The sequence below is a fragment of the Cupressus sempervirens genome, chromosome 9 (genome assembly GCF_028749045.1).
Source record: "Cupressus sempervirens isolate cs-2001-9-10 chromosome 9, ASM2874904v1, whole genome shotgun sequence".
NCBI lineage: Eukaryota > Viridiplantae > Streptophyta > Pinopsida > Cupressales > Cupressaceae > Cupressus > Cupressus sempervirens.
Genome location: NC_143126.1, coordinates 723,218,177 through 723,506,534, shown reverse-complemented (window position 1 = coordinate 723,506,534; position 288,358 = coordinate 723,218,177). Strand labels below are relative to the sequence as shown.

General features: G+C 35.1%; 1 protein-coding gene across 2 annotated transcripts; it reads right to left on the bottom strand.

The window, feature by feature from the left end:
- Nucleotides 1-91,229: 91,229 nt before the first annotated feature.
- On the bottom strand, nt 91,230-240,818 carry SMU1 (transducin family protein / WD-40 repeat family protein). 2 transcript variants are annotated; one of them, XM_089801845.1, is made up of 17 exons: nt 240,683-240,818; nt 240,067-240,277; nt 228,986-229,138; nt 212,073-212,121; nt 198,372-198,482; nt 198,191-198,274; nt 197,967-198,070; nt 192,725-192,811; nt 192,583-192,636; nt 192,124-192,219; nt 174,857-174,984; nt 174,350-174,476; nt 174,161-174,220; nt 173,932-174,039; nt 173,489-173,589; nt 132,073-132,124; nt 91,230-91,459 (listed from the first exon to the last, which is right to left on the bottom strand). In XM_089801845.1, exons 1-17 carry the CDS (start codon nt 240,709-240,711, stop codon nt 91,361-91,363), a joined length of 1,653 nt encoding a protein of 550 aa, XP_089657971.1. In that variant the 5' UTR covers nt 240,712-240,818; the 3' UTR covers nt 91,230-91,360. The 2 variants fall into 2 exon arrangements, with proteins under 2 accessions (XP_089657971.1, XP_089657972.1); XM_089801846.1 differs by lacking the exon at nt 198,372-198,482.
- Between the last annotated feature and the right edge of the window lie 47,540 nt (nt 240,819-288,358).

Here is a 288,358-nt window from a genome sequence, read left to right as displayed (position 1 = left end):
AGAACATAAATATGATTGATCTCTTAGATAATACCATTGACATGGATGTGTCCCCATTTTCTAAATTTTTAATAATTCTCATTCTAAGGCAATAATATTTGTCATGATCATTAACTATTTATGTGTGTGCCAAAAGTTAAAATTATGTGTCTAGGGCTTGTAATTACAAAATCTCCCAAGGTCATTCTAACATGATATAGAAAGACTTTTAAAAATAACGCATTCAAATGCATTTATCTCTAGCATTTTGCATGTCTATTGAATTGACTCTTTTGGCTCAAGTATTATAACATTGTTGTCATCATTTCATTTCCATTCGTCACATGATTAATCAAAGGCCTAAATAATTTATTTTAGTCAATTAATCAAACTCACTCTTTTACATATATAATATATTAAACTATAATGAATTCATTATCCATTTATATTTGTATCTGTCGTGTTTATATATCTTAAATAAATTAATGTCACAATAATAAGAAATTATATTAATCTGATTGAGATCAAAAAATTAGAAAAAGTAATATCATGTGCTTAGATATTTCAATTTGATGTATTGATAGAGATTTTTATTATTCATTCATGTTATTCTAATTGTAGTCAAAATATAGAATGCACTAATTGATCTAAATCTCGCACATGCATAAAAAATATGTAATTAAATAACTTGACTTAAGAAATACCATGTAACATAAATTAGTCTCAGACTTTATCAAAAAATGTGGTTTTCCCCTAATATTGTGACCTATAATGTCATCAATACAACCCTATGTGTGACGAAGGTTACTCCCCTTATTATAACACAAATACATAACAAATTGCATGAACCAAAAATTGGCTTCTTATTATCTCCAATAAAATAAAATTACAATATTTAGAGATATAACATGAAAATCCACACAAGAAGTTTCCTTACAATATTTTGCAAGCTAGAGCCACACATTATTCCCTAGAATTATCCTAGACAACCCTACAATCGTTCTTTATATAGGCAATTTTTAGCTGCCCAAGAAGGTTTTAGAAATTTTACCCCTAGACTTTGAGGCTGATCAACCCTAAGATGTTGTTATTATTTATATTTTATTACATTAGAGTAGGCCCCAAAAAACTTTGAAACACAAAATAAATTTTGAAAGAATTTTATTTTCGTCCATTTCAAGTGGTGCAACTTCTGATGACCATAACTCATTGCAAATTTCTTTGATTGGCTATTATGATCCCATTTAAGAAAGGTTACAAATTGATTTATAATCACTAATTCATGAAAGCTCTAGCGAGTCAAGGTTTGAACCCTTTGTAGAGCATCTAAAGCCTTCAAAAAAAACTTCAAATTCTCTATGCCCTATTGCCAATACCAAAAATTTCAATATGTTTAAAACTAGACTTGATATTACAATGAAACTTTACTCATGGATTGATATATCTAAAATGAAACTCTAGAGAAGAAATTAGAACAATTTGGGCTCTAACAATCAAATTAGTAAAAACAGTAAGCTTCAAAAAATAGCAACTCTATACCAAGATAACCCTTATTAAGCAGACAAACCAAAAATGTTTTTGGGTGATACTAGATTTCCCTTCACCCATAATACTCATGCATCAATGTGATATGTTTGTGACTTTTGGACTAGTCATTGAGAAAAGGGTTATGTTGAAAAGAGTAGTACATTCTTTAATAGGATGGAAAATACAATCATTAACTTCCTCAATAATATTTAAAATCATAGTAGGAGCTATTGTACAAAATCACTTGCAATCCAAGCATTGATATAATCCCTAAGGATCTAAAATATATCAAAGTGATGTATTATCTATTTATCCCAAGAAATTCCATGATTTTTAAGTTATTATCAAATGTGATTATAAGTCTATTTTATATGTTGCAAATGGCATAATATTACCAATAAATGTGGCCCTAGGAACATGAGATTGAACTAATTTTGACTATAGTAGTGGCTTATGATATTCTAGTTCATGAATTGGATATGAGCCACTTTATGTGCCAAATATATGAAATTGAAATCTAAAAATTTACTTATTATATTTCCCAAGGTTTTATGAAATTAAAAAAATTTGTAAGACACAAACACCCATTTTGGTTCCATGTGAATCTACTTGAATAATGCATTATAAAGTTAAACATGGTGTAAATGAAATAAGAAATAAAACTCAACATATATATAATATTAGATGATACTTTTATGTATGTGTACTTTCAATAAGAACATATTTCATGCTAATACACATCTATTACAATACCTAGAAAAAATATCATTAATGAAAAAACCAAATAGCTATCAATCATTATATTGCAATAATCATGAAGTGGAAAATGTGTAAATTGATTTATTATAGGACATTGTCAAGTTGGAACTATTGTGATCTCCAGAAAGTATGGATGTGACATATGTATAGAGACAACCTCAATAAAGAAGGTAACTATAGAACTAGTACATCCACATAATGCATTCAAGCATGATTACCTAGTAAAGGATTGCAAACATAGAATCTTGAAGCATAGGGAAAAAAAGGAGTTAGATTGTGTGTCTTTAATGAAACATGAAAGTATGAGACCACAATTAGTGTAAATGAAACTATGATGCATAAATCAATCATACAATTGGAATATGTTCAAACCCCATGACATATATATGCATAAAAACACATAAAATTGAGATTAATGAGCAATAATAATGATACTCTTGCTCACCTCGAATTGAGAGTGATATTCCATCAACTATTCAATTTGAGAAGAGGATAAAACATGTAATTACTAAATTTAATAATTTAGTGAGGATAAAATGTTGAAGCTAAGGAATGCTTAACCCACAACTCCCAAGAATCACTTGCATGCAAACACCTCTTACAGAAAGAGAGAAGAAAAGATATAGAGGTTTGAATTTAGAGATCCATGAAAGATGAGACATTTTTGATGTGTAAAAGAGATATTGTAATAGAATCAAAATTGTATTGAATGTTGTAAATTACAAGGAGAGATCAATCCTTATTATTGAAGTCAATGAAAGATCATCTCCACATCTCCCAAGAATCACCTACATGCAAACACCTATCACAGAAAGAAAGAAGCAAAAGCTATGGAGGCTAGAATTCCCAGATCCACAGATGAGACATTCTTGATGAGCAAAAAGAGAGATATATATTATCAAAATTGAATGAATGTTTCAATTACAAAGAGAGATCATCCTTATAACAGAGATTAAAAATCTAACATGCAACTAACCTCGGTTGCATGATAATAATTAATTATTATATGCCCAAAGTTTAGCTTAAGTAAAATAGAGATAATAAGTGACTTAATAATTAAAATAATATGATTTAATTAATAAGAAAAAACTTTATTACTCTAAAACCCCCCTTAAGATAAACTTAGGGAGTAACCAAAAACCTAGAAACTGCTACTGAAAGTAAATTTGGGTCCTAGCAACAAAGTCCAATGAGATACCCAAACACAACCAAATCTTTGAAAAGAGGAGAAATAAAGAAAACCACATGGGAAAAATCCTACTCCAAAAAGAGATGAAAATAATGCTGAAAAGAACTAATGAAGGAATGAAGAAGCCTCCAAACTAGGGAATGTCCCATAAGATAGGAACAAAAGATGATCATGAAGAACACCACTGAAGCATGTAGAAGCTACAAAGCTCTGTCAAAGGTAACTATTGGTATGAAGAACCTCCACTTAAATAGAACCTGACCAGGTAGAGAAGACTATAATCTACATCGAATCAAGAGGCACATAAAGGAAAACAACAAAACTCAAAGATACAGATGACATGAAACACCAAAGCCTAAAGAGCTGATCAATCAAACATGAAAAGCTGCAACCAAAGTAGGAACAAAAAGAAGAGTGTCTATATGGTAAATGACCCATCTCATCAAAATGCATAGGTACACAACCACTACATCTGCCTAGTACATAGGCACAAATACTAAATACGTATCTCACTCCATTGAACCAAGGAAGAATGGGAAATAATAGAAGACCCCTCCTCCCCCCCCAATGCAGACAAGGGTGAGCTGATACCTGTAGACACCTAAAAATAGTCCCTGAAGTAACCAGCCTATAAATAATCTTGTATCCTAGCTTGTATACTATCACGTGCACACACAAAACCCCATTTTCACTTAATCTTTTCGCAAACCATCTACCTATCCACCTATCACCTATTATAGACATCCCATCCTTCACAAACATTTCCATCTCACAAAAACCAAAACATGAAAAAACTTGTACATTTGTAACATATCTTGGTCCATCAGCTTGTACATCCTCTTTAACTTAGTACCATTGTATCTATCCAACTTTCGTGTCATTTCATCCTTGATCAACATCTTGTACACACCACACAACTTGTTTAGCTATTTCAATGCATCCTTTAGCTAGATCTCCTGTCACCAAAGTGTTATCCTTCTTAGTTCAGCTTGCCAGACACACCACTCATCCCGATCCACCAACTTAGGTGCTCTCCGATAGGTCCTTGCAGGATATAGCTTTCCTCAAGTCTAATCTTGGTCCGTTAGTACCTTGTCCTACCCATCTCGTTGGCAAACGGCTCTCTTTTGGATTTTCACTTTCTTTTGATTTGGAATCTCCCCTTTTGGGTCTTGAAGTATCTTTTCCAAGAAATCTCCTTGTTCCCTCCTCAAGGTTGCCATGATCTTCCATATCATGGTATGCTGCGAATGGGGCAATTAGAGTGTAAGGTCTTGATCAAGTCTTTCTTTTGTTTTTCTTTTCTGCTTGTGGGTTACCTAGTGTCGGTTCCGCACTGCTTCCTCTGGGATTCATGTGTGATGCTCGGGCAACCCTTGCGTGTTTGTTTCGAGTCAGTTTGTCAGTCCTCTGGACAGTTGGTGAAAAGGCCTTGATGTTCTTGGTAACCTTGGCAATTAACCAACAGTCCTATAGCAAATCTAGTGCTCAACTACATGGTGGTACTTCTCTTTGAAGTATCCCCCCGCTCAAAAAGCTTCAATGGATTCCCTTCATCTCCATTATCCCCCATCCATATCCTACATATGTCGCTCCTACCCCAGCTTATGCATCAGTATCTCTTTGAATCACTCCTCACGCTTAGCTTTAGGGATCCACAATCCTAGTCTTAGGGATCCACCAATCAAATCAATCCACCAAGCCTCATCTTTCGAGATCCACAATCCTAGTCCTAGGGATCTCCGAAACCCATCTTCCACCAATCTGACTCTTTGAAATCCTATTGCATCAGCTTTATCATCCCCTCATCCATCTCCCCATCCTGGATTCCTTTTATAGCACTCCGCTCCTTCATCCTCCACCTTCCCTAAAGTCTTAAGCTTGCTTCCTCTTGTGCATCTGATTCTCCTTTATCATTCTCCCATAGTGAGAGTTTGAGCTAATTCAACCCCTTCTCTTTGCCAATCTGAGTTTCCTTGCTCATCTAATATTCTTGTACTTTTCAAGAAGCCATCGAGCCTCGCTTTCTCTCCCCGCCGCCTTCTTGAGGGGGCATCTCACAGTCCATTCTCTCCTCTTCTGCTCTAGCCTTGGGCATCTTATTTTCTTATCTTTGATGCCATGCCACTTGTAGCATCACATCAAAGAGGGGCAAAATGTAGACACCTAAAAATCCTTTAGAAAATAATGTTTTTATTTTCTAAGAAATAGTCCCTGATGACATCATCATTTATTAATTAATTAATTATTTAATTTATTTATTTATTTTTATGTCATAAAATCCCTTTATCTTAATTAAAAATATTTAATTAAGGAATCCCTCCCAAAAATGTTTAAATATTATTTAAACATTATTTCCTTATTTATTAATTATTTAATTAATAAATTGACCAAAAATCCTAAAATAAATAAAAAATTTATTTTTTGCCCAAAACTTGGCCAATTTCCTTATGACCAATAACCTCTTCCAAAATCTTCTAATCCTTCTTTAATTTTGATTAAAGGCTAATCCCATCATTTCCTACCCCTAATCCCAACTCAAAATATTTAATTAAGATTAAATATTAATCCTCATGTTTATTAAAAAAGTTTTAATAAATATCTCCTCAACCCAAACCCTTGAAATAAATAAAACTTTATTTATTTCCTAAAAATCTAATTTATCCTCATCCTAAGAAGTTCTAGACTCTTCTAGAAAGTCTTCATCCTCATCCTAAGAAATTCTAGACTATTCTAGAAAGTCTTTATCCTCATCCAAAGTCTAGACTCTTCTAGAAGATGTCTTTAAAACTAATCCTAATCCCTTCCTAACCTTGTCACATTCCCTAAACATGGGTTAAGACTTACTAACCCAAGCCAAAGTTAACAAATATCTCCTCCTTCACCCACCCTCATTAAATGCCATCCACTTGCCTATCCCTAAGCTAATCCTAAACCATCCTAATCCATCCTCTAATCATTTGCACAAGCCTAAACAAGCTTAAAACCTTCCTAATCAAGTTCAAGTCGAAATTTCTCTCATCACCCTCAAAATATCTCAACCATAAAACTTTATGAAGTCCACTAGGTCATAAATGACTCTTACAAGCGCTTTTATTGCTCTTACAAGTCATTATGAGGGTCTTTATGAAGATTTTATCCCTTGAGCCTCCTTTGTTGACTCATCCTTCCCCTTTCTTCCATCCTCTCACCATGTGACATGTGTCACTCCTTGATTGGCTATAAGGAAGCACAATCCATGTGCTCTCCTCTCATGCAATCTAAGCCCTCCATGAGCTTTTTCCCATCCTTGCATCTTAGCCCTCAATCCCTCAAGCCTCTTGCCTATAAATTGGATCCTTCCCCTTTGCAAAATAACACAATCCATGAAGTAAAGTTATAATGCTATTTTGAGAGCCAAATCCATACTAAAGCCATCTATCCACACCAAAAATCCACAATCACCCATTGAAGCCTTTGGAAGCATATTGAGCATACATCCTATCCATTTAGACAAAGCCACTCAACAAGAGAGCTTCTTATTGAGAGAGTCCATTAATGGCTCATATTCTCAATTGAGAGCTCATCTTAGTCTATCTTGAAGTTTATGAATTTTGTTTAGTTTGTAGAAGTTTTATTTAAATTTGGTTTCTATTAGCATACTAACATTGCTCATATATAATACCCAGTTGGAAAAGTGGGCCAAAATAAATGCATGTCAAGGAACCACAATCAAGATGCACAGAAGAGTACATATGTGTGTATTGAGGTGATCAATCTTAGACATGTTATGTGGATAATGCCATAGAAGGGAAACTCATTGGACAAAGGAAGATGGAAAACAAAGACAAAATATCAACCCCCCATGACATTTTAATCAGAGTAGTACATGTACAAAAGGCACAAGATATGTTGAATCCCAAGAATACAATAATCTATATGAGTGTTCTCAGATGACACTGCTTGAACTAGAAGGTAAAATAAGAAAAAATAACTAACATGATAATATAGATGCAATATGACACTTTATCTTAGTATGTTTTCAAGAATACATACAAATGATGTCTAAATAGACCAAAAGAGACATAAGTCTAATATAATAGATACTACAATCCATGATGAATCATCTAAAGCAACGTAATTGATCCCTGAACCTGAAACAACCAAGATATCCACTAGAATGCAAAAATACAAAAGGCTAAATAGAATCTTCCTTGAGTAGAATCTTAAAAAGACCAACATCACTAGAAAGATCTCTAGAAGACCTCTCCAACATTATAAAGAATTTTAGAATTAGAGATTAGATGGTTAAGATATGTCTCCCAGAGCGAAAAATAGAACCCCTCACTTTGATAGCAGAAAAATCCATCAAAATAGCATCAAAACTAAAAATTACCTACACCATTGTGACAGGCTCAGAACCAATTTTTCGGTGATATATTGTTTGCATAAAATAGAGTCTATATGCTCGAGATATGAGAAAACATGAGAAGGTAGGTCCAAACAAGGTCTAAAGGGGTGACAGGAGTGCTAATGCAATGTTGATAGTAGCAAGTGGTGAGAATAAATTTGATGGGCAAATGACCGTTAAGGCAAAAAAATGTTAGAAAATGACCACTATCAAAAAAATATTTATCACCGAAAACAAGCCAGAAAACAAAGGGTTAGTGCCAAAAGAAAAATCTAGTGGCAAAATAATAAGCCATGTGTTAAAATTAAAACACCAAACTCGCATGTAAGAAAAAATGCAATACTACATATGACCACTAGATACCACCATGTAGGAAAGGTCAAACCACTAGTAAATGCTAAGAAATCACCAACCATTGTCAGAAAGCTCCATCAATATCAAAAGCCACCTTGGAGTTACCAAAAAACATCATTGGAGATTGAAACCACTGATCAAGGCAAAAAAATGTACCCCAAACTTTGGTGCTCCAAAATTTGCATCATCCAAGACACGTCGTGTCCAAGAAGTATGGGCAAGGAACTCAAAGGAGGCACCACATGTTAGATTCAGTGGAGAACAACAAGCTTGGCTTTAAAAAGAAAATACAAGCATGCACATGAATTGATGAGTTCTTGTTCGCCTTGAATGTTGCCAAAAAATGGTATTCCACCCAAAAATGACGCCATAAGGAGTGTAGTCTCACAAAAACAATACTCCCACATGGACAAAAAGTGTGCCCAGAGAAGAAAAGACTCGTGCCTTCCAAAAATGTGCCTCCCAAGTGCAATTGCATACATGGGTATAGTCAATGATAAAGGGACCCATACACAACTCTAAAAAAATGGTGATTTCCCTAGAAAAATGTGTCAAAGGAATTGCAAACTTGTAGACCCATAAAGAGAGCTGTGATGTGGGCTCGAACAAAGTCTTCACCATTATAAAAACATATGACATAGGCTTGAAGCACCAAAATTCAAGGTCTCTCACCATAAAACATGCACACCCAAAATAAATACTACAAGCATATTTCCCAAAATTTGAGAGTCATCTCCAATTAAAAGTGTGCAGAGAGGGAAATTTGAGCTACATTGTTCAAAAGGTACTTTTTTGGGAGGAAATGAGAGTCCCGCATGTGTTGACATAGTCAATGTACTTTCCTGACATTGATGTAAAGAGAGTTGACATAGATAAGCCCCCGTCCTATGTCGAAATAAAAACTCTTTCCTCTTAATTTTCAATCAAAACCTTTCCCACTTCAAAAGCATAATCTCATGTGATTCTTAATAAAGAGGGATTAAAAAAAGTTGACATATATTAAAAAATATGCCTCAGCTTGCGTGCTCAGGTCAATATAGCCTGGGTACTTTTTTTTTTGCCTTAGATTTCAACAACATCCAAACTGGACATACTTCATATGGAAAATGGGGGTTCTTTTTTGAGCACTTTGAGCTTAATGCTGATGTCTGTTTGAGTACAAATTTCTCTGAAAAATAGTTCTCCCCTAGATCCAATATAAAGTCCTTTGAAAGCCACATATCTAAAAATTGATGCCAAATCTCTCACAAATAGAACAGGGGCATGAAGATCTAGAACTTTGATACCATGTTGAAGTTGATGAAAGATCATCTGCATAGCTCTCAAGAATTAGCTAAATACAAACACCTATCAAAGAAAGAGAGAAGCAAAAGCTATGGAGGGTGGAATTCCCAGATCCACAGATGAGACATTCTTGATGAGAAAAATGAGAGATTGCTATTATTAAAAGTGAAATGAATGTTTTAATTACAAAGAGAGATCATCCTTATAGAGAAGATCAAAAACCTAATAGGTAACTAACCTAGGTTGCATGATAATAATTAATAAAAGAATTAATTATTATATGCCCAAAGTTTAGATTAATTAAACTAGAGATAATAAGTGACTTAATAATTAAATCAATATGATTTAATAAATAAGAAAAAGATTTATTACTCTAAAACTCATACAAGGAGATCACAACCCTAAAAGGTAACTAACTTATGTTGCATTATAATAATCAATAATTATATGCCCAATGTTTAACTTAAGTAAAATAGAGATACCAAGTGACTTAATAATTTTAAATCAAAATAATTTAATTAATAAGAAAATACCCTATTACTCTAACACACCCCTAAAGATAAACTTAGAGAGTCTAGAAACTACTACAAAAATAAAATTTGGGTCCTAACTACAAGGCCTAATTAGGTACCCAATCATAACCAAATCTCTATAAAGTGGAAAAATAGAGAAAACCACATGAGAAAACTTATACTCCAAGATAAGATGTAAAGAATGCTAAAAGAACTAGTGAAGGATTGCAAAAGCCTCCAAACTAGAGAACGTCTTAGAAGATAGAATCAAAAGGATAATCATGGAAAACACCACTGAATCATGAAGAAGATATAAATCTATGTCAACATGTAATTGTTGATATGAAGAGCCTCCACTGAAATAGGACCTAACCAAGTAGAGAATGTTGTAATTTTCATGAGTGCCCTCAAATAACACTACTCAAATAAAAAAGCAAACAAAGACAAACCACTAAACTCAAAGATGCAAATGGAATAAACACCAAAGCTTGAAGAGTTGATCAATTGAACATGGAAGGTTGCATCCAAAGTAGGAACAAAAAGAAAAGTGTCCATGTGGTAGATGAACCATGTCACCGAAATGCATATTTACCAAGCCTAGTACATAGGAACAAATACTATATACATAGCTCACTCCAACAAACTAAGGAAACATAAGAACCAACGCGAGAACCCCCTAATGAAAACAAGGGTGAGATGACAAGAAACTAAAAAAGTGGGCCAATAAGAACTTCATGTCAAAGGAACCACAATCACAATGCACAAAAGAATACATATAAGTTTCATGAGGTGATCAATCTCAGACATGTCTTGAGGCTAATGTCATGGAAGGAATACTTGCAGACAAAGGTAGATGGAAAAAAGGCAAACATCAACACCCACCACACACCCCCCCACCCCCTCGTAGGACATAATCAAAGTAGTGCATGTATAATAAGGCACAAGATATGATAGATCCCAAGAATACAATAATTTGTACAAGTGCCCTTAGATGATTTTGCTTGAATCAGAAGGCAAAATAAAGAAAATAAATGAAGCAAAAATATAGATGAAATATGACCCTTTATCTCAGTGGATTAGCAAATAGGCTTACAATAGATGTCAACAAAGATCATAAGAAAAATAAGGATGGTACAATGATCTATAAACTAGGAGTTACAAGTTTTATAACTTAATCTAGAATACATATTTAATCCCTAATCTAGGTAGTAATTGCCTGGTATGTACTTTAAACCATTGAAATTACAAAAAAAATTATGCTTTAAACACAATTAATCATCTATGTGTTTAATAATTTAAAAAAAAACTTAAAGAATTGAGAGAATAAGAAAGAGATTAAAGAGACAAACAATTTGATACGGAGTTCATCTGGGTAGGACTATATCTCCGGATCCGCTTCTCAATTGGGGGACTACTCTATTAATTATGCCAAACAAAACACTTTGTTACAGAATCCAAGCTTCGAACATTTACAGTCTCTCTTATGCACTTGAAGACAATACACAATGCCTTCATGCTTAAAAATTCTCTTACAAGGAAAATTTATTCCTTCCATTACAAAAATTCTTTCTCAAGAAATTCTCCAGGACTATACCCTCACTAGGTCTAATAATTGCTTTCCCAAGGACTAATTCATTCCCAAACTCTGATTGTCTTTTAAAGGAGAGTAACTCCCCTTTTATACATAAAAATTATTCATATTTGGTATAAAACCAAATAACCACATAATAACCATTTCTCAATTTTACCATAACAAATTAACAAATATAGGTTGGGGGCCCTAGCCCGATTGGCTGAATCTTCCCTGTTGTATGGGGTTGGTCATAGGTTCTAGTCTCCCCCATCCCCGTGGTGTTGGTGGACGTGTCATGCTAGCGCTACCGGTCACGTTAAAAAGTTTACCCAACGCACTGCAATTTATAGGGGGGGCCGTGCTGTACCTGATTCCTACAGTCTAAGCAAAAAAAAAAACAAATTAATAAATATAAAACCATATGAAAACCTCCTTTTGGCTCTTATAAATTATAAGCCATATAAAATAAAAAAATATCTTTTGGATGGATAAGTTTAGGATATTATTTTAATTATTTGTTTTAATTTTGTTTGTTTTCTAATTTTGAGGAGATTTTCTTTCAAATCCCATAATTTTGTGGAATCCCACAAAAATGGATTTTGTGAAATAAAGTAAACCTCCACCATTTTATCTCTAATAAAAAATGGTGTAGTGGTAAGTAAACTTAGGGGGATATATAATTTTTTTTTCACATCAGCATGGTGACTAGATCTATGATGTCATCAAAATTACCTTTTGTTTTGCAAACTTCAAGTTGTCACAACTTTCTCATACAACCTCTATTTTCGATGAAATAAACATCATTGGAAAGCTCTTAACAAACTCTTTAATTTGAAACCCATTGTTGAATACTTTTGAGATGGTCAAATTTTACCTTTTTGGCCAACCCCTATTTCGACTGTTTGACCCAAACTTTGACCAAGCATAACTTTTTCACATGAGCTCCTTTTTCACCCATTCAAACTGCGTCAGGTTCCATTCTCCGAGCTCTTTGCATGTTGTCGAATTTGTGAGATTATGAGACTATAAATGTTTAGGCCTTTCTAGATCCACCTGGATCATACAACCCAAGATGAGTCATCCCAAGAAATAAAAATAGTCCTTAGACTTGAAACAACCAAGATATCCACCAGAGTTAAAATGCAAAAAATAGAATATTATGTACCTAGAGAAGAATCTAGAAACATAACGAGTAGTATCAATGAAAAGAGCATATAACAAGCTTTCCCACCACAAAGTTTTTCCCAAAATGGAGACTAGATGCTCAAGATGTATCTCAAAGTATAAATTAGAACTCCTAACTTTGACAGCAATAAAATGCCATAAAAAAACATCAAAACTCAAAACTACCTTTACCACTATGATGGGCTTAGAACTAGCTTTTTCAATGATATCTCATTTGTAAAAAATAGAGTGAAGGTAGGTCTGAATTGAGTTAGAAGGGCTAGTAGGCATGTTGTTGCAGTGATCACATGAACAAATGATGAGCCCAAATTTGATGGTCAAATAATTGTCGAGGCAAAAAACACCAATCTCCAAAACCACTCATTGAAAAAAAACCAAGCTACTGGGAAAAGACCAGTATGCCAGAAAAAGTCATTAGAACATTAGGGTGGGTGAAGGAAAAAAAATCTAGTGGACTTAAAAAGCATGTGCCAAAAAAAACTCTGTTGAAAATTTTGCCTGAAAATAAATTACCATTCCGATAGAAATGACCATAGCTAAGGAAGAGTGTTAGCCATAAAAAAATGTATGTTAGAAAATTGTTGAAGGTTAAAACCATAAACATGCCAAACACTACCAAGAATATTCCTCCAAAAAAATGCTAATCCATCCATGAAAATGCTAAAAGTGCTAGTGAAACCACAAAAACCCACTATGCATGGCTAAAAAAACACATAATAAATGTCGAAACGATCGATAAACACCATAAACTACCAAAAAAGGGCTAAAATAACTATTGAAAAGTGTTGAAAAGACTCAAAAAATGCTAACGCAAAATTAAGTGGGTTGTGTGTTTGTGCACCATGTGTCGGTTAGACATTAGGCCACGTGGCTAAGCTCAGAGGGGCATAAGAAGAGAGTTCATAGGTGGAGGTGGGCCAAATACAAAGTGCAAGTGGCTGAAAAAGGTGGTCTAATCGTTGTTAAAAACCTTGGTGACTTGGAAAAAGGCATCGATACATGACCTAGGAAAATAGTCAACACATTGTCGCCACATGGTAGTGGGTGTCCAAAAAATACTGAGCCCTAAAAAATGTGCGAGTCTCCAAAAAAAAGGCATGTGGAAAGAAAACATCACTTCCTAAGGCATGGTCATAGTAGCACCAAAACCAAGGCATGAGCTGGGTGAAGGGTGCATGGGAAAAAAATCATGCCCTAATTTGACCTGTAGACACTAACATAGTTGGCTGATGCAAGTTCTTGTACTCTATGCTGACATTTTACCATATATAAAAATTGAAGTTGCTACTAGAGTGCATGACAAGGGTGGGGCCCATGTCATAAAAATTTGCACCTTCTCCTTACATAAATGTGCCTATATATTTTTTGTTTGAATAGAAAACACTCACCCCCTTGCATGCACCTTGTTTAATAAGTCATGCAAAAAAAAATTGTTTAGAAAATAAATAAAAATCAAAACCCTTTTTTAAAAAGTGCTTGACTAGAAGTCGTTTGATGATTAAAAAAATTCATTGTCTCAATTCTCATATCCAAGGCCATACAACCTTGGGCCAAAATATTTTTTTCCTTTGATTTCAATTGTGTCCAAATCCTTACAAGGTCTATTTAGGCCTAGTGTTCCAAGAAATGGTTCACTGATCGAATTGAAAAACCTTTAAAACCATCAAACTTTTCAAGATCAAAAAGGTCTGAAAATAGGAACAAGCTGCAACATGTCAAATCTCTGATATCATGTTGATGTTGAGGACAGATCAACCCACAACTCCCAAGAACCACTTGCATACAAACATCTATCATAGAAAGAGAGAAGCAAAGCTATGAAGGCTTGAATTCAAAGATCCATGAAAGAGGAGACATTCTTGACGTTCAAAAGAGAAATTGCAATAGAATCAAGAGTGTATTAAATGTTGTAAATTAGAAAGAGAGATCAATCCTTATAAAAGGAGATCACAACCCTATAAGGTAACTAACCTAGGTTGCATTATAATAATTGCTATACAAATTAATTATTATATACCTAATGTTTAGCTTAATTCAAATAGAGATAATAAGAAAATACCTTATTATTCTAACATAGAATATGTAATTACTCACTTGTTAATGGTTTTTAGCTAATCCCACTACAAATAGTATATGTGAAATGCAATGGATGAAATTTGAGGAAGTGCAATATTTTGGCTATCAAAAGTAATAAATTAACAAATGGTAGTAATAATTATGTTGAGGTTGAGGAAGCACTATTTGTAGTTGATTTGACATACAAAAACAAAGTGGAGGAATCACACTTAGAAGGCAACTCATGGACCATCATCAATGCCATCACAAATGGGTATTCTTAGGTATGGAATATTAACAAGATCGTCCCAATTATCTATAAGAAACTAGAAGGCTTCAATGATTTCAAAGTGTCACATATATTTGATGAAGGTAATAAATTGGTTGATTGACTATCCAAAATGGTGATCTCTTTTACCAATAATTTTTTCATAATCTAACAAAAAAAGTAGACAAGTTGATAGTTGGGTTGCATTGTTGACAGTGTCAAGTGGTGTACCATGATTCTAGTGGGATTTATTACACATTTACACCAACATGTTTGAAGGGATTTTCAAATAGTACAATTGTGAGGGTATCAAAATCTGAGTATTTTTTGAGAGGTTTCTATATTTGATGAGCTTTTGAGTTGGAAAACTAGTGTAAAGGTTGATATGTGCAAGGTGAATATGGAGGTGAATTTCAGTTTCAAGGCTTCAAAGCAACAAGTGTCCTTTTGGGGGAATTTTTTTGAAGTGTGGTTCAAAATCTCTTTTTTCACAAATGACCATTTCTTCCTAATGTAAGTGTGAGCATACATTGTTGGGTGTTGACTTCATTATTCCCAAATTCAAGTTAAAGATAAACACTGATGTTTCTTCAATGCTTTGCACTTGAAGTTTGGAGGTGGATACTCAAGATGAACTCTAATGCATTATAAAAAGGTGTGTAAATATAGAATGTTGGGTTAGTCTAGGGGAAACATTATAACTAGATGAACAATGAATTGGGTTTATTATAGCTAGAGGAGAATGGATTGGAGTCTCATACTTTCCTTACCATGCTCATCCATTTTTTCTTTGGGGTAATTTAGAGAAAAGAATCAAAGGAGAGTGTGGGAAAAATTTTGAGTTTTCATCAAGGATTATATACATGATTAGGAAATTATTTTGGCTACTAGGGTGTTGAGTGAGGAAGTTGATAAAAAGTTACTGAATTATAAAATGAAATACATCTAGAAAGAAATTCTAATTAATGATTGAGATAGGGGTTAGGGTGATAGGGGAGGCCAAGGTAATAGACGATATGAGCGTGGTCATAAGAGGGAAAATTACTAGGGTGTGGATGCTATGATTTTTAATGAAAAAAATCAATAAACTTAATTTGTGTATTATGTATGTCCATGTACAACTTGATAGAATGATCTTGTTTGAGGTGGTCAAGCTACCTTTTGTTACAATTTCATTTGTTGAAACTTAGGTTATTTCAGTACTATAAATGTTTATAGTCAATTGGATGGTTAATTTCTCCAATGTATGCAATATACAATATGTCCTATGTGAATTAGGCTGATAGGTTATTAGGTTTTTAAAAAAATGGATGGACCAAACATGTGGTATATATGAAAATAATGGTAGGATAGATGGATAAAGTACGTGGTGAATAAAAATTATTTTCTTGATTTTGAATTTTATAACTTGAAATTTGTAATTTATTATTAATTAAAATATTTAAATAAACAAAAAAAAGTTATGTATGACTCCTTCCAAAGGGATCAAATTTCACCAATTTGATAAATAAAGACAATTGTGTGTTAGAGTTGGTCGCCTTGAGGAAGACTTGAGTTGAGCTTCTAGGATGCCTCCCTTGGAAATTTGGATTATCAAAGGTTGGATACATCATTAGGAGTGATAGGGGATGGTTTATTTGGGGTGGCTTACTAAAGTTGCAACAAGACATGAAAAATGATATTGAGTTTATTTCCTTTGTGGCATGAATAATCATTGTAGGAATAACTAAGGGTGAATTAATGAACATATTATGAGAAATCACTATTGGTAATTGATGTAGGAGAATCCTTGGGTCATTTAAAATCTTACATCACCCAAAAGTGTCTCCTTTTAGTTTATCTATTTACTTTTTATTTGGATAATTTTGTTATTGTTTTAGGTTTCAATTAATCTAGTTGAAAATTCTATCTTATGTGATCCTTATCGTGTGGTATAGGCATCATGGATATCTTATTTATAACTTCACATCTGGTTATGAGGTTTCTAGATAAAGTTATCTTAACTTTGGTTTAGTCCTATACTAGCTCTCATGTTTTAATGGTTAAGGTGGTGAGTTATGATTTTCTATGAAAAAATTATGACAAGCAATGCTTTATGGTACACTATTCTATGCTTTTATATGTTTGATCAACCCTCTTTCATGTTCACATGGATATATATATATATATATATATATATATAATGGTTAAGGTGGTGAGTTATGACTTGCTATGAAAAATTTATGACAGTCGATGCTTTATAGTACACTATTCTATGCTTTTATATGTTTGATCAACCCTCTTTCATGTTCACACACACACACACACACACACACACACACACACACATAATATATATATATATATATATTTATGTATGTATGTATATATGTATATATATATGCCAAGGTAAGATGGCAGGAAACAAAGATTGTTCATGTGATAGGGAACAATTTTCTATTATTTGAACAATTTTCCTATTATTTTATGGCATTTATCTAATATTGATCTTAGGTTTCCATATGAAGCTATCTTAGGTTTGGTTTGGTCCTATACTATCTTTCATGCTCTAATAGTCAAGGTGGAAAGTTACAACTTGCAATGAAGATTCATGACATGTGATGCTTAATGGAAAATTATTCTATGTTGTGCACACGACATAGATAATTCAATCAAACAGAAAAGGAGAAGAACCAATCTTACTAAAGTATCCATATAAAATGAGTTGAGGTACACACGACCATCCAATACGAGATAGAGGCTCTTATAGTGGACACCCCTTTTATATGTGTGCTTCAGATCATTGGAACTAGACTAACAAGCATGAAGAAAAAGAAAAGATCATGCCCCCAGTCCTCACTTCTCTGGTCAAAAGTGACATCCTATGTTTGCTGAAAGGGAAATGATAAAGCAAAAGCAAAACAAACAAAGAAAAGATCAACATAATGCAAACAGTGTTAATGTTTCCATTTCAGTGTCAGTGTCATAGGATTGATGTCAAGTGTTTATGTTTAGAACATGTGTAAGAAATCTCTTCAATAGGAGGACAACAGTAGACAGACTCAGTTAGGACAACTAGTGACTGACATCAGAGAGAAATCTTCATTGAGAATAATCTTAGTAGGAAACTAAGTGATAGTAGACAGATGTAGTTAGAACAATCGGTGATTGATGTGAGAGAGATCTTTTGTGAGATGAATCTCAATAGTAAAGTAAGTGACAGTAGACAAATGTAGTTAGAATAATTGGTGACTGACATGAAAGAGATCTTTTACGAGACCATAGGGTGTTTCCCCGAGACTATGACTAGATTCAACCCATGGCTGCATGAACGAAAGAAACAAACTAAAGCAGGAAAGCAACTTTGCAAGAGCCAGAATATGTGCCGCAAGATGTAGCATTTGAAACAAGAGGTGTCTCTTTATCAAATTTTCACCTTCTTGGCAAAGATTCTAATTTTTCTACCATGATCCCTGTTTGCCAAGTTTTCATCAATGGCACTCTTCTTGTTTTTCAAAATTTTCAAATTTTTGAACTAATTATGGGCCTCTAAATCTACACATACTTCAACATGATCATTATATGTGATAAACATCCCAAAATGAAAATGGGATTGTCCATTTGGTATGACCCAACACGTAATTCCTACCCCTACTTGACTTTTCTGATTTGTTTTGACTGGATTCTTTTAAGCCTATTCTATTATTATGTTTTATGATTAGCAGAGTTGGATTACCGGAATTGATTACTTGTATTTCATATTCAGTTGATATATACATATGTTGAGGTACTTAATGCTAGTTATTTCAGTTATTGAATGATGTTAGTTAGATGAATGATTTTTATGCAATTTAGGGATACTTACCCCATACTTACATGTGTATGGTGTGCCTGTATATTTTCTTTATGTTTGATGTTTCTAATCTGTTTAAGGAGGGAGTCGTAGTCACTTGCTAGTCAGGATCTACACAATGAACCACTTCTTGCCATTGCCTATTTAGTTTAGAATATTGTGCTTGTACATGCGTGGATTTTATGCAGATTACAAGTACCGAGTATTGACTTCCTTGAATTGCCAGGATGAGTGTACCCTATCATAGTATTTCAATGATATAAGTGGGGAGATAACTCTTGAGTCCAAATCCTAACCTAAGCCAATTGTCCTAGAAAATAAGACAAGTATCTAAGTTACTTTCACCTTTTCGAATTCGTCAAATGACATGAATTCGTGATTCTAACCCTTGAGTTTGATTATGTTCTTTATCTTCAGTTAAGTTGTCATTTTTGGTTTTGTAGGTGTATGGTGATTTTCTATTATAATTAAATCAAATTAAAAAATAATTTAATGATTTAATTTAATGAAATTTTATAAAGAAATTTGATATTTAATCATATTTAATTCATTGATAAATTAGTTAACTTAAAGAATTAAATTTAAAGATATTATTAAAGTTTTATTTTTGACATATTTATATTTATTTAATTTAATAATAATTACTTAGGAGTTTTATTTTAAATAATAAACTCTAAATAATATTATTAGTTGAATTAATAAATATATTATTAAAACGTCTCGTGAATTAATTAAATTAAAGAATTAAATTTAAAAGATTAAAATAAAGTTCTAATTTTAGCATATTTATATTTATTTAATTTAATAATAATTATTTAAGAGTTTTATTTTAATAATAAACTCTAAATAATATTATTAGTTGAGTAATAAACATTATTTAATTAAAAAGAAAATATTAAAATATGTGAATATTTGATTAATTAAAAACTAATTAAATTTATGCTTTAAATAAAAAGTCTAAATTTAGAAGTCTAAACTAGAGGTCTAAATTTAGAAAATTGGTTAAAGAAAGGTTAGAATATGATGTTATTTAATTAATTAGAAATTAATTAAATATGTACTTCAATTTAAAATATTTATTTTAAAAGTCTAAATTAAGATGTTGGATAAACATAGAATTAAAATATTAAAAATTTAATATTCTTTATTATGATTATTTAATTATTAATTATTAAAATTAGAGTTGCATTTGAATAATGAGCTTTAATTATTCTTATTAATTTAAATAATAAACTATGCTTTAAATAATGCTTACACTAATTAGTAAGAGGAGGAAAAGAAAATATAAAATAATATTTTAATTAAAAAGTTCTTCAAATGTGCATGAAAGAATTAAATTTAAAAGATTTGATTAAAGTTCTAATTTAGGCGTATTTATATTTATTTAATTTATTTAGGATTTTTATTTTTAATAAACTCTAAATAATATTATTATTTAAATTAATAAATATTATATTAAAAATGTTGCGTGATTTAATAAGGGAGAGAAAGCTTTAATTTAGTAAAGTTTATTTTAATTAAATTGAATAAAGTGTGTGCATGAAAATTAAAATATAGTAATTAAAGACAAAGGGTTTTCACAGGATTGCATGATCAAAGCCTTGATTTTGGGGGAAAAGCTCTTTATTACGAAAATTAGAGTTCATTTCTAGATACATAGGTTTGGAGGAGCCAATTTCTGAAAAGAGGGTTTTTGAAGGAAAAGGAAGATTCTTGCATGTTTGTGCATTCATTGTTTTAGCCTCAGATCCAAGTAGGATCTTGTGGATTTGTGCAATATTTGCTCATTCTTCAAATTCTTGTCTTCTTCGTGTCTGTTGTGTTTCTGTTTTCATAATTTCTTTAGGTTGAAACCCTTGTTTGAGAAAATTGATTTCCATTATAGAATTGTCTATGATTTAATTTATAAACCTTTAGTAAATATTAAACTTTAGGGTTTTCAAAACCTAATGAATTATGGAATTCACTTTTGTATGTGCTTTATGCAAAGTGTGATTTGCTGGTGTTGGGGTTTTTGGGCTTGTCTTAGCTTTGGCCAATCAGGATGTTTACCAGAGGCTTGGGAGTTCTATTTTGTGATGTCATGATGATGTTTTGATCTTGATATTTTATACCCAACCATGGTAATGTGTTTGGTATAAGATGTTTTGATGCATTGATTGTTATTACTTTCCAGTATTCTTGTATGAAACTGAGGTGAATGGTGTGATCTATCTGATATAACCTTTCAGTCCTCGATCAGTTGCATTTAGATTGCTTTCTAGTTTCTTTTAAAGGATTGAGGTGTTTGTATGATTTGTTCTTGGTGATGTCATGTTATGACATGGATTGGTTTATGTGTACTTGATTTTGGGATCAGTCCTGTTAGGATGATCGTATTAGTGGAATCCATGATTATGATCAGTGTTTTTCAATACTTGTCAGTTGCTTGTTTAAGAAATAATGTATGGTATGTCGTCTTTTGTGATCTTTTGATTTTACTGAGCTTAGGGTAGGTTATCTATATGTCATGTTGGGAAGTGACTTGCAATGGAGGCCAGGGCCCAAAGTGGTTGCCAGGGTAACCAATTGTAAGTTATTTAATAAGTAATAACATTTCATTAAATGGGTTTAAAATGAATTAACAAGATATTGGTACCACAGAAAGTCACTAAGGGGCTGGAGGATTAAAAGACTAACCAGGTAACTTTAGAGTTGACTCGTTAGTATGCCTTGTCAGTACGAAAGGATACTAGTGTTGCATAGAGTCACTAGGGGGCCAGAGGACTAAAAGACTAGCCGGGTAACCCTACAGTTGGTTCGTGCAATGACACTTGCCCACTTACATAGTAGATTTCCTACATGTATGTGTTGCCTCTAGGATTAGTTGATACTTGTGTCTTGGTACCCTTTGAGATAGTTTTCTTTTAGGTAATTCCTTGAACCTAGATGTTAGATTTGATTGTTGAGTTTGTTATCCTATTTGGGACTTGAGACTATCTCCTCATCATGGTGGGAGTGAACCTTTTTGGGTTCCATGAGGTTAGGTGGTAGTGCTTTTTCTTATACCATTGAGATCCAACCGTCAGATGTCACTATTGGATGTGTTTATGCAGATGTTCATTTCTATCTGTTCTTGTATTTCTATGATGGATGGTTGTACTATTGTATTGTATTTGATTTCATAAGATCTTAAGAGATGATGCAATTTGTTTCATGATGTATATTATTTCAGCCTTTCATACCCTGTGACTTGTACAGTGGATGATTGTGCATTCTGTTTATTGCCAAGTGGCATCATATATAATTATATATTATTTAAATGGATTCATACTAGTATATTATTATTTGATGTGGATTTATTATATATTAGATTTATTATTAATTAAACTTAAATGTGATTCAATGTCATGGGACCCTTAAGAATTGTAATTTGTTTCATGGTATGTGTTTATGTGAATGTTAATTGCTTCCACTATGTTATAACTATTATTGTTAAGTTATTATCTTTAACTTAAAAAAAATGTTTGACAAAATTACTAAAAATTTAGGTTAGCTTCTTTTGGGTCACATGGTGGGGCATTACACAACAAAGAGATATGTTGCCTTCTAACTAGATAGGGTTTTGCTATTCACTCTCAAGATTGAGAGATCAACAACTAGACCATTTAACTAGTACAAAGGATTTAGAAGAATGCAAATGCAAGATAATCTATGTTTTTGACATTTTTCAAATGCAAAGATACACAGATTAATCTAAATTAAATTGAAACTAATCTTAGAAAAATTGAAAATAATAACTAGATGAATGCATTTTAATCTAAATGATGAGCATACGAAAGCAAGAGAAAATTCGAATGCAAGGCACTTAAGTAATCAAATTACCATTAATTTGATAGTATTCATGTGCATCCCCTTTAAAATGAGAGGTCGAAGGTTTCTTATATAGAATTCTAAAATTTGATCAACGACCAAGATCGATCTGAGTGTACAGTCTTGATTGAAGATAAGACCGAGTCCTCCATTTTTGATGGAGTTGAATGAGAGGAAATAGGAGATAACAATGATCCATTCAAATATGTGCTCATAATTATATTTTCTAATTAATTAATTAATTAGTTTCAACAATTATGAGGACATATTTGAATTAATCAATGTTATTAATTCCTTTTTCATGTGAGATGAAATAGGAAAGGATATTGATCCATTCAAACATGTAGTCACAATTAGATATTCTAATTAAATAAATAATTAGTTTCAATAAGCATGACATATAATTAATTAAACCAAAGTATTTTAAATCTTTCTTTATGTGTATTAGCTAAAGGGGTTGATTTAATTTAATTAAAGTACTTGAGACTTATAATTAAGTTAATTCAATTAAGAGATTTTATTTAGCTAATTCAATTAATATTTAAGAATTAAGCAAAGTAAGTGATTAATACAGATTAATAATTTTCTGCATTTGACACTTAGGTTGAGTAGAGATTATCAAAATCAGAATTACCTAGTACAATAGGACTTTAAGTAATATTGATAAATTGAAATTAGTTGAGAATACCAATATGTCAATTTAGGAGTATTACAACGTGAAGCACAAAAAAAGTCTGATGAAGTATTATCATGTAGGAATATAGTATGTTGATGTAAAAATAATATTTTATGTTCATGTACTTCCATTACATAGTTAAAATATAATATATGTATTTCATGTGAATAGGACAAATATTAAATTGTGAGATTATGATGGAAAAAGCCATGATTAAAATAAAGGGTTGTGAATTTGTAGAAGATCAACTATTAGTGAAGTAAGAATAATGGAACTTATTTCAAAATTGATAGATATTGATGACAATGACTATGTAAAGTAAAGCACACAAGTAATTAAGAAGAAATATGTGAAAATGAAGGGACACCAAAAATTAAACTAATAAAATGATAAAGTAAGCTATGTTTTTAGTTAACATGAATTAAGTGTCTTGTGGATTTTGTTTACTTTGCAACATTCCAATTACATAGAGAAAATAAATACTAGTGTAAATGAAAACAATGAGAATCTATAAAAATAAGAAAATGATCTCATGGGGTAAAAAATATGAATGCCTATGAATATTTATACTAATAGACACTATCAAGATTATTTTGCATCGTCCATATGGTCTCAATAAGCATATAAAGAAATCAAATTAAACACAAAATAATCAAATAAAAATGAAAAGATATATGATATTTTCAACAATTCAATATTGAATATTGAATATTGAATATAAAACATCAACCTAAAAATGAGTAAATTGATAATCTTCAATCATTCCATTTTCCCAATCATAAAGTGAAAATACCTCTAATTTCATCATATATTTATATACCTAGGAATACACATGCTCTTCATTTATAAATAGTCCCTCGAAAAATATATGCCCAACTAGCAATAGTTCCAAAAAAAAAGCATTATTTTTACTTAAATGGTTCCTTTAGTGAAAAAAACATTAGCTTCATTTTATTATCAATTTATTTCACTTGTCTTGATTTTAATATTATTGTCACATTGTTAGCTAAATAATAACACATCTTTAATCTTTTCTCATCTTTAGTGGGATAAGAGATAACAAATATTTAAGTTTGGTTTTATTCTTTCTAGATACTCATTTGTGGATTTGGTTGATTGGTTGGGGAGTCACTTGTACCACAACTTTTTGGATCACAATTCTACTAAAGAAACCCATCCCTAAAATTAGGGGATGCAAATATTTGTAGCAACAACATGCCTATTTGTCAATCAAGCCATGCAACATATTTGTTTTTGTTTAGAGAATCATGTCTAGCTACTAATCATAATATTAATATGGAAGTAAAATACAATCCATCTCAAACACCTACTTTGTAGGGGGATAGCTCCTTACTAATCACAAGAATAATCAATGCCAGCATCATCTCCCTCTCGCCCCTTAGAATAGAAGGGACATGTTTGGATTGGGTGAGGTGCATAGTTGGGAGGGTAGGAGGACATAGTTGCCACCTGGGTGGGCATGTTACATAAAGAATATAACTAACCATCATAAATTGGTGGAGACCTCAAAATAAAAATAATTGTGCTTGGGAGTTGGAACCAATAGATATAAGATATTCTTGTGGCCCTTTGTTTGGTTTTCTAAAAAAATATATGTTTAGGTTTAATTTATGATAAATCAAATAATCTTTTAATTTTCCAACCTACTATTTCTTTTTTTTAAATGTGTATATGTTGATTTTCCTCTTTTGACTTCTCATTGGATGTATTTGTAGTAATATTATCATTTTCTAAAAGTAGAGCTTGATAATGATCCTTGGAAATCACAATTGATATTACCTCATGGATAACTTATATATTTGAAGGTATAGATTGATATGATTTGATCTCAGAATGACCAAAATGCTACTAAAACATTCCAAGGTTTGAATAGTTTGAAATAAAGAAGATTCTTTCTTTTGATATATTTGTAGATTAAAGTTATGCATTCAAGGGTTTCATACATTGAACATTTGCATACTTTTAGAAATTCTTATAAATAAGAATATACTTTTCCATGTAGGTGAATATTTGATAATAACTACTTAGTAGACACATTGAGTTAGGATGGATTAACTATTATTTCATTGATTGTATTATGTTAAATTATTCCTTTTTAATTATAAGGAATAACATCCTTATTTCATGGTATCATAATAAAATATAATGGTTGGATAGTACTATGTTTGAAATTATGTTGTAGAAATGTATCGATGTAAAATTTGAGATTTTGATATGCATAGGCCTAATTATTTACACCTTTAACATGTCGATCTTATGATTATTAATTGTATGTTTGATTTCATTTATCAATCAAAGACGTTTTTCAACATTATGGATATAACCCTATAATGATCAATTATGAAGTTCACATTTAAAAAATAAAATTAAAAGAAGTTCAATCTATAGTTAATAAGTTACAATACTAGGAAAATAATATCGTCTCACATATATTTCAAATAAGTACACTTCTTTGCAAGAATGTGTCAACAATCATGTACTTTAATTTAATGATGCATGACACTAATGACATATATTAATTGATATCTTATTCTCTAGATCCTTACCCCCATAAAAAAACCATAAACCTTTGAAGACTTAATACATTGTCCACATAATTAGTACATATCACAAATAATAATCTTGAGTTACTTTTGAGTACATCTACTTTCTTAGATTGTGTTCAATGTTCTTTCTGAGCATTTCACATGAACTAAGTTATAACTCAAATACTTGGAAATTTTCCAACCTTGTGCATACATTTGCATGCATAAAGCTTCCTATTACACTTGCACATGAAACTTATTTTATTTCTTCAAAATACTATTTAAACTTAAAATGTTATGTCAAATTTAATGAATGCCAAATACTAAAAGGGGTTACTTACATAATTACTATCATCCATCTTGAACTATTACATTATGGTTTCAATATAGCTCATTTGAACTAATTAGAGCTTTGAGCACCTTTCCTCTATCAATATCTATACCAAGTATGTATCTATTAATGCCTAGATCTTTCATTTCAAACTTTATAGCTAACTTAGCCTTGATTCTTCTCACCAGTATCATATTATTCAATAATTAGAATACCATATTAACACTTAATCACCTACTTATATTAATAATCTCAATAACCAATTTGAATCATTTGCAAAATGCAGTTCTGATACATATGAATTAAATTTCTAAAACCATATACATGTGATTGTTTCTGTATACACTAATATAATATGCTAGAAATACTAATTCAATGGAAGCATTTACATATTAAACTAACATAACATATAAGAGAGACAAAGAGAAGACAAACTCAAATGAGAATGTGAACCATGGATAGGCTCTCTCAATGAGGTTTTTTCTCTTATTTTTGAGATGTGTCTATTTATGGATTGGGGATGTATGCTCAAGTGCTCAAAATGGCTTCAATGGAGATGGGTAATGGCAAATTGGTAGCCTTGTGAGCTCTCAATTTGGCATTATAAGGGTATGGGTATGGCTTTTGGCTCTCAAAAGGGCATGATAACTTTACTCAAATGGTTGTTGTTGAAATGGCTTGGGAGGGGATTCAATTTATAGGCTAATGGCTTGAGGGATGGAGGGCTAAGATGCAAGAAGAGATGAAGGCTTAAGGAGGGCTAGGATGCACTCAAAGGAGAGCACATGGATTGTGCTTGTTTAGCACCAATGGGAAGATGACACTTGTCAAAAGGAGGATGAGTGTGAGAGGGTAGGGTAAAGGGTTGGTTAAAGGCATGATGAGTGGGGTTGAGTATGTAAGAGAGATGTAAGAGGAATGAGTGTGGAAGAGGGAAGAGTGTGGAAGATGGATGTAAGAGTCATGAGTGGGCTTGTAAGAGTCTTTTATGGTTTGTAAGAGCACTCATGACTTGGTGGTTGGGATGTTTGAGGGGAGACTTTGATTTGGTTTAGGAAAGTCTTAAACTTGTTTAGGGAATGTGACAACATTAGGGGGTGGATTAGGGTTGGGTTTAGGATTAGATTAGGGATGTTAGAGATGTGCAAGTGGATGGCATTAATGAGGGTGGGTGAGTTAGTGGCTAAGCTTGGTTAGTATGGGTGGATGGGGTGGATTAGGCTAAATGGAGGATTAGGGATAGGTTAGGGGTTTTTAGATTTGAGGATTTTATTTATCAAATAGATTTATTTAATAAATGAGAATTTTTGGAATTAGATAGAAGAATAGGATTTAATTGATAAATAATAGGTTATTTGATTTATCAATTAGGACTATAGATGATTAATTAAATTAATCAGCTAGGGGATGGCAAATGATTAATTAAATAGGAATTTAATTAATGATGCCTTTAGAGATAACTAAATAGGATTACTAAAGCGGTGTAATCAAATTTAGGTGTCTACAGTTTCAACCAATATTAAGCCCATTTTAATTTACAAACCAAGTCCTCTTTAACCCTTACCTTGAATTATTTGAGCAAAACCAAATGGATTTCCTCTTCTAAATCTTCGTGCAAGAATGTTTCTTGAATACCATCTTAACATACAAGTATGTAGCATTTAGTTCTCCTATGAATGACTTTTAGATGATAACATAGAAACACTACACTTATACGCATCTCCATGCTAAAATAAAACACTTTATGTAATCTTATGCAATTTATCATTAACTATATAATTGTCTAAATAAAATTAGGATACAATATATAATCTTATTTCACTAGAAATCCTATTAGAAACTCTCCATAGATGTCCAATATTTTCAACCCTTAATGAACCTCATTCATCTCATAACCCTTCATAGTTTACATCCATCTCACATTACCATCATACTTTCACTAATCCCTCACAGACAATAGCCCAAATTATTTTTGTTATCTTTGTGGTTGGAAAATATTATTGTTCTAAAATTTTAGAAAAATATTTGATTAATAACCCCATTCAATAACTTATCCTAAATGACAAATCTATTTTCAAAGGGGTTTGTGGGACACATTCAATTATGTTAAGGATGAACTGAGATAAACATGATACCACTTGTTTGAACAATATTCAATGATTTAATACCTATTAAATTACTAGTGCATAGATTTTAATACTATACAATAGAATGGTTCTTCTTGCCGCAAAAAATATTTTCTTGAAGTGACAAGTGATTTTGTTAAGCCTTCACAAGTGAAGATTGCCTTAAGGATTACATCTTTCAAACATGTTCAACATAAGTAAGAAAGGGTCACATTCTAATTGTTAAATATGACTTAAGCACATATATCACATTTTCATAGTACAAATTTATGTTTTGATATTGATGATTATTAAAAAAAATCTAGTACATTTAGCTGATAGATATTATTCTATAAACATTAAAATTCTAAAAATGTTAGAAATATAATCTCACACTTAATCATCAAACTTGACCTATCACAGTAGTATATTTTCAACTAACATAATTTTATACATCCTATCAAAAAAATCTCTAATCTCCTCATAATATAAATATTTGTAGTTACAACTAAACTATAAAAATAATTCCCAATAAATACAATAAGAAGAAGTCAACATATGTTTACTATGTTTTATATGGTATGCATTTATTGTATTGATTTTTCAAAAATGAAGTACTTTTAAATTTGAGTGCATAAAATATTTTAAATTGTTTCTCTCATGCTCAAATCTAGAAGCTTGCAAAACCTAATATTATACAAATTGGAAATTTCATATAAAACTTTATCAATATGACCAAGAATAAATTTTGGTGAACCCACCTCCCATCATGTAATCGATGGAAAGTTAGGTGGAGGAGAAAGTTGTGGGGTGGCTAATTTGCTTGAATATGAATCCTCTCACCAACTACACGGTTTGAGTAGTCAAATAAAAGTAAGTTGGGGATAGAGATGGATGAGAGAATTTGTCCACCTTGTTTTAGCCGCCTTCATTTTTGACTCTTAACTACTCCACTAGCCTCGTTCTTATTATTCTTATTATTATTATTATTATTAAACAACGTCTTGGTAAAGGAAAATGATACCCTGCCTAATTATATTCGATGCAATGTTTCTTGTTCAAACTAGTAGTTTTATTAGGTCTATCTTCATTAAAGTTTGTTTTGTAATCTTTTGAACTAGTTCTATTGACAAATATGTTTATGATTAGTTCGTATGGGTTTCAAATTTTGAGAGACAATCCTTAAGATATTATGAGTATCTTATAATATTAATTACCAATATTAAGTGGAGAATATTATTTTATCTAATATTGTCTCTTTTTTTTGGTTGGTTTTCTAATTTATATTTAGTAATTTGTAAAGCAATTTGAATTCTATAAGTAAACTTATTTGAAGAAAAGGAAAATAAGATATGATTTAAAAAATTTAACTTCATATATCGTGTCAATGCATATTAGATTGAATGTGAAATGTTATAGATTTATAATAATGTAGAATATATAACACATTCATGTAAATTTGACAAGGATTTACAAGTTATTTATATATCTTTTATACTCTTGAAGTTCAACCATGAAGCATATAAAATACATAACTTCCTAAACTTTAAAAAAAAAAATTGAAATAAAACTTGTCTGTTGAAGGCAAATTGATGTCAATTCTTTGAGAACATGGAGTTTGAAAACCATCACACCCCATTCTAACAAGATCAACTATACTATTCAATCATCAAACGTTTTTGTGTTACAATGCTTGTTATTATCTTGTAAATACACTTAAATTATAGAATCATTCTTTGATATTCTTTATGAATATTACAATCTCTCTCTCTCTCTCTCTCTCTCTCTCTCTCTCTCACACACACACACACACACACACACACACACACACAGTAGCAATACCAAAATCAAGTGGTCATGTCTTTAATGTGTAATATCAAATGAGTTGGAAGGATATGATGCCCTACTTAGTTTTCAATAATGTGCCCTAGGTTTTTTTTTACAATGTTTTTTTTTCTATATATTCTTAAAGTGATATTTATGTGTTGCTAATGTGCTTCTAGTTTTCTCTTGACTAACAACCTTTTGGACTAGTTATAAAGGGACAACACCATAATTTTTGTTGCTTTTAACATAAAAGATAATACAAATAATGAAATAAGTATGCAACAAATTGTTGGTCACATAATGCATCAAAGTAAAATGATTAGTGTATATGCTACTTTAGTATGTTAGAAACACCAAATTAAAACAATCAAAAAACATTTGCATACTAATTTAACATAACTTCATGAGAGACAAAGTGAAGTCCTCAAATGAGAATATGAGTCATGGATAGGCTCTCTCAATGAGGATGATCACTTGATGTAGAGGCGTGTCTAATAGCTAAGATGACTTGATTATGTATGTATGCTCAAATGCTCAAATGGGCTTCAATGGAAGATTTTTGATAGATTTTGGTGAATGGATTTGATGTAAAAATGGCTTCTCAAAATGGCATTATGGCTTTACTTTCTAGATTGTGTTAAAATGGCTTAGGAGAGGATTCCTTAAATAGGCAAAGGGCTTAAGGGATCAAGGGCTAGGATGCAAGGATGGGAGAAAGCTTATGGAAGGTTTAGATTGAATGAGAGGAGAGCACATGGATTGTACTTCCTTACAGCCAATCAGAGAGTGACACATGTCACAAGGTCATTGATTAGAGCAAGAGGGGTTGAGGGGTCAACAAAGGAGGCTCAAAGTTCATAAAGACCCTCATAATGGCTTGTAAGAGCAATGAATGGGCTTGTAAGAGTCATTTATGGCTTTGTGGGCTTCATAAAGTTTTATGGTTGAGATATTTTGAGGGGATAGACTTTGGCTTGGCTTAGGAAAGTCTTAAGCTTGTTTAGGATTGTGCAAATGATTAAGGGTAGGATTAGAGATGGCTTAGAATTATATTAGGCTTGTTAGAGATGGGCAAGTGGATGGCATTTAATGAGGGTGGGTGAAGGATGAGATATTTGTTGGCTTTGGCTTGGGTTAGCAAGTCTTAACCCATGTTTAGGGAATGTGACAAGGTTAGGGGGGGATTAGAATTAGGGTCAAAGATAAGGATTGACATCTTCTAGAAGAGTCTAGGCTTTGGATGAGGATGAAGACTTTCTAGAAGAGTCTAGAACTTTCTAGGATGAGGATAAATAAGATTTTTTTAGAAAATAAATAAAGTTTTATTTATTTCAAGGGTTTGGGTTGAGAAGATATTTATTAAAACATTTTTAATAAATATGAGGATTAATATTTAATCTTAATTAAATATTTTGAGTTGGGATTAGGGGTAGGAAATGATGGGATTAGCATTTAATCGAAATTAAAGAAGGATTAGAAGATTTTGGAAGAGGTTAGTGGTCTTAAGGAAATTGGCCAAGTTTTGGGCAAAAACATAAATTAATGATTTATTTTGGGATTTTTGGTCAATTTATTAATTAAATAATTAATAAATAAGGAAATAATGTTTAAATAAGATTTAAACATTTTTGGGAGGGATTCCTTAATTAAATATTTTTAATTAAGATAAAGGGATTTAATGACATAAAAATAAATAAATAAATAATTAATTAATAAATGATGATGTCATCAGAGACTTTTTCAAAAAATAAAAATACTTTATTTTCTAAAAGATTTTTAGGTGTCTACAATTAGCACAGCAATTACACCATAAAATCTAGATTTGTATTCCTTCATGAATGTCTTACATCGTCTATAAATTAAATTCTGTATCCTTTTCAATTTTTGATATTCCCTAGCAAAATCCAATTCTTCGAAAGGTAGAAGCTCATATCAAATCTAAGACATACACATCTAGACTTGTAAGTATATAAGGATACAAATAAAATATGTCATGGGATATTAAAGTTTATCCTCTTATGCAATTAAGAATTGTTTCTCAACATCCTACCTACACACATTTTTACTCTTATAAATAAAAAAGATTCATTCATCTAACTTCATTATATTAAATTTCTTGTTTTTTAAAATATATATTTAAAAGAATTTTGAAAATTAATTTGGTCTCTTCTAAACTTCATTATCATTGTGGTATTTTGATGATTTTGATAACTTGCTAACATTTTAAGCCTTGCAAATTCTCGACTACTTCATGAAATTGTGAAATCATAAATAAATTAAACCTTAAAGCATTTTTTATAGTATTTTAAGGATCAAAAGTACCAAGGAATTCATCCCCTAATTCATATTAATACGGAAGTGATTATAAACTCATTATCCTATTAAGGTAATATAGTGAAAATTGTTGATTATTTTGACTAGGGGATGACTTATGTCTCCTACTATATCAAAACTATTCTCGTAGATGTCCAACTCCAAAAAAGGGTAAAAAAGGAAATATTAGAACTTGGATAACATAAATACAAAAGAATAGGTACTTAGATAAAGTGATGACCAAAATAAGATCTTAAAGGTAATTTGGTACATAAAGGATTAGGAATTCAAGGTTCAAATGAAAGACATGTCAACGTGAGAGAGATTGATATCCTAAGAGAGACAAAGGAACAAGGTGGGGCTAGAAGGAAAGGTAAATTAAGAAGGGAAACTTTCAAAGATATCTCTAGAAATCAAATTTTTAAAACTTTGGAATTCAATACAATCCTTCAAAATGAATTGAAAACCTCCATTCTCCAAATTTAAAAAATTAGGGTTTTTGAGAATATCAACTTATGAAAGGAGCATGGTGGTGGTAAAGAGAAATGCTCAAAATAATTAAGTTAGAAAATACTTACTCAAACTTTCTTCAATTTTGTAATAAATGGTAGGAAAAATAAATCTATAATACAAAGTGGAAATGACCTAATATTTTTGCATTTTGAGGCATATTAAAATATAGGGCTCAAACATATCTCACATCATGACTCTTGGCTATGACTAGAAGAAGTGAAATCCACTTACAACTATATTTTTGGCACTCATCCTATGAAATCTTAATTTTGAATTCAACACCTTCAACGACATATACTTCCACTATAGTTACCCCTTGAGAACACAATCCTTATAATAATAGAGGAAGCTCCACCCAACCAACTAATATAGGTCAACTATAAATCTCATTCCTTTCTTGAAATTATTCTATATATTCATCCAATTTGTTGATTTCCATGTTCTTTCACATCATGTTTTTTCACCTAGGTTGAATTATCTATTAAAAAATGATTCAATAATATCAAATATGCCTATGAGAAGAGGCCCTACAATGGCAATAACAAACATTGAGAATTTTACTTCTTTAAATTCTAGGGTAAACTCATAGAAGAAGGTTTTTGGCAAGGCTAAATATGGGAATCTCACCTCCTTGCCATACAGAGATTCATTAGATCTCCTAGGGGATTATGAGAAGTATTTTGATTCAGGCCAAACCCATTAACCTGTTATAAAGAAAAGTCCACCAATATAAATGAGAGCGGAGGGGTTGAATCAATTATGCAATTAAAACAATTCTGAACATCCTTATTAATTCCAAACATGTAAATAGTAGATTTAACAACTATAGAAATATTACCATACACAATAACACTAGATTTGTTAACTAGGGAAACCCTTAACTAGAGGGAAAACCCCAATGGGTATGGTACCCAAAAAATGATGTACCAATATATAAGTTCCTTGTAAGAGGATGGACCCTATTAGGAGTCAATGAAATACATTTAGTACATATTAGTTCCTATTAGGAGACTTTGAATCCCTATTAGGAGATTCTAACCATGTTAGACATTATGCCAACCATGTTAGGAGTTGTGCCAACCCTGTTAAGAGTTGAATGGAAGAAAAAATGAACCACTATCCAAATAGCTTCAGGAAAAAACCATCAAACTCACTATCCAACTAGCCTTAGTTCTATCCTTCTCAAAATAATACAAGTACACAACTATCCGACAACAAATTTTTTTTCCAAATACCATCTCTTTGTAAGATCATGGCACCTTAGCTACACCAAACACCTCTCCAATCAAAAGATATTTGTTATTATGTTCACTGGATCTCACATACAAGTTGGCATATTCACATTAGACAATATCTGCACTAGATGACTATAACCAAGGAAATCATCCTTCCTTTATACCATGTCCTAAAATGAATTATTGAGTCAACCTTGAGGCTTGCCCATTTTATAATAATAATATAGGACCAACTTAATATATTACATTTAAACATTACATTACATCTTTACACTTTTTATAATTACAAACAATTGTTGGCTCGCAACCTTCATAACTCTTAACTCGACGCTCATCTAGATGTGCACATTTGACCACAACATATTCATCATGTCTTCTAATTCAATCCAAGTCTGCATGAATAGATTCTATCTTTGTTAGGAGATGCAATTCAAAAAATAGTAAGTACTATGCATAAACTCTATCTAAACACTATCTTCAACAAATCTATCATAAGTTTGTATTGTCTTCATATTTCCACATGCACTCTTAACTGTAACATCAATGAAATTTGTAGAATATGATCCCAAGTTCACATAAGATCATCTTCAATCCTCAAACCTCATGAAGCCAAACTCTATTTGCTTCTCTATCATGATCACAAAACACAACCTCTAAATCATGTTTTCGACAATGCTAGGAAACTCCCCAATAGGAGTACCATTAATATTCATGCTCAACAATCTCCCACTTTGGCACTGATGGAAACATAGATGAAAAAAATCTAAATTCCATAAATACCAAACATCTCTGTTGTAACCTCTCTTCCATTCATGTTGACAATGAATGACCACCAACATGCATAAGGGAAGTGGTAATCTCCCCCATACATCAACATCTTTTCAAATCCTCTTTATCAATCAAATCTTCAAATCCTCTTCATTAAAAAAACCTCTCCTATAGGAATATTACTTCCCCCATTGACATCAATTTTTATATATCTATCTAATCAAAATGCAAGGATATTTCATGTGTTATTCTACTCAAACATGTGTAGATCTCTTCCCCATTGATAATAAGAAATATACAAGGATGTCTTTCATGTATTTATCTCCCACATTGACATCAATGAAAAAGGTACCATTATGCCAATTTTCTGTATAAGATCTACAATAAGTTTAAGTGTCCAAAGAAATTGTCAAATACCAGTACCAAGAGTCCTTCATGACTCATCTCAAACATAGATACTCCCCCATAGAAAAAGCATCAAGCATCTAGTCTAGATAAAAGAGGTAGTGCTCTATTACCACTGGACTAATGCAATATCTGCATCAAATACTCAAAAGTAGGTTGGGGCATAACCCCAAGCACACCTCTCAAGTAATGTATACTTCACAAAAGATTTTGTCAATATGTTTTCTATCTGCTCCTTTGTGCTAATATACTCCAATCTGATCTCTTTCTTTGTAACGTTCCCTCTCAAAAAGTAATACTTAATAGATATATACTTTGCCTTAAAATGTAAAACTAGATTCTATGACATACTCACCATACTTCTCTTATCACAATATATGATAATAGGCTTTGTTAACTTAATCCTAATATCCTTCAACATTTGTTTCATCCATATAATATAATTACAATGGTTTGTTGTTGTTACATACTCTACTTCCATCGTACTTTGTGAACTAAAATCTTGTTTCTTACCTAGCCAAGAAACCAATCTTCCTCCTAAGGAGAATGCTCCACCACTAGTATTTTTTCTTGTCATCTACACTTCCTGCCTAATGCACATTAGTGTATGCACATAAAGTAAAATCATTTGATCTGTCATACCATAATCCAAAATCAAGTGTGCCCTTCAAATATCTAAAAAATATTTTTACTATTGCATAATGTGACTCTTTATGAATAACTTGAAATATTTCCACAATACCAACTGTATTAAATATATTAGATCTAGTTTGTGTTAAGTATTGCAATCCTCTAATCATAGATATGTACTTTCTCTTCTCAATAGTAGGGTTTTCATCTTTTCTAGATAGCTTATGACCAGTTCCCATAGGTATTCCAACAAATTTACAACTTTCCAAATTAAATCTTTTCAACAAGTTTTTCAGATACTTAGCTTGTGATATAAAAATACCATCCATGTTCTAAACAATCTGCAATCCCTAGAAGTACTTCATCTCACCAATCATACTTATCTTAAAATATTTATTCATCTCTATTATAAATGCTTCACTTACTTCATCATCACATCCAAATATTATGTCATCCACAAATACGTCAACAATCAATAAGACATTGTCAATCTTTTTAAAATATACTTATCCAATATTGTATATCGGGCTCTAGGTGCTTGTTTCAATCCATACAACACTTTCTTCAATTCACAAACTATATCTTTTTCATCTATCAAAGGAAAACCATCATGATGCTCAATGTATACCTCTTCTTCTAGTTCACCATTTAGAAAAGATAATTTGACATCCATTTGATACACTTTGAAATTTTTGTTAGCTGCATATGCCAAGAAAATTCTTACTGCCTCTATTCAAGAAACATGTCCAAATATTTCCTCAAAATCATTACCTTCTTGTTGTGGATAACATTTACATACCAGTCTTTCTTTGTTTCAGACAACCTCACCTTTTTCATTCATCTTATTCTAAATACCCACTTAGTTTGAATAACATTCTTATTTTTAGGTCTAGGAACCAATTCCCATGTATTGTTCTTTTCAATATGATTTAGTTCTCCTTTCATATATTTAATCCAAAAATCATCTTTACTAGCTTCATCAACACTTTTAGGTTCAACTTGAGAAATCAAGCATAGTTCTTCTTGTACCTTGTTTCTTGTCATAACTCCTCTATCTTTTCTTCCAGTACTATGATCAGTAGGGTGATTCATTATCAAGTTTTTGCTAGGTGTCACTAGTTCAACTTTGATTTTAGCTCTATGTTCTTCTTTTTGTTCTCACACTTGTACTTCTTTCTGAATCTCAGTTTACAAATCAATGTCAGTCTCATAAAATAATTCTTGATCAACATCTTCTCTATTAGGCCTTGGATTAGTTTCTTCATCAGAATCATAATCAAGTATTCTTTCTTGAATTCTAAACTTCTCATCAACTCTTACATTGCACTCTCAACAATAGTCCTACCTCTTTGATTAAAACATCTATATGCTTTACTTTTTAATGAATATCCAATAAACATACCTTTATCACTCCTTGAATCAAACTTTCCAATACCATCATCTATATTAAAGTAACACTTCCTTCTAATGATTTTGAAATACTTAACTGAGGGTGTATTTCCAAACCTAATTTCATAAGGTGTCTTACCAATGTTTTTTCTGATTTGCACTTTCTTCATAGTTTACACTATTGTATTGACTGCTTCTCTCCAAAATATCTTGGATACATTGTTCTCAAGCATCATTCCGCTTGCTGCCTCTATTACTATTTTGTTCCTCCTTTCTACTATCTCAATATGTTAAGGTATATGAGGGTTGAAAACTATCTTTTAAAGCCAATTTCTTCACAAAATCTGTTAAACTCATTTGAAGTAAACTCTCCAACCCTATCAGATCTCAAACATTTAATCTTTAAACCAGATTCATTTTCAACTCTACTCTTAAATATCTTGAATTTTTGAAAAGCTTCATATCTCTCTTTAAGAAATGCTACCCACATCGTTCTAATGAAATAATCAACAAGAATCATCAAATACATTTCAACATAGAATGCTTTTGTCTTAGTTGGACCACTCATGCATGTGTGCAAAATCTACAACTTCATAGATATAGCAGATTTCTTGCTTGGAAATTATTTTTTCTTCTATTTTATGATCACACGTTCCTTACACACCATGTTAGCAAGTTTTACAATTTTAGAAAAAATCTTTAATTGCGATGTAGTACTGACCTTCACAATGTTATAGAAATCAATATGAAAAAATCTCTTATGCCACAACTAAATATCATTTGCATTACCAATTAATCATGTCATCTCAGTAAGATTCAACTAGAATACATTACTTCTTGTCCTTGTACCAATACCAATCAATGTTGCATCTTTGTCTTTGATAATGCAAGTTTTCTCTGTAAACTGCAATTGATATCCCTTTTCCACTAACTTTCCAACTCTCAAAAGATTATTCTTCAAACCATGAACAAAATAAACATCATTAGTATTGGTCTTTTCGTCAAGCAAAATAAATCATTTTCCTTTTATATGATAGGCTACATTGTTTCCAACTCTAATAATTCCTCCATCATGGCTAATGAATTCCACAAACTTATTAATATCTCTAGTCATGTGATGGGAACAACCACTATCAATAATCCAATCATATTTATTCTTTTCAACTTATGATACTCATACATTTTCTTCTCTAACTTGTTTTCAGAGCTTTCTTCCTTAATAGCAACAAATCCTATCTCGTCATCACTTTCACTCAAGATTTCTTCTACCTTAGAATTTAATTCCTCCTCATCATTTGCAAAAAGACATTCCTTAGGATTTCTTGATTTTAAGCAATTTCTAGTCTTTCTTACTCTCTTGGGACACTTATAAGAATAATGACCATATTCATTACAAGTCCAACATTTAAAGATTTTGTTGCCTTGAGGTTCTCTCTTCATAAAAAGGGAATGTCTTTTGTCAATCTCCTTTTATTCTTCCACTCTTTGTCGACTACTACTAGCATAGTCTCCACTTGTACTTGCATTTCTTGATAACATAGGTTTGTCTCTTTGTACACAACAAAAGGATTCCAAATTAGGAAATTCAATAATTTGTTCTACACATAATTTAGATAACTCAAAAAGGGACTCCATCTCTATTCTTTGGCTATTAACTGTATCAAACTTTGGACTTTTTAAACTAAAATATGTCATTAATCTCCTTACGGTGTTAAGCTTTTCCTTCAAGGACCTAATGCTCCGATACCGATTGTTAGAAAGTTAAGTCCACCAAAATAGGGGGGGAGGGGGTGAATCAGTTATGCTCCACAACTATATTCCTTTTGCATTCCATTAATGAAATTACTTCTTTTACCTCTTCTTGCCATTCATAATTTGTGTATGTATCTTGCCTTGTTTTGAATGTTTCTTTCCTAATTCATAGAGTTATATATTATGTTTAATCTATTGATGATTTTTGTATTGTGAAGATGTCTTTCCTTTCAGCATTTCATTAACTCCATGTAGACACATAAAATTTTTCTAAACACTATATTAATTGATTTAATATCTCACTTGACCCTATAATTATAAGTAATTATATTTTGTAATATTATTCTACTTATTTAATTAAATAGGTTCACTTCCCTAATGTATTTAAATTTAAATTAACTACTTCCCCCTGATGTGTTAAATTTATTTAATGCATAGTGCTCCATAAATCCCCTTTTAAATAAATTCTAATTTATTTAATTTTTCTCCACTTTATTAAATTCTTGTTGCCAAGTTTTAGTCTTCCTCTTTATAAAGCTTGAGATCATTGGTTAAAGTGAGATAGAGGTGTCTAAGTCTGATTTACATCTTTCTTGAAACACTATGCTATCTTCATTTTCTAGGTCTCCCTTTGTAGTGCATTTACCTAACCTTTCTATGTGGTTTTCCTATTTTTTCAGTGCGCACAATAATTAGGTGATTTAGGCATTGTTGGGGTGTGATATTGCATCCTCTTGATGGGAAGTAAGTGTTTTGAATTCCATTCTCTACTATCTTGCCCTAACATTTCATATCTCACATATTTTGAGCTCTTGAGCTTATTCTCCCATCAAGCAAACTACACCAACTACGGATCCGAAGGTTGGAGACATGGAAAGTGATTAAAGGGGTTGTGAATATGCTTTTTCCAAATGTCCAAGGCTTTACAATGCTATGGATATAGACTAGGGTGTTTCTAATTTAGATATGTGGAGATAAGATCAAATATCATTAAGGAATACATGTTTATGGCTTGTTGTTGCATATTCATGGAAATACAATTGCTTTGTTCAATTTCTGAAGCCTTGTGAACCTAAGCCAAATCTCAGTTCAAAATAATAAAATAGAGTGAGCGTAATGATATAATGGCTCATAACTAGTAAGGTGTGCTTAGGATCTCTCTTCAGGGCCATCTGTTTGAAGCTAAAGGTTGAATGTTTTTTTTTGTGCCTCAGTCCAAAAAATGTTGTTGAGAAAGGAGTTTTCCACCCAAAGTTAACAAAATGGGCTACTTTTCCAAAAGCTTTGAGAATACAACGCTAAGTTTCCCTAAAATTTAAATATTCTTTAGAGATGCCCAAAAGATACTTCCAGAGAAGTCAGTGTTGGAGATGCAAACCCATTATGAAGGAAAAGCAATGTTAAATGCATTAGGCACAAAATGGAAGAACAAAATGCGCAAGCTAGCAAAAGGATCACTCCCTAGGCTACAATTCTGAATAACAACAAAATGGATTTGCGGAAAAGCTAAGTGTTTCTTTCTCTCCTCGCATATGCTAATATATTGTTAAGAACATCTTCATTCTAGATTTTGAAGTAGAAAAAGGCACTTCCCAAAAAGCTAAGTATTTATGTTGTTCAATGACTTTTAGTCATATCACTTTGCTTTAAGTAAGAGTGCTTTTGGGAACTTAATATTTTAATTGTAAATAAAAGAAAAGTTTAAATAGTTTTTACTCATGGAATTAAATGCAAATCTGATAGTTATAATCTTTTGCCAAACTTAATTTCATTTGTGTAGCACCAATGCTCTAATTCCTTAAGGTTATTTCATCGAATTTGCAAGCAATTGGTTTCTACAAGTTTATTTAATGACTATCTATCAAAAAATGCATCCTATGAAATAATAGAAAATTTCAATTAGAACTATTGGTTATGAAAGATTAATTGGCTTGGAAAGTGAGTTAAAAGATTATACAGATACATCCTTCAAGTTCTATGACTTGGGTGATTTACATAGGAGGTTAAATTCCCAACCCATTCACCCAATTACTCTGAAACTCAAAGAGAGTGGATTGGTAAAGGCAACTGGCTTTCCAATGGTAGTTCATGCACTTGAGCTAGTGAAGGAGTGCATAGAGGGATACAATCCAAAAATCATGTAGATTTTGTTTCCAGATCAATCCATTCTCTTTTCAATTAACAAGGCATTGATGTAGTCAACATTTGGCATCCCTGCACATGAGTAGTATTGTGACATTGATTTTGGGTCCTCTACATCCTTGTTTAATTAGAAAAAGCCCTTAGATGGTAGGACATGCCGAGGACTCGGTTCCAAACTGCCTGCTCAAAGAAGAGAAAAATGCTAAAAACCCTATTTGGCACAAATCTGAAGTGAGAGATTGTGGATATCCTCACACTTCTCCTCAAATTGAAAGGAAGGGAGGAGATTTTGGAGTTCATTGAGCATCATGTTTTCCTAGTGCAAGTAATCTGTGTTGAAGATATGAAGATCAATTGGGCACAAATCATTTGTCAAGAACTTGCTTCCTAGTTGAATTCTACCAGAGGATTCAAGCAGTTCTATATGTCCTCCTATTTGATTTATTCTTTGGCAACACACCATTTGTGTCTTGGTCTCCCATGTATCCCAAACTATGATGAGCGCACCAAGATCTATGAGTTCTATCCACATCTACAACTACAAAGGAGCTATGAGGAGTATGTAGCTATCAATGATACCTTTACAATGAGGTTGTGCTAGGAATTGCAAGGTTACCCTAAGAGGAGATTCTCACCCAAGGAAATTTTGGCTATAAGTCATTTTGAATGCTTGTTCATCCAGTTTTTGAGCTTCTGCTATTTGCGAATTGGAGCCTATGATGGATTTCCCTAAATATTGCCTAGATATTCAAAAGACAAGGTAGTTTTAGTCGAGCTATGTTGAAAAATTCTAGAAGTGAATACCCTATGTTCCAATGTCAAGAAAATTGTCAGGATTTCATTCCCTATCATGCTAGGGACATATTCGTGTGCCTCCAGATCAAATGTTTGGAACCTGGTAAAGAGTTTTGAAAGCAAGATCAAGTTGATAGACTATGAGGTGCTTAGGCCTCAATATGATCTAGTAAATTTTGTAAGGGATCATCTAAATTTGGGGTATGCTTATAGGCATGTCCTAGATATTGAAGATTTCTAGTTTGGGTGTCTCAATGAGTACTAGACTTGGGAGAGATTTTTGTCAAAACTACCTATTGAGGAAATAAAGCTATATAATGATTCAATGGATGTTTCTAATCTTGTAGATGATAGAGCCTATATGCACCCTACATCTTATGAAAAGATCAAGAACACACCAATTCTGTCTATTCCACCTATTGAGCTAGTCATTGTAAAATGAAGGTTCTCATGTGGGGGATAATTAAAAGAGCAGACAAATGGGTAGAGTGGACCTAGGCGAGGAAGAAGAGGACTGGAGTTGCCAGTTCAATAGATGGAGTATCCAATGGAGCTTCCCAGTTAGCTGTAGCTATGACCACAACAACCACTACAACAAAATCTATTGGGCCATTACAATCCATTGGCCAAGGAGGAGACCAACCTCTAGAAAAGAATGTGCCACTTACTCATACCTGCAGAGTTGGCCCTCTTCCAAACATTGGGAAGATGAGAGAGAAGGATGATGACAAGGATAAGGGGAAGGAACATGAGAAATTAGTGGCTAAGCCATCCTCCCTTATTCAAGTCATCATATTGGATAGCGATACGAATCCCATTGATGGTTAGGATCAGGATGCATCTTAGCAAGGGGATACATTAGCCCTTTCAGTAACCAAGGTAGCTTCCTTTCCTATTCCTTCCCAGAGCAAGCCAACTTCATTGATTCTAAGGAAGCTATTTGACCCATCCACACTACAATCTTCTATCAATATGCGCTCTATAGATTCTTGGCTCGAAGAGACCATTGAAAGGAAGAAGAGGAGATACAAGGATGTAGTCCCATCAAAAGATCTAATCACTCAAGTCACCTCCTCTTAGCCATCAAGGATGACTAAGAAGAAAAAGATAATCATTGTATTATCCATAGATTTGGTAGCTAGCCATATACTAGTTGAAATTGCAGAGCCTGGAAAGGAAGGAAGATTTCACGAGCTCTCAAAAATGACTTCCAAATCATAACATTAGATCTTGACATTCCAATGCCTGACTCCATGGTGAATATGTGGAAGTCAACCAATGATAAGACTGAAGACAAGTTAGAGGAGCTAAGAGCAGAGAAGGAGATATTGAAAGCCTCCAACAAAAAATTGGTAGAGTACATAAAGTCCACATTTGGAAGTACTTCATCGAGTCAATTCAACCCAAATGTAGAAGAAAAAAAGAACTTACTACTCAAGCTACAGCAAGAGAGACAATTTGGGCAAGTAGGCTGAGCAAGGATAGATCAGATAAAGGCCCAATTTCCCCCACTGGTTGAGAATTTGGGAAGCTTTGTGCTAGACACTCACAAGCTTAGAGATGTCACCTTAGATCATCAAAAAAACATACAGAAGGTAGTAGACAAGCTGACAGAGTAATTGGCACTTTTGCAAGAAGTGATAGATATCAAGACCAATGTGGTTATTGCTCATGGAATTCTAAAGAATGGCCAAGAGTCACTATTCCATTGGAAGCAATCCTTGGAGTTGTTTTATAAAAAACTCTATAAGATCTGCAAATGAAGTCAAGGATGTGCATGACTTGGTGCAAAATATCATTGAAAAATTATTTGAATACTTAAAGATCTTGCACATAGAGTCCTTTGTGTCTACTAGTGGCAAGCTGGTGGACATTGAAATGATGAAGTCCAAGTTTTTGACATTTGTTGACAAATTCATAGGCCTGCTCAACTTCCAAGGGGCCAAGATCTAGGAACTATCAGTAGTGGATGCGATCATTAGAAGAGAAATGGAAGAATTCCAATTGAGGGTGGCCAGAATCAATGAAATTACAAAAATGTGTGATTATTGGATGATTAGAGCTAACAATATCCTCATTCTAGGCATCAAAGAGTTGGAAAAAGTAATCGAAGGTATGAAAGCATATAGGGCCAAATTAGTTACTTCTGATTTTTCTCCAGACATCTGTCATTCTTCCCCTCTTCCTTCTTTTGTCACCATTCTTGGCATTTTGCTAAATCTTTGTAATAGACAATGATTCAAGCTTGTTTTTATTTTTAGATTATTTTGTTCAGAGATGCTCTGCCAAGCAATCATTGAATGTAACCAGCTATTTTGGGAAGGCCTATAAATGCAATCTTTCAAGGTGTAAATAAGATCGACAATATTTACTTTTGGCTAACCTTTATAGTTAGGACTATTGTGTGAGACTCTGAGTTCATTTTAAGTTTTTCTATTCATTTAGTTTAAGTGGAATTTGTGGAATGTATGTGTTGATGCTAAAAGTTTAACAAATGTGAATGAACTTGGCTTTATTTCCTTCATTCAAAATATTGTATGCTTTACTCTCTTTAGCATAAGTATGTTTTCTATTTTGCATAGTCTGTGTGTTTAGTTTAGTTCTCTACATGAGGAAGTTGGAAGTTGGTGTATGGAGTAGCTAAGGGATAGACAGTCTGGGTATTGTTAAAATATTGCTTAAGTTTGTAGTCTAGGAATTACTTATTTCACTATCTTTCCTTTCTTCCTATTGTCACAGTTAGTTTTACATGTCTCCATTTCTCTACATTACACATTTGAGTAAATTGCATATTGTGAGATAATCCCCCTTCTTTGCCCAGGTTATTTAAACTGTTGAGCAACTTGGTTTTTGCCTCTTCTTCTCTCTAGTTAAGAGCATACCCACAAAACCTAAAAGAAAAACTCATTGCATATCTTGCACTCATAAGAGAGATGTACCTTTCAATTTAGGGGTCTTTGATAGATTAATACATGGACCCATTTTGTTGTTAACTTTGTGTTTTCCATAAGCCTTTGGGAAAGTAAAGAGTCAAAGTATAAACCAATATATTAAGGAAGACAAACTATTAACCAAAAATTCTATAATCCTATGATTAAATTAAATCTTATTTAATTTAATCTTAATCCCAGCTAAAACTTATCCTACCACCCATCACTCTCATCCTTCTAAGCCTACCCACTAGTTAGTCTCACTTTATTATCCTAAATACCCTCTTAAACATATTTTATCCCCTAAGTGGTTTCTCACACATGTGTGAGAAACTCAAATCCCAAGAAAGCCCCTCTTTCACTAATTCCTCCAAAATCCTCTTACACCCTTGTCCCCCTTTTCTTTCTCCAAGGTTCACACATGTGTGATCACACCTTGAGACATCGTAATCATAAAAGACTATTGTTGACTTTTTCATGGCTTTGTCCCTTAGCCCATGTGTCTCCCTTGTGGCACCTATGTGGATGCCACATAGATACCACCTCCTTAAGGTCTCCCTCAAGCCTATAAATAAAGCCCTTGTCTCGAGATTTTTTCATCTCCTTCATTGCATTGTTATTATGCTAGTATAATTCTAGAGCTCTTAGCAATTTTATGCATTTTGCTAGTTTTTTGGTAGTTGTTAGGTTCATTTTATTTGCATGGTTAATTTATTTTATTTTATTGCATCCATCTTCAGCATCCTTGAATGCTTTGAGCATGGTTGCATCCATAACCATTATTTGAAGTATTCTCCTCACATTCAGTTAGCTTCATGCATCTTGCACTTCATTTCAATCATCTTGGGATTCAACTATTGTGTTTGGAAGAGTACATCCACATCGTTCCAACTAGAGCACACCAACAAGGTTAACACAAGTTCCCTTGTTGAGCTACTCTCCAAGGCTGTGTGGGAACCATACTTATTGGTTGATTAGCTTTGTAAAATGTAAGCAGTTTTAGTTGGTTTCATTGTTTGAATCTTGATATATGAACATGTACAACTAATGTTTTCTTTGTTTAAGTGTGCTCCCAATAGGTAAGTTTTTCACATATACATTTTGGCATGCCCAGTGAGATCCACATCCCCTTTTCACACTTAAATTTGATAGAAAAACTTAGAGTGTTCTATAAAAAAATGCACACTATCACCTCTGTTAAGACGCAGTGTCATCTACAAAGATGTTTCATCATCTTTGCAGTTTGGTGTCTTTGTCTTTGATAGACTCAATAACCACCTAAAATTCCCAAAAAATTAAGTTATGTCATCTTCGTTGTTTTGGCATCTCCATAGACTTAACTCTCTCATCTCTGCATTTTAGACTTCTGCCATTTGCATCGTAGGTGAATGAAGGTCCATAGTTTCAGTTGATTGTCATCTCCACTGATTTTAAAGTTATATCGTCTGCATTGTGGGCAGCTAAAAGTCTATAGTTACAATTAATTATTGTGTGCAATTGTTTTGGCATCTTCGCATTCTATCATCTATGATTCTTTTGACGTTTGCGTATTTTTCCATTTGTGAATCTCTCATGTCATCTACGATCTACAAGTGTAAGTATCAGGTATATCTTAGTTATTCTTTTATGTTGTCTACGTGGTTTGGCATCTCCACTCTGCTTACTTTTAGTGGTTTCGTAGGATATGGGCTATTCTAAGTTCATTTATGTATATAAAAAATAACAAAAATAATTAAAATAATTTTTTCATAGTCAAGAATTAATTTTGGGGATTTCGATGATGCTAATTGAGTTGATTGTTTGCAACATTACAGACTGGAGCATTCTAGAAACAACTAAGCATGTGTCTTGAAAATTTTCCTTATAGTTTTGTTGCTGTTGGAAAATGAACTTGAATTCTTAAAAACTTGTCTTTGAATGCATGTTGCACTTAATTGGATAAATCAAACACACTCTTGAATGACTAAACTTAAAATAAGAAAATTCAATCTTGGATGCATAATCAATTGAACAAAACCTTTCATTTCTATGAATGTTGTTAAAACACAATCTTGAATGCTTAAAGGTTCAAAGAACATTGCAATGAACATTTGGATTTGGTGATTAAAAGGAACACACTCAATCTTGAATGACTTAAAGGAAATTTCTCTATCTTTATCGATTTTCTTATGCTAGCGTCGATCAATTTTTTTTTTTTTTCAAAGCTTCAATTTTAAATTATGTTGATGACACTATCAAGTTGGAAAGATTATTGTATGTTAGAAAAAAAAGTGTCTTCAAAAATAGATTACAAAATATAAAGCTCCATCGGGAAAATAACAAGTGTCTTTTAAACCCAGGACTGCTTACATATTCACTCCTATCACGCCTTCAGGTGATCTTGAGTGTATAAGAAATAAGTGGCCTTATTTTACACTTTTTTTAGGAGGCTTTCTTGGGGATTTCATCACCCCTTAGGATGACCTCAACTCTAGCATTCTGGTGGAGTATAAATATCGGGAGGTGAATTGAAAGACACCTTTCTTGGAAGTAAAATCTTGTCACTCTTGGCTAAGCCCCAAAGAACTTTATACCTTTGGCAAGTGAAGGTGGAGATTTGGGTTACTATCTCCAACTAATTGTGTGTCATTATTTTTTTTCATTTGTAGATTTGGCCCTCACGTACCTTTCATATATCAAGGACACCCTAGTTGAGCTTCTATATGCTAGTTAAAATGTTGTAGATTTATTGGTGTGTTCGACATGCTTGAGTGTTTGAAACCCTTCCCATTCAAAAGGGGACATACCATCCAAACTTTTCTTGTATATATTTCATTTTATGCTTTGCATGTTATGTTTGAAAAAAATCCAAAAATAATGTAGAACTTCAAAAATCCAAAAATATCATAAAAATTCAAAATCCAAAAACTTTTTTTAAAAAATAAAGAAAGAAGAAGAAGCTCTTGTTTTCCACATCGCTTCTTCTAATCATCCATTTCATCAAAATCTTTAAAATCTCAACACTCCTAATCATTTACTCATTTTCTTAATCATTCAATCAAATCTCTAATCTTCATCCTAGTCATGATTCATAATTCACATCAAGATCTAATTCCCTCATTCAATGATTCATCCTCATGATTCTCAATCCAATCCCTTGTCAAACTCATTTCTTTCTAATCAATTCCTAATTCAATCCATTTACAGCTTCATCCAAAATCAATCTTTCCAATTTCATCTAGTCAAATATTCCTCTAATTCAATTTTTCAAAAATATCTTCCACTATGGACATAGGAGCACCATCATAAACCTTGGATTTTAATCATAGCTACCTTGATTGACTCAAATAAATATCATCAATCATATTTATCATTCATCAAGATTCAATCCAATCTTTAGGTAGAAATATATTTCCAAAGTGTGGTATTAAGCCTTCATCTTTAAGAAAACTTATCATAGTTGCACTCTCTCACTTGGGATCATTTTCCCATTGCCAAGTATTGAGTCCTCTATTTTGTGTCCTAGTCTAACTTGGGATCATTTTTCCATCTCTAAGTGGAAGAAGATATCTATTGGAAATCTAATTGAAAAGCTCATTGTTGAAGATCAAAGAGGGAGATTGTTGGAAAGAAGGAAGAGAATGTTTTCAATCATTGTTTTGTTATTGATGTCAAACTTGCTATTTGTACGTATGATATTTGCTTATAAGATCCAAGTACTATCACTTAGTTGATTGATGAAGAGGATTTGATCAACAAGATGTAACAAGAGCACCTAAAGGAAAGGTTGAGTTATGATGTAATGAAGTGCAAGGATCAGTTAAGACAATGGTTAAATGATGTATTGATAACATAGTCAAGGATATAGAAGTCGGTGACACTTAGAAATATTGGAGGAAGAAGTTGTAACAAGGTGGTATGCAAAGCTTAAACTTAGATCATTAGTGGATGTCGAGCAAGTTAGTTGAAGCCGAGAAAATTCCCAGTTGGAGCTGAGTAACAGAAAATTCTAGTGTGTGCTGAGTGATCTTTAGGTGTTGAGCATCAAAAAATTCTTAGTTGGTGTCAAGTGATCTTTAGGTGCCGAGCATCAAGAAAAACACAGTTGGTGTCGAGTAACATAGTATGTGCCGAGCACCAGTATTTCAATAGTACCAAGCTACTATATTATTTCAAATGATGAAGATTCACCAAATCTAAGCCGACGTAGTGGTTACATTGAATTTTGTGAACAAGTTGAAAGATAAGGAAGATGAGTTGGTGGCACAAAATCCTATGTAAACCATTTTTAGGTGAATTCTAAAGAATTATTCAAGAAGTTTCTAGAGGAAACAAAATATGGGTTAGATGCAATGAATCCTACCTAATCCATGCAAATTGAAAATAAAGATTGGAAGAATCGAGCAGGAAAAGGTACTCCAAGACTTCTATTTAAGGAGTCATAGACCAAGAAGCAAAAGAGCTACTGATACTGTTGCTACTGAAGAGCCAAATCTGTGAATTAGTTAGAATGGTGTCAAAGGGGGAGACATCTAGGAGAAGGAAGAGCACAGAGGCTCTACTTCTATGAGTGGTTATGAAGAGATGAGTACACTAGTACATTGAGTATGGAGACTCAAAAAGTCAAAGCTTGAAAGGAGTGCAAGCTATCAAAGTTGTAGATATTGAAGGCCAGGAAAGGATATGAGCTGAGAAGTGATATGAGATCTACAAGATAAGTTGTATGTTGTAGTCATGTCAAGATTTTTCTAATACTCTCTAGCAATTGTATTAGATCTAAAAATCCTATGGACTTAGGTTGGTTTAACAACCATTTCTAAATTTTTTAACAGGGTGGCATTCCAAGTGAATGTTATAAAGTCCTCTAACCAGGCCCACTTCTAACAGGGTGGTTAAATCCTCTAACAAGGTCACATTTGACAGTGTGTTATAAGCCTTTAACAAGGTAGGCCTTTCACAGGGCATAACTTCAGAAGAGTGAGAATTGAGTAGCATGTTACTGGTGGTTTTTTCCAAATTGAGTTTTCACATAAATAACTATGTTATGTGTTGATTTCTTATGTGTTATACTTGCATGTTGATTTACAGTAACTTGTTGATTAGATAAGTTAAAGCTTGGATGAATGAATGGTTGAATGGGCTCACTATACTTAGTGAAAAGTTTGAAATGGACATTTGGACTTTGAATAACTGATTCACCCCCCCCCCCCCCCCCCCACCTCTTAGTTATTCTAAAAAAATTTCTAACAATTGGTATCAGAGCTATCTGTTGATTTAGTTTCAAGGTACTAGAAGCAAGAAGATCAAGATGTCCAAGAGAGAAGTTCCCAAGCTTAACAAAGACAACTTTGCTACATGGTAGAGTCCGATGAAATTGCACCTTGGATCAATAGGTGACTATGCACAAACCTCAATTGGAAGAGAATATGTAACTCCAGCAAGACCTCTGACTGTACATGATTTGAACAAAAAGAAGGAGCACAACCGAGCAATGTTATAAATTGCCTCTGCACTTAACTATGTAGAATATGATGACATCAAAGACTGTCACACTACATTAAAAATGTGGAAAACCTTATCAGAAATCTATGGAGGAGATCAGAATGTTTAGAGAGAAAAAAGAGAAATCCTAAGAGGAAAGTTTGATGACATGAAAATGGAGGAAGGAGAAAATGTTGCCCTGTATGCTGCAAGAATGAAAGAAGTGGTAAGTGCAATAAGAAGTCTAGGTGGTCAATTGGAAGAAGAAATATACATTAGAAAATACTTGAGAACTCTACTCCTTATCTATGCTATTAGAGTTTCAGTCATCCAAGAGCTAAGGTGTGTACAAGAAAACACACTAACCTTTGAAGGAATAGTGGGAAGACTTACTGCATTTGAGCTATCCAATTTTGATAACTACAGACCTAAGAACTTTGAGTCTTCTTTCAAGGCCAAGATGACAATGAAAGACACTAAGGAGGAAACATCAGGCAAGAAGAGATGAAAGGAAAAAAATACATCCAGTGATAGCAACACAGATGAGGAAGATGTGGAATAGTTAGAAGCACTACTAACTATGAGATTCCATAGAGGCAAAGGTAAATACAAAGGTAAGCTCCCTATTATATGTTTCAATTGCAATGAAGTAGGTCATATAGCTACAAGATGTACACAGAAGAAGAGCTACAAAGAAGGAAACAAGTATAGGAACAAGAGAGAAGATGATAGCAAAGATTACAAGGAGAAAGACAAGAGATGCTATATTGTTGAAGAAGATTTTGATGAGAATGATGATGAAGTAGTCTATGTAGCCATGAAGGATGAATCAGATGAAGGTGAAGCAACAACATTGGTTACCTATGTGAACAAGAATGACAAGTGGATCATAGACAATGGATGCTCACATCACATGGTAGGAGATAAACAAAAGTCCATTACCTTTACTCAATATGATGGAAATAGTGTTAGATTCGGTAATGATGCCTCATGTTAAATAAAAGGAAAAGGATCTATTAAGCTCACAGAGAAAATTTCATGTGATAATGCATACTATGTTGAAGGACTAAACTACAAATTGTTAAGTGTATCACAATTAGGCAATGTAGGTTGCAAAGTTGAATTTAGAAACAAAACTGCCAAGATCTATGACACTAATAGAAATCTAATAGGAAAAGGTGAACAAACTAGGAGTAATCTATTTTACCTAGATATGAAAGATGCAACATGTATTGTTGTTAGACTCGATGATGTGTGGTTGTGGCATAAAAGGCTGTGTCATGTTAACTTTGATAATCTGATTAGCATCAGCAAGAAGAAGAAGGTCAGAGGGTTGCCCAAGTTGAAGAAACCTGAAAACACAATGTGTAAACAGTGTCAACTAGGGAAGATGACTAAGTCTAGTTTCAAAAGAAAAACATACACTTCCAATGAAGTACTAGAACTAGTCTATACAGACTTATGTGGTCCAATAGAAGTACAAAGCTACCTAGGAGACAAATACATAATGTTATTTGTAGATGACTATTCTAGGATGATGATTGCTATGTTTTTAAAGAAAAAATTTGATGCATTTCAAATGTTTAAGTGATATTTGGCTAGAATTGAGAAGGAAATAGGAAAGAACTTGAAATGCCTAAGGCTAGATAGAGGACGTGAGTTCACATCAAAAGAATTTGAAATATTTTGTAATGGCAAAGGTATCAAAAGGAAAACATCAGCACCAAGAACTCCACCATAGAATGGTATTGCTGAAAGGAGGAATAGGTCAGTGATTGACTATGCTAGAACCTTGATGATGGAGAAAAATGTTGCACCAAAGTACTAGAGAGAAGCTGTAAGTACTACAGTTTACACACTGAATAGAGTTCAAGTCAAGAAATGTACAAATGCAACACCCTTTGAACTATGGTATGGTCACTCACCTAATGTTAAACATTTCAAAGTATTTGGTTGTAAATTTTATATTCTCAAAGATCCTAGAAATAGAAAGTTTGATGCAAAGAGTGATGAAGGCATATTCCTTGAATACTCCACTAGAAGTAAAGCATATAAGTGTTTGAACACTAACACTAACAAGATTGTGGAGAGTGCAAATGTAAATTTTGATGAGCATGTAGAAGTTCAGGTTGATGAGTCCAAGAAATCAAAGGAATATAGATCCTTTGTATACTTTTATGAAGGAATGATTGTTGAAAAAAATGCTACAAATCAAGTTGAAAATCAGTGTTGGGTGATGCGACGCGCTCCCCTGCTCATAGGTGGTTAATTATGTGGTGTTCCATGTTCACTAATAGTCATGGCTTTTGGTGCAACAGCAAGTGGGCCATACAATTGGTATCAGAGCCTGGTTTTGGCCTGGTCATGGGTTCAAATCTCCCCGGTGCCTTCTCGACCTGCGTAAGCACTTGGTATGCACGTCGAGGGGGAGATTGTTGGGTGATGCGACATGCTCCCCTACCCACAGGTGGTTAATTATGTGGTGTTCCATGTTCACTAACAGTCATGGCTTTTGGTGCAACAGAAAATGGGCCCAACAATCAGCAAAAAAATTCAGTATCTACCGAGCCTCAGCTTGTGAATGTCAAGCTGCATTCAGAAGCCAAGCTGCAAAATGTACAAAATACATGTTCTGATTTTGAAAATAGTATACATGAAAGGAATGATGAATTACCAGATGAAGAAGAACAAAATGACTTTGAGGCTGAAGGATCAAACATGGAAAAAAGGATAGAACCAAGCTTGGCCAAGTATATGAGAAGACATCACCCTGGAGAATAAATCATCGGTGACAAGGATGCCAGACCAATGACAAGAAAGAAACTCATGAGTGAATCATGTTTGTTGAGCAAGGTTGAACCTAAAATAGTAAAAGATGATGATGACTGGTATAAAGCCATGGAAGAAGAAATAGATCAGATTGAGAAGAAAAAAATATGGTCTCTAATTCCTAAACCAGCTAATAAGAATGTGATTGGTACCAAATGGTGTTAAGAAACAAACTTGATGAGAATGGAGAGATAACAAAAAATAAAGCCAGACTAGTTTGTAAAGGCTATGCAAAAGAAGAAGGATTGGATTATGGGGAAACATTTGCCCCTGTTGCAAGAATGGAAGGAGTAAGAACATTACTTGCATATGTTGCATACAAAGGTTTCAAAGTGTATTAAATGGATGTAAAGTCTACTTTTCTGAATGGTATACTAGAAGAGAAAGTCTACATAGAACAACTAGAGTGATTTGTAGATGAGAAGAACAAGGACATGGTCTGCAAAATACACAAAGCACTTTATGGATTGAAGCAAGCACTTAGAGCATGGTATGAGAGACTACACAAATATCTTGTGAAGATTGGATTTGAAAGAACAGATGACAACATCAACTTGTACATCAAAGCTGAAGAAGGTAAAGACATTTTGATATCAAAAATATTTTTTGATGATATAATATTTGGAGGAAAAGATGTTTTATGCAAAGATTTTGCTGATCAAATGAAACATGAATTTGAGATGTCAATGTTTGGAGAAATAAAATTCTTTGTTGGATTACAAGTACATCAATTGAAGCATGTTATATTTGTGACCCAATCTAAATACATCAAGGAGGTACTCAAGAAATTTGGGTTAGAAGAATCAAAACTAGTTCGCACACCAATAGCAACAGGCCATAAGCTACCCAAGAATGATGAGTCTGCTGAAGTAAATCAGACATTGTATAGGTCAATGATTGGAAAGTTGTAATATGTTGTACATAGTAGACCATAAATTTCATTAGCTATTGGAATAGTAGCAATATTTTCTGCAAATCCAAGAGAAAATCACTTAATGGCAATAAAGAGAATACTAAGATACTTGAAAGGAACTAATAACTTTGGTTTGTACTACAAAAAGAGTGAGAAATTTGAATTGAAAGCCTACACTGATGTAGATTGGGGAGGTAACATTGATGATAGAAAAAGTACCAGTGGAGGAGCACTTTTCTCTGGAAAAAGGTTGATTACATGGACCAGTAAAAAGCAAAGTTGTACATCATAGTCCACTGCTAAAGCTGAATATATGGCAGCTGCTATAAACTGTACCAATATTGTATGGATCAAACATTTGTTGCAAGGTCTGAAGGAAGAAGTAACTGAGCTTGTGATACTTTATTGTGATAATACAAGTGTTATCAACATATCAAAGAACCCTGTAATGCATGCTAAAACCAAGCATATTGCAATCAAGTATCACTATGTAAGAGAGTTGGTGGAAGACAAACAAGTGAAGATGGAATATGTTAGCTCAAAGGAACAGATTGCTAATATCTTCACAAAGGAACTACCTAAAGATGCTTTTGAGTATCTTAGAGGCAAGTTAGGGGTGATACCCCTAGCCAAGGCTACTTGAAGCACAAGCAAGTATTCCCTGCATCAAATAAGCTGACTATTGAAGACCTTACACATTGATGCATAGGATGTTTACTTTAGGATTCATGCCTAAAGTAGCAAAAGTGTTGAAATTCTAGATCAGTCACAAGCAAGTTGACAGAGAGAGAAATTGAATAAACTTGCAAAAGATACACCTGCATACTAAGATGCTTGTATGTCTTTGGAATTGTTGTCAAAGAGGGAGAAGATGTTTGAAACTGATCAACAGGAAAAGGATCAAGAAGAAATAGTGAAGTAGAAACTAATCAACAGTATGAGGGAGAAGATGTGAGATATTGATCAAATGAAGATAAAAGGAGAAGTTAACAGAAATAATCAGAGGTTGATCAGAACAACAGAAGATGAGCAATGCAGAGGGAGAAAGAAAAAAGAGGATACAACAACAGAGAGGGAGAAGCTGAAATGAAGCAATCAAAATAGTAAAAGGAGATGTGAAGCTACAATTTACTTTTTGGCATTTGACTTACTATTCTAACCTAGCTAGTTTGTGGTTGAATAGATGAGTTTGATGGTTGATCAGTTTGGTTTGCCATCAATGCCAAAGAGGGAGATTGTTGGAAATCTAATTGAAAAGTTCATTGTTGAAGATCAAAGAGGGAGATTGTTGAAAAGAAGGAAGAGAACAATTTCAATCATTGTTTTGTCATTGATGTCAAACCTGCTATTTGTAGGTATGATATTTGTTTATAAGATCCAAGTACTATCACTTACTTGATTGATGAAGAGGATTTGATCAACAAGATGTAACAAGAGCACTTAAAGGAAAGGTTAAGTTATGATGCTTTAATGAAGTGCAAGGATCAGTTAAGACAATGGTTAAATGATGTATTATAACATACTCAAGGATACAGAAGTCAGTCACACTTAGAAACATTGGAGGAAGAAGTTGTAACAAGGTGGTATGCAAAGCTTAAACTTAGATCATTAGTGGATGTCGAGAAAGTTAGTTGAAGCTAAGAAAATTCTCAGTTGGAGCCGAGTAACAAAAAATTCTAGTGTGTGCCGAGTGAAGATCAAGTGTTGAGCATCAAAAAATTCTTAGTTGGTGTCAAGTAATCTTTAGGTGCCGAGCATCAAGAAAAACACAGTTGGTGTCGAGTAACAGTATATGCTAAGCACCAGTATTTCAATAGTGCTAAGCTACTGCATTATTTCAAATGACAAAGATTCACCAAATCTAAGCCAACATAGTGGTTACATTGAATTTTGTGAACAAGTTGAAAGATAAGAATGATGAGCTAGTGGCACAGAATCCTATGTAAACCATTTTTTAGGCGAATGCTAAAGAATTATTCAAGAAGTTTCTAGAGGAAATAGAATATGGGTTAGATGCAATGAATCCTACCTAATCTATGCAAATTGAAAATAAAGATTGGAAGAATCGAGCAGGAAAAGGTACTCCAAGACTTCTATTTAAGGAGTCATAAATCAAGAAGCAAAAGAGTTGCTGATATTGTTGCTACTAAAGAGCCAAATCTATGAAGTAGTTAGAATGGTGTCAAAGGGGGAGAGATCTAGGAGAAGGAAGAGCACAGAGGCTCTACTTCTATGAATGGTTATGAAGAGATGACTAGACTAGTACATTGAGTATGGAGACTCAAGGAGTCAAAGCTTGAAAAGAGGGCAAGCTGTCAGAGTTGCAGAGATTGAAGGCTAGGCAAGGGTATGAGCTGAGAAGTGATTTGAGATTTGCAAGATAAGTTATATGTTGTAGTCAGGTCAAGATTTTTCTAATACTCTCTAGCAATTGTATTAGATCTAAAAATCCTATAGACTTAGGTTGGTTTAATGACCATTTGTAAATCCTTTAATAGGGTGGCATTCCAAGTGAATCTTCTAAAGTCCTCTAACCAGGCCCACTTCTAACAAGGTGGTTAAATCCTCTTACAAGTTCACATTTGATAGTGTGTTGTAAGCCTTTAATAGGGTAGTCCTTTCACAGAGCATCATTTCAGAAGAGTGAGAATTGAGTAGCATGTTACTGGTGGTTTTTCCCAAATTAAGTTTCCATGTAAGTCATTGTGTTATGTGTTGATTTATTATGTGTTATACTTGCATGTTGATTTATAGTAACTTGGTGATTAGATAAGTTAAAGCTTGGATGAATGAATGGTTGAATGGGCTCACTATACTCAGTGAAAAGTTTGAATAGGACATTTGGACTTTGAATAACTAATTTACCCCCCCCCCTCTCAGTTATTCTAAAAACATTTCTAAAAATATCATCATTGAAATCCAACATCCAATTTTTTGCAATATCATAAGGTCTTTATCTACATTAAGGTTATCTCAGACCTTCATCCAAATCAAATCAAAACAACAACAAAAAAACCAAAATTACTCCTATACCTAAGGTCATATTTCATCCATCATAAAATATTTTAGACCTCTTCATCTAAGCTCCATGGATAAGAATTGGCTTAACCAAATGGTTAAAGATCTTCAAAGGCAATCTAGAGTTATACCTCCCATTTAAGCTATGTACCAAATCAATCCTCAAAATTGAATGTTCAGTCCTAATCCATTTCACATTCCTTGTTCTTCTACCTTCGACAAGGGAAATCCACCTCATTATCCTCCATCCACATATGATTTTCCTCACAGCCCACATTATTCTTCCAACATAAATTCCATTTCCCAAGAATTTGAGGAATTCAATAATTATGTCTTTAGCCTATCAAATGGGGGTGAAAAGAAAAAATCTACCTTCCAAAACATATGTCCTCTTTCCCCATTCTTCCAATTCCATAATCCTCAGGTTCCATCCAACCCAAATCCTCCATGTAATTCCCCATACTTTGAGCTAAATGTCCAAAACCATCATCCCAATCCCCTACCCATGCCTCAACTGCTACACAATCCTAATCCTCCAAATTCAACATCATCCCCACCTTGTAAAAAGTATTTCTTTTGTCCCACAATCATTGATACAAACCCTATCTATGTACAAAAGTAAAAATAAAGTGATCCAATCACCCAGAATCATACATCCAATGCCATCTCAAGTACTTGTTCCAAAGCTTGCAATTATGTATTCCTCTTCTCCTCTAGATCCAAGCAATTCACCATCCTATAATTCCCTTATCCCTCAAAATCCATTTATCCCTCTTAATCCATCTCATGATCCCCTTCCTAATCAAGATCAAGACATTACACCCATTACTAATTCCCCTCCATCTCAAGAGTTAACATTCATTGATTCTCCACTTCATCCACTAATACTCCTCCATGCCAAGATCAAATCACTCCATCTCATGGTTCTATTCCCTTCAATGTATTATATGATTCTATTCCATCTCATGATTCAATCCTTCCACCACATAATCATCTTATAAGTCAAGATCAAAGTACCCCTTCATTTGCATTTCATGATCCAATCCATCCCAAGATCCTATTATCCCTTATAATCCCCCTTGTGATCACAATCCTCCACATGATCATATCACACCTATCCAATCCATTCATGAACCTCGTATACGTGTAATTGCATCCTATATTGAAAATAATAAGTATCCCATTGAAGAAATAATGTATCAATATGTTGGTACACCTTCCACTCCTTCCAAATCCAAAATTCCTTGAATCTTCTCATCATCCACATTCCAAATCCATTTTGGGACCTTATATCCATAATCCCCTGCCATCCCCATTACCATACATTTTGGGTCCTTATGTCCAAAATCCAAAAACTTCTCCCTTTCCATACCTTTTGGGTCCTCACATACATCCATCCACCATATCTAATTCTTCCACTTCATCTCCTCATTCTCCTAGTCAAGATCAACAAAGGCACACATCTTTGACTTCCTTCCCATGTTCACCCTCCATATTTTCATCCACTGTCTCTCCATACCATTTATCTTCATGGACCCATACCATGGCCAATGGAAGAAAATTGGATGCCAAAGATAAAGTGAATAAAGCCAAATATCCACAAAAATCCAAGGATCAACATGTCCCCTCTAAAAGACATGTTCAAGAAAAGAAAAATATGATCTAGAAGAAAGAAAAAACTAGGACACAATGTTGAGAATAGATTGAAGAAGATTGTTGAAGAAGTATGATCAATATGTTTCAATCATTATTTTTTCACTGATGTCAAACTTGCTATTTGCTTGTAAGACAACTACTTATATGATTTAAAGTATTATCACTTATTTGATTGATGAAGAGGATTTGATCAAAAGATGTAACAATAGCACCTAGAGGAAAGGTTGAGTTATGATATGTAAAGGAGTACAAGAATCAATTAAGACAGTGACAACATGATGTATTGGTAATCTACTTATGATTACAGAGAATGGTTACACTAAGCAAGTATAGAAGAACAAATTAAACAAAGTTTGTTTGTCAAGCTTGATTGAGTGGAATAGTAAAAGCCGAGAAAAGTTAGTGCAAGTCAAGCAGAAAATCAGTTTGAGCTGAGTAAAGGTCTATTCTAGTGTATGTCGAGAAAAATAGTGGTTGCCAAGTAAAGTTTAGTTGATACCGAGAACTAATAAACTTTAGTTTGTGCTGAGTGATTTTATAGAGGATGCCAAGCAACGTAGTATGTGTTGAGCATCAGAAGAAAGTTAATGTTGAGTGGCTACATTATTTGAAAGGTTGTGAATTCAATGGATCTAAGTTGACAAGTTTTTTTTCTTGGATTGTGTGAACCAGGTAGAAGATAAGATTGATGAGCTAGTGGTACAGAATTCAAGGTAAACCATTTTGAGAAAATTCAAAGAGGATTGAAGGAGAAGTTTCTAGAAGAGATATGAAATATGGGGCAGATTCATTGTATCCTACCTAATCTGTCCTAACCCTAAATTGGATGATGGAGAATGAGTGGCAAAAGATCTAAATTTCCTATTTAAAAGAGTGGTTGGTCAGAAGCAAGTGTTATCATGTGCAAGAGGAAGACAAGGAGTCAAGGGTTTTGCTTCATCAAGTGACCTAAGAGAAGAGTCTATATTGGTATGTTAAGAAAGAAGGCTTAAGGACCTGAATGCTTGAAGGGTAAACAAGCTATTAGAGTTGAAATGTGTGAAGACCAAGAAAAATTGAGGAAGGGAATAGAGATCTATAATATACAAATGGAGTTGTAAGTTGTTATCAGATCAAGCCTTACTATTACTCTCTAATAGTTGTATTAGTATAGGGTAAAATCCTTTGGATTAAGGTTGACCTAATAGTCATTTGTAAATCCTTTAACCATGTGCCATGCCAAGTGAATGGTCTAAAGTCCCCTAATGACACTAACTCCTAACAGGGTGATTGAAATCCTTTACCAGGCTCACATTTAACAGTGTGTATTATAACCTTAAGCAAGGTTCGCTTTTTATAGGGCATCACTTTAGAAGAGTGAAAAAGAGTAGCATGTTACTAGTGGTTTTTCTCAAATTGAGTTTTCATGTAAATCATTGTGTATAGTCTATTTCTAAATCTATTATTTTTCATGTTTACATTTCTATAAGTTGATTTTATAGTAACCTACAAGATTTAACTGATTGCATAATCTAATGGATGCATGCATGATGAGAAAGGTTCACCCTCCCTCTCAGTTATTCTAAAGTATTCCAACAATTGGTATCAAAGACATCTACTTAAGAGGACTAGTTTGAAGGTACTAGAAGCACAAAGATCAAAATGTCAAAAGAGAAGTACCCAAGCTCAATAGAGATAACTTTCCTGCATGGAAAAGTTTGATAAAGCTACACCTTGGAGGACTTGGAGATCATGCACAATCTACCATTACTACTGAGCAGGTTGATCCTACAGGAGCCTCAACTGCCGAGGATATGAAAAAGAAGAAAGAATATAACTAGACAATACTTGAGATTGCCTCTACCCTAAGCTATGCCAAATTTGATGATTTTAAAGGTCTTGAAAGTGCAAAGAAAATGTGGGATGCCTTAACCACCATCTATGGAGGAGACACTAATGTTCTAAGAGCTAAAGCTGAAAGTCTTAGAGGTAAGTTTGATGATATGAGAATGGAAGAAGGTAAAAATATTGCTCAATATGTCACAAGGATAAAAGAAGTTTTTAATACAATAAGAGGAGATAATGGTAAAATAAATGATGATATTGTACTAAGCAAAGTTTTAAGAATACTACTGCCTATGTATGTTATTAAAGTTTATGCAATTCAAGAACTGAGATGTATACCGAGGAATAATCTATCACTTGTAGCTTTGGTAGGTAGGCTGATTGTTTTTGAGCTATCTAACTTTGATAATTACAAACCTCAAAATATTGAATCTGCTTTCAAAGATAAGGTGTCATTGAAGGAGCCTGATGAGAAGAAAAAGAAGAAAAAGATAAAGTATGTGTCTAGTGATAGTGATACAGATGACGAGGATGTAGAACAACTTGAAGCACTACAAGTAAGAAGATTCCACAAAGGTAAAGGTAAGTTCAAAGGTAAATTAGCTATCATTTGTTTCAATTGCAATAAGGTTGGTCATATTGTTGCTAGATGTCTAGAGAAGAAGAACTATAGAGGTGGTGACAAGTACAAAAGTAGAAGAGATGAAGACAGCAAGGATTACAAAGATAAAGGCAAAAAGTCTTGCTAGATTGCTGAAGAGAAAAGAAAAAAATAAATCTTATAAACATGATGATGAAGTGGTGTATGTCACAATGAAGGATGAATTTGATGAGGATGAAGCGACTACACTTGTGACTTTTCTGAACAAGAATGATAGATGGATCATTGACAGTGGGTGTTCACATCACATCACTGGAGATAAAAGTAAGTTCATTACCTTGAATTGTTATGATGGAAATAGTGTAAGATTTGGTAATGATGCACCAAGTTTGATAAAAGGAAAAGGTTCTATCAAACTCACAAATAATATTTTATGTGACAATGCTTACTATGTTGAAGGACTTAACTATAATCTCTTGAGTGTGTCACAACTGAATAATTTAGGATGTAAGGTTGAGTTTGAAAACAAGATTGCTAAGATAAATGACACTAATGGAAGATTGATTGGAAAGGGTGATCAGACAAGGAGTAATCTATTCTATCTTGATATAGAGGATGCTATTTGTCTAGTTGTAAAATTTTATGATGTGTGGCTAGGGCACAAAAGGTTATGTCATGTTAATTTTGATAACTTAGTCAGTATCAATAATATGTGAAAAGTTAGAGGTTTTCCTAAGTTGAAGAAGCCTAATAATACAATGTGCAAACAATATCAATTAAGAAAAATGACAAAGTCAAGTTTTAAGAGTAAAATTCATACCTCCAAAGTAATACTAGAGATTGTTCATATTGACTTGTGTGGACCAATTGAAGTGCAAAACTAAAAATGAGATAAGTATATTATGTTGCTTGTTGATGACTATTCTAGAATGATGACAATTATGCTTCTGAAATAGAAATCTGATGCTTTTTGAATGTTTAAGTGGTACTTAGCAAGAGTTGAGAAGGAAAAAAGTAAAAGTCTAAAGAGTTTGAGATTTGATAGAGGAGGAGAATTTACATCAAATGAGTTCGAGATGTTCTATAATGACAAAGGAATCAAAAGAAAGACATCTGCCCCTAGAACCCCTCCACAAAATGGAATAGCTAAAAGGAGGAACATATTTATAATGGAATGTGTTAGAAGACTCATGATTGAGAAAAATGTTTCTTTGAAATACTAAAGAGAATTTGTAAGTACAACTGCCTTGAACTATGTACAGGTCAAGAAAGGTACTCATTCAACACCTTTTGAACTATGGTATGGATACTCACCCAATGTAAAATACTTTTAAGGTATTTGGAAGCAAATGTTACATTTTCAAAGACTTTAGGAATGGTAAACTAGATGCAAAAAGTGAAGAAGGTATATTTGTAGGATATTTCACAAGAATTAAAGCTTATAAGTGTTTAAATACTAACACTAACAAAGTTGTGAAAAGCGCAAATGCAAATTTTGATGAATATACATAAGTATATGAGGCTAAACCTATGAAAGAACCAAAAGAATAAAAATCATTTGTATATTCTTATGAAGGTATGCCTATTGAAGAAGATGTTGCAAATCAAGCTACAAACCAATAGCAAGTTTCAGTGATTGTCGAGTCACATACTATGAATGTCGAGTTGCATTCAAGAACTGAGCTACACTTAGATGCCAAATTACATAATAAAGTCGATGTACATCCTAATTTTGAGATTAGTGTACATGAAAGAGATGTTGAGCTACCTAACAAAGATGTACACAGTGATTTTGAAGTTGAAAGAAAAAATGAAGAAATTAGAGCTAAACCAAGATTGTCCAAATATGTCAAGAGACATCATCCTATTGCACAAATTATTGGATATAAAGATGTCACACCAATGACAAGAAATAGATTGAGAAATGATACATGTTTACTAAGCATGAAAGAGCCTAAATTGGTAAGAGATGTCTTAGAAGATGTGTGCTAGAGTAAATCCATGGAAGAAGAGATTGAACAATTTGAGAAAAACAAAACATGCACTCTAGTTCCTAGACCAGAAAACAAAAATGTGATTGGCACCAAGTGGGTATTCATAAACAAGCTAGATGAAAATGGTGAAGTCACAAGGAACAAGGAAAGATTAGTTTGCAAAGGATATGCACAAAAAGAAGGAATTGGCTATGGAGAGACATTTGCTCATGTTGCTATATTGGAAGGAGTAAGAACTTTACTTGCTTATTCTGCATAGAAAGGTTTCAACATTTACCAAATGAATGTTAAATTTGTATTTCTGAATGACATATTAGAAGAAGAAGTTTACATAGAATAGCTAGAAGGTTTTGTTGATGTTAACAATAAGAACATGGTATGTAGATTACGCAAAGCTCTATATGGTTTGAAACAAGCACCAAGAGCATGGTACGAGAGACTTCATAATTATCTTGTGAAGATTCAATTTGAAAGGATCGATGATAACAACAATATGTACATGAAGATAGAGAAAGGCAAAGGTATTTTGTTATCTAAATTTTTTGTTGATGATATCATATTTGGAGGTCAATATGCTTTATGTAAGGCTTTTGCAAATGAAATGAAGCAAGAATTTGAGATGTCTATGTTTGGAGAGATCAAGTTCTTTGTGGGTTTGCAAGTATATCAGATAAAATATGGTATATACATCACTCAGTCAAAATATGTCAAAGAAATACTAAAAACTTTTGGATTGGAGGATTCTAAACTAGTAAGTACTATGGTGATAGGATACAAATTGTCAAAGAATGATGATTCAGCTGAGGTGAATGAAACATTGTATACGTCTATGATTGAAAAATTATAATATGTAGTACATAGTAGACTTGACATTGCATTATCTATAGGGATAGTTGCAAGATTCTCTGCTAATCCTAGATAGAATCATTTAATGGTTGTAAAAAGAATAATGAGATATCTAAAAACAATAGAGGAGTATGGTCTATATCATAAGAAAAATGAGAAATTTGAATTAAGATCCTATACTGATGTTGATTGGGCTAGAAACATTGATGATAGAAAAATCACCAATGGAGGAGCATTTTTCTTAGGCAAGAGGCTCGTCACATAGACTAGCAAGAAACAAAACTACACTTTACAATCTACTATTGAAGTTGAATATGTTGCTACTGCTGTAAATTGTACAAACGTTGTATGGATCAAACAGTTACTCAAAAGTATGAAGGAAGAGATCACAAAACCAAAAACATTTTATTGTAATAATACAAATTCTATCAATATATCAAAGAATCATGTTATGCACACAAAGACTAAGCACATTGCAATCAAGTATCATTACTTCAGAGAATTAGTTCAAGATAAGGAGGTGAAGATGGAATATGTTAACACAAAAGAGCAAATTGTTGATATGTTGACAAAAGCATTACCTAAGAATGCTCATGAGTATCTAAGAGGTAAACTAGGGGTGATACCCCTATCAAAGGCTATCTAAGTAACAAAAGGAGTGCCCTGCATCAAACAAGTTGATTTTCATATGTTATAGATTGATGCAATGGATCTTACTTTAGGAGCTACCTAAAGTAATCAATGAGCTAAAACTTTGAATTAGTCACACGTAAGGTGATAGAGGGAGAAACTAAATAAGTTCATATTTTCATATTAAGATGACAAGTCTTTGGCATTGTTGTCAAAGAGGGAGATAATTACTAATCAAGAAAAATATATCAAGGAAAATATAAGAGGGAGATAGTTATTGATTAGGGGATATACAAGAGATTGGAGACTTGGCAAAGAGGGGGATATAAGAATAAATTTAGAGTGAAGTTATAAGGATGACACAAAGGAGTTTTGTAACCTATTCAGAAGATGGAAGTTGCTAATAGAGGGAGAGATTTCAATACAAGGAGTTTTTTTTATTTTGGTATTTTGTTGGTCTTACTCTCTTAACCTAGTTAGTTTGGTTGATCGGTTTGGTTTGTCATCAATGTGAAAGAGGGAGATTGTTGAGAATACATTGAAGAAGACTGTTAAAGAAGTATGATCAATATGTTTCAATCATTGTGATGTCAAACCTACTACTTGCTGGTAAGACAACAACTTATATGATTTAAAGTACTATCACTTATTTGATTGATGAAGAGGATTTGATCAAAAGATGAAACAATAACACCTAGAGGAAAGGTTGAGCTATGATATGTAAAGGAGTATCAAAATCAATTAAGACAGTGATAACATGATGTATTGATAATCTACTTAAGTTTACAAAGGGTAGTTACACTAAGAAAGTATAGAAAAAAAAGTAAACAAAGTTTGTCTGCTAAGTTTGACTAAGTGGATAGTATGAGCCAAGCAAAGTTAGTGCAAGCCGAGTAGAAAATTAGTTTGAGCCAAGTAAAGGTCTATTCTAGTGTATGCTAAGAAAAAAAATGGATGCCAAGTAAACTTTAGTTGATTCTGAGCACCAATAAACTTTAGTTTGTGCCGAGTGATTTTATAGAGGATGTCAAACAATGTAGTATGTGGTGAGCATCAAAAGAAAGTTAATGCCGAGTGGCTGCATTATTTGAAAGATCGTGAATTTGATGGATCTGAGCTGACAAATTTTTTTCTTGGATTGTGTTAACTAGGTGGAGGATAACATTGATGAGTTGGTGGCACAAAATTCAAGGTAAACTATTTTGAGGCAAATTCAAAGAGGTTGAAGGAGAAGTTTCTAGAAGAGATATGAAATATGGGATAGATTCATTGTATCCTATCTAATCTTTCCTAACCCTAAATTGGACGATGGAGAATGAGTGGCAAAAGATCTAAATTTTTTATTTATAGGAGTGGTTAGTTAAAAGCAAGGGTTGTCATGTGTGAGAACCTAAGGGAGACAAGGAGTCGAGGGTTTTGCTTCATCAAGTGACCTAAGAGAATAGTTTGCATTGGCATGTTAAGCAAGAAGGCTTAAGGGTATGAATACTTGAAGGGTGAACAAGCTATTAGAGGTGAAATGTGTGAAGACCAAACAAAATGGAGGATTAAAATAGAGATATGTAATCCGCAAATGAATTTGTAAGTTTTTTTCAGATCAAGTCTTACTATACTCTAATAATTGTATCAGTCTAGGGTAAAATCCTTTGGATTAAGGTTGACCTAACATTCATTTGTAAATCCTTTAACTAGGTGACATTCCAAGTGAATGGTCCAAAGTCCTCTAATGAGGCTCACTCCTAACATGGTGATTAAAATCCTTTAACAAGGTCACATTTAACAGTGTGTATTGTAACCTTTAATAGGGTTGTTTTTTGACAAGGCATCACTTCAGAAGAGTGAAAAATAGTAGCATGTTACTGGTGGTTTTTTCCAAATTGGTTTTCCACGTAAATCATTTTGTCAAGTGTGCTGTTGAATCTATTGTGTTTCATGTTTACATTTTTGCAAGTTGATTTTACAGTAACCTACGAGATTTAAGTGATTGCATAATCTAATGGATGCATGCATGATGATAAATGTTTATGGGTTCACTAAGCTATGAAAATTTTTATTTATACATTTGGACCTTGGATAACTAATTCACCCCCCCTCTCAGTTAGTCTAAAGTATTCCAACACAAAGGCTGAAAATAAAAAATTCAAAAATTATGTGGATTCCAAAGCTACTTAATGAAGCTATGAATCTCAAAGAAAAGTTCAAAATGACATCCAATTTCCTTAATCCAAAGGCTTCCTTCATTCATAAATCCTCCAAACTTCCATTTTACAAATCCATTTTGGGTCCTTATGTACCCAAATCCACCATCCTAAATCCATCATCTCCTTCATCCATTATGGGTCCCTATATCCCAAAATTTAAACTTTCTCATCGATATCCTCCAAAATTTCCTCATTTCCATCACGTTTCAAGTTGTGTGCCAATGGTGATCTTTTCAACCTCCTTCATCTACTCATTCACAAGTCTTCCAACCTAGCATCCATGAACTATGTCTTCCTCCCAACCACTCCACCCCCTAATCCAAGCTTTCTTAAAATTTATTTTTACAGATCCTCAAGAACACCTGCATGCCAATATCCTACAATGAAGAGAAGCTAGAAAATGAAAAAAGCAGAGCTTAGAAGTTCTCAAAAATGTGACAGCGAAAAAAGTATTATAAGTTATAAAAACAAAATACAAAAGTTCAACCTTTTAAGGTGAACAAAACCCTAAAGGAAAGAAAGCTAGGTTTTCACATTATAATTAATATAAAATATTAATTATATGCACCTAAGAGAGCTAAAGCACCTAGAGTAATAAATAACTTACTCTAACAATTATTTTCACTATCCTACCATCATATATGCGAAAATAGTAAAAAAATTATTTAAAATAACAAAGAAATAGAAATAAATATCAAGGGACACCATCCATGTATTTTGATGCTCAAGTCATCCCTTTGTTTTCCTATCATGTATCCAATGTCTTCCAACTCCACTTATCCATCCATTCACTTATCCTCTTCCACATGCATTCTACAATGGGGGCAAGCTCCATCCACACCACATTGCCTTACAAATCTTCCATATTTCCATCTATCATCCATCATCCTTTCCATATTTGATCTTGACTATCCTATCCCTTTAATCCATTCATGCTCACTTTTCATATCCACCCATTATCCTACATATTTGCATCCACTTTCATGTATTTGATCTTGAAATCATATCGATATCTTGCATCCCATAGTCCTTGTCATGTTCATTTCATCCATCCTCCACCCATATTCCTACATAATACCATCGTCCTTTCATATGTCCTTGATCTTGATTATCCCATGCATTTCCTCCATTTCATATTCATACCCTCCCTCTTATGTGATGTATTCATATCTCTTCCACTTTTATACCTTTTCTTGAGATTGAAACTAGAGGAACTAAAAATAACAACAACAAATAAAATAAAATATCCATGTATGCTTTGGAAGTAATTCATGAACCTCCATTTCCTCTTTGAGTATCCTATACACACCATTTGTCCATTTCCATGCATCCTTTCCCACCATATTTCCTATCCTTGGTATGAGGCATTTTAATTCCTTCGAAACATGGTCCTTGGCTCCCCATTGTCTAATACCATATCCTTTGGTCCCCAATATTCATTCACCTTTCATTTCATCTATATATCATCCCATCCATAAAAGTCTCCCCACTCTTCCCATTCATTTACCATTCCTTGGTTCTCCCTTGTCATTGGTTCTAATCTATTCCACGTTACATTAATTTTTACTTCATCCAATTCAATTCAATCAACTCATTAATCCTTTAATCTAATCTAATTACCTTCTTCCAATCATTTCCTACAAATCAATTTCCATCCTTTTTTTTTTTTTTTCTTCTAACCCAACCTTATCAAAACCAATCTTTTAATCCAATCAAATTCTTCCTTCATCCATTATCTTGTCCAAATTTTTCTATTCATCATTTAGTCTCATAACGTTGAGCTTCAAACCATCAAATTGAGCTTATTAAAATAGTGATTGCAAACAAGACTTATGCAAATTCACACTAAGACTAAATGATTTGAGAACCTTGTTCCTTTTACACAAATTCTAGCGAACAATCACAAACATTTCAATACAATTCAATTAAACAATCAATTTTTGCCTTACCGGATGCATCCTTCCTACACAAGATTAACAAATTCACCATCATAATAAAGTTCATGACAAGAACTATGGACTGAATGACTACTTGGTCATAAGGTCTTTTGTTGATTTTATCTTTATGTGTTAGTGATAGCCTCCCCAAGTGTGCCCTGATCTTCAATATCTTGGTATCATTTGAACAACTTAACCTGATTACATGAGTTATTTTGTGATATGATATGTTTTCATGATTCTTGACCACATATATGTCAGTTTTAAATTATGGTTGTGCATTACTCACTGGGGGCAACAGGTTAGCACACTTTCCACCAAGATCCCTAAAAAGACTTTGGGTGTGCCTAGACCTCTCTAGTATGTATCTGTCATTTGTTCTATCCTAGCTATAAAATATATATTATGTTTTAAGAGTCTAGTCCATGCAAAGGAACCTTGCCATCTATGCTACTATAACATTTGATGCATAACTCCTCTTGCAATATCAAACTAGGGTGTGCTCTCCCATATAAAAACAACTAAATCAAATGAATTCATTAAGTTTGGATGCATTTAGATTCATTATCTAGTTAAATCATTATCCAATTCACCCTGTTTCATTTTGATCTTACCAACAAGTCATGCTAGGTCATCTTTTAAGCCTTTTTATTCCCCTTTTCCTTCTTGTGTCTATTTTTGAGAAAATGGGGCAAAATATATTCCTCTTTCACCCCATTTCCTCAAGGGGGCACCCTCCTCCCTTGTCTTCACTACGACACGACTCTTGTTACTCCTCCCCACTAGGCAACTTGTATTTTCTTTTCTTTGATACAATGTCATCTCAACACTACATAAAAGAGGGAGAAAATGTAGACATTTAAAATTGTCCTAAACACTATATTAATTGATTTAATGTCTCTCTTGACACTATAATTATTTATTAATTAATTAATTATATTTTATCATATTCTTCTACTTATTTAATTAGATAGGTTCACTTCACTAATCTATTTAAATTTAATTTGAATTCTTCTCCCTAATGAGTTAAATTTACTTAATGCATAGTGCTCCATAAATTTTTTTAAAATAAATTTCAATTTATTTAATTACCCTCTATAACACCTCACCAAGGGATCCAAATAATTAACCTAAAGTTTTACTAAGTTTGGTAGCATTTTTTTTTTTTTGAAACATGAAAGTTAAACTATTCACAACATACACATAGTAACAGAAGCAATAACAAACATTCAACTGAATGTGTGCATAAACATACATAACAGGTTACATTCTTTAAGGATCCCTTAACGTTGAATCACATCAAAATTAACTAATATTGATTCTATCTAATTCCATCATCACAATGAAATAATAATGAAAAAGTTCAATGTTCTTAAACAATGTACTTTGTTCCAAATGTCCATTAATAAATTACATTTTCAAAATGCTCAATCCTCCACTGTACATGCCATAGGGTATGAAAGGCTTAAAAGAATATACATGTGCTAAAAAAAGTACATCATCCTATTTTAATCCATGATGCAAGTGCAATAAAGTAAATGAAACCACATACCATTCATGAACATCATCATAGAAAATATAAACATCCATCGTAAAAGATAACCAATAATCACAACACATAATTATCTAAGTGCACGGTTCCTCCCAACCATAAATAGCATCATTAGACCATCATGGGTCCTAGCCATCCCTCTGTGTGTAACATCCCAAGTTACTGAAGAGATCATCAGTATTAATATAGCAGGAATGTCACTCCTAGAACATACTACATCATATGCAGAAAGAAATCTAATCATGCAAAATAAAGCCTAAGATAACATCATCCAACATATGTTAATCATCAATATAAGGATACATGTCCACCATCATAATCCATGAATAGAATGAAGATAGGTGCCAACAAAGAATACATTAGCCACGGTGTCTTAGACGGATCTCAAATGGTAAGAGTGAAAAAGCACTACCACCCGACCGCGTGGAACCTAAATGGTCCACTCCCACCGCACTGAGGAGATAATCTCAAGTCCCAAATAGGTTATCAATCACATAGCATATATACTCTCTAAGTCTAGGAATCCTAAAAGTATACTAACTCAAAGGTTCCAACACAAACTGACATCTAATCCTAGAGGCACAACAAAAACATGTAGGAAACCTACTATGCAAGCAGGAAAGTGTCATTGCACAGATCAAGCTAGAGTTACCCTGGTAGTTTCTCAATAGACCTCAACCTCCTAGTGATCCCTATGCATCCACTAGTATCTTCTCATACTGACAAGGCATACTACAGAATGCAAGGTCGCAACCAAGCATTCTCTCTACTCCCATCCTAGTCTGTACTAGCACTCAAGGCATGGGCGAGAACAAACAATTATCTTATTAGGTTCATTTAAGTCAATATTAGGTGTAATGTCTTCACTTATTAAAACAACTTACAATGAGTTACCCTGGCAGCCACTTAGGGCCCCGGCCCCCTTTGCAAGCCACTTCCTGACACTACATGTAGATAACCTACCCTAAGCTCATGGAATCATAAATCACAAATTATCACAGTCCTATATGAGCGACTAGAAAAATACCAAAAGATAATCCACAATAAGAGCATTGAATCCCCATGAGCAACTAAAAAACATCCATAGATAATCATGACCACAATAGTTCTCTATTGGCAACCAAAAGTATCACTGATAATCACAATATCCATTGGTTCTCAACAAAAAACCAAAATGGCATATCAAGCAAATAACATTGATCGAAGACTCCAAAATGGTCGAGTCAAAACATGTCACAACATGATATCATCAAAGATCAGATTAACAATTCAATCCCATCAAGGTGACTAGAAAGTAATCCAAATACAACTAATTGATACTCATAAATGGTTACATATGTCATAGCTTACACAAGAAGACTAGAAACAATATCAATCAGTAAACCACACACACACCATAGAGCATGCCATCACATAACCATGGTTGGGTTTTAAAAAGATCAAGATCAAAAGACATCATCATGACATCACAATCATAACCCCCAAGCCTATGGTAGACGTCCTATAACTGGCCAACCAACTATTCAACCCAAAAACCCAAAACAAGAAGCATAGAGAAAACACAAAATACAAGCACATGTTTGGGTTTGTTTAAAATTTCATAGTTGAACTAAGTATGAGATTTTGATTTGTTTCAAGTATATTCCAAGTATATAAAATTCTTCGTTTAATCTCCAAGCCAACCCATTTATCTCTTCAAATTAATCATAGAATTATCCCTTCATTATTTTAAAACAATTTTCTAAAATAATTAGAAGATAATTATTTACTTATTGAAAATACTCTTACTAGTTTACAAAAACCAATGTTACTAACAATTAAGTAAAACCTCATTGATTCCAAGAACGTCCCCCATGATTTAACTAAATTAATTATTATTTAATTAATCATTATGAAAATATTAAAAAAAATACACAAGTTACCCCTTTTGATTTAAGTCAAATTTTCTCAAAATATTCAAAGGAAAATAACACTTACTGGTCTTCAATTGATATAATCAAGGGCTTTATTGAGAGACAATAAATAAATTATTCCTTAATCCAACGTCTTCCATTATTAATCAATCTTAATAAAATTTAACTAAATTAACTGTTAATCTCCTATCTCAAAAATGCTCTATTAATATTAATTAATGATTTATTTATTAATTAATATTAATACAAATATTTATTAAGTATTTAGCAACAATCATTAAATAATATTCTTATATTGAAAACCTTAATAATAATGTTATTGTTCATATTTAAAATAATATTAAAACTTTTATTAAATGTAATAATTTAATATCAAATGTTGTTATATTTAAAGTCAGTGGGGGATACAATAAGCTTCATATGGTATATGACCCCATTCATAAGTTGCATGTTTTTTTTTATAAAACCGCTGACTGGCACTAATATATTAGCCGCGCGATATAATGAGTGTGCGGCTATTTTTAAGGGAACCACCCCATTCGCAGGTACTCTGCGATACCATGCACATATAACATCACTGAAATACGGGGTCATGGGGGGGGAGGGGGAGGGGGGGAGGTACGATTCATCCCACCTCCAGTACGTATTGATATTTATTTTTTTGTAAATTTTCTTTTATAAAGAAAACAATTCTTTGTATATATATAACTTTTCCAATTTTTATTTTCAATCAAATATATATATATATATATATATATATACATACATATATATATATATACATATATATATACATATATATATATATATGTATATATGTATGTATATGTATATATGTATATATATATGTATATATATGTATGTATATGTATATATGTATATATATATGTATATATATATATATGTATGTATATATATGTATGTATATATATGTATGTATATATATATATATGTATATATGTATATATATGTATGTATGTATATATATGTATATATATATATATATATATATGTATATATATGTGTGTATATATATATATGTATATATATATATATGTATATATATGTGTGTATATATATATATGTATATATGTATATATATATATATATATATGTATATAAGTATATATATATATATATATATGTATGTATGTATATATATGTATGTATATATATATGTATATATATATATATATGTATATATATATATATATATGTATATATATATGTATATATGTGTGTGTATATATATATATATGTATATATGTATATATGTGTGTATATATATAGATGTATATGTGTATATATATATATGTATATAAGTATATATGTGTATGTATATATATATGTATGTGTATATATATATGTATATGTGTGTGTGTGTGTGTGTATATATATATATATATATATATATATATATAGTAAATGGAATTTCATTCAACAGTTAATAATTAACTCTTTAATCATATGTATAAATATACACCGAGATCAAAACCAATTTTGAGGTATGTATGCAATGTATCCTTATTTAATTCTTCTAATAGGTTTGCCCATAAACATTTTAACCCTAGTTTCATAAATTCCTTAGATCTACGCCTATGGGATTTTCTCATATAGAATTTAACTACCCATGACAAGAATGCATATAATCCAGACGTAGAAGCTAGAGCGCTAAGAGATTTCCACAATTTGTAGAGATATTCAGAGTTTTCAAAGGATTGATACTGGCAGAGATTATTTTAAAAAAATTGATTGCAGAAGTCGTGGCACAAGGAGAATGCAAGAAAATAGCATAGGTTGATGTGGAAGAGTCTTCATAAGCCACTAAGTAGGCCAAACAAAAGTTAGCAACTCTATATGTAGAGGAATGGGTATATTTCCTTCCAGGATGTTCTCATGTTCAAACCTTGAATGCACATGTTTTCAGAGATGTATACCCTTTTTTGCAGAGATGCTCCCCAATACCAACGGGAATGAGCTCTTCTAGTATTTTTATAATAACAAATTTGAGAAATCACCAATTTGCAACCCTTGGATCAGAAATATGGCAAAGTTGATAATCCCAAAAGTAATAGTACATGTTGATTTGATGAAGGCATTGATCAAGTCATATAATCCTACAACTAAAGAATTTCATAGGAAGGATATGAGTATCTTGTGCAAGCTGGGTAGGGAGACTTTCATTGAATTTTTTGACCTAGGGGGACCTATGACTAGGCCAATTGAGAAAGAAAAGATAAAAGAAACATTTAAGAGTCAAAAAATATTCTTTACTGGAAAGGTTATGAGAAGAAACATCCCTTGGCCAAGAAGGAGAAGGGTGAACTACCAAAGAAGGTAGGAGAACTTATGCCACTTGAGTTCTGCTACAAATACTTCCAATACACCATTTTCAGAATCAATGAGTTGATGGAAGTAGATGGTACCATAAATTCCCCTAGGTACATATACATTATGGCCCTAGACTTCCAAGAACCAATTCATAATATTAATATGACTTTGTTGAATACATCATCAGCGGGATGCATGAAGAAATTGTGGCAGCTTAGAAGGGAGAATTGAAAAACTTTAGATTCTTCCATTACTCATTGTTGATGCACATCATTTTGTACAAGAACATAAGGCATATCAGCCTAGATTTCATTGAAGCCACTGAGGAGAATGGAGAGAACTTGCCCATGCAAATGTGGACTTGTTTCTGGCAAAGGTTTTATCCTTATTCTAGTTATATTGCTTTTTATAATGATTTTGTGTTTCCAATTTCAAATATGCTTGTTGATATTGCTGAGGATACCTAGGGAAGTAAAAATGTTAATAAGACCATCTGCTTTTCCTAATGAAGATAGGGTAATGAGCCATTATTGGGCTAGTCTTTTTCTGTTTAGAATTTTTTCAATAATAAGGGTTTTGGGTGTCCTCGGCCCCCTCATGTGCTACCTAAGTATGTTCCAGAGAGGTTAGGTCAGTCAAAATTTTTCTAGAAAATGCTTATGATGAACAAGGAATATTTAGGTCCTACTATTAAGAGAGGATCCTTTGTACCCAAGAATACCAATGTAGGGGACTTTTTAATAGAGAAAGATGTAATAGAAGAAATAGATAAATACATTGTTGAATTTATGCTCCCTATAGCCCCTACTAGAACCTATGATCCAAAGTGATTTGATGAGTGATGCCCTTAAATAGATGAGAAAGTAATCCCTCCCTAATAGCAAGCCAAATTAGGAAGAGTACTGCATAATGAATTGTTTAGATACAGAGGTCTATAGGGATAGAACCTACAAATAGAGAGAGATAATGAGAATAGAGGAAGTCATGAAAGTAGAAGATCCATCTTTCAAGGATTTCTATCATGAATCAGCATACTTGGATAGATTTAACAAGTGTCCGGATAACTTTGACCAAATAATAGCACAAGTACCTGCAGAGATCAAAAATAAAGTAGAGCCTTAGGCACCTCAATAGGAGGATGTTATTGTTATTAATGTGGAAGATGATTAGCCAAAGAGCTCTTCATGGGCACAAGGGAGAAAGAAACAAAATATGATTGAGATCCATGATAAGGTTAGAGGGAAGGCACTGCAAATTTTGCCTAGGGTGTCCCAATTCTCTAATACAATAAGACATAATTTATTGCTGAAGCAAGTTGGGGAACATGAGAAAATCCCCAATAAAACTGAATTACAAATTAAAAAGTTGGATGAGTGAATAATTTAGGCTCAAGAATTCATGAAGGATGATGAATTCATCAAATCAGATGAATTCAAATCTTTCCTATACAAGGTCAAGAAAAATGAGCTTACCCTACAACTGCAACTAGGAGATTCCCCTAAGAAGACTACAAAGTTAGTGCAACGGTTGCAAGAGTATGATCCTAACATTGAGATCTTCATTTCTTGAAATATATAGAGAGCTTGTGATAAGAAGTGGGATGCTTCTCTTCCCAAGGTGGGAACTTAGTTCATCCTTCATGCTTGATCAGATCAGAAGACGAGATATATTAGTCTCTTTTGAAGAGACCAATATTGTTGGTGAACTATAGGGGTAAGGTTTTAACATTGACAAAAAGACTATGGTTGTATGGAGCATGGCTCCTAAGGGAAATAAGTAAACCTTTATGGATATAGAAGAATCCCCCCAAGGAAATGTAATATTTTAGAATGTCACTATTGTATCTAGTGACCAAATCCATAATCTGATTAACACAACATCACTAATAGGGAGGAGCGAAATAGATATGTTGGAAAAACAACAATATCAAAGAGTAATTATGTCCTAGAACAGAGATTGGCTACCTTGGAGGAAGAGGTGAGAAGCCTTAGAAATGTTGCAAGGCTAATCACAAAGGTGAAAGACCAAGAAGCCCAAATAGAAGTTGATACATCAAATGTGGGAGAGAGCTAGCAAATGGACATTGATGAATGGGATGGTGCTAAGGAGGTAGAAATCAAGACAATTCAGAGCTTGATGATGCACAAGATAAGTGTCTTGCAAATTGTTTCCAAAAATGTGCATACCAGCTATATCTCAATGCAAGGAGCTGAATTTCAATGCTCAAAAGCATTAGCCCTACTATCCCCTTTATTTAAAACATGGGGTCCATATACTCAAATTTTTGATAGCTTAGTTCCTCTACTTCCTCAAAAGAAGGAATTGCCCAAGGTGGTAATTATTAGTGCCAAAAAGATGATTATTAGAGTCAAGGAATTACATGGTTTTTTCTTAGGTAAAATGCAATTGATACAAGGTAATATGAAGACAATAGCCATGGGGATTTCAAATTTAATTCCTACTATCCTAGATGCTAATGGAGTTATAAAAGAATGATAGGAATGGTCCTGCTCTTTTGAGGATATTTCGAGGCATCCATGGTTTGTGGCTTATTGCAATAATGAGATAGATGTAATAGTTGTCTATGACATGATTGACCTTTTGTTTGGGATTGATTCAAACATGAGCAAGGTTATTGGAGAACTAAAGGCAATCACTAACACTAAATGGAATAAATGAATAGATGAGTTAGACATTATCTGGGGTGCCACATGGCCTGATGTGGATACTGATATTGCAATTTGGGAAGTCATTGTAGACATTGTAGTGTCTCTCCCATTTGACTTATGTAATTCATCCTGATGGATGTAACCTTGATGATCTTTCTTGGTGAGGGATCATGATTGGGACCATGAGTGGTCTACACCCTTGAGGTGATTAGATTTATGTTACTATATCAGCTACTTTGGTTATGCTTATGGTTGATTTATGAGATTATGATTTAATTTATGGTTCACTGAGGTTTGTGCCAGTTGTTACAAGGATTGATATGGTATCATGATGTTGTTTTTTTATTACCTTGAGATGTGTGTAGAGATTGCACTATCCACTATTACTGTGCTACACTAGACTAGGTTCCTATAGTAGTGGTTAGTCATGTTTATCACTATATTCGCTTATGTGTTTTAAGTGCCTTTTCTTGTTGTGTAATCAACCATTATTAAATGTTTAGATAATTAGAAATGGATTTTCCATGATGGATTCTTTGGTTATGTATTGCAGATATTTACTTTGTTATATTTTGATTTGAGAGATAATTGTTACTCATGCTATGTTTTACATTTGAGATGACCTAAGGATCGAATTTTATACTTTGATTTCAGTATCATAGATGTTACACTACTATTTTACTCAGTTGATCATATTGCACGATGATGCCATTTTGAGATGGCAGTGTGTTTTATGATGATATTTAGATATATCTGGTATTTGGATATATCTCTGTTTAAGCTATGTGATGGATTTAATGCTATGGTTATTTACTTCATTCTTCCTTCATTATGCTATATGCGAACATGAGTGATGTAAATAGATTATTTTGGTATAATTGAATAAATGGTTAAATTAGGTGATTTAATGCATTTATTTCTTCGGCTATGTTATTATGCAATTACACTTGATCGTGGTGTGTAGTGTGCAGGATTTATATCCTTGGCAGAGGCACATGGAGTTAGTAATTCAATCATTCATATTTTACCAATGTCATCCATGTATGGTAGACGTGTCCTTATTTTAATTATTTAATTAAACCTTTCGGTGATTATTAAATCCGAACTCATTTTCATTATGTGATTAGACCAGTAATTGTGTCTGTACATTTAAAGGTTCACATTGTTGCAAAAGTTGTTAAAGAAATTCCTGTGGTTTTGGGTACTTCTAAAAGTTATGATCGTTGGGGTTGGGTTGGGAATTTGCATGCCTACGGGCACTCATTGTTGGATGAGCATGGGTAGGATAGGGTAGCATATGGAGGGGGCTTCTATCTCCACAGCTTGGTGTCTATTTCACAACGGTTGGCATGTAGAAGCTTTGTAATCAAGTGATAACTAAATAAAATGTGTGAGTGATAATAAAACTTAAAGATAATAAAAAGGATTCAAGATGTTCTCCTTCCATTGGAAAGTGGAGAGCTTCTAGTACCATCTTGGGCTTGTCGATGCCAAGAGACTCTCTATGATGTCATCTCCTACTTAGTAGCCCATTGAGTGTCTGATCAGGACCTGTAGTTTATGCATTGTCTATGTTCTTAGTTTCAGTCATCATACTGTCTAGCATGAGTGTTAGCCATGGAAATTTATTTTATGTGTGTTTGTGGTTGGATCATTATCTCCATTAGCATGGCAAGAGTGGACCTACGGGTTTCACATGGTTGGGAGGTGTAGCTACCTATACCACTGTTGGGGACCAATGTACAGAGATGATCTTTTATCCTAGTGTGACCACTCCTAGATGTTTTCACTTAATACTCCAGGTTCCAAAGTATGCTTTCTTGTGGTTTATGCTTTTATTGGAATGCTTGGATATCATGTTTAGCTGATGTTAGTTTATTTGGTGTATTCCTATATTATGATGTTTAGCATATGATTGGATGATGTGAATTGTTTTGTTGGTGTATATATTGCTTATCGGTTTAACATGTTAGATTTCCTATTCATATGATGTTTAGCATATGATAGATGATGTGGTTGATTTATTGGATTATCTTATGCTTTACTTATAGCATGTTAGATTTCCTTACTCTTATGTTATAGAACATTTTAGTAGTGGCATCCTCATAAGATAGCATCGATGATCTAGTCAAGAGTTTGGGATGTTACACATGGAGGATGACTAGGACCCACAATGGTCTTATGACACTATTAATGGTTAGGAGGAACCGCTTACATAGTTTCGTTGTTTTTTTATTGCAATGTTATTTATGTACATTGCAATGTTGCATCTGTACACTGCAATGTTGCTTTCAGTTATTTACCTTCACTGCTATGTTAGATGGTTAGATGTAGATCCTTCTAGTAGCTATTGTTCTTGAGTGTTCATTCCTCAATTTACATGGATCTGGTTCTCACTAGTGTGGAGGAAATTTATTTCCTAGCTTTTTACCTTTATGTTTTCTGAGTTACTGATTTGTATCCTCACACAAAATTCTACTTTGTCGTGCGAGAATGCAAATGTTCGCACAGTGTGTTGGGTTTCCTTGCATGGCTTGTAGTGTATCCTCATGTGAAACCCCACACTAGTTTGGGTGTTTTAGCTATTGGACCAAGCATTTCCTTGCATGAGATGGTGTTTCCTCATGTGGCTTTATGTACTTTATCACACGAAGAGATACTTCCTCATGTGAGACTGTCAGTTTTTATTCTCTTGCACGAAAAATAGGGGGCTTCTCCGTTGTTCTTTGGAGAATGTAACTTGGACTTTTGAGTACCCTTTAGGATTGTGTGTGGTTCGATGATTCAACAGATTGGAGATTCTGTGTTCTAATGTCATCTTTGGTTTTTGTTCTTGAGTTTGTGTGTGTCAATTTGGTAGTGGCATTTGAAGATTCATTAGTAGTTGGGATTGTGGTTAAGTATTCTATTGCGATCTTTGTGATCCATGTATGATGTTGTCATGTACATTCATACATGTAAAAAAAAAAATCTTAGCTTGTATTGAATCCTTGTTCCAAGGATCTCCATGTGAGGCATTACATCTAGTATCAAAGCCCATGTTCAAACATTGGGATCTCTATGTATATGGTGCCCATATGGTTGTTGTTGCATTAGTTGAGTGTGTGTCTTAGTGAAGAGCTTGTGATCTTTTGTTGCTTCGGTATCTACTCGGGATGGACATGTTTGTCCAGTAGATGCGACTAGAGGACTATGAGGAGAAGGAAGTGAGTCTTCCTTGTTTTGTAGCTGGAATCAATGTGCCTTGTTTGATTAGTTGTGTGTGTGACCCTTTTGGATGGAGTAGTTGATTAGTGTCCATGTGTGGGCTTTGAGTGCCTCCTTTTGTTTCTCCTTGTGGATTAAGGCGCATTATTTTCTTGTTTTTATTATACTGTAATTAAATAAATGAATCTTATTTGTGATTTTGTGTTATGTCAGTATACTAATGAAATGGTTCCTTTCATTGAGAAATGAGTGTTTATTGTAAATCATTGCAAAGAATTAGGTTTTGCATTTTATCCTTTGGGTTAATGACTTAAGTCCCCAATTTGAGTACTTCATAAGCTCATGTAAATTGTATTAAATTGATGGATATCTAAATGTTTCATTGGATGAAAATTATTGTTGTTTGCATATGCATGAGGTTACTAATAGTATACTGCTTGATGTGTGTGAGTGTGTTCTCTAATGCTACTAGGATGATGCATTCCTTAGCATTGTGTGGTGGTTTTTCCCTCTTGCGTGATTGTTCCCAGTCATTACATGTAATGTGACTTGTTTGATGCCTTATTTTTATTTGGCTGGAGGTACTTTCCTCATGTTTTTGGGCTAGCATTGGTTTCTAGTATTTTCCTTTCTTAGAATAGTCATCAAATTTCTCTATCACTCTATTTGTGACAACTGTCACATTCAGCTTATTGTTGAACTGAGATCTTTTGTGATTTACTATTGGAATTGACAATTCCCCATTTGGGCTTTTTGTTTTGGTTCATGATGACTATTTTGAACGTGTTTTTCATTGTTGCCCAGTTGTGTGTTGTGACTCTACCATGTTCATATTGAACCTTTGGTAGTACGTACAAGGGATAATATCATAGAGAACATACTAGTGTGGTTTTCATAGATGTAAAGTTGTTAATTTAATTTGATAGTTTAAATGTTTATTAAACTTAATGTTATTCTAGAAAGAAAATTGAAAGGATAGGTACTTTTTATATGGAAAGTGACTCTTGGACCCTTGCTTTGAAAACCTTTTAGTTTCATTGTGCATTAGTGCTTGTGTTATGTTTAACTAATGAAATCATGAAAGATAAGTAATGATAGATTTTAGTGTTTTTATTTCATTTCATTTCTTGTCTTATGTCATTTTGGGCATGTGTGCTCTTGAGTTATTTTGGACTTTTCGTTTGTTGCTTGTCTTGGTATGATTTGAGTTGCCTATGATGTTTTATCTTGAGTGGTGATTCAAACTCTTAGGTCTTAGGACTCTCTAAGATTCATTATATTTTAGGTCTCATCGATATCTTTTAGACGCTTTTCGAATGGAGTCAATTTGAGTCCGAACGTGAAATTTATGGCCTTTGAAGTGAAGGCAATTTTTGTGTTGTTTTGAAATTTCACGCAAGAATCAAGTAGTCATGCACTTTCTTGCCTGGTTCATTGCGATTTCTCGCCTGGTTTGATGAGAAATTTCACACAAGACTATGCTAATGAAAAATTTTGCCTAGGGAACAACAAACAACTCTTTTGCACATCTGAAAGTGCAAATCAATATTCTGAGTACCCTTTATCGAGTAGAGGCCAATTCAATCATGACATCACATATATGGTCGTTGGAGAAGTTTAACCCTTCATGTTACTCTTAAAGGAAGAATTAACAAGTCTTCATAGTCTACTAGGCACTTATTGGGATTCATGCTTGGGTTTGTGTGTTCCCTATAGCATCGACCCACCCTTGTGAGATGAAGTGTGGTTTGTGAGTGTTCCTTGTTTGTGGTGGATGTTGCCTTGTTGTTTGAGAGTGACTCAGTCTTTTGATGAGTCTAGACCTACCTTTTGGATGTTGACTTTGGTGCATCTTTGTATCCTTTTCCTTCTTGAGAAAGTAGGCTAATGTGGTTATGCCATTAGACCAGTTAGTGTTGTTTGAGTATGTTGATGGTTGGTGAAATTGTGAGTTTCCCTAATCTGTCTTGGGATGTTTTAGTGCAGAGGTTGAGAGAGACTCCTCTCAACCCTAATGCTCTGTAGTTTCGATCTCTCTAACCTTATATCTTCATGATTGTCTCAATCAAGTTTTCTCATTGATCATTGACTTGAGGTTGGAGATTGAGTTAGCGATAGGTTGGGTGTAGTATTCCCAGCATGGTGCTAGAGAGGACATGGTATTGTTGGACACATGTTACCATCTTATGAGTTGGTATGAACATTTTACATTATTGTGTCCATTGATGAAAGTCTTTGCAACCTTGTGGAAAGGTGATATCTTGTCTGATTGGGTTATTTAACCCTAGTTCACAGCGATAGTTGAGCTTTTTATACCATAGAGACTATGTGCTCCTACACTTGGTGGTTGATAGTGGTGAGTATCCCTTGGAGTGAAAACTTTTGTCAGTAGATCATCATCCACTTTGTTCAAGGGGTGAGTTTACGTGGATTCAAGGATGCTCATGAGTGACATGGTAGTATTCTTGGGAATTTTGGGATGGCTATTCTCCATGATTCCAACTTTGGTTGGAAGTGCATAGTGTTTGACCTTGTAGTCTCGTGGTCGCTGCATGATTAGTTGGGCACCTATTGATGAGGTAGAGTGGCTTGTTCCTTACCTTGTATTGTTGACTTTATGGCTAGATCGATTTTCCTAGCGCATAGGAGGTTCCTTGTTGAAGGATCTTGTGTTAGTGTGACACTTATTATCTTGTGGTTAACCTATCTAGGGGTTGACGCAATGGTTTGAGAATGTGGGAGTGATTTTGTTGGACTTGTGAAGGAGCCGGTGATTCATCCCTATTACTCAGTTTTGATTTTTCTCTTGGTATGTTTTGGTTTCTATTCTTGGACTGCAAGCTTCTAGGAGTAAGCCTAGTCTTTGGGGGGGACGATGTAGTGCCTCTCCCATTTGACTTTTGTAAGTCATCCTGATGGAGGCAACCTTGATGATCTTTCTTGGTGAGGGATCATGATTGGGACCATGAGTGGTCTACACCCTTCAGCTGATTAGATTTATGTTACCGTATCAATTACTTTGGTTATGCTTATGGCTGATTTATGAGATTATGATTTGGTTTATGGTTCACTAAAGTTTCTGCCAGTGGTTACTAGGATTGATATGGTATCATGATGATGTCTTGTGATTACCTTGAGATGTGTGCAAAGATTGTATTGTGTACTATTGTCATGCTACACTAAACTAGGTTCCTATGGCAATGGCTAGTCATGTTTATGACTATGTTCACTTATGTGTTTTAAGTACCTGTTCTTGTTGTGTTTACAACCATATTAAATGCTTAAATAATTAGAAATGGATTGTCCATGTTGGATTCTTTGGTTATGTGGTGTGGATGTCTACTTTTTTATATTTTGATCTAAGAGATACTTGTTACTTGTGCTATGTTTTACATTTGAGATGACCTGAGGGTCGGATGTTATACTTTGATTTCAGTATCATAGATGTTAGACTACTATGTTGCTCAGTCGATCATAATGCATGATGATGCCACTTTGAGATGACAGTGTGTTTTATGATGATATCCAGTTATCCGGTATTTGGACATATCTCTATTTACGTCATGTGATGGATTTAATGCTATGGTTATTTACTTCATTCTTACTTCATTATGTTATATGAAAACGTGAGAGATGTAAATAGATTATTTTGGTATAATTAAATAAATGGTTAAATTGGATGAGTTAATGCATTTATTTCTTTGGCTATGTTATTATATACAATTGCACTTGATCGTGTTGTTTAATGTGCAAGATTTATATCCCTGGTAATGGCACATGGAGTTAGTGATTCAACCATTCATATTTCACCATTGTTGTCACTATATGGTCAACGTATCCTTATTTTAATTGTTTAATTAAACCTTTCAGTGATTATTAAATCGAAACTCATTTGCATTATGTGATTAGACCAGTAATTGTATCTATGCATTTAGAGGTTCACATTGTCACAAAAGTTGTTAAGGAAATTTATGTGATTTTGTGTACTTTCGGAATTTATGATCATTGGGGTTGGGTTGGGAATTTGCATGCCTGCGAGCACTCATCGTTGGATGAGCATGGGTAGGGTAGGGTAGCATATGAAGAGGGCTTCTATCTCCGCAACCTGGTGTCTATTTCCCGAGGGTTGGCGTGCAAAAGCTTTGTAATCAAGTGATAACTAAATAAAATGTGTAAGTGATAATAAAACTTAAAGATAATAAAAAAGATTTGGGATGTGCTCCTTCTGTCAGGAAGTGGAGAGCTGCTAGTACCAACTTGGGCTTGTCGATGTCAAGCGACTCTACATGATGTCAGTCCCTACTTAGTAGCCCATTGAGTGTCTGACCACAACCTGTAGTTTATGCATTGTCTATGTTCTTGGTTTCAGTCATCATACCATTTGCATGAGTATTAGCCATGGACATTTGTTTTATGTGTGTTTTTGGTTGGATCATTATCTCAATCAACATGGTGGGAGTGGACCTACGAGTTCCATGTGGTTGGGAGGCATAGCTACCTATATCACTGTTGGGGACTGGTCTACAGAGACGATCTTTTATCCTAGTGCGACCATTGCTGGATGTTTTCACTTGATACTTCAGGTTCTAGAGTATGCTTTCATTGGAATGCTTGGATATCATGTTTAGTTGATGCTAGTTTATTTGACACAGTTGTATATTATGATGTTTAGCATATGATTGGATGATGTGAATTGTTTTGTTGGTGTATCTATTGCTTATTGGTTTAGCATGTTAGATTTCCTATTCGTATGATGTTCAGCATATGATAGATGATGTGCTTGATTTATTGGATTATCTTATGCTTTACTTCTAGCATGTTAGATTTCCTTAATCTTATGTTGTAGCACGTTTTAGTAGTGATGTCCTCATAAGATAGCACTGACGATCTGGTTGGTAGTTTGGGATGTTATGTGCAGAGGATGGCTAGAACCCATGATGGTCTTATGACGCTATTAATGGTTGGGAGGAACCACGTCCTTAGTTTGGTCTTTTTTTATTGCGATGTTATTTTTGTACATTGCAATGTTGCTTCTATACACTGCGATGTTGCTTTCAGTTATTTCTCTTCACTACTATGTTAGATGGTTAGATGCAGATCTGTCTAGTAGTTATTGTTCTCAAGTGTTCTTTCCTCAATTTACATGGATTTGGTCCTCCCTGATGTGGAGGAAATTTATTTTTTAGCTTTTTACCATTATGTTTTCCAGCTTACTGATTTGCATCCTCACATGAAATTGTACTTTCTCGTGCGAGAATGCAAATGTTCGTGTGGTGTGTTGGGTTTCCTCGTACGGCTTATGGTGTATCCTTGCGTGAAACCCCACACCAGTTTGGGTGTTTTGGCTACTAGGCCAAGCATGTCCTCACTCAAGATGGTGTTTCCTCGCATGGCTCTATGTACTTTCTCATGCAAAGAGGTACTTCCTTGCGCGAGATCGTCAATTGTTATTCTGTCGCGTGAAAAATAGGGGGCCTCTCCACTGTTCTTTGGAGCATGTAACTTGGACTTTTGAGTACCCTTTAGGATTCATTGTGGTTCCATGATTTGACAGATCGGAGATTTTGTGTTCTGATGTCGTCTTTGGTTTTCATTCTTGAGTTTGTGTGTCAATTCAGTAGTGGCATTTGGAGATTCATTGATTGTCAGGATTGTGGTTAAGTCTTCTGTTGCAATCTTTGTGATCCCTCTATGATGTTGTCATGTGCATTCATACTTCAAGAAAAAAAATACTTGGCTTCCATTTAATCCTTGTTCCAAGAATTTGCGAGCAGGACATTACGAACATAAAGGCCATACCATCAGCTGACAGTGACTAGGCAGTTTAAGGATGTAGTTGGAGGCAGAGGAGACAAAAGGAACAAAGAAAAGGCAAGGAAAATGATATGAGCTTGAACACAAACATAATTATGTTAAAGACACATGCTAATAGTGCCACCTGTCAATTTTCCAACTGCATCCTAAATTTTGATCAAAGTTCAAAGAATGTTTGTATTGTAACAAAAGATAAAATATCTTTGTATTTTTTTTCCAATAGTTTTTTTACATGTGTCCTCCCATCTGAAGCTTGTTGCAATCCTTCCTATAAAAGGTTTACCAAGATGTGGAGTGAGGACCTGAAGTCTGTACAATTTCAGTGTTTATGCTATGTTGCAATTGGTCCTATTAGTCTTTGTGTAAATTGTTGTGATGTATTTCAATTTCCCAATCCAAGAATACAAATGAATCTTGAATGGCATTTTGTCACGTCTCGAGTTATTCATGAGTTTAATCAAATAATGTATTGTTTTAAAGAAAGATTAATGTAGAGGAATGTTCTGCAATATCAATCTCTGAATTTTATCTCCTCTTCCATGTGTTTGCATTTTGAGATTGAAATGAACAAGGTTTTTTCATTTTGATGCGACTTGGATGGGTTGTATGTATATTCATTGATTTCTTTTAATTCAAGGAGTTAAGTAAATGCTTTCATTGAATTGATAGGGTTTCTAAATGTATGGGAGGGATATTCATAAGAATGAAATTCAAGGTAAATTGCTGATAAAATTAATTGTAAGGCAATTAATTAGGTCAAAGATTTTGTTAGGTAGACTGTTTAGCAATGGATAAGGCATTGATCATCAATTCAAATGCAAATTGAAGAATGCATATGGTTGCACAAAGCACAATTATAAATCAAATCAATTTTAATTTTTCATAACGAAGAATCAAACTGTTGGTTATTACTTATTTGCAATAGTTTCTCTCTAAATTATAGTTAGCTGTTGTAACAAGGAATATTTGAAAATCTAAGAAGAATTTGTGACCATTTCTACTATAGGGGATAGATGTGAAAGAGACGTATTAGTGAAAACATGTTTGAAGAGAGTCATAAAACCAGTCACACCTTCATCGCTAAGGTGCACCTACCTAGGCCCTGCAGAGCCTAAAGTGTAGAGAATCCATGTGATTTTGTTGAAGTTGGTCCAGATCTGAAGAAAATTCAGTTGAATAAAGGAGGTAGCTAACACTTAAACTAAATCTTGCCTTCTGAACCCTGCTATTAGGTTCTTTGCAACCTAATAGTTTTAAAACACCAACAAGAAAAATTCTTACTTTACCAATTGCTAGGGTTCTCTGTAGAGAGTCATTAACCCTTTTATTTTCTACCTTTCTTTTGCTTGGTTCTTTAAATTGTTCTATTAGAAGATTTATTTTATGAGGGTAATGTTGGTTACAACCACGTTACAATGCCCATTTGGAAGAATTGTGGTCAATGAGGATATATTTGGTGCTAAGAAAATGTAACTTAGAAGAATAGAATTTGGGACCTTTATAAGGCTTCGTTCGGAACTACTTTGAATTGCTAGCATTGATTCAGTGATTTTTACGCCGTTGGAACATATTTGTTTGGGTATTAAAAGACATTATAATGTGTTTTTGGAACACTGTTGAAATATCCTCATAAATGACCAAAACAAGCTTGATTCCCAACACTCGTCCACTTTTCCTTGGACAATGTGCTACATTGCAAATATCTATGTTACGTGTCAATGTCTCGTCAAAACCTATGAGTGGACTGACCAATGGATTGTTAAATCCTGACATTTCAACAATGTAATGCATTTTGAAGCATCAAACATGAGTCTGAACTTGCTATATTTAACTTCAAGCTTTTATTTTGCCTTTGATATTTCATTTATTTAATAGTTCATATTATTAATTAATCAATTTATTACATTCCTACATTTTCTCTTGTGCATAACAACTTGTCCTCTTCAAGCTTGCATTATTGTATTGATGTTAAAGTTGAATCTTTTGATATTGATATTCATTCCTCGTAGCATTCATGTGAAATCAACTTTAGTCCTAGATTATTTGTCTCCCTTTACAAGGAAATTGGTAACTTAACCACTCTTATAATATACTACACTATCTTTCGTTTTGTAGTACATTTTTCTCTCTTGTGTATGTTTGCTTGTACTTACCTCAATTTGCATTGGTTGTCAGTGAAGGCAAAACAAACAACAAACTAGGGTGATTCGTCTCCTTTTCTTTTCTATTTCTCTATTACGTTTCCTTTTAATATTTAATAAGTATTAAAAATTATTTTATTACATTTTAACATTATTTATCCTTGAAATGTGAGGTCTCTATAGGCTTTTCTCATGACAATCTAATTTTTTGTCCATATGAAAATGCATTGTATTGCCATTTGCACGTGGGACAAGTATCTAGGAAAGAGATCTTGACCTATTGTCCAAAAAACATCTTCCATCTACAACTTTAATTTATGAAATCCATGCAACTGCATTATGCCATATTTTCATAATACAGTTAAAACACTCATAAATCTTACTTGGTTGAACTATAACTTTGTAATTAAATGGGCAATAACCTAAAGGTAGTGATTAACTGTAGTTTAATCATGAGTAAAGCAAGTAATTGAGATCTTTAGGGATAGTTGTCCATTTGTTGGAGTTCATTTTTCCCATTTTACATTTTGATGAACCTGATATGAATACTCCTCGTAGTTATATAGTAATAGACATAAGTTTTGGCAATAACTTAAGAACAAAATTCGTTCGTTTTCCCCCTGAAGGTTGTTAGATTGTATAGTGATAGGTTTTCATGAGCTTCATGACTCAATCTACTACTTTCCAAAATTTAGTAAGGAGTTCACAAAATCTAGACATGGTTGAACTAGAATTCACTCAAAATAATCCAAAGCTAGGACAGATATTTCCAAATGATCAAAATTCTCTTATGTTTAATGTTAGATTTTGTACCAAGTACTCTTACACCACCTAGATCTTCTCCAATCGTGGATCATGTGGTTTCTCTTGGGGTCACCTTTGAGGAAATCCAATCTGGATGGCAAATGGGGAGATTTTCATGACTTACAAAATATTGAATCCCTTTAAACTCAACCAACCTAATCATTGGAAATTTTAGAGATATTCTCCCCTCAAATCACAAGGGCGTTGAACTTCTACATGCACTTACTCATATACTCGACATTTGTTATTGTGTCGTTGACTCACCTTCAAGCTTCAACTGTGCATTTGTTCTTGAACCAAAGGTCCAAAACATTGACTCCAAAGGCGGCGATTACAAAGGTAGCAATTTGTATTTGATACATTTTCTTCTCCAACTCTAGAGACAAAAAAAGAGGTAGGGAAAAATCAAAAATTGCATGCACCTTGTTAGATTTAAATTGTTCTTAGTTTTTAAATTTTCATTCTGAACTTACTGATATATGCTAAATATTCATTACAATTTAGTTTTAGTAGATAAAGGAGCTTTTTTCGTATCTAATTTTTTGTTTTATTTATTGTGTAATTTTTAAATTTTTTTGTAGATTTTATCATAGCTGCAAGTGATTCGGTTGGCAATAATCCCCACTTCAAAATCAACAGATGTTCCCCACATTGAAAACATGTGCAAATGATTCGACCAATGCCAAGTGGAGGAGATTGTGTGGATTTGTAGCCATTGCAAGGAGGAATTTAGTAGCCCTTACAATAGAGTAAAAGCACATTTGTGCTTTATTCTTCAAAAAGGCATCAAATTTTGCACCAGGAAGCCAAGAGTAAACGGAGTGCTACCTAAAACATTTCTTCCAAATCACATCATAAACAAATATATTCAAGAACAGAAGCAATCAGAGGAAGCTGCTGGGAGGGCAAATTCTTCACATCTGTTGGAAAGTGGTAGGCCTCTAAAGAAAGGAAAAACATCATCTATGTCTTCAACTACCTCTGCTAGTGAACCACCTGCAGAGGGTCATTTATTCTTGCATCCTCCTCAACAACAAAAAAGCGTATGTTTGGGAACCCTACCAAAGAAAAATTTCGTTTGAGATGAACCTGCTGCTTACGTATATTTATAATCCACAAAAAATAGATCTCAGATTCTTAAGTTGGACATAAGATTTTCTACATCTAAAATTTGATTTTATTATACTGGGAGAGCTGATTTACTTGAGAATCTCATCTGTATTTACTACAAAGATCTTGAATTGTATCCGAGAGATCCAATTTAATTAGAAAATCTAATCTGTATTTACTACAATGATCTATGCTCACTGTACGCTGGGGAAGTAAACCACATACAACTGGCTGAAGAAAACCATATACCACCATGAGACAGGTTTCGCTGAAAAGCCCAAACAATAAAGCCTATCGGCTAAATATTTTTTAATTATACTATCAATATATGCCTATCGGCATATATTTCTTTATATATATGTCTACAACAGAGCAGAGGCAAAAATTCCTTTATATATGTCTACCAAAATGCTTTCTCTGCACAACTAAATAAGAGAACATGTCTATGCCTAATAAAAAATAGATTAGTGGGGTAGGACTTTCTATGAATCAGGAATGTGATCTGAAATGTTGATACTGAAAAATGCACAGTTAAATTCAAGAACACTATTAACAATAGAGTTAAAAGGAGACATGACAATAATATTTCCTATATAATGGAAAAATGCTTATGTTGGAAGCATGGCCAAAAGATGGAGTACAGAGTTATAAGAGTGGGCAAGGTTGTATTAAAACAAAGATTGATTAATTCTAGATAAATATACACTTTCAATTTTAAGAATTACAGGAGCTCCTACTGAGTCAAAAAATAATAAATTTTCATAAAAACAGAAATGTAATTAATACAACCCAAATTAGGGTTTCCAAATCTTCATAGTGCTATCTTCACCATATGTTACCAACAAATTTCTATGAGGGTGATGTGTTACACCAATTATGTCCTTCTCGTGTGCCTGAAGAAGTAAAAAAAGAATAAAAATCAATATTCATGCAAAATACGTATAACAATCAGCAATATTATTTTAAGGTTTTTCAAAGCGAACATTTTTTTTCAATTGGTAAAGCAAACATAATTCTTTAAACAGTATATTCAATTAATTATTCCTTACTTTGACTTTGGTTTCACTGGCATACTTTGGTAATTACTATTTATGAATGATAACCTAGAGCTTTAAAATTCAACTAAAAAGTAAACAGAAATGTAATAATTAGTCATGGAAGGGTCCAATGTATAATTTAGCCTTTTTCTAGAAGGCATTAAAAATAGTACTAAATAATTAGCAGTGGGACATGAAATTGAGTAAATAAACAATTTGATGATGCGGTTGCAACTTGCATACTGGCAACTTGTGTACTGGTAAGTACGCATAAGAATCATTAATATTGATATTCATAGAAAATAAATTTTAATACAAAACAATGAGCAATGTGTTATTCTATGCATTGGTTTAGTCCCGGTGGCATACAAGCCTAATTTATGAATATTAACTTATGCACTCTGCAAACACATCCCCTACCCAAAATGATCCCATCCCCTATAAAGGACATTTCAGGGACAGGAATGGGTGAGAAACTGTTGGCAGTGCACTAGCATCTCTCGCAGGGATTTGCGACATGGTTTAATAGCCTCTGGTGTGTTCTATAAGCCTAGTAGTTGTATTAGGCATTAATAGGTTGATCTTTTGGTCACCACTTCTAACAAGTGGTATAGAGCTTGGTCATAGGTTTAAAACCACACAAGCTGCGGCGAGTAACATTGAGAAGGGGATTGTTGGCAATGCACCAGCGTCTCTCACAGGGATTTGCAAAATGGTTTAGTAGCCTCTTGTGTCTTCTACAAGTCTATTGGTTGTATCAGCCATTTATAGGTTGATCTTTTGGTGCAATGGCACTCAGTCTATCCCATTCCCTTTTTATCAAAATTTTGGAAACATCATAAATTTTACAAGGTACACTGGGGTCAAATAGGAGCTGATACATCCTCAATCTGTCCCAGGGATGACAAGCTTTGTGAAATTTTGAAGTTCTTCATTTGGGCTTGGTTGTGGAGGTTTTGCCCCTCAACCCTGCCAGGGACACCGCCCCTAAATCCCCAAAAAACTATAAGTTTGATAAAGTAATAGACCAATAATGAATCAGGATCACAAAATCTACTGAATACATATCCCTTATTGCAGATATCCATTTCTTCACAACTGAAGTCACAGTAAATGATTAACTCGTTCCGTACATTTGATCTTATAGCTATTTTATAATTCAAAAATCCAAGAGCATAACTGGCATAACAACCTTACAATTGGCTTCCATTGTTGAGGAATTTTACAGTCACTAAATAAACAGAAAATATAAAACAACGGGGGAAAAAACTAGCTATATGGCATTGAAGAAAAATTTTAGGCATGATCAAATGTGACTCATTCACAAGTTCACGGTGAATAATGAATTCTACAATTGAAAAAGCCAAGTTCATAAATAGCAACGACCTTATTGACAATTTGCTTCAGTTTTTGAGGAATTTTAATCTCATTAAAATTCTAGACAAAGGAAATAAAGAGAAAATATAAATCAAAAGGGAAAAAAGATAAATCTATGGCATTCAAGAATTTGTTTAGGAACGATCAAATGTCGCTCATTCATGAGGTCAAGGTGAATAATGATGTTGCATACAGGAACCGCAAAGCAAGCAAACAAACAAGAAGATTCCCTTTTTGGCTTTTATTCAATTTCCTATTCAGCATAATATGTTTATTAGAGATCAATGATTGGAAAAAAAACTGCAACTGGGTTCAACCAATATTGATCATTCTATAAAAAAATTGAAATACTGACGTACACTATTGTCTTCCAAATTTGATATATCTGCTCTCCATTGAATACAGTTTACAGTAGCTACTAACAGCCCAAATTTGTCAGAGAATTTAAGTCAAACATATGGGATTGAAAATGAAAGGAGAAACATGTGCAAATGCATGAATCCAGATTAGATCATTGCCTATATCAAGTTCAGACAAAAATCATTTCAACACAATGCTTGGTTTTATTGTATTGATGCAGTTTTCAATAAAAAATAAGACTGATAAATTTGGCAAATGATTGTGAGATAAAATTTTATATCTATAGGTGTGTTGCACTGTTCTATATATGTGTTGCACTGTTAAGAAGGGTAAAATTTGGAAATCACTCTTTATGGAAGACATGAAAATGGTGAATGTGATATAATTTGACTCTTAAGTACTGCCTTCAAAAATTTGACGGCACGAGTCCCTCACTTATCATTCAACTAATTTTTCCAAAGTTATCGGTTCAGATTCTGGTTCAGATGCTGGTTTGACATTTGGGTTTGAAATTGACTCAATTTTTTTGGAGGCTGGGTTCAGATTTGTTTTGGGTTCATCCATACAAGAAATGTTTTTATTTTTTATATTTTCATATATATGTTAAAATATGCTGCAGCAAATAGGTTCATACACCACCATGCTAATATAAAGCAATTTAGCAAAATACACCACCACACATATTGATGATTTTGTTTGAATGGCATGATAAAATGTCAAAATAAACCACCATATCAATGTTTCAGTTCAAAAACTTTAAAACAGCAATGTCAACATTACTAATCAGTAATCAGTAATCAATCATAGACTCATATGTCATCAAATATCAATGTATCATCAAAGAATTCATCATCAGTAAGCAGTTGCTGATTAGAAGCGCAATTACTGCCACTAACATCAGCAGTCGTAGGTGCTCAGGAAAGAGTCTTCAAAGGGTTGCCTTATACCCTTGAGCAGCTTTAGGATCTCTGTATGGAGCAACTCTAGTGGTACTCCCCTTGAGGACCGATTTGCTATAGAACCTAGGGCTCCATGCAAAGGCAAGCAGATGCAAAGGGATAATCATTTTTCTCCATCTCTCTACCATGATTACCTATAGCTCCTTGAAGAACATTTCATCAAGATCTTGCTCTTTCTCATTCATACTATTTCTACTGTCCTCAATCATGGAGTCAATGCCATCATATACCTCACCCAAGCAAGGCCTATCCATGTCGGTGTATCGGATCATGCTCAACATGGGCTCTTTGATCTTTAGAAGCTACTCAGCACAATCCCGCCAAGATTCATCTACTATCAATCCCCTTATGGCAATTGTCTAGGCACTATTAGATTGTCTCCGTACACTCCAATTAGCACTAGTTACCATTCTAGACAATGCCTCTTTAACCTTGAAAAGGTGTCTCACAACAATAGTGTTGGAGGCAAAGCAAGTCTCAGCGAACTATTTTAAAATCAAAACAATAATAGATTAAAATTTTGAAAACATAGAAAGTTAACCAAAGTGACTAGATTTCAAGAGCTCCAATTTCGAGAATTGTTTGAATATGAGTTGCGTCATATGGTGGTTCATGACAAACATTTGGATATCTTGTGCCTCTTCATACATTATTTTTTATCCACTCAACCTTAATGCCATTTTTTTGCAGCATTAGGTTGAGTGAGTGCACAGCACAAGGTGTCCAAAAAAATGTATTCATACCACTCCTCAACCAATAAGCTAGCAGCCCTACAATTCTTCACATTGTCGATTATTCCTTGAACAACATTCTAAGGGCCAACTTGCTCGATAGCTTGGATTAGAATGTTTGCAATGAACGGACCGTCCTTTACCTCTCCTTCACAATCCACAACTTTCAGAAACATTACACCTATTGTAGACACTACAATAACATTCACCAAAGGACGGTTCCTTGCATCAATCCATCCATTCATTACTATTGTCACACCTGTTTCGACCCATGAATCCTTGATGGGCAGCATGACATTCTCTACAGGAACCACCTCATTGTCCAATAAAGTGGTGTGTATCTTCTCATAACCAGAGCTCTTGAACCCCTTTAGAGCCTCATTAACTTCCCTCAACATGTATTGCCAATATGGTGAGCAAACAACATTAAATGACAATCGATTTGCATAGACGCATCTAGCTATGGCTTGATCAGCAATGTCTCTAGCTTCATTTTGGAATGATGATTCCAAGGGTTCCATTGGTCTCTTACAAACAATCTGTTGTTGAGGAGGATGCAAGAATGGATGGCCCTCTGCAGGTGGTTCGTTGGGAGTGGTAGGGAGTGGTAGTTGAAGACATAGATGATGTTTTTCTTTCTTTAAAGGCCTACCACTTTCTAACAGATGAGACCAATTTGCCCTCCCAATAGCTTCTTCTTCTTGTTTTTGTTCCTGAATGTATTTGTTTACAATGTGATTTGGAATGAAGGTTTTAGGTAGCACTTAGTTTACTCTTGGCTTCTCGGTATAAAATTTAATGCCCTTTTGAGGAATAAAAAACATGTGCTTTCACTCTACTATAAGAGCTACAAAATTCCTCTTTGCAGTGGGCTACAAATCCACACATAACCTCCTCCACCTGGCATTGGTTGAATCATTTGCACATATTTCCAAAGTGGGGAACATCTGTCGATTTTGAAGTGGGGTTTATTGGCAACAGAAGCACTTGCAGCCATGATAGAATCTACAAACAAACAAAACAAGTTACAACAATGAGAGGATTTGAGAAAATAAACCTAAACAATTCATTTTATTTTGTAAAAATGCGAAACAAACTGTTGGCGCTCAAAATTGCAGCCCTTATTTTGAGCACTGTTGAGAAATTAAGCCCCATAAATGAGTGTGTACCTAGTTGTACCTGTGAGGCCCCTAAGGTGTTTAATGTTTCTAACACTTTCCATTCAGTGCGTTTACCTGTTCCATGAAGTTAAATCATCATTTCGAGTCATTTGCTGAAGTACTATTTGAGAAATTATCAAATCTGCATTATCACGTGTGTCAAACAGCGACAGCAGGTTGTGTTTGCATCTGAATATCTCGCACCCAAAAAGGTTTTGTGACTTTCCACCTTGAAAGTGTCTAGTGTCCATACCTGAGAACCTATGTTTCAGATTTCGAGTCGTTTCGAGTCCGTCTGACTAGGTTTTGAATCCCTCAAAGTTGGTCAGTTACTATTTTCATGTTCTTGCAAAATATTCAAAATTCTAGGAGGCCCTGTTTGACGAGTAATAACTTTTGACCAGTTGATCCAAATGTTGAAATTCCTATTGTATTACATTGTAGGCGTCAGAGACTTGTTATGTTTCAGGTTTCATATCATCACGAATCTGTTTGATCAGTTTTCAAGCGTGATTCCAAATGGAATTTCTGACTTTTTGCTGGTGTCAGTATTTGCAGATTGATTGGAAGCCATGTTTGTGACGTTATATGTCCTGATCTGTGATTGGTCAAGTCAAATAGATTGTACCCCTATGTTGTCCTCTGGAAATACTTTAAGTGTGCCAGTTTGCAAGTCATGACGAATCCATTTGCACACTTTTCCAAGTCCTTTCCATTTGCAAAAATCATTTTCTGCCAGTGTTCCTAGTTGCAAAATTCTAAGTAGCATATTTTGAACGTGCACCGTTTGCATCCTGTTATTCGTCATGAGCCAAAATCGTAGATTCATAATGCCCTCATGATAGAGAACCAGTGTCCCAGTTTTCGTTTCCCCATGTGCTCATTTGCCCAGTTTTCAAAGCCGAATCCGAACCCAGTTTGTTGTTTTCTGACATGTTCTTGTGCAGGTAATTCTGAAGGGTTGACTTTGATGGTCAATATCTTTTGACCCTGAATTCATCATGAGACGATATTTGACAAGGTAGAAGAATGCGGAACAAAGAGTCAGTGTGCCAAGTTTCAGGGCCTGATCAGGTGTTCGGGCCAGTTTTTAAGGCCAGTCAACAGACCTCCTGGCACAAAAGTGACAGTCTGCGGATCAGTGGTAAAATGGTTTTCAATTGATTGTTTTAGTGGTCAAATTTGTCTTCAGACAATTCAAGAGGGTCGATGGATCAGTTTGCATGTCAGTTGTTCGGAAGCGGAAATTTGTTTAGCCGGACCCAATTTGGGGCCCGACTAATTCCATCAGATTAACAATATATGTCACCGGCTATGAAATACTTTTGCAGCTCACAGATCAGTTTGAATCCATGATATATTGCTTTGAACATTAAGTTAAATGTTTTTATTTCTTCACAGCACTCAGCTACTTTGAATGCAATCATATGATGGTTTTCAATTCACTCAACAATTATTCTTAACAGTTCCTCAATGCTAATCAATTGCATAACTAGATTGGAGATCCAACAATAAATCATTTCATATTTTTGGAGCACAAGTTGTGGACTTGTTCCTAAACAAACACAGAACGAGTTGGATAAGAAGGAGCTCCATGTGAAAGTGAATGGATTGCAAAGCAACTTCTTGAAGTTAAAGCCAAAGGAATCTGCACCTTATGTTCTACTTTCAAACATTTGTATAGGAAATCTGTGGGATCACTCTGGGATGAGATTGTTAAAATGGTGGATAACAGTGAACTTCCCAGTTACTTTAAATTTGAAAATAGATGGATTAATGTTGGCATTACCTACAGAAGACCAGTGGAGCCTGGACCCTGAAGAAAGTGCAGCTTTGCAAGCACCATTTTAAAGAAGGAAGTGACATTTTATTTTGAGCGAAAGAAGCCAATGAAATGTTGATAATAGTGTTTGATTGTGTTCCAAGTCTTATCTGTGTAATCCATCATAGTATTTGAGAATGCATACAGTTCTTTAGTGAGAAGCTGGCTATTGGGTGTTGCAGAGATTGCTAGTTGGATGCAGAGGCCATCGTGGATGAATGTGTTCTTCAATTAAAGGTTGCGAATGACAGTGAGAATTCCCAATCCTCCTGCGTATGTGCTTTTAGCTATTCTCAATTAGTGTTTCACTATAAAATGGCATACCGTATCAAGTCCTCCACCTGTTGAATAACCCTGCGCTGATCAAAGAGCCCAGATTAAGAGGAAAACGTGTGAATGAAAGGCATAAGAACACGCCGATGAAAGTAGGAGGCGGCAGCAAGTATTACAGTCTCCCTCCATTTCAGCTGTGATTAGGAAAACTCAGCAAATGTAGAGAGCATTCCACACAAGGTAAGGGAGTGGCATGAAAGGAATAAAGACCATGTAAAGGAAGGGAAGTCATTTGAGCACTAGACAGTACGCGCCAACATGCAGATTTAAAAAGAATCCCAACTCCACACATAGATAAGAAGCAAGAAATGAGGGCCAAGCAAGAAGGACGAAGCTACAGGCGTAAAGAAAGAGCCCACGGCCACGGCTCAGAAAGAAGGCATTTTAAAAAGAGTTATAAAGACATATGAAAAGTGCCGCTAGTTTTCAAAGGAACTCATGCAATGTACAGTGAGCACACACATTTTAAAAGACGCCAGCATGCAAGGAAAACCGCAGTTTTCAAAGTTTTGTTAGAAGGTAAAAGACGTGAATAGCAGGGGCATGTTTAATACGTATAAGAGTTTGAAGCTGCTTCAAGGAATCCCCCCCCACGATGCTAAAGAAAAGGCAACGCCCACCACAGTAAATGAAGAACACTCACGCACTTAAAAAGATGCCTCACGCAGAGGCAGCACTGAGAAGAGGCGACAGATGTTTCACTCCGTAGGAAAGACATACTATTTTCACCACAATGCAGAATGAAGACCAACGTGAGGAGCACAAAGCCGCAGGTCAGAGCTTAAAGAAGAGGACATTCACGGCAGTATTAACAAATAAAGACGCAACTAAACTTGCACAGAACAAGAGAAGCCTGCGCCCAAACAAGGAGAAGACCCGCTGCGTGAGAAGGCAAGGCATCAAAGATTTGAACCAGTCACATGCGTTAAAGAGGGATTACCATGAAAACGTTATATCCCACATGGGCCGTGGGGAAGAAATTTCAAATTTTTAAATACAACACAACACAGTATTTAATATGAAGTTGAGATGGGGGTTTTTGTAAGCCGCTCCAGCATGTAAGATAGGCCCGTGGTCAGCTAGCTAGCAAATACACTATAATAAATTTTGAACGGGCACACAAGTCAAATCCGATGACATCAGCAAAATTAGGCGATTGGAAAAGGTAGGAAATCCGGCTAGTCGCTACCTCGCTAGCCGAAAAATCTTGGCAACTCCAGCTAGCGAAGTAGCGAGGTCGCCGGAAAAACATACAAATCCGGCGAGATCCAAAATGTTACGTGGGTTCCATTGCAGTGCCGTCAACGAATCAGATCATGACAAGTGGCAGCGAGCAAGAGGGGATGTGGCAAGTTCAAAGCGGTTGAACGAGATCATGCCACATGGCACATCCAGAGGTTCTCGTTATCTCGCTAACCGAAGTTGCTCATCAGTTAACCATAGCGAACTGGCGAAAAGATGACACGTGGCAGATGATGCAAACCATGTAGTGATGAGGCAGTGACTGTACCAGCCTGAGCCAATCAATGAGCGACACGTGTCGTTTGGTCAACGGAGGTTTGACCCGAATGGAGGCATAAAGGCAAAAAAGTAAAATGGGCTTAAAGTGAATTTTAAAATATTTTCTCAATGGGTATGCATGTCAGTTTTTAAAATCAAATAGGGCTTTAATTCTAATGTTAAGACATTAGATTATTATAAAAATTTTGGATTCAAAGATGTGCAAACCTGATGTCTCTACCAGAGGAGTGTTTTTCAAATCAAGATTCTGAGCATTTCTGGAAGGCAAAGTATGCCTTATCATATACCGTCGGAATCGTGAAAGTCAGAATTTTCCGATTCTGAGATTAGTTTCTGCACAGGAATCCGTCTGTTCAAGCAGTATGAGGTTTTCTATCAGGTTCCTTTTCTGCAACCGTATTCAGGTATGGAGGTTCAAAATTGATTCCTAACATAATGATGACATGGGTATGGTTAAAAAATGGTAATAGTGCAGTTGGGGTTGAATTGGTTACATTAAAATCAATAAAAACTCACAATTTCACCAAAATTGCATAAGGTTTCAAATATTTTAGATGCAAAAGGATTTCATCATTAGGCAGGGATATTTCAAAGCAGTTGCAATGTAATGATGAAAAAGAAAATCAAATCAGATGGAAGAAAGAGGTTAGAGAGAGTCTTTACAGTTGCAGGAGATGGATTTCTAAGTCAATAAATGGCAGTCGCATGTGAGATCCGGGAATTCATCTATCCTATATTATTCTTTCTTTCTTCCATTTGAAGGGTTCCAGTTTTTTGTAACTGGGAGACCATTCATGGTTCCAATCTTGATTTCTCTCAGATCTGTGATACCATTCTTCAGCAAATTTCTCATGTAATGAACAGCAAGAAATAAGAATACAAATAGACTCATCTATTAGGTAGCTTTGCATTTAAATTTCATGCATCTTATTGTAATTTGTTTCAAGGAAATGAATGATAAGGCAGCAGCAAGTCAATCTTCATTCTGATATCTTGTCTCCCATTCATGCTGTTTGTGATCTTTTGTGTTTTGTAAACAAAGAATATGAAACTCAGTTGCAACCTATTGGTTGTATATGTTGATTTATTTTGCTTATGACTCAAAGTGTTATGTAAATGCTTGATTCTTCATCATAGGATTGCAGACTTCATAAAGGGATAAGTCGAGTATGAGGTTCAGAGGGATGCAGATATCTAATTCACAAAGTGGATAGATAGATCAGGAAGTCCTGATGTATGGCATATGTCAGTGATTTTCAGGGATGTGTGTTAGGTTTTTGTGTGAATTGCCCAATAGATAAGGCACTGATCACTTATAGGATCACCTGTTATACTGCTGCATATTTGAGGTTTTGCTGAGATCAACATCAATAATCAAACGCTTTTCCCCTTTCATGTTGAAGAGCTATAATAGAATGCCCTCACTCAGCTTATGAATATCCTAGATCTGCATTTAGCTACTGTAGATTGATGTTATTTCATGAGTTATCAGGAGAAATAAGGGTTTTATCTGCTTCATAATAGATTCAGTGTATGCTTTGACAACTGGTACCATATAAAGAATCTATAGGTCTACCCGCCTAGGTTTTGCAGAGCCTAAAGAAGAAGAAGAGTCTAACCTTATAGTTGGCCTGGTGTCTGAATGGGCATGTTGAAAATGGGAGTTAGCTGCCCCTAGATGTGCTTTGTTCTCATCAGGGTAATTGGAAACGGGTAACATTTTCAAACACCAACACAAACCATTCAGACTTCATTCAGTCATACACAACATATCAAAATGCATTTGCAATCACAAATTAAAATTTAATATATATGCTTGATTTGTATTTGTTTAGATTATGAAATATTAAATACTAATAGTAATATTCATTTGGCATCTCATATAAATATGATACATTAAAAAAAAATTAAAACTATTAAAAAACTAACAAAACTACCTCAATTACACTGGTGTTCGAACACTAGCAAAGGGGAATGTTGTTTAAATGTTGTTGGTCGAACAACCTCCCAAACGGTGTTTGAATGTTGCTGGTGTTTAAATGCAATCATTGTAAAAGACACAATCCTCTCGCTAGTGTTTGAATGTTGTTGGTGTTTGAACAGCCTCCCCCAAAATGAGAGAGACAATCAGAGCCTCTCACATGCAGAGACAAAATCCAAATGTTGTGAAAGATGTAAGCAATCGGTCCAAGTCAGATAATCCAGACATTGTGGAACGATTTCGTTTTGTAGTCACCCAAGCCAAAATGAAGCCCAATGTAAATGATATAACATTAAAACAACGTAAATTTATATAAATATTAAAACAAAGCCTTTTAGGTTGAAACCAAGCAAAAAACACTTTATTAAAACGTTGACAAGTCAACATTTTTCAGCTTTTTCCAAATTTGTTTTGAAATCAAACACATTCCACCTAGGCTCGTTTTTCAGTTTCCAAATTTGGTCAAAATTCCTTTAAAGTCGACCATGGCTCGACAATTCAAATCCGCAGGGAATTTGCTAGTTAAAAGGCGAATTTGGATGAACCGAATCTCAAATTTAAAGAATTTGGAGTGAATACAATAACTTAGAACTTTTCAAGTACCAAATGTATTTGCATTAAAATGATAATCAATAGAGAATTGATATAGAATATTAAACAACAAGAAGAATACTCTTTAAAAATAGAGATTATATGCAGAGTTTCTAAAACAAAAATGAAAACTAAAAATAAACCTTCTAAATAAGGACTAACTACAAAAATGAAAGATCCTAACTGAATGACCACTTTCCAAACATTACATAACTTTAACAACCTCCCTTAATGATCATTCTACTAACTATCCTACAGAAGACATAATCTGCAGGTCATTATTTATAACTGCATAGAAGTCTGATAACTTCTCTTCAAACTACTCTGCAACATGAGCATGTCGCTGATATCCTCCCTAGTTGTTCTGATCAGCAAACTGCATTTAGCACTATTGTTTAATACGACCAAGTACAACAATAGAGTCTCTTCTAACCTAAAGTTGGATAACCACACCATCTCTCCCTTTATCAAGAGACCGAGGTCAGCTTCTCTCACAAAAAACTTTGATTTTTGTTGATAAAAATAAGAAAAATACTCTGAAATCATGATTCTCTCAAAAAACACAAAAAGAAGCTACTACAAAACAGCGCCATAATTTTGTGGGATTATCAACAAACCTTTGATCCCATGTGAAGATTATACATGATTTTGTGAAAATGTCGACAAAAAACATTTCTTTGAGGAAATAACATAAAAATCCAAAAATGTTTTTAAAAAAATCAAAAACTACCAATCCTACAACAAAGAAAACCACAATTTTTGGGAAAACATTGAGCACACCCCTTGCACATCAGAAAAATATCAAATTTTGCAAGAAAAAAAAAATGTAAAACCCTATGGTGGTCACAAAAATCATGTCACATGGTACTACAACACTGAAAAAACCCCTTGCATGAACAAGAAAGGCCTTCCTTTGAACCAAAAATAAGATCCATGATTTTTTGATGAAAAAATCACAATAAAAGAAATTTGCATATCTAGAAACCACATTTATTTTTCTTAAAAAATTGCCAAAAAAAGGGCAAAAGACCACAATTTATAGAGCAAAAGATGTTAAGGTTCTAAGGATCGCTGCAAATGTAATCGCACTGCCATGATGTTTGGTATGTACTTTCCAAATACAACAATCACTTCCATTTATATTGAGTATAAGCCATGACTAGACATGTCCATTTGTTAATCAGATAATTAATATAATAATATATTTAATCATATATATATATATATATAATATTAATTTGTCTCATATATTAATATATCATATAATTATATATCTATGCTCCACAGAGTTTCTGGGACGGGGAAGTTTTAGAGGACGGGGACATGTTTCCGATAAGGAGATGGGTCAAAGCCAAAATTTAGGGGATGGCGATTAAAAGCATAGAGGATTTTTTTATATAGAGAGACAAAATTCAAGTATGTATATCATAACATTGATAAACCATTCCCATTGACATTTTAGAAGATCAATAAATGGAAAATTATCAAATGACAAATACTAAGTACTTCCATGATAACAATATCACATACATATATAGCAAAAATCAAAATGCCTAAAGGCTCCAAGTATTATGCATGAAATCGGACTGGAATAAAGAGAAGTCCAACTAAAATAGTAAGTAGTAAATACTAAATGCAATCTTTCCTCACTATTGTTGTTGTTGTTGCTCTATGTTTATTTCAAAATTTCCTTCCTCTTAGCAAGTACGTCATATCTTAAAATGAGTAAAAGAGTTAGTGTTTTGGTGTTTTAATGAATAAATATCATTTGCATATTTTTATTATGTCTTTAAGACAACATGGGCCCACGCAAATAGAAAAAGTTTAGTGTTTTGCCTTTATTCGACTAATTGGAATAAAGGGGGTGGCCAGCAGTTTTGGGGACACAGCTAGAGGGGACGACTAAAAGTTTTGGGGACGGCTAGGGGACAGCAAAGTCGTCTCCAGTACTGCTAGTCGTCCACAAGTTTCTTGCCCAAAAACATTTGTTGTTTCGGGGATGTTTCTGAATTTGGCAAAAGGGGGACAGTTTTGGGAGACAACAAAAATCCGTCTCTGTTTCATCCTTGGGACAGGTACGAGCCCAAAATCTTAGGGAACACATCCCTGTACAACACTGTCATATATATATTTCTTCGATAGAAGCTATCAAACATCAACAAAAAATTGATCCAAAACTCTATTCTGAAGAAACAATTCTTTAAAAAATTGCCAAAAAAAACAAGACTGCAATTTATGGAGCGAAAAATTGATCAAAAACTCTCTTCTGAAGAACTTAACTTTTGTTATAGCAAAAAAGCGATCAAAAATCCCTAAAGGCAGGATGCATGTTCGAGGAACCCAAGCCCCCACCTAGCCTTTGTAGTTAAAAGACACCGCAGAAAATCATCGATGAACACAAACCCTAGACATTGCATTTGCATAAACAAACTTCCATCGTGTGGTAAAAAACACTCTAACAGAAACAAATTTGCATGAATTTTCAAATAAAATTGCCAAAACTCTTCAAGAAAACTCAAGTTTTTAGAAGAATTGAAAACATTCCTTCAGAAACCCTTCTGCAGTGGGCAAGATCAAATAAAATCATCTTTATTTATTAAAAACGATACACAATTTCTGAAAAAAAATCTATGTAGATACCTTAATGTGAGTTTTGTTCCACAACATATAGAACTGAAGATATAATATCCCAAGGTGAAATACCAAATTTCCAACTCTCTCGTCAATAAGGATGCTCATTATAATAAGCAATGTATCTGGATTGTGTAATGAAATGAGATGACCTCAAGGTTCCTTCTTATTGCAAACTTTCACTCAGATTTAATGATGACATACATTGGTTATCAATGTGACATCACCAAGGGATTTACACTATTCCTTTAGTGGATATCAATCTAGCTTTAACTTCTTCAATCACTTCCAACTAAACAACTTGCAAAGAGACAAGAGTTTAGAAATTCTAACTCTAAGAATGTAAGACAATGTTGATGATGGAGTGAGCTTCTAAATAGTCCTTGCTTTGTTGTATCAACTAGGCATAGGATAGTACTATCTTCTATGGATGCGAAAATGGTTTACACATTGTCAATACTCATTAAAATACCCTACGAATGCACAATCTAAATGAACTTATCCAATAGAAGTCTAAAACTTGCAATTTAGGCCCAAACTAATCTTGCATTGTTACTTACAATCAGTATGTACCAAAGTAACGAGAATCAAAATTAGAATCAGATTGAAATCGACAAGGCCGAATTGAATCATGAATTGGCCATGAATCGCCTATGAATCGGCAAATTTAAAATACCCCATAAAATTTAAGGATTTTAACAATTCAATACTTATTTCATGCACCCTTTATTTAAGATTTAGGGATTTTAACAATTTAATACTTATTTCATGCACCCTTTATTTAATATAACTTAAACACACTATAACATCATCAAATAGAAGTTAACATACATAAACATGGAACATAAATGATAAATCCATCACATACGTAACTATGTTACACGTAAAATGTAAATTGTAGGTTGTATCTGAAGTAAATAGAAATCATATGATCATAATGCTTCAAAGTTGAAACACACAAAAATCCTTGCTCTGAATGGTTCCATAAATGGCACTTTTGAAATATAAGATACACAATAAATTACTCGACATTCTTATTACTTTGTTGACACAACAGGTTTGACTTTTATCGCTGCATAGCCATATACACACAACAGCTCGAGTCTTTTTATTGCTGTTGATCAAACTTGGGAGATTTTTTTTTTTTCACTGATTACTTCTTAACTTTTATTGCCACATCCTTAGATTTATCAGATTCCATGTGTATGTCTTTGCTTGTATATTGAATTGTTCATACTAATCGTTGAGTATCTTACTGATTTCATCCTCTTATTTTATTCAATATTAATAGTGCAAAACTGGTTGTTTTACATGACATGATGTGTATCTAGTATTACGTTTTTCCACTAATACTTCATGATATGCTGACTGGAATATTTGTCTTGCTACAATATTTTTATTGTGTATATTATATCCTTCAACGCTTCTTTAATACTAGGTAATATTCCATCACTCATATGCTTACAAAAAGAATGTAATACATATACCTTCAGCACCGCATTTATTAGTTATGAGTCTCCAGCAATGAAGTTCATGTTCTGGATCTGGTAAGTGAAGTATATATAGTAATATACACAATGCCATGGATGTTATTTTTGTTCTATCTATGTTTTCATGAATCCCCTACAGGTCTGCTCAAACATACCATGAATGACAATTCTTTAGTCCTTTGTATGTTTCTTTAATTACTTTATGCCTTGCCTTGCCGATTCACGATTCTTTCCATGAATCAGCGATTCAGGCAATTCATGAGAAAAAATCGGCTGATCCGATTCATGACTCATGAAAAATCGGCTGATCCGATCCATGACTCATGAAAAATCGCCCAAGTTGAACCGAATTGCCAAATTGGCGATTCAGACAATTTCATGGTCGATTCTCGAAACTCTGGTCTGTACCAAAAGCTATGGACACTAGCTCCACCATTATTACCATTCAACAATATTTTCCATCCATCTATTTCTACATTCACTTAACATGAAATGGAATCTACATGAGGAATTGAACCAACCATACAATACTCCAAAGCAACACAAGTAATCCACTATGAAGACAATTAATCAACAATTACTTTGATAGCATTATGGCAACAATTTCAACAAGTCTTCTCCTACTCTACTCAAATCTTAATGAATCTAAAATTTAACCCCTTACAAATGAGAAAGCCTTCGCCTTTTAAAGTTGTTCAATCACAATGAAGGGGCAAGATCAATTCAAGATCAAAGGCGAAGATTTACCTATTATAAACCCTAATTAGGGTTGCCACACTATCATCCAATTACATGAAGGCACCACTGCTTGGGCCAATTAAGAAAATTACAAATAATATGATTGAATGTGCTTGAACACGTGGAACAAGAATTTTTTTATTGGTTCAAGACAAGTGAACACAACCTCAACATTCTTATCTCATAGGCTTGATCATTTTTTTTGCGATGAGAACATATCTCTTGATCCTCAACATTATCAAGCCATCAATTATGATGACATATTTCTGAATTGCCTCTATCTTCTCAAATTTTTTCCATCTTCATTCTTGGAAATTCTCTCATTGCCATGATTTGAACTTGCTTATATTTGCAAACTTGATGTCTCTTTTGACGCCTTGACCTCAATCATCATAAAGAGATGTACTTTTCATGCACTTGGATCCTTCTATGTAAACTTAGGAAATTCATGGTTTTAACAATTCTCTCACTTGTATCTTTGATCACATTCTTGTGTGCCTTATTTTTTATATCCATTTTCATAATTTGATCTTAAACTTGGATAGGAATCTTCTTTTTAGCTTTCATTCTCAATTTTTTTTGCTTGCCTCGTACCTTCAAACTTGTTCTTGTACCACCCACTTGTTCTCTCCTTGCTCTGAGTCTTGAGCTCGGCTTTGCAATCATCTCCTTGCTCTCTAAGTTTCTCCCTTTTCATAGATTACCTTGCACAAACAAAAGGGGAATTTTTTCAAGCCCACAAAATAATGACCATAAATTTTAAGGAAACTTGAAAGCTTACATGATTTTAACCTCCCATTTGACCTCCACCAAAGTATAAGTCATACAAACTCCTTTTAACATCCCATCAATCAAATTTTGAGCCCAATAATTCTGAACGGAATTTCCATATAAGCAAGATTGAGAATCTCCACAAGGGGTCAGATTCTACTCCTTAGTCAAGATTCTAGTCTCTTATATTTAGTGAGCTCAAACTCCCTCAATTTTGTTATAAAATTCCCTTGGATGAAGGCGACACATAATTTCCTCGCCCCCAAATCCATTATCTTGTCCTTTGCTGGCAGAAATTAGGAGGGTTTCAGGAATGAGAATCTTGACTAGGGGGCATATTCCACCCAAGTCGGAATAAATTAATTTAATGCCATCTACTTGAGTTCAAATTGCAATTCATCTTCATTTCCCTTCTTCAAACTTCTTTCAAAGATTTCTTAGTTTTATCCCTTGTAATCTATGCATTTGAACCCATTTCAATCTGATTTGTGTTTGTCGTTTATTCAAGACTTCACCCTTGTTCATCAAACCTCGCTACCATTTAGTTTTAGACTTTATTTTCTCCTACCTTGATAGGTTTGTAACTTAGAACACTTAAAACATTAATAAATTTATGGCAGAATTTTGTGGTGAGTCAAAATTTAACCAAATATTGGGGTGATAATTTCATGTGTTGACATTTTGAATACTAAGAGGGCCTTGAATTCCAACCTCCTATTTGGATTATATCACATCAATTCATATTTGAGTTATCCCTTCTTTTGCTGCTCTAATCTAAGAGGTGGAAATTTGATCTTTGTGGGGATTAAGAATCCTGACTAGGTAGAGGATTCCACTCCTAAGTCAGGACTACTAACTATCACTTCGGTTCGCATCTTGTCAATTCACTTCTTTGAAGTCTTTCCCCTTGCATTTCCCTGTTAACATGATTTTCAAGGGTGACTTCATGCCTTTTACAATCTGATCTGCGCTCTGGTTGATCAGCATGTAATTTTATTCATGTTTTGATTAAGTAAAAATAGGTTTTAAAGGACCTGAAACCTTTAACATAGTAACAAGATAACAAAAGCTGAAAAACCCAAAAGAATTGTGCATCAGCACCTAAGAGCATAACTAGCTAAAACAAGTAGCCAAAAAACAACCAGCAGGCAAAGATAGCAAAAAGACAGCAAAAAACCAGCTACAGGGTCTTTAGTAAATCTGTTGCCTGCTCTGCAAGGATGTTCATGTTTTCTGCAAAGGCCTTCAGACCATCCATTTCCTTGACTAAGATAACCTCTATCTTTTTTGAGTTGGCCCTAGTGCGCTTGCTAGGTCCATGGTCATCTTTCACTTCCTTGGAGCCTTGACCTTTCCCTTGTTCAAATTTGTTCAGAAGAGTATTAATGTTGTTTGCCACAGTCTTCAAAATAGAACGATTATGATCAGCCAGTTTCTTAATTGTCTTCTCCATATTAACCATTCTGTTATCCAAACCATCCAACCTTTTCTGGAAATCTTAAAACAGCTAATCCAAAGCTCAGTTCTTGGCTTCCAAGGGTGGAACACATTTCATAAGACTCTTAACCCCTTCAAAATTACCAATCACCTCAGAAAGTCTATCAATATGTTGTCCCAGAGTTCTCTCCCCTCTAGTAGTTTTGTTGAGTTGGTCAAATTCTCTCAAAATGTCTTGCATCTGCTGCTACAAACTATTGATGTCCTTCTTCATAATCCCTGGATTACCAAAGATCCCTTTCAAAAACACTTGGTCGTCATTAACCCTGTTATGAGTAAGGTCATCCTCATTCCCACCCAAATTGTCTCTTTCATACTCAGTCTCCTCAAACCCTTTAACATCCACCTTCCCTTGAGAAAGCGCCTTTTTCCCTTTTCGCTCCATCCTCTTGATTAGAGGTTCATTATCAGAAGGTATACTTGAAACCCTATCCATATTCTTCCCCTTATTTCTAGAAACCCTACCAGCAATGTCACTTTTCCCATTACCCTCTTCCAGCTCCTCTTCAAAATTTGTATTTATCTCAGCATCAACCTCCTTAATCTTCCTTTTCTTCCCAGACGAGCTTCCAGGATCAAGCTTTTTCCTCTTCTTACCTTCTATCTGCACAACCTCATCCTCTGTATCCTCATCAAAGCCCTCATCCTGTTCACTCCCCTCAGTCTCACACTCCAGAGTTTTCTTACTATAACAGGATTTGTCCACTTTTTTGGATTTGAGAAGGTTCATAACCAGCACCATTAAACCCTCATGACATGCATGGTCACCCTCAGGATCATTCTAAATAGCTATAATTGTATTACCCACTAATTACTTGAGGTAGAAGGGAAGACTAAGCCTAACCCTATGCCTAAAATGGTTAACCAGCATAAAATGGTGCCCAAATAACTTAGTAAAGCGGTCATCCAAAGTTAAGTATTCAATAACAACGAACATGACAAACCTCCAAGGACGAGATATGGAGCCAGGGCTAAAATAGGAATTACCAATTTTAACCAGCATATTATGCTCTTTAGCTGTATCCACAAATTCTTCCACTACCCGATCAAAAAGCTTCCTATCCCTGTAAAATAGATTCCCTCTATATCAAGGCCCATAGCTTCTGCAATGATGTCCTCTGTTACCTCCATTCTCTGATTACCCACCAAAATACTCCCTTTAAGCTTCTCCATAAAACCCATAAAATTCCCCTGTTCCAGATGATTTTATTCATGTTATACTTCCAAAATTTATCTATTTCTCTTAAGTTTTGACCAATTTTCACCCTTTGTCCTTCAAGTTTGATCTTCACACATCAACTACAATTGAAGTCATGCCTTAACCAAATCCCACACCTGGGCAAAAATAAGGTGGGAGTCGGGATTATAACTTAGGAGGGGGCAGAATTTTCATGGTAGTCAGGATTTTGAATCCCAAGACTAGGTCGAAGTGTGACCTATTCTCAAGATTACTTCAATTTGGCGAATTCACTTCTCAAAATCACCATTTCAATGTTTTTCATTCCTCCTTGGTTCTTTTTTCATCAATTTGCAATTAAAACTTGCCTTCTAATCACTTGGAATCCATCTAGGCCAAGGCAAAATCTTGCAAGTTGTCAAGATCGTCAATCATGAGACATTGTCGGATTCCAACCTAGTGTCAATATTTTCAATTGTGCAAGTTAGCTCCCAATTTTTTAATTCAATTTTTTCAGCACGAAGGGTAAAATGATTTATATAAAATATAACATTAAGTATAAGTTAACTTAAAAGTTATTATTTATATATATACTTTCAAAATGTTTGAGATAGGTGTCAAGTTCATATACGTTATAATAAAGATTTTAGATTTTGAGAGTTTCCCAAAAATTCCAAACTCATTAGTATTCAAGACAACTCCAACAGTGTTACCTCCCATAACTTAACTTTCTACGATTAAATTGAAACTAGAACAAGGATTTTCAAAAGGTTCAAACTCATCGTCACAAATCCTTCGATTTCATCTCCATATCCGTCAACCTCTCATTCACACCCCTAACTGACTTGACTACCCATTGAGCCAAGGTTGCTCAAAACTCATTTCTTAGACTTGGAGACTTGAAAGTTGCCACCACCTACGATCACGTTTCCTACTATCGAAGCAAAAAGAAGGGATCCCCATTTGAAATAGGACGATGATGTGAGAATCTCACAACAATACCCATCAATTTTTTTAAAGATAATTCATCCAAAAACTTAACCTCCTCTAATGCCTTGAAATGATAGTAGATTGATATTCAATATTAAACAAAGGAGATGAATACTCCTTAAATAGAGATTACATGCAATGTTTCTAAAACAAAGATGAATGACTGAAAAAGTAACATTAATAATTCATCCCCCACCATCCCCAAATTAAGTTCCTTCGTATTGCCTTCCCCAAATTAAGGCCCTCTAATGAAGGGTACTCCCCTTAATAACAAACACATAACAGGAAATGACAAATTGCAGGAACAAATATGGACTTCTGATTGTCTCCACAAGTGTAGAATTATTGAATTCAGAAATACAATAAGCAAACCCACATGGGTGCCTTCCTTACAATATTCAGCAAGGCAAAGTTGTGAACTGCCACTCAAATTTTCCCTAGACAGCCTACATGCCTTCCTTATATAGGCATTTTCCATCGATCGTGAAGGTTCTAGACACATCCCTAACTCTTGAGGCTAACAAACCTCAAATTATATTATTTTATTACACTTCATTACATAGAATCAGCTCAAGACGTTTTACAAATTATAGTTTCGAATGGCTCAACTTCTGGAGACTGTAACTAGAAAACCATTGACTCGATTGGCTTTTATAACCCTTTTTGAAAATGGCAACTCCTATTCTACAACAGCTGATCACACAAATGTCTATCAGTCGAGGTTTGACCTCGTTTAGGAGCCATTTAGACCTTCCTCGCTAAGCCAGAAGTTTTTATACCAAAAATCCATAGCGAAAATCTGCAATAACTTCACTAATACATATGATATGGCAATAAAAATCGTCTGGTAGGCTAATATATCTATGATGAACCTCCACCTATGAAAAGAGAACATTATGAGCTCATATGACCAACTTACTAAAAATAGCAAGCTTCCATAAACAACTTTGCACTAAAATAGCCCTTGTTGAAAAGACAAAAATAGAAATAGAAATATTTTTTGGGTGTTGCAAGATTTCCCTTACACCCAGGATGCTCTTGCATCAGACACTCGAGGTAATTAGAGAAGTGAACCTGGCATGTCTTAGGCGTTCAGAGGAAAACCAAGATAGTTCACCTCCTCCCTTGTCAGCCATGATGAATCTACTAGACGCCCTCTCCATTTGACTAGATATTCTTCATATACCCTATTCCTTGTGCTTTTGCCAACACGTTTGTCCAATACATCCTCAATCTCTTTTTGAAGCTAAAATAGTTGTCGAAATACTCCAATGCACTTTTGTGGCCTCATCTTCAACATCTCCATCATGATACTCTGTTTCATCCGATGTTAAATACTGGTGAAATATTCAGTTCAGCAGGCAACTCTACTTCATGGGCATTTCTTGAATCATGATTTCTCAATATCCTGCATGGTCCAAACTTCTTCACTTTTAGCTTAATAAAATGTTCCTTCTAGAAATCTCTCCTTCCTCAAATGAACCATGACTTCATCTCTGTTTACCGCATAGGGTAAGAAGTTCAACACAAGTATAACACGATTCAATTCCGAACAAGTACTTTATTCATGTATGCATTTGCAGATTACAATGACTACAATGATTTTCGATTACAATGATGATTCCAAAGTCCATCTCGGACGTGTACATATACCTTTCCGAAGGGGTGACTCAAGCGTCACGCGCCCGTTCAGACACTACTCTACCCGTCGAATACACTATACATTTTACCGACAACATCATCCCCCCCGAAAGAAAGGTCGTCTCCGGATGACAATTACAAAATATCTAAGACAAATTAACAACAAAATACATTAATTGACTAACTACAACAAGATAGATCTGTTTCTGTCACATCACTTTCACATTCATCCTATGCCTACACCAAACTGGTCTCCAACCCACGTTGTATCTGTAGCCTCTGCTAACACAATACTATCTCCTTCGCTGACCTTGATAGCCACCTGTGCTGCTTTCTCTGTTTCCAACTCCTGGTTACACTGAGCCAAGTGTCGCCATACTGCCTTCCACTGGATGATCAACTCCTCTCGAGCTCTCTACGCATCCACCAAGACAGCCTCATGCCCAACACCTACTCCAAGTGCCTCCTTTGACATACAAACACTCATGCCTACAATAGCAACTCTAGGCCTCATCAATTGGTCACACTTCTGATGACTGATATCCGCAATGACTGGAGGTCTAGGGGGCAACGCCCCCAGCGGGGTCAAGGGGCAGCGCCCCCGCGGGGTCCTAGGGCACTCCGAAACCCACACAAAACTGCATGGAACACACTTTTTGTCGTTTTCTATCGATTCCAAACTCTTTCTGGCAACCACTGATGCTTCCCCTTCGCTTTAGCATCATCTGCTACTCATTCTGAACAACTTGAATCTGTCATCGTTTTTTTCTTCTTCTTTTTTTCTTTTTTCTTTTTTTTTTTGGTAGCTCTTCCACTTCCTCTTTCCTGCAAACTTACTTTGTGAATCGGCTATAGCAATTCCTCTTCCTTTCCTGATACCCTTCGTCTCTGGCTATTCTTTTCCTTGCGGCTTTATTCTGGTCACCACTCAGTATGATAGCGTTCAGCTTGAGACCGTACGGTCTTATTCACCTTGCCCTCAATCTGTACGGTCCTATTCACCTTGCCCTCAATTCGTCTTTTCAACCACCGTACGGTCGCCGTACTGTCCTCAATCTTCGTGGCATGTTCCTCCTTTCATCCATACGGTCCTGTTTTCATCCGTATGGTATGACCTGATTTCATCTACAAAATAAAACCTCAAGGCCGTACGGTCACTTTTTTACAAAGAAGGGTCGTACAGACATAAGAAGGGTCGTACGGACAGACTTCCCTTCTTTCCACGTGCGGTTTTGGTGTCTTCCTCACCCAACAACGCGACTCTGCATTGTCTGAAACATTTTATTCTTCATGCGATTAAATAATGTTTTAAACACATTGTCCTTCAACCATCATACGGTAATATCATAGTGCCTTATCACAGTACGGCCTTGTCCCGTACGGTATCAATATTCTATTCAATTCCTTTCAAGTCCGTACAGAGTCTTGGCTCAGGCTGTACGGTCTTTCCTTCAACTTTCCTGTCTCCTCTCAAACCGTACAGTCTTTCCTTCAACTTTTCTGTATCTCCTAGTGTCGTACGGTCTTCTATTTGACTTCCTTGTATCTTTCTCAAGCCGTACGGTCTTCCCCTTAGCTTTCCTGTGTTTGTTTAATAGTTTCCAAGGGCCGTACGATCTTTTATAGTCTCCCAAGGGGGTCGTATGGTCTTTCCTAGTCTTCTTCAAATACCTGTACGTCCTCTCTTTTCATAATTTATGGCAGCCGTACAGTCTTCTCCATAATTTACAACTTTATTATTTTAAGATAGTATAGTATTATATATTTTTAACTTTGCATTTCAAAGCTCAAGTCCGTACGGTCGTAAAGGGAGGTCGTACGGTCATTAAATACTCCTTTTCAATAGTCGTACTACCGGTTTTATTAAAATTTCCTCCTTTTATTATCATTTTGTTATTTTGCTCCTGTTTCTGCCTACTTTTCATTTGATGATGTTTTCGATGGTCGTACTACAAGCTTTTATTCCTCCTGAATTTCAATACGTTTTATGCTTCATCTTTCATTTTATCACTTCATACTCTTACAGTTTATCACTTGATATTTTAACTATATTCGGCTTTCATATTATACATATGTACATTATTTACATTATTTACAAACATCTTTTCTTCGTTCACTTCCTTGCGCATAGAGGATCCTTCATTTCCCTATATATTTTCAACTTTGATCCATTTACGGCATCTGTTATTTCTTTTCCGTCCAGTATCCACAATTTAATTGCTCCGTTATATCCAACTTCCCGTATCTTATAGGGTCCAACCCATTTGACTTTAAATTTTCCCGGCCTTATTTCATTTCGTCCATTATACTTCAGTACTAACTGACCGAGTTGAAAGTTGTTCAATTTTAGGTGCTTGTCATGCCACGCCTTCCTCCTTGTTTGTGTAACTTCGATGGCCCACGCTGCATAGTTCTTATTCCTTTGGTACGGCCGCTTCCGTACGAGTACCGCACCTTCGATTAATGGTATCCAATGGACACATAGTTCTGGTGGTACTTCTTTTAAGTCTTTAAACGTCCAAGCTGCTGCCTTCAATACTGGGTTCCAATCATCTCCTACACGAATGTTCTTCAGATTTTCCTCATCACCTAAGTTCATTGTTTTCACTGTCGTCTCTTCATACTTTATTGGTTTATCTTTACTGAACGTATAGGCAGGTGTTTCATCCAACTGTGCTTCTCCCTCCTTCAATTCACTATACTCCTTCGGAAACTCATGGCCTTCTTTTCCCTCCTCGACACTCAAAATATTGCAGCTCGGAAAAACCTTATAATCTTCCATTTGCCAATGTAGCAATCCGTTTACTGAATCTAGGTTGTCATCAATTGAGCCTCCTTCTAGTCTCAATACCCCTTCATCATCTGGTTCCATCCTTCTTTTCCCTTCGACATCACTCTCGCCATCGCCTTCTGAGTCCGACGACGCGACTTCTTCTCCTACCATCTGTGTATGCAAATCGATTATAAATCTCCTACCTCCCTTCTCCATTGATAGGGTGTTCCTTTTCCAATCATGCTTTACCTTAGCCTGCACCAACCACCCTCGTCCTAGGATGGCATCATACCCTCTTCTCTTTAATGGAATGACTACAAAATCTAGCAAAAATGGTTGTGTCCCAATTGTTACCGGCTGCGCCATCAGAGTGCCCAAGGGTTTTATCCCATGTTGATCTGTTGTAAGTAACTGAAAGGTGGGTGGCCATAGTGTTGGTTGTCCTAGTTTTTTCCAGATATCTTCCGGCATCACATTCACTCCCAATCCTCCATCTACTATTGTATCTGTTAACACCGTACCCAGAATGCCCATTTCCACTACTGCTGGGTGTCTGCCTGTTGTCAGTGCTAGTAACATCGGATCTGTTGCTGCCGCCAGGGTTGTTTCCTTGCTATTCTTTGTTCCCTCCTGGCCATCATGTGCTTCTTCCATTGCTCTCGGGAATGGTGTCATATTTATAATGGTCGTACGCAACTGTGTCATGGTAATAAGAAGATCATTTAATTTAACTGGCACCTTCGTTTGCATTATCTGTTTCACCATACTTTGTTCTGCCAAGTTTCTTTTCGGAGTTATAGTACTGTCTTTTATTTGTGACTTCTCTGCTATCATCTACTTGTCTATCTCCGCTCGGGCTTTCTGTAACCTCTCTTTTTCTTCTTCCGCATTCGGATATTTTGCCTTCCTCACCTGCTCCCGCGTGATTGCCAACACGTTCTCATTGCTTGTTCCAATACTTAATAAATTTACGCTTTGCTTTGGACACTTTGAATCTTCATGGTCCCCTGGACCACACCATCTACACAGTAGTTGTGGTGCCTCCTTCGTAGTACAGTGCCTCGCGAAGTGACCCCAAAGATTACATACCCGGCACTGTATCATCGGCCTTCCACTTGCATCATATTGTATTCTACTTCGGCCTCCATTGTTGTTGTTATTGCTTCCACCCCTTCCGCCTCTATTATTATATCGATATCCACCTGAAGTTGCATCATTGCCCGCATTATTGCTATTGTTCGACGCTTCCTGCTTGAGTAACACCTGTTGGTGTCCTTTTGCTTTCAAGTTAAACGGGCACTCTTTCAAGGAATGCCCCGCCACCTGGCAGATGTCACAAAACTGCTTCTTCGGGCATGAACCCTTCGTATGTCCGTCCTCCTTGCAATCTATACACCACAATTCTCCTTTTATTGTATCTGGATTCTTTTTCAAATTTTTTAATTCTTTCATCATCCGTAGCATGTCTTTTTGTAGCGCTTTCACCTTCTTGTTTGATTCCTCATCACTACTACTACTCTCCGAGGATGAATCATCTGAATCAGAGGACTTATGCTTTTTCTTCTTACTTGTCTTCTGTTCACTTTCCAAATCCATAGCGCGAGTATACGCATCGGTGTACGATGCCGGTGGTACAATCTTCATTTTCTTTTTAAGAGCCGGCCGTAGCCCCTCCACAAACCACCATTTTTTCAACCCATCCGCTGGTTGACTCTCCATCGTTCTGATCAATTTCTTCAGTCGCCTGGCATAGGTTCGGACTGTCTCATTCTTTCCTTGTTTGGTACTGTAGATTTCTGCCACTATTTCATTGTCATCTCGAAGTAATCTGAATTCTGCTATAAATTCTTTTTTAACATTATCCCATGTATTAAGTTTCTGAGGACTAGTGTCAGAAAACCAGTCTATCGCCACACCCCGTAGGGTCGCTGGAAATTGTCTTACCCAATCATCCTCATCCGTCACACCATTTGTCGTCCATATGGTTTCACACGTTTTACAATGTCTGATAGGGTCTGCTGAACCATCACCGTGAAACTTGGGTAACTTTTCTTTAGGGCCAGCCATTGTTACTTGTCTTTGATTCTGAGGCACTGGTGTACCCACGTTGTTCTGAACTCCCGCGTTGTTTTGTGCTCCCGTGTTGTTCTGGACTTCCGCGTCGTTCTATGCTTCCGCGCTGTTTTGGACTCCCGCGCTGTTCTGGTCTTCCGCGCTATTCTGGACAACAGTCTTGTTCCCAACAACCGCGTTGTCTGGTGACAAGTCTTCAAGTGATGTTCTATTCTCCGCCTATATCCGTTCGTCCGGTGTATCAAGAACGAAGAGATCCCTCCACGCTCGTGCTCCCTCGGCACTCCGAGCCGTGCGAGTTGCTTCCCTTTCGTTCGGACACTCTCCCCTCGGCGTATACAGGTTAAGAAATTCTTCCCTTGTTTCCTCCACCAAATTCAAGCGTTGTCGAGTTTCTTCCAGCAATTCCTCGGTACTCCTCAGCCTACTAGGTGAGTGCACTCCCTCTGTCTGTGCCTCTTCACCCCTTTGGTGCCCCTCGGCAATCTGCTGAAGTCTCTGTCTGCGTTTTGCTTGCTATGTTAAAATTAAAATTTCTTTTGCTGTACTTAGTTCATTCTTATCTTTCACCTTATTCTGATCTTTGTTTGGCAAATTCGGCATCAATCTTCATTTCATTCCTTCGTTCCAGGTTCGTCTGGCAATGGCGCCAAATGTTTACCGCATAGGGTAAGAAGTTCAACACAAGTATAACACGATTCAATTCCGAACAGGTAATTTATTCATGTATGCATTTGCAGATTACAATGACTACAATGATTTCCGATTACAATGATGATTCCAAAGTCCATCTCGGACGTGTACATATACCTTTCTGAAGGGGTGACTCAAGCGTCATGCGCCCGTTCGAATACTACTCTACTCGTCGGCTACACTATACATTTTACCAACAACAATCTCCAACATGAGATTCCTTTTACCTCATTTTCTCATCTGCCTTGGTCTTATATTGCGTATTAATCTTTGTGATGTGTTTTCTCACCCCTTCATGCATGTTTTTCAAACGTTCTACAAAATCCTCGACTTCAACATTGATATCTCTCCTTTATCCAACTTCAATCCGAAAGCATTTCCAGGACTGTTCCCATATACAATTTGGAATGGCTATTTACCAGTGCTTCTGTTGACAGAATTATTTGTATACAAATTTTGTCTGTGGTAAAATCAAATCCCATCCTTTTGGGTTATTTCCAACCAAACATCTCAACAAGTGCCCCAAACTCCTATTCACCACCCTTGTCTATCCATGATGTGATAAGCTGAACTTCAAATGTGTCTTCAACTCCTTCCACAATGTGCATAAGGAATGCCCAAAAACTTGGTATCTCTATCTAAAACTATGCTCTTTGGTAGACCATGCAGTCTCACCACTTCTTTGAAAAACAATTCTCCCACATGAACATCACTAGTCTTCTTGCACAAATGAAATGTGCCATCTTTGAAAACCTGTCAACCAATACAAAAATTGAATAATGCCCTTGTTGAGTCCTTGGTAAGCCAAGAACAAAATCCATCCTGACATCCTCCTATTGCTTCTCTGGTACAGGTACTGGCTACTACAACATGGTATTCTGCCTTACTCCTTTTACCATCTAACATATTCTGCAACTCTATACAAACTTATTGACATCTTGCTACAACTACGGCCAATAATAATTCTCATTAAACCAAAGCAATGATTTATCTCTACCAAAATGTCCAACCAATCCTCCAGTATGTTTTTTCCTGATGAGATTCTCCCTCATTTAACTTCTTGGAATGCACAACTAACTTCCTTTGAATAGCATGTCATCTTGAATGATAAAATCCAACCATTTTGTTCAGTCAATTGTAACAAGTTATGTACAAGATTTCCAAGCTTCACCAAAATCAAGATCCTTTGGATACAAACTCCTAAATCTGTTGAAGCCAACAACCTCAATTTGCATCTCTATTAACAAAAGTTGCCTCTTGCTAAGAGCATCTACAACCTTGTTAGACTTCTCACTCCTGTGTTTCAAACAAATGTGTAACTCTACAAAAATTCAACCCACTTCAAATGCCTTTGGTTCAATTTTCCTTATGATTCAAATATAGCAAAGTTTGATGATTAGTATATATAAAAAACTCCTAAGGAAATAGTGTCTTCACTTCTTCAATGCTTGAACTATAGCATAAAATTCCTAATTATAAACTGAATTTTTTTGGCATCATTCAACTTTTCACTGAAATAAGCAACAGATCTATCTTCTTGGCTCGAAACAACTCCTATTGCAATACCACTAGCATCACAGTCACTTGAAACACCTTATTAAAATTTGGAAGTGCTAAAATAGGTTGTTCAATAACTTCTTCTTTTTCAACGGATTAAAAATCTTATCTGCTCTTGTAGTCCACTTAAACTCTTTTCTATCCCCTCTCATTGTTTCAGTCAAGGGTCCATAAATACAGCTAAAACTAAGGAAAAACTTTTTCTAAAAGCTAGCCAATCCATGAACAGATCTTACCTCAGTAGCATTCCTTAGAATAGGCCATTCAAGGATAGCCTTCACTTTCTCAAGGTACATTTTTAGACCCCACTGAGACTACAAAGCCCAAATACACTAACTCCTTCACAAAACTAAATTTCTTAAAATTAATCGGCAACTTTTTTCTCTCATTTTCTCAAACACTACGAATATGCACTATATGCTCCTCTCGTGTCTTACTAAACATCATAATATCATCTAGGTAAACAATGACAAACTTACCTAGAAATTCCTTCAGCACTTCATTCATGAGCCGCATGAGAGTGCTCGGTGCATTAGTTAGCCCAAAAGGCATGATTAACCACTCATACACTCCTTCCCTTGTCTTGATGGCAGTCTTCTATCCATCTCTTTCTCTAATCTGAATTTGATGATATCCACTCATCAGGTCTATCTTTGTGAAATACAAAACTCCACTCAAAGAATCCATAATATCATCCATCCTTGTGTTACATCCCAAATTTTTTACCTAATTTTAAACTTGCTCATAACCGTTGGATTTAACGGATTTGTCTTTCATGATCATGTGAAGTAGGTAGTTATTTATATCCGTTGTATTAACTGTTAATGAAGATGGTCGCGAACCATTAAACCGTTATATGATGTTAGCAATTGCTTGATTTTGGAATTATGATTAATAATTTAAAGTCTTTTAAATGTTTATATGAAAATTATTATAGAAATGTTATTATGGCGGAAGTGTTTTTCATGGGTGATTGCAGGAGAAGATGAAGGGGGGAAGCATTGCTAAACAGAATCATCAGAATGGGATGCTCGCTTAGTTCAATTAGCAAGATTGATAGGTGTGACCTTAAACTTCTTTGCTAAGGATTTAACGACTTGAACACAAAATACATCTGTGGGATCCGCATGAGCTATTTAAATAAATAGTTTGAGAAACATAACATAATTGAGTTTAAACATAAAACGTACCTCAAAGGATTTAAATGATCTTTCACCATATTATTATAAAATATATGTATATCCATACATATAGATATAAAATGAAATGGCACCATTATATTATAATAATTTAATAAAATGATGTCACCTCATTAATATATTTACATGTGCATCTATATATAAAATAATAATAATATTCAAAATATAATAACATTTGAATTTTAATCTTCCAACTCTAATTCCAATTTTATTCTTTCTTGCTTTTAACCAATTAAAACACTTGGCATGATAAATTGGCAAATAATCTTTTAACTTGCAGAAGCCAAGAAGTCACGATTTGTTCTTTTCATATGGAAGCCGTGAGAAGAGGACATATTTTATACACCCGACTATCTTCTTCTGCTACGTTTTTCCAATATTCTCTCTGCCTTCCATAACACCCGACTTTCATATATTTCATATGTCGAATTCTCTGTTATTTTCAATCTGCACTTTCCATTCACAAGCAACGCCTTAAAACTCTGTCGTATGTGATTCAATCATTACTAAAGACCAAGTATCTCTGCATTTTGGATGCATCCAAAGCAACTGAAGGAGAGTTGGTTACCAAGTCGATTTGCAAATACTTCAGGAGAGACCCAAACTTATATCAGGTCCTGTGAAAACCATTCTAGTTCATGTTATTCCCATGATATTTGTTTTTACAAGCGATTTCCATAGCTATAGCTGTAATGTACCATCACTTATAACTTTAGAGATTTGTTTAACAGTAAGCATATTGATGTGTTATAGCATGGATTCATAAACTATTTGCCAAAAAATTTTAAAGTCGGCTGATAAATATTTATGCAAGTCTCTTTCTTTAAAAGAAGTTTGTGAAATGCTGGAAGATTGCAATATTCATGAATAAATAAGAGTCGGATGCTCTGAAATTCTAAACACGTAGGACTCACCAGTTGTTAAGTCATGGAAAAGGTGAACAGGTGAGATAAAATCCTGCAAGGATAAGGGAGTAAAATCAAACCTGATACATTAAAACAAAATAAATAAATCTTACTTAATAACTCATTCTTGTCCCTAATAATGTAACCTATTGTCAAGTCAAGCGGTGGTGATCGGATCATTGAACCCATCGGAAATCCTTGTGTCATGTCCCCTTTCCAAATAATTAAAAAATAATAATCTTTGCTAAGGCAGGCAGGGCCAAGAAAGTGAAGTTTCGGAAAAAGGGGGTTAATCTTTGGAAACCGTTGGACTAATAAATGAAAATTATTATTAAAATATGTTTCATTAACCTCTCTTGGACGTGAGTTACAGTTATGCCCTATTTTAAGGGATTTGGAGGCATTTTGGGCAGATACCAGAACTTGATTTTTGCTCATTCTTTGTTATTCTTCAAAGGCTGCCAAACCTGTGGAGAAGGAGACCCAAGAACGAGAGTTTGCAGGTTTCCAGGGAGACCCAAGAACGGGAGTTTGCAGGTTTCCAGGAAGGCTAAGGACAAGAGTTTGAAGCCATTCCATGTGCATGCTCATACAGAGTTTGCCTTTGTGCTGAACAGTGCAGATTTGGGGGTTTTCGGGTGTGTTTTTTGTATGAGTTTGGTGTTTTCAGTTGAGTATTTCATATCAGTTGGGTTGCTACTGTATTTCAGAATTTAAGGTTTTAAAATAGAGCTGAATATATGTATTGGGACGTGATTAAACTTCTGAGATAGATTATTAGTGTTTTTGTGGTGTTTCCGGGCATTTTTGTGTTAATTTCAAGAGCCCGATGAGCATAGTTTTTGTCCTACATTTGAGAACTGTTGTGTAAAGGCTATACGGATCTGGAAATGTCATTTTGTAGGCTGTTATGCTGTTGAAATTTCTGTAAAAATGTCCACTTCCAGATTTATTAATAATAGGTGAAGCTGTGAAGCTTTTGGCACAATTTTTGGCATACCCGATTTGGGGTTTCTTGAGAAATTTGGTGGATCTTTGTGATATTAGTTGTTTGATCTTGAAAATCTGATTAGAGGTTGGAAATATCATTCAAAAATCAGAAAAGGGACATTTCACCTTGGCCAAGGTAGTTTAAAGGCATGGTTGCCATCTAATGATCACTTGATGTCAATGGCGCCAATTATGCAAGCATGTCCGTTTCATCACTATGCGGACCATTCTAAACACCAAGATGCTCAGGTGGCTGAACTAAGAACATCCCAAGCCTAATCCCGAGGCAAGGAGGGTCTTTCTAATTTAATAGATTGTCTGGGGATAAGTATGGTCCGAGGTTGGGAGGCTAAGCCTATGTCAACACTCCTCCCCTCACCAAAGCCAAGGCTTGCACAACCAACTAAAGATCCTTCAGATGATTTTTGTATGTTATTTTCTTCTTTCTTGTTAAGCATTTACCCACTTGTATGAAGATCATTAATCTAGTTATTTTTAGTTGATCATAAATATAATTACTTTCAGTTGATCATAAATGCAGTTATTTTCAGTTAATTGTTACTTTAGTTATTTACAGATGATCATAAATATAGTTATTTTCCGTTGATCGCTAATCTAGTTAATTTCAGTTGATCATAAAAAACAATTACTTTCAGTTGATCATAAATGCAATTATTTTCAGTTAATCGTTACTCTAGTTATTTACAGATGATCATAAATATAGTTATTTTTAGTTTATCATTAATCTAGTTAATTTCAGATGACCATAAATACAGTTATTTTCAGTTGACCATAAATCTGATTATTTCAGTTGTTTGGTGAAACAATTAATGTCATATGAATAGGATTTTCAGTTATCTATCAACGAATGTGGGTGATCTTTATTCAAAACTGTCTTTGTTTTCGATATAAAAAAAACCGTTTGTTACAGCTTGGCAATGGAAATCTAGACTTGATTGTGATCTTGTTAATATCCTTGGAATCTATACACGTCCTTCATTCTCCATTCTTCTTTGGTGTCGATATTGTTGGTACAGCACATCGACTTAGACTCTCAAATCAACCCCTTCTATAACAACTCATGTACTTGTGTGTTCAACACTTCAGTTTATGCTAGTGTCAAACTAGCTCCTAGAATCAAGTCCATCCGATTATTGATTTTCCTCACTAGCGGTAATCTATCAGGCACATTATCGGATACAATATCTGGAAACTCATCCAACAAATTGGCCACTTCTGCAAGTACCTCCTCTACTTCTTTACCATCCTTCAGGATTAAAAAAAAACACATATGCCCATGCCTCATACCCTCTACGAACTTTCTTCCATCAACAATACTTATTTTGTCATTGCTACATACCTTTTCTTCGATGTCCTTCAATGGCTTGATCTTATGTTTCGCTCTATCCTTTGTAAGTGAATAGGTATTCCCACAAACATCACATACATCATACCTGTCAAACTGCCACAGCCTACCTAACAACATATGACATGCATCTGTGGGTATGACATCACATAGTAACTCATCATGGTAGCTTCTGACCTTGAACTTCACTTGGCACTGTTCATTAACCATGACCTTGTGGTCATCCTGCACCCAGGCAATATGGTATTGATGTGGGTAGTCTTGCCTCTTGAGCTTTAACTTCATGATATCTCTTTTGATACCAAATTGTCAGTGCTTCCACCATCCATAATCACATCACAGCACTTATCTTCACACTTGCACCTGGTGTGAAACAAGCTCCTCCTTTTATCAAGTTCATTCTCACCATTCAGCAGGATTATTCTGTTAACTAGGACTTCTCTTTCAACATCTTCAGAATGTGATGATTTGGCATCTTCATCCACATGTGCAACTCTGGTCTAGCCTTCAGTTCTCTTATTTGTCCTTCCTTAGTGCTGAGGGCAATCAAATGCCCTATGCCCTTCTTCTCCGCAGTGAAAACATGTTTCACGGAAACCTCCTCTTCCAGATCCTTTCCCTCTTCCTCTTCCTCTTTAATCTCTATTACTCTGATCATAGAAACAATTTAAATTGTTTCCCTCCTGGTTCTAACTTCTATTGTTGGCCTCATCCTTCTTCTGATCTTCATTTTGGCCTCCATAAGACAATCCACCAGATCTTCCACCACGACCTCTTCTGCTTTGCTTGTTCTCAAACTTCTTATTTAACTTGTCTCTACTTTTAGGGAAAACTGGTATGGTTCTTCAATAATGTTCATTTGGACTAGACTCAATTCCTCATGACTTGGCCTCAACCCATTAAGGTGACTAGCAACTTTCTCCTTGTCAGCTTCTACATGGCTTTTTCTAATGAGAACTCAGTAGAACTCTTCTCTATACTCTTGAACATATCTTCCCGCTTGCTTCAACAACGGGAATGAATTGTCGCTTCAATTTAGTTATTGTCTAATCCCACTTTGAGATTTTCTCTTTTCCTCTTCTATTTCGCTCCAATTCAATCTCTTGCCACCAAATCTTTGGATGACCCTCAATTTGGCCTTTGCAAACTTGACCCTATTAGGATCCTCAATATATTCATACTGAAAATATTCTCTAGTTCATTGATTCAACTGATCAATTCATTCGGGTTAAGATTTCTCGAAAACATGGTAACCTCAATCTTAGGTCTTCTCCCAAGCTTAGAAATAGCCTTAAAAAGTGTTTCCTCCTCTTGGTTCAAAACTTCACCTTCTTCTCCCTGTTCAACATTTCCTCCTCTTTCATCTCTTACGGAAAGATTATCCCTCTACACATATGTTCTTACAATGCTTGCATTTGTTTCTGGAGGGCTCTATAACCCTCAAGTGTCACACCTCTGGCTCTTCCGCCACGTTCCCTTTGTGGGGGCATTTCCACACGTATCCCCAAAACCCTAGTGCAAATTACCTCACAATCAACGATCTATCTACACACTCATCTCAAACCACGGTTCTGGTGCAAATTGTCTCCGAATGGGTGATTTGTCTATATACTTAGGAACTCCCGCTCTAATACCACTTGATGAAGGGTACTCCTCTTAATACCACAAACACATAACTAGAAAACAACAAATTTTAGGAAAAAAATATGGGCTTCTTATTATGCAATTACAGAAATTCAGAAATGCAATAAGCAAACCCAAATGGGCACCTTACAATATTCAACAAGACAAAACTATGAACCACCACTGAGAACTGCCTTAGACAACCTATGTGCCTTCCTTATAGAGGCATTTTCCACCACTCGAGAAGGTTCTAGACACTTACTCTTAAGGTCGACTCTTAAGTTCAACCAACCTCAAATTATATTTTCAGATGGCCCAAACTAGCAAACAGTTGACCCGTTTGGCTATTATAACCCCTTTTCGCAAACAGCAGCTCTTGTTCTACAACAATAGAATGTGCAAGCGTCCATCGGTCAAGGTTTGACCTTGTTTTGAAGCCATTTAGTCCTTCATCACTGAACCTTAAGTTTTTATACCAAAAATTCATACAAAAAATCTGCAATAACTTCACTAATACATATGATATGGCAATGAAACTTGTTAAATGAACCTCCACCTATGAAATTAGAACATTTTGAGCTCATGTGACCAACTTACTAAAAATAGCAAGCTTCCACAAACAACTCTGCACTGAAATAGTCCTTATTGAAAAGACAAAAAAAGAAATAGAAATATTTTTGGGTGATGCAAAATTGCCCTTACACCCAGGATGCTCCTGCATCACCCTTGGTCACTAGATTAGTTTGATCAATACAGATTTCTTTTTGACACTAAGGACTTTGTGAAGAATAATTTACACCTTGGCCCTCATTTCATCAAGCTTGTCACATGGAAGATTATTGGGCAGATTCACTAGATGACTATTAGGTAAAAGAAACTGGGTGGAAATGAGCTCAAGGAAAACTGTCCCGTTCAGGTTGGGCTGGGATGAAGACAGTGTGGAGGATGATGAATCACACCTAACTGATCTTGTCTATATTTCACATATCCGTATGCAGCCTATAGACACAATAGATTGGAGTATTCAAGAGCTCACATACCTTCAAACAAGGACTCTTGTAATTCTGAAAAGAACACAAAATTGATTAGCTAAGAAGAAAGCAAAAGCTTCAAAGGTATGCCGAGTGGATGGAAAGGCAGGGAGACAAGCCAATCCAAACTCAATATGAACCTCTTCTTCCAAAGTACCTCACCTACACAACAGAATGCCACTCGAGGAGGGAGTGGAGGTGGAGATGAGCCACCAGACAGGACAATGGTTCCAACCAAATTTTCCCATCCTAAGTTGAATCCAAAGTATCTTAAATCAGCCAATTGTGCAAAACGACTAATGAAAACTACTTGTATGATTTTATCATTACATAATGATCTCTTTTGAAGTAAGTAATGGAAAGCGAAGAAAAAAAGTGTCAAAAATAAGCCCAAACAATTTTTTTAGCTGAAAACAAAAAAATCTGGAATGTTCGAGCTTCTGACACACATTGGACTCTTTTTACTTTAAATTTCTAGGAGAAGTTCAACTAAACTCAAGTCTGTCTCTGTTAACTGTTTCATGAAGGAAACATTTGGTTGAGGTCAAACCCATCAATTCCTATCTCACTTCAGCATCCTAAGTGCGTGGATCACTTAGTATGAATCTCTTTTGCTCTGCCTGAAAACACTACTTTGTAAATCTGTTTCAGTTAGTCCCCTTCTTAAATGAATCATTTTAAGGGAGATGTGCATAGGTAAGTTTTGAATACATTATGTGTCTAAGATAGCTGATTACTATCTGATCTATTTTTCAGATCACAGACACTTTGATCTCGTGAGACCTCACACTCCTAATTATCAGTGTTTTACTTCCTTGCTTTTATGTTGTTATTTTTTTTAATGATAAGGTGAATGCCACAGAAAATTTGTCATTCTGTGATGCAGACATTGATAGGCTTCTATCTTCATGTCAGCTGTTGTGATAGCATGTGTCACAAGGTTCGCCAAACATTCGACATGAGGTTCAAAATTCAGCGAATCTATTAAAAGAATCAAAAGTTCGGAAATGTTTGCATCAAATTCTTACAACAAAAAAGAACTTTATAGCCTTATGAAAATACATTCAAATAATGTCTTTTTTCGGAAATTTCACAGTATATTTTTTATAAAAAAAGGGCTCCAAACAGTAAATCCCAAATGGTTTGATGCCTAAGGGCAAATATTTTTGCAGTATTGCAACGCTGGGAACTTGTCGCCATATTAGCTCGTGCTAGCTCAAAAACTTTGTTGTTGGCAATTTCATTTGTGGCTGAAAAATATTTGTCAGAATCTTTTCTCTGATGCCTTGTTGCGTTTGATAGTTTACTTTTAATTTTTTTAAGTTCTATCATAATGCATACTTTAGTTTTTATTTTTTATTTGATTTTGTTTTTATGTATTTTTTGTTGTCATTTATGGGTTTTAACTCTTACAAATAATTTTAAGATAGTTCTCATTTGTTTATTTATTAATAATAAAATGGTTCTAATTTTCAGTTTATTTATTATTTTAAAAGTTCAAAATTTATATGAATATTATTTTTTAATCTGAATATTAATATTTATTGCATTTTATTTATTATTATTTTATTATTTTAATTTACCACTTAAATACAATAGATTGTAATAATTGGTTTATTATGGCCCATTAATGGGCTTGGTAGGGCTAATCCTAAGCGGAAAAGGGATAAGATGTATTGAATACCACCAGAGGAAGGATGGGTTAAAATAAACTTTGACGGGGTTGCCAGGGGAAATCCAGGGGTCTTAAGATGTGGTTGTGTAGCGAGAGATCATCAAGGCAACACTCTAGCTTTTGCGGCCAAACGACTGAGTGATGATACAAATAATATGGCAGAATGTGTTGTGGCAAAGGAGGCTCTAGTCTTAGGGGCTAAATTGGGTATCCAAAGAGTGCATCTTGAAGGGGACTCGAAGATAAATTACTAATGGAATAAAGAAAGGCAAGCTGGAAGCGTGGCATCTCGACAAATATATACAATAGATTAGATGCCTATTAATGAAGTTTGAAGACTTTAAGGTTTCCCATGTTTACAAAGAAGCAAATCAGATGGTAGACAAGCTGGCCAATATGGGCGCGGATGCAACTATGGGGATTCAGAATGAAATTTATGATGACCTTAAACTTCTCGAATTAAATTAAAGAGATGAAGAAATAATGAAGAGGCCAAAAAATTAAAAAAGACAAGGCGTTTTGGCTAAACATTTAGGGAGTACAAGTATAATCATGAAACCATTCCCCCGATGGCATTCATGAAATTACGACATTCATGGGATTACAATCTCCAACACGTGTCAAGGCTTGCAATAATTTATTGGCACCCCGATGAGAGTTTGCTTCCAAAGAATTCAAAGGGTGTGAATTTAAGGAGGAAAAATAGGGCACTTCGCAAGGTTTGAAGCAAGAACGTTGAAAATGGAGGCAAATTTCGCGCTTGAATCTGAGAATCAGTCGCAAACTTATGAAGGGAAGGTTACAGTCTAGTGCTTGAAGAACATTTTCATGTGTGATGATTCGAAATTTTTGGAGGGCATACAACAAATGTTCAAAGTGGAGTACATGGACTCTTACTAGAAGAGACACTCCAATTTGGATGCAGCCTCACTCTTCATGGCACTGGCACTAGTTGTGGGTGAATCCAAGGAAGAAGTCAGCAGGGTCGTAGCAGCTTGTGTCAAGCCACAATGGTTGCAAGGGATGGAAGAGACTGTAGAACAAGCCATTCTGGGAGTGGGTTTGGAGATGGGACAAGAGCCATGGAGACTGATTGGAGGGGAGACTTTTGTACAACCTCTGATCATTTGGTCTTCGGCAAGCCCACCAGGGGTGCATATTCTACAGGCAGAGAAAGGATGGAAGAAGGTAGTAAATTTCCTGCAAACAAAGATATGGGTGTCGACTGAGGATAGGCATGGTTTTATGAAGGCAACACTGCATAAGAGGGTGACTGCTCCAGGAGAGCCCCAGAGACATCAGAGTCTGAGGAGAAACAAGAAGAAAGTGGGAGAATCCACAGTGAAAGGCGTGTGGGTGGATATCTCCTCGACAGAGGAGGCGGGAGCAAGTGGCAGCAAGCGTTGCCAAGGTGCCATTCCACTGGGGAAGCCAAGGTCGAGGTCAGTGCAGGATGATCAGACCACTCCAAACTTCACGAGGGAGGAGGCAGCTCAATGGTTCAAGGATTAGCAAAAAGTGGCTAGTAAAGGTGAACGGTGTCGGTTCCTTTTTGGTGGTTTTTGTGGATTTAGGCTGTTGGGGTTATTTAGCAAGGTGTTAATGCTCGTTTTGTGTTTTAACGTTTATGTATAGCTGTGGGGTAGGGTAGATATATGTTTGTAATGAAAGGCCAAACTATGCATATGGCAATCTTATGTAATTCCTCTCTTTAACATCAATACAATATCAAAATGTTACCTATCCAAAAAAAAATTAGTTTATTATATTTATTATTAATACAATTTATTGATTAATCTGTAAAAAGTAGATTTAAGTATGTATTTTTATTTTTTATAATTTTTTTTTTTTTTCCACAATTAGAATAAAAATGAATATTCTTTTATTTTTATGTTTTAAAAGATATAGTTCAATTATTTTATATTAAGCGAATTAAATGCCCAATTTTTCCGAATTTTTTGACTTGTCCAACTTCCTTCAAACTTCATAGTTGTCGAACTCGAACTCAAACCTTGTGACTTAGTTGATACCCATGGTCTATTTTATCATTGTTTTGATATGCATTACAAAGGACAGGTAGTGACACATCTGAAGTTTGAACTACTTCAGTTTTCTTGATAGACAATACTATTCGTTGGAAAGCGGCAAGACTATGATGTCATAATGTATCTCTTTCTGAAATATTTTATATTTGTTTACCCACATTTCAGACAAAAAAGGTGTAATCTGAATTCATTTAGAGACCAGGCTCTAGTGTGTATTTTTTAAATGTGAACACTCTAGATCTCTCGAAGATTTCAGAACCTTGTTTATACATCCATATTGATTTGACTACTAAGCAGGATTCTGTTAAATAGAGGCATGTGGAGAACTCGTGAATTTATTCCAACTCGCATCACCAAATTCACAGGTTACTGTAAAAGTTTAGCAGAAAAATGCAAGCATTCAAATGGCATTGCATAGCGTAACCATTATCAATATCACTTAAAAAAATCTTCAAGCAAAAGAACATAGCTAACACATCAAAAAAATTCTGTGAATGCATCTTCACTGGCATTAATGACTGCAGTGTCTTTAATCAAAGTCAATGTCAACTGCCTTCAGTTTAATAGACTACCAACAATAGAAAGATTCTGATACATAGCATTAAAAAAATTCTCGTCTTGATATTCATTTCATATTTTGCAGTCAATTAAAAAAAAGTTTATACTCAAAAGTGGATTTATTACATGTATCACAGTCAACGTATCCTCATCATATAAAACAAGATAAGATAACAAGAAATTCATCCATACATTATCTAAGACAACATACCTTCATGAGATGTTCCAGTTTCCCAGACTGTTGACTAAAGCAATAAATATTCCTGCACAAAACCAAATTTACAACTAACTGATGCAGTTGCCCCACAAATATAACAGATCTTACAAAGAATCAAAAACAAGATTTATCACTGTTTCGTGGATTTCCGTTGCTCAAAAACAAAGGCATATTGAAACATATGTTTAATAACTTGCAGAGAACACCCTCAACATACAGCTCTGGTTGTTGGTGAACAGGTAACATGTATATGATGAAACCCTAATTTAATTGTTATATAACAGTAAAAAATTATTAAACTGTTCATGATTTGTTAACCCTCATCTCTATGCGACAGTGTTTATTGTCATTGCCTTATAATAATAATCTGAGAAATCGCCTTATGTTTATGTCATGTAAGGATCTTATGAGTAAGCTCTCAGTTAACAAGCACAATTTGAATTGAGAACTGTCATAATGTGGTCTCTTTTATTATTGATGCATTTTAACTTTTTGTCAGTTGTCAATCATGCAATAACCTTATACAGTGCAATTGTTTACCTATGACTTATTACTGTATTAGACGCTACCCTCAAGGATCTGCAAATTGATCTGATTTTTCCTACTGCTACAATTTGCGACCAATGGTACCTTGTACTTGACTTTGTACACCGACTTGCCGCCAATGGGTTTCCTCCCATGTGGAAGATCTGTGAGATCCCAACTCTTATTTTTCCATAAGACTCTCATGTTCAATTGTCATGGCTTTTTCCCGTTCAATTTTTCCTTTTTCGTCCTCAAACACCTGGAATTGATGAACTCCCTGAATATTGGCCATAAGAGCAAAGTTAGCTATGTTTCTCTTGCTCTTGCCTCTCAATGACCATCCCTCAAGTGTATCACTAATCCGAACATTTCTAATGATGTTTTGCCATCACCTTGGTCTTTCTTGGGATCCGCTTTGTCCAACTCATGTTCTCACCATGACTTTGACTACATCTACCTATGTCATCTAAAATTCTGAATACTGATCCAAGTTGTCATCATTATCCTCCATGACTCTTATAGAGCTAGAAGACTTCATATGTTCAGAATTGTCCTCCCTCTCTGATGGAGCTACCAAACTGAAAACGAAAAACCCTTAGCCACAATGGGTTGTTCTCCAATAATACTAATCTTGAGAGATGTCTCCAAAGGACTGACTTCTTCATCGACCATGACATCTATATCAAAGGTCAACAGTTTGGTGTCAACAGCTATGATCATCAACTTCTTACTCTTTGGATCTAACTTGGTTATTTTCTCATCTGAGACATGGGCATAAGCAGTGGAAACAAAAGCTCGTAGATTACAGATTTTGGTATTCCCACAAGCCATGCTTAGTCCATGGTATTCTGCTTCACCAACTACATTGGAGATCTATTCAGTGGATATATTTCTGTAAATGCTACCCCAACCCAAGATCTTTTGGGAATATTCTTATTCTCCATCATACATCAAGCCATCTCAATTCTCCATGATAGTGCAATTCTATCTTCTAACAATTCCATTCTACTATGGTGTGTAGGCTGTAGGAAACTGTGTTCTGATACCATTTTTATTATAATTCTTGTTAAATTTGTTTCAACAGAATTCATCTCCATTGTCAACTCTCATAGATATAACGTAACTATCTGACTACCAATGTCACAAACTTTTTTAAATTCGTTAAATGCATCAAATTTTAATTTTATATAATACCCCCACATATTTATACTATAATCATTTACAAACACAAACAGATGCATGAATGTCAGGTTCATTCGTTCATAAACATCTTCATGAACCAATCGAAAACTCTTGGCTCTTCAAGCTTGTCCATCATCAAATGGAGATTTGTGTAGCTTCCCTAACCAACAAGTTCTACAAGACCCTATATATATTGTTGAATGTTAGGAAGACTGACTATCAAGTTCTCTCAAACCAACTGAGAGACATATGAGACATATGATAGATTCCGGTACCCACGCTGCTGATTCCAAAGTGTAGTGATGTCTAATGCGCTTCATGCCCCTAGCTTGTCCAATATCAACTAATTTGTTCAAACCATCATCTTCCACACCAAAGAGCAATTGTCATTTTGATCTCTTTGTCAACTATGTAACAATTGCGATTGATAAAGATGATATGGAAATGGAGGCAATGCCTCATAATCTGGCTCACAGATGGTAGATTATGTTAAAAATGTTAGCTTGTGTGAAATTGAATCTGTATTTTTTATGACTATCCTCAAATAAATTTTGCATAATTAATTACTGTAATTGTGTGTGTGTATATATATATATATATATATATATATATATATATATATATATATATATATATATAAATAAATAAAATATTATATATACATATATATACTCAAGTTTAGATTAAGCATTAATATAATGTAATGTAATTAGTTTATACCTCTAATAGCACATGATTATTTTAATAATGCCGATGGCACATGTTTATTATATTCTGCCAATAACTTAATGCACACGTAGGCCTTATACTGCCGATAGCAACTAATACAAATTATACTCACGTAATAGTTGGTAGATTACATTACATGGTGTTTGCTTACCACCGTGAGTGGAAGTGTAAACAAGGAATACTAACTAATGTTGCTTTCGATTGCCAACCATTGTGACCCGACTCATAACCGTTGGGTTATTGGTACGTGACCTTTCATCATGTCTTCTCATCTATACGCCCGTACACACACACACACACACATATATAATGATCTGCAGTGTGAAGTAGATCAATAACAGTGGAAATCGTACTCTCACACTTGCAGATCATAATACATAAAAATCAGGGATATATTCTGTTTCAATAAATTATTTAAATCATCAATAAATATCCAGAATTAAATAACAGTATCTTAACATCTGCATTATCAAGACTCATAAAATTGAGATTTACACCAATCAAGATCACAGCATAATAAAACTTTACATGGTATCAGAGCAAAATTGGTAGAGAAATCTCAATGTTTTTTGAAGGAAGAAATAATGGCAAATAACGTCAGCGTGAAAGACAGACTTGAAGGTGCATCAAATTTCTTCTCTTGGAAAACCCGTATCATTACGATTCTGGAAGAACTGGAACTTGAAGAATACATTGAAAAAGATATCCCAATACCTCAAGATGAACCCAAAAAACTCACCTAGAAAAGACGTAATAATAAAGAAAGGAAAATCATTGTTGATTTAGTTAAACATCACATCCTTCCATATCAGAGATCAAAAGTGCATATGAAGAGTTCAAGACAATAAAAAATACATTTGAGATAAATAACTCAAGTAGACTAATCACCTTAAAATCCCAATTACTGAATACTAAAATGGAAAAAGGAGATTCTAAAAAATTTCTGAAACGAAGAAACAATTATCTTCCATTGGAAACAAAAAAGAAGATCAAGAATTCTCATTAATAGCTCTAAGAGGGCTTCCAATGTCTTGGGATACTTTCATACAAGTTGTAAGCAGACCTTCAATTCCTACTTTTGATCAATTGAAAAATGAATGCATAGCAGAAGAATCAAGGCTAATCTCTAGAGGGATCACTTCAAATCAAGAGGGAGAAAATCAAGCTCTTCACACTATCTCAAACAAAAGAATGAGGAAATTCAATAGAAGAAAATTTAATAATAATAATAATAAGTTTAATAAAGATCATTCTCATATTAAGTGTTTTAAGTGTGAGAAAATAGGACACACCTCCAAAAACTGTCCAGATAGAGAGAAAATTCTAGCCTCCCTTGCTGAAACAAAGGAAGATGAAAATCAACTATACTATTCTGCAATTTCAAGTGAAGTAAATTCAAATAAAGAAGCTTGGATCGTAGACAGTGGTGCATCCCGTCACATCTCTAGATTCAGAGATATGTTTGATACATTTGGAACTTATATCACTGAAGGAGTTACAATGGAGACAATTCTACCTATTCTGTAAAAGGTATTGGGACATGTTCTATAATATTAAAAGATGGAACTACACTTAATCTTAAAGATGTCTTATTTGTACCAGGCATAAAAAGGAACCTAATTTCTATCTCAAGTCTAACCGATGATGGATATCATGTCACCTTCAACAAAGACAAAGTACTATATTGGCCTAATAACTCAAATATGAAAAATGCTATTACCATAGGGTCCAGATTTGGAACATTATATAGATTAAGCAATATTCAAACTCAAGCTCTTAGTCTTGAAACATCCAATGTTAATGAATTATGGCATGGATGACTTGGGCACATTGGGTTTAGTTCACTTCCTAATTTAGATAAGATAACTTCTGGTACTCCTAAACTAGACTCATCTCATAAAGGAACTTGCAAAGGGTGTGCTCTAGGGAAAATCATAAAAAAACCTTTTCACTCTAGTGAACATAAGTCAAAATCAGTTTTGGAACTAGTCCACCAGACCTTTGTGGACCCATGCCCACACCTTCTCTAGGAGGTTTCCTTTATTACATATTCTTCATAGATGATTTTCTAGGAAGCCCTGGATCTATTTCTTGAGAGTCAAAGAATCAAATGAAGTTCTATCAAAATTCAAAACCTTCAGAGCATTAGTAGAAAATTAGACAAGTAAAAGGATTATAATATTAAGATCAGACAATGGAGGAGAATATACATCAAATATCTTCAAAAGTTTTTGTAATTCTGTTGGGATTAAGAGGGAGTATACAGTACCTTATAATCCTCAACAAAATGGTGACATAGAAAGGAAAAACAAAACCATCATTCAAGCTGCAAAACCCTATATTACATGCTCAAAATATGCATGCCTCATTTTGGGCAGGAGCTTCTAAGACTGCAATATACATTCAAAACAGATGTCCACATTCATTTCTAAAGAATAACACACCTATAGAAGTCTTCTCAAGGACCAAACCAGATCTAAGTCATCTTAGAATATTCAAATGTCCAGTATACATTCACATACCCAAAGAAAAGAGAACTAAACTTGAACCTTCTGGGAAGAGAGGTATATTTATAGGATATTGTGAAAATTCCAAGGGTTATAGAATTTACATTCCTGGACAAAGATCAGTTGAAATAAGTAGAGATGTAATTTTTGAAGAGGATTTTGCCTTAAAACTTTCAACCGGCATAGAAGATGAACCAATCTCAGATGATGAGGAAATTAGACAAATTGAAAATCAGAGGGAGCATACACCTGAAGAGAGAGAACCAGACATAACTAATGGGAAGAAAAGACCATTATGGGCAAGGAAGATGCTTGACGAAAACAATGTGGAAGCAAATGAGATCTCAAAAGAAAACAAGAGAACTCGAAATCAATCATGTTATACTGCTCTTATAACTGAGATAAACAAAATTGAACTATTTACAGCTGAAGAAGCCCTAAAGTCACAAGAGTGGAAAGATGTCATGGTAGAAGAATAAAATTCCATAATTCAGAACGATGTTTGGGATATTGTACCTAGGCCTAAAGACAAGATAGTAGTATCTTCAAAATGGTTATACATAATCAAATACGCTGCTGATGGAAGTTTTGAAAAACACAAAGCTAGATTTGTTGCTCGAGGATTCTCCCAAAAAGCTGGCATTGACTATGAAGAAACCTTTGCACCAGTAGCTCATTACACTTCTGTAAGAACAATTATTGCAATTGCAGCATCAGAAGGATGGAAGATTCATCAAATGGATGTAAAAACTATTTTCCTAAATGGGGTCATTAATGAAGAAGTTTACATAGAACAACCTGAAGGGTTCACCATAAAAGATAAAAAATTATATGTATGTGAAGTCAAGAAAGCACTCTATGGTCTCAAATAGGCTCCTCGAGCTTGGTATGAAGAGATAGATAACTACCTTTCCAAACTTGGATACTCAAAAAATGAAGCCGACTCTTTAATATACTTCAAAACCACAGATGATGGTATGGTAATACTTGTTCTATATGTTGACGACTTGCTAATAATAGGTTATGATAAATTAATTGAAAAATGTAAACAAGATCTAATAGCTGAATTTGAAATGAAAGATTTAGGGTTACTACACTACTTCTTGGGATTAGAAGTTAATTAGAAGAAAGACTACATTTTCTTACATCAAAGGAAGTACACTCAAGATATTCTGACCAAACTTGGAATGATGGATAGTAAGCCCTTATCTACTCCAATGGAAACAAATTTACACAAGCTGAAAGAAGAAGCATCGAAATCTGAAGTCATTGATCCTATTCTCTTCAGACAAATAATTGGATCTCTTATGTATCTTGTGAATTCCAAACCTGACATATGCTATGCTACAAATGTCCTTAGTCATTTTATGTGTAAACCTAAGAAGATCCACCTTATGGCTGCAAAACATATATTAAGATATTTACGAGGATCTATTGGTTTTGGATTAAAGTATGAAAAAGTTGAGATAAATTTGGAAGGATATACTTGACTCAGATTGGGCAGCATGTTCCTCTAATTGCAAGAGCACTACAGGTTGTCGCTTCAGTCTTAGGTCAACAATGATATCTTGGTTCAGCAGAAAAAAACCAGTTGTTGCCTTGAGTTCTATCAAAGCCGAGTATGTAGCCGCTTCCATGGGAGCACGTGAAGCAATTTGGTTAAGAAAACTTCTATTTGGGCTATTTGGAAAACCTCTAAAACCAACTGTGATTCATTGTGATAATCAAAGTTGTATCAAGCTGTCAGAAAATCTAGTTTTCTACAATCAATCAAAGCATATTGAGACTCCCTATCACTACATAAGAGACATGGTCAGCGGAGATTTCATTAAATTAAGTTATATCAATACAAATAAACAGAATGCCGATATTTTCACCAAACCTCTTGCGAAGTTGAAAATTGTGTACTTCCAAGAAAAACTTGGTATGATATTATTGTAAATACATTTATTATCTAATATTCATGAATACAAATTATTTTTCTTCCTTTTGCTTGCAAGCTTGTATTGTGAAAAGTGACGACTTTTCTTGAGAAAGGTGATGACCTTTCATGTGTTCTGATCCTATGATAAAGTGATGACTTTATTTTAGTTGATCTATTTTCAAACAATGGTTGAAGTTGTTGTTACCTTTCAGGCCAGATTTTGTTGGACACATTGATAACCTTCATGGGTCTTTTGGGCGATAGCCGGACACCATGAAACCCCATTGTTTTAGAAGTTTGGGTTATCCTTGTTCTTTGCGCCGGATTTTGCCAGACACATTGATAACCTTCATGGGTCTTTTGGGCGATAGCTGAACACCATGAAAATCCATTATGTTTTCCTTCCTCTTTCTCTCTCTTAGTTTAAAACATAATGATGATTACATTTTTTGTTAAACTTATTTCAATTTCCCTTGCTAAAGAGGGAGTGTTAAAAATGTTAGCTTGTGTGAAATTGAATCTATATTTTTTATGACTATCCTCAAATAAATTTTGCATAACTGATTACTGTAATTGTATATATATATATACTTAAGTTTAGATTAAGCATTAATATAATGTAATGTAATCAGTTTATACCTCTGATAGCACATGATTATTTTAATACTGCCACATGATTATTTTAATACTGCCAATGGCACATGTTTATTATATTCTACCGATAACTTAATGCACACGTAGACCTTATACTGCCAATAGCAAATAATACAAATTATACTCACGTAATAGTTGGCAGATTACATTATGTGATGTTTGCTTACCACCGTGAGTGGAAGCATAAACAAGGAATACTAACTAATGTTGCTTTCGATTGCCAACCATCATGACCCGACTCATAATCGTTGGGTTATTGGTACGTGACCTTTCACCATGTCTTCTCATCTATACGCCCGTACATATATATATATTTATTATGATCTGCAATGTGAAGTAGATCAATAACAATGGAAATCATACTCTCACACTTGCAGATCATAATACATAAAAATCAGGGCTATATTGTGTTTCAATAAATTATTTAAATCATCAATAAACATCCAGAATTAAATAACAATATCTTAACATCTGCATTACCAAGACTCATAAAATTGAGATTTACACCAATCAAGATCATAGCATAATAAAACTTTAGAAATTATGCCCCACACATTGACACATAGTACACACTAAGAAAAATCAAAATTGTCTGTTGATGCCAAAGTGTGGTGATGTCTACTGCACTTTTGGCGACCAATGCATGCTATCTAACTTGTCCAAAACCAACTAATTTGTACCAACCATGATCTTCCACACCAAGAAAAATAGTCCTTTTGGTCTTCTTGTGGACTATATATCATTTGTGATTGCAGAAGATGATATCTAGTGTTGACATTGCAGTCAGGTTTGTTATTGGTGACACACACTTATTCAGATTATAAGTATCTACCAAGCGTTTTATACAATTAACATAGTTAACCAAGCATTTCAGACTCTACAGAGTTCTACAGTTGCTACCGAATTCAAGGGACAATATTCAATTTGCGCTGAGCAGTTTCTACCATGATGGTGATCAAGAGTGTAAACCGAGCTACATAAGGTTTACCAAGTTCCTCAGTGCAAACCAAGTTGTGCAGTGCTTACCGAGTTCGCATTTACAGTGATGTGAATCCAACGTTGATCGAGTCACTCAGTGTTAACCAAGTGATTCAGTTTATATCGAGCTCGTCGTGATAGCATTGACCGAGCTATGCAGTGTGAATCAAGTGATTCAGTTTATATGTCGAGTTTCACAATATCCACTGAGTCACCAGTGTATATCAAGTTCAAACTACTTGGAAGTGATCAATATGGACTGAGCTTCTATGTCTACCTAATGCATGACGATGTCGAGCATTAACAATAGATGCCGAGTATCAGAACCTCACCGAGCTAATCTTCAAAACTCGAGTTCCTGTAGTTGAACCAACTTTGTGCATTTTTGTGTAAACTTGTATGGTAGCCGACTTTGTTGATTTGTAAATTGGATCAGTATATATGTAACATATTGTATCACATTCAATATGATGTATTTATGGAATATAACAAGTGGATCAGTTAAATCCTTTCATAAGGTAGACTTAACAATCTTTTGTAAATCTCTTTACTGAGTGCATACTTCACTGTATGTTTGTATATCCTTTTGCAAGATGGACCTAGCAGTCCTTATTGCTCCTAACAGGGCAAATCATCAGAAGTGATCATTATTTATAGTCGCAACCAAATATAGCAGTACTGCAGTACTAAAGCTCGTGGGTATCATCCCCACCCCGGTTTTATTTTCTAGTTGAAAGGTTTTTGGGTCACCATATTGTGTGTCAAAGTGTTATGAATGTTTTAATGCATTCAATTTCTTATGCATGGAATTAGATCAGAATTCACATGAAGGATTAATTGGTAAATAAAGGATTAAGTTTTATTAGCTACTGATTCACCCCTCCCCTCTCAGTAACTTAGCCTATCATATATATTTCCAACAATTGGTATTAGAGCTTTGTAATTCTTAGGAAAGAAGTTTAACACCTTGGGCAAAGATCAAAGGCTATGGAGGTATTCAGACTTGACAAGGCTATTGACAATGAAAAGTTGGATTTTGAATTGGCTATTGGACAACTCAAGAAAGCAAAGGAGCAACTCTCTCAATCCTTGAAAAGAAAAAAAGATCTTGCAATACAAATGAATGACCATCTCTACATTGAAGAAAGAATTGAAGACATTCATTCAAAAAGCAATTCAGATGAAACTAATGAAGCAATCAAAGAACTATTAGAAAAGAATGGTTCACTTCAGGAAGAAGTTAGGAAACTGAAAAGAGAACAAGAAATTCAGTTAGTAAGATTATGTGAAGTCATGGAAGAGAAAAACAAGATAAGAGGAGATAGAAGAAAAGAACAATGAAATTCAGCACCTATCCCTTCAACAAGCAAACTTCATTCATCAGCTCACCAATGCAAATGAAGAAATCATGAATCTAAGATCAAAAAATGAGAGATTGCAGAATGATCTAAACACTGAAAAGCAAACCAATGAGAGGATGATGAAATCTCAGGCAGACAAGAATCAATTGAATAAGCAAAGCCATTATTGACAAAAAGGAAAAGTGGGAATTGGATATACAGAAAAAAGTGAATCGTCCAAGCAAGGAACTCAAAAGAATCAAAGACCTACTTGCAGTCACTGTGGTAAGATAGGTCATACATCATACAAATGTTGAAGCAATGGAAAAGCTAAATTCAATAGAAAATGTTACATTGCAATCAGCATGGTGATAGAGCTAATGAATGCAAAGAGAAACTTAAGTTTGAAGGCAAATGTCACAAATGTAAGAAGCATGGGCATAAATCTTCTCAATGCAAAACTAAGATATTGAACCCAACAGAACAGGTTGTAAAAGCTATATTTGGTTGTGACTATAACACTTGGTGCAGATGTCATTACTATGGAGAATTTGGACAAATTGGAATGAATTGTATAAAACATCACATGAGGACAAGAGACACTACCAAAAGATGTTTTATTTGTACAGAACTTGGTCATCTTGCCAAGAACTGTATGAATACTGGAAGAATTGAAGATGAAAAGAAAGCCAAGGTTGATAACATCAGAAAGCAAATGAAACAGCAATGGATTCCAAAATCTTCTGAGAATGCAAATCCGAGCAATGATGAACATGTCACTCAAGAATAGGATGACTCAAGTATTTCAACTTGATCTCTCACAAGGAGAACTGGAACTAGGATTTTGAAGAAGACATCTCACATCAGTTCTAGTCAGCAGAATAAAAGATCCATATCAGCATTCAAGATACAAAGGGATCACCGAGCATTCGAGAACATGTCAATCATTAACAAATAAGGTCAGGTTGCAGACCCTGCCGAGCAAGGTCGGGAGTAACTAAGTTTTATGAGGATACCGACTCATGGATGACTCTGCCGAGCACTTAATGCAAGTGAAGTGGAAGATAGTATGTCATTTGAGCGAACAATCGTACCAAGCATTTATGGCGATCGAAAGGCGAAATTTTGATAAAAAGGACGAAATCGAAGTCATTTCTCACCGTAAATTTTTGAGAGCTATTTGTGCAGAACATTCTTAGTGCATCCGAGTGATTTATGCGAATTACTATTAAAGATTTCCGTGTTCTCTCAAACCCTACCAAGCGAAATGGCATCCACTAGCAGCAAATCAAAGAAAGGATCTGATATGTTGGTTTGAGGCGTGGAATGGAAGGCACCAGACTTCAAGCTGAGTCCGATTGTCGTAGCAACCCTAGATCCAAGCGGAGCTCAATCTCAAATTTCACCAAAGGTATTGTTGATTAATGATATTCGTTCGCATTTTTGTTGTGCTATTCAAGATATCGGAACACTCAAAATGGATGAGTCGTTGAGAGAACTATGTGTGAATGGTGTATTAAAACCGGAGCATCAACACCTTGAAGCAAAGGGTTTGACTCACATTCCACACATGCTACAAGACTTTCAAATCAAATGGATAAGATTTATCCTCAACTGTGTGCATAATGGTCAGCTATGGTTGGAACAACCCATAGGATCACTGGTCTTCTGATGTTGGCAAAAGCAAAAGCAACTAAAACCCTAAGTCGGGTCGAACTAGAGAAGAAAACCCTTGCCGAGTGGGATGGAAAGGGAATGAAGATCAGCTGTGTCTCAGATATGGAATTGAAGTTCGGGATACATGCCATCGTGCACAAAATATACAGCTCGAGCAGACTCAACATTGTATCATGTGAAGCAGTGGATATTGCATATAAAGTGGTCAAGAATAACCTATCACTTGACCTTGCCAAGTTGATGTTGAATCAGTTCAACAAGAATATGAAGAGTATAAGAACTTCAAAAAACAATCCTTGTAAGTTTGGTTCACTCATAACTTGTCCATTTTTCTATGTACAAAAGTTTTTCCCATCTAAAGGTACAGTTATATGGAGGAAGGATGGAAGGATGTACCTGTTCTTTATCAAATCAATGAATATATAGCTGAAATGGGAGAAAACTATGTTAGTATTATGGATAATTACTTTGATGCATTCAAGGATAAGATGAATAACAGATTCAGGATCCCAAAGAAACTTGTTGATGATTACAAAGATGATATTTGTTTCATGGTTGATAGTGATAAAGCATATATACAAGTAGTAAGACCAAGAATTGTATGGGGCAAGACTCTAGGTTATGAGGTTAACATTGATGAAACCAAGCAATAATTAATGAGCCTGTTGACCCAAAAGCTGCATACTTTGGCACCTTTGATGAAGCAAAGACAAGAATAGAACTTGAAATAAAACTCCCTCAGGCGATCAACAAAGGGAAGAAGAGGATAGCAAAATTGAAAACTAGCTCCACTCATCTGTACTGAAGGCAAAGGTGATGACATTGAGGACGATGAAGCAGAAGATGAAGAGAAGTCGGAAGAGGAAAAACCTATAAAGAAGAAAGGTAAGGTTATTATAACCAAACCTGCCAAACCATCTACTATTGTGTTCACAAGGAGCACATCTAGAAAGAAACTTCATAAAGAAGGAGGAGATGTGATCTTTAAATGGCCTCCACCCACCTTTCAGGAAAGATTGAAAGAAATAGAGTTAGGAGTAGGTATAACAAACTTTAGATCACTAAAGTATGAGACTAGGACTATAGAGGAGCAGAAAAAAATAGAAGACATGATAATGTCTAAAATGGGTAAATGGAAGAATTCCCCAGGCCATCTTGCTCAGCAAATTCCGAGTGATTTAATGGAGAAGGTTAAGCCAAGATGGGAGAATGCAATGAAAACTGCTAAACGCATATATGAGCAGACCCTAAGGCAACTTATGTCGAGCTTAAGTGACAAGGAAGTAAAAGAATCCATCAAGAAAAATGAAGAAAAAATTACCTTGAGAATCAACACTTGTCTTATATTAAAGAATGACATTGAACATGTGGTAAGAAACGCCACCAACACAAAGAAAAACATTCACGTTCTTCACAAGCAAAGTGATTTTGTTGTCAACATCAGTGACAAGGATGAAGATGATGATAAACATGAAAAAGATGAGGAAATTGATGATGAAGAAGTAACACATTATGATAACATAGATGATGAGGAAAAGGAACAGGAACAGGAACAAGAAGCTACCAAAGAAGATTTACCTAAAGTTTAGAACATTGAGGAGACCGACCCAAAGAAAATTGCACCAGCGGTCATAGCTTCACTTCCTCATTCTCTGAGCGAAACGTTGAAAACATCAAGCCCAGAGAAAGCTACTGCAAGATTAACTGTGTCAAACATTGTAAGTACAAGCATTCAATCAATTTTTGCACCTGTTCAGCTCAGTACTTCATTGACAAAAGTGACAAGCACTTCATCTACCGAGCAGTCAACACTTCCTCCTCCATCAGTTTTGGTTACACAAGGTATTCCTTCAATAAGTTCAGTATCTATTTTTTCAGCCAGTCCTACTATTTTTACCATTGTTTCCATTCCTGATATGCAATTAATAAGTGCAAGGACAGTTGAGACCAAGCCTCAACTGAGCACAAAAATTTTGAGTAAAGGCAAAGAGAAGGAAGAAGAAATTGATCTTGATGAGGAGATTTTTATTCTAAATTGGGATATCACCAATCTTAATTCTGATCAAATACATATATTTGGAGAGCTGCTTCAAAAGAAAGCTAAGCAACAAAGGCTTAGAGATGAAAGAAATAAGGAATTTCGAGTGCTTGAAGATGCAAAGAATATTCTAGCAGAGGCACTCAGCACAGAAGTTGACACTTCTCAACCAATTTTGGCTCAGTTAGCAGAGGTAGTCCAAAAATTCAATGAAGATTTGAATGGACAAGAGAAATTGTTGTAGAGAGCTCAGTTTGAGAATAAAGTTTTGGAACTAGTAGCACAGCAGATTGATATTCATCAAGTGGACTTGTCTACTATTCTAGGCTCATTGGAGACCTCTTGCGAAAATGTGACTTCATTATTCAGTAAACTCTATGATACTTCAATTTTCACTAAAGAAATTAAAGAAAAACTTTCTAAAATTGATGATCTGAAGGCAAGTGCACAACAGTTGCAACTTGACCCAAGTTACAGCTCTGCCCACTACACAAAGATCAGATTCTTATCTGATATGCAGGCAGAATTGCTAAGAGAAGAAGCCAGAATAAGAGCTACACTAGTAGACATTCAAACCATGATTCCCCCAAACATGGATGCATTGCAAAAACATATTGCACATGCTAAAACCCTCATCCATGATAACAACTTCTCAATTGCAAATCACATGATAGAACTTTCGGTAGAAGTTCAAGTTGCATTGCACACATGCAAGGTGTTGCAAGAAAATTGGGACAAGACAATGGCACTGATTCTAAAGGTACATTCAAATTTCTTGTCACATTTTGGCATTACTGTATAGTATATAGCATACACCTTTGGCATTAATGTCAAAAAGGGAGAGAAGATGTATATTGAAAAGGGGAGAAATTATAATATAAGGAGGAGAAAATGTATATATCATAAGTGAAGATGAGAAGATGTGAAAAGATGTAAAGTATATTGTATACATATGAATGGGGGAGTATTATCATATCATATATGTACAGAAACATCTTTTACAAAAGCAATTTTGAAAAATCTCAAAAACAAAGTATGCTAAGACACAAGGTGAAGAATAAAAAGAGTTTTGGAAATTTTTGAGTATTTAGTTTTGACGAATAATTGTTTTTGTCATTAATGCCAAAGGGGGAGATTGTTGACATTACAGTCAAGTTTGTTATTAGTGACACACACTTATTCAGATTGTAAGTATCTACCGAGCATATTGTACAATTAACAAAGTTAACTAAGCATTTCAGACTCTACCGAGTTCTACAGTTGCTACCGAGTTCAAGGGACAATATTCAGTTTGCGTTGAGCAGTTTCTACCATGATGGTGATCAGCAATGTAAACCGAACTACATAAGGGTTACCAAGTTCCTCAATGCAAACTGAGTTGTGTAGTGCTTACAGAGTTCATAGTTACAGTGATGTGAATCCAGGGTTGACCAAGCCACACAGTGTTAACCAAGTGATTCAGTTTATACCGAGCTCGTTGTGATAGCATTAAACAAGCTATGCAATGTGAATCAAGTGATTCAGTTTATATGCCGAGTTTCACAATATCCACTGAGTCACCAATGCAAACCGAGTTCAGACTACTTAAAAGTGATCAATATGGACCGAGCTTCTACATCTACCCAATGCATGACGATGTCGAGCATTGACAGTACATGTTGAGTATCAAAACCTCACCGAGCTAGTCTTCAAAACCCAAGTTCCTGCAATTGAGCCAACTTTGTGCATTTTTGTGTAAACTTGTATTGTAGCCGACTTTGTTGATTTGTAAATTGGATTGGTATATATGTAACGTATTGTATCACATCCAATATGATATATGTATAGAATATAACTAGAAGAGAAGAGCAGAAATGCGAAACACAAAGGCTACAACAGTATAAATCCTTTCACAAGGTGGATCTAGCAGTCCTTATCGCTCCTAACAAGGCAGATCATCAGAAGTGATTACTCCTAAGCCTTAACAGGCCAACCTTATACTGCAGTACTAAAGCTTGTGGGTATCATCCCCACCCCAGTTTACTTTTTATTTGGAAGGTCTCTGGGTCACCATATTGTGTGTCAAAATGTTATGAATGTTTTAATGCTTTCAGTTTCTTATGCATGATCAGAATTCACATTAAGGATTAACTGGTAAGTAAGAATTAAGTTTTATTAGTTACTGATTCACCCCTCCCCTCTCAGTAACTTAGCATATCATACATATTTCCAACCATCTAGATTGAGGTAATCTCATAATCTGGTTCAAGAAGAGTAGATTGAACTCCATATGCAACACATCATTAAATACTAAGGAAAATGATCATTCTCTCTTAAGAATACCTGTAGATTCCTTTTTCCTACTACAATATTCTACTCCCCAACACCAAAGATCATTGATTCTTGAAAAGAATTACAAGAAGCATACTTTGTGAAATGTAATGTCCCAGTTTTAAGGTTCTCTTTCTTTGGAGTTGGCATTTGTCCTTTTGGGTGTGTGTCAATCATAGCAGACTTGCTGGACGTTCAGTGAATTTAAATGGCCTAAAGGACTCGAAGGGCACTTTACAAGGTTTTTATTAAATTCTGGTGTGCTCTCCAAGGTCCTGGAGAGAGCATCTATTTATAATAAGTTGCTAATCGAATCCGATCATTTTCACAACAAGGGTTTAATAAAGTTGTCATTTTAATTAAAATAATTTAGAAGGCACCTCTGTATAACAGCTTGTTGGAATGAGAATGGAAAATTTCCTATACTGTATGCTATTAAACAAACTTCTGGTCTTGGTAATGTTAAAATAAAAAATTAAAACAATTTTTGGAAGATAAGTTTTTCTTCAATTATAAATTGATTTTATATTGCACATTCCCGAAAGTTCCCATGATGATTATAATTTATAAAAGAAGGTTAAGTTCTCATTTGTTAGACAGAGAAGAATTTAGAAGCTTGTTTACTTTCTTGCAGAAATTCAGAGATTTGCACATGATGCCAAACTCTTTCCATTGGGATGAAACGACCAATGATTTCTTGGAGCTGAAACGGAAATCCTCTTGCTTCCTGAAGTGGTTCCCTACAAGGATCAATAGGGTCTTGAAGGCAATAGGATCTTGAAGGCTTGAGCGGGCATGAAAACCCTCATTCATGGTGCATCTTGGAGATCAACCCAAAGAAGCTTTGCAATTGTGCAGAAGTGGTCAGGTTTGCTTTGGATTAATGAATTGATATTGACTGCAATTTGTGAAGTCTTTTAGTATTAAAAAATCGGAGATGTTTGGTTTTATAGGAGATTGATTTGGGTTTGGACATTGTGAAGAGATTATACATACAGTTCAGATTTGTTGCTTGTTGAACACCTCATAATTGGTTGAATGCTATTATTAGAATTTGGTGTGGGTTAACTAAACATTCATTGTAGATTGGATGCAAGCATTGAGGGAGGTCCTGGTCATTGCATAAAGAAAAATAATACAGCTTTGATTATGTGCCTGGTGCATGAGTTATCAACTGGAATCGTGAGAAAAAGAGAGTAATATAAGATTGAAGGGCAAAGATGACTAAATACTGGTATAAATAGAGATCTTAGTTGCAGGTTGAGTAACATGGAGAGCCAAATATGAAAGACCTTGGAACCTCCTGCTGGTTGAAACCCCTAGTCTGAAGCTATTCACCAAGGTTTCTACGTCATTTCTCTTATTGTGACAAGGGGCAAGCTTTTCTGAAGGTCGTGGTCATGATATGCTTTTTGTATGAGCTCTTTCCTGACTATTTATGTTCCCTGAGTGTGACCATAGGCTAGGTTTCATTGTTCTAAGTTGGCATGAGAAATAACACTCTACACTAAGCAATGAACATTAAGAGTCTCCATCATCTGAAAGGTCAATAATATCAAGAGTGCCATTTTGTTGAATATGTTGCCATCGATGCTAAAGGTTGATAATCAAGGTTGTGTAAATCTTGGAGGAGTACTCCAAATAATAGAAAATTTGGTTGAGCTACTTGCCTGCTTGGTTGAGCTGCTTGACCTGCTTAACATGCTTGACCTGCTTTACTTGCTCGACTTCCTCGAGCTGCTTGTGTATCCATTTCCTTGCCATGTCTGATTATTTCCCATGTCATTATTTTAATAGTCAGCTGCTTGAAGGTTGTCATTGGTTAAATTTTCAAAAGGTTGGCATTTCAAGACTTCTCTAGAGGAATGATTTCTTTATTTAAGGATGGCTTAGTGATTTTTTTTTGGTGTGTATTTGTGTTAGCGGCTTTCTATTATGCTATGTGTAATGTTTTGCAGAAGAGGATGCAGAAATTATTAAAATAAATTATGAAGTCCTTTCCATTAATATAATAATAAAAGTAGATGTTCACAAAAAACAATAGTTGGCAGATATGCAGTCACCCCACAAGTTTACAAACGGGGCTAAGCCCAGACAGTAGCAGCAACAACAAAAGACATGGGCGGCGCTCAGAAACAAAACCCACCTTGGGTGGCTAAAGCCCAGAAATTATAATAATTTCGATGCATTAAATGGGGCTAGTTTATGAAAATAAAGAATTAACATCGCCAAATGAAGGGATATATTATAGTGTGTTAAATATCTGGCGGCTCCAGCTGTATGTAGCCCCTCTTCTGTGTATAAAGATTCAAGGAGTTCTGCAGAAACGTTCCATTAACAGAATCAAATTGACTGAACCATTATTGCATGGAATGAAGCAGTTGTTAGGAATCTAGTTGGAGATAAAATGAAAAGGTGTTAAGATAAGATAAGATAAATTTATTAATGTCCAACAAGAGACCATGAGGGTCTATGGGACTGAAAGCATACAAGGACAACTGCCAATAGCAAGAACACCAACCACTGTCCATGGAAAAACAAAACAAAACAGGAAAGCAAAAGAACAAAACCAAGAGAGCCTAAATACTCCTCACAGGCAAAAAGTAGTTCAAAACCGAAGGGTGCGTTCTGGGACATATGTGTACCTCAGACCGTCTCAAGGAGCCACTAGAGGTAGAGCGGTGCTGCTGTCCAGTGTACCCTTTGCAAGGTCTCACAAATCTCATGTGCTTCGAAGCATGGTCGAGGGACTGCTTTGTCCCCGAAGCAAGAAACCCAAGGGCAAAGAAGGAGGTGACGAGCTGGTCAGATGTTTGAGTCGATGGTAGTTGAATTCGTAGAGTGCGGTCACGAAGCCGCAAAGCCTCCTAGAGATAAAGGGCAAGACATCATTGATCGGTGTAATTGAAGAAAGAAGAAAGAAATTTGCACTCCCTAAATAGGCAGTGAAAGCTCCCCCTAATCTCATAGAAGATGAGGCAACGAAAAATGAAATGGTTCTCAAACTCCATCTTCCCAAGCAAGCAGATATGGAAAACCATTTCCCCACTTTTTATCTGATGGTTAGTCTGAATACATAACCGATGAGAACCCATTTTTAAGAAGCCCAAAAAGATGTGGAGGGCATGACTCTAGCGACTAGTGAGGTACCAAGAGCACACAATAAACCTACCCTGAATAACCATGAAGTGTTCGGCATAGAAAGCCATCCGCCCACCCGAAGGATTACTCCAAGTTGTGACTGTACTGACCATATATGTTGCTCCTTACGTGCTCACTCAACCCCTGCTAAGAATGAAGGAGGTGAGTGGGGGCGTCAAGAGAGAATTGAAAGGGGGGAAGATGATCAATCGCAATCCTGATCGAACGAAGAAGGGTTGAGACCTGACAAAATTAGATACGAGCTTTGCCAGCCAAATCGAACCCTGTGATTGCCTCAAAAGAGCAATAGGCTAAGTATGAGTATCTATGTTGACCTTCAGAAGAGTCTGCGAAGCCCTAAAGCCTATAGAAAAACCAAACCAAATCAAAGATGGTCCCAAGTCTGAAAGGATGAGTGCCAAACTCAGCCAAGATGATACTATGAGGAGTGATACTATGAAGCGTCAAAGGATAAGGGTTTGTACCCGCTTGACAAAAGCCCAATCTGACTCCAAAAGAAAGGATCCCCACACAATGGACTCGCAAAGGACCATCAGTCTTACCAAAGAGTCCAAAAGGGACATCTTAGTCACAGTATCCTAAAAGTGATGTCTCAAGCATTGTTGTTCAAGCAAAGCTAAGGAGCCCAATGCCTTATTCACATAGGGCCGCATAGCAGGCCTCAAACTGAAGCGGAGTCCAAAAAACTTAACCCCTAAGTATAGGAAGTAGTGATCTCGACCTCCTCACCCTGAAAGTAGAAGTGGAGATGCGAGGTCTTCAAGCAATTGAAGACCATCACCTTGATTTTTCTCAAGTTCACAACTATATGCCGCAAAACACTAAAAGAAGCCAACCCATCAAGCAATCGTTAGAGTCCCTTAATGAAGTAGCCACAAGAACCACATCGTCGAGAAAGAGAAAAATGGAGATCAAAACCTAGTGTAAGTAGCAATCATTGCCAAGAAGCAAGAAGTCATGGAGGAAGGTCTTGAGCTCATCAATGTATCATTTTTCTGGATGGAAAGTGTGAGTGTTTTGAGTAGGAGAAGACATCAGCGTGTACTAAATATATGCTTAGCTTAAGTTTTTGAATAAAAGAAAACAAGGAACAATTGTTGCCTTTCAAATAAAGGTGTGGAGGTTTGCCGAAAAAATAGAGACTAATGGTCATAGCGTTAAGAAATGTTGGTCATTTCTATCTGGATTGAGAGAAGTGTGAATTGTGAGTGTTGTTCAGCCCCTTAAGTTTTGCTTTGTTCCTTTATTCATGTAGCAGTAATTTTTTATTGAGATTGAAAACCTCTAAGGATTTATCGAGAGGTGTTATGTTTTGCTTGAATGGAATGGTGTGTTGATAAACTCTTGATGGCTGCGCAGTGTGATAAATAATTAGAGCAGCCTTAATTTATTTGGTTCTGATCATATACAGATAGACTAATAGAGGGGTCGTGGTGCCAGCAGAGGTGATAGCCGTGTAAAGGATATGCAAATTAAATAAGAGAAATTGTTTTAATAGGTGTTAGGAGTTATAATTTGTGTTTGAGACTAGAATGTGAGGATTTTGTAGTGATGCTCTGCAAAAGATACATATATTATTCCTGAAATAATTAACTAGGAGGAATTGTTTTAGTAGCTGTTAGGTGTTATAATTTGTGTTTGAGACTAGAATGTGAGGATTTTGTAGTGATGCTCTGCATAAGATACATAGGTTATTCCTCAAATTAAAATGTATTAGCATAATGAAAGAATATTTTCAAGTCGTAAATATTATTCTGGAGCTGTGTGTGTGGTGCGTTGTGAGCAGGCTATGTTATTTTTCTGTTGTGTGGGTGGGTGCGCACGTGTATTGCTTGAGCTCTTCAGTTGACCAGAAATGGTGCTACGGTATTTAGAGTTGGAGTTTCAAAGAAAGTCAGTGCTCTCTGAGAATCGGTGCTCACATTTGAATTCTGGGTTTCTACCCATTTTTATCAATTAAAGTTACGTGTGCGGCAGTTTTTTTATCTGCAAGGGCTTGCCATAATAAATCTATGTTAGTGTCTTTATAGTTGCTCTCTTTATGTTTCATGTGGTTTCATGCAGGTAAAAGTTTTGAGAGTTTTGAAATACTCCTTCACACCCCCCAACCCCTCAATATATCCTGTATGCTCCTCACATTTCATTGTGGGTGTGGTTAGCATTGCTCGTTGGCTGTTCACTTATCAACAGGGATATTTGATTCCAGACCCAAGCCAGATATTTAGAGAGACTAATACAGCATTGGAATTAGAATTTAGTGTGAATGTGGAAAGATTCCAATGGTTGGAACATGGTAGTCTCTGCGCAAATACAGATCACAATTGAGAGCACTGCTAAATATATTTCCAAGTTTTAAAATATATTATATTCTGAATTATTTAGCAAAAAATTAGCTTTCAATTTAATCTTTTAAAGTTTGCAATTCTTTATAATATTGGAAAAGGGACTGTTTAAATGAAGCTAACAATACTCAAACCTGCAACTAAAATTGAATAGAAACCTGAAAATTGAACATCGATAACCACATGCACATATACAACAAACTCGAATTAAAAATGACGTCTTCAAAACCATTTGCCATAATACCTGTGAACAGAATCGAGGAGGAAGTGCAAAAAAAATTGACCAAACATGGGTGTCCTCTTACATGAAACTATTCTGCCAACTGATTAACTGACACACTAATCTGTTGGTCTTATGGCCATGAATGCTTAGAAGGTTGACTCCTCTATATGCTTTATGATCTAATCCTTTGTTTAAGGCCCTCCTTGGTCAATTTTTCAACTCCCTATCCCATTTTGGCAATTTTTCACTGCTTCATTGTCTTTTCTTCTATGAGCATTTTTTTTGCCCTTCTCTTTAGTGACAAATGTATGTTTTACACCCTTCATCTCGCAACTACAACCAAATTATCACATCAATTTGTTTTATTCTAGGAATTAAGTACACAACTCATCTGAATTCAAGTCAACATTTGTAAATATGATGTTCAAAGTCTTAATAAATGTTTGAAACCATGTTGTAAGCCTTTCAATGTGATCACCACCACGTCCACCTCAACCCCCTTTCTGACCAACGGCAGCCAACTACTCTCTATTTTACTTGATCTTGAGTGAATACTCCTGCAATAAAACATTTGCATCCATCATGATCAAATAACATATTCTTCAAGAAGAAAGCTCTACCATTTCTGGAGTCTAATGCATATCTAGCAAATGCTTCCAAAGTTGAGCTCAAGCCTTCCTTGTATGGACTTCAAGAAGCATTTCATCTATCACAGTAACTTGATTGAAATCATAGCTCCTCTTTGGTATTCATCAAATTTATATTGGTATTTGTGAAGCATCTGTACTCAAAAATTGTTTACAATGCTTCCATGTATTATAACTTTTAACAACGAATTTTTGGCTTCCTTCCAACATGATATTGGGTAATGAGACCATTTGCACAATTCTTCCCTTACTCAATCTTTTATCCTCCAAACCAATCAACATGAGCCCCAACAGGAAGTTGCCATTTTATCTTATCATCTCACTTAGCAATACACACTGAACTTGAATGTGTGGATGACGCAGGTTGTGATAAAAGAAGATGATGAACTGAAAGATTGAGAAGGCAATGCAATGTTATGCTCCTTAAGAAGTTGCTTCATCTGTTATAACAGTTATGTCCGCCATGCCCAACTATATTACAATATCCACACTTGGGTTTCTCCTTCATAGGTTTGTCCTATTAAGAAATATTGGGAGTATCACTAGATTCCTACCTTTGTGCAACTCACTCCTAATTCTCTGGAATTGAATCAAGTTGATAAGGCTTAGTGTGTTCTCTAGTCAATCTATCACAAAATATATCAAAAGAAGGCATAGAACGATTCGGTTAATCCATCCATTGAAGAATAAAAGGAAGTAGCGAAGTATGTGAATGAAATATTGGGAGTATCACTAGATTCCAAGCTTTGCACAACTCATTCCTAATTCTCTGGAATTGAATCAAGTTGAAAAGGCTTAGTGTGTTCTCTAGTCAATCTATCACAAAATATATCAAAAGAAGGCATAGAGCAATTCAGCTAATCCATCCATTGAAGAATAAAAGGAAGTAGAAAAGTATGCGAATGGGCCTTTCAACTTAGACAAAATAAAAAATATACATTTCTTACAAATTTATTCTTTCCACAACCGGACAATTGAGATCTTAAATATTGTGATGAACCTCCTTATAGCAATATCGTGAGAATGCTCGAAATAACAGAATACAAAGTGATAGCAGAACTCAGAATGAATCTACTGATCGCAGGCCACTTCGAGGGGGTAACCTCCTTTGAGCAAGCTCAATACAATAAATTCGTCCGTGCCCATCAAGGGCCTCAACCTATTCTTATATACTGAGTACGATCTAGAAAAGTAATACTACCTATGCATGTGGGATAATAAAATATACTCACGGGACGACTTACAAAGCATATGCGTCCAACAACACTACTCTAACAAAATAAACAGAAGGAACACACAGGTTCCTAACATCCCCTCTCCCTTAGAAAAAAGCTTTGTCCTCAAAGCTTAAGGTGTGGAAATTGTTGTTGAATCTGAAGAAGGGGTTCCCAGGTAGCATCCTCTGGTTGCATGCCATGCCACTGAATCAAGACCTCAGAGATGGAGCGAGAGCGAAGCTGGCGAGTGCGCTGGTCAATGATTGCCACCGGCTCCAGGATAATGGATCCTTCCGTATCCATTTCAGGGAGAGTAGTTTGTGCTCTGACAGTGGTACCCAGAACTTTCTTTAGACAAGAAGCATGAAAGACTGGATGAATGCGGGAAGAAGGAGGAAGTTCCAGTTTATAAGCAACTGAACCAATCTTCTGCAGAACCTTATAAGGCCCATAAAATTTTGGGGCCAGCTTATGACGCCCTTTCAGCTTTAGGGAGGATTGTTTGTATGGCTGTAGACGAAGAAAAACCATATCCCCAACTTGAAATGAGCGCTCAGAACGGTGTTGATCTGCTTGCTGTTTCATCCGATTACGGGCCATGTGAAGATTATCCTGTAAGGTACGAAGAATCTGATCCCTGCTGCGGAGAACTATGTCAACTGCCTGGACTGGTGAGCTGTTGGGAGTGTAGGGAAGGAGCACTGGAGGTGCCTGACCATAGACTGCTTCATATGGAGTCATTTTAGAGGCAGTGTGGTAAGAGGTATTGTACCACCATTCAGCTAAAGCGAGCCACTTGGCCCACTGATGTTGCTGTTCGGAAGTGAAGCAACGAAGATAAGTTTCCAAGCATTTATTGACAATTTCAGTTTGACCATCAGTTTGTGGGTGATAGCCCGAACTCATCTTCAGTTTGGTGCCGGTTTTCTGAAACAGTTCAGTCCAAAAATGACTGGTAAAAGTTGCATCACGATCAGAGACAATGGAAGAAGGGAGTCCATGAAGACGAAATATCTGGTCCATGAAGATTTGTGCAACAGAGGAGGCAGTATAGGGGTGGCTGAGGGCACAAAAATGACTATATTTCGAGAGACGATCAACCACAACCAAGATCACTGTCTTGCCACCGGATTTAGGAAGCCCTTCAATGAAATCCATAGAAATATCAGTCCAAATCCGTGTAGGGATGGGCAATGGTTCGAGCAAGCCAGGAAGGAGGGTCGTTTCACCCTTGTGGCGTTGGCAAGTATCACATTCAGCCACCATCTGTTGAATCGTCTGTTTCATCCCTTTCCAAAAGAAGTTTCTCCTTGCTCGCTCATAAGTTTTGAGGAAGCCTGAGTGCCCTGCAGAAGGAGAAGCATGGAGTTCATAAAAAATAGCCTAATGTAGAGCTGGGTTCTGAGGAAGCACTAGCCGACCCTTGTATCGAAGAGAAGCACCATCCCAAGAGTAATGTGGTATAGCAGAAGGATTATTGGCTAGCTGGTGAATGATTTGAGATAAAGAAGAGTCACTGTCATAGCCCTGCTGAACAGACGCTAACCAATTGGGAATGGGCATAGAAATAGCGGAAAGGGAAGCTTGATTATCAAATGTGCGAGAAAGAGCATCTGCCACAATATTCTCCTTACCCTTCTTGTAGGTGATCTCATAATCATACCCCATGAGTTTGCTGACCCATTTCTGTTGTGTAGGAGAGGATACCCGTTGTTCCAGGAAGTATTTCAGACTTTGGTGATCGGTTCTGATGCAAAAATGACTCCCTAAGAGGTATGGCCGCCACTTCTGTACAGCATGCAAAATACCCATCATTTCTTTTTCATAAGTAGAGAGGGCTAGATTCTTACCAGAGAGGGCTTTGCTAGTGAAATCAATAGGATGGTCATCTTGCAGGAGAACAGCACCCAATCCATTGCCGCAAGCATCACTCTCAATAGTGAAGGGTTTGGAAAAATCTGGCATTGCGAGAACAGGTGTACTGCACATAGCCTGTTTCAGTTGTTCAAATGCAGTCTCAGCAACAGGGGTCCAAGAGAAGGCATCCTTTTTTAACAGAGCTGTCAATGGTGCTGCAATTTTCCCGTAATCTTTGACAAACTTGCGGTAGTAGCCAGTCAACCCCAAAAAACCCCGAAGGCTCTTGAGAGTTTTAGGATGCGGCCAAGTTTTCATGGCATCTATTTTTGTAGGATCCACCCGCACTCCATGGTGTGCAACAATATGCCCGAGATACTCCACTTCCTCCTGGCCAAACACACATTTAGAGAGTTTTGCACAGAGTTGATGATCAGAGAGAAGTTGCAAGACAAGCTCCAGATGATGGAGATGCTCAGCCCAAGTTTTGCTATATATGAGGATATCATCAAAGAAGACCAGAATGAATTTCCGGAGGTATGGTCGAAATATGTTATTCATCACTGCCTGAAATGTTGAAGGAGCATTCGTGAGGCCAAAGGGCATGACTAAAAATTCATAGTGACCATCATGTGTGCGGAAGGCAGTTTTAGGTATATCCTCCTCATTAACCCGAATTTGATGATACCCAGAACGAAGATCTAACTTGGAGAAAAAATGAGCCCCATGAAGTTCATCAAGAAGTTCATCAACAACTGGAATGGGAAACTTGTCCTTTATAGTGAGATGATTAAGTGCTCGGAAATCAATGCAGAGTCGCCATGACCCATCTTTTTTGCGAACAAGCAGAACTGGAGAAGAAAAGGAACTGGTACTAGGGCGAATAATACCTTGCTTCAGTAAGTCACAGACAAGTATCTCGATTTCGGTCTTCTGATGAAATGGGTAGCGGTAGGGCCTGATGTTGGGCGGAACACTGCCAGGAAGGAGCTGAATACGGTGGTCCTCTGGACGAGAAGGAGGTAATCCCACAGGTTCAGCAAATACACCAGAATACTTGTCCAAAATGTGTTGGAGATCGGCAGGAGTGCTAGAGACTGCTGATGGCTGCATCTGAATGGAATGGAGCTGAGCGATGACACCATGTGAATTCTTCTTAAGAAGTTTTTCCATACGGTGTGAACTGATGATGCTGAGAGACCCTGGTTGTAAGCCTTTCAAAGTGTGTTGGTGCCCCTCGGCTGAAAACTGCATCCAAAGTTCAGCAAAATCCCAGAGAATGGGGCCAAGAGTGCGTAACCATTGGGCACCCAAAACCACATCACAGCCACCTAAGGGTAAGGCAAACATGTCAGAGCGCATGTTATAATCTCCAATAGAGAGACGCACATTGCGACATTTCCCTTTACAAGGTAAAGTGCCCCCATTGGCAATCATGACTTCAAAGCTAGAGCAGGGATGGATAAAGCAATCAGCCTGTTTGGCTATTCGTGGATCAATGAAGTTATGAGTGCTACCAGAATCAATGAGTATAGTAAGAGGGATCTTCTTGAAGAAACCCTGGACCCGCATGGTTTGTGGAGTAGTGACTCCTGCCAAAGCATGGACAGATATCTCTGGTGGAGCTTCTGGTGAGGGAGGTTCAGGCTGGTGAGGCTCAACCTCATCATCCACTGTTTCCTGAGCATCTACATATTCTTCCAGTTCCGGTGGAGAATCCACATCCAAGAGATAGAGCTTTTGCTGAACACATCTATGGCCCCGAGACCATTTCTCATCACAATTATAACAAAGCCCTTTGTCTCGCCTGACTCGCATCTCTGTTTCAGACAAGTGCTTGATCGGAGTAGTTCTGGGAGCTGGTATGACTGGAGGGTTGTGAGAACCTGTATTTCTGAATGGAACAAAATTAGATCTGGAGCGTTGTAGAGCACTAATCTTGTCTTCCGCTAACTTAGCCAACCCAAGGGCTTCCATCATTGTAGTAGGTCGAAACATTTTGACTTCTGAGCGAAGTGCATCCTTCAGACCACTGACAAAACAACTACGGAAGAATTCATCAGACAAGCCCTCTGTGTGATTAGCTAATTTTTCAAACTCTGTCTGGTATTCTCTTACAGTGCCTGTTTGACGCAGTTTAGTGAGTGCTCCTGTGAAATCATCAAAGGAACTAGGGCCAAAGCGCTCCAAAATGAGGGTGCACAATTCTCTCCATGTTGGGCCTACATTAGCCTTGATGTACCAACGGAACCATTGAAGAGCTTCATGTTCCAAATGAAAAGATGCAAGGGGGACTTTGTGGTTATCCAAAGTATTATGCAAGCTGAAATACTGCTCTGCCCTATAGATCCATCCAGTCGGATCAGAACCATCGAAGCGTGGAAAATCAAGCTTTGGTCCACAGAAATTGCCAGAAGAGGACCCAGTATCTCCTGAATGGTTTCGGCTCATGGCTGACTGCTGAAAGTTAAGACCCAGAATTTTGTCATCCAGATCTTGAAGTTTGGTTTTGAGGGATGCCATTTCTTCTTCCATGATTTTTGCTCCTGTACGCGTAACAACCATAAAGCAAGGTTTTTTTTTTTTTTTTTTTTTTTTGGAATGGGTAGAAGATGAGAAACAAAAACTTTTTTAGTTACGGCAAACTTGGATTTGGGTAAAACTCAGATAGGAAATGGGTGTTCGACGGGTGGTGGGAGACTATCTGGGGACAAGGGAAACAGAAAATGAGGGTTTCAAGGGTAGGGAGGCGAAATGAGGCGAACAGTCCAAGAGGGATAAGGGAGCAAAATGAGGAATTGAATCTTGTGGCTCAGTTTGGTGGCGATTGGATGAGAGGTGAAAAAGATAGGGCAAACCCTAAAATTAGATAAATGAGGGATTTAGGGCTTTGATATGTAAAATTTGGGGTTGGGTCGCCAAGGAAGGAAGTATGCGAAATGATATTGCAGACGTTCTGCGGAAGTATGAGCAGAAACAGAAAGCAAACAAGGAAGCTACGACTAAAAAACAGAAAAATTTTTACTCTTTTTTTTTTTTTTTTTTTTTTTGTTTTTTTTTTTTTTTTGTGAACAGTCGACTTAGAAAAATTCACTCACAGACAGAACAACTGAAAAGAGTTATTGCAATAACAAGAGATATTAGAAGTGAGAGGAACCTGAAGGCCACGACAGAAAAAAAATTTGATGTAATTTCCACCCAGCGAGCCCAAGAGAGTGCTCTGATACCAGATGTGATGAACCTCCTTATAGCAATATCGTGAGAATGCTCGAAATAACAGAATACAAAGTGATAGCAGAACTCAGAATGAATCTACTGATCGCAGGCCACTTCGAGGGGGTAACCTCCTTTGAGCAAGCTCAATACAATAAATTCGTCCGTGCCCATCAAGGGCCTCAACCTATTCTTATATACTGAGTACGATCTAGAAAAGTAATACTACCTATGCATGTGGGATAATAAAATATACTCACAGGACGACTTACAAAGCATATGCGTCCAACAACACTACTCTAACAAAATAAACAGAAGGAACACACAGGTTCCTAACAAATATTTGAACCATTTGAATTTCTTATCAAAAAACATCATGACCACCAATACGAGTAGTGGAAGTGAGGATGTTGAATTCAAATGCAACACAAATGTAGACTTACAAGTATGGCTTAGAACAGGTTGCACATTCGTAGCAATTTTGGCATATACAACCCCATCTTTAACTATGTTCTTGTTTTTGGAATAGAAGTGAGGTTTATCATTGTTGGTTGAGCTAGGGAAGCCTCTATTGTCTCTGTCTTTCTATAGCTTCATAGTTCCTTTGTTAACAAGAGCATTCTCAAAAGTTAATCCTTTTCCTATGACTTGCTCAAAGGAATCAAGGCATTGAACGCGAGGCTGAACACGGAGTTGGAACCCAATCTCTCAAGACAACTAGCTACAGGTTTTGGACAAGTAGTTCAACCAGTTGTTAGTCCTAGTATATCTTCATAGCTCCTTCATCAAGAAGAGCATTCTCAAAACTTAATCCTTTTCCTATGACTTGCTCAAAGGAATCAAGGCATTGACCATGGAGTTGGAACACAATCTCTCAATATAACTAGCTACAGGTTTTGGACGAGTAGTTCAACAAGTTCTTGATAGGAGTCTTAAAGGGAGCTCTCTTGGCTAAATGTCTCCATCATTCAAAGAAAGAAATAAAGGGTTCACTTTGTTTTCATTTGGGAGTGTCCTTCCCAAGTCTTCAAAAAACTTCTAATGACTTTTAATTGATAGTATGAAAACTAGTCATTTTAATTTGATATTAATTTGTCTCATTGTTTGTCGCTAAGATTTATACCCTTTATGTAAGCTTTTGAAACGACCATAGGATGACATGGCAAATATTTGTCTCACATGGCTTCCTTAAATTTATTAATATATCATTGTTGTTACGCTGGCAATTTGTGTTTAACTTCTGTCACTATGGATCCTCCCTTCACACTTTTATTTGATCGATAGTTTAAAGGATCATGATGTGTTGACCTAAACACTCCAACGCACATATGTGTATCCTTCACCATTCAAATGTTAGCCTACCCAACCATAAAATTATAAAACATACACATAGGTATTTATTGTTGCCTTTGTGCTATGCCGCCTTCACACAAGTCACTATCTTCTATCAATGTCGTCGCTCATCATTTTTATTATTGTTTTAAGTGATCGCTTTCCTAGGTATGTGCTTATTATATCACAAATATGGTCGTTGTTACTTGATACTCTTTGTTCGTTATTTTTGCTAGTTAATCTCTATAGTCTCCGATTAATTTTTAACTTCCCATAATGGGACTCTCAAGCAGAGCACCACTGAATGTATTAACGCTGCAATATGTTGCTTGCAACACAACCGGCCTTGATTAATTCATAAGGTAGTTGAATGGATGATCATAATTTGATCACTGAAAACTCTTGATAACATCTGTTAATGAAATCATTCACTATCTCAAAGGTAGAGGTCAATTGCATATCTTGATGAAAGATCTCAACATTGGACTCTAGTAAACGATGGGTGGCATTGATGCCATACTAAGAACACTTTTACTTCCATCGATGTCAATCTTCCTATTTTTGTTGGATAATTTGGCAAATTCTCATGTCATTGTCTTTGTATCATGCTTGCTTCATATATACTTCATAATATTCAACTCGTTGGTTCATATCATGTTGTTTTATTGTATTCACTATATATTGTATATGCATCTCCTTGCTCATCTTTAACTTTGACATCAATGACAATATCTCACTAGTTAATGCTAGAGGGAGAATCCACCACCAATTGCAATCTTATAAAGTTGTGGATGATCAAAGAGGATTTGAACAAGAATTGTCGATTTAAGGACATCAGGTTATCTCTTTGCCTGCTTTAAATTATGAAATTTTTGAAGGTTATTACTATGATTATGGCAATTTAAGGACAACTTGCATTTGGATTAATCGTGGACCTCGTGAATTGCCATAACTATTGATTTTACATGATATATTTCCTAGGTTTGAGAATGGAGTGATTATACAAAAATAGAAGTATATGGATGAGTTTGCAAATTTCAGAACTATCACACAGGCCTAGTTGTTCTTGAACATTTTGAAAAAACATGCTAGATCATGTGTCTATTTTGGCCTTTTTAGTGTCATCCCTTCAAGATCCTTGTACATAGTTAGAGTAAGTTTGTCTTGGTTCAAGAGGGAGGATTAGGGAAGGTTTCTTTTATGTTTGTCTTAGGTTAGTTGCCTTAAGAGTCAAGAGAGTAATTTGGCTTGAGTCAATTGACCTAAGATCTGTTAGTGGCTTAGTCAATTGTTTAGTTTCGTTTAGTTTTCTTTAGAAAGCTAACTTGTAGGTTTGCCTTGAGTCATTTAACCTAAGTAGTTGTTTGCTATAATTGTTTACTTACATTTAAGTGTCTACTTTAGTTAGTTACATTTGAGGGATCCAAATTTGGGAGAAACGTGAGGTGTGATATAACACACTTTGGTGTTCTCTCGGGAGATTTGTTTCAATTATTTCCCAGTTATCTCTCTGTGAAGTACCTCTGAATTGGAGACAAAATCCAAATTGTTTTTATCTTTCGAGAAGGATTTGTCATGACTTCTTTGAGAGTTCTCAAGGTGAAGTTGGAGTTAATGAAAATGATACACCTGCTTCAGCGTGACTGTCCTTTTCCAAACCCTTTATGAGCTTCATTGCTTGTAAGCCAAACAAAAGATTGAAAAGAAAGTAAAAGCAATATCAAAAAATAGAAAGGTGTTGAAAAGAAAAGGAAATATCAAAAGAAAAAAAAGAATGCAAAAGAGAAAAAGGTGAAAAAAACATAAAAATGCAAATTTGGCTCTAGGTGTGAATATCTCTACCGGTACTACTAAATAAAAATCTGTACAACTAGAGCAATGTTTGTGGTCAACTACAACTGATAACTTCATTGGTGCTATGGATGCCTAACTAGCAACAAGACCCTATCGAGGATGCTTTTGAAGTAAGGATAGTATAATAACCAAGTCTAATAAACCTAAGAAGCTTTCTATGTAATTGTCAAATAGAGAAATAATCACTTGCACGCATGTGAGTAATCGAGGATGTAGCCTCTTAGCTCGAGGAGAGCATGTCCTAGTTGTTTGATAGGTGAATACGGGATTGATCGAAGGTTCTTGGTTCCAATCAAGTTTTACCTATTCAAGAACATCTCTCTGGATGGGTGCTAGATGTTATGAAATTTTCACAGCAATGCCCCATTGCAAATGGGGACCCCTTTTTTTCCATCACTGGTGGAAGCTATTGTTCTTTGTTAGTTTCTAGGGTCCTAGCTAGCAACAATTTGATAAACATAGGAAGGAGGAAAGTGAGAGATCAAGATCGATCAAATCTCCTAATTTGAGCTCGAGAAAGGGTGCATGATAAGGATAAGAAGCCCATTCCGACTAAATGCAACAAATAGACAACATTCCCTACAAAATCACTTTGAGAGGATTTGGACAAGAGAAAAATCCACTAACTTTGTGGAAAGGTGTATCATATGACAAATTATTTTTAGGGGAGGGCAGAGTCCACCTACCGTTGAGGATAAAATCCTCTTCATCATCAAATTTCCACCTCATTAAGTGAATATGATTGAATGTCTCTTTGTTGACATTACAAAGGTTGAGTGGTTTTAGAACTAAGTCTAAAAGTTTAGAAGATGCATGTTCTATGAAGATTAATCCTTAGGGTAGGGAGGAATTTGTCTGCCCTTGATGATTTTATTCTCTCTCCCCTCTAGTTTCTGCCGCATGAGTTTGGAGAAGGCAAACCATGACTTGGTGGCAAAGCGCCATAACAAACTTACCTAGCTTTCCTTTTACTTGGAATGAAAAGACAAAGCCTAATGTTGCTAGCGAGGAGAGGATGACGCAAAGTCCTCGGGAGCCCCATAATTTCGCCATATGAAATCAAAGGTAGAAGAAGCATGATAACAATAATATAACTGAAAAAGATTCAAAGTTACAATAAAGAAGGACGTGGATGAGATAGGGCAAGAAGTTGAAAATGTAAAGCTCTAATCGGAAGATGAATTGGGATGTTGAGACGATTCCAGGCCTAAAATTTTATAAAACCAAATGGTGAGGATTGAACAATTAGTTCTGAGGAGAGGGCAGAATCAGCCCTCTACTAAGGATTCTCAATCCTTGGTCAAGTCATAATTTTGCCCAGCTAATGGGCGTAATCCTTATGACCCCACCAATTCCACCTTGATTGAGATCTATTGTTTTGTATGTTTTTGGACAACCAACAGTGAAATAACGTTGATGGAGTGGTGGAAAATATGCCTCAACAGTTCAACCCAAAATAAGGATGATATGTATATAAAGAAGCAAACAAATGGAGAGTGGATTTCGTGCTCCCCTAAGGATTTTATCCTTCTCAACTCCTTAGTTCTCGCCTTACAATGGATCATGCAGAAAGCTTGCCTTCACTATCTATGTTTGCACAAAGGGAAGAGAAGAGTGAAATAGAATTGATCAGTTGTAAATAAGAGGTGTAAAAGATTCAAGAGGCAAGGACTCAAAATCCGTAAGTAGTCCCAATTTCGGCTCCAAAGATGAAGATCCTAAAACTATCCAAATTTCTGCTCATCATCAAAACTTTGGAGCCTTCATATAATTCATGTTGCCTTATGGAGTTGGGGAATTGATATCATTTGAATTCAAGTGTCAATGGGATAAAAGAGAGGAAGCAAACCTGATGGTATTGAGGAAGCAAAGGGTGATAAATTTTTAAAGCAACAAAAATTTATCCTCTATGGTGGGTGGATTCAACCCTCCCATGAGGATTTTATCCTCAACCTTCTAAGAATTTTGCCCCCTATATTTAGCTCAGCTCAAACTCAAGACTAGCAGTGACCTTGACTTGAGAATTAAATAACATTCAAAGTCCACCTATAAAGGCATACAAACAATTTGAACAAAAGAATGTATTGACCAATTAAGGCCAAGTTGACCTCTTGTAGAGGCAGATCATTTGTAGTGCCCCTCCAACTCTACTAGATAAGTAGATACTATGGTAAGTGTATTCTCCATCACTCTGTGAAAATTATTATGAGTTGATGCTTGTGATAGCAACAAGCATAAATTTATATGTTATGATAGGTCGTTATTTATGTAATGTGAAATCTTATCTTTAACAAAGTATTAGCTTAGATGCTTAAAGACTTGTCATTTCATTGTCTTAAGTCTCTTCTTTAATGATTGTCGTGATCCTCTATCTTTGGAGGAAGTGCAAAGTTTAACATTGTTATTATAGATGTTCTTGGGATAATGTTTGCATCAAACTACATTTGACAAGTATATTAATCTTGTAGAACTCTTGATTATTACCTTTGACTACATTGAGATCTTAGCCTAAATGGTAGCACTCATGTTTGTAAGACAAACACCTTTACAAATTGAACCTTTGATTTCAATATACAATAAACTCATTAATATGATAATGATACATCATCTATTATCTGTAAATATTATCAATCAAGTATTAAGCTAGAACAGAATTGAGGTATGAAAAGTAGACACACTATAAGGAAACACAATGTTAAAGAATTAATAAAATAACTACAATTATATAAATAAATGAATAAATAGAAACTAATCTACAATTAACTAATTAATTGATGTTAATTATTGAGTGCTTAGTTTTATAGTCAGTTGCAAGGGTCTTCTGAAGAGACACCTCCCTTCATCTTGCAACCGAACACATTTAGCCATTCATATGTTTTAAGGGGTAGTGAAAAGGGGAAACTATGAAGTCGGCAGGAGAATATTGGTGAAGTGGGCATGAGAGAGCGTATGAAATTTCTTCAAGGCTATGTACTTCATCTATAAGTACTGTGCAGATTGTTGCAAGGCCAACAGGAAATATCAATGCATTTCTTCAGCTAGACATATGTGCCTATGTACATTCACTTCTTATAACAGTGTTAACTGGTAATTCCTTCTTGTTACTTATGTTTTCGTAAGTGTATTTCAGATTTCCATTTGAAATGTTCCTCTTCAACCCTATTATTTGAAATTTCTATCTATATAGAATATACTTCTTCTTGTAATGCATCAAACTACGGCCAAGATAGGTAGTGGTAGTGGTAGGAGAAGGAATGAATCAATGCACTTCACAATCTGCATGTTTTAAAGCTGCACATATTATGAAAATACTTCTATTGTTCAATTTTTTATTGATAAGAGATATGACATTTACTTAAAACCTATTTATAATTATAATAGCACCAGCAATAGTTTGAAACATAAAAAACATATCTGCAGATTTAAAGGAATGAATTTAATTACTGCTTATGACAGAAGCTACATTAAGGTATAAATTAAGGATAATAGTATTGATAAAATAACGTTTTTTGCACTGAGATAAGATAGTCTTGTAATATGGTTTGTGAGCAACCAAAATAAAATGGAGATCACATTTTATAGAAGGAGATCAACAGTAGTTTTACATCACAATTTTTGTTGTGTAATGAATGATCATTATTAGAACGTCAGTAAGAAATTAAGGTGAGAAATCATTCCATAAAGAGCAGATTTCTCCAAAGCATGATTGCAAATTGATGGTTAGTATATAATTAGAATTGACAAGGACTACATATATAGATCTTAGAAAATACCAACAATGTAGCCAATTAAATGTTTAAAGTAGAGTACTTTACAGATAGATGAATATATTATGAAGCAGTTTTTCAAGTAAAGTTACCCGAAATTTGTGAATAGATGAGCGTAGAGGTTTGAGAAGTATAATATTAGACAAATGGTTTTACAATGGGATATTTTCCAAGCAAGGTACATTTATATTTATGTTCTAATTTATCATCCTTCAACAATACAAGGTTTGAGATTTATATATATAAATATGCTAACGTGCATTGAGTAGGGATTATTAATGTTGATCTGTAATACAAATTTAATATTCATGTCCATGTGTTTAAGACTCATTTATAGTGCATGATTGAATTGCTATATTCTCATTTAACTATGCTTGTACAAGACACCTTTTTAGTAAACTAGAAAGTTTGTTTAGATGGTAGAGTTGATGATTCTATGTAACTTGATAAACTACTCAGCTTTTGATATTTGGGTGATGGTTAATGGTAACATGGTCTTCTCTACAATGTAAATATATTAGGATGGAATCAAATTGTTTTGACATGATGTCAAAAAGTATAATTTCGTCTTGTCTAATATTCTTTTGTCCTTTATGCTTGAAATATGATGTGCTGTATTACAATATCTATTGTATTAAGTATTTTTTTTCAGTTTCTTTTGATTAAAATTATCCTTTTAATAAGTTGAGTAGTAGTATGAGTTTGTTCCGTTCCTACAATTTGCAAAAGAGCGAGTCTTCCAAATACAGTCCTTTTGAGTTGGCAACGGGTCAACAATCGCTTACACCCAACATCAGGGAGCTGATAAGAATGCTACCGAACTCCTTCAATCCTATAATGAGAGAGTTGATTTGGCACAGTATCACTTGACATAGGCTTCTAATTGGATGAAGAAGTTTGCAGACAGACATAGGCAAAAGGTTGGGTTTAATGTTGGCGACAAAGTTTTGCTACGGATAGACCAAAATCAGTTCAAGGCACCCAAAGGATTGAGCACCTCAATAGTGAGATGGTGGGATGGTCCTTTTGAAGTGGTTTAGAAGATCAGCAACGTGGCATACAAGATCAACTTGCCCCTACATATGAAATCCCATCCTATCTTTCATGTCTCTCAACTAAGGCTCCATCATCCTAATGAGGACCTAGTGAGAAACATTCCACACAGGGGGCCAGCCAATGTAGTGGACAACCCAGATCACCGACTAACCCAAGTGATCGCAATGAGAATCCGTGGTGGAGGAAAATGGGGCATCCAGGAATTCTTGGTCGTGTTTGATGGACAAAGTCGTGAGACAGCCACTTGGGAGCGTGGAGAAACCTTGTGGCTCGACGAAGAAATCATCATGGAGTTCCTTGAAAGAGGGAACTTGTCTAGGCCTACATAATCAATTCATGATTGTTCTCTCGGTGCATGGCAAACTACACTAGTGTCGAGGATGTTGCCACTAGTTTAGTGAGGGGAGGATGTAAGGGGTCTGCACTTATGGGCCGACTGGACGACTCATTTACCTTGTTGGAGCAGCCGACTTGGTAATTTATTTGTTCATGTGGGCTAACTGGGTCTTCACACTCAGTGCGGCACCAAGTTGTGAGGCCAACCTGCATTGGTTTTGCGCAATTGGGGTTTATATTTTCCAAGCATCGAACCTTGAGCACTTCAATGAATGGCACCTTGGAGATTGTTCACGAAGGCAGACTTAGGAAGTCGTTATAGCCTTGCATTAATGTAACGTGTGGATTTGTGTCGAATCTCGATCATGAAGCCAAGACCGTTATGGTGCGGCCCTATTTTAATAACAGCTAGCTTGGAGATCCACCTAAGGCATCCTCTATATACAGAAGCAGTGCACATTCATTTGGACATCATCAAAGCATCGGAATCACCAAAGAAAAGGAGCAACGAAGTGCAAGAGTTGACGACTTGGTCAAGTTGTCTTGGACACTAGACTACCTAGTTGCATTCTGCCTAGTGAATCTTTTGTAGGCGAGCTTGAAGCTCTTTCATAATAAGGTCTGTCAAGTTTGTTTGGCACGGTCAATACCTTGGGGGTGATCTATGTTTGTGAACATAGCATCCTATCCATTTATTACTTGTAAATTGGTTGCATTTAATAAATGATATTGGGAAAATCGCCCCACCCTCATATTTGGTCTGTGTTCTTTGCATTCTCATCTTGGCACTATGTTTTTTCATGCACCACATTAATCAATCCACTAGCATATATTTGGGAAATATCTGATCCAATATGTTTTAAGCTTTTCACAACGGCTAAGCATATATCCGATATCCCTTTTGTAAGGTGACCTTCCATATAATTCCGCACAAGATAATTAGTGTCGCATGATCTCCTCCCAAGGACCGTGACAATCTCATGTATTCATATCTTTTTGAAGTGCAAGATAACAACATTAAACCATAACGTATGATTCTATGCTTAAAATTATACTTTTAGTAAGTTTAGTAGTATGAGTTTGTTGGTACTTCTCTTGTATCAATATCTTTTTTAAGTACAAGATAACAACACTGTAGACTGGGAATACTACTTAAACTTAGAGAATAATAAAGACGTATATACAGAGCAATAACATAAAATGTACCTTATTACCATAATACTAGAATGGCAAGGAAATGATTTACTTTATTCATACCAAAACATCACAAGTCCATTATCAATATTCCAAAGTGCTTATAAAAGGGTCGGTTGGTTGGGAAGACAAACCGATACATTCCCTCACTTCCTAACTACCCATCCCACTTAAGCTTAACAGAACTAAATACAATATTGTTTTATTCTCTACTACAAACACTAAACTGTAATGTATGACTATGTTTACAATTGTCATAATATGATATCATAGTCAAAACATGATGTTTGTAAGTGTTTTTTTACTTTCTAAGTACGTTTTCTTGTATGTTTTCTTTTAGATATAAATTTTGATTATCCATTGTTTACATTGATATGACATAGGATTCTAGGGACTTTTCTTTCCCTCTCTAGTGTTATTCAAACCTTGTTTCATTACAGGCATTCTTATCATACAACCCAAAATATGATATAGATTGTTAGTGATATCTTGATAAATTAGATTACCTTCCCTTGTGGTTGCATTTCTATTTAATGATGTTCCTACACTTCATGGTATCCTATAATCAATTTTTACTCATCTTATATGAAATTATTGATAAACTTTATCTTGAGAAATATTAATACAGTTAAGCTGTAGAAAAGAGTGTCAACTCATTGGCTAAGAATATCATCTCCGTTTTACCAAGTGGATGGCATCCAACGAGGAATTCTCTCGGAATTAGTCCCTAGAAAAGGTTGCATACCCACTTTCACTATTTTTGACATAGATTATTTGTAATTAGATATGCCAAACTACGAAGACTCTAGCCATTAAGGATGAGCCCCCAAGGCTTAGTTCCAGTCTATTAGGGTGTGTCTTTAAGTTTTTAATACAATCATTCCACTTCTTAGTTAACGATTTGCATAGCTAAGATAATAATGAAGTATTATTTATGATCATGTATCTTAATGTGTTGCACATGGTTAAAATGTGTGTAGTTAGAGGTGTTGGACATGGTGGTCATTATGAAATATTGAGTTAGCGATATTCAGGTATGTAACAATAATCACTATTAGTTGAGCATGTCAAGTAGTATAATATTCTCAACTCTATCAAGTTCTATGATATAAATCAAATGTGATTTTAACGTGTTGATTAATTTAGTAGTACATTATTCATTCTGGGTTTTATAATGAATGTGATCTAAACTAGTAGTGTAGATGGTGTTAATTAAAGTAACCATGTCTTGGGAACCTTTAAGAAAGTTGGATGGATTAAAGTACTTTTATTTAATGTGTGATCATCTGTTAAGAATGTTATTTACACATGAGATAGCTTGTTTCTGCATTCATGTTGTATTATGTACATCTAATGTATGTCTTGTTAGTTTATTTCCTCATGGGTTCCTAGTCAGGTCTTTACATCATTTTAGGCCCATCATGTTAGTTTTAATGATCTCTGATAGATAAAACTATTATAACAGATATGAACAATAATGAATATCCTTACTTGATCGATTGCAGAAACAGAGATACAGATCTTGGTCTTCGAATGACAATCGATGTGCCTTGATCTTTAGTCTATAACACCAATGGAGAATCAACAAGTCTGAATGTGTTAACCTGCAGAGAGAAATAGGCAGATCGCTGGGAATTGTATTGCCATGAATTGATATCTGTCCCAAAGATTTGATTTACACATATATATTACTGTGGAGAGTCATGTCTCCATAGAGTCACGACTCTACGTAGGGTCATGCCTCTACAGATGCATAATTAAACATTAGTTTGTTTGTTTAAACAACTTCACACATATCCTTTTTGTAATTGGCAGCAGACCATAAGGTCCCCCGATAATGATAATAGCCTTCATAATATCAGCCCGATAACTATACTGATTGTTATATATATATATATATTTCAAATGTAATTACATATATATATATATGCCTTCATAATATCAGCCCGATAACTATACAGATTGTTATATATATATATTTCAAATGTAATTACACACACACACACACACATATATATATATATGCATGTGTGTGTGTGTGTGTGTGTGTGTGTATTTTATCTGAAGAACAGGATTCACATAAAACATAGACATTAATCATTACTTCAACTGATGCTATACATCAACACATCATGCCTATATAAAGAAGAAGAGGGTGTAATTTTAATATCAAAGCAGATACAGTTTTAATCTCTGCTACAGTGCATCCATTTCCATTGATTCCTGGACAGCGAATTTCATCATGGGAGACAGTGGCTGTCTTGTGAGGACAACGAAGCATCAATTGAGACAGTAAGGTGTAATAGTCCTGGGTTATGTAGGCAGCTGTATTGCAAATTCTGAGATGCAGAGGGAGCAGATCAGCTGAAATCTGGGTACATTGTTTAATGAAAACTTAATTATTTTCCAGATTTGAACTTAAATTTTATCTTAAAATTTGCAAGAAGAGGAGAGGTTTGATCTAAAGATTAAAGAAATTTTATTTCATTCTGATGTTGGTGCAATTATTTTATAGAAACTTTCAGATTTCTGTCATCCTTGCTTATTATTCCATGAGATTAATATTTCTTCTATTTGTTTGCAAGGTGGTCGTTGGAGGGTAGAGCGCAAGGTGATGGTCAAGGCATCAAGGCTGCAAATGGGATGCTTCAAGATCAAGACTTCAAGCTTAAAGACTTTCAAATGAGAAGGATTCAGATCAAGTCAGCCAAGACAAACTCGTCAATGAACACCCAGTTTATGAATCCAAGATGCAAGATCAAGTCAAGCCATTAGAAGATTTACGAACGAAGATGGAGAAGATCCAAAGACAAAGCAATTTGGGAATATGAGCCATCACATTCATTCAAAAGAGATTGATAGCGTTGGAAGAGATGGGAGGCAAGCAGTACAAGGAACCATAGGATGATGATGTTGCAGGTAGTTAGTTAAAACACCTTAACCAGGCACATGGCTCTAAATATATATCATTGTAAAGAACTGCAACCGAGATATAGTTACATTGTATAGATGGCAGCACACCTCAGATCAGCCATGTGAGACATATGCTGCACAATTTAAATGAATTTTTTTTCCCTCCAATGATTCACACCCACATTTCGTAACTATCTAAAATTAAGGATATAGCATTAAAGCTGACATTTGGAACATCAGCTTAAAGGAAAGTAATGTCAAAAGTTGCCATTTGTCAAGGGAATTGAAATTTATTGAAGTTGTATAGTATGCATTTTAAAATGCAACACTACCTGAGTTTCTATGTTTTCTAATGGATTATGAAATCGCTGACAATTATCACTATAGCATTTAGTATAAACAAAGATGAATGAAAGATAATAGTAATATGCACCTATCTTCACCAACACAGTAAATCCATTCTCCTTTTGGTGAAACACATGCAGCAACAAAATCTCCTCCTTCCCTTTTACCAGATGAGAAACTCTTTACAACCTAGACAGATATCACCATACAACCATAGGAACTGTCAGTACAGATTGATTCCCATGTGAGCAACAACTAAGAAAAGATACAAGTTTTCCTTCTCCAACTAAGCTTAGTGAGACTCCTAGGTACATTGATCAACCTATAAGCTCATAATATTTAATTGAATACAACAAAGCTGTAACTTCTTTAAGGAAATAGAATCGACAATGTCATCAACAATGAGTGGATTGAACTCTAGTCTACTAGGGAAAAATATTAAATTAACCACTATAAATAGTTTAATATCATGAATAGCAAACCTATCAAGTTTCAAAAGTAATAATTGAATAAAATGCATGGCAGCTGTACCTGTCCTTGGAGTGTCATCACATAAATTGATGATGCTTTGTTACAGACAACAATGTGTTCTGGATTCTTAGGAGAAAGATGCACTGAATTTACTGATGCATCACCTCCCTGCAGTAGCAAAAATAACCAAACTCATTTAACTTTTCAAGGATGGACATGGCCACCATATTGATAATTTCATTAATTATAAGAAATCAAAATGAAAAGGATTTTGATTTGAGTCATATACCCTAAGAGGAGGTGGAGGTTTAAAAGTTTGGATACAATCTGTCGTTTTGACATCCCAAACCTGCAACAAGATGACATGATTTAAGTCTTTGTTTCGGATGTCGTCTAAATAAAAATATATGACAATTCAATGCACACAATGGAAAAAGATAATTCAAGAACGGTGATAATGAATTTATACAGAACAAACCTTTACAGTACAATCGCTGGAAGCTGTAATAACACGACTCCCATCACTTGTAAATATTGCATCATTGACATATGATGTATGGCCACGAAATTCCTTCAGTGTCTTCCCAGATTTAAGCCCATGTATTCTGTAAATGAGTCACAAATAAATGAGTCACAAATAACAGCCTTTATTTTTGTAGTATCAAAGATTACACTAATTTAGGATGCTTCTAATTAGTTAAGTATAAAAATAAAAAGAGAGTTTTAAATTCTTGCCAAAAATTTAAAAAGGCACCTAAACTGATCTTGCAGCATAAATTACTATTAAACAGTTTACTAATAGATTAAAAACAATGACTTGAAAATCTGACTTTAACTTGTCTTTGAATCGGATGAAAGAAAATCCTTGACTTACAGATTTTATTTTTTTAAGACCAATGGAAATAATTTTTTAAAGACTAACATATAATAAAAACTATTGTGACATGGTCTGAAAACAGCAAAAAATTAAAATTCACAAATCAACCTCGCAACTCCATCAAATGATGTACTTAAAAGCTGACTTCCATCACGCGAAAAAGCAAGGCTTGTGACACCCTGAGAATGTGCACGCTCTAAACGCCTTAGGCATTGACCTGTTCGTATACGCCATACCTGTATAAGATGAGAAAATAGTATTACTTAAGATAGAGGAACCAAACTAATTGATCCAATTTGTAAATTATGTTGTTATAGCCATTCATTGCAATTTTGTTTATATATACAACATCAATAAGACCACTGGTTACAAAATAAATTTGTTACTTTAAAGTTGTATTTCTCATACTAAAATGTTGACACAAAAATGCCACCGATCTAGTCATTCATTTTGTCCCAAAAGCTGTACCCTAATACAAGTCGCATAGCCTAGGTTAAAATTTCCCTCACTTCAATAAGACAGCCCAAAACTCCAATGGACATCTGGCAAGATGGTCATACAATGACTAATGAGAATAATTGGATATGACCCACATTATTGAGGTACATTTGAGTGAAACCCAAGTTTCTAAATATTAAGAATATGCCAAAACCTACACTAATATAAAATCCAAGTTAGACCAGCAGTAAAGGCTGTAGCACTATGAAGTACCTCCCATTCACGTTTATGGGTCAAGCCATTGCAATTGAACTATTATATCAAATTCCTAATATAGCTGCAACAAACAATGTCCATTGTCTCATCCCTATAAATTCCACGCAGAAAGAGGACATTATCATTTTTCATTTTCATTCCCTCTATTACACATTTGCCACTATTGTTAGACATAAACACTATCTAAAAGAAATTTCAATTTCTATCTAAGTAGGAGTTATGGATACAGAAAATCCCTTGAATGTGCTACCTATGTGCCACATAACTCTCTATTCTCACCTGCTTAATGTCACTTTCATGTACCAACAGCTATGAAAGGACAAGCTTCTTCCACATACCAACAAGTATATTGAAAGGGTAAGCATATTGAGTATATTAGTAATAATATACAGAAAAGAAGACCTATTGGAGCAATAAGAAACAAATCTGTCTCTGCTTGACGCTAAAAGCTATAAGGTGTCATAAATTTTAATGTCTCCGTGCACTATTAGTGCAAACCAACACAAAAGCATGCAACCTTTGTAATTATGTCCACATTATACACCAATGGCATGTTAACTATGCAAATTAAAGTCAATAACAAACAGGAAGCAAAAAAATACCAAAATGTGTGCATCAATAAGAACCTTTATTCATGGGCACTAATCAGGCAGAAATGTGTGGGGCAATGAATGGGATGTTGCAGGACTAGGGTCCTTTGGCTCTTTTCCTGTGTTGTTCGGGAGTGCTGCCCTGTGGGGTTTTCCATTCTGTGGAGTGTGGGGGTGCTGCAATTTGTGGGTATGCAGTTTTTCATTCTGTGGAGTGGTGTGTGCTGCTTCTTGTGTGGGCTGAGTTGGGTGTTGGGAATTTGTTGTGTTTGTTGGCAAGGAGTTTTGTTGCTTCTAGAAAGTGTGGTATTGGGGGTGTGGGGACTTTTTGTGTGTGCTTGTAGTTGCAGTTTAGATTTTTCTCTTGTGCACGGATTGAGGAGCATAGGGTTTCCAAGGATTTGGTGGTTGTTGGTGCTGCGCCATCTCATGGTTCTTCTTCAGGTGTACATGCAAGGCTGTCAGACTCATTTTATGTGGATGAGAGCTCCAAACTTTAAAAAGTGAATGGATTTCTGTTGAATGTCACAATCGTCTAGTTCAAGTCATTCCTCCTAGATCAATTATGGAGGATGTTGCCTATTTCAGTAAGCATGCACTGATCTGTAAATCTTGGGATATGTATTCCTTTGTCAGCAATGGAAGCCGACATTCGTCATTTGTGACAGGTTAAGGACAAAATGGAGATTATGTTGACTGCAAACAGCTATTTCATGGTTGTTTTCCCCTACATGTCTAATTGGAATTGTGCTTTTGATGGAGAACCCTATTTTTACATTCATGTAGGCTTGTTCATTAAACCTGGCATGTGGGTTTCAATTCAATAGCACGTTTGGTTGCTGAAATACAACCAGAATAGGAATAGAAAATTATAATATGTTTTGTATTCTCCATTTGGTGCGCCGAATCGGACTTAGGAATAAGAATACACATTCCCATTTTGCCTCTCAAATGAGCATATGTCCATTCCAAAAAATACATGTTATTGGAATAGGCTATTCCTGTTCTCAATCTGATTTTCCCAAATTAAATAATATTTTCGAGTCTGTGGATCATATTGCTTGGAGAGAGGCACAATCATCTGCTCAAATGCGAATAGGATATCCACACAATCATCTATGTCTGCCATTGCCGAATGTATTGATCAGATTTTGGGTGGAAAAATGTTGGGTGTGGAACGGCAATTGCTGTACATGGCTCTGCAGTCATAGTCAATTTCTTGATTACTGAGTGGAGCCATAGTTATGATCGTCGCCATCTTCAGCAAATAGGCAAGCACGGGATTCGAACATGTGCCGTGTATCACCTTCGAGGACCTTGATTGCAAATGTAATTCTTCTGAGTCTTCAAAAAATTTCTCAATTTTTATGGGGGCAGTAGACATTTGTATGCAGAATATAAAAAGCAGAAAGTCACTATTTGGAATTTGGCAGAAAAATGATTTTTCAGCGTAATCACTCATTACTAATAAATGATGGCTTGGTTAACTGAAGACAAAACAAATCCAGAAAAAGTCTGCCTGTACAGGGAATATTTGTCTGCTAGCAGCACAAAGTCTGTCAAACTAATTTGGGCGCAGTGACTGATGAAAACAGCGATGACCACTGTTGGCCCTCGAGCCATGAAAGAAGCTCCAATTCATCTCTTGTTGATGCCGAGACATTTTCCCTCAAATGCCATCTCATCACAACCAGGGCGCCATGGTAGGGAACGTCAAACAGATCTGGGGCCTATGGATTTGAAACCAGGCAGAGGTTGTTCAAGATCCTTGAATGAAAAATGATTTCTATAGTATACTTATGTGTCTGAAACCAATTCGGGAAAAGGATTCGATGGGTTTCCCCGTGCCGTGATTGCCGAAATAAGAACAAAGATTCAGCCACGGAATCAGAGTCTTGCACTGGATCAAAAGCCAGATTGAATAAAAGAAGCAGCAAAAACAACAATGGAGGACACTGCAGCAAATGATGCATTATCTTTCCTATAATGACTCTCCGGAGCACACAATAAACTTAACCTTTTTCTGATTCCAGTTTTCTACAACCAAACACATGATTAACATATTCCCAATCAAATTCTAGGTAAACCAAACGGGTCTGGAATTGCAATCTTCAGTTTCCATTCCCCATTCCCCATTCCCACTTCCATTTCCAATTCCTATGCCAGCAACCAAACAAGGCCCAGAGGAATTGCCCTAGAGGGTTGCTGTCTAGGTTTGTTTGCCGCAACTTCCTTTATGGCCCATTTGTTTCATGGAATTACAGAATACTGGGGTTCCCAAATACTGGAATTTGTCAATTCAGGAAGTTTTAAATCTGGAAAATAGTTTTTGGAATATGACTCGAACTATTTGGTTCACCTAGAAGATGAGTGAAAGATACATTTTCTTTGTTTTAGTATTTGTAATTAGAATACCACATGAATAAGGTTTTTTTTTTTTTCTAATTTAACAACAAAAAAATGTGTTTTGTTAACATGATTCAAATGTGACTTTTGTTGACTATACCATGTTAGAGAGAAAAAAAATGATTCTGAAAAACAGCAGGTTAATTTGCAAATAGTTATGACATGACCATAAATTTCTCCACCGTCTGTATACAAAATCATAAATAAGTTAAAAACTCCAAAATAGTCATGCACCAAACTTGGTCTTATGAGTCTTTGTAACATTTCTATTTTGCAAAAAATGAAGCCCTAACCATTAATAGACAACATGTGGACTTGAAGAATTTATCAAAATTGATTTACCAAAAAGTGGAATTGGAATTGGTTTTCCGATTCCATGGTTTGAGGTGGAAGATCCATACGCTCATTTTGGGTTAATATTAGGATTTGGAAATTCCTATTCATTATGAGTTAGGCTCTTGTGCAACAACAAAGAGTATCTCCCCTACTGGTTTTGACCTGAGAGATCCAGGTGACCCTACAGGTTTGCAGGATGATATTGTTTAGGTAGATTTGGTGAAGGAGCTGTTAAAATCTACTAAAGGAAGAGAGTTGTCTTTGACTTTGGGTTTGCAGCAAAGGCCCCTTAATAAAATTTTGTTTGATAATTCTTTAAAACGTGGTCGCAAAAAGGATTAGGAGAAAATTAAACTAATTGGGGAACCGTTGGTGAAATCAAAGTCTATCAAGCCCATTAAGGCTCACTTCTCCCATTCTCCTCGATGATTAAACTCTCTTGGAATGTTAGGGGGTTGAATAACACCCCTTGACAAAAATGTTATTCATGACTTGGTTGCAGTCCATTCTCTAGCTATCTTTTGTATGTCTCTTGTATTTGGTGTTTTGATCAATGTCAGTGCAATGCTTATGTGGGTTGTTCTAGAGGGCTATCTGTCTTTTGGGATCCAAGAAAGGTTGTTCCATTTTGTTGGATCTCTAGCCACTCTGCACTATTTACATTTGCCATTAATTGGAATTCGGAGAGATTATTTTGGTTACTAATGTGTATGCCCCAATCGATTTTCACGACAAAATCAATCTTTGGTCTCATATAAGGTATGTTTGATTATTTGCTCCTTTCCTTCCTTTGATTTTAGTTGATGATTACAATTAAGTGTTAAGTTTGGAGGAGGAAAGGGGAGGGTTGGCTTAGTTGGGTCCTTCTAATCTCTTTCGCGAGAACGTGGACCTCCTAAATTTAATTGAGATCAAACCGTCTAATGGGATCTTTACATGGAATAATAGGTGTAGAGAAGATGTTATATCTGAATAGTAGAATAGCTATCTTGTTTCTTGTTTTTGGGTTGGTGGTAGCTTAGTACTAATTCTGAAATTCTTAATGGGAGGGGCTCTAATCATTAGCCTCTCAAATTTTCCACTAACTCTATTGCAGTTCCTAAAAATACTCCTTTTAAGTTCCAACTTAGGTGGCTTTGTCACTCTTCCCTTCATGACATTATGACCCAGCGATGGAGAGATGGTAGCCTTGCCTATGGCATTGATATGTACTCCTTTGTTAAGAAATTGTCAAATTGCAGCTTAAGAAAAAGAATAGGATATGCTTTGGTAAGCTTCATGCTATGAAGAGGAATGTTCAAGCTCACCTTAATGTTATCACTAGTCAAATTTGGATCGTAGTTTCTTTGAGCATTTGGGCAAAGTTGAGTCCCATGTAGTGAGAGAATTGGAGTGGAACTTAGGGAGGAGAAGTTTTGGATGCAGAAGGCCCGAATTTATTGGCTTCAGGAAGGTAACAGGAATACAACAAAAGGAAGGAGTTAATCATGCTAGGAAAGCATAACCCTAAAGGTTTTTGGAGGAAGTTACAACAAGCTAGAAAACATGTTGAAAATAAAATTACGAATTCCCAATGGCTAGAATACACAAAAATTCTTTATGAGAGAACGGAGGGTGAAGTTTCACTTCCCACAATCAGCAATCGGAAGATTTGTTGGCTTTGCACATCAAGAACATTTTTAATAAGGTCACACAAGGCTGCTTTCCCACTGAATGGACCACCAGCGCAGTTATCCCTCTTCATAAAAGCAAGGACGTCAACAACCCTTCCAACTACCACACCATCATGGTGAACCCCCTATTAGGCAAGCTCTACAGGAGTATGTTAGAGCGTAGAATCAGCGGATGGGCAGAAAAAGAAGGAAAAAAAGCTACGAGACAAGCAGATTTTAGACCGAAACACTCCACCGTTGACCATTGCATTACCCTAAGATATCTCATTGAGAAAGTGTGGGAGAAACAGGGAGAAGAGGCTTTTTGATGCTTTGTTGACTTTAAGAAAGCTTTCGATACCATCCCTAGAGATAAACTATGGAATAGAATGGAAGAAATGGAGGTCCCAATAGAGTACAGAGCTGTTGTTTATAAGCTTTATGAACAAGTTAAAGAAAAAATTAGAACCAAAGAGGCCATGTCGGAATGCTTTGGCAGCAATGTAGGGGTCAAGCAGGGCTGTCCTCTATCTCCTACCTTGTTTGGCCTCTATATTGATGAGCTCGAGGAATGGCCAAACAAAGCCAATGGAGAGGGAATTCGGCTAGTTGATTATGTGATTAGGTTGCTTCTTTATGACAATGATCTTATCCTCATTTCTAAAACAACACGAGCTGAGGGAACATTTGAGTAACTTAGAAAACTTTTGCACAGAGGTAGGGATGGAAGTCAACACATCTAAGATCAAGATCATGGTCTTTCCCTGGAGGAAAAGAAAACAACAACTTACTTTCATATTTAAGGGAAAAGCTTTAGAGATCGTAGAAGAATACAAATATCTGGGGATCGGTTTCCATTATCAGCTAGGTTGGGAGACATGCAGATAAAAAGGATACACTAGGTTGGGAGACATGCAGATAAAAAGGACATAGGGGGAGTGGAAGGCCTCTTACCTTCTTCAAAACAGGTACAGGACAGCGGAATTATGGGATTGGAAGACTAGGAAAACCCTCTTTGGGTTGTTGGTGATTCTGGTTATTCTTTATGGCAGCTAGCTGTGTGGGAGCAATGTATCAAACTAGAAATAGCGACAAATTGAAAGAATATAGAAGTACTTCATTACAACTAACCTCAAAGTCAAGTCAACAGTTCCTTATGAGATTCTTTTGGTGGAGGCAGGCATGTTCTTGGAGGAGGCCTCAGCAATTGTTCTTTTGTTGAGCTATCTAAAAAAAGTAGGAAAAATGGATGCACATCGCTGGCCTAGTATGGTGGTTGACAAGGAGCTTCACCATCGGAACAAGACATGGAAGAAACAAAACAACAAATGGTTCAACAAATGGAACATTGACTACCAAGAGTGCCCCGAAACCAACTTAGAAACTAAAAAATGGGTGGTAAAAAAAATCAGATCTGCCATGTGGACAAATCAGTTAGGTAGAAAAGAAGCCTACTACATCAATGAATTTAACCCCACATGCGAACATAGCAAAAAAGAGTACTTAGGAGCCGAGATCAAAGGAAAGACGAAAATCTTAATCGCCCAACTGAGGTTTGGATCACACCGTCTGAGATGTGAAACTGTTAGATGGACAATCCCTAAGAAAGAGTGGGAGGATAGAATTTGTAGGTTTTGCAACAAGGGAGTGGTGGAGACGGAGTGGCACTAGGTGAAAGATTGCACCGCATACAAGCATATTCATAACCAGAACAAGGAGACTTCAAAGGTGAACAACATAAAAGAGCTCTTTGAAGGGCCAAGACTCCACAAGGGGGCCATCTTACTTATGCAAATCCACAACAAAAAGGACAGCTTGGAGAAATCTCAACAGACTAATGAAGGGGTCCTATGTTGGTCCCTTTGATGGTTGGTCTTGTCGACGTCATTAAAAAATGTTTCATTTCATTTCAACCTTTTTAATATTTTGGCTCATTCAAATAAGAGTTATATGTTCTCTTTGGTGCATTAAGAAGGAAATCATCTCTACAATCTTTGTCTCATAAGGCTACTCAGTACCATTTTGCCCTCATTCTGAAGACTCGCCTCTTGTTGAGGATGAGGAGAATATGATCCTTGCTTGCATCTCCTTTCTAATCAACAATATGATGAATGAGTGACTCGTGCATATATATATGAAATGACTAAGTTTTGCAATTATTAACATTTCTTTTATTTTTTGGTATATATATGCATATATATACACACACACACGAAACAAAATGGGAAAAAAAATTGCCCAAACCCACAAACCCAAATCCATCCCTGAACCCAAATTGGTAACTTAGTAAATAGACCTTACCTTTCTTTTGGACATTTGAACAAGAAAATTCGTCATCATAGGTTGAAATATCCCAAATGGATATTTCTCGATTTTATTTCAAGATAATTTCTCAAAACTAAAACATATGAAGATACATTATAAACAAACAATATAAACTAGTAGGTTCTCATAAAATACCTTAAAATTTGTTATTGCATTATACATCAACAATACAATAACTAGCATTCAAAGGTCCAATGATAAACACAGTTTTACAGTCATATTGGAATACTAAGAAAAGAACATGTAAGCACACGCGAGACACCTGATGTGACATCTCCACAGATAATGGTTTTGCGTCCACTATCTACCGGCACGAGGGTTTACGTCCTCACGCTAGATGAAATTTGAAGCTTTCCAAATAATTCTCTTAAGAGAGAAACTGAAATCTTAATTCATAAACCAAGCATAAAAAAATGAACTTCTCCTCCTTTTAAAGAACCAACCTGTGACTCTTCAACTCCTATATTCTTGTCCCTGTCCCTCATGCCAACTCATCTCTTATTCACTGTCCTTTAATTAAAAGTTGACTTAATAGTCTTGTATTAAGTCCTCAAAGGTCGTATATGGGGTTGACCTATCATTTTTTAATGTCCCAAAAAAAGGGGCCATTATAGTCCTCCTCTCTTGAGATTGTTTGTCCCATATCAACATGAATAATGCTTTGACAATCCGCTACACTATTGTGATATGAACAAAGGACTAAGAACTGCAAAGGCATTCGTTGTCTTCCCATAATAACAATACATCAAGCATGTTAATGCCAGGATCCCAAACCCTGTTGTCATGACCATCAGATATGATGAGATAGAAATGTATAAAGGAGCTATGTATATCCCAGTAGATGGTGACAATCCGACCTAAATTGTTGATGTAAGAAACAAGCTGCTCAACAGCTGAAAACAATACCATGGGCACATCAAATACCATACTGTTGTCATCAATCTGGAGAACCCCTAAGTACATAGGTATTATGAGTAAGAATGAAGCTAAAAAACCATCCCCTAAAATCCAAACATAACTCTCATCAATCCTCTGCCAATATCTATTCAATGGTTGATGTATGAAATCCATCCAACTCATATATAGGTTAGAGTTGGGAGCCTTATATGTGTTGATCAAAGGATGAGCAACCGTAGTTAATAACCACACCAATCCTGTGACCAAGGTTCACCACTAGGAACTGTATCTGGATCCAATATTCTAAAGTCAAGATCATCCTCTTCATGACAATAAAAAAGATTTTTCTCATTTACCTCAAACGGGCGATTATCGAAAGTCCAATCAGCATCTACTTCAAACAAGGGGTTGTCTACAAGCTGAATGTGATCTGAAGTTTTGGTACTTGGTCTTTTGGGGCAACTATCCAAGTCATAAGTCTTTTGAATGCTATCAAGTTCATTAATTATTTCTTGGGAAAACTCCTGGCTCTCTTTACTCTCATACTCCCTAGTATGATTTGTGACCCTAACCAGATTTTCTACTTTATGAAGAACAATTTGTGTATCATCCAATGCCTCATGAGTATACTTAAGCTCGCTGTTGAGCTCCATAATCTCATTTTTTCCTTTACTCCACTGATCAACATATATTCCAGCAACCTTAAGAATACAATCCCTATTGGAAAAGAAACATAAATAATCTGATTTCATAGATTCAAGGGCTGTTTTGACTACCTGCAAATGAGCAACAAGCCAATCTCCTTCCACTCCCTTTTGAGCCTTCCTATAGAGATCCTCAACCATCCTATGAGTGTTGTCATGGCATAACAAAGATGCCACAACCATGTCTTCACTAACCTTTAGCTGGCTCTTTAAAGCGTGCATCTCATTATTGTCATGTTGAAGCAGCTCATCATCTTGCAATGTCATCTTGGATTGTTCCTCTAAATTTGTATCATGTGTATAAGAAACACATGGCTCATCACACCTCTCAAGAATATAATCATAAGCCTTAATTTCCTTGCTCCTTGATCTGAATGCAAAGGCAAAGCTGCTGCTATGACATCGTTCTTATGTAAATATTCCTCATCAAAGATTTCAACATGCTTTTACCTTGAGTAGAACCCACCTCATCAACATATTTGTCAAGGCTAACCTCCAAATCACCAACGTAGAAACCTGTATGTTCCTTACCCATATTCTTCCCATCGCTGGTCTGAGTTACTTTACCTTCCTCCTCACTATTATAATTCCCATAAAGCCTTATAGGAGTCCCTTTAACTGGTAAACCTATGGAGACGATGTCACTATCTGTCATGCGATCTTGAAATTTGTTGATTGTATTCTTAATTACTTCCTCCACCAGCTTGAAGGCTGCAGATGATATCATCCACTTAAACAGGTCCTTGCAATATCTGTTTTCCCCCCTCCAAAAGGCTAACAAGGTTGACTGCAACCTCTTGCAAATTTCAACATCTACATCTAGAATTGAAGATATAATAGTGTGCATGTGAGTCTTTATACTTCCTGAATGGTAGCTCCTAATTTCGAACAAGAAACATTCTAACAGCTGAAATAAATCATTGCATTCAAGGTCAATCATAATATAAAATAACCTCATCTCTACCATAATATTCAAAATCTGAACCCTCTTGTCAAAAGCAAGGTCTTTGTCATCATTTAACCCCTCCAAGTTCTTCACTATCACCTACAAAACTTTCAGCACCACATCATTGTAGGCTGTTGTAGGAGATGTTATTCACATAATCTCATTGAGACAAGAGGCAACTGCAAGCCTCACATCTTTATGTGGAGGTTCCATAAACTTGGGCTGGACCAAGGTATCCATTGAAGGTTGTAAAGCCCAATTCGCAAGCCTACAATCTGCCTGTTCTACATTGGTCAAATATATTTCTATCTCTTCCAATTTGGAGAGAACATCATTTGAGGATTCCATGTGTTCTAGTTGCAACCCAAGTACGTATAGCTGACCCAATTGTTTTTCTTTTTTCAAGTTTCTTAGCTGTTCACCATTAAAGGTGTCATTAAATTCTAAAGAAAACACTTGATTTTTCAGACTTTCCATAACCGCTTCACTTACTTGTGCTTTTGCTTGATTAAAGAATGTATTTCCTTCTGTAGTGACCATAGGAGCAAGATTTCACTGTTGTAAATCACCAAACAGTATGCTACCTATCACCTAAGTCCTGAGAGTACCTCCAATTCAAGAAGCAAACCTCTTAGCGCCTTTGTAGTTGTTCAATCTGTTGGTCTGAAAATTAATGACCCCTCCCAGTGCCACCTATTTCATATAGTACTCAAGCCCAGCTATTAGTTGATGCCATTTTGAAATTGCAAATTTGGCACTGCTAAAGTTCAAGAAAACACTACACATACTAGATCACACCCATATGGAGATGTACTTGCTGCCTCTTTTTATTTTTCCCCGACTAAAAACCTTTTTCTGAACAAAGATGTAATATACTATAGTGAACCAACTCTGGCATTTAAAGGAACATCATCTCCTGACTATACAAATTCTCTTGGCCGCTTAGTTAAATTGTCAAACCAGTAATAATCATGGAGCATTAAAACTTAATCTAGCAACCTCCAATTTCTTGCACATGATTTTAATATTGAACTCCTTCTTATACCAATCTATACATCGATGTTAAAACTTTTGGATTCTCTAGGCAGGCTTTGAAGATTGTATGTTCATGGCCCCTAATATTATCACATTTTGTATTCAAAAAAAAAAGATATATCCTTCTTCCTAAATGATAGTTAATGTCTTTTGAGTTATGAAACTCCAAATACAATATTATCCTGCATTGAAGCTATTTTCCCGTGAATGCCTCTAGTACTCCCCATCGCTCGGTTAATTAATTCTTGGGTCACGAACTATAATTCTGACATTGAATATTACGCGGTAGAGGCATTACTTCTCTCCCAATTTTTGGTAGGTGATGACTTCCAATATCTAGCAGTAATTTGCCACTCCAACTTGGATGCAACAGCGGTTTCAAGAACGAATGGATGCAAGGTGTTGTTATAAAGCTTAGAAATAGTCCACCAATTTCATTGCTTCAAATGCCATCATAAACTTCCATGGCATTTTAATTACAACACAGCAAAATAATATTCCTATCAATAGTCTGTTGTAGGAGTTAATTTGTCATCTTCACAATTAATACTATCGGCATAGAATTTTGGAGCAACCACTAAATATATAGCCAATCTTTGATATAATTCATGACAAATAGATTGCTTCTATTCCTCTGTCTGTTTTTTGGAAAGTAATGCTTTCGATACCATTTTCAATTCACTAGTTTGTCCATTGTCGAGAATAAGAGCTCATTCAGATACCACAATGATTAATGGATAAATTATAGTGTTTAGGAAAATATTTGTTTTACCACTTCTCCCCTAATGTGTAAAGACACTCCTGACCCAAAAGATACGCTCATATACCAACTCAAAGTTAGTACCGCAGCTTGTCATAAGCTTTTTCAACTGCATAGACATGTATTGACTTGACAGTTCACATAACCGTTAATGACACTGTCTGTAGCTCTGTCAAGTTGGGGAGTTGTAACTCTCATCGTCTACACCAAAATTGGCTCCTTTGTTATATTCCTACATTTCTTTCTCTTACATCACGACACTCCACACTTGCATTTCAACTTCTTTTGTTGATGAACAATGATGCTCTTGTAGCTTCCACTTTAGATATATTCTGTGTGTACACGTCAATTTCACAACTATAGTCGGTACACAAATATTCGAGTAGTATAAATACTTCACTATGATGGTCTGCAAATGTGTGAACCAATTTGCAGCACAAGGAACTCCCAGGAATATTGTCACAGACACAATTTGACAATGCTTCCTTGAAACAGTGCTTTCTGCAATGTTGCTTCTACCATGAAGAATGTCGAGCTTTGCAAAAATTGAAATAATTTATTGCGGCACTATAGCCCATGTTGAGTATATCTACACACCCAGTACACCTGAACAAAGCTCCTGAAATTATCCTTATAGTTGTATAATGTCTAGGCCAACATATCATAGGCCTTGCGATTGAGCGTCTGTTTCTTTCATGGCAACAGTGATAATCTCATTTCTACTATAACCTCCTAAACTCCTCGATGGCAATAAAGAAGGATTCCATGTTTCTAAATAACCAATCTTAGTTCCCAAAACATATAGCTACGCCCAAATATTTCTTCCTACGAATCTGGAAAGTTGCGGATAGTTTGCCACAAAATTATTCAGCTAAACAAATATAGTATTCAGACTTCTCCATATACTATCAGTAAATAGTTTCTCCATCCTCGAGAATGAAGAAAGGTTACTGGCAGCAAAGTTTACTCTAGGATATTATCGAATCCAAGTATGAAGCCCGATAACAATATTAAAATGTAAGCCCAAATCTCAGGTGGAGTTTTATAAAACAAAAATTGATATGGTTCGCCAAGCTTCAATTTGCACCTCCTTCCTAATTATTTTTCATAAACTCCTTCACCCGATGCGAAATTCTTTAATATTCTTTGCAAATTGTATTAAATTAAAACCCTGTAGGCTGGCAGGATACACTACTTTGATACCACTAAAATATCCCAAATGGATATTTCCCAATTTTATCTCAAGATAATTTCTCAGAACATAAACATATGAAGATGCATTATAAACCAACAATATAAACCAGTAGATTCTCATAAAATACCTTAAAATATGTTATTGCATTATACATCAACAATACAATAACTAGCATTCAAAGGTCCAAGCTTAAACATAGTTTTACAGTCAGATTGGAATACTACGTAAAGAACCTATAAGCACACGCAAGACACCTAATGTGACGTCTCCATGAACAATGGGTTTGCATCCACTGTCTACCGACATGAGGGTTCACGTCCTCACACTGGATGAAAGCTGAAGCTTTCCAAATAACTCTCTCAAGAGAGAAACTGAGATCTGAATCATAAACCAAGCATAGAGAAATGAACTTCTCCTCCTCCTTTTATAGACCCAACCTGTGACTCTTCAGCTCCTATATTCTTGTCCCTGTCCCTCATGCCAACTCATCTCTTATTCACTCTCCTTTAATTAAAAATTGACTTAATAATCCTATATTAAGTCCTCAAAGGTCAATCAGTTTTTAATGTTCCAGAAAAAGGGGACATTACATAGGTTGACATCAATTATATAATGGGTTGACAAACAATTGCTTCATATCTGCAACAATCTCCAATTTCATAAGTTGAAATCAATGGCAACACACTACTCCAATATCTGCAATAGTTACACCTTCTCATCATAATTAACCTTTGCAACAGTCACAACCTTTCGCAATTACCACCCTTTACAAGAGTACAACTTCTCATAAATTTTGCCCTTTGAAATAGTCATTTCCTTAATTTCTTTCCATTCCTTTCTTCTTTCATTAATCTTTCCTTGATTCATAAGTTCCATCCTTTCTTCCTTGATTGCTCATTTATTCTTTATCCTTTCTTTGCCGAAGAAAACTCTAGTCCCAAAAACCAAAGAAAAAACAGATTTAGGGCTGGAACACAGAAAATTCTGAAATAAATTTTCAGATAATATGAGTGTCTTTGAAAAAATGGAACCCAGAAAATTCTGAAATAAAATTTTCAGATAATATGAGTGTCTTTGAAAAAATTAGTCACAGAAAGATACCGATACTGGCCCAGAAAAAAGCGGCCATGGCAGAGGAAAAACTGCTGCCAAAGGAATCTCTGGTCGCAGGGTTTGAACAAAACACAAAACACTAAAAATTGTTGTTTCAAAAGACCTGAAATTGCATGCTTTCACCGGAAAACAAGCACTGGGAAAATAGCAAGCACTAGAAAAAAAAAAAAAACTTTTCCTTTTGTGCTGAGCAAGCTAGAAACAAACAAATGCTGTTGGAGATTGCTGCAGACCACTGAGTTGCAGGAAAAAAATGCTGGAAAATTATTCCAGGTCAAAACAAAGCACTGGGTTTTTTTTTGGTTTTTTCTTTGGCAGAAAACAACACTGATGTGGCCACCAAACTCTGAAATTTTGCAGAAGATGCCTGCGGAAGAAAAAACAAAAACAAGTCGGGAACCAGAAAACGCACACAATGACAATACAGCTAAGTCAAAACACTGTTGACATGGCCACCAAATTTTCAGAAAACTTAATTTTGAAATTGACCAGCTATAGAGAAAATTCAAATTATTTTTCCTCACATTTTTGACATGATTTATAGAAAATAAAAGAAAATGATTTTCCAAAAAATTTGCTCTGATACCATGAAATTGCAAAATTGGGTAAAAATTGTATTGACAATTAAACAATGAACTCTTAAATAGAATTCAAAAACGCTAATAATAGCATGAACAGAAAAAGTGAAGCTATCTAAATAAAACAATGATGTACATTATCCTAGGAGTAGTAGGATAACAGTTTATATTTTCTAAATTCACTAGCCGCACTAGAAGATGAACTAAATGGTCCTTCTGGTATTGTTAAATCTGTGCATTATATCTCCTTTGAATGAATGCAATGAAGCATGAATGGAGAAGTTTTCATTGAATATTTTTAACTGTTTGATTCACATGCATTTCATCTGTCAATATTTTGTAGTTCCATTTCCAGACTCGACAATGTTACAGCCTATAACCACACCCAAGATTTACCAAGCAAAACAGATATAGTAATTCATTTTAAATATATGATATTCTGAGGGCATTGTTTCATTTGCTATACTTGAATGAATTTTGGCATCATATCTTTAGCAAGAAGCAGTATGTATTCATTGACAATTCCACAACGCCAATTCATAACATTGCCTAAAACCTAGAAATTATAATAGACTCTCCCCCACAAGACATGGGGTCCTAATTATCAGCCTGCTAGGTGAAACTAGAGTATGTGACACCTGATTTGTCTATCACTTCCTAATTTGTTACCTCACTTTCCTAGGAAAAATGAAAAGAAATAGGATGACAGCCATACAGAGATAAATTAGTTGTTGAGTTTGACTGCTATGAACCATATCAGTCAGACATTGAATAATTTAGGGTGGAATAGATGAATAAAATGAGAGCACCCAAAACAAGGGGAGCGTCTGTCTGAAATGTGAAAAAATTTAAAACAGTTAAGTTAAAAAAATTGATTAGATAAAAGTTGTGCTGAGTCTATATAGTGATGCAAGATGTCAAAGACTGAAAAAATAGAAGTACACCTGGAGGAAGCGGGAAATGGTCCAGATGAGCTCCAAGATCAACTCTATGCACTTATTGATACCCCAAAAGCTAGTTGATAGGATAATGGAGATCATCTTTCCTAAGAAAGAGAAAATGATATATCATCTACAGCAACAAATTCACCAGACGTCATGTTGGCGTCAGAATCCAAAGATGTGTATTGGAATTGACAGTGAGATGATAAGTTGGTAGCATTTTTACTCAAACAAGCAAAATTATTACAAAAAGATCGGCTAATAGCCCAACGGAAATTTATATAGTCTAGACAGAACTGAAATTGTAAAGGGCTACACAGAAGTTTAGCATCCAGTAATTATGGACATGCAAATTAGAACCTCAATCTATATCAGTTTCCACAGTTGAGTAAAACAGCATCATCAATATAGAGCAAACAACCAGGAGACTCATGTAATGTAAAGCTAACAAATCTAAATAATATTTTAATGTGCATCCCCATTTCTGTTGATCCAACTGATCACCGGATAATAAGATCTGAGCAGTTGTTAGCAATTGCATTCTTCAGGAACTGAAGGCCTTGCGGATTTCTTAATAAATTGAACTCGAGTTCTGAATGCATTTTCTACCTATGTTACTATGTCCTCTCAAATAGTTCTCCATACCTGAGTAATATAATTCAGGTCCCAGTTCTGATTTAGGAAGACCCGTGGGTTTACCTGGGGTCTGCCCCAGGCACCCCAACAGTGAAAATCATTTTTTTGTGAAGATATATATATATATAGGATGTGATATCATATATAATTATTTCTATAAATTCAGCAACAATTGACATTCGGACTTGCCATCTAGTGCCCGACATACATGTATCAAACAGAAAGAATATATCGTGAACTCAAAAATAATGTAATATAAGACACATGGTGAAAATCATTTTTTTGTGAAGATATATATATATATATAGGATGTGATATCATATATAATTATTTCTATAAATTCAGCAACAATTGACATTCGGACTTGCCATCTAGTGCCCGACATACATGTATCAAACAGAAAGAATATATCGTGAACTCAAAAATAATGTAATATAAGACACATGGTTTTGATGTCAGAAATTTGCCAAGATAAAGTTCAAACGACTTGAAAGAAATTGAATAAGCCTGACATTACCATCTTTTACAGTGTCCATAATAAATATACCTTAATTTTCCCGTCCTGTGAACCTGAAGCCAACATCTCTGAATCGCGACTGAAGTCAACACAAAGAACTGCATCATCATGCATCATAAAGGCATCCTGGAGGCCATATTGTCAAGACCATGAGGGTGAAGAAAATAACTACAGTGCAAACAAAAATTTCTTGATCTTTTAGAATTCTGTTGAAAAAAAGTAATTGGAACTTCAATTAAAGCTTATGCAATGTACTTTGGTAAAAGCACATTACAATATTACAAACTTGTCTCAGGCTATACATTCTCAGGAATCGACTTTTTGAAGATATCATCATCTAAATTCTAAGAACATAGAATTATCAGTACACAACAAATTTTTTAGAAGACCCCCGTCCAATCAACAATGATATACACCACAGTTTCGATATAAAAAAGCACTTCACCTGTACCCTTCACAAAACATTCAAACTAATTGTATAACTCTTACATCAGCTTGGTATTGAAGATCCTTCTTAAGTTTCCCACTGATATAGTCCCAGACCTGATACACTGTAGCTTGTTAATTGATCGTTCCTCTCTCCAGATTCCATCATAAATGAAGTACAAATAGGATGTTTGTTTGAAACTACCTCTATGAATCCATCAACTGAGCATGAAACAAGGTTCTGTCCATCAGGGGAAAAGCGAGCACATTCTGGGTGGCTTTGCTTACCAAACTGCAGAAATAGAAAGTTAATAAGTTTAATATAAACACAAGAAAAAGCTATATTTATCCATTACTACAAATCAGCATGCATGCACAAAATGTAATGTGAATTTCCAACAAATACAACTCCGTCAGCATCAAGAACGGTAAAAAGTGTACAAGCTGGTGTAAATTAACTCGGGATCCATAGCTCAAATTAATAAGTGATGTTCACCAATCCTCCAGGGTCATAAGATAAAAATTAAGTTATGTTGATATTATCATGCTCTCAGACAGACAATTCGGTTGGTTTGGTACAAAATATCATGCATTTTTTCTCAAGTCTATGTAATCTCCCCTTTTTAGCTCAGCATTGTTGGTGGTTTATATCAGCCTATCAGTGGCCCTTGTAGGCTAAGTCAGATGGTTAGGGGCTCTCAGTTGGCAGAACCGGACATCAATTCCCATTTCAAAGTGTTGAAGACATGATGTAGCTGCAAGAGAGACCTTCTCTCTGTTTTCTGCTCCAAACAATTTTGGTGTGCTATGCTTCAAGCAATTTTGTTGTGTTATGCTTCAAGCAATTTTTGGTGTGCTACACCTCTAGCAAGTTTGATATGCTGGAGTCGAACCTCCTTCAACCGTTGTGTTCTCTGTTGGAGCCCACGTTGGAGTATTAGTTACTCACAGCACATATGATTGTGATATTTATCTTATTCCACCATGTCCTGTCGGGTGTAACTTATTTTGTCAGATTCCACTCATTTTCTCGGCAGCAATGATTGTCAGGTGCAACTCATAGTAAATCGCACGCTCTTGAAATCAGCGATGGTTATGCTTCCTTGTGACAGTCTTGCTTATTCTATTTGTTTTCATGTGTTCAAAGCTTCCGTTGTAACTTTTACTCTTCCCAGGAAGCTGCTCGTCAATGAATCTTATTTGTATTCATCTTCATCGGTGTTGTGAAGTGCATGGAGTTTGTTTTCTTTCTAAGCGTAACCTTCAGGAGGTAGTTCATGTTTTTCTCAGGTGTTTTCTGCTATATCAGTATTCATCCATTTGTATGTATTGGTTCTTCTTTGGTGCTCGTGCTCTCAGTTGTTCAAGTGATTTTAGTGGTGACCGTGTTCAGTCTTTCCTATCTTTGCATATGCATATTTCTCAGATTTCTGAAGTTTGTTTCAATATCTTTTAATTAAGGTATCTAGCAGTGTCTTGCACATATAGTCTGTTGTTCGGATTGCTACTACCATTTGTAAAGTTTTACTGGTTTCAATCAGTGTGTAGTCTTGTTGTTAAAGACTTTATCAGCATACTACTTCATGTAATCTCATCAGAGATTTTATAGCATATTTTTGCGACCTTGTAATCTTCGTAAGTGTTCAAAGCTGATTCAAACTTGTGAAAGACCTTGAAGAATATTCTTAAAAATAAAGGCATTACTTTTCAAGGGCTGGGTTGTTTCCCTTGAAGAGGAGTGTTTTTCCCAGGATAAAAAAATTTATCTGTTTTTGGTTTTAAATTTGTTTTATCTGGTTCAAATTTAACATTGTATTAGAGTCAGGTTGCTGAAGATCTAATTTGAACCAGATTGCTGAATTCATTATCTTTATTTCTCTTGTATTTAAAGGATGGTGAATGGACTTAAAGTTGAGGAGAGATTGCAAAGTTCCTCAAACTTTGCATCTTGGAAACCCAGAATCCTAGTTGAAATGATTTGCTGGATTCTGTTCCCTCTGATGTTTGTGAACCTCCTGATGAACCTGATAAATCTCGGTGGAGGAAAAATAAAGTTTTGGCCAGAAAAATCATGATAGATTCTGTAAAAGACAATTTGATTCCAGTCATCTTCAAATTAGATTCAGCTAAGGAGATGTTTGGTACATTGAAGGAATGATATGATATCAATAGTACCACAGGGCTCTTGCCCTGAAAAGTCAGTTGCTGCATGTGAAGATGTCTAAAGGAGAATCAATAGTTTCTTACCATGAAAATTTCAAATCTAGAAGATCAACTTGCTGCCATAGGTGAATCTTTTGGTGACAAAGATCTGGTAATGATTGCTATGAATGGACTTCCTCAGTCATGGGAATCATTCATTCAAGGTATCAGTGGTAGAGGTGAACTTCCTAAGTTTGATCATTTAAGAGGAAATTGTGTTCAAGAAGACTGCAAGCAGAAAGCAAGAGGTATTAATCGGAAGTCCTTCTCTGAAGATGACCATGTACTTTCTGTTCATACATCTAAAGGAAACAAGAAGAAAGAAAATTTTAAAAGATTCAGAAGGAAAGATCTTGATTCCTCTTCCAACATCAAGAAAAAGAAAAGAAATCTTTCTCACATTCAGTGCTTCAGATGTGATAAATTTGGCCACTATGCTAGAGATTGTCATGTGAAACCAAAACTATCTCATGGAGCTGCTATTGCAGATGTGGAGAATTCTTCTCCGAAAAAGGAATCTTGCAAAAATTCTTAAGGTTTTCTTTTTGTTTCTGCTATTTCCAGCAATATTCCCTCTAACGGTAATACTTGGCTGATTGACAGTGGAGCCTCTCATCATATTACTGGTTTCAAAGATAGCTAATCAGATTTGAAGGTAAAAGATTCTCATCTAAATGTAATTATTGGTGATGATGCTAGTTATTATGTTAAAGGTGATGGCTCTGCTTCTTTTCAATTGAATTCTGGTGTTCCTCTTCATCTGAGTAATGTTCTCTATATTCCGGGTATTAAGACATATCTGATTTCCATTTCTGCATTAGAAGATAAGGGTTTCAATATAGCATTTGCTTATGGCAAAGTTTTGGTTTGGAAAACGAATTCTGATTTTAATTCAGCTTGAAAGATTGCTATTCGTCATGATAGTCTTTATCACTTCTCTGCTCACCCTGTTCAAACTCTTTCTCTGAATTCATTTGATCCCTGTGAATTATGGTACAAGAGATTCAGTAACTTAAATTTCAGAACTCTATCATCTATGAAGAATGCAGTTATTGGTCTTCCTCATCTTAAGAAAAATCACGAAGAAGTTTGCAAAGGTTGTGCTTTGGTTAAGTACATCAAGAGCCCTTTTCATAGTAGTGAATCTAGATCTAAAGGAAGTTTAGAAATCATTCCTTCAGATTTATGTGTTCCTATGTTTGTTGCTTCTCTTAGTGGATTCTGGTATCACATTTCATTTATTGATGGATTTTTCGTAAGTGTTGCATCTATTTTATTAAGACTAAAGAATCAGATGAAGTGTTGTCTCTATTCAAAGATTTCAAAGCATTGGTTGAAAACTTGTCTAACAAAAGTATTGAGATCTTGAAATATTGTTAGCTGTAAGTGGGGGCCCCTAGAGGTAGTTGCCTCAGACTGTTAAGGTTGAAGCCTGCACATTGTTGAGAAGGTTGACGCTTTGAATGTACTGGGCTGTAGCCCATTTTGAAGTGATTAGTGGTACCATGCTTTATACCCATAAGGGTTTCCACAAGATAACTATGTATGTTCTTGTCTTCTCTATTTGCTGTCTATTTGCTTTCTGAATTAAAAGTTAAAATATTGATTCACCCCCTCCCCCTCTCAGTATTTGTGTGTTTTTCAACCTGAATGTATATACTGATACAACCAGAGAAAATTTATTCATTTTCCTGGCTCTCAAATTTGATATCTTGCATTCTTTGATGTCCTCGAAATGCATGCAACTTTTGATGTTAAACTAGCAACAGGACACAAACTTTGTCTGGTGTCTTGTGATTAGGACAGAAAGTTCAAATTTGATATTTTACAGGCTATGGTCTTCACCAGCCATGCAACTTAATATTTCAAAATGGTATTATAAGCTGCACATGAACATTGCCCACCTTCTTGTTGTTGTTGGAATGTGTAATTTCCCCTCAAATGAAATGTAAAAGCATAATAGAGGATTCTAAAAATTCCTGGATTGACAAATAGGGTTAGATAAAATTCTAGAAGTCATTTGTGTATATAGTTCTAGAAAAGTTTATTTGTTCTATGTCGGTTAATTTAGATGTTTCCAGAAATAATCTAAGACCTCTATAAATAGAAGCATCTTGTAATGTTATTGATATGGACAAAATGTTTAATGAAATATATAAGTGCCCCGGCACATTGAGTATTTTTCCATTTTAGTTTATTTTGTCCATCAACCTTTCACAAGCTGTATTAGAGGTGTCCTGGGTTTCTACAAGTGGTATTAGAACAAGGTTAAGAAAATCTTATCACCATTTGTGACAGACGAATCAAAGCCAGATTAATTGGGAGAATCTTGTCACCTATTTTCACAGGAGCAACTAATCAAGGGATAGCTGAAGAAGAAGGAATTTGTTTGTCACTATTTGTTACAGATGAAGCTATCAAGGGGTAGCTGAAAGAAGACATGAATTTGATCAAGGTTATTAGTGAACCCTGTCACCAACATTTGTGACAGATGAGGCAAAATTATCGGTGGACCTTGTGAAAAGAGGAAATTGTTGGCAGCCAATTGCTGACAAAATGTTTGTCGAAATTAAAGGCCGCAGCCTTGGAAGACACTATTCATGAAGGCATTAACAGATATGAAGATTATTGGATAAAAGTTTTTTGGCATTAGGCAGAAGAAAGGATTTGGATTTGTATGCAACAACATTGAGGTTGAAATTAGGGGGGAGTGTTGGAATGTGTAATTTCCCCTCAAATGACATGTAAAAACATAATAGAGGATTCAAGAAATTCCTGGATTGACGAATAGGGTTAGGTAAAGTTCTAGAAGTCATTCATGTGTAGATAGTTCTAGAAAAGTTTATTTGTTCTATGTCGGTTTATTTAGATGTTTCCAAAAATAATCTAAGACCTCTATAAATAGAGGCATCTTGTAATGTTATTGATATGGACAAAATGTTGGACAAAATGTTGGACAAAATATATGAGTGCCCCAACACATTGAGTATTTTTCCATTTTAGTTTATTTTGTCCATCCACCTTTCACAAGGTGTATCAGAGTTGTCCTGGGTTTCTACAGTTGTTAGGTCAAAGCCTTATTAAATTTTGTGAGCTACAAAACTTGAGCATCGAAAAGTTCCACGAGCATACTCACTATACGCATTACTACATATGCATCACATACAACAAAATTAACCCTATAGTGACCCTGAAGAACGGCTAGGAATCAACTGTTTTGGTAGGTTCCGTAACAGAGAAATTACCTTTATAGTGTGTCCCAGTGTTGTTGGATATATTTCTTCCTCGTCTGCCTTCACTGCAGCTGTTCCCCTGAAAAGGTCAAATTGTGTACCTGGGGGAAGCAATCCTGGGAACAAGCAGCATGCAAAGCTTCAGAAAATGCAAATACCATGAATTACCAAATTCGCATACTAGAACAACATTCATTTAAAATTAGAAAAAACAAAATATAGATAAATGTATTAACCTTGGTGTTGCTGCCACTTCAAAGATTGACCAATTAAAGCCATAAGTCTGGAAGGTGGAACAACAGTTACTTCTGTTGCCAAAGCTGGGATACCAAAAAAAATCAAACTTGGTTAATCTCCAAGACCATTTGAATGGATCCAAGTATCATTATTCTGACTACAAAAGAATATCTATGTTACCAGGTTGTTCCGAAATAGTTAAGAGTGAGTGAATGGGGGAAAAAGTTGAGAGCGAATTGCTACAAGTCCAGAGGTGTGAGAAGAAGCAAGACAAAAAGGAAGAGACTGAATCTGCACCAAGTTGGAAGGGCTTTTTAAGTAAAAGATAGGATTCCATGATCATTTTATGAAACAAAATTATTTCATATTTTTGTTATATTCATAAGTTCAAAGACATGGGTGCAAGTGCATATTTATTGTTCAATGTTTGTTTTCTATATTGTCATCAATATTCAACATTGAATTTTGCAAATTAAAAAAACATCAAACTCAGACATTGCTATCATATTGTTTTATTTTTTATTTAGGTTTATTGTTTTACAAATTGAAATTTATAGTTTAAATTTCATATGTTCAAAGATATTATTTTTATTTTGTCAAACTAGGATAAAACTTTTGTGTATCCTCTGCTTATGTGCTTTGTATGACCTTAAATTAGAAAAAAACGAAATTAAAATCCTCAATTGAGAAAAATTAAGAGCAAAAAAAAAAACATTCACTGTGTAACCTCTGCTTTTGTGCTTCAAGCAATCTAGTAAGAAAAACAAAAAGAAAGTATTTTCTGTCTTAATCCTTTGCACTGTGCTACATGACAGTCTGAAATTTAATTATATAATTACAAACTCATAAATTTTATAGATTTATTGCAGTATTGCAATGTCATATTGAATTCTCATGGCATGAGTGAGGATGAGGAAGGCAGTAAGATCTTGAATGCAACTATGCACCCAAGGTTGAGGCTGAGATAGGTGACCATGATGGTGAAACCCAAACCATTGGTTACATGGCAAGTGTAGCTGCGTGTATGAATTGCCCCTCCACATTACCAGCAGATTTTGCTGACAGTCCCTTTGATCCTAAGTATCCTTTGAAACAATTTGCAACAAATTACACAGAAAGCTTGGGACATATGGGGGCACAAGGTTGTGGAAGTGCGACTTTTGTGGCATTGAATTTCAGGGCAGCGTTACTAGATAATGCTGATCTCCTTCATGTCCATAGAAGAGATGTGGAAGGATGTGAGATTTGTGGAGACCTGTTGTAAGGTGAAAACCATCACCCCACTGCAAATGAGGACCCCTCTTTTTGTTCGCAGTGTTAGGTCAGTTAGGTTTTGGCATAAATTTGGCAATTTAGAGCTTTAACAGACTGAGGGGTAATACAAAAAAGAAAATGTCCAAGTTGTGATTTTAAAGTGTGAACGATACAATTGAACTCTGTCAGGATCATGCCGTAATGGGCTGAACATAAAATCCTACGTGTATTTGAATTCTGGCTGGTCAATTAGTCCAAAATTCAACATAAAGGCATATTCCATGCATAAGGGCCTTAAAATCCTTATAAAATTTGATTTTTTCACACTTAAAATGGCCAAACTCCTAAAGAAAATCCATTTTTCTTTACAAAATTACACAAAAATCCAGACTATACATGAATTTCCCTTCATATCTTGATCAAAATCCGGACTATACATGAATTCGCCTTCATATTTTGGTCAAAATTTAGACTATACATGAACTCCCCTTTATATTTTGATCAAAATCTGGACTCAGCATCAATTTCCCCTTCATTTTTAATCAAAATCTGGACTCAGGATGAATTTCTCCTTCATTTTTTGATCAAAATCCAGACTCCGCATGAATTTACCCTTCATTTTTTAATCAAAATCTGCACTCAACATGAATTTCCCCTTCATACCATCCAAACCTACCATGAATTTCCATCACTTTGAATCATAGTTCCAAATAACAGCAAAATATCACCTAAATTACAGTATTTTAGATGTCTCAACATCGGCCGAATATTTCAAGCAAAAATCAGCACCGAGATTTCACAAAAAAATGTGTTTATTTTAACTGATTTATCACACTAAAAACAAAAAAATGCAAGAAAAAACACATTGACAAGTCAATTAGTTTATGGTCAATATTTTTTAATATGTAAGTTTTCATTGAACGTGTAACTTCTTTATTTATGGGCTCCCCATCGGCGACAACTCCCTGCAACGGCATTTTGCACCTTGTCTCAACCTTCAGCAAACGGCAAAGTATTTGTCTGCATTCAAGTATTTGGTTTGTCTGTATTTGACAACAGACTCCATAGTATGTGGCTGCAAGTGACACTTCCAGGTATGTGTAAATTTTAATAGTATCAACTGAATTTACATTAAAATATACCAAATTCTAAATACATTAAATACCAAATTATAAATATAATCGACTGCGTAAATTTTTAAATACAAAATACAATAAATTATTAATTATTAATGTACTTAATGTATTATAAATACAATACAGTAAATTAAATACACTTCCAAGTATTATTTAATAGTATTTATAAATTATAATATAATTAAAATTTTGAATACTTAATTATAAATCTTTTATAAAATACACTTAATACTCCAAAATTCAAAAAAAAAGCATATTCCATGCATAAGGGCCTTAAAATCCTTATTAAAAATGATTTTTTCACACTTAAAATGGCCAAAATCCTGAAGAAAATCCATTTGTCTTTACAAAATTACACAAAATCCGGACTATACATGAATTTCCCTTCATATCTTGATCAAAATCCGGACTATGCATAAATTTGCCTTCATATTTTTGTCAAAATCCACACTATACATGAATTTCCCTTCATATTTTGATCAAAATCTGGACTCAACATGAATTTCCCCTTCATTTTTAATCAAAATCTGAACTCAGCATGAATTTCTCCATCATATTTTTTATCAAAATCCAGACTCAACATGTATTTCCCCTTCATTTTTTAATCAAAATATGCACTCAACATGAATTTCCCCTTCATATTTTGGTATTTTAGAAAATCTTCCAAGTGTTGGAGGTCAAAATCCAAGCAAACCATGAATTTCCATCACTTTGAATCATAGTTCCAAATAACAGCAAAATATTGCCTATATCACAGTATTTTGCGCATTCCAACATCAACCGATTATTTCAGGCAAAAAATCAGCACAGAGATTTCACAAAAAAAATGCCGTGATTTTAACTGATTTTGTCACGCTAAAAACAAAAAGACACAAGAAAAAACACGTTTACAAGTCATTTAGGTTACGGGCAATATTTTTTAATATGTAAGTTTTCATTCAACGGTTTTGTAACTTCTTTATTTACGAGCTCCCCATCGGCGACAACTCCCTACAACGACATTTGGCACCTTGTCTAAGCCTTCAGCAAACGGCAGAGTATTTGTCTACATTCAAGGATTTGGTTTCTCTGTATTTGACGACAGACTCCATAGTATATGGTTGCAAGTGACACTTCCAAGTATGTGTAAACTTTAATAGTGTCGACTCAATTTACATTAAAATATACCAAATTCTAAATACATTAAATACCAAATTATAAATATAACCGACTATGTAAAATTTTAAATACAGAATACAATAAATTATAAATTATAAATGTATTTAATGTATTATAAATACAATACAGTCAATTAAATACACTTCTAGGTATTATTTAATAGTATTTATAAATTATAAATAAATTATTAAATTATAATATATTTATAATTTTGAATACTTAATTATAAATATTTTATAAAATACACTTAATACTATCATATATAAATTATAATAGTTAAATCAAATAGCATTACTATAAATTTAAGAAATTGTATATTTTATGTGTGCGTTTTTTAGAGTATTTTAAGAAATTGTATATTTTCAAATGTTCGATAAAAGTGTCAATTTATTGCCGATTGTTTTGCCAAGTTTTTGTTGATCCCGAGATTTTCAAAATGTTTGAGCTAGTCGAGATATTGTCGAAACCGAATTTTTGAACTATGCTTTGAATAATGGTTACTTGAAAATTTTAGAAGTGTCTGAAAAATCCAAACAGGGGGTGATTCTCCCCCAAGTGCAAGCTTGAAAATTTTGCCTCGAAATTGTCCAGACTAGGGTCATTTGTCCTTGGAGGAAGTTTGGAACTTGAGAATTTCTCTGAGTCTGGAAATTGTCCAAACAGGAGTCATTTTTCCCCCAAGACCAAGAGCAGAACATGGAAATTTTTCGAAGTATGGAAATTGTCCACAATAGTCATTTTTCCCTAGGTGGGAAGAATGGATTCTAAAAAAATATGTGTCAAAGTTGTCCAGACTAGGGTACTTTTTTCCCTCAAGGAGTTTGGAATGTGGAAAACTTTCTAAGTGAACATGTCCAGACTAGGGTGCTTTTTCCCTTAAGAGGAATTCGGACGTGGGAAATTTTTGAAGTGTCGAATTTGTCCATGCTAGGGTCATTTTTCCCTTGCAGAAAATAAGTAGTGATGTGAAATTTTCTAAGTGTTGAAAATGTCAGGACATGGGTGTTTCTCCTCAAGGGGAGTATGGAAGCAAAAATATTATAATTGAGAATTAACCTAACTAGGGTTGAAATTCCCCTTTGGAGCTAAATCGCACAAAAAAATTAAGTACCAAGGATGTCCATACTGGGGTGGATTTTCTCTCTTGTGATGGCAATGCAACATCAAATTTTTTCTACGTACAAGATGAATCCTATCCAAGCCTTGATTGATTTTTCCCACTTTGCATGACAAGAATTAAAGTGTGGATGTGCCCTTTGGATCCATGGATGATGTTTTTGGAGAGGGAAATGTGGACTTAGCCAAATATTTGGAAGGTCATACCAGGGTCGTTTTTCCCTATTAGGGCCTTTTTTATTATTATTAAATAAAGCAAATAATAAGAAATTAACATTGTAACATGGGGGCGCGCCCCCCTCTTTTTGCCCAACATCCTACAGACTAGGACGCACCATTGACTTGAGGACTCTATTCCCCCATTCCCAGCAGCACCACCATATTCCACCACCTCCGCTGAGAATGGGAGGACGTCCCAGTGTTGACTATTTGCCGATTCGACTATTTATGTTCAATGTTCGATGTTCCAATTCAATGCAAGGTTCAATTATTTACTCTTTTACATCTTTACATCTTATATTGCAATACATCTTTTCATAACTAGCATTTTAACTACCATATGTATAGTATATACAACCCCTCCCGTTCCCCACCACCATCCCCAAATTAAGGCCCCTCTGTCCTGAATTCTTGTCCCCCGTTCTGCCATCCACCCAGCCCCCAGGGCGGTGTAACTATGACAATTAATAAAGTCAAGTGAGAGGCTTCTAGTGAGATATTAAACTTTTATCCACATTGCTTGTGGGTGATAAAGCAACATCCTGAGCCCCTTAAAAGGGCCATCAACAAAGAGAAGAAATCATAAGGATTTATAAAGACAAAGGCTAAGTGGCTGAAAAGTCTCGAACAAGTGACCAAGGTGAGGCATGATTCAACATTGGCAATTGGAGTCTAGGTAAAGAAGGTGGCTCCCATTGAATGGAGGCCTGGTACTTCTGTAAGTCTGAGATAAGCCATGAAAATGACTGAAATCTGAAGATGACCTCCATGGAAGTAGATTTGTGCCAAACTTGAGATATTCATCCTAGCTTCTAAACTGGGCCAGCTATGGTTGCAGACTTATGGAGAGCATCTTTTGAGACATTGAAGGTCATTGGAGAGCCAAAGACAAGGATTTTACGGTCCAAATCTGCAGACTTCTGAGACTGGCAATTTTGTTTAGGAAGTCATGGAATTTTTTTGAAGTGCCCAGATTGCCAAGCAACCATTCTAAACCAATCCCCCATAATTAAGCATCGATTTGAGGGCATTAAAGGGTTAAATCTGAGGTATGTAAGCACAGATCTGAAAACTTCACAAACAGGGGCAATTTTTTTGAAAAATCATAGAAAATAATCAAAGGATTTTAAGCGCACATATTTGTTTGCTGAGTCTTCCTTGGTCTAATACCAACCATTTAGGTAACCGAATTATGAGCAAATATCTGAAAACTACCTTTGCAAATCATTTCTTTCTTATCTAAATCTGGGTTTGTTTTTTTATTAGTCTGATTATGAATGTATTGCAGACCTTTTGGGGATTGTTCAAACATCATTTGAGTCATTTTTAAGGTCTGAAACTATAAGTTGCAGACCAAGGTCTGCAGACAGGCTACAGCAGGGGCAATTTTTATTAAATTCTCCATAAATTCCAGACTTCGCCAAATCATGAATTTGATATTGCTGAGTCTTTATGGAGTCCTCTGGCATCTACATCACTAAATTTGCAGCATAAATTCACCCAAAAATTGCAGTTGCAGGCATGTCTTCAGATATGATATTGGATATAACGAGTAATCTTGGTGTTTAATGAAGTCATGAGTTTAATTTGTAAGTTCACACCTAGATCCATGGACATGATGAATGGTAAGTTTAACAAGTTGTTAGGACTAAATCCATAGCCTATCTTCATACTTGTCCAATTCGTCCTCAGAAAAAAAGATTTGAATGGAAGACTAATTTTATTATTTTTCAAGGCTAAGTGTTGATCAAACTTTGTCCTCGGATTCTGATTCAAATGCTTGTTCTAAATACCACCTTTGAAGGGATAGAATCACTAAGTTGGTATAGAATTCATGGGCTAATTCAAGGATTGTGAAGTCCGAAATTTATTATTTTGTTTAAGTCCTTTAATCCTTACAGACTTCAAGCTTTGTACCAGGAATCATGTTTGGATCAAAGGCATGGATAGTCACAAGGAAGCGAACAAAAGAGGGTGGAGGACAAGTACAAGCTCAAGGCCAAGGATAGAAATGAAAAAGAACTGGTCTAAAGAGGTCAATTCATGGATATTCATGTGTCTCTATGCAAGTCAGCTCTACACTTGATTAAATGTTTGAAGAATGAAGACTATCTTACAAGGAGATTAACTTGTCCCTATCCACATCAATTTTCCATAAGGAAAAAACAAGTACACCAAGGAATATTCAAGGATTATTATAACATCAAAGCTAGCGTAGGAGCATGGATAAGGGCATAATGACCAGTCTGAAGTCGAGAGAGAAAGAATGGAAGGACAAGAATCCCATTAGAAAAGCGATCTCCATGATGATCGAGTCACGCGAGGAAATGGATTTACTATGCCAAGGAAGATGTTAATGTGTTCTAGGGATTGCTTCACAGATCAAAAATGAAGATAAAGAAGACAGAGAAGATTTCCAAACTGTCAAGTTGCAAATACCGAGGCTTCAAACATTGTAAAGTCCATCCATCCAAGAGAAAGAAGTCTAAGAACAATGAAGAATTCATTAGGATAAGGAGGTGTAATTCAGAGAAAAATTGCATGGGGAAGTTAGAGGTCACAGAATTATAACATGGAGGCCTTCCTAGTATTAATGTGGAGGAACTTAGTGAAATTTTACTTAAGTTCGTTGATTTTACTGAAAGGGAGAAAGAGAGGAAGTGTACATCTTGGATGATGACTTGTATGATGACTAGGAGGCTTACATGTTTCTTATTGGCCCTCAAGCCATTGAATTTTTTCATTGGCTTATTTTGAGGTGCTTCATTTCTATTAGCTACTTTTGGTTGCCCTATTTAGGGTTTGTAGTGGATTAATTTGGGCCATTGGTTTCAAATCTATATTGGTTGTTCATTGTAATTGGAGCTCCTATATAAACCCCGCACCTCTCATTTGTAAAGCAAGGGACCTATTGGAGAAGTGTTGCTAATATAATGTTAAGTTTTCTCTACTTTTCATTGTTGTTTTGCATGGTGAATTGTTGTGATCAAATTTTCATTATTGCATGGTGATCCCAATTTCCTCACTTAGCTCAAGATTTTATTTCATGTTGTTTAATAGTTTAGTTGGATGAAAGAATTGTGGATGTTGACTTGTTTGACTTGAATATAAACTAGGTCACTAGCCTCTTGTCGATGGTAGGAGTGCCTTGTGCGTGTTGAAACTATAGCTCAGAAATCAAAAATAATAATCAGCAAATAGAAAGAGAAAACTGAAACAAAGAACACCAGAAATATCTTGGGAAAACCCTTCGAGAATGAAGGGAAAAACCCAACCACACAACAAAATATATCTTTATTGATAATAAAAGTTTAAGTGTACAATACCTATCGCTTAATGCAATATATATAACTTAAGGAGAGACTCTTCACATTATAACCGAAAGTCTCTTGAGATTCTCATAAGTCCTATAATTAAATATGACTCTTCCAATATTCATGCCTAAATGCATGAGAATGACAAATGTCACTTACATTTTAAGTGTCTTTTTCAGTTGAACGTAACAATAACAATAATAACGTTCATATTTCCAGAGATAAAGATCTCTATCGCAGCTACCATCTTCAACACTCCCTCTTAGCCAGAGAGAGATCTTTAGCTGAACAATCATACAAGACTGCAACCAAAATGTTAATGATGAAATTTTATCCCATATATCCTATTAGATTCATGAAAAACTATAACAATCAATCATATTCATAGAATCGCTCAACATGAAACCTTGTAACAATTAATCACATTCATGGAATCTCTCAACATAAAAACTTGTAACAATTAATCACATTCATGGAATCTCTCAACATAAAAACCTGTAGCAATTAATCACATTCATGGAATCACTCAACATGAAAAGATTTGTAAGACTCACAGTTAAGCCTTTTTATTCACGAACTCTCTCAATGTGAACTGTCATGCAATCTCTCAACATGACATCCAGCTCCCATCATGGAATCTCTCAATGTGATGACATCATGGAATCTCTCAACATGATGTTCACTATCGCATAGTGGAAGAGTTATCATAGCTGATCTTACAATCTCATTTATTCACGCAAGAATGCATAAAAACAAGACTTGGTTCCATTTAAGTCTCAAATTTTACAAATACCATAAGCATCACAAGCATATATGAGAGTGAAGGGGATTCCATAACCACTCCCTTCTTAATTATGAAGCCTCCATCTAAAGCTAAAATCCTCTTCTAAAGCTCAGCATCTCCCTCTGGAGTATAATCATTATCTTGTTGCATCCTGCAATCAACTATCAATTGATTATAAATATCAATGCTAAAAGCATACTATTTTCAGTTAAAAATTGCAAAGAACAATGACCATAGAATACTTATCTCTTTGTTAGAGGTAATCCATTATTTTCTCATGTAATCTCTTATTAGTTTGCTCATCGATTCCAACCTTTTCTCATGATCGATTGAGCTTCAATGATATTCTACCACTTTTGAATATGTTGGCATCCACATTACAAACTCACATATGTGATTTATGAAGACCAGTAACCTGAGACCTGCTCTAAGTGACAAGCATCCCACCTAGAATGTTGTATGCTCCAGAAACAAGTTCCTAGATCACAAGTCACGGTCACAACTTCCTAATTGCAACTACAAACTGAAGAACATATCTACCAAGAAATAATGAATATCGATAACCTTGAGGCTAACCAGGGACCTGAACTGATCTTGAACTGTTTGATGCTAAGAATGATATCCACCCTTGACACGGAACTCCAACAAGTTCTGAAATTTTCTTTCCCAACACTAGAAATAATAAATTTGAATCTACAGAAAATGAGACTCAATAAATAAATTGTGAATATCATAGCTTTGTCGATGAGGAAATATACACACGATATGGACTCTCACCAAATATTCCCTTTTTTACGACAGATGAAAAAGAGGATTCCAAACAGACATGATGCGATTAATAATAGTTGTCGTTTTAACTGAGAGTCCACCACATGTGATGCTAGGTCATCGAATAAAGACGCCCGATAAAGAAAAAGAAAAAGAAAGTAACGTAAGAAGTCAATAATAAAAACAGAACTATACCAAAATTCTATTAACGACACTTTACCATCCTTTATAATTCCTGTAAACTCATGCAAAATAATCGGTAAAAACAAGATGTCGTTAGTATCTAAAATAAGACAATGGAGGAGAAGATACAAGCAACTGACACTATCAAATCGACCTATCGAAGAAGAAGGATAACAGTCCCGATGCTAAATCATCCTCCATAAAATCACTCAAACCATGAAGTCTTCCGATGAAAGAATAAATGAGCATGGATACAAAAGAGAAGTTGAAACGACATGAACCAATTTCAAAGAAAGAAATTTCCAGAAAACTTCTGTATGAAACAGCATATAAGCAAAACCGCAACATATGAGAGCAAGCCAAAAAGAAATATATGAGAGGATACCGATCACAAGATCATATGCAAAACCCTGACGGAGAAGGAAAAAACAACGCGAGAGAGTGCCACCGAATATGCAAAAACAAGCGGAAAAGAACATTAATCAAGAAAACATCACACTCCTATCATTGGTATCTCATGAACTCAAGACGAATATTCAATGCAAAAAAGAGAATATAAATCATCGATAATCAACATTTGAAAAAAAGAGAGTATAAATCATCGATAATCAACATTTGAAGCCCCAAGCATGTTTAAAAAAAACAGTGACTCTTGCCTTCAAAAGAAACACACTCTGACTATCAAAATGATCGAGAAATTGTCAGCACATGAGGAATCGACTCAGCCTTGACTTTCAAAAAGATACTGAAAAAAACTTAAATTTGAGAAGCAGTCGATAAGAAAAGAGAGGTCGACCATATAGACAAAAGCCGAATTTTCTAGATGTCGCATATCTGAAGCGAGCCTATCAATCGCAAAGTAAATACATGCAGTAATGGTAAAACTGGAGATAATATATGACTTACTGTTGATACCATCATCACTGATGGAAAAAAATATTAACCTAAAGCGAGCCGTGATGGGGGAATGATCTTGCATGATGACCTTCATTTCTCAAAAGTGACGGTTACCATATATGCAATAACTCTTTAATAAGTAGCTGAAGTCCAAAAAGATAACTGTCGCCAGCACACATGTGGGACCCAGAAAGAATTAAGAGATAAATAAGACACCTAGTGAACTGACATGCAAATGCAACCAGTATACTCAAGGTCTACAAAAATATATATATAAAAATGTCCCACAACAATTTTCAATTAAATCCAGATAGAAATTTTCAATTCTGAATCAAACCTGCAACAGTGAATGTCTATACAATCCAAATAGAAACAGGTAGCAATGAAACAACCCAACTTAACTAAAGCAATTTGATGACAACCCAAGCGGTGAAATTCAGACTTGCTCCCTATAATACTACTGAGGGTCTGAATTCCTTCAATTTTCATGATAAAGATTAGACTACATGAAGGAAATAAATCTCCTGACCTATCTCACCAAAATCATCAAATGGACATGATAGCAAGGAGCCAAGAACCTCACCCAACAGTGAAGAAAAATAAATAAATAATAATAATAATAAAATCTTTTGCAATAACTTGAAGTGGGGAGCTACAAAACTCCAGCTCTGATACCATGTTGAAACTATTGCCCATAAATCAAAGATAATAATCAACAAATAGAAAGAGAAAACTGAAACAAAGAACACCAGAAATATCTTGGTAAAACCCTTCGAGAATGAAGGGGAAAACCCAGCCACACAACAAAATATATCTTTATTGATAATAAAAGTTCAAGTATACAATACCTATCACTTAATGCGACATATATAACTTAAGGAGAGACTCTTCACATTATAACCAAAAGTCTCTTGAGATTCTCATAACTCCTATAATTAAATATGACTCTTCTAATATTCATGCCTCAATGCATGAGAATGACACGTCATTTACATTTAATATTACAAATTAAAACTTAAGTGTCTTTTTCAGCTGAACGTAACAATAACGATAATAACGTTCATATTTCCAAAGATAAATATCTCTATCGCAGCTACCATCTTCAACAGTGCGGTGAACTAAAAGTGTTTAATTTCAATTGATATCAAATATTTTGTTTGCAACCATTGATGGGATTGAAGAGGGTAGATATTGATTTGAAAACCATTTGAATATATCCTTGTGTTGTGGAGTTGCTGATTAAGCTACATCTACTAGAGTCCAAATCCATCCATGACTCCTCGCATTCATAGTATAAGTGGAAGTAGAAATAGAGGTTAGAAGCTCAAGTTGCAGTCAAAGTGGAAAAGTTAGATATATTTTCATTAAACATTATAAAGTCAAATCTAGAAGTGCAACAGTTGATATCCATTGAATGAATAGTGTAAGTCCCCTAAGTGATTACCAGCAAATCACATTATTTCATTGAGTGAGTGTCCACAATTGAAGGAACCTTGAAGATACGTTGTGATCTTACTTTGCAAGCTTAGCATAAGAAGTGACTTTATATCAAGAGAGAGTTGAATGTTTGGTGTTTCACTTCAAAAGATTGAGTGTTTGATTCTGCATGTTGAAGTGGACTAAAACTCACATCAACAAGACCAGCAAGCTGAGATGTGAAAGCCATGGGGTGTCAGTAGTGAAGACCATGCAGTTGCACCTGCATCTGCTTCTTTGTCTTATTGACTGATTTTGTCTCATAGACTGATAGGCCATTAAAGCCAACCGCACGATTCTTGAATCCTATTAAGAATAAATATGCATTCTATTTACTTCTCTTGGTGAAAATGATTGAGTTGCAAGAGGCATTACAATAAATTGTAATGATATCATGATGCAATCAATGACCCAAGTCCAAGATAGAGCAACGTACAAGGGTGAAGGATATATTAGAGGGTGATGTCATAAGTTTCCAAGCAGCCTATTGGCTCATTTGTAGGGATTTAATGTGGAGCATCCGAATAAGATGTGGTGGATCAAGGGCTGAGGTTTAGTCATCTCTTTGGGAGTTATTAAATAACACCATAGGGTTCTTTTACAGCTCATTAAAATTATGTTATCAACCTTTTACCACTGCAATCTTTGGCTCAAGGTCTGGAAACCATGAGTATCCTGGTTTCGGAGTGACATATGAGCTCCCCCTAGTTAGAACGCTATGTTTCTGTCCAAGAGATTTAGTTTTTAAAACCCTAGTACCATTGATTATCAGGTTTAAAGGCTAATTTAGAGGTGAGATTCACAGTTACAAATTTAGAAACAGGCTAACTACAGAAAGGTATCTTCATACTGCAAAGGATCGTTGATGACAGCAACAAAAAGAACAAGTTAGAACTGGTTGATTGGGAATTTGATAAGGACAGATAGAGATTGAAGTCTTTTCTAAGGACAGCTAGGGTTTGAAGACAAATTCTGAGGTATATTTCTCTAAATCCACTTCTGAAATGACTAGGCAGAAATACAGGGATTCTATCATCTATGTACTTTTTCTATGTTCGGTAATAACCAGAAATTTATCTTTATTAGCAGAAAAATCAAATCAATAGTCTGATTATAAATCTGAGTGTGTTGTGGAATCTCACATTATTGACAATTTTATTGGATTCTCAAATGCTAAGAATTCAAGTACATTATACATACATCTGTTTCATAAGTCACAAATTTATCAAAAACAAAGAAGATGAAAGCTTGCAATTCATCATGAAAATAATAGATTACAATTTTGATAGATTTGCTTAAAGAGAAATTTAAATTTTCTTCGAATTAAAACTCCAGGACTGCCATTTCAACTCTTGATTTGGTTAATTTTATCTCTCCACCAATTATATATTTATTCTCGTAACTTCTGCAAGAAGCAAAGGATCCTACTTTTCTGCTTTATTTCTCTAAAACTACATATTATCATATATTCCAACTAGAATGCACCGAAAGGGTTATAAATCATTAAATTTGATATACAAATAAATTATAATATGATTCAAAAAGATGAAAGAAAGCTCAAAATAACATAAGCCACCTTGTGCTATTTGTGCCCGTCGTTTCTCCTTTGATGACTCATGATAAGCCTGGCAAAAACCAAAGCATATTAGCCTGGAGAACAATGCTTATAAAACAAAAAACTAAGTAGAAATATACCAATATGTATTATTTCAATACCAACAGTTGAGTGAGTCTGACAAAAATTATATCATATAATGTAGTGTGGTAATTTTATTAATATATTACGTAAGAGTACCATAATGTAATATTAACTTGTGTTTTTAATATATCTGATACCTGTGTTTGGTCTTATTCAATTGCTTTTCCTTGTAACAACTTTCCATGCATAAGAATGTTTTGTCTTTCCTTCAGTTCTGTTTAAATATCAAGAGAAAGTGGGTGAAAAAACTGTACAAAGATAAGTTCCAGTAGAGACAGTTCCCTGTGGAAGTTGTTGTTTAGACCAATAATAGCTAGTTTTTATCAGTCTAACGAAAACTGTAAGTTCTCCAGAATCACTGTAGAGAAACATAGGAGATCAAAGGGACTATTGGAAATGGGTTTCCAAAACAAGACTCAAGAGATTGCCAATCATAGCATAGAATGATGTCTCTATGCAAATGGATAGGCTTTAAATGTTGTTCACTAACCGTAGTTGCAATAAATGATGGAAGCAAAATGAGGCTCCAAAAGGTTCCATAATGAACAGAAGGAGTTTATAGAAACATTACAAAAAGAGTGACCATTAGAAAAAGACGGAAAAGAGAGAGAATAGAAACTATCTAATATCGTAATACCCTCCCTTAATGGTCAATCTATCTTCAAAAAACAGAAATTTGCATGTCCTCAAAAACCATAAAAGGCAGCCTCGGGTTGATCAAAGAGGTCTGCATGTTCTGCAATGTTGGTATGTGGTAGCATTGACTATGGTAGGGCAAGTCAAGGTGACGGTACTTGAAGATCGTCATCATTCTCTACTTTCAAGTGTTGTAGTTCTTTCCATTGAAATGCTGATTGCGTTCCAGCATGAGACAAGTGAGAGATACCACTGTCGTTGAAAAGAGAATTTCGAAAGAAACCCTAGCCATTTTTTTAGAAAAACAAAAAAAGGCAGAATTGATTGTTAAAAAAATGGTGGAAAATGAAACTGCTGGACAAAAATCAGAGACAAAGGGTTCAAAACACCCTAGATGCCACCCTTTGCAAAAGATGCGCTGAAAAAGTCAGCTCGAAAATGCCCAAAAAGAAGGCCACGAAATTGCAAAAAAAAATTGAATGTCGAATCCCTCGTCAGATTTGGAGGGGAAAAAAGATGCAAATTTTTAACACACTTGGGCAAATATTTCAAAAAATTTGCACTAATAATTTCAAAAAAGAAATTAAAATTTTTCGAACAGGCCAGCAATTTGCTTTCATACCATATTATGGTAAAATAATGAATGCCTTGCCCATTCATGGGTGTATTACAGTTAATTCAATCTCGAAAAGGCAGATGGCGTTATGGATACCTCCAGAGGAGGGATGGATCAAAATTAATTTTCACGGGGCGGCAAGGGGCAACCCAGGTGTATCAAGGTGTGGATGTGTGGCAAGAGGTCACAAGGGTAACATAATTGCATTTTCAACCAATTGTTTTCCGGATGGTACAAACAATATTGCAGAGTGTTTTGCTGCCAAGGAAGCTCTAAGGTTATAAGTTAAAATTGGATGTCAACATATACATTTGGAAGGAGACTCAAAAATCATTATAAATGGCATCAACAAAGGAAAGATGAGGATTTTAAGGTTTCACACTGCTTGAGGGAAGCGAATAGAGTGGTGGATCAGCTAGCTAATTTAGGTGCCAATTCAATAGTGGATCCTCAACATGAAATTTTTGAGGACTTCTGTCACCTTGGACAAGTAAAAGAAAAAGAGAGGAAATTTGATGGCCATTAGATTTAATAATCCACTCATGGTACCTCAATTTGAAGTTTGAAAAGAATGGCATTATGATTTCAACTCACGAGGACATTAATCATCGCAAGATAAGCAATGATATTCATGATACCAAGGCATCCCTCGCACGTGTCAAAGGAGTGTTTGGTTGGCTTTGGTACCTTGTTCCAGAAAGTTCCGAGGATGTTAAGTTCATATTCAAGATGTTGGTTCCCAAAACCGCAGATTGGAAATCCAGGAGCCTGCCACTTCTCTGATGGGACTTCTCAATCAGTTATGGCCAACGAACAGGAATACTTCTCAATTCCCCTGCACTTCAGGCTCCGCTACACCCAAGCGGTAAAACCTTCGCCTCAAACACTGACTATCTCGTTCCAAGCTTTTCTATAGCAAATTTAAACTTCTGGAGTTCTTCGGCTAGCAAGGTCCTCGAACTCAATTAAAATGAAAACTGGATGCTGGATAATGGTTGAATGTTTTGCATAATTGAATAATAAAAAATTTGATGCTTGTAGAAGGAATATATAGATTTTCTGACTTCAATCATAAAAAGACCAATGCTTCTGCTCATTTGGGCAATGGAGTCAACTTCTGTGAATTATCATGTACAACCTTGTAATGCTTTACACACTTTAATTGCCAAAAATTAAATAATCAAGATGCGACAGATCAAATATATATGCAATCTTAAATTAGTCCAGATCGAACTTTAACTACTCTAGGAGACAAACTAGACACAGATACGGAAACAATTATTTATTTCACAATGTCTGTGATAATCAAATTTAAAATGCTAAATGACCATGTCCACTTATCCGACATTTGAATTGTATACAAAATTCCAAAAATAATTACAAAAAACGATTCCCCTGTAGTTTAAATCTCCACGCCTTCAATAATAAGCAAAAAAAAAAAATTATTATTTTATTATAAAAATAAAATAATGGAATTTATATTACAAAATCATAATAATCCCCTTATTCCTCCATACAAAAATAAAATATAAAATAATTTCTCCTAAGAATATAAAAATGTTCGGATATTTTGCCCCAAAATGAAATATCTCTACAACTATTTATATTGTGTATAGGATATGACCTTTAAATTCAAGAGTCATATTTTATTTAATCACGTTGCTTCATTAATAAAATATCCTTATTTTGATTATATAATAAACTTCACACTTAATATTATCATGGCTTCCCCTTTTTAATTAATAAACCTTTTGCATAATTTACCACAAATATAATCGGCTTCCTCCATTACCAAGTTATGATTTAGCGGATACTATTGTCAATATAATCGGTTATGGCTTTTATTTTCAAATATGATATCCTTCAATAGCCCTGAAGTATGTGAGTTTCCGACTATGTTGCACGAGTTACTCTTTTTAAATAACAAATGTGATCATGCATACCCCATAGTCCATCTTTGGCATTATAATCATCATTTTATTGCCGTGGATTTTAAATAAACTCCCAAGGGCATATGGATTCTTTATCGCAGATTCATTCCAAACATGTTCGCTTCCACTTGCGTACTCTTCTTTGTTCAAGCAGATTTCAAAATCCACGCGATGACGGGTTCCTATGTCATGGGTTTGACGAGAGCAATAGTTGCAGTGATAAATATGTATCTTCAAATTTCTATGCAGACACTGCTATGCAGTCCCTTAATTTCATGAAATTGATTCTGGTGAATACTCTATATACATCACTATTTTGAGAATTGTTAAATTCATGAGACACTCTTATTTTTGGCACACTACTGTCTCCTTCATGGCTTCAGATGATGGACGTTTATTTAAATACTCTATATACATCACTGTTTTGAGAATTGTTAAATTCATGAGACACTCTTATTTTTGGCACACTACCATCTCCTTCATGGCTTCAAATGATTGATGTTTATTTGATTTTCCCCTTCATCGGAAGTCCTGTGGTCTTTTACAACAAATATCTTTGCATGAAGTTTCTGATTTATTGTTATCGTGCCCTTAGTCATGACGATGAAGATTTTCTCATGCCATATTTCTGCCTTGAGGATTTGGATCAGTCATAAAATCCCTTTTCTCTATGTAAGATGTCTTTATTACCATAGCCATTAATTGCCTGGACAATGCTATATAACCTCCATGTCTATGCATGTCCTCTGAATCTTTTGTTAGCCTTGGTGGGATAACTCTCTTTGTGTTGTTGTGAAAGAAAATAGAGGGGAGCACCTGTGTAGTTCACTTGGCCCTGGGCGTCCAAATTCTGGGCACATTGAAATCCTCAGGTTACATATCAGATTCTCTCTACAAGAGAGAGGTAAAGCAACAATCATTCTTCATGCTAGGCAAAATCAGGTTTTGAACACATAACAGAGTGGAGTGAGGACTTCATTCATTCCTTGGAAATTTTGAATGGTTCATCTTCAGCAAATATGAACAAAATACACTTCATGGTTCCTTGCTTGCAGAATTTCTAAAAGAGAAAAACCATATCTAGATGTGTGCCTTAAATATTGTTGTTATTTACTCCTGCAATCACCAAGCTTCAGGTATTTTGTATCCTAGATGTTATTAATTAGAGAAATCCAAATCACGTTTGGACTTTAAAACTTTGCATCTGGGGATAATGTCTGGACATGAATCTTCATCTAAAATGGAGAACAACCAGTTGAGAGTAAAGAAAACATTTATCTTTTCAGATGATGATTCATTCGGAATTTTTAGAAGTGAATGAAATGCTGGAGACATATGTATGATGTTTTGCAATGTTCTATTCTGTTACAGCATTTACAATTATAGCATCAACCAATTGCATCTGTTTTTGGTCACTTGGTCCAAGTCCTCAACATGATGAAGATGTTTGTCAATCACTCTGAAATATTCTTTTGCGTCCTGAACTATGATTTAGAACATTCTCATGATACTTTTGTATGATGCTGAAATGCATGCAATATATATGAACCGACTTCCTTTTCCACATACTTTTGATCATGACTTATAGTGTATATTGTTTGAATATAAGTAGTGGGTAAGATTTAAAGATTTTTTCTTTACCATGGTGCTTGGGAATCTAAAATTTGCCAAATTTTAGAGTTCCCTCAATGGCTCTTTCTAGGGAATTATGCTCCTTGTGAGCATAGCAAGACCTCAGCTATCTCTGGAAGAGCAGACCAAGCATCCATGCGTTAACATGATGCAAGGTGAGATTGGGTGGCCCCTGGCCCCCCAAAATTGAACACTATTTGTTCCCTCTATCAAACACATAGTTCTGATCATGTAACACGTTTCTTCTCATCATGGTATGCTTCCGTTTCATCATTTCAGTCTGCTGCTCATACATCAAACCTGTATTAAATGCACCATCCTCACAGATGATCATTATTGGCCCTACTTCAATGTAGTCTTTAGGCTCTGATTTATGTTTAGCCTCTGAGAAGTCATCAAGTACACTATTGTCTTTGCTATGTGGAAGATCTTTATGCATACAATCTGACCCAGTTTCACAAAAAGAATTCGAAGATAACTCGCATTCAAGAACCTCCTTTTTATCAAGAACTTGATCAGGTAGGATGCTGGAACTATTTTCCAACATACTCTCCTCATTACGCTTGGCTGATTCCACTTCACCTTCATATGTTTGTTGCAACTCCTACTCATAGGATGAACTGAAAGAAGTCTCATCTTCTAAATACACTTCATGAGTTTCATCAATTTCAAAACCAGACCTGCTATCCTCATCATGATGCTGATGGACTTGATTGCAAAGAAAATCCTCCTCAAACAATGGATTTGAAAATATAGTCAATTCAAATCTGTCTTCTATTACTTCTTCTTCAAACAATGGGTTTAGGTACATGGAGAATTCAGGCATACTGTTATTAGAGCCTTCATCTTGATCAGATGTTTCATCTAGAAGACTAACGTCTTCATCAACATTATCTTCTGAACTTTCCTCTTGTTCATATATCATTTGATGGTCTACTTCATCCTCACTATACGATTCCTCAAAATGATCATCTCTTTCTTCCAATACCTCTTGAGAATGCATTGATCCATCACCTTGCTCACCATGCTGAAACGAGAAAAAATTTGGACCATTTCTTTCAATATGTTTCTGATATTCCACATCTAACAAGGCTGAAGTTTCTTCCACACTTAGAGAATCCTTTTCCTCATTTTCACATTCACTATCATTTGTAGGCATATGAATATCATCATGGGCTGATTCTCCTTCAGAATGTTCAAAATTTTCATCTCCATTTGAATCTGAAACTTCATTAGACTCATATGTTACTTCAGTCCCGCATTCATTTTCTTCTATAGTCAGTTCATTATCCATAAGTTTGAGAAAGTTAAGAAACTGGTGATCATATAAGAGGCCTAACTCCCACATCCTGTAGAGAAGATCTGATGATGGAGGTATGTATTCTGAAGCTATTTCTTGATAAGCATTAAACATTCTCATGAAGAATTGTGCTGCAAATTCATCTTCTTGCTTTTCTAAGTTCAAATATGCATCCAAAGGAGATATATAATTCGGGCTTTCATCCAATATTTGGAAGAGAAGCTTCAAATCAGGATCATTTGGCAAGATTCCCAACTCACAAAACTTCCTTATCAATTCCTTGCGTGAAGGCATGACGTCTGTATTACGAGGTAATTGGTAAATACTTGCTTATTATTAACAGAGACCAAGAGGTCACTTTATACAAAAGAATAAAGCGGAAAGAATAGAAATATTCTATTCTAACAAATAAAACTAAAAAAACGAAAGCTGACTAAAGCTAACTAAATATTTACAATAGATAACCATTAACTAATAATAGACGTCTTATCTATTATTGTAATACCCTCCCTTAATGGTTAATCTATCTAACACACCAAGCTGTCCTCTGAATTTGACAAACTTATCAGGAACAAGAGGCTTGGTGAGAATGTCTGCAGTCTGATCTGTGGTAGGAACATACTGCAGATCTATAGTCCCGTCTTCAACCAGCTGTCGTATGTAATGACAATGAACATCCACATGCTTGGTTCGTTCATGGAAGATGGGATTCCGTGCTAACTTGATAACGCCTTCGTTATCAACAAACAGAGTAGTCAGTCCTGCTGGTGACATCTGCATATCCCCAAGCATCCGACGAAGCCAGATAGCTTCACATCCTGCCTTAACAGTCCCTCTGTATTCAGCCTCTGTAGAAGAGAGAGAAACTGCCTGCTGCTTCTTGCTGGTCCATGTGATTGCACCGGATCCCAAACTGAACACATATCCAGATGTTGACTTTTTATCATCAACAGAGCCTGCCCAATCTGAATCTGTGAACCCACTGAGTTTAGGATTAGAACTCCGAGAATACAGAAGTCCATAATCAGAAGTGCCCTTCACATAACGAAGCACACGATTTGCTGCCATCCAATGATCAGCCTTAGGAGCTGTCATAAAGCGTGAAATATAGCTGACTGCGACGCTGATATCAAGCCTAGTAGCAGATAGGTAGATGAGGCTGCCTACTAGTTGCCTGTACATAGTATCATCAACGGAAGGAGAATCAGACTTGGCTGATAACTTGAGACCTTTCTCCATAGGTGTAGATGCAGGTTTGCAATCCTGCATTCGGAATTTGTCTAACAAGGCCCTGGCATATTTGGACTGAGAGATGAATATACCAGAAGACTGTTGCCAAACTTCAACACCTAAGCAATAATGCATGAGCCCAAAGTCAGTCATATCAAAAGACTGGCATAAGTGTTGTTTGATTCCCTGAATCAAAGATGCCGAACTGCCAGTGATGATCAGATCATCCACATAGATAACCAGAAGGATGATGTCACTGTCAGTAGTCTTGATGTACAGATTTGAGTTTGAAGAACTCCTCTTGAAGCCTTGAGCACTGAGGTACGTATCAATCTTGATGTACCATGCCCGAGGGGCCTGCTTCAAACCATAGAGAGCTTTTACCAATCTGAGAACCTGATGGTCTTTACCAACAACCTTGAAACCAAGAGGCTGCGTCATGTAGACCGCTTCATGGAGATCACCATTCAGGAAAGCACTCTTTACGTCCATCTAATGGACCTTCCAGCCAAACTGTGCTGCCATGGCTAGGATTAATCTGATGGTGCTCATCTTTGCAGTAGGAGCAAAGGTCTCCTCATAATCAATGCCCTAACGTTGAGAAAAGCCCTTTGCCACTAAACAAGCTTTGTACTTATCCAAAGTACCATCTGATTTGTATTTGATTTTGTAGACCCATTTGCAGCCAATGGGTTTCTTCCCTGGGGGAAGATCAGAAAGGACCCAAGTGTTGTTCTTCAGCAGGCTCTGGTGTTCAGATTGCATGGCCTGTTCCCACTCTGGAATTCCTTTAGCCTCGGAATATGTTTGAGGTTCAAACACACTGTGAATGTTGGCCATAAGAGCAAAGTTAACAGAATCTGTAGTTTTGCTCTTTTTTCGAGCAGTTCTCCCATCAATGAGCTCATCATCATGAAGATCAGCAAGTGTCTTAGCCCACCACTTAGGCCGGAGAGGAGAATGACCAACAGTAGTACTAGGAGATGCTTGATCAACAGGATCCTCATCAGAAGAATCTGGATCAAACTCAAGTGAAGCATCTTCAAAACGAGGTGATCCTGCAGGAGAAGCTGGAGGTGTCTGTACAGGTATCACTGGCATGACTGGAGCTGCAGGAGCTACTGGAGCCCTCCCATCAGGTGGACCTAATGGAAGCCGAACTCCCAAATCATGAGCCTGCATAGGCTGGTTTTCTGGATCAGGAACTGGAGAAACAGGCATGAATGGTCCTCGCTGCTCATCAAAGACTGCATCGCGGCTGTATATGAGACGAGATGTCTCAACATCAATAAGGCGGTAGGCTTTGTGAAGACTGCTATATCCAGCAAGCATCAGTTTCTGACTCTTGGCATCCAACTTGGTGCGTGAAGCATTAGGGATCCAAACAAAAGCGAGAGAGCCAAAAACCTTCAGATGACTGATTCTGGGCTTGCGACCTGACCAGGCCTCTTCCGGAGTTTTACCTTTGACCGCCACTGTGGGTGACCGGTTCAACAGATAAACTGCAGTGTTAACTGCTTCTGCCCAAAAGCGCTTCGGAACATGTCTGTGTTCAAGCATGGAATGAGCCATCTCGGTTATTGTCCTGTTCCGACGTTCAACTACACTGTTCTGTTGTGGTGTGTGGGGTGTGGTGAACTAGCATTGGATGCCATGTGTATCCAAGAAGTTGGAGAAAACATTAGAACAAAATTCCCCCCCATTGTCTGATCTAAGAGTAATAATAGATTTCTCAGACTCTTTTTCAACTAAGGGTTTAAACTTCTGAAATACAGTAAATGCATCGGATTTCTTTTTAAGAAAATACACCCACATTTTTCTACTGAAATCATCTACAAACAACAGAAAATACCTATACCCAAGAACTGAAGGAGTGGCCATAGGGCCGCAGATATCAGCATGAACAAGCTGAAGTACTTGAGAAGCTCGCCAAGAATCGCCACTGGGGAAAGGTGTGCTATGTTGCTTCCCAGCCTGACATGCGTCACAAACTCCAAGGTGTTGAGTTTGAATCTCTGGCAAACCAAGAACAAGCTCATCCCGAGCAAGTTGTGAGAGATAATGCACATTTAAGTGCCCATATCGCTGATGCCAAAGTGTGCTAATGGAAGATCGCCGAGCAGTTATAGCTAAGTCCTGAGAATCATCAGAATCAGTAAGTCTGAAAAGACCATGATCCTCAAGACCAACTGCAACAGTAGACTTAGTTGCCCGATCAATGATGGCGCACTGATGTGAACTGAAGGTGACTGCCAAGTGTGGAGAATGTCGCAGCAATTGACTAACTGAGAGTAGATTTAGTTCCATTCCTGGAACGTAGTACACATCAAGGAATATGAGATTCCTCCCAACAGACTGAATTTGAATGTTGCCTTTACCAACAACCGTGTACTCTTCTCCACCACCAAAAATAACAGAATCTGAATAAGGCTGGTAGTCAGTAAACCAGTCTCTGCAGTGAGTGAAATGTCGAGAGACACCTGAATCAATGTACCAGGCAGATGACTTCACATGATCTGTGGGTCTTTTAGCCATGAAGGCGTAAAAGGCAGATTCCGCCTGCTCAGTGTGCTTTGCACTGTTCGCTTTGGGTTGCGAACCTGATTGCTTAGACTGGGCAGCTAAGCGTTTCCGACATTCAACCTTCATATGACCAAACTTGTGACAGTAGTTGCATTGAATGTTCTTCTTTTTGGTACCATCGGATGCTAGAGCAGAAGACTTCTGCTGAGATGGTTGCTGAAACTTGCCCTTATCCTTCTGGAAGGATTTCGCAGCAAAGGCTTGCTCAGTGGAGGTGGAACTGGAGCTGCTATCAAACTGTTGTTTCCACCGATCTTGCTGAAGCAGCAGGGTGTAGAGATCAGTGAACTTTAGATCAACACCAGTAGATGTGATGTTGAGAGTCTCGATAAAATGCTCATAGGATTTTGGTAAACTCCGAAGAGTGATTACCACAATATCCTCTTCCTCCATCTTGCGACCGACGACAAGTAACTGATCACAGATTTCCTGAATCCGATTCAGGTGTGCCTGGAGCGAGGTGCGCTCATCCATGACAATAGAAAACAAAGTGTTTTTCAGAAAGAAGGCTCTGCTCTTGTTGGAAGTCTCATGAAGACCTTTTAGATGTGTCCAAATTTCGGCAGCTATCTTGCCGGATGGAATCTGAGAAAGCTGGTCATCAACTACGGATAGTTTGAGAAGCATTACTGCCTCTCGATTGTTCAGATCCCATGTATCTTGATCAGGACCTGGAGAAGTCGAACGCTGTGTAACACCCAGAACAAGTTGATCGGTGTTTCGATATTCGAAGATTGCGATGATGCGCTGCTTCCAAGTTCCATAATTGCGACCATTGAATTTGGAATTATGTTCGAGCAGAATATTTGTTAGAGATGCCATGGCACGTTTTTCAATGAAAAAGTGTGAAAATCTGTGAAGGCACGTTCTTCGAGGCAAAAATACGAAAGACCCAGAAGAATTAGAGAATGACCCAGAAGAGAGCTCGAAAAACCCCGAAGGAATCTGCTGTCGTTTTCTGGATCCGCTGGCTCGAAAATCGAGGCACCCAGAAAAAACGAACGACAACCCATTTGAGCTCTGGAAAAACCCACCAAGAATCTGCAAACAAAATATTTTTTCGACCCCAAAAATTAGGGTTTCGAAAAAAAAGGGCCCTAGCTGAAAAAAGCTTGAAAAAACTTCAGATTTCTTGATAAAAAATGGCAGATTTTTCTTCAAGGATCGATGTGCATGGACGAATGGGGCTAGAGTGTGCTGAACAAACACCAAAAAACGGTGTGAGTTTGTAGAGCCGAATGCAAAAAACCGTCTGCAAAAAAAAAACTATACGTTTTTTTTAATTATTGCTCCCGTCTTTCACTGGCAGAGGGTCTCAGTTTTGCTTTTGCCCTTGAAAAACCGTGGACTTGAACACACAAGCCATCTCTAACTGAGCCGAAATCAGAAAACCCGTCATTCTTTTTTTAGCACAAAAAAAACGTGAGTTCCTTAGCCACAAACGCGAGTTCAAAAAACACGAGTAGGAAAAAGAAAATTGCGAGTTGCGGATGAAATCGTCCACGATTTCCCTCAATTTGCAGACCTAGCAAAAACAAAAAAATCTTCCCACGATTTTTAGAAAAGAGACCTAGCTGGATTTCAAAAAATTTGAGCAAACAATTTCGAATGAAATTATAAATTTTTCAAAAAGTTCAAGAACTAGGCTCTGATACCATATTACGAGGTAATTGGTAAATACTTGCTTATTATTAACCAAAGTGACAAGAATCGGAATCGGATCGAAATCGGCAAGACCGAATCAAATCGTGAATCGGCCATGAATCGGAATCGAATCGGCCATGAATCGAAAAATTTAAAAAACCCTTGAAATTTAGCGAGTAACTTATTTCATAAACCCTTTATCGCTGATTCGATTCACCGATTCACAAAAAATCGTTTGGCTTGAATCGAATCGCGTGAATCGCATGAATCGCCGTGATTCTTGGAACTATGTTATTAACAGAGACCAAGAGGTCACTTTATACAAAAGAATAAAGCGGAAAGAATAGAAATATTCTATTCTAACAAATAAAACTAAAAAAACGAAAGCTAACTAAATATTTACAATAGATAACCATTAACTAATAATAGACGTCTTATCTATTATTGTAATAGTCTGAAGGTACTTCCCAAAAAATATCCACCATCCTTATAAATAAGTGTGCCAATGTCTCGCCTTCGTATCTTTCGAAATTGAAAAATGCATCTAAGTGGTGTATGTATTTTTCCTCCATGGTGTAACATAGATCCGCTTCCTGATCATAGTATGTATTCTCCATGTTAGGTAATGAAATCATTTCCTTCTGAGTCTTCTCCCTCAGCAGCGCTACCAACTGAAATCCTTTTAAATAGAGTCAACACCTCTTTCGAGGAATGTATTGATTTGTTGATCTTCTTGGGTTCTCACTTCCAACAGAGTACACTTCTAAAAAACTAATATAACTACCTTCTGATTTTGGCCTTATAAAATCTGAAACTCTAGGTAACTTCAAAACGCCTGTTGCGAGCAACTCTCCCCAGCAGAGTCCCCAATCTGTTGGTTCCCAAAACCACAGATTGCAAATCCAAGAGCCTGCCACTTCTCCGATGGGACTTCTCAATCAGTTCTGGCAAACGAACGGGAATACTTCTCAATTCCCCTACACTTCAGGCTCCACTACACCCAGGCAGATAAACCTTCGCCTCAAACACTGACTGTCTGGTTCCAAGCTTTTCTATAGCAAATTTAAACTTTTGGAGTTCTTCGGCTGGCAAGGTCCTCGAACTCAATTAAAATGAAAACTGGATGTTCGATAATGGTTGAATGTTTTGTATAATTGAATAATAAAAAAATTAATGCTTGTAGAAGGAATATATAGATTTTCTGATTTCAATAATAAAAACACTAGTGCTTCTGCTCATCTGGGCAATGGGGTCAACTTCGCTTTACACACTTTAACTGCCAACAATTAAATAATCAAGATGCGAAAGATGAAATATATATGCAATCTTAAATTAGTCCAGATCGAACTTTAACTCCTCTAGGAGGCAAACTAGACACAGATACGGAAACAATTATTTATTTCACAATATCTGTGATAATCAAATTTAAAATGCTAAATGACCATGTCCACTTATCCAACATTTGAATTGTATACAAAATTCCAAAAATAATTACAAAGGACAATTCGCCTGTAGTTTAAATCTCCACGCCTTTAATAATAAGCAAAAAAAAAATTATTATTTTATTATAAAAATAAAATAATGGAATTAATATTACAAAATCATAATAATCCCCTTATTCCTCCATACAATAATAAAATATAAAATACTTTCTCCTGAGAATATAAAAATGTTCGGATATTTTGCCCCAAAATGAAATATCTCTACAACTATTTATATTGTGTATAGGATATGACCTTTAAATTCAATAGTCATATTATTTAATCGTGTTGCTTCAGTAATAAAATATCCTTATTTTGATTGTATAATAAACTTCACACTTAATATTATCGTGGCTTCCCCTTTTTAATTAATAAACCTTTTGCATAATTTACCACAAATATAATCGGCTTCCTTCATTACCAAGTTATGATTTAGCGGATACTATTGTCAATATAATCGGTTATGGCTTTTATTTTCAAATATGATATCCTTCGATAGCCCTGAATTACGTGAGTTTCCGACTATGTTGCACGAGTTACTCTTTTTCAATAACAAATGTGATCATGCATACCCCGTAGTCCATCTTTGGCATTATAATCATCATTTTATTGCCATGGATTTTAAATAAACTCCCGGGGGCATATGGATTCTTCACCGCAGATTCATTCCAAACATGTCTGCTTCCACTTGTGTACTCTTCTTTGTTCAGGCAGATTTCAAAATCCACGCAATGACGGGTTCCTATGTTGTGGGTTTGACGAGAGCAATAGTTGCAGTGATAAATATGTATCTTCAAATTTCTATGCAGACACCGCTATGCAGTCCCTTAATTTCATGAAATTGATTCTAGTGAATACTCTATATAGATCACTGTTTTGAGAATTCTTAAATTCATGAGACACACTTATTTTTGGCACACTACCGTCTCCTTCATGGCTTCAGATGATGGACGTTTATTTGATTTTCCCCTTCATCGGAAGTCTTGTGGTCTTTTACAATAAATATCTCTGCATGAAGTTTCTGATTTATTGTTATCGTGCCCTTAGTCATGACAATGAAGATTTTCTCATGCCAGATTTCTGCCTTGAGGATTTGGATTAGTCACAAAATCCCTTTTCTCTATGTAAGATGTCTTTATTACCATAGCCATTAATTGCACGAACCATGCTATATAACCTCCATGACTGTGCATATCCTCTGAATCCTTTGTTAGCCTTTGTGGGATGACTCTCTTTGTGTTGCTGTGAAAGAAAATAGAGGGGAGCACCTGTGTAGTTCACTTGGCCCTGGGCGTCCAAATTCTGGGCACATTGAAATCCTCAGGTTACATATCAGACTCTCTCTACAAGAGAGTGGTAAAGCAACAATCATTCTTCATGCTGGGCAAAATCAGGTTTTGAACACATAACAAAGTGGAGTGGGGACTTCATTCATTCCTTGGAAATTTTGAATGGTTCATCTTAAGCAAATATGAACAAAATACACTTCATGGTTCCTTGATTGCAGAATTTCTAAAAGAGAAAAACCATATCTAGATGTGTGCCTTAAATATTGCTGTTATTTACTCCTGAAATCACCAAGCTTCAGGTATCCTGTATCCTAGACGTTATTAATTAGAGAAATCCAAATCACGTTTGGACTTTAAAACTTTGCATACTTTGCATCTGGGGATAATATCTGGACATGAATCTTCATCTAAAATGGAGAACAACCAGTTGAGAGTAACTCAGTAAAGAAAACATTTACCTTTTCAGATGATGATTCATTCAGAATTTTTAGAAGTGAATGAAATGCTGGAGACATCTGTATGATGTTTTGCAATGTTCTGTTCTGTTACAGCATTTACAATTATAGCATCAACCAATTGCATCTGTTTTTGGTCACTTGGTCCAAGTCCTCAATGTGATGAAGATGTTTGTCAATCACTGCTCATAATCACTCTGAAATATTCTTTTGCATCCTGAACTATGATTTAGAACATTCTCATGATACTTTTGTATGATACTGAAATGCATGCAATATATATGAACCGACTTCCTTTTCCACATACTTTTTATCATGACTTATAGTGTATATTATTTGAATATAAGTAGTGGGTAAGATTTAAAGATTTTTTCTTTACCATGGTGCTTGGGAATCTAAAATTTGCCAAATTTTAGAGTTCCATCAGAAGGTAGGGAAAGGTCATTGTTTTTAACTGAGGCAGAAATAGAAGCAAATTTTGCTCTTGGTTCGGATTCGCAAATACAGATCTATGAAAGTCGGATATCAACACAGCGCCTAAAACACATTTTTGTTATAGATGACTCAAGCTTTCTGAAAGGAGTCCAGTAGTTATTCGGGCCAGAGTATTTGGAAGATTTCTGGAAGAGGAGGTCAATTTTAGATGTGGCATCATTATTTGTGGTGCTTGCTTTGATGGTGGGGGGATCCAAAGATGAGGTTCGACAGGTTGTGGCTGCAAGCATCGACAAGTAATGGCTCCTGGGACTGGATGAAATTATTGAGAGAGCAGTTCTGGGCAAGGGAATTGAAATAGGTATTGAACCCTGGTGGCTGATCGGTGGGGGGGAATCCTCCATCCAAGCATTGGTGGTGTGATTGTCTTCAAATCTACAAGGTGTTCACATCCCCAAAGCTGAACTGGGATGGAAAATGATCATGGAATACCTGGCTGAAACATTTGGGTGACGAAGGAGGAGGGGCGAGGGTTTATGAAGGCCACGCCAAGGAAGAGCACTTTGGCCCCTGGACAACAACTTCGCTATCAAATTGTGAAGAAACATCAGTTGACTGAGGGGGTGTCCACAACAGAGGGAATGTGGGTCGATGCATCTCTGCTTCCGGAGGAGGGAAAAGGCAGTGGAAAGTGTCGCAAGATGGGCCAGGGATTATTGGTCGAGGACAATCACGCAACTCCAACCTTTACACGTGAGGAAGTGGCAAACTGGTTCAAGGAGTAGCTAGTATTGGAGGTGGTGGTGCTTCCTTTTGTTATTATTATCGGTTAATGTAAGAATAGGTGTTAGTATTATCAAAGTGTTAATACTCTAATTTTAGGTTTGTTATCTAATGGTATATTTAAGGGCAAGGGTAGCTTAAAAAGTAAGGCTTAAAGCCATATTGCCATAATGTACTCTCCTTTATTATCAATACAAACAAATATTACCAATCAAAAAAAAAAATGAATGTGTTATTAAACAAAGATCGTGAATGATCTATATATACAAGATACAAGAGAATGTTTCTATAACAAACAAGAGAGAGGAAATAGAAACATTATTGTAGAGTGAAAAAGAAAGTTTCCATAACAAACAGAAGGAGTTTATGGAAACATTACAAAAAAGTGACCATTAGAAAAAGACAAAACAGAGAGAAAATAGAAACTATCCAATATCGTAATAGGCTTTTAATAAAATTTTCCTCAAAAATTATTACAGGCTCATGTCCTCAACATAAATTTGCCTTGCTGTCACACCAGTGTTGATTAGCCACAATTAGACATAAGTATTCAAATTATATTTGAAAAATTAAACAAGCATAATTGCAGTAGGCGAAAGTGCTGCATAAATATGCTTCTCTTTCCTCCATAGAAGCTCACTTCACTATATACAGTCACGGAAAAGTGCAATAATTTTATAATGTGTCCATCATTCACAATCGGTAAGAGGAAAAACAAATCTAAATAAAACTGAACCAGACACAAGTGATATAAATTGTTTATACTTCCATTTACCTCGTGAGGATCAAAATATGTCCGTACTAAAAGATGCTCCAACCGTAGATACCGTTCAGGCTGCTCCTGCTTCATGAAGCCCATTGCTTGAGTCTGCCTTAGAATAGCCCTCGCTGTATCTAGCTCTCGAAGTTCAATCATTTCCAAAACAATCTGACAGACAATCAAGAAAGAAGATACATCTAAGCATTTGGGTGCATAAATTTAATCCATACAGCTTCTCCTTGTAAAATATGTGGCAACTATCCATAGTATTAGCAACATAATATCCTTACAAAAAGCATTGCGACATGGATACAAACTTGATTGAACTCCTTGCTCAAATGACTTTAAACCTACTGCAAAATATAAATGAATCCAATAATGAAAGTGTCTATAAATTCCCCATGCTGTATTTAGGGCTTTAACAATTTGCTAGATATATGATAATCAAACTCCTGAGAAGATAAATATAAAACTCTAGCCATGAAATCAACTTGACATCATTTATATAAAACTCTAACCATGCACATGCAAACCTCAGTTCTACGGAAGGAAAAACAATAACATGTAAAACCAAACACATTGGATCTTTTTTTATTCTTTTCGTGTGCACATGCATGCTTGCAGGAAATGTAAACATAATCTCCAAGAGGAAAGACAGAAGGTTACCATAAACTTCTTAAACACCAAAGGTAGTTTCTCAAATATTTCAAATGTTTAAAATGAAAAAATTTAACTGTATATTCATCGAAATCAGTTAAACGCTACCATGACTGATTTCAATATGTATATTCTTGAAGTGGTCCCTGCTAGATTTCCTGGCATATAACACTTTAACAACAAAGGATGGAGAAGAAAAATATTGACAAAAAGCAACATGACTAATAGCACTTCAAATCTTTCTTCAGCTTTTAACTTGTCCATTTCAAGGAATTTTAGAATATTTTATGTTTCCAATTTCTAGAAAGAATATGAAGGGGAAAAAGTTGAAATTATATTACACAGATGGGCAATCATGAACAATCTGTTGGATGCAAATGTTGCAACTCCACATTCCTGGAGATAAGACCGATCCTCAGAGCCAGGGAACATTGTCATCATGAGGATAGGGCCATAACTATCAGCAAAATGTGCTCAACTGAGTGCTAATTATCAAGAGATGCCAAACTCTCCTTAATCCTTAAGTGATGTTACTTATCCAAGGGGGTTACTCCCTAAGGTTTATAAAACAGGACGGTTAAAGAGAAGTCAGAATTATATTCAAGGCCTTCAAGGTGAATGATACCCTGAGCACAAGAAACTCCTTCAATTAGTAGTTTGTCACCAAGCACTTATGTGTTGATTCAATGTTAACAAGGCTAGAAACCTTCAATAGTATGTTCAACATAGGGTCTCACTTCGTGCATCAATGCAAACAAAACAAGGCATATCCTTCTAGAGATTGACCTCCAATCAGCTGTCCAATGATAAATAATGGGTATGCAAAGCTGGTAGGGGTAAAATACCTAACCAAGTCTACACTACTGAGAACAAGGGAGAGTAGAATGTTTGATTTCCGTTCAAATAATTAATCCTTTTACTGTTATTGAACTGGTACCTATCTATCGAGCACCCAAGTCTGAAGCATAAAATAAGAAAAAGATATCTGCATAAAGGTAAACAAGAAAACACACACATAAAAACATATGCATTACAGAAATAATGGATCTTGTAAATAATCATGCTTCATAATCCATTGCCAAACAAAATCGTTTCACATTATATTACAAGAAATTCATTATGAACTATTTTTAGTACATTACAATGGTTTCCACTGAACCACTCCTATGATAAACACACCTGCAAATGAGGTGTGAGAGACTCCAGAGCACACTCACGAAACCCCCTATAACCCAGCTGATTGTGCAGACATTCATCAGCAAAAGAAGCCCTGCATTACTATACTTTTACAGCAATCTATATAAGATATCCATCCCCTAATTGCATCCCAAACTACATATATTGGTGCCCTAGAATCCTCAGGATTCCTTGTCAAAGACTATGGCCAAAACACCAACCAGCCATCAGCCAACCCAAAACAAGAAGACAACCCCACAAACGCAAAAGTTACTGATCCAAGTATGGATTTACGTTCACATTTGTAGGTTTGGTCCAAACAATATGGGGTTGGGTTCATTTTGGATTAATCCATAAAAAAAGACACAAAAAAATCAGAAATACAACATTTGAAATGATAATTGAATGTTGTATTAAACAACACAGAGAAATACTCCTTATAGAAGATTACTAAAGATCTTTCCATAATAAAAATGATCGAGAAATAAAGCCCAACTTTTTCTAAAATAGAAAGTTACTAGCAAAACACTTAATGACCATTATACACCAAATATTACATATAACTTTAATACGCTGCAGAATCTGCAAGTCTTTTGGCCATGAATGCATAGAAGCTGACACCTCTAAATGCTCTGCAACATGAACCCACTATTGATACCCTCCCTAGTTGAATTCTTTTATCAGTCAACAACATTCTGCAGAACTTTTGTGCATGACTAAGTTTACCACAATAATGGCTTGTGATAGATTTCAGATTCATTGAAGAATCATCATGTTCATCTTGTCCTTTCTGCTAAGTGGACTTGCCTTTATCCTTAGCAATAATGGTTGCATCACTGCTACTACCCAAACTACTGTTTCTACCTGGTTTGCTATGAAAACTTGTTTCACAGATGATCAAACTTCAAATCACATTGGTAGTGGTGACATTAAGAGTTTTAATGAAGTGCTCATAGGATCGTGGTAAGCTTTTCAGTGATAACCACCATATCCTACTCTTCCATCTTGTGACCAATGGTCTCAAATAAATTGTGAACATCTTTAATCTTCATGAGATGATCCTGCACAGACATCTTGGCATTCCTCATAATCAAGAAAAACATATTTTTATGGAAAAAAAAGCTTTACCTTTATATGGCGTCTCATGCAGATCTTAGATAGCATAATCACTTCTTGATTACACTCATCAAACTTTTACTACGTGTAGCCATGGGACAAGTAGATTTACCATGAAAAAGCTGATCAAGACACTTGTACTCAAACATAGTGCCTTCCAATATGATGCGTAACAAAGTTATCCCTCCCATTATCAAAAGACACAAAAACTGAGATAATAATCAGCTTCTCAAAAAAAACAGACTTTTTATCGAATAAGCTTCAGCAAAAAAATTGAAACCACAGATGTGACACTATAAACAGAAATCAAACACAATTTTGTGAAAACATTGTTAAGACCTCTTGTTTTATATTACAAACAGTACAAAAATCCCACAAATTTGTCAAAAAATAGCAAACCCATGGTGAGGAAAACCACAATTTGGGGAAAATTTGTGGAAAACCCTCTTAGATTGGGAAAAAACATATTTTGGGGTGGAGAAATCTACAACACCCAAACATCATAACTGCAACCCCAGTGCAATGCATAGAAAGCCACAATTCTTTTTTCTTAAATTGTCAAAAATCTTAGGTTGCAGCTCTAGATAGGCCTATAAATACCATCACAGCTCAGAAAACATGAATAGATAGTCGTGAATCTTCAGACCTTCCCGTGCAAAAACCAAACAGACTACCCAAACAAAGTACATTGCATTGTTCTTCAAAAAATGACATAGATTCAAGAGACCTGTGGCACTGAAGATCTGGAGAAAACTTTGAAGCAAGCAAAAAATTACCCAATAACCAACATTGCGCAAGCTAAAGTTGCCACGAGCTTAAACAAAAATGAGGGTTGTTGCAAAAATAATGAAAAGAAAAACCCTTGAATTGTCATGATTTTGGCAAACCCTTGGTCAAGAGTAAACACGCCAAAATTTCTGGCAAAAAAGCCTTCCACAATCTTCAGCAAAACCCTCAATCGGGAATAAAAACTCACAAGTGCTTCGACAGAAAAAAAACACGATTTGGAAAACATGGCGCTCCAAGAAACCCTCAGCTCTAAAATGGGTCTAAAAATAACTCTAATATTTTTGAAGCAAAAAAAAAATCAAAAAAGACACTTGAGTGTACTCCAATTGGTCAGGCTATTGGATAGACAAACAATCAACGCAGCAAGTTCAAACCTCGTTCAGACTAAAGATTTTGGTTTTAACCAACCACATACATGGTGGGTCCCACATTGATCTTCATGTGGCCTGAAGGGAAGTAGTTCTCAACCGGAATGGAAACTTAAGAGAAGCCCATCAGTCACAGGGAGATACCCCTCTCAAATAAATTTAGAAAAATGATCAAAAACACCCATGATTAAAAAAAACAGAGAAAAATCTTCTGAAATTTTCCTCATTAATGTTCATGAAAACCCCACAATCTTTGTTTATAAATTTATAATAAAAATCGATCAAAATACTTATAAAAAAATTTTAAAATTATTAGTAATTAGGCCATAAATTTTATTATAAATTTCCCCAAAACTAACCTATGTTACAAAAAATTCATGGTCTAATTACTAATAATAATAAAAATTAAATCTATAAGTTTTTTGATCGATTTTTATTATAAACAAAAATTGTGGGGTTTTCATGAACATTCATGAGGAAAATTTCAGAAGATTTTTCTCTGTTTTTTTTTTTTTTAAGCATGGGTGTTTTTGATCATTTTTTTTATTTGTTTCAGAGAGGTATCTCCCTGTGACTAATGGGCTTCTCTTAAGTTTCCATTCCGGTTGAGAACTAATTCCCTTTAGGCCACATGAAGATCAATGTGGGACCCACCATGTGTGTGGTTGGTTAACACCAAAATCTTTTGTCTGAACGAGGCTTGAACCTGCGTTGATTGTTTGTCTATCCAATAGCCCGACCAATTGGACTACACTAGAGTGTCTTTTTTTTAATTGTTTTTTGCTTCAACAATATTAGAATTATGTTTAGACCCATTTTAGAGCTGAAGGTTTCTTGGAGCATCATGGTTTCCAAATCGTCGTTTTTTAATCTAACGAAGCATTTGTGAATCGATCAAAAAACTTATAGAATTTCTGTAAAAATTTATTAGTAATTAGACCATGAATTTTATTATAAATTTCCCCAAAACTAACCTATGCTATAATACCATGAAATGATAACTGAATGGTGTATTAAACAATGGAGAAGTATACTCCTTATATAGAAGATTACTGAAGATTTTTCCATAATGGATATGATCGAGAACTAAAGACATAAATGGAAATTACTAAAACTAGCTAACATACAAAATAGAAAGTTACTAACTACTTAAATGATCAATATAAGCTAAATATCGGAAAAGTACTTTAATAACATTACCATCATATAATAATTAAAACCACAGGAAAAAAATTAAAGTATTACAATGTCAATTGGTTAAACTTGAATTCATGATATATATTAAAATTGGAAATAATAATGTCAAGTTTTCTTTAAAAAAAAATTTGAATAAAACTTCATTAAAATAGTTTCAATTCAAAGATATTTTAAAACAATTTATCCAAAAAGCTTAAAGCAACAAGTATGAAGTATGGTATGGAAGCACCTTTTTTTTAATAAAGTCAAGAGTCAACAATAAGCCATCCCTAATCAAGGATTGGCATCAAATGGGCCTTGGAATATATTATCATCACCATCCATGTTTGACGACCTAGATATTGGTATATTAGAAGAGCAATAAACAATACCACTAGCATTGGAAGTTTGGAATTCTGGTGCTCGCTAGTTGGTTTATCCTCAACAACAAGTGCAACAAAGTAGAAGCAGTAACATTTGAATCAATATGCTCTGGCTCACTAGCCCACTTTCTTGTCCCTCTTTTTTACAGCCACTTGTGTAAAATTAGACACAAGTTAGAGTGTGTATACTCTTAAGTCCTCTATCTTTTCTATGTGCAATGCATTGCATCTTACTAAGTGGGTGGATATGTGCTCCAAAAACTTTTCGATGTAGATGAACTTGCAACCTATTTAAAGAAAATTACGAGTTAGGGTAGTAACATTTTTTTATTTTTAGGAAAGATGTTTAGTGCCTTGCCGTCCCCTACCACTGCTACAGTTCCCTTGTTGGGTGCAAAGCGGCCCACAAGAGGTCGGCAAGGGAACATGAGAGCAATAAGGGTTCTTGGGAATCTGGTGTTTACAATCTGGAAAGACAGCAATGCATCACATGGCTTTGTAAGCCATTTTCAAAGGTGAGACCTCCTAGTTTACAGGCTTTGAAGTTAAAATCTTAAAAGGAGACAGCTTGTTGTTTATTTTTGTGAATTTTGTAATGGCCTTCTTATGTCTGTTCAAGTTTCAGCCTATGAAAGGGCCTGGAAGTGTCATGATGGTTAGTATAGTAGGCAGTATGGTGGTAGTGTTTGCAGGTGTGAGTTAGCTTTTGTTTTAAAACCATTTTGTTTTCACAGTTATGGCTCAGCAGATAGGGAAGGGCGAAGATTATCAGGTAGATGCTATATCTGCTCCAGATTGATGGATAGTCGCATACTGTAAATTGATGATGTAAATTTTCTACTATGTCAATAGAATATTATGTTACCGATCAAAACAATTGAAGATTTTTTTTGTTTGACAGAAAATTCGTGGAACTCTTAGCATAATTCATGTGTCTACTTCTCTGAAATAAATCGTGAGGAATTTTCTCTTGATATCATGCCAGATTTTGTGAAAATTGCAGGATCATTTGTTTGCAAAATTGCAGCTAGAGTACAAAAACAAATCACAACTGTTTATTCATTATTTTCATAGCAATCTCATCAAAAAAATTGCATGATTTTTGTATAGAATTGTAGGCAACTAGTTTGCAAGAGTTTTTGGATCATTTTAAAAAAAACACGCCATAATATCTTTTTATAGGGCCACACTAAGGATTTTTGTTGCATGTATAGAATTATGGGCAAAAAGGTTGCAAAAGTTTTTGGAAGCTTTTTGAAAAGAAAAAAAATCAAACATATTTATCTTTTTATGGGACTGCACTAAGGGATTTCTGTGGCATGCAACAAGCAATGGCCAAAATTGCATGACATATTTAATAATTTTCCTGAAATGTTTAATGTTGCCTGAAGTTTGACAGCTCTTTTCAACCTATTCTTGCAATTTTCCTTTGAAATCGTGGAGTTCTCTTGACAGATAGATTTTTGGTGAGTCTTCAACAATTTTTAAAAATATCTTTACACCATTTTTACAAATGATGGATTTCACTCACTATTCAAGTTTGGAGAAAAAATCATAAAAATTAAAATTATTTTCAAAAACAATGAGTTTCTCATTTTTGTGTAAATTAGAATTACTGGAGCGATGTCTTCATTGACCAACATCGTGTTGGAAGGTAGCCAGAGATTCACTGGCAAAAATTACAACACCCTGTAACTGAGGATCCTTACAATCTTTGAATAGATGTGCCTTGAACAAATTGTCCTTGGTACTAAAACTCAGCCAACAATCTTGATTAACAACCAAACCAAGTTCGATGTGCATAAATGTAAATCTGTTACGCTCATTAAAAATTATCTATGTAGATGAAATGCTTCCAATATTACCTCCAGCCAAATATTCTCTGGAAAATTTAAGTTCAATGTGCATAAATGTAAATCTGTTATGCTCATTAAAAATTAACTATGTAGATGCAATGCTTCCAATATTACCTCCAGCCAAATATTCTCTGGAAAATTTAAACACATGCAAGATATGCACAGGGCATCAAATAAAGGTGGGGCCTTCTACCTAAAGAATATGTTATAATTGATCATGATAGACGAGATGTCCTTGCAAGACCATTTCTGAAGATTAAAGACATTTGCAACCACTTAGCTACTGCTGATGACACAATGGAAGAATTAGATATGGTGGTTATCACTGAAAAATTACTGTAACGCTATGAGCAATGCATAGAAACATTCAAAATCATGTCTACTAGTGTTGAGCTGCAGTTTGATGATTTGTGCAACAAACTCTCATGGAAAGACAGATGAAAGAAACAATTTGCTAGCAACAATGATTCATTGATTGTAGAACAAGCCTTTGCAGGACAAAGGCTAAGGCAAGTAGACTCGGAAGAAAGGACAAGGATAAATTGAAGAACCTGAAGACTATCACATGTCATTACTGTACTAAACTTGACCATATGAAGAAGCATTCCTGTAAAAATTTGGCTTAAAATAAATCCAACAAGGGAGATCCTCCACCAAAGGCTCAGGCTGCAAAGCATTCGGAGTAGGAGTTAGTCTTCTATGCTTATATGGATAAACAACTAGCAGATCACTCCAACTCTTTCGCAAAGGATTAGTTCACTGAGTATATGACCTGCTCAGATTCATTGAGCTTTGGTAGTGGTAAGCATTATGCAAAAGGCTTGTTCAAATAGACTCTGGAGGGAAATCTCTTATTTTTCTCAATGAATACGATGTTTAAGAACAGAACTCAATCTACTCTCAGTGAGTCAAATTATGTGCAACTACCCCAAGTTGGACATCATTTTCAATGCACTCAAGTGCCATACTGTTATCAAGAAATTCTGGAAAATCATCATATTTAGCACCGAAGATTATGTTCTGAATCAGAGAACTGTCAAACTGATTGATATTGACATAGTTTCTTCATTCAAACTTGGGACCACGAATTCTCCTCTTCCTTTTGGAGAAAAGAGTTTGTGCTAGCCCAAAGCCAAAAACCATAAAATCTCACCCTAAGGCTTAGAACAGAGAATTTTGTAGAGAAAGAAATTTATTGAGCAATGAATGGAGTTAGTCCTGAACAGGAACTTTAAGGCCATATACTATAAATGGGCAGGAAATTTATTTGAAACAGAAGTTGGGGGTACTATTGCTCAAGACAAGTGATTGATATTATAATATTATAATATTTCTTTAATGGTCATCTTAGTTAGTCTTTAGTTTATTAGGTAATTTTTTTTCCATCTTAGTTCACAGTTGTTTCTTTAGAAACATCGTTTTTGTAAATATATATAAGGAGCTTTCATCTCCTTTGTTTAATACAACTACAAAAACATAAATTTACAATGTTATCAAAGCAGGTTGATGGGATTTCATAAATATTTGGTGCCTCTTCTAATCTGGAATTTTTTCCAAAAATTTATTTTTTGATTTTTTTGGAATAAAAATTGTAAGAGATATTTTATGTAATTTGTGGTTTGTCTTCAAAGATTTTTGCTGAAAATCAATTGCATAGTTGAGGCTTTTGATTGTCCGATTTCGAAGGTTGCATGTGAGTTGCATTCTTGTATGTTGCTTGCATGTGCATTTTGTTACTTGTGCTTGCATGTGTTGTTTAACCATGTGAAGTCTCGTGTTTTGCCACATGAAGGTTCTTTGGTGGGTTTTCATAATTTTTTCCCTTAAAATATTCCTACCGAGTTAGTTTTCTCATTTTGTAATTCTCAAAGTTGTGTGAGAACTTTTGTGGATTTATAATTTTTTCCTCAAAAATTATTTGTTGGCTTTTACCTTTTACCTCAAAAATGAAGTTTTGTATTCTATTATCCATGTCTTGGGTTCTGTTTGGTTTTGATTGATTTTTCACCTCAAAAATCATGTTGAGTTTTGATCAATTTTCTCCTCAAAATTTGTGTTGGGTTTATGTCGATTTTTCTCCAAAAAAATCGTGGCTATTTGCAATCTCTTTTGGAGCATCATGCTCATTTACAAAGCTTGGAGGGTTTGTCAATTTTTCCTCAAAATCACGCTAGTTGTTCTCAATGTTTGTCTCTATCTCTAGAAGAGCGGCTTCATTATTCAACATCAGATGGATGTTTTGTGATAATTCTTGGTCCTGGGTTTTGTTGATTCTGGGAGGGTTAGTAGCAGACTCACCTCAATGATAGAGTCAGTGCAAGGCTTTTGTCGCTTTTTGCAAACCTTTTTGAAGAAGGGGGCACCTTTCTCGGTTCTTTTATGGATGGATTTGGCTATTCTTGGTCATTAACATTTTGCAGATCCAAGGAGGGTCTCAGCAGCAGCAAAGTCTTTTAAAGAATTTGTGACCAAAAGACAGTAGTTAGACAATGACCATTAAGGGAAGATAATAGAATATTAAAATATTTCTTTAATGATTATCTTAGTTAGTCTTTAGTTTATTAGGTAGTTTCTATTTATGTATTTAGTTCACGATTGTTTCTTTTAGAAACATCGTCTTTGTAAATCTATATAAGAAATTTTCATCTTGTGTTTAATACAACTATAACAACATCGATTTACCATAACAATTGACACACTCATAGTGCAACCTACACAATAACTAACACTTTGGTTATAAGCTTGATTACTATGAATGGCATTTTTATTATGCTACATGCAAGATGATGCTTAAACTTTAAGCTATGTACTGAGCTTGCTTGTTGGCTGAACTAATTGGCATTTACAAGCATAGATGCTTCCTAGATTAGAAGGGAAACAGGATACCTAATAAAGTGGATTACTAATCACCATGTTTGACACCCAAGTCAGTTTCAATATTGTGCATGAATTTCAGATGTGTGTTAATTCTCAGGTCCAGTGTCAGAATTTCTTGAGATTGTTCAAGATCATATCATTATTCATATATGGGGATACCAGGAGAACTTAAGGGAATAACATGTGACGATTTTCGGATCGGAGAACAGCTTCATGGGAACCAGATCAAGTGTAACTTAGGCAAGAATTGATCAGTGCCAAAGTCTTTCAAGTGATGGATGGAAATCAACTTTTCATGACTAGATCAAAAGCTGAATACTGTCAAATCATAAAATAAGGGGATGAGAAAATAAACAAATTTTCTGCATTTGCATTTTGGGCTGTCATTGTTTGATATATAGCTTTGGCTTCTCACGTGTTACAGTTTAGCTTTTTGTTGTTCACGATTTTGTTTCAGATCAAAGTTTTGCTGTTTTATGAATTTGTCTGTTCTCAGTTGCATATCATTCTATTGGAGGCGCACTAGGCACTCCCATCTCATACTTGACATTGCATATTATATCAATCACATGGCCCATTCCTGTATACGAGTTGACATTATTATCGAACTTAAATTACACTAAGTTACTAAGTTGCAATATCTCCAAGCATTAAAGTTTTGTGATTCTCTAAGGATGTATGTGTATCTCAGTTCTTACCTGTTCATACAAATCCTCCAACTTATCTCTTGGAAGCTTAAGCTGTGCAACTTGCGGTAATATCGAATCCCACCTTCCGCTGTTAATATCTGCCATAAATGTTTCGAGACTGTCCACAGTGTTGAGCGAAACCTGGCATTCATTTTGCAGTATCTGGAATGTTTGATGCAAGGAATTTTCCTTGCAAAATTGTAGCACAATTTTTATCACACTGTTTATAAAAGAAAACGAATGTCAGACATGATACTTAAGATAAATGAAGAACAATATTCAAATCACAATCTATCATCACCGAGGGCAGAACATGAATGTGCACGAATAAACCCTATAGCAGAAGCAAGAATCCGATTATAAACCCCAATACGAAGCATTCCAGCTAGTAGTAGCGATTGTTTTTAGTTTGCAATACATGTAGAAACCCTAAAGTCCTCTAGTGACTTTGTTACGTGCTGTAAAGGTCGAAGCAAGAAATGCAATGCTAAACACTTATTTCGTGTGTCTGCTGAGACCTCTTGCATGATGGTTGCTAGAATGCAATTTAGAATCCCCTGAAAACAAATGCGCGAAATACAACCGAACATTTCTGTCGTAAAATGGAACCAAACAAAATACTTACTCGCGAACTTCGATTTCGAGGGTGGACATGGCTGCCTGGCGCTTGGTTTATTTTTCTTCCCCACTTCGAAATCCCCGGAATATTTTCTCGTCTTTACTGACGATAGCTTTTATCAGTGATATCACCAAAAACCCATTGCTCTACGGAGACAACGGCTGTTCTTTTATTTGATTTTTATTCCTTTTCTTTCTCATATATTGGAATAAGCGGAATATCAAAGTAAGTTTTTAGATTTACAAGGGACTAATCATTGTTTACAATTAACAATTATATTCATTTCTTGAAATTTTTAGCATTTGTTTTGTATGATTCACATTTCTTATATCATAAATCTATCCAAAAAAAAAAAAATGGTAAAAAATAGTATGTTTTCAAATATTTAAAAAGGAAAAAATTATTATATTTAGTGCATTTTGTATGAGCTCAACCAATGTTGTTACTATTATGTTTATTTATAGTTCTCCGGAAATAGAGTAGGTCTCCTAGCACTAAACACATTGTGTCACATTTAAAATTATCACAATTTCTTGTTCTCAAAAGAAATTAGATTCTTACATAATTGTTCATCCTCCTTTATCCATCGTTGTGAGGAAAAATCACCAATAGGACACATGAAAGGAGAATTATTAAACAAGAGAGGCAAAAGGAGATGTTTGCACAATTTAATTCTTATGTCAAGCATAAGAAGGTTTTGCACACTACATGTGGCAATTACCATCACCTCTATAAACTTATGTATTGCAGAACATGGGGGCTTCTAGAGGGTCAAGTATGCTTGTCTGCATTGTTTCCTTTTATTTTTCCCATTCAAAAATCTATTTATGCATTATTTCTTTTTAGTTTTCCCATCTGGAAATATGCTCCACACTTTTCCCTTTTGTATTGTTTTAGATTGAAACCCTTGTATTTTGATATGTTCTTGTCATATTTATTTTTAAGTTGTAATGGCATATATAACGCCTACTTTGTTTGGGAACCTTAAATATTGTTTATATAGATTTGATTGTCAATTTAGAAGGAAAAAAATATTTGCAAAGAATTTTTTTATTCTAAAAGCAACAAAAACTAGGATGATACCCTTTACACCAAAACCTATAGGGCAAATAGTTAAAAGAATAAACATGTTAATGATCATTCATGGCTTTGATTTTAGTGATGCTTCTAGTACCTCTCAATGTTCCAATCCCATTAATTTATCAACTAGGTGTGAGTTTGACAAGTTCTCCATTTGTTTATAGGAATAGGTAACTACCAAAGGTTTATTTTGGTGAATATTGTTGTTGAATTTTGTATCCCATTATCATATTCATCATGTAGTATTAAATCATTGGTTGTTTCCAGAGTGGTGATTTGTATAATGCAATAGATGTTTGACATACTCATCTAAGCATAGCCATCCTATTTCTGGTTCAACCAATCACAACTACCGTCAACAAATAGCGTGAGAAATATCATATCAAGTAAAGATATTATATACCCATTGATTGGAAATGCACCAATTGAGGGCCAACCAATCAATTTCAGAGGATTCACATGTCAATTATTAATCCTTCCATGGATCAAATCTTTAGATACTTGGTGGTTTTGATGTCATTAATGTTTTCATGTTATATGTCATGTTATATTTATTTTTCTCCACTATTTGACTGACAAATACAATTTAATTTGAGTCATAATCAAATTCCACATTAACTATTTCCATTTGCTTGAAAATGATGTGATTACAATCTCTTCCAATGTATCATCTAGAGCATTAGCATCAATTATGACATCATAATAGAACTTATCATGTTCTATTTTGTATTGTAGTGTCATATATGCATAATCTCTATTCACTTTAAAATTATAATTTACAATCATGTTAATATTTTATTCAAATAGTGATTACAAGAAATTATTTAATTCTTAGAAATTCATTGAATATTTGTGGGACTTATATTATGCATCCTTTGTAATTATGTTGACCACACATTGCATGTGTCACCTCTAAAATTGGACTTGGACATGCAAGATCAACATTTCCTCTACACAAGTAAGGTTGAAAAGTTCTCCTATTTATTATTTGGGATCTATATTATTTAGAAGAAGAGAATGTGTTATTTCCTCTTTTCGTTGATGTCAACAACAAATAGGTACTTCTAATGTGTGTCATACTTTTATTGCAAGATAACATCCAGGTGATATACAACAAATCGTTGGACAAGAAAACTATCAATTGATGATAAAAGATCAAGTGAAGATTACTAAAGTTATTTTGAAGCATTCCACTTGGGTTGTGTAAATTTTCTACATTATATTCCATTTCTTCATTTCTTTGAGGTTGATTTACATGTTGACCACTTTGAAGTATAAAACCAATGGATGTTGATTCCTTACATGAATATTTGAATTAGGTCAAAAAAAATTGATCAATAAACGGTTGAGGCCTTGTCAATTGTATTATATTAATAAATCAAATTACACCGTCTCCGTTCAAATGGGCACTAGTAGGAAAGAACAAAGAAGAAAACCTCCAGTCTTGCCCATGACTAAAGTCCTATATAATACAATTTTAAAAGGGGCATACCCCAATTTAAGCTTAAAATCCTTTATAATACAATTTTAAAAGGGGCATACCCCAGTTTTAAGATTACTACAGATACAATCCTATCTTTCTTGAGGTATTCACCTTATCCTTTTTTCCTTTTATGATCCAATTGTTAGAGTAAATAATTTATTATTTATTATTTATTCTATTTACTTAAGCTTACTTAGGCTAATACATTTATTTAATATTTAGTAGTTAATAGTTGTAGTGATGAGTTGTTGACAACACGGGAGTTTGTTCCCTTCTAGCATGTTCCACCTTTTTGTGGAAGAGTGCTTAGTTGTCAACTTTATCTTCTACCACCTTCCAGCTTGTTCTACAAGCTTCCTTGAGGCCTTTATATTCGGTCTCTCCCTCATTGTAAATTCATCCATTCACATAGTGATTTCATTTTTTCTATTGTGAAATATTTTCTCTTGCTTTGTTTCCTTCAAGCTCTTACTCCTTAGGTTTCTCTTCGGCAAGCTATTTGCACTGCAGGTGATCTTGGTGACTGCAGAGTTGGATTTCATCAACTCCTACATGGTATTAGAGCCTCCCTGCTACTTCTTGTTCGAAGGATTTTTTTGAAGCCACAATTCGAAGACACAAACCCTAGTTTGTTTGTGATTTTTTCTTCAATCGAGAGGAAGAACATTTTTTTCAATATTTGGAGAAAAAGGAGAAAGAGGGTTTGGCATAAGAGATCTGATATTTTTTGGGCTTTTTTCTTTATTTTGTGGAGGTACGACGGCGGCGATTCAAAAAAAATAACTACAGAGGTGATTTTCAAACAACAATATCTCCCTCATAGGAACTCGTTTTTTCGAGCATTTTTTTTGTTTTGGGGTAGGATTTCGTGATCTACACATTGGTTCAGGTGGTTTGAGATCTCTATTCCTGAATTTTTCTACAACTCGCAATTCTTGATTTTTGCCACTTTAAATGCTTAGTACGAGCTCATCTGGACACATAATCAAGTTCTATTTATTTTTTAAAGTGTATTTTTTGGCTCTACTTTCTAGATCTGCAATTAGATTAGAAGTTCTATAGACAGAAATATTACTTTCAGAAATAGGCCCTAAATTAGCTATTCTAATCGCACTAAGTAAAGAGTGCCTAATTTATACATTGTAGGGGGGGGGGGGGGGGGGGGGGGGGGAGCATTTTCTTTTTTGTAATTTACTTCAGAATAAGACCCTTCTACTTATGTCTTCTTCTTTCTCTCAATGGCGGATCCATTTGTGACCCGTCTCACACCACACAACTATCACACCTGGAAGGCACAAATGACACGGCTTCTCATGTCAAGGGGCTTATGGTCATGTCTAGATGAGAATCAACATGTTCTTACACGAGCTTTTAAGGTTCTTCGGCATAGGAACAAAATGGATGAGGCCATGGGATTGATTGCACTGAACATTTTAGACAATCTACTATTTCACTTGGATGGTTTGACTACTCCACGAGCTTATTGGCTCAAATTTTAGACTTTGTTTGGCCAAGTGAATGAGTTCTAGGCACTTCAGCTAGATGCAAAGTTGACTTCTTGGACACCTGACAACTTTCCCACCATTGAGGACTTCTTGATGAAGTTCAAATCTTTGCGTACACTTTTGCAGGGATGTGGGAAAAGCAAGACAGATGATGAGTGTATCTTTTTTATACTCTCAAAGTTGAGGGGACAGTATCAAATCTTCTCTTCCACTTTCTACTCCACTATGGATGCCTTGGGTGATAGACACAGGATGCCTTCATTTGAGATATTTTGTGATTGGTTAACCCATGAACAGTCCAAGATCACTCAAATGGATTCACTTTCAGGTTCACAGTCAAAGGCATTACTTGCCAAGGATACACAAGAGCAAAATTTGAAGCAAATATCATATCCCTCTTCTATTGGTTCATCATCTTCTAAGAAGAAGGAAAAAAAGAAGACTGAGACCTACCTATTCCTATTGTCGAAAAGGATCTCATGATGAGGCACATTGTTTTTAGAAGAGATTTGATGGCTATGAGAAACAAATTGTAGATTTGCAAGCTCTTATTCAGAAGAACATTATTTCTTCTCCATCCTCTTCTACCTCACAGGGGTCTGCCTTTTAGTCTTCTTCCACATCTTCGCCATCTACATTGGATCTTGGAAAAGGTCATGCATTACAAGCTACCATTACATCTCCTTCACAGGTTCCTTGGATATTGGATTCAGGTGCTTCTCACCATATGAAATCTTCTCAAAGTGTCTTCTCTACTCTTGAGGCTTCTCCTATTCCTCATATTCGCATGGGGAATAACATTGGCCTACCAATCTACGAGAAAGGTTCAGTTCACATCCAGGATGGTATACTCAATGATGTATTGTATGTTCCATCTTTGTCTACCAACCTTCTCTCAATTTCTCAGATTACACGTAGTGGATCAGGGAAGACAGTTGAGTTCACTGCTAATTCAGTCTTTATTCGAGATCGTGTAACAGGAGTTCTTATTGCTACAGGGGTAGTTGATCCATCCACTCGTCTCTACACCTTCTCGCACTTTTGTCCACCATCTCCATTTTTGGAGCACGCTACTTCTCTATCATAGGAGCATCATGTGGTGCAGTCAGGATACTTGAACCTTTGCATTGTTCCTGAGATCCCTGTTCCAATTGAGGACTTTGCTCTTCGACAAGATTCTTCTTCTTCTACTCTGCCTAATACTCCAGCTCCATTCATCGAGCCTTCAGGTGCACTTGTTGTGGATACTGCAGTGGACATTCATGACATTATCATCACACTTGTCTTGGGGATTCCCTTTCAGTATCCTCATATTTTCTCCTTTGAGCATCAAATAGGCCTTCCAATTTTCCCTCTCATTCAGGGATTCCCTTATTCCGCTCCCTTGTTTCTTCCACATTGGAGTTTCATTGGTTTAGGGGCTCCATTATTTTGGGGGGGCTTTGGTGCCTTTTGTATCTCTCATGGGGGGGGGGGGGGGGGTTGTACTTATGGTTTTGAGAGAGTCTCTTGAAACATTTTCAATGAAAGTTGTCCTTGGGGGGTCTTGTTGAGGCCTTCATTCCTTCATTTTTTTCTGCATGTTTATACTTACCTCTTTTTGGGGGAGGGTTTTTCCCATGAGGTTTTCCCTCTTTCCCCATTTTTAGAGGTTGCATTTCTTTGCATTGGACATGGGTACCTAACATGGCCTTATTGCCAGGACCCATTCTGCATTCCATCTTAGTTTTTGGGAGCTTAAGGCATTCCCCTAAGTTGCACTTAAGTGGGGGTGTTAGAGTAAGTAATTAATTATTAATTATTTATTCTATTTACTTAAGCTTACTTAGGCTAATGCATTTATTTAATATTTAGTAGTTAATAGTTGCAGTGGTGAGTTGTTGACAACATGGGAGTTTGTTCCCTTCTAGCATGTTCTACCTTTTTGTGGAAGAGCGCTTAGTTGTCAACCTTATCTTCTACCACCTTCCAGCTTGTTCTACAAGCTTCCTTTAGGCCTTTATATTCGGTCTCTCCCTCATTGTAAATTCATCCATTCACATAGAAATTTCATTTTTCCTATTGTGAAATATTTTCTCTTGCTTTGTTTTCTTCAAGCTCTTACTCCTTATATTTCTCTTCGGCAAGCTATTTGCACTGCAGGTGATCTTGGTGACTGTGGAGTTGGATTTCATCAACTCCTACACCAATTTAAAGTCTTACCACCTTCAATTTTGGGTGTTTTCTTTCCTTTATTTCATTATTTGTTTGCCATGTTGGTTTTGTCCATTCTTCTACTATTATATCTGTTGTTTATAATATATATCTATGTTTCTTGCATCTTAAAACTTCAAACTCAAATAACAAATTAGTTTTTCAAAACATTAGTTGAGCCCCTTTATGATCAAATTTCCTATTTGAAATTTTAAACATTATCATATATCCTTGGCATTTGAGTTTAGATTGATGTGCTCATTAAACCTACCTAACTAAGTGCTTTATTGTTTAACTATTTGAAGTTCCATTTATTAGTCCCATAAATTCATTTTATTGTTGTTTGATTTTCCATTAATATATTGCAAATGATAATGAAAGATACATGATCTGATACCAAGACATATTTATTCTATTTCTGAACAAAATAGTTACTATGTTTTATATCTATTTTCTACCCCGGTACTATAGAGATACAAATTCTAATCCTCTTATATTTATATAATTTGTTTCAAATTAAAAGAGTACAAATAATAAGGATTTTCTTATAACAAAATCAGATAGATAGCCATCATCTTGCTTTCTTAATTCTTGCAAATTTCTACTCCATTGAATCAGTTATTCAACCTAGTTTAGGGGGAAGATGAATCCCTATCCTCAGTGTCCTCAATTCTATTCATAATAGGTATTTCAAGCATGCTAGGATCTACCCTAGATTTACCATCCCATACCTCTATCTCTTCTTCTGCCAAGTAAATTCTCATCCAATTATTACATGAAGTTGGATGAATGTGGAAAAAGATAAATAAGAAGGATAGATTTTACTTAACAATTGGGAACCAACTAACCATTCTATTAGAATCGAGCGAAGATACAAGAGGATATAAAGGGATCAATTGATGTTGATCAATAGGAGTATCATGATGACATGGCCTACATATGTAAATATCATTTCTTATGCTAGAAACCACCTTGTCAATGTTGCCAATATACTCATGATTAAATAGACATTTACATACAATCAAGATACTTGACTTATCTATCTCTAAAAGACAAGCCATAGCTAGAAACATTGTTGGGATGTCACAGAGAACTCTATACCAATCGATGTTATTAAAAAAATATTATCCAAGGATTTTATATACAGCTCTTTTAATCAAGAAATGAAAGTTTTGTGTAACCAAGGACATATGAGAGTTAAAAACGGGTTCATCAAAAGTGACTTGTATAGAAGGCCCTTGAAGCTTGATGATCGTATTCATATTGGGAACCTTAACCAGGAAGCAGATATGGGCCAACTAGATATACCCTACTCATGGGAAACGAAACCAAAAGGACAAAGGAAAACCCATCACTAAGGGGAAACCGAAGGGAAAAAGGAACGCTAAATGATGACAACCAACTAGGTAAAAACTGTTGAAATGCTAGAAGGTCAACAATCATGCAAAAGAAAAAGCCAAATAACATTATAGTCACATTTGCCCCATGTTATTCGTCCTTGAGCCTACATTTAAAATAATCTAGCTAGCGAGATGCTCAAGGAAAAAATTACCAATACTCTAGCTACATCCATTTATGGAAGCTAATTAATCATTTTTTAACATTATTTAATCAATAAATACTTAACAGATCCTACCGAGGAATCATATAGATGCAAAGTAAGCATAACCAAAAGTATTGAACAAAATATCTTCATATGTTTATTAAATATCCTCAAGTCTGATTACATATAAAGTGGTTATTCAATTGCAAAAAAGTGCCCATAAATAGAAGAGGAAGCAACAAACTAGGGGAAAAGAACAAGACCAAGCTAACTAAGTAAGTACATAGTTCAGTCACTTCCTTATAAAGGGAAACCGATAACAAAAATTGGTCCTAAAAACAAGCTTATATAATATCAAAGAAAAACAAAGGGACATAAGTATTGATGCCATAAAAGATATAAGAGGCTTAGGACTAACCCAGCATGATAAGAACCATTCTTTGATCTTCTAAAAAATGATAATCAGGTCTTCCACTTCTTTTATGTCTAATTCGTTCGGCTCAGGAGACAAAATGAATGTCATTTTCTCTTGGCTGGACTTATTGAAATTCGGTAGAGAGAATTCCAATTTGTTAAGATCCACGAAATCTACTCCAGGTTCAATGTAAGAATTGAAAGCTATGAGGTAATTAAGAAGATAATCCTTATTCTGTTCCTCCAAAATTCCCCTCCATCTAAGAAGAAAAGAAATGCTTTCTTCCATCTTTGGTCATTCTTTGTTGAAGAAGTTGAAATCCCTAATGTAAAGAATAGGGTGTCTAGGTATAATTGCATGAACATAATTCCCTGGAGGATGAGACATATATTCCTTTGGATATGGAATTTTCAAATTCCTATCAATACTAAGGACCACACATTCTAACCCCTCCAACCAGGTAGGGTCAAATAAATTGTAGCAAAGATGCATAATATCCCATCGATCCACCTGAGCTTTGGCCAAACAAGCAACAAATGATCCCATAATTGAACTACTAGTATGTCCGGTAAAGTCATAGTTTAAAACCTTCTCACCTAAAACTTTGTTAAAAGCTACTCTAGACATATCATCAATAGGGTTAAGGAGTCTACTCCAATGTTATGGCTTAACAGAGCCCTTGAATGCCATTATTCTGACTTCATAAGCATTGAACAAACTAATAGAAGACTCCATACTAGGTTGCGACACTAAGAACACAACAAGACACTAGAAAAAGCTACCTAATATGATATCCAAATTAAAAGATATTGAAAAAGACTACACAACACCGCTATAAATAGCAACACTCAATAAATCCCTAAAACAGTCTAGAGAGGGCAGCAATCATAATTTGAGGTGGAAGAAAGAGAAACTAAAAAGAGTACTCATTGGTGGATACACATAAAACCCAAAAAGGAAAGAATGCAAACCCATACGGGAAGAAAACTTTGTGTAAAGAAACTAAAGAAGAAAGAAAGGGAAGCTTAAATGAGGAATATACAAGATATATAGACATGCCAACCTACGGTTTTAATAAGTAAAGATAAGACCAAGAAGACCCATATAGATCTTATAAACTAAGGGCCCTCCCCATATAATTAAGAATTCATAAAATAATATTTTATAAACCTCAATTATGGATCAATTAGGTAGAGATGGTTTTTTCCTTATGGTATCTATCTAAAAATATTATAAAGTTTATTAATATTTATTGAAGACTCAATTTTAAAAAGCTAGATTCTAACGAGGTCTAGTTATAGAGCATGATATCACAACCTAATTTTATGTTGCTATTTTATAAGTTGAGTTGGTGATGACAAAGGAAGAAGGATAGAAGTTTAAAGTCCACACAGTACACACACTTCAGAATATAAAGTTCCAAGTTTTCTCCATCCGCTCCTTTGTTTCCTAAAAAATTAGTTACTTTATTGTCTTCTCTGTATATATGTTGGATTCTAATTTCCTCAAACTTATCTACTAAATTCATAATTGTTTCAAGTTTGGAGCTAATGCAGCGGTTTGGGGTATTTCATTTTCTTTATGTATTCAAGATAATTTATGAATCTCCTTCAATAACCAGTTTCTTGATCTTATGTTCCAAGCTTAGTTTTAGGCCTTCCTTGAAGCTTCGCTATATTGTTTGTCACAACACCCATTGGTTTAGCTCATTTTATAATCCAACCTCTGTTATTCAAGCTTATGATACACCATATTCCTGCCTTTCCTAGGTTTTCTCTTGATGCTTCATCAAAATTAAGTTTAGTCCACCCTATTGGGGGTGGTTTTCATTTACATTCCTTACATGCTTGAAGGTTTTTCTTTGTATATATTAATGGTGAATTGATGAGATTGATCTAGTTTTTTCTCATACCAATGTCCCAATTTGTGAATGGTCCTTCTTTTTTGGTTGATCTTCTTAAATTGTTTTTCATAACTTTTGTTATAGATGCTTCTACTTTGTCGAGTAAGGAAGGAAGATCTAGAGTTAAAATTTCAAAAATCCTTCTATTTATTTCCTTCTATACTTCCCATAAAAGAATAGAGGATGAAATATTCCATAATTTGCTATATACTTTGTTATTTTCCCCATTGGGCCAACTTTTTAAGTGACTAGTAAGGTTTTTAGGAAAAGGAGATATCCAGTTCAATTTTTGGATTAGTCATTCCCAACATTTATGTGTATAAGAACATTGAAAAAGTAAATGATATGCAGTCTCTCAATTTTTTTTCGCATAGGATAAATCAAGATGGACCCTCGAGTCCTAATTTTGTAAGTTTATGTCTTGTGAATATGATTTTCTAAATTATTGCTCTTAATAAAATGTCAGCTTTTGGTAAGCATGTTGGGTCCAACACAAATTAAGGGGAATATTTGATTCTTCCCAATTTTGAGAATTAATTATAAGATCGTAACCTTTCCTTACACTATATTTCCCATCATTTGAGGGTCCCTAAATCAACTTATCCTGTCTATTTTTATAACATATTTTTCTTTGGCTAAGGAAGTTTAAGAATGCCTATTTTTCTTCCAGAGTTAGTCCAGTCTCTTCCAAGGAATTCCATTCACAAATTTCCTCACCATTCTCTTGTTTGATATATTTATAATGTTTAACTTGATTTCCCAAAATTTGTGTCAATGTGTTTTTACTGTTTCTTGATAACTTATAACTATCCGGGGCTAGGAGGCCATCCCAAGAGTCTTCCCAAAATAATGCTTCTTCCCCTCTCCCAATATACCAGGTTATATTACTTATGATTGCATAACATTTCAACATGAAATTCCATATCCTTGATCCTTGTGGAGGATTTCTAGTTCTAAAAAGAGAAAATGGTTCTGAAATTCAAATATTTATGATAATGAATTTTTGCCCATTTACTGTCTTTGTCTTCAAACATTCTCCAAATTGACTTTTCTCCTAAAGATTCATTTTGCTAGCTTAAGTTTTTAATTCCCAAACCTCCTAATCTTTTTTGTTTACACATGTTTTCCCATTTAATTAAGGTTAATTTCTTCTTATCTTCTATACCTTGCCAAAAGAAGGTTTTAAGTTTACTCTCTAGTTTTTTAAATACCTTTGGGCAAAAGATGACATGATAATTGGTATAGTGGAGTGGCTGAGGGAACAACTTTAATTTTTGTGGTTCTACATGCCTTTGTTAGCCATCTCCCTTTCCAATTTCTGATCTAATTGCCAATTTTTTCTCGAATAAGATCCCATGTTTTGTTGCTTCTTGCATGTTTTTATAAATGTATACCTAAATATTTACAAGTAAATATCCCTTTTCTATATCCCATAGTCCTACAAATACCGTTTTCCACTTCTGGTTTTGTATTTATAAAGAAAATTTTAGATTTTTTTGAATTAACCTTTTTGTCCAAATGCTTCCATATATTCATGAATTAAGTGCTTGAAGTTTTGTGCTTCTTCTATTGAGCTTTTCCCAAAAAAAATGGTATCATCAGCAAATTGGTGGTGATTAATGTTCAAGATGTTACCAAAAATCCTTATGTTAGAAATAAGGACTAATGAGAGAAGGGGTTGAATCAATATTCTACAAACTTTAGCCCAAAATTGGATATTATTAATTACCATAAAACTTACATATGAAAGTAAACAAACAATGGTGAAAAATAAACATAACCATTTAATAAGAGAACTCATAACATCATATTTTGTTAACTAGGGAAACCTTGGCCAAGAGAAAATATCAGTGGGGATGGTACCCACAAAATGATCCATTAATCAAAAGTATTTGGATAAAGATATTGACCCTGTTAGGAGTCTATTACATGCATATAGTGTCTCAGTCCTTGTTAGAAGCCTCAACCCCATTAGGAGTTGGTACATATACATATACAAAATGATGTACAAGCTAAGCCCACTACCCAAACATGTAACTTACAATGTAATTCCTTGATAAAAAAAGATATATACAATAGTCTCTTGCTCGATGTTGATATCTTCAATATCTGATATGTCACTTGTTGCTCTTCACAAAATTCACAATCCTTTGATCATACATTATAATTCGCATCACATAAAGTTTGCACAGGCTTCACAAGAAGAACACTTCCCTTCCCATATTTTAATTTGCCTGTATACCTTTGTAATTCATAAAACATTGTCTCATCGACCTTCAAGCTTTCACACGCTTGGAAAAATATGAAACTAACTCTTTCTCTCTTAGGGTTAACATCTAGGATGTTGTCCCTAATTATTTAATTAATTTCTTTTTTTTAAAAAAATTGCTTAACTCATAATTACCCATTTTTTGGTATGCTTTGTTCCTGTTTATATACTGTTGCAAGTGATAAAACTGTCATATCTTTTTTGTACTAACTTTCGCACTTACACACATCATCTTGAGACTCTCTATTGTCTATACCTAAAAATTCATGTGCCAATAATGTTTATGTCATCCATACATATCAAAACTATCTCTATTCTACAAGATAAACTATCTTGTACTTCGACAATTTTCAAATCTAACTGTAGCATCTTCTTTTGCACATAATGCCTTCTTCATACAAGGTATAAGTTGCCATAAATGAAATATCTAACTCTTTTACAACTTATCCTACTTATATTCTCCCTTTGGCATTGATGGCAACATATGGGAAAATTGGCTAAGTTCCAAAATGTTGATCAAAAACTTTACAAAAGCTTGGCCTTTACAAGATTCACAAAACTTTAAAATTTTTGGATCATCATATTTTATAACCATCTTTCCTTATATCTCCTATTACAATATAACTCCCCTTTCAACTATAATCATTTGCATAATTATTGCTCCCCCTTTCTACATACATTATACAGTTATACTTTATACAATTTTCCTATATTACTCCCCCTTTGACATCAATGACAAAGGTGTCAAAATCTATATACAAGTCAAAATTTTGAATCTTATACCTCTGTATTAGGATGATAGGCGTGTGATACAGTCATTAGAGCTTGTCTTCAAACTCTTAAAGTTCTTCTCCCATGAATCTTTGACTCCCTCTGATATGTTGAGTAGAGTGCATAACTCATAGGATGTTATTTTGACTGCATTCAATTATGAGTAGAAAAACTTATCAAAAGATGTCTTTGCTTTTAGACATTCTTCCACTTGCTTCTCAAGTGTACTTGTTTTCAAAGATAAATTCTCTGTTAGAAGTGAGAACCTCTTCATTGTCCTTTCTATATTAATTTCTATAAGACTTATCTCATCATAAGTCTTCCCTATATGTGCCTCAATGTCTTCAATCTTCTTATCTGGTTGTTGAAGCTAATTTACTAGTGCCTATATCTCATCATGCTTTCTCTTCAATTCATCTTCTCTATCCTTGGTGAACTTGAAAGACATTGCACATTTAGCATATAATGCCTTGTCTTCTTGCTCGCATCTTCTTAGCTCTTTGATGCATGTATCAAGAGCTCCTAAGTCATTTTTGATATTTTGACTTACATTGTCAAACACCTGAGCATTATGCTTTGTCTGAGCTTGTACTACTACTACATCAGACAAACTTCTGAATTCAACATCAAAATCTTGGATTATAGCTTTTACTCTATCTTTTGGATTAGGGTCTGTCAGTTTTATAGTTAAGGTGCTCTGCAACTTCTTTGTAACATCGATTAGAGCTCTCTACAAGATTTTCAACTTTCTATTTTAATCAATGATTTTTCTTAAAGATGAGATCAACTTAGTCTAATCATCATCATCGAATTCTATCAAGGTTGCAAGAGTAATGGGTGTCCTAGATGGGCTAAATACACTGACCTTCTTCTCTTCTTCATCCTTTTTCTTCTCTTCATCTTCTTTTCTTTTCCTCTCTTCCTCTTCCTTTTCTTTTATTCCTCTTCTTTTTTTTCCTTTCCCTTTCTTCTTCTTCCTTATTCTTTCTCTCTTCTTCTTCCTTTGTTTTCTTTTCTTCTTCTTCTTTCTTCTTTTTCTCCTCCTTTCTTCTTTCTTGATGTCTTCCTCTTCTTTTCACCTTTTCTCTTCCTCCTCTTTCTTTTTCTTTTCTTCCTTTTCAATCCCTTTCTTTTCCTATTCCTCTGTCTCTGAGCTGGTATAGTTGGTGATACCAATTGTTAGAAATAGGGAATACTAAGATTGTTGGGCGGGGAGGGGGGGGGTGAATCAGTATTCTACAAACTTTAGCCCAAAATGGATATTATTAATTGCCTCATCACTTGCATATGAAACTAAACTAACAATGTTGAACAATAAACATAACCATGCAATAAGAGATCTCATAACACAAGATAGGGAAACCCTGGCCAAGGGAAAACCTCAGTGGGGATAGTACCCACAAAATTATCCACTAATCAAAAGTATATGGTTAAAGATATTGACCCTATTAGGAGTCTATTACATGGGTACGGTGTCTCAGTCCTTGTTAGAGGAATTAGACCTTATTAGAAGCCTCAACCCTATTAGGAGTTGGTACATATATAGTTACAAAATGATGTACAAGCTGAGCCCACTTCCCAAACATGTAACTTACAATAGAATTCCTTGATACAAAAATATAGACACAATAACCTCTTACTCATTATTGATATCTTAAATATTTGATATGTCACTTACTGCTCCACTTATTGCTCTTCGCAAAAATCACAATCCTTTAATCATACATCAAAATTCACAACACATAAAGTTCACATAGTCTTCACAAGAAGCACACTTTACTTTGCATATTTTAATCCGCCTTTATAGCTTTGTAATTCACAAAACATTGACCAATCGGCCTTCAAGCTTTCACACGCTTGGCAAAATACAAGACTAACTCTTTCTCTCTTGGGTTAATATAGAGGATGTTTTCCCTAATTAGTCAAGTAATTATTTATTAAACAAAATAATTCCTTAACTCATAATTACCTTTTTTTTTAAAATGCTTTGTTCCTGTCTACTGCAACTAGTAAACTTGTCATATCTTCTTCCATACTAACTTGTGCACTTACACACGTCATCCTAACACTCTCTACTATCCATACCTAAGTGCACACATTCTAATAATGCTTATGTCATCCATACATTTCAAAATCATTTCTGTTATGTTAGATAAACTATCTTGTACTTAGATAATTTTCAAGTCTAACTGTAGCATCTTCTTTTGGACATAATGCCTTCTTCATATAAGGTATATGTTGCCATAAGTGAAAACTCTAACTCTTTTACAACTTATCCTACTTAGTGAAATTTCCAACATGTTATTCCTTTAATTTTTTCTTCTTCTTGATATTTTTGATTGCTCTTCCAAATGCTTCAGCCATTATAATAAGTAAGAAAGGCAAGATAAGGTTACATTGTCTAATTTCCCTTGAGATATTAAAGAATCCTTTCGATATTCTGTTAATAAGAAGTGAAATTTTAGGTGTAGATATACAATTAAATATTAGATTGACTCATTATCTTGAGAAACCAAATGTTTCAAGGGTACTACAAAGGAATCTCCAATCCACCATATCATATGTCTTTTGTATATCTATCTTCATTAGCAACATGCTTCTCTATTAATTTGAGCCGAATGGATAGTCTATTGGATTATAATTATTCCATCTAATATTGGCCTTCCTTGGACAAAGACAATATGTTCCTCTGATATAAGTTTTGGAAGGATGTGTTCTAATCTTAGATCTAGTATTTTTGATAATAAAAATTATAGATGGTATTGCATAGTGCAATTGGTCTAAAATGTTCTGGTTCATCATAATCTTATTTCTTAGGAATCAGAGTTAAGAAGGTACGATTGATTTAAGTTAATAATTCAAAATTTATTGTTTCCTCTATTGCCTTCCATAAATTCTCTCCAAGTATGTCCCAACATTTTTGAAAAAAGAAGTCTTGAAACCATCTGGGCCCAGGGACTTGTCCGAATTCATTTAAAAAAAGGTTGTTTTCACTTCTTCTAATGAAAAGGGTTTATTTAACATTTTATTACCTTTACACTATCCAATTAGATGATTCATAATTATTTAAGATTTATTTTGTAATATTCCACTATAACTTAAGCTATTTTGCACGGTTCTTCCTCAATATTTCCATCATAGTTCCTGATTTCAGTTATTCTTATGATATATATATTATTTAATGTGTTGTTGTGAAAACATTTTGTATTACGATCCCCCTCTTCTAGCCACATTTCCTTTTATTTTTGTTTCCAAAATACTTCCTCTTTGGCTAATATGCTTTCTTGTTTTCCTAGCAATTCTTTAACTTTTAGATATTTTTCATTATCAATTCCATGTTTTATTATTTTTTCATTTAAATCCTTCAATTCATCTTAATTTTCTAAATTTTCTTTAAATATATTATTAAAGTGTGTTTTACTCCATTTTAAGATATTTCCTTTGAGGTATTTAAGTTTGGATACAAAATAGTACATTTTAGAACCTTTAAATGAGCATTCATTCCACCATTGCTTAATGTTCTCCATAAATTCACTATCTAGAAACCACATTTTTTGCATTTGAACAAATTTCTAGTAGGTTTAACCGAGTCTATAAACTCTATTCTAACCAGGTAATGATCTGAACCAACATATGGCAATATGAAGGATTAAAAGGTTGCATCTATCCTGCTAAGGTCTCCTTTAAATAAAAATCCATCTAATCTTTCTACTATATTACAAAATCCAAGTCTTATATTATTCCATGTGTATACTCCATTGCTAGTAGATATATCCATTAGGTTGTTTTCCTTAATCCACTCCTTGAAATCTGTTGCTGATTGAGATAAAATCTGCTACACCCTTAGTATTGGTGTATATAGGGTTATGAATAGTCAACTTGTGGCTATCTTAATCCTTAATAAAGTCATGTCATCATTATTATATTATTATTTAGGTAGGTAGGTCGGCCTAGGTGTCATGTAGAGTTTGTGTCTATTCAACCTAAGCATGATTAGGTATATATAGGAGGTTGTGAATCTTATTTCATCATCATATTGTGAAGTGTGTTCTCATTGGAGATATTTGGAGGTTGCCCCCTTGAAGTGGCGTATTAGTCTCAGTTATTATCGAGTATTTATATAATATTTCATATTATCTCTTCTATTGTGTAAGTTATTTCATTACAAAATCTGTGATCCACCACATTTTTCTTCCAGTCTATTTCATTAAAGTCTCCTCTAATTAGGAAGTTATCTCTGGGATGAGCTTCAATGAATCTATTGATTCTCTTCCACAAGACGTTTTTATCAATTTTTTTGTAGGGCCATATACATTAATGAGAGTTAGTTGAAAATTATTTCTATAGCTTTTGATTTTGCCACCCATCCATTTCTTAGCTGAAGCTAATCTTATGAAATCAACTTTTCTAGGATTCCATATGATTTTAGTTCCTCCTGAGGCTCCATTTGACTCACTTAGTTCCATTTTCTAATTACCCATTTTCTATTCTAGTTTAATACCTTCTTCTTTGTTTAGTTTGGTCTCTTGGACTAGGATTAGTTCTAATTCAAATAAAGTTAAGTTGTGCTTTAATAAGCACTTTTTGCTAGGAGCATTGAGACCCCTACCATTCTAGTAGTAATCTTCATGGCATTGTGGGAAGGAACTTCCCCTTCCCTACATTCAAAACCTCATTGATCTTCTTCTGATTATGACCCAATACATTTCTTAATTCTATTAAGGTTTCCTTCCTCTTTTCATCTCTTGTTTCCCACAGTTTGGTGCCTTATTACCCTCTTTATTGATTGAGATACCTAGTTTATTAATATACTTTTGTACATTTTCTTTGATTGTAGGGGTCAATGTGTCTTGAATTATTGCTTCTTCTTCTTCCATTTCTTTAACTAAATGCTCCCCAATGTCCACTTATGTATTCATCTCTTCTTCTTGTTGATCTTCATATTTAGATCCCTTCTCCTCTTCTATTTCATGTTCTATTATATTTATTACCCCAAACTCCTCCCATGTTTGACTACAATCCCATTCATTCCCTAATTTTGTGCTCCTGCTTTGCTATTTTCTTGCCCTTATGTACTTATTGATTATATTTCCTCTATAAAAGATTCTATTTCAATTGGAATACTGCGATCTTCATTATTAGTCTCAACTTTATTATGATAAGATTCATTTTCATCATCTCCAAAAAGATCCTTTCCATTAGCCAGAGTCAGCCAAAATTTGTGTGTTCTATTCTTAGTTCTCTATTTGATTATAATGTTCCCCCAATGTTCTGAAGATGCTGGAGGGATGTAATCTAGTTGAGTTTGTTCCTCCTTCTGGGTTTTTGTTAACTGATCTTTTTAGTTACTTATAAATTTTGACATGACGATATATCCTTTTCCCTTGATTTTGAGCTCTAAAATGCCTCGTTGTTTTCCTTCCCTTCTTCTATAAGCTTTCCTTCTTCAACTTTTTATTTTCCCTTCCTCTTATTTGTGTTCCTCCTTTTTCTCATTAACTATTCAATGCTATGTGTTTGTACCATGTTTCACTACCTTGTTAATTCTATTGTCTAATGAGTCTTTCTGAATATTTATAAGATATAATATGCAATCTCCACTTTCTAACTACTTTTCTAATCTTATTTCTACATTTTGACCCTTATCTTGGGTCTTATAATCTTCGATTCTTTTAAAATCCCCATTTTCTTTGCCAATTATAATTTTTCTTTGATTTCCTATAACTTTAAGACTTTGATTTTTGGATTTGATCATCATGTTCTTTATGTGTTCTTTCTTGCAAAGTTATCTGATCTTCAATTTCATTCAGAGTTAATAACAAATTATATATGATTTTATGAAAGCTTTTCAGACTAAAATTCAACTCTTGGAGAAAACTATCTTCTTACTGATAGAGAATACACTGATTAGAGCCATTGATTTTATTATTCATTTGTTCATTACTTTTGGGTATTACAATCTCTTCTAATCTTTCAACTTTCTCTAGTTCCTTACTCCTATCATTCAATGACTTCTCTTTTGGCTTTCTATTTGACTAGGGTAGCTTTATAACTCTTGTTCCTCTTGCTAATAGGTTTGATTTGGTATTTTCTTGACTCTGAATGTTTTCCTTCTTGTCCCTCTTTCCACACTCTGATTCCTTTCTACTTTTTATATCCAAATTCTTCTTTAGTTGATGCATTTTGTTAATGATTTCTTCAAGGTTTGAGGTTCTATTTATCCGCTCACTAGTATTGTTTGGATGGATTCTTATGATATCTTTGATTTCCCCTACATATCTAGTTAGAGTAAGATTATAAATGGATCTATTTGTGATAATCTTTTTAGATATGGTTTCTCTAAGGCCTAGCTATGTATTTAAGAGAAAACTAATGTTGTTAGTTTTATTATAGTTAGGACCAATTCCTATAAGATTACCTAAACCTTGTCCTATTTTATTTAAAATTTGCATTTGATTAAGTTCTAGAGGGAGGCGTCGACAAATATACCAAGACGAAGCTATGTAATTTTAAAAACTTTTCTCATTATAGTTGGGTATCCAAGCTATAAATTTTATAGAATGTCCCTTGAAAAGGAAAAAGTATTATGAAATAAGTTCATTCCTTATTTCTATATTTTGACAATGTAAATACAATAAATACTTAGAGAAAGTAAATATATTCTTAATTGTTTTAGCCATTTTGCCAGTTTCTAAAATTTCTCTTGGGGTCCATTCTAATATGCAAATACACCCATCTCTTGACATTCACTCCATCTATTCTAGTCACTAAATTCCTCACTAATGATTTGAATATTTTTGGGCATGTTTGGATTCATAATGCCTGAACTAGTTTTGTTGGTAAGAAATGTAAAGTTAGAATATGGATTGTTATGTTTAGGGCCATTCTTTAAAAATTTCATAGAGGTGGAATATAGGCCTCTGGGTTTTTAGCTAGCTAATTGAGATTAAGGAGTTTCTTTTTGGGATTTGGAATAGTCGCAGATCGATTCAAGCTAATAGGACCACTATTTTTTATAGAATTTTTTGAAGGCTTAATTACCCTAGGGTTTGCACTAAGCTCTTCTAATCTAGATTTGGATATGCTTTGGTTAGCAAGGGATTTTGGAAATTGGGCATACTTAGTGCAAGAAAAATGCTCTAATTATTTCTTGGCTCGAATTTCATCACTTACTCCTACTATATTTTCCTTATGCATCTGATCTATTCCTAATTCTATTGAAAGTTTCAACCTTTTCTTATGCCTACTTACCAGATGTCATTCATTTCTTAATTCTTCTGTTGGATCTGCTATGTTTCTCTGAGTTGATGCTTCGCTATTTTTTAGGGTTTCTAAATTTTTGATATAATGTAATCTGACTAGGGCTGAGAATTTGCCATTATGCTTCTTTGTTGTTGGATTTGTTTTCTCTGGGCCAACATTCTGAATGAAACCCTTTCCTAGTCTATCTTCCTTAATTGCTTTCTTATCCCTATTCGGTGATCTTCCCCGATAATACCATGATTATTCACCTTCAATTTATGCAAATTAGGGTCACTACTTCTAGAAACATCCTTCCAAGAATTTTTCTAAACTGATTTTCCTTGCCTGGAGGGTTGTGATGGAGATAAATTTTGAATAATTTCATATTTGTTAGCTATCGGAAGATAAATTAATGCATGTTTTGTTTTCAAAAAACATGATTTTTTTGGAGTCGCTGATGTGTTCAAGATTCGTAGTAGAGCGATCACTATTTTAACTAATATCATGAAAGAATCACACTCTTATAATGTATTAGGTCAATATTGTTACCTTTTGATTGGTTATGGATAAAGTTGTTGTATGTTTTCCATTTGAGGTTAGGAAATTTCTTTAAATTTTCTTTTATGACTGCTTCTGATTATATTTCATTCTTCTCTAGTTTTAAATTCAAATTATTGTTATCTCTATTCTTCTTCTAGCACATATTCATCCTTCTACTCCATTATGGTCTACAAAATGTTCTTACCTTACAAGATACTTCATCATTTCTCATTATCTACTTTGGTATTCTCTTTGATATTCCCTTCTCTAATCCCTTAAGGGTGCGTCTGGTTGCTAGAATATGAATAAAGAATTAGAATTAGGAATTTTGGATTTGGAATACTGGAACTTGAAATCAAGATTACGTTTTAGTTTGGAACCATTTGGTTCAAACCAAAAGATATTTGATAAAGATCAAGTTTTTGTTGATGTTGCAAACTATAGCTTCAATTACTTTAAGAAATCCAACTATCTATTGTATACAGATACACCCCCCCCCACAAAAAATAAAAAATAAAAAAAAAATAATAATTGAGCAATGCAATGACAAAGTCAATGGTACCACGAAAATCCCCAACACTGATTGTAAAAAGATAACAAATACAATTAGATTGATCTTGTAAAGACTATTCATCAAAAAAAATTAAAATGGGTAAAGATGTTTTTTTTTTGGATCGGTAAACGGCCGAAGCCTAGATTAATTATTGTTATTTATTATAATTAATTATTTTTATGTGTTAAGCAAATTTGAACCCAAGACCTCCCACATAAGAGGCTCACAAGTTACCATTGTGTTGTAGGCTCTTACCTAAAAATGGGTAAAGGTGTTATTTGGGTCACTGCCACACATAAATCAGAGTACATTTACCAAAGGCAACTTGAAAAAATAGAATAACACGTAAATATATTTCACCTTATGGTGGACTTGGAGAAGGTCTTAGTGGGTTGCCTATGCCTCAAGATGTTTATATATCCTCCAAAACAATACTCCATGGCTAGAAATGTATGAGTTTGTGACTCAACATGGGTGTGCAAAGACGACAGAAAAGGGTGACCCAAACATGAGAGAATATACTTCTCTGTAGCTACCATTTTATAAGTATTTCTCTGTTGAAGAAGCTCTTTATTCATCGCCTTGAAAACAAAAAGGCTTTTTGGTGGTTGATTGGTGGACAGCCAAGAAAATTGTGCTCATGTTTTCATAATCCTCGCATGCACGCAACTGGTGAATGTGAACAAGTTCAGTCCTACGCTGATGAGAGTTGTGATCAGATTACCTAAAGAGGACCTCAATTTTTTTTTCTTTTCAATTCATATGTAATCCAAGTTTTTGGAAAATTGGAATTAAAATGGGTATTGCAATAATTCCATCTATTTAGATGGAAGACCAAATCCTGGATTTGAGGGTAAATGGGGAATACCAAATTCTATTTTTAAAATTCCAATTATGATTTTGCACACCCAAACAACAGATTAGAAATTTGTAGGAATTACAAATGTCAATTCTTGTCTGATTCCAGAAACCAAATGGAGCCTCAATGTTTTATTTTTTGTCCCCTGTATGAAAATGTAACATTTCACATAACATAGCTCCAATTGTTGGAGGAAAATTTGTTTGTCACAAGATTATGTCTTATATAATAACCATTAATATAAATTTAAAGTATTTTTGTGAACATTAGAATCACAATAACATTTAGAGGTAAAATCAGTGTTAGTGTTAGATTTCCAAGTTGTAGGTTGAAATAAAGGGTTAGAGATAAAAGTAGGTTACCTGTTATATTTTAGTTATAGGGTCAAAATTGTAATTGTGATTGCTACTAGGTTTTTCTAATAACATTTTGAAGAATGATATATATTCATTTTGATTTATATTTTGTTATAATTTTAACAAATATTATATAATATAAACATTATCAAATTTGATCAAATGGAGTCGCAGATTTTCTTGCTAATCTGGGTTGTGATGAAGTTAATTTTGAAGCTTATAACCCTCATCCTCAATTCTTTGAATGACAACAATTACACAATTTGATTGAGAATGAGAAGTCTTGACATTTAAGTCATTGTGTATAAGTTTTTGTTCACAAATGCCATTCAGTTATGTTTTATAATGACTCTACATTCTTCTCTTCTCTTCTTTCTCTTCTTCTCCAGTGTATTTGGGTTTGGATTCAAAGTTTTCTTCCTGATTCTTTCTCTGATGAACCCCTCAAATTAGGTTTATATATTAATAAAAAATAATGGTTAGCCCACTTTTTCATTTTTTTTTTATCAAGGTTAACATATTATTTTTAATTAAAATGTTATTATATATAATTTTAATTTGAACAGGATATTGATGTGATATATATATATATATATATATATATATATATATATTTCAGTGATTACCATTTACAGATTTTGTGAATTTAATCAAGTGGCTTAATTATTCTTGTATATAATAAAGTTACTTTTGTAAATCCAGAAAAATTATATATTTTGATAACTTGTATATGACATGTATAGATTGCAATGATTACTATAGTAAAATGTGAAATATTAATACATGATGTTGCATTCCATTAAACCACTAATTTTAATTAACAAATGCAAAACAAAATGCTATTGAAAAATTAGATGCATTCTTCATCAAATTTAAAAATTAATTACAAAAATTAGATATACTAATTATTGTTGGATACAATTGTCTAATTGTGTGTTGTCTTTGATGTTACACAAATGTCATATCAGTTGGCAAACAGTGCTTACTGAGCTTAGTTGGTTAGCAAGGTAATTTTTAGTGTCTACTGAGCATTCTTGGAAATTACTCTGCATAGACAATGTCTACTGAGCTCACTTAGGTGTCAAAGGAAAATGTGGCAAAAAGTAGTGTTAACCAAGCTCACATGGTTAACGAAGGGAAGTTAGTGTTTATTGAGTTTATTGGTCTCCAAAGGATTTTTTCAGGATCGCAATGTTAACCGAGCTTCTGTTGGTTAACACAGGAAATCTTTTCAAGATCAGTGTTTACCGAGCAAGGTTGACCAATGAAGGATTTTGTTAACTTGAGAAATGAAGTTTAATTGTTTCAAGTATTGTTTCTAGCCGACTGAGGTAATGATTATTGATGATTATAAGTTGTAATCGGGCCAACTTGATAATCTGAATGGTATATATGAAAAGTCAAGTTGAGATTCTAAAATATGAACGAGTATGCAAGTGTATTTATTGTTTGAGAAGGAAAAGTGTGAGTGAATTTGAAGGATGGTTAGATATCCTTGAGGAGCAACAAAGTTGTATTCAATCAAGAAGGATCTAGTGCGGAGCAGGACAAAGATTTGTATCAACAATTCAGTTGCATCTCATTCAAGTCATTTCATTGTTACTTTCTTACCATTGTAGCAATGATTCCAAAATCTCTTAGCAAAGTTGGTTTAACAACCAGTTGTAAATCCTCTAACAAGGTGACAGTTCCATTGAATTATTTTAAGACCTCTTGCAAGGAAACTCCTAACAGGGTGATTAAATCCTCTAACAAGGTCACACCTAACAGTGTGTTTTGTAACCTTTAACTAGGTTGGCTCCTAACAGGGCTCACTTCAGAAGAGTGAAAATTAGTAGCTAGTTACTTGGTGGTTTTTCCCATATTGGGTTTCCACGTTAAATCTGGTGTTTCATGTGTTCATGTTATTTCTTTTATGCTTGCATGTTAATTATTGTAAATGTTTAAGATTTGTTAAAGTTAACATACATTTCATTTACCGAGTTACAACATTTTAAGTATGTTTATCGAGTGACAATAGTAAATAGTTTTATCAAACATCTAAGGGATCTGTGGATTTGTTTTTGTGGTAACTGATTGACCTCCCTCCCCCCCCCCCCCCCCTCTCAGTTACTGCATCTATATTTCCAACAATTGGTACCAGAGCTTCTGGTGCTTACAGAAAGGGTTTCAAGGACCTAAGCTAAAGATCAGGATGTCTTACAAGAGAGAAATTTCAAGGCTTAATAGAGATAACTTTTCAGCATGGCAGGCTCTCATGAGACTTCATCTGACTTCCATTGGTGATTCAGGATTGAAATACCTTGATGAAGAATATACAACTCCTTCTGGTACATTATCTGTTAATGACATTGTTGAGAAAATGATTCATAACACCATAATGATAGACACAGCATCTGCTCTTAGCTATGAGGAATTTGATGATATCAAGGACTACAAAACTGCCTTTAAAATGTGGAAAAAGATATCTACGGAGGTGATGACAATGTGAGGAGAGCCAAAGTTGAAAGCCTAAGAGGACAATTTGATTATATGAGAATGAGAGAGGATGAAAACATTGCCAAATATGTTGAAAGGATCAAAGCAAGTGTCTGTGCAATCAAAGCTTCTAGAGGAGAGATCAAGGAAGAAACAATTGTAAGTAAAGTTCTTAGAACATTGCTTCCTATTTATGCAATTAGAGTATCTGCAATTCAAGAAAGAAGATGTGAGACAAATCATAAGATAAGTTTGGATACACCGATAGGAAGACTGACAGTATTTGAGCTAGATAACTATGACAATTATGTTCCAGCTTCCAAGAATATTGAATCTGCATTTGAGGCCAAGCTTTCACTTAAAGAAAAAGGCAAGAAGATAAAGGACACTTAGTCATAAAGTGAAGAAGAATTAGAGGAAAGTTCTGACAATGATCTTCAAGTTGTTGAAGCTCTACTTGCAAGGAAACATTCTAAAGGTAGAGGAAAATACAAACGTAAAGTTCCCCTAATCTATTTTTCATGTGAAGAAATTGGTCATATTTCAGCCAGGTGCCCAAACAAGCAAAACAAGGATGAGAAGAAAGGTCACACGTGCAATGGCAAGAAAGATTTCAAATCATTCAAGGACAAAGGTAAGAAAACATGTTTTATGGCTAAAGATTATGATAATAGTGAAGATGAAATGGTTTACATTGTTGTGAAAGATGAATCTAATGATGAAGAAGAAGATAAGATGGCACTTATCTCTCATGTGAGAAAGAATGGTACATGGATCATGAATAGTGGATGTTCACATCATATGACTAGTGACAAAACAAAGTTTGAACACTATGATGGTGGTAGTGTAAGGTTTGGAAATAATGAAGCTTGTTGCATAAAAGGAAGAGGTCAAATCTCATTAACCAAAGAACTTTTATGTGATAACGCCTATTGGATTGAAGGACTAAAACATAATCTGTTGAGTGTGACATAGGTAATCAATATTGGATTCAAGGTAGAATTCATGCATGGCAAGACAAGACTGTTGGATGACAGAGGAAAAATGATTGAATCAGGCAAGTAAACAAAAGGTAACTTGTTTTGTCTTGATCTTAGTGAGTGAGTGCTCATGGTTTATTGCTCAAGTTGAAGAAAGTTGGTTATGGAATAGAAGGTTATGTCACGTAAATTTTGATAACATGGTGAAAATAAGCAAATTCAAGAAACTAAGAGGCATTCCTAGTTTGAAGAAACCTGATGTTGGTCTATGCAAGAATTGTCAGATTGGTAAAATGGGAAAGACTAGCTTTAAAAGTAAAAACTATCAGTCTGAAGATATTTTGGAAATTGTGCATACTAGTTTGTGTGGACCTATTGAAATTGAGAACTATACTGGAGAAAAAATTCTTTATTCTTTTTGTTGATGACTACTCAAGAATGATGACTGTTATGTACTTAAGAGAGAAGTTAGAAGCATTTGAGAAGTTCAAATGATATTTGGCAAGAGTAGAGAAAGAAATAAGGAAAAGACTAAAATGCGTAAGGTTAGACAAAGGTGGTGAATTTATCTCCAATGAATTCAATAACTTTTGCATTGAAAGAGGAATCAAAAGGCAGGTATCAACCCTTGGAACTCTCGAGCAGAATGGCATAGCTAAAAGGAGGAATAGATCTATCATGGATTGTGTAAGGACTCTAATGATTGAAAAGAACATTGCTATCAAATACTAGAAGGAAGCTATCAACACTGCAGTTCATACCTTAAACTGAGTATAGTTGAAGAAGGACTCATTTAAAACCCCCTATGAGTTATGGTATGGCTATAAACCTAATGTAAGTTACCTAAAAGTATTTGGAAGTGAATGTTACATCTTGAAAGAATCTAGAAAAGGAAAATTTGATGTGAAAGGTGATGAAGGTATATTTTTAGGATATTCTTGCAAGAGTAAGGCATATAGATGTTTGAATTTGTCTACTCACAAAATCATAGAAAGTGCACATGTGAAAGTTGATGAGTTTGCAGAAAGGACTGAAGAAGAAAGCAAAAGGGAACCAAAAGATTATAGGAGATTTTTTTACATCAAACCTGATACATTGCCAAACACATCTATCAATCAGAAGACTACTACTCTCGAGTCTTCCACAGTTACCGAGTCACAAGAAGTTCAAACTGAGTCACATTCTAAAGCTACTGAGCCAATGCCTACCAAGTCTAAAGGACCCAAGCTGTAGACAAATCAACTAGAGCCAGAAGTTGAAATTCAAAATGAAGACAGTGGAACTCAATCAAAAGGCAAAAAACCTATATTTGCCAAGTATTTCAGAAGGCATCATGCACCAAATTAGATTATTGGAGATAAATCAGAAGGTACTATGACAAGAAGTAAGCTAAAAGGTACTTGTTTACTTGCTGATTTTGAATCTAGAAATGTGAAAGATGCATTGGAAAATGAAAGTTGGATTAAGGCTATGAATGAAGAGATAGAGCAAATAGAAAAGAACAAAACCTGGACTCTTGTACCTAGGCCTAAAAATAAAAATGTGATTGGAACAAAATGGGTATTCAAGAATAAGTTGAATGAAGATGGTAAGGTATCAAGAAACAAAGCTAGATTGGCATGTAAAGGATATTCTCAAGAAGGCATAGATTATGGTAAGACTTTTGCTCCTGTTGCAAGATTAGAAGGTGTCAAGACCTTAATTTCATATGCAACACATAAAGGATTTAAGGTATATCAGATGGATGTCAAATTTTCATTTCTCAATGGTATTCTTGATGAAGAAGTCTACATTAAACAACCTGAAGGATTTGTTGATCCAGACAAAAAGGAAATAGTCTGCAAGTTACACAAAGCATTGTATGGTCTGAAACAAGCTCCTAGAGCATGGTATGAGAGATTCCATAACTACCTTATTCAGATTGGTTTCTAGAGAACTAATGATAACAATAGTTTGTACATCAAGGAAGGATCAGATAACAAGATTGTTTTGGCAAAAATATTTGTGGATGATACTTTATTTATAGGGAAAGATGATTAATGCAAATAATTTTCAGAGCAAATGAACAAAGAATTTGAAATGTTTATGTTTGGTGAGATTAAGTTCTTTGTTGGTCTTCAGATTTAGTAGAGCAAGAATGGTATCTACATCACTTAGTCTAAGTATATCAAGGAGATACTCAAGAAGTTTGGTATGGAAGATTGTAAACCAATTGGAACCCCATGTGTATTGGATTAAAGCTTACCAAAGATGATGATTCAAAAGAGGTAGATCAGACCTTATATAGTTCAATAGTTGGAAAATTATAGTATCTAGTTCATACAAGGCTTGATATTGCTCTTGCAATTGGTATAGTGGCAAGATTTTTGGCAAAACCCAGAGAAAATCATATGATGGCAATCAAAAGAATCTTGAGATATTTGAAAGGTATTGAAGATTATGGCTTATGGTATAAACTTGGAGGAAATCTGGACTTAAAAGTGTTTATTGATGTTGATTGGGTAGGAAACATTGATGACAGAAAGAGTACAAGTGGTGGAGCATTCTTTCTTGGAAAAAGGTTGGTATCTTGGACAAGCAAAAAGCAAAATTGCACATCCCAATCTACAGCTAAAGCAGAGTATGTTGCAGCAGTAGTAAATTGTTCTAATATTGTTTGGTTTAAATAGTTGTTGGAAGGCATTAAGGTTGAGATCAAAGAACTAGTTGTTATGTTTTGTGATAACACAAGTGCAATTAATATATCCAAGAATCCAATGATGCATTCCAAAACCAAGCATATTGCTATAAAAATATCATTTTGTCAGAGAAATGGTGTAGGAAAAGGAAATCAGATTGGAATATGTCCATACAAAAGAATAGATTGCAGACATATTCACCAAGCGATTACCTAAGGATGCATTCTTGTATCTAAGAGGTAAGTTAGGGGTCATTCCCCTACTAAAATAAAGTTTTAGTGATGCATCATCAGGAACCAAGTTGAAAATCTATCAGTTGATGCAGCATAATCAAGGGAACATTGCATATGAATCAGTACTCAAGGTACATTGATACTCATTTGGTATGTGTTGTCTTTGGCATGAGTTGTCAAAGAGGGAGAGTTTACTGTCATATCTTTCTGAAATTTGTTTAAGGGAGAGTTTACTATTTGAAGAAGAAGCTATGTAATTCCTTCATAGAGGAAAATTACTACATTAGAGAAGTTTGTCGCATAAAATCTAAGAGGGAGAAAACTTTCTATCAGGAAAAGACTTGTTTTCAAATTTCAATGTGCTATGAAATGTTGTGTTGCCATCAATGCCAAAGAGGGAGATTGTTGGATACAATTGTCTAATTGTGTGTTGTCTTTGATGTTACACAAATGTCATATCAGTTGACAGATAGTGCTTACCGAGCTCAGTTGGTCAACAAGGTGATTTTTAGTGTCTACTAAGCATTCTTGGAAATTACTTTGCATAAACAGTGTCTATCGAGCTCACTCGAGTGTTAAAGGAAAATGTGGCAGAAAGTAGTGTTAACCGAGCTCATGTGGTCAATGAAGGGAAGTTAGTGTTTACCGAGTTCACTTGGTCTCCAAAGGATTTTTGTAGGATCATAGTGTTAACTGAGCTTTGTTGGTTAACACAGGAAATCTTTTCAGGATCAGTGTTTATCGAGTAGGGTCGACCAATGAAGGATTATGTTAATTTGAGAAATGAAGTTTAATTGTTTCAAGTATTGTTTCTAGCCGATTGAGGTAATGATTATTGATGATTGTAAGTTGTGATTAGGCCAACTTGATAATCTGAATGATATATATGAAAAGTCAAGTTGAGATTCTAAAATATGAATGAGTATGCAAGTGTATTGATTGTTTGAGAAGGAAAAGTGTGAGCAAATTTGAAGGATGGTCAAATATCCTTAAGGAGCAACAAAGTTTTATTCGATCAAGAAGGATCTAGTGCGGAGCAGAACAAATATTTGTATCAACAATTCAGTTGCATCTCATTCAGGTAATTTCATTGTTACTTTCTTACCATTGTAGTAGTGATTCCAAAATCTCTTAGCAGAGTTGGTTTAACAACTAGTTGTAAATCCTCTAACAAGGTGACAATTCCATTGAATTGTTTTAAGACCTCTTGCAAGGCCACTCCTAACAGGGTGATTAAATCCTCTAACAAGGTCACACCTAATGGTGTGTTTTGTAACCTTTAACTAGGTTGGATCCTAATAGGGCTCACTTTAGAAGAGTGAAAATCAGTAGCAAGTTACTTGGTGGTTTTTTCGATATTGGGTTTCCACGTTAAATCTGGTGTCTCATGTGTTCATGTTATTTCTTTTATGCTTGCATGTTAATCACTGTAAATGTTTAAAATCTGTTAAAGTTAACATACAATGCATTTACCGAGTTACAACATTTTAAGTATGTTTACCGAGTAACAACAGTAAATAGTTTTATCAGACATCTAAGGGATCTGTGGATTTGTTTGTGTGGTAACTGATTCACCCACAACACCCCCCCGCCCCCTCCCTCAATTACTACATCTATATTTCCAATATATTATAGCTCTTATAAATTTGATAAAGGAACCAAAAAGAATCATTTTTCATATAAATATTTACCTATTTACAATATTTGATAACATTTTCATTAATGAACTTCAAAATAAATCCAACATATGAAAATCTCTTATGTCTACTATGGATAATGTTGGGTAAATGTAGCTATGACTCTATTCAAATCATTCTCATCCAATCTCATGTAGCACTTCAACTTTATTGTACTAAAAGAACTTTTCACTTAATCTTGGGTTGAAATGGTGTAATTTGAGCTGAATCTTATTGGAATTTATATAGATTTTACTCTCTTGTTCATCATAATATCAATGTTTTCCTTAACTAGTTATTTATGAAGAGTAAATTATTTTATGATGTTTGAGTTGATTGAAGTAGTTTGATAGAAGTGCAATCAAGAAGACACGTAGAGGGTGAAGTTGAAGAATTTGGGAAGTAGAACTGAAGAGGTACATAGAAAGAAAGTTGTAGATGAAGAAAAAATTTATCGAGAATGAAACTGGGATTTACACCTTGAATCATGTCAAATGCTCGTAAGTTCCTCTCATGGAACATCTTTTCTTACCAGGGGTATCTAATGTAGGAGTATTCTTGGGTTCATGGTAATCTTGCATCACCCAAAAATATTTTCTTTTTGGTTTGCCTTTGATAGTCAATTTCTACATTTTTAGTTGTGTTCCTTCAATTTGGATTATTGGATATTACAAATCTCTGGCCATGTTTAGGACATTGTTTCATCTATGACTAGGTTCACAACTTGTTTGGATTCTTTGTAGTGAAGTTTGTTATGAATCCTTGCTTGTGTATGTGTGTTCTTAATGTTTTAGCAATCAATTGGGATTTTTTGATCTTGCAAATCATTTTCCTAATCAATAATTTCTTATGGCTTATATCATGATGCTCTTTAATCTTAGGCTAATGTGTCTTTTAAAATGCCCTTCATTTAAATTAATTGGCATTAAAAATATTATGATTTGAGTTTTGACATATATTTCTTACCTTTTTTTTGTTCTTAGAAAATGTGATTCATCTTGGCTGAAGTGTTTCTTGTAAAGGCACACATTTGAAAGATCAAAGGATGTAAAAGTCTAAATTGTGTATATAGCTATGTATAGAATGGAAGTATGCATGTTGTCTGCCAATTTGACTTAAATTCTTGAATATATGACAATGCAAAGGTCTGGTTTTCCATATTTCTAGTTTATTATTGAGTTTATGTCGGTCATCTATTATTGATTGTCATTGTGTTGAATTGAGCTATATGGTTGGGTTTGAACTATATGAAGTTCCTCCTATTGTGACTATGTCACATCAGTACTAGTGACATATACAAACAATACTAAGTCAAATACACAACTATGTGTCAATAAAAACGATTTCAAGATGAACTTATCATTAAAATTTTGCAATGAAAGATAGAAATAATCAAAGTCAAATGCCTATATCCACTTGTTTCATTGCATCACAAGTAATTAGAGATACATGTTTACATTTGTATATGTGAAAAACTTACCTGTTGGGAGCACGCTTAAACAAGGCAAATGTTATTTGTATATGCATAACAAGATTCAAACGATAAAATAAAACTAAGCTACTTAAGTTTCACAAAGAAATGCAACCAAGAAATAGATTCCCACACAAGTTCAAGAACAACTCAACAAGGGCGCCCATAAGAGGCCTTGTTGGTATACTCGGAGTTGAGGGATGTGGATGTGCTCTCTGTAAACACAATATTGAATCCCAAGATGATAAAAATGTGAATGAATCTATTCTATATGAGTGAGGAATGCTTCAAGAGGAGGCTATGGAATAAGCCATTCTTAAAAGCACTCTAGGAAATGGAGATGGATGCAAGAAATAAATCTAAGAGTACAAATCTACCATGAATATGCAAAACAATGCAAAGAAGTAAACAACTACCAAAGGATTAGTACTAAAATCTCTAAAATCACTAGAAAGCTCTAGGCATAAACGAACATGGTAACAATAAAATGGAGGAGATGAAAAATGCTTGAGACAAGGGCTCTATTTATAGGCTTGAGGGAGACCTTGAGGAGGTGGCATCTATGTGGCATCCACATAGGTGCCATAAGGGAGACACATGGGCTAAAGGACAAGCCATGCAAAAGTCAAAATAAGCCTTTATAATTTGGGTGGCTCAAAGTGTACTTACACATGTGTGAGCAACCTTGGGGAAAGGAATGGGGGGACAAGGATGTAAGAGTCCTTTTGGAGGAGTTAATGAAAGGGGGACTCCTAGGGATTGATTCGTCCACACATGTGTGAGCAATCACTTAGGGGCTAAAAGATGGTTAGGACTAACAAAGTGGGTTTAGCAAGTGGTAGGCTTAGAAGGATGAGAGTGATGGGTGGTAGGCTAGGCTTTAGGTGGCATTAAGATTAAATCAAACAGGACTTCATTTAATCATAGGATTATAGAATTTAATAAACTGGAGGGAAATTAAATAAATTGAAATTTATTTAAAGGGGATTTACAAAGCACTATGCATTAAATATTTTTATTTTTATTTTTTATTTTAATTGGTAAATGGTCAAGGCCTTTGATTAAAATAAAATAGAATGATACAACTGAAGTTTTCTATTCAAATGGGCACTAGTAAGAAAGAACGAAGAAGAAAACCTCGAGTCTCACCTAGGACCGCAGTCCTTTATTATTACATTATAAAAGGGGCATACCCCAGTTCTGCAAATGAGTATTATTTACAAACAAAGAATATAAGTGTCCATATCTTAATAGGGCCTCTCTAGAGGAATTGACATCAATCAAATGTACTTGCTCCAAATGCATCTTCTGTTCTAAACTTTAGATACTTAGAGGCTTCCTTCCTTGCTATTTTGTCAGCTGTTCTCTGAACTATTAAAAATAACACCACTTAACAAGAAGTCATTAGTATAGTTAGTGAGTGATGCTAATGACTAACTTGATCATTTGAAAACACTCTATGCTAACCTTGATTAGTTCTCAAATGCTAAAAGATGTTAAGTGTTATTACTAGACCTACTAGCTCCTGATCATATTAAAGCCAAATCTTTCCTAAAAAATCATGCAATGGTGCAACTCCTCTAAAATGATATTATTATTAATACAAATTTAAATCCAATAGGAGTCTACATTCTTACCTTGACACCATAAAACAATCAATAATATCACTAAGCTTCTTAGCTTATTATAGAATTAAAATTGGAGATAGTTTATTAGATTTTATCAAGATAACTTATTAAACTAGTATACTAGCATCATCTTACTCTAAAAGTTCCAAATAATATAATGGATGTCTACCACATTAGATTACAAAAAATAAAGGAAAGAAATACTGGATCCAAATAGAAATGACTAGCTCAGAGTAGATCGGTCACATTTACTCCTGATTCCTTACTCCAAGGGAGAGAGAAGCAAGAGAAATTTAACTCGAAAGTTGCAGTAAGGAGATCTTCATGTTAAGAATACTACATCAAATGTCTACTGATGTGTCTTCCTTAGAGAATTATTATAATATGATATTGATTAGTTATTTATTAAACTAGATGTACTGCCCATAAAGTACTTATGAATGCTAGAACTTAATGTACTAATTGAGCTAGATTTAAGATTGGTTTCCTTTCAGACTTTGTTTATAACCAAACAGAAACTTATTTGAACAGTTCTAAATATAAATCTTGTAATGGTTCAAATTCCATAGCAAATCTTACATTGAGACAAGAGTAGGAAAACTTATAAACATAACCTTTATATATTGATGTCACAATATTACAAGAGTTTGAAAGTATAAATCTGAGCTAGAGGCTAATAGACAAACCAACTTTTGAGAAACTTCCAAACTGAGGAACTGCCATATACATTTTAACCAAAACACCCTTATATGAGCATATGACTATTAAGAACAAATTGAATAAACCTAAATCACTCTATTCCCTGAACATTAACAGAATCTGACAGATACAAATATCATGCTACCAGTAACATAACAAAATTGGAGAAAGATAAAAAAAATAGAGAAAGCTGTCTAAGACCCAGCTTGCCCTATTACTTCCAAAAGACCATGCAACCTTAGCAATATAATTAGGGTGTTCCATATGAAAATGAGGAGGAAATTCTAGGGAGAACTCAAGCCTACTAGATAGTTAATGTTGGGGGTATAGAATTCCAGGGCATCCAAATTATCCATCTCTACCCCGAGATGGATATAAGCATTGAACAATCCAAGATAGCTACGGAGCCATTCCCTACCAGGATCCACCACTACCCCTCTCCATTGAAAGAGGAAATGCAAACTAGATTCCATTTTAGGCCATACCTTATTAAAGGTCCTGAATTACCAATGTTGGTCTTCTTAGAACAATAGTCAATTCAAAGTTCCCAGGAGGGTGGCCCATATAATCTTTAGGGAGGGGAACCTTGGGCTTCTCATCTAAACTCATTATCACTTCTTCCAGCCCTCCACACCAGAAGGGATCGAAGATGTTAAGGCAGAGTCTCACCATGTCCCACTTGTCAATTCTAGCCTGAGCCATACATCTAGTGAAGGTTCCCATGATATCACTGTTAGTCCTCCACGAGAAATCATACTTGAAAATACCTTCACCTAAAGCCCTACTTATTGCAATTATTGTCATCCCGTCTACTCGTCTAAGCACACTGTTCCACCTTTCTGGCTTAATATTGCCACGGAAGGCCATAATACGGATCTCTAAAGTATGAAAAACACTAACAAAAGTGTCCATGGCAGAGGTAGGGCAAAAACAACAAGACAAGTCTTAGTCTATATATGAAGGAAAAAGAAACAACCCAGGAAAGCACTAGAAGGTCTAAGACATGCCTACATCAGTTGCATCATAGTTTCAACATCATCTTGAGCTTGGCATAATGTGGAGACTGAGGAATCATAATTAGAGGGCAAAAAAACACTAAGAGAACTGATGCAAACATAAAGCCAAATCTGGCTATCCAATAGCTACATTATACTACTTAAGAATCATCCACTATATTTCCCTAGTACTATCGATCCCTAGAAAAATGTCATGCCTAAATCGCTAAATAATAGTGACTAGAATAAGCAACTATATCAGAGTCTATTGATCTGCACGAAACCTATATTCCATGATAGTATATAATATCTGGATACAACTATTAAGAAATATTAAGAATGTATTTTAGAATATCCTTCATCCATATTACAATATAACTCATGTAAGTTAGGGTACCTAAATGACTTAGGTAATTTATACTATATAGTTAAAAAGAAATGAAACCAATACAATTGTTTGTAGAGATAAATTAACTAAATACATAATTAAGTAAACTAGAACTGTATACTAGGCAAATGGTTATTTAATAACAAAAAAATCCCACCATTAGCTCCCTTATTAGCTAGTTGATCTGCCTTATGGTTTCCTTCCCAAAAGATATGACAAATCTGAATATCTTTAAACTGGTCTAGTATGTTAAGAACTTCTTCCAATTTTGAGTTAAGAACCCAGTTAGGCATAGCTCTATTCCTGATAGCGTTAAGAACAATTTGAGAATCACCTTTAATAATGATATTGCTTAAATCTAATTTAAGAAAAAGTTGAAGGCCTTCTACCAATGCTTCAAGCTCTCTCAAATTATTGTTAGTGGGATCGATAGATTTTGCTTTTTTAGCAATCCATTCACTTGTTTCATTAGTGATAATGCAGCCAATACCTATTGTGCCTGGATTGCCTCTAGCTACCCCATCGAAGTTAAGTTTTGACCATACTACTGGAGGAGGGGACCATTTACAATTATCCCTAGCCTCTTTGCTATTTTTGAGATACGTGAGTGGAGGATTAATCAAGTTTGTCCATTTCTTTCTAATATACCCATCCTAGTTTGAAAATGTTCCTTCTTCTTTCATGGCTTTCCTAAGATGAGCATTAATTGCCTCAACTATGCTTGCTTCTATTTTTTTAATTATTTCTTTTGGCTACATGCCTTGGTCACAAAATATCCTTCTATTTCTCTCTTTCCAAAATTCCCACACAAGGATGGATGGACTAATGTTCCATAATTTATTGTATATGCCTTTACAAAGATTTGTAGGCTAGCTTTTCAGAAGATCAGTAAAAGAACCAGGTAGAGGAGAATACCAGCCTAACATATATTTGAGCTAATCCCAATAGATTTGAGAGAAGGGACACCTAAATAAGATGTGGTTAGTGTCCTTGCTATGTTATTTACAAACACACATCTAGAGGGACCTGCAAAACCTAGTTTATGGAATCTCTCAGCCATTAAGATCTAGTTTTGAAAAGCTAGTCACAAAAAGAAACCTACCTTAGGTAGGCAGGAAGGGTCCCAACAAAAATTTTGGGGAATTTTCACTTCATCCCATCTTTGGGATTGAATAAGGGCTTTGTATCCGTTCTTCAAATTATACTTACTACTATTTGATGTTGCCCAAATAATCTTGTCATTCCTTTCGAGCTGCTTAACTTTCCTTTGCTGTATAATTTGTTCATATGCTTTTTTTGTAGCTGGATCCACATCTATTTCCTTCAAAGATTTCCAAACCTAGCTGGGGCAGCCATTTGTGTAAGTCTTTGTTTTGTAATTGTTAACCTTACTTCCCCAAAAGTGAATTAATTTGTCTTTAAGATCCTCGAAATCTTACTGCTATCTATCAGGGGGTTATCCATCCCAAGAGTCTTCCCAGAATAAAGCTTCATCTCCCTTACCAACATCCCATGTCATAAATTTTCTAATGATAGGCATGCATTTTACCATAAAATTCCAGCTCTCTGACCCTTTAGGAAGGGTTTTCATCATAAAAATTGAATAAGGATCTTCTGCATTAAGATATTTGTTGTACATAATTTTGCCCTTTTGTTTTCTCTTTCAAAAAAGAGATGCCATACTAACTTGGCCTCCAATGCTTCATTTTGCCAACATAAATTTTTAATACCTAAGCCTCCCACTTCCTTTGGTTTACAAATATTATCCCATCTTATTAGAGCCAATTTATTTTTATCCTCACTATCTTTCTAGAGGAAATCTCTAAGTTTTGCCTCTAACTTTTGATTAATAAACTTGGGAAGAGGGAGACAAGAAAGTGGGAAAGTTGGAATTGTAGAAAGAATTGAACTAATCTTAACAATTTTCAAGGCTTTTGAAAGCCACTTGTCTTTTCACCACCAATTCTAGTCTCTTGTTTCTCCAAAATTCTTTGCCAAGCCTTATGAGATTTAGCACCTTTTTCTAACTCTATACCAAGATATTTGTAGGGAAATTTTCCTTTCTTATATCCCATTATCTGGTAGATCTATTTTTCTATCTCAAGTTTGGTATCAATAAAAAAAAAATCATATTTTGTAGCATTCACTTTTTGACCTAATGTTGTCATGTATTGATGGATGATAGTCTTGATATTCAATGCTTCATTAATAATGCTTTCACTAGGTAGAATAGTATCATTCATCATATTGTTGGTGAGTAATGTTAGGTATATTATTTGTGAGAGTAATACCTTCGATCTCCCCATTATTATAGGCCTTGGTGAGAGCTCTACCAAATGCTTCTACCATAATGATATATAAAAATGGAGATAAGGGATCTCCCTGTCTAATACCTCTTGATGTCTCAAAGAAGCCCTCTAGGGTGCCATTAATGAGAATCAACATCTTTGTTGTAGAGATACATTTAAAATTGAGGTTGATCCATTGATGGGAGAATCCAAAAGCTTCCAAAGTTTTACATAGGAACCTTTAATCAACCATATCATATGCTTTTTGAATGTCTAGTTTCATGAACATACTAGCCCTATTATTACTATTCGTTGAATATAACATTTCTTGAATAATAAGAATTCCATCAAGGATTGATCCACCAGGAACAAAACCCGTTTGTTCTTCAAATATAATTTTAGGAAGGATAACCTTTAACCTATTAGCTAAATTTTTTGATAAGATTTTATAAATAGTATTACACAGAGCTATAGGCCTAAAATCCCCTGGATTTTCTAGGTTCTCCTTTTTAGGAATCAAAGAGAGAAAGGTATGGTTAATTTCAGATAATAATGAACCACTATTTTTTGATGCTTCAATTGCCTTCCAAAGATCAAAAACTATAACTTCCCAACATTTCTAGTAAAAGAAGGCCTGAAATCTGTCTGGACTTGAGGACTTATTGGGATTCATATTAAAAAATTCCAATTTGATTTCTTCCATAGATATTGGTTTATTTAAAGCTTTATTATCTTCTACTGCAACTAATTTAGGAATGACTTCTAACTTTCTAGATTGTGCTAACCTATTAGAACCTTCATTATTATTTAAGGTTTTCTGAAAATGACACAAAAATCTATGAGATTTCTTCCAGATTTTTAGAGCTATTACCCAAATGATCTCTAATTTTAGTAATTTTGCTTTTGGCTCTATTTTGCAAGGTTGAATTGTGGAAGAATTTCATATTCCAGTCTCCATCCACTAGCCATTTTTCTCTAGATTTTTGCCTCCAAAAAACTTCTTCTTTGGGTAATATCATCTCTTGTCTAGCAAGTAATTCTTTCTCTAAAAGATAACTATTATTATTCATACCCTTCTTAATAACTTCTAGGTTTAATTCCTTTAAACTATCCTCAATTTCCAATTTTTCTTTGAAAATATTATTAAAATGTTCTTTATTCCATTTGAGGATATTTTCTTTGAGCATTTTCATTTTTGGAACAAAAATAAACATTTTGGAACCTTTAAAATTGCCTTCAGACCACTAGTCTTTAATACATTCTAGGAATTTTGGATCTAAGAACCACATTTTTTCACATTTGAAAGGGTTTCTAACTGGTTTGCATGGCTCAGAGAATTCAACTCTAACTGGAAAATGATCAGATCCAACAATAGGAAGGATAAAAGAGTTAATGTTAACATTGAGATCCCCCAGGTCTCCCTTAAGGAAGAACCTATCAAGTTTTTCTACTATAAAAGCAAAATCCTTCCTTCTATTGTTCCATGTAAAATTTGCATTGATAGACGAAATGTCAATAAGATTATGAAAATCACACCATTGTTTAAAATCTTTAGATGCTTGAGAAATATGTTGGAACCTCCAAATTTTTCGTTTAAATTTGGAATTGTATTGAAATATCCTCCTAATAAAATGTGATTATTTTTATAATTGTTAATGAATTCACTTATTTCATCCCAAATAAGTTTTTTTCCTGAGTTATATATTGGTCCATATACATTTACTAATATAAATTGAAGTTTGGTTTTGATACTTTTGACTATGTTGCTAATTTAGTTGTTATTTGAATTTATAATATCCAAGGATACTTTCCTTGGATTCCACATGATGCCTAAGCCCCCAGATGCCCCATTAGATTCTTGAAGACTTATATTCCAACTACCTAATTTCCTTCCTAGTTTTATTCCTTTTGTCTTATTTAATTTGGTTTCTTGCAATAAAATAACTTCAAACTCAAATAGCTTTAGTTTTTTTTTTAATACCCATTTTTTTCTAGGGGTGTTTAATCCCCTAGCATTCCATGCTGTGATTTTCATGTTTTCTTGGGAAGGAACTTCCCCTTGCCAACATTCAATAGCTGATTGATCTTTTACTACTCCTTTGCTTGGCCATCTGCTTCTCTGAGTTCTTTGAGGGATTTCCTTCCTCTTTTGGATTTTGTTTTACTAAGCTTTGGTGATTTAATTCTTTCTTGATTCATCTAAATCCCCAACTTATCAGTATTCTTTTGCGTAATTGCAGAGATGTCTGATTGGATTCCTTCTATTCTTTCCTTATCTTCACTTTCTAACTCCTATAATATTTGTTCTTCTATGTTTAAATGGTTTGAAATATAGTCCTCCTCAGATGGTAGTGTATCAATCTCCTTTCCTTTGATATCCACATCTTTTTCTGCCATTAATTTGACTTCTGCTATCCATTTAGATTCCTTGCCTGAATCATCTTTTTCTATTTAAACAAGTCTCTTCTTAGATCTTCTGTGGTGTAATTATCTCCTCCTAACTTTAGGACTCTCTAGATCAGGTTCTCTTTCTAAATATCACTATTGTTATTTATATTCTCATAACTGAATACTTGTATTAATTCTTCTGTTAATGTGTCTAAGTTATCTATTTTAGACTTTGTAAGGTTCATATTTTCCAAATCTTCATCCCAATTCAAATCCCTATGTAGAAACTCCTAAAATTCTAAAGTGAGTTGTCTTTCCACTTTGCATTGTTCACTGATCTTATCCTTGTGACTGCATCCAAACTAAAGAGGAGAGTTAGAATTGGGTGGGGGGGTCTACCAAAATTTAGACCGCCTGTTGATAGACTCTTTATTTATGATATCAAGTTGTTTCTCTTCTTTCCTAATTTGATATTGTAGCATACCAAAGTCTTCTTTTGTATTCTTAACCTCCCCATTACCTACCACTTCCTTTTCAAATAAGAGAAGGTTTTCTTGTTCTTCTATAATGATATCCTCATTATCTAGTAACTTCTTAGTAGTTTGATTATTTATATTTCTTGTTAGGACTGTTTCTGCATTTGGACTTCTTGTATTCTTGAGTTTCTTTAATTATCCTAGATAATCCTTGATTACCTTATTGTTAGTGCCAACTCCCTATATTTGAATATTTGTCAAATCTTGGTTGCTAATAGTACTTCCCTTATTTTCACCTATTAGACTCTGCTTACTGCTAGAATTTTGCCATTTCGGGGAAGTTTTGTTTATGTTGCTTATTCCCCTATTTGATGCCTTCCTATTTCATTTGCTACTATCTGCTGATGCCAATTTTATTTTTATAGTCCTTTGATTATCTGTTGTCTTGTTTGTTAGTCTAGATATTGAAAGTTCCTTTTGTGCCTCCTTTACCTCTAATAGGTGATTTTGTCTAGCCTTTGATGCTAGGTTTGCCGATGTGACCTTCTCTTTCTTGACTGTCCCTTCTTTCTAAATTATTTCTGAATGAATCTACATCTTTTGATGAGATTGAGCTGCTTCTTTCTTGGTTGCAGAGTACTTTTGAGATTCTTTAATATTTTTTATATTAATCATTGGAAAAGTCCTAATAAGATATGTTGTATGATGTAGTGTTTTGAATGTAATTTCCTGTTGTCATCTAATCTTATGCATTCTGAGATTTTGCCTTCATATTTATAATAATTTAATTTATAAATAGCTCTATTGGTGATTATTTTAATCTAACTAGAATCTAAATTGTTAATCTTGCATTTGATTAGCATTTTAATATTATTGCAGGAATGGAATGATGAATCTATTCCTATCAATTCACCCAGAGATGAACCTAATTTCTTAATAATCTCCAAATTAAAAAGTTATGGAGGAAGACAAACCAGGTTGGAATACAGAGATCTAATGAATGTTCCTTACAATCCAGAATCCAATCAAAAAATTTAACAACATAACCTTTGAAAAACCAATTAGAAACATAAAGAAAAATCTTTCTTAACATATTCATCCCTACAATGAATATATATTAATCTATCTGAGTGGTGAGATATACTTACCTGATTCTGGCAAAATTCCTATAACTAGTTGGAGAGATTGAGTAATTCACATTTTGGGCCATTCCAAAATGCAAAAATTCCTACCTTTTGGCAATCTCTCCATCGCTCTTCACTTTCCTGATTACTGATTATGAGAGTTTTATCATCAGAGATGGATGGGGATGAGACATGGGGAGACTTGTTAGATGGAACAAGAAAACTAGGAGACATAGTCGAGTTCCTGTGATGTGGAGGAATATATGAATTGGGTAAACCACATGTGATTGAAACTCCAACGCTCTCATATCTACTAGGTTGATCTTGATATAGATGAGAGAGACTAAGATGGTCCTCTGAGAGAAACCCTTTCTACTTATAATACCACTTATTCTTATTTGAACAAGCATATTTTGTAAGATTGGAGACTCTAATTTGGTGATCCAAGGTTGATGTGGAGAAAATTATGGGACAATCTTTGAGGATTACCAGTTGATCTGAGGGGCTAGGGTTAGGATCATAAACATGTTGAAAGTTTTTTTGAAATTTACCATTTTCCTCCAAGCGAATTTGGCGCAGAGCTATCTGAGATAATGGTTGCATGAGCTGATTTCCACCCTTCCTTGCCTTGATGTTTATGTCATTTCTTTTTTAAAAAGAATTATTGCCTGTCTATTGAGTATGTCCTGATGTCTTCTTTTTATTTATCTGCTCTTGTTTATTTAAGGCATCAAAATTGTTTGAGACAGGCACCAAATATGGGGGTCAAGGTAGAGACAGTGGTTCTCCACTCCATCATCTCTGTAGATGATAATCTATGAAAACTATCTCTATCGAGGCGACAAGAGTCATTCTGTCATCTTTGAAGATGATAGGTTACATCATGTCATCTACATAGCTGACAAAACAGGAGGAAGAACAAGTTGAAGATGATGATTTCCATGTCATCATCTCCAAAGATGCCAAAACTATAGTTGTCAGCAATAAAATCAATGTTTGTAAAGCCACTGGAGATGCCTGGTCAGCATCTCTAGGTTTTGGCATCTGTGTGGATTAACATCTTTATTGATATGGATGTATCAATAGACTCAGGAAACAGGGATGGTTGGGGTTTAAAGATCAAGATGAATCATGCTTAGATAAAGAATATGATGACTAAAGCAATGGGAGGTTGACTATTGCATATTTGTGTTGTAGGAGTAGATGGACACATTTTGGTCACGAGAGCACTATCTAATGACTATGGCCTTAGGTGATAGACTGAGAGAGGAAGAGTGGGGATACATGTGACTTTGTGGACTCGAGCATTTCTACGAGTGGCTAGACTTGAGGGTGAATTCGACATAGTTATCAGTGTTGGTGGAGCGATGACATATACTAACTTTGAGCTTCCATCTACCGATAAGAGAAGTGACAATTACTTTGTTGGACGTGTGGTAGATACTTCGAGTTCTAATCTGTAGGAGATACCTAGAGTACATTCTAGAGGGCATGGATCCGTATTTGTGAGATTGCTTTGGGTAATGGAGACACTGACTGCTGATTCAATGGTTGTGGCTAACATAGAGAGAGGTGCTAGACCAAGGATTACCATGGCTAGCCCTTTATTTGGCTTCTTTGATATGGAGGATGGTACCAGACCATACTGGACATGGATTTTTGATTGGATGGGTATGAGTGCTTAGCACTCTACTATAGGATGATGGAGTGGTTTCCTACTAGGGGCATACCATCTTAGCCCACCTATATTATGACTTTCACATGTGCATCTATAGGACACAGAGGACCATAGGCCCAAGATTGACACTACTCATGGTATGGTCATGGGAGCACAGAGGTGTGATGCGACCTATTACTCGACGTGAAACATGACAACTTAGAGAGTTGTATGTATGTTGATATAGGACACCCAACTAGTATACATCTACCAAGTCGATAGGATTTTGGTTACGATTTGGATGAGATCATGTTCAACTAGACACCATACACAAGTTGCGAGTGTTAGAGGGCCATATTGCCTACAAGTGGAGAGGATGATTCAGAGGATCATATTTACTTGTAGTATGTATAGTTAGACTATTAGTTAATTGTTCGGACAATGCACATTGTTATGCACTACATGCCCTCTCAGATGCATAGACAATTTAGATGTGTTCAAGATGTTGTAGTTGACAGGTTCATATATTCAGTGGTGTCCTAGGAGGTGGGTTGATTGTGGGGATTTGGACCACTATTAGATTAGCTAGGGCTTCTTGACGTGAAATGTTATTGATACCATGGATTCATAGGCAAGATCAGGGAGATTCCAGGATGACATTGGGGTACACATAGTGGTGGGCAACACATTAGCTGCTGAGATTGACAATACTAGGGGCACCGCCACTAGCAGAGCAAGCATGAGGTGGGAATGATGGTGTTGGAGGGGGAGAGGAGGGATAGGCACCCCAGTTACCAAGGCCACAAGGATGATGAGTTTTTCAGTGGGGAGGGAAGGCACCAGTAGGGCCATCACCAATGCAGGGACTGTACCGGGGTCCATAGGTACAGGGACAAGGGCCACAAAAAGTACCCATACCACAAGTACCATAGGGGCCACTTCTAGCATAGCAAGGTGATGCAGATATAGTCAAGGCAAAGCATGATAGCCTCTAGAAAGAGATTGTCCAATTATAGGGGGAGATAGCAACTGAGAGTGCCAGGGTTGCTAGTGCACATGCAGAGATTGCCAGACTGTAGGCAGAGGTATAGGCAAAGCGGGCTAGGGTAGACAGTGCATAGGAGGCCTTGACAACATTATAGGTGAGGGTAAACACTGGAGAGTTTAGTGATCTTATAGTACATGCAAATGCAGAGGAGCTGATAGAGATATAGGCTCTACGACAGGATGTGGTTGCCCTCTGGTTTGACAGAGAGACCTTAAAATGTTGGGTTGATGATTATCATAGTTAGTGAGATATCATGATGTAGATGACATAGGAAAGGGATATGGTAATTGTGATATAGGAGGCCATGTCAGCACACCGCCATGAGGCATGACCTCTATGAGAGCCAGGTTACTATTGGACATTTATCATGATGTCATACCAGTCGATCAACAATGTCTAGAGTTTTAGGAGGCATCCAACTCATGGGTCACAGGTGGTTGACAGAGATCATAGCAATCAATTGGGTAGGTAAGGCCACCATAAGGAGGAAGTACAGGAGGAGTAGGGCCCTTGTAGCCAAGAACATGATCCCTAGAGTGATCATTTTTTGACACAGTAATGTATATGTTGATGTAGTGAGTTTTGGATGATGTATCTTGCATGATGTACTACATAATTTTATTGTATATGGGTTGTACATGGACACTTTTTAAAAAAAATTTATATATGATGATATGATTCGATGATCCTAAATGTATATGTATGATGGTGTTTTATTAATGCATATATTTATGAAGTTTTATGAGTACTATATGTGATGGATGATGTTATGATATGGCTACTAACATTGTGATGTAGGATGTATGTGATGTGATGTAGTATTTCAATGATGCGTATGTGATGTCTAACTTGTCGATGATGCAAGTCCTATATGATGGCAATGTATGAGATATATGTTTTTATTTTTATTTTTTTTATTTATATGTATGGACTCACTATATGATTTGTGTTAATGAAATAGATGTATCATGATGTGTATGTGACTAAATGTAGTGATTGTAATGATGATACCTAATCGATTAATGTAATGAATAAATAATGTAATCTAATGATGATATGCATAATATAGGTATAATGAATGCAATGTGTATAAAATGAATGTATCTTAAAGGAAAATGTTGGCAACATGGCAAGTCACACTAATCATGAATGAGATAAAAAATGCAAAATGAAATGATGCCAACACAAAGTGTAAATATGAGACATGAAATTGCAATATGAATGAGACCTAATGAATGAACTTCTGTCACACTATAGCTCATAGGAATCAAGTAGCCTTGCATAGGAGGGGGGTGGGATAAATAGAACCATTGTCTCAAGTAGAGTGTAATGAAGCCCTATACTGCATGAAACCTAACTACATGATATCAAGGGATTCAATTGTATTTATATGGGAGAGCACACCCTAGTTTGATTTTGCAAAAGGACTTATGCACCAAATGCTATAGTAGCATAGATGATAAGATTTCTTTGTGTGGACTAGACTCTCAAAAAAATAGAGACTTTAGGACAATAGATGTAGTTTTCATAGTCATGATGGAACAAATGAGATATACGCACTGGAGAGGTCTAGGCACACCCAAATTCTTTTTAGGGATCTTGGTGGAAAGTCTGCTAACCTGGTGCCCTCACCGAGTAATGCATAGCCATAACTCAAAAACTAACATAGATGCACTAAAGCATAAAAAAAACATATCACATTGCAAACGAAATGTGTAATCAATTGGAACCATTTAGGTGATGCCATGATATGGAAGATCAAGGCACACCCAAGAAGGCTACTACTAAAATACAAAGATGAAATCAACCAAAGAAAGATCGCATAACCAAGTAGTCGTTCAGTCCATAGTTCCTGCAATGAAAGTTAATCCAAGGGTGAAGTTTGTGGTGCCATGTGTAGGAAGGAGTCATCATGTGGAATTTTGTTTGCCTAAGTTGTTTTTGTGAGTGTTTGTTGGCAATAGGTGTGGAAAGAACAAGTTTATCGAATCATTAAGTCTCAATGGTGATTTTGTTTGGGTTATGTTGTAGTCACTATTGTGGTTGAAAAAAAAGCTCAGGATAATGGTAGTAGGGCAAACATTTGATGGGAAGGTGCTTTGCAAACTAGAGGTCTTGTGAAAAATGAAGATGGATGGGGGCGTCACAGACAAGAGGTCTTTTATTGGAGGCATGAAAAGTACAAGCTAGATAAGACTCCTTCACAAAGAGAGGATGAAATGAGGGAACATGGTGAAGTGGGATGAGTCTTATAGATAATGGACCTTATGTATTTTACACAACAATATTTTTAGGATTTATTTTTTTCTTTTTCTATTTTTAGTCTTTTCTTTAGGAACATTTTGTAAATTTTTTTGGAGTTTCTAATTTTTTGATTTTCTTTGGTTTTTTGTGGAACTTTAACAAAACTATACGAGAACTGTAGAACTCAAGCATAGAACCACTTGAGGTGTTGAATATTTATAGGCTCATGGAGTAAATCTCCCTCTAAAGTGGCAATCTAATATGCCCTAGAACCATACTTAGGTATAATAATAAATGAACCAAGCCAATTGGCTATAAACTTTCCTTTCTTTTCTCAGTTCTAGAGATTCCTCATGTTATGTTGCAACAATAGGTCACCAACCTCAAATTCTTGAGGTCTAATCTTTTTTTGAAACTGGAGTTGAAGGTGATGTTAATACACATGGAGGTGGTTTAAGGTAGTGAGGTATCTCTCATCGAGGAGTTGCAGCTCTTGCAAGTGAGCAACTTGATATTCTT

What these genes read in the sequence shown, in the direction of transcription:
- SMU1 (XM_089801845.1), bottom strand. Translation starts at nt 240,711, where the DNA reads ATGTCCACCCTCGAAATCGAAGTTCGCGA. An exon ending in AACTATTTCGGAACAACCTG is followed by an intron (nt 198,275 to 198,371) that starts GTAACATAGATA and finishes TTGGTATCCCAG; the next exon opens with CTTTGGCAACAGAAGTAACT. An exon ending in AACTGGAACATCTCATGAAG is followed by an intron (nt 91,460 to 132,072) that starts GTATGTTGTCTT and finishes TTACTTCTTCAG; the next exon opens with GCACACGAGAAGGACATAAT.